Raw genomic sequence first — 215,418 nt, forward strand, 5'->3', positions numbered from 1 at the left:
TATACAAACTCACTGTAATCTGCTTCGTTTTCTTGTATGCAAAAGTTGCTGCTATATTGCATTTGATGATAAGATTTTGACCTGATTTCACTTGGACCAAATTAACTCACATAAAGCTCATTTGGTCTCTGACAGACACATTATTTACACGTGAGAAATCTATTCCTCTATTCCGTCGATTTTATAAAGTTGACGGGAAAAATAACCGCACGATTGTAAGCTCTTGTTTTTATGAGCTGTAACCTATCCTCAAGATCAAGACGAATTTATTCTTTTATTCTAATGGCTCAAATAATTAATGAATATTTTTTGAGAGGAGGGCGAATATATTGCTAGGCTAATTAAAACAATAAACAAATTGGACTGAATAGAAAGATAAAATGACACAAGAAAGCGGCTTTATAGACTTTCAAACATTTTTTTGTAAATAAAAAAGATAATTACAATGCTCACCCAAATCCTTATTTAAATATATACTAAATCTAGCCTAATAAATGTGAATTTAAAAAGGCAGTGCTCGTGCAGTAATTCATAAAATAAATTAGCGAAACGAGTGTTACAGTTTAAAAGCTACATGTACATTAAGAGATGCAAAATATCGCCTACACAATCCATGCTGCCTTTGATATCACTATCACGACTAATTGGATTTAGGTTGCTATCAAGGAGGTAATTGTTATCATTCTCAAATATAATTCTAGACCATTCCTCGTATGTATTCGTGCAGAAAAGAAACTGTGGCAATGAGATTCATTTGACGTTTGACATCCGAAAAATCAAAGAATGTAAACAACTGCTTATTCCTCCTCCCAACAGCATCGCTCCCCCTTCCCTCGCTCTCTCCTTTCTCTCCCTTTCTCCCGCAAACACACAAGAAGAGAAAGAGACCATTACACACACACACCTTTATAAAGCTCTCTGACAACTTTTTAAATATCCCACCACTTTAGTCCACATTCATTTTACAAATGTCACACACTGTACTCAAACTGTTGTTTTACGTTTTCTTATTCAAGCATAAAATACATTATACCTGAATTTATGCAGTGGAGAAGGTGCAGAGTGCAAATTAAAGCAAGTGTGTGAGTGTGTGTGTAATATATATATATATATACACACACACACACACACACACACACACATTAATGCTTGATTCAAAATACACTTGCTTCAAATATATGTATGCAAATGTATAAACGAGAATATACAACAAAATATAGGCGTATAACTGTTCTGTTTTTAGGGATTTACATTTAATTATAAATGACACATACAGGCTTTCAGGTGCATAATTTGCGATAAGAAACTAAACAAACAAACCCATAAGACAATTTCCAAATCGCAGTTTTCCAACAAGACACAAAACTACAAAACTAGAGGTCAGATGACTTACAGTGTTCATAGACTCAATGATTCAACACTTAATTCAGTTACACTTTAGAACTATTCAATTACACCCATTTATAAAAGCATAAGCTAAAAACTACAAGAAAAAAAGAAGGCCTTACAAAAAAGTGACAAAGTGGCAAAACACCAGCTAAAAAGAAGTAAAAGGTCTATACCAAGTGCTTTCCAAGCTCGTGTTGCCCATCACCATCGGTTTGAAGAGAGAGTGACAGGTCTTTGTTGGTGAATAGAAATCAGTGGCATTGGAGAGAGGGAGGACTCCTCCTACCCAATTACCCAAGCTGGGCAGGCGTTTGCTCTCTTCACAAATAGGACACAGGATCTCTAACACACACAGTCCCAAACCTGACTTTCAAGCATTCGGATCCCCAGTAGGAGATTGGGACCATCTGAAAAAGCAGGTTTAAAACATCCTTCAGACTTCAGCTTTGCCTTATATCATCCGGACTATACTTTTTTTTCCCTCCTGCCTAACAAGACATTGGAGAAGTGGACTGGTTCTCCTGACTGTTCCTGCGCCGTCCATCAAATTCCACCGGCTATATTTTGAAATATTGATTGCATTGTGTGAATTTGTTGGTGTAGATCCACTCGGATGTTTTAAGGATCCGGAAAGCTGTATATGGAAGTTGTGGGGTGCAAGGCGAAAGAAAGCAGTTGCACATTGCGTCCAGCAGCCATGCTTTTCCACGGCATCTCTGGGGATCATATTCAAGGGATCATGGAGGAGATGGAAAGGAGATCTAAAACGGAGTCTCGTCTGGCTAAAACAGTCCAGATGAACGGACGAGAAACGGTAAGATTTTGTGTTTTAGCGTGTGTTTTCCGTTTGAGCAAATCTCAGCACCCTTAAACTTCTAATCGTCGCACACTTCGCAGTGTGTAACCCACTTAAAAACACAGCGAAAATTTGTTTAATGTACGATCCTCCTTTTGCAAGATTAGCAGGCCTCAAAAACATGCAAAAAGAGTCATATTCTGGAAGATTTCAAAAGTAGGCCTATATGAAATTGTTTATAATTTGTAAGTAAAATGTAGGCTATTTATTTCAAATATAAAGGGAGGGATAAATATAACAAATTGTATATCCACATATTTTACATATTAACTTCTTACAAATATTATATAGGCTATTTAATTTTAGCAGTTGTCACAACACAACAGAATAACTTCTTATAAGACCACGAAATAAAAACACTACAAAAAAAAAAGAAAAAAGAAAAGAAAAAAGAGTATACTTTATATGCATTTGCCAATGTGTTAAACAGGCTAAAAACTGATAATAATAATTGTAGTTATTAGTAGTAGTATTATATATGCATACTTTTGTAAATTAGAATTTTTAGAATAGGCTACAATGTTAGCCTATAAACATCTTCGAAAAACCAAAACATACGTTGTAGAACTTATGCATTATATTTCATTTTGGCGTAATGAATCGGTAGCCTCTGATAAAAAAAAAAAATAGCCTATAAAAAAGTTTTTTTTTTTTTTTTTTTAAAAATAGGCTAAATTGTTTTATCATTCAGGCTTTATTTTTTATTTAGTTTTAGTTCTAAATCTATTGTGGCAAACTCAATTACTGTGGTATATTTTGATGAACACATAAGCTTTCACTCACTCATCTCTTTATGTTTTATTTTTGAAGACTATGCCCTCCATGAGCCCAGAGAAGCCCGCGCTGTGCGCCGGTTGCGGTGGTAAAATCTCCGACAGATACTACTTACTCGCCGTTGATAAACAGTGGCATTTAAGGTGTCTCAAGTGTTGTGAATGTAAACTGGCCCTTGAATCCGAGCTGACGTGTTTCGCGAAGGATGGCAGCATTTACTGCAAAGAGGATTACTACAGGTAAGTTTAACTTTGAGGCTTAAACCGTGCATTAGGCCTGTTTAGTAGGCCCTGGTTAGTAACTTTTTTTTAAACACACATGGTGACATCAGATCCAGTGTAAGCCATTGACCCATATAATGATTTTCAGCGATTAACTGACACGCTTTAATTAATCTAATAAATCTAATTAATTCATGCTTCATGCATGTTTTTTTTTTTCTCAGCTCACATTATATTCGTTTAGGCTATTTTTACTGCCACCTAAAACTTGTAATTATTAAATTAAAAAGAAAATCCAAAATTATCATCATTTTAACAGATGATTAGTGCATTCAAATAATACGAAACATTTAAAAATGATTTTTAATGGAGCATCTTCAAATATATTAGCACGTGCATGCGCTTTTGATCTGTTATGCGTTGTGTGATGTTCGTTAATGAACGTTATCACCAATCTAAGTTATTATTTTGATCATAAATGACTTGTGCTGTTCCAGAAGGTTCTCCGTGCAGAGATGTGCCCGCTGCCACCTCGGCATCTCCGCCTCGGAAATGGTGATGCGCGCCAGGGACTCCGTGTACCATCTGAGCTGCTTCACCTGCACCACATGCAACAAAACACTGACCACGGGTGACCATTTCGGCATGAAAGACAACTTGGTTTACTGCCGGGTTCACTTTGAGACCCTTATTCAGGGAGAGTATCACCCTCAATTAAACTACGCTGAATTAGCGGCCAAAGGCGGAGGGCTCGCGCTACCTTACTTCAATGGCACCGGCACGGTGCAGAAAGGAAGGCCGCGGAAGAGGAAGAGTCCGGCGATGGGGATAGATATCGGCTCTTACAACTCAGGTGAGATGTGCATTAAGAGCTGCTCAGTGGCCTTGACGGATAAAATTTACTTTGGTTGCACTTTATATCCTTCAGTGTTCTGTTTAATTAGCAACATAAGATGTGAATAATTGTGCTTTCGATAAACATTGATTTAGTTTTTAGGGGAAGCGGACAAATGCATTTAATTAAGCTGTTGTTTAAAAATCAGCAGACAATCAAATGCAAAAGTCTATAGCCTAATAACTATCACAAGGCTTTTTATAAACGCTAATGCATTTCTCTAATATGGCCTAGTCTATTTTTATTGATTTTATATTTCATTACAGTATTTGTAAAGGCCTATCTAGGTTATGTGTAGATAAAGTGGGACAGGGTCTTTCAGTGAAAGTGGGACACTTTTAAAACGTGTTCTGCGGGATTATGATCATTAATCATCATACTGTTATGAGCTAACATGGCATTAACCATGTCAAGGAATAGAGCCTGTGTATTTATACTAATAGCATCGACGTGAGATTATATATGAGCGTTATTCGTCTGTTGGTTGTTTCATGGTTTCAGGCTGGACCATGCTGGTCACTTATGGTCATTAGTTGGCCCAAGCTGGTGTAGATAATGGATCAGATGGATTATCAGGTGGTAGGGCCATGGTCAAGATTGTAGATCACCTTGGACCAGTAACAAACCAGCCACGATGTTCTAATAATAACCATCTTGATCATAAAGATTTTTTTCTTTGGTTTAGTTTTTAGTTCTTAGTTAATGCCTGCAAACAATGACTGTCCCACTTTCAGTTCAAGTGAAAATCAGTGTTTTCAGTGTTCAAATGTATATCATTATTACATAGAAATTACATTACATTGTTTTAATATATTTAGAATAGCATCAAAAAAAAAAAAAAAAAAAAATTGGCTCCATCGCGAATTTACAAAAAAAAAAAAAAAAAGCTTAGTTCACCCTCCATTGTAAATACTGTAACCTACATTATCCTAATATACAGAAATATTACAGTATTTAAATATTATAGGCTACTAAAATAATGGGATAGGCAACCTATAACAAGAACATTGTATATTTTTCCCTCTTTAATTGTTTGGTAGGCCTATATTTATTGATTTTCTTTGGATTTTATTTAAGCGTCAACAGTAAAATGTATATCGCTCTTGTGTCTTGATGATTGGGATCTGATTAATTATAGGCCTCGCTCATTAGTGCGTCATCAAACATCTAATTTGAAATTCTCAAAGGAGTGAACCCGTGACCCAGCCCCACGTGCAGGGATCACAGCAATGTAGATCCATCGCCCACAGGCCTGTATCTGCCCTCATATTACTAGTCATCATTTCCCGTTTCTTGCTTTCTCGAATTTTTCTACTTTTTGAATTCAGACGTACGTCATAATGCATCCCCGCTGCGCCTGTTTTGTTTTGGCTGTTACAATTACTGTCTGCTCGGAAAAATGTGGCTTTGTGTGCCAAGTTTCTGCCGTTCTTCATGAATGGAGAGAAATAAGGGTAATCTGCCCGTTAATTGTTCTCCGTTAATTGAATGTGATGTCGGAATCTCTGGCTCTCAACCAGCTCAGATTCAGACACTTGAAGGTCATTGCTGTTCTCAGCGCAACGTTTAGAACACTTACTACGTTTACGCACATCCGTCCGACTCTAAACTTACTCGCTTTTTTATCCTGACACTAACGTCTTGTGAAGTTTGCAGTATTTTATCAAGACCTATAAGCTGTAGTTTGTCTTAGAAATTAAATGGTTGTCAGTTGTAATAATTCTCAAGTTAATACGACGTCCGCGATATTATTGATGATAGTTTTATTTAGCCTATTTAGGCCTATTATTGCCATTTTCGTTGTTTTTATCATTAATGCTTTTTTTGTTTGCTTGTTTCTGCTCGTATAATTTTTGGTATAACGTTATTATTTTGTTTTTCACCTTTTCTTCAATCTTTTGATTTTCAGCTTGCATGTTTTAACATATAAACTCAGAATTCTTTACTTTAAAAATAAAATCATTATTAGATTTAAGCTTTTTTGTGGTTGTTTTGCATTTCAAAATAATATAATTTTGCATAGCATTGTATATACTCATTAGTTAAAAACACAATGCAACAGTCGACTTGTTGCATAGATATTTTGTAGATAGAGACCTCTGGTGGCAAAAAAGGAATCGTGAAGGCAACACGCTTGAGAACATTTTGTTCTCCTCATAACTATAAATTCAAGTTAATTATTGCTGTGCATTTTTTTATTTTTATTTCTGTAAATACAAAGGTAAACGGTGGAGTTCAATGAGCATCGATCGAATTAATTACTAAATTAATTAGGCTAAATGGAGCAACGATTTAACACGACGGCTCCAACTGACACTTTTGCTTAACAAATCATTTTAGCTATTCATGGCAGGTAGTCTACAGTATTAATAGCTATACATTCATAAATTATCAAGTACGGTAATTCAAGATGAAACGAAGGTGACGCTAATCATCCTGACAAATTTTCAAATAAATATAGTAGCTAATAAATTGCAAAAGATTTTTTGGAAAGTAGCTGCTTTGAATTTAGTTATGTTCAAATTCAATTCGTCAGGTGTCATGTGATACTAATGACGTTTTTATAGGCTATAATTATTAGTACACTCTTAAAAATAAAGGCATCAATGGTTCCATGAAGAACCTTTCCTGTCCACAAAAGGTTCTTTAGATTTTTAAAATGATCTTCACACTAAGAAATGGTTCTCATAAGAACTGTTCACTGAAAGGTTTCTTGGTGAACCCAAAATGGTTCTTCTTTGGTTTCGCTGAGAAAACCCTCTTTCAGAACCTATATTTTTTTTTAAGTTTAAGAAGTTAAATATGACATGTTTGTGATCCAATAAGTTATTTACAGCTGTATAGTTTTCAACTGTACTGTATTTGAATCCTCATTGTAGAGTTTGAAGTTAAATATTACCCTGACAAACATCTAAATCATTGTCGAATGATCCTCTTTCGACTCTCATTGCTTTATTTTCGCCTTGTTCTGGAACTCAGGTTGTAACGAGAATGAAGCGGACCACTTGGATCGGGATCAGCAACCCTACCCTCCTTCCCAGAAGACCAAGCGCATGCGAACGTCGTTTAAACACCATCAGCTTCGCACCATGAAGTCCTACTTTGCCATAAACCACAACCCCGACGCCAAGGATTTAAAACAGCTTGCCCAAAAGACAGGACTGACCAAGAGAGTTCTTCAGGTAAGCGTCGCCACACGGTAGACTCCATTTCACACCCACACCAACACCTTCTCATCCCATCCTTGAGTTTTTTGCTTTCTGTTTTAATCCATTAATCATTTTTCTGTTGTTATGTCATGTAGTTACACATTTTGCAAGGCAATAGATACAAATTTTATACTAAATAGAGGCTTAATTCAAGGGGCAATACTTGTGCACCAAAAAAAAAAAAAATCCAAATTGAAAAGTTATTTTGGAGGATGGTCCATGTTTTCCAGTAGAATCCCTATCAAAAGTTGAGGCCTGTTACTTTGTAGAGCTTTTCGATTCACTTTGGTTTTGTTTAGTAGTGATTAACTTTGTGATGTTAAATGATATGACTTATAAGTAGGCAAAAATATGACAATAATTCGCAGCAAAACACGAAAAGAGTAAAGACACTGGGATTGGTTTGCAGGTTTGGTTCCAAAACGCACGGGCCAAATTCAGAAGGAACGTTTTGCGGCAGGAGAATGGGGGTGTTGATAAGGCTGACGGCACGTCACTTCCGCCGCCCTCTTCCGACAGCGGTGCTCTGACCCCACCCAGCACGGCCACCACACTAACTGACCTGACCAATCCCTCTATCACCGTAGTAACATCAGTGACCTCTAGTTTGGACAGCCACGAATCTGGGAGCCCCCCACAAACTACCTTGACAAACCTTTTCTAACACGGATTTGCTGTTTTTGTCTTTATCCCCCTTTATTTTCAGATTCTATTTTTATTTTCCACAAAAAAACAAAACAAAACAAAAAAAAAACCCTTTGGCGACCACAGAAAGACCTTTGGAAATGTAAGACGAGACCTACTAAAAATGTGTAGCATTTGCAACCGCGTGGCAGCTGAGTTTGTAGTACTTGTCATTGATTTGTTTTTGTGATCATTTTAGATCTGGACAGTCATTGAGACATTAAATACCCGCCACAGAAAAAAAGTATGTATGCTATGTTTATTTGAGTATATTCCGCAGGAAAATTTACATTGGGAACGTTTCCCAAGTGGATGCTGTGACCTCAATTTAGGTCTGTTTTGTCACTGACGCTGGACTGTAATACCAAATAAGAGTGGTAATTGCTTAAAACTTTACCACCTAATTTGCCACGATGTGTGCGAATCAGATCACAATGTGGCCTGGATCGTTTGCTGGGCCTCAACTAGTAGAACAACTGTTTTAAATGAAGATATCCAACGCTCAGTGACAATATGGTGCCCAGTAGGAAGCGTTATGAGTGATTTGTGAATGCTAAGCAGGAAGTTAATTGGGAAAGACACACATCACCCTGTTTTGTTCTGGTTTCCCCCCTCTTTTTTAATGTTTTGCCACCGAACAGACCAAAAACAACAACAACATTTACGGCTGAAGTTGGAGATTGGTCGGGGCTCCTCGCTAGGGTGAAACATTTCCTTGTGTGATGACAAATTTGTTCTGTTGTAGAACAAAGTGGTACACTAGATCTGCTTCATGAAGTAGATGCTTAACTCAGTTCTACTATGTGCCTTATGCGACTTGGAAGAGAGTTTGTGAAATTCAGGAGATACATGTTTGTTTGTTAAATGATTTCCATCCTTGGAACGCCTCACTAGTTTTGTACTGTTCTGTTTTTCATCTGATTTTTCTGAAGATCTTTTTAATGGTGTATTCTGTTACAAGGGGGCGGCGATGTCATAGAAGGCAGTTGTGCACTCTTTCAGAACTAGTTGGTAAATCCGAGAATCATATATATTGATCTTCGTGTTAATAGTACAGTACGTGTTCTATCAAGATTGTCCATGTTTCCTTGTTTCTTGAAAAAAAGATGGTGTATAGAAACTATTTCCCCTTAAATATTTATGGACCAAACAGTTGTTATATCTTATTAAATTTGTGTGAATAAAACTACTTTGCTTTACAAGCGTTTTATTTTTCATTACACAAACCATTTTTGTGTTGCTTTCAGATTTAAACTTCTGCTCACACCAAAACAACAACAACAAAAAAATACACGACATGACTTATCGAACCTTGTCTTGCTTTCATTCTGACATCGATTTCAGACTTTATTCTGTTTCTGTTGTTAAAGTAATGCCCCATGGATTTGAACCAAAGCCCTGTAGTCAAGAAAAAATGCTTTTTAATGCATGAACATGGCTACTTTATACAGAAATACCAAGCACAGGAATGCTAGAAAGCCTTTTTTGAAAAATTAGTACATAAACCTCTCAAAGCAAGGTTGCTCTGTAGTTTAATATATTGTTACTTTATGATTTTTTTTCAGGGAGAACAAATCTTGGGGCATTACAGCCATACTTCACGACGTTTGAAAATTCCCTAAAGTATTAAAAGAAGCTTTGATCGGAATTCTTCACCATTGAAGACAAAGACAATATTAGGATCAGATTTTAGAGTGATTTAAACAACAAAAAATCAATCTACCAAAAATGTATTCCAAATTTTTTTCCTTTTTTTTTTTTTTTTTTTTTGGTCCTGAATGTTTAAAAACATCTTTGTAAGAGAATCCACAACAAATGGGATATTTTTTCTTACGACCGAAATGAGGCAGAAAGGCAAAGAAAAATAAGTTGTACAGTACTGTAGATGCATAACAGAGCAACCTTGCTCCAAGAGGCGACTGCAGGAGACGGGATCTACGCACGCATGCATGTCTACACACACACACACACACACACACACACACACACACACACACACACACACTACCTTGTAATTCTGCTTGCTGTAAAACATTCCTGTGCAACAAATGTCACTTATCATGAAAGCACAGCCTTCCTAAAACTTGGCAGTGAAATGTCTGACCAAGAGAAGCCGGAAAGGAACACCATATGGCTGTATTTAAAATGAAAACACGTTATTTAAAAAAAAAAAAAAAATTAAAAAAAAAAAAAGATTCAGATTTTTGCATGCACTTCATGTTGTTGACGGCAATTTCAGATATTTGGATATTATTTTATATTGTTGTTTCTTTTGTTGTCTGTTGTATACTATAACCTTTTAAAGGACAATTCTCCTTGTAAATCTGAAATCTTCAGACAAAACAACAGTAAAAGTCAGTAAAAGCATGCTTGATTTGACAATAAAACCTGGTTATCTTAGAAAAAAATTTTTTTTGGTTCGCTGATTTTCCTAGAAACACATTCTTGTGGTGTTAGTTAAAATAAATCAATAAAATAAGAGAGGGAAATATTCCTTTTTAATTGTAAGTTTGATGTAGTGGTAAATGTTTTAAAATATGCTGATTTTTTTTCTTATTGTAACAATATCTAGAAAGCCAGCTTTATTAAACAATGCTTGTGCTATACTCTGTTAAGTGTGTGTGGGGGAAAAAAGCATCGGGCCACATGGGGGCCTAGTAAACAGTAAAGTGTTGAATGCCAACTATGCCAGACTTGTCAAGCTTCGAGCTGCATCACTGATCTGCACATGCTGGATGACCACGAAACGTAATTCTTTTCAGTCTGTGGACAATTTCTGCGCTGCCTTCATAAAAATGTTTAGTCAGACAACCTACAATGTGCTTCTTGTGGTAACATCTCAGTCACTTAAATGTACAATATGTAACTTTGGCGCTCTGGCGGTTAATAAACAAAACTGCATGCGTCTGGCGGAAGAACATTGTAGACGGAACTACTTTTCTGTTTATGTTTATGACGAGTCACGCAGGTACTGGGCTACTCCGCAGCGGTCGTCGTCCCGCTCGGTCTAAACGCTTACTGTATATGCAGGATAAGACAAAAACACGGTTTGGAAGATGGTTTCAAGATGTACTCGCTCATTATATAAAATTTGTCAATTTTGAAGAAAAAAGTTACATAGTGTACCTTTAATGTTACTGAATCAACTTGGATACAACACCAACGGAAGTCATTTCAAGCGCCAAATCAGGTAGAAATGCACATTTTCAGGGTTTATAAGCTTATATGGTTATGTATTTATACCCATGCATTATAACAATAACATTAAAAAAAAATATATATAAGTTTATCACTTCTTTGCCTTTTGGCTAAGATCAAGTGTAAATAAATCCTTACATTTACCGTCACATTCAGTAGTCATTTGTCCTTAGGCCTAAGTCAGCAGACAAGAGGCTCTTAACACCCGTGACCGTAGGGAATTCTTTGGAAAACAAGGGACCTTGAGGGTTCAAAAGGAGGCGATGATGGATTTTATACACACTTGGAGGAGTAGACGGTCACCATATCCAGAAGCAAACAGGAAGATGGATGTCCTCCCCTGCAGACAGCGATTATATGGAAATCTCTTTCTCACACATAAGCAAGGAGCCAAACTGCATGATGAATCAGGAAGGTTTGTGATTGTTTACATGAGCATGGTCTATTATGACACACTGATTTTATGTCAGAAAAACATTTAAAATGTTCTTTTTTTAATACACTAAAAAAAAAAAAAAAAAAAAAATTAACACACTATTAAAGAGACAGTTCGCCCCAAAATTAAAATTCTGTCCTCATTTAATCACTCTCATGTTGTTCCAAACGTGCATAACTTCCTTTCTTCTGCGAAACATAAAAGATTCCTCATTCAACACTTATGCCCACAGATGTATAAAATGATAGAAATCAACCTAGAGACAAACAAGACCTCTTAATATTTAGTCTCTCCTAGATGGCAATGAGATTGAATTGAGAACAAATGCTTCTCAAATATAGGCCTATATATAAAAAAGACAATAACATTTAAAACTGTGCTCAGATTTACCAATTAAGTGTGCAATCAGAAATCTCAATATGAACTCATACTGTATATTTATCAAATTCTTCCACGACCGCAATGTTAAAGTGGTGGTAATGTGATGCTATTCCTCGTGAGCAAGTAGGCCTACACTTAAGCACACCTTTAAAAAGAATTTATTACGAAAATAATATACTTTAAAAAATATACTTAATTTCGATCTGAATTAAATGTTTTTGGATACTTCATTGCATGTTTAAATTAGTTTAAACGCAATTAGATGAAAATTAGACTGCTTTTTTGACCCACTTGAGTACATCTTACGTACATTATTCATGTGTAATTTTAAAACTTCTATTGTCTTTGAAATATGGTGAAAGCGTATTGCCGAATGTACTGACCAGCATTTATAGTAAACTAAAATTTTATGTAATTTGTATTGAAACTTATGCCATTAACTTATTTGTAATTACATATTTTTGTAATGATGAAGTTGCAATATATTTAAAATATATTTTAAATGTAGCTAATATTAAATAACACACTACAGTTAAAATTATAATCAAGTACTTTACGAGTGTTTTAGTATGTTAGTCCTTAAACCATGACAAAAGATTATTAAAAATGATTTAAAATCTACTTTTAACTAAAACTTTCCATTTATTACAAGTGCACTTTTTAAAACTGTACTTAAGTGTGTTAAGAAACGTATAAAAATGTGTACTCTTAGTACACTAATTTCATTAGCCTTAATTTCATTAATATATTATCTGCAAGTACAGTTTTAAAAAAAATACTGTTAAAATTTGAAGTACACATTCAATAGAATTAAGCGCACTTCTTTTTCACAAGCGATGCTATTCACATTCGCTCTATAGCTCTATCTGTCTCATTTGTGTATTTGTGTTTCTTAAAAATAGTTTTAGGCAAAACATCTGAGTCAAAGTTGATGCTTAAGTGAAACATGACTCCATTAAGTCTCCTGAGCCATGAACGAGAAACCTCTAAGCAATAAAATGTTCCTCTGGGGATTCTCAATGGTGTCTCTCTAGTGAATATCTGTGGATCAGAACACAGGATGGTGTGTAAACAGCTGATGTGTGTGATGTGGACTCAGGTGCTCCTGTGACTGACACGGTAGAGTGAGCCTGAGAGGGACACACACACACACACACATACACACACAGACAGGTACATTGCATATACACTGCTGAGACGAGAAAGCAAGAAGCCTGGTGTCAGATGATGTGTACAGTCAGCCTGTGTGTGTGTGTGTGTTTCCATACAGTGGCAGTTCCACACCAGCACCTTTTATCCCAGGAAAGTATGCATATCACTGCCTCCTACTCTGTCAAAAGTACATGCTCATGTAGCCATATTCACACACACACACACACACACACACACACACACACACACACACACACACACACACACACAGTGAAAGTCTGTGACCCTTAGCAGCAGCAGCAGATGCGGATAACACATCAGAGATTTGTGAACATTCAGTTCAGAGGTCAGTGTCTTACATGCAAGTCGGGTAAGTAGGTGGAAACAGGCACATGTACACAAATGTACATTTATACAGGTGCACACACCTATATATCATGAAGTATCTGTCTATCTATATCAAAGTTTATCAGAGTATGTCTTTCTACTTGAAAATTTCACATTTAATTCAATGTGTTACAGTTTCTAATTAACTGAAATTTACTAGCATATCTGAGTGAAAATTGTTTCTTTTTTTCAGTGCAAGCAGCTACTTATAAATTAACATAAAATATATAATTATGTAATTATATTTTACTTCTGAAATGGCTAAATAAATCTGACTACATTATAGGTTTCACAAGGAAAGTCATTTTTAAATATCAAATCAGGACCTTAATGTAACATTTTCACTTTTTACAGTGCTTGATCACTACCACAAACAAGCTTTGAAAGTTCTTTAAAAAACTAATGACTGAAGCTGAAACATTTTGTAAAAAAAAAAATTAGTAATGCTTTGCTTTGTTTTGGCCTTTTAATAGGCTTTTTTGTTGTTTGTCTTCTAAATTTAACCATACATGTACAGACTCATAAAATTACCCAAAATGCTATAATTCTAAAATCATATATATATATATATATATATAGAAATGAATAAATTCTGATCAAAATTTTGATCACATATTAATCAACTCAAAGGACATTATTAAATGTTATTAAAAGTATTAGTGCTTTAATTTACCAATTGATTTTAATTGATTGCATACTGTAAATTCACATTTATTTTAAAGCTTTACACACATTTTAGTCAATGCTGAAATAATGCATTCTGACTATAAATAAAGGATGATGGAATATTAAGATTCATGGAAAGCTCAGCTTGTATATTTTAAAATTTTGTCATTAAGAAAACATGTACGCTATCTAAAAGATGGTCCTCAATGACAATAAATAAATAGATGTATATGTGTACATTCGTGAAAACATAGAAAACAAAACTGTCTCGAATTCCATGACTGCAGACACACAAAGCAAACAGAAACAGACAAAAGGACGCACGTGTAAGTGTGTGTTTACATATATGCACATAGACGTGAAGATTTGATTTGGGTAACTTTTTTTATCGACAGCCACAATAATAAATAAACTCAAGCTGGCTGAGGGTTTTTTTTTTTTCCCGCTACAGCGCGACCCTCTCGTGCACTGCCAAAAAAGTTCATTGTCTGGGGGTAAAGACAAACAAGACCCGAAAAAAGACATGTGGAAGCTCATCTACATCCCAGAAAAGTATGAAATCAAACAAGGATTTTGGCAAAACAAATATCTAAAAAAAAAAAAAAAAAAGAAGAGTTAACATTATGGAACTGCCGTCGTTCTACTTTTAGAACAATCGGCACAATCTGATTATTACACAGATTTCAAGACAACAGACTGCAGTGTTGAACCAGAGCTCCTGTGTGCAGTCACAAGAACTGCCTCTTATCCATCTATCTAATTATTCCCTCAGAAACCAGAAATTTGAAGATACTAAAGACAGTCCCTATCTGTCATGAAGCAGCATTGATCTCATTGAGAGCAAAATGTGGGTGTTGAGGGAGCCCAATATAACTCATGCCATTAAATTCCAGCTTGCCGTTATTCGCCAACAGAATTGACAGATTTTCCGCAGACATTTCTTTTAATCTTCAACGCTTGTTCAAGAAGAGGGGAAAACACACAGTGTGTGCTTTACCTTTCTTATATGGTATTTGTGAGGAGGTTAGCAGAACTGCTATTGAAGTGTCAAGACAGAAAAAAAGAAAGAAAAGCAGCGCACAACACTTGTTGATTATCAACTGTCAAAATGTAGGAGAAAACATTGTTACTTTCCTTATACGGAACAGAAAATGCTCACCTCCAATGCTCTGATTGAATGTAATAGTACTGTATAGTATCATCTCAGCTTATTGCAGCAATTTTAATGCTGACAACACATAATATTGTTTATATTGATACAGTTTGAGTGTTAATGTTGTGAGGTGTAAACAAGAAATAGCCTTCCTTTTGACATTAATTTGACACTAGCTGGATTATATACACTAGATATGCTGATGTTGTTATTGTTTTGTAACTAAATACAAAGAGTATTAGTTTATGTTGCATGCTTCGCTAACAATCTTGGAACTGGCAATAATACAGGTAATACAGGCCTATCCACACCAAAATCACACGTCGGTGGATAAATAATGGTGAATTGTGGCTTTAGGTGAGAATCACAACAAATTATGATGTTTATGTTGTTTGTTCATATATAAGTTTTCCTGATAAGATTAGACATTATATGATCCTTCAGTGGTAGTTGTTTTAGAGCCAGACATTCATAAAATAAAATTATGAATGAGAATAAATAAAAGTTAAAAGTGAATTTGGAATGAGATTACTGTTGATGTCATTTGCCCTTGAAGTATATATGTCAAGTCCTGTAGGTTGCGAGGTGGAACTGCAGTGGATCGAACTTTTTGGTCTAGCACATCCCACAGATGCTCAAATGGATTGAGATCTGGAGAATTTGGAGGCCAGGGCAACACCTTGAACTTTTCATCATGTTCCTAAGAACAGTCTTTAATAATGTGTGCAGTGTGGCCAGTGTTGAGGAGAGTTACTTTTAAACGTAATGTGTTACAATATTGCAATACTCCCTAAAAAAGTAACTATTTGTTACTTTTTATGGAGAGTAATGTTACGTTACTTTTGCGTTACTTTTTCTCACCTGGGCTGGGCTGGCTTGTTTTTTTTTTATAACAAAAAAACAAAAGTTCTAATGTAAAAGCCCTTTTATACCAAAAGTGAAATGAATAAAGCCTCAGGCTGAAGGAAATGGAAATTCATACCTGTACAGCAGAGGGCGCTGCTCAAACAAACCTTCAGCTGTGCTGCCATTCTGGGGTGCGTTTCCCATACAACGACGTAACTCGCTGCTTCACTACCATAGTACGATGCATCATTGAACAAATCAACTAGCTAGTCACGACTGTTTCCCGAAACCGTATTGTCGCAAACCTGTAGTTCAGCCACATTGGTGAATGATGTCACGCAGGTGGTGAGTAATAACTTCTTTAAATGAATCAGTTTAAGATCGAATTAATGCTAGATTTTTTATATAAATTATGGACATGGCATCTGAGAACTAATTCTCATTTTTCTCAGTTATTTTGCTTTATTTCCAGATTCAATCATAGGCTTGTTCTTACGTACCAGAGCACATGCGCGCTCTTCAAAAACAGTGCTTAAAATCTCTGGACAAACTAAAATATGTAAATGACATTTGTATATATTCAAAATAAAAGATATACATTGTACTGAATGTCAGCTTGCTTATTTTGCTTAAGATGAGGATTTCTTAAGTCCACGTCCTAAAAACAAGAAACTATGCTTCTAGCCACAGCTCGAGAGCTGTCGTTCCAACCACACAAGTTTGCGATGCAGTTTGCAAATGTTCGTTTGAACTATGGTTTCGGGGAACACCAAATTTATGAACTATGTTAGTAACAACGGAACTTGCGATGTTAGTTGGCTAACGATGCTCTTGGGAAACGCACCCCTGGATTGCAGAAGAATGGGACACGGGAGAAGAAAGTTCAACACTTACTTCAGCAATAAAAAAACAAACAAATGTGATGTTAATCTAAAGTCATTTTTGCTTATTGGTATGGTTGAATTTGATCACTGAAGGTCAGCAGCAAAGACATTGGTTAATAAACTGAGATTAAATACATAAAGTATATTTGTGTTATTTAACATTTAATTATTGCAGGTTTGCATAATACTCTGAATTTGCATTTCACTGGTTTTATTCATTGAGGAACACTGAATCCGTTTTGTGCAAGTGAGATAAATGCATGCATGCTCACATTTAGTCTAGAACTACAATAACAATCATGTTTACACAGCGCACACAACGCCCCTGTACTTATGCTGGCTTATCGTAAATATGAGTTTCCTAGGTAAAAATTGCACATGAACACCCTCTGATGTCATGTTTACCACTGGGAAGTTTGGAAATAATTTTGATACCCAAATTCCCGAGATGCCATAAACTTTACACATGGTGGAGGGGAGAACTACCCCCCCCCCCCCCCCCCCCCCCCCAGCTAGATCGTCTTGTCTTGTCATTAATGTAGTACATTCTAGATTTTCTAGATAGCATTGTGAATGTTTATATGGATGTTATGAATGATTATATGGAATGTTTATATGCATGGGACACTAAATATAATTTTGGTTTTATTAAGAGTTTCCCAATAAATGTCTTCCATGATTCCTGTTCATTCCAACAACAAAGAATTCACTTGAATGCAACAAGCTCATAATCACGACTTGGGAATTTTGAAATTTCTGATAGCACGTGAAGGCAGCATTACTCACGATTTCAATCAACATGGGGAAAGGAGTACTGTCAGTTAATAAATGGGGGAAAAAAAGTAAATTGAGTTACTTGTAAAAATAATGATAGTTCAAGGCACTTGTCACCTGTTTTTAAAACTTACAGCCATGATGAAATAAAGGCTTTTTAAAACTTTTTCGAGTGCCTTGGACTATCATTATTTTTACGAGTTGAACCATCCCTTACAACCAAAGAACACAAAGACAAGGAACTCATACCCTGTAGCACTTCTTTAGCATTCTTTACTTTGATAAATTGGGTTACTTATTTGAAAAAATAACCCAGATATTGTGTTGTAAATTTTAAAGTAATGAGTTACTTTACTAGTTACTTGATAAAAGTAATCTAGTTAAGTAACTTGCGATACTTGCAATGCTTTACTCCCAACAAGGAGTGTGGCAGCAGGGTGCATTATCCTGCTGAAACAGGCCACTTCCACCAGAGAACAACATTGTCATGAAGGATGTACCTGGTCTGTAGTGATGCTTAGGTTGGTGCCACATGCCACAGCCAACACTCTGCTGCCGGTTTGTGGTTTTTTGCTTCTTGGACCACTGTTGGTAAATTCTCGCCACTGATGACCAGGAGCAACACACAAGCCTTGCCGTTTCAGAGATGCTCTGACCCAGTTGCCTTGCTATAACAATTTGGCCCTTATCAGTCACTCACTATTCCTGCCTATTTCTCCTGCATCCAACACGTTGATACGAGAACTGCCTGTTTGCGTTCCATCTAATCTACTCAGACCTTGCCTTGTTAGGAGACGATCAATGATATTCGCTTCAACTGTGACTGGTCATAATGCAATTTACCACATATGAAACTGCAACAGTGTAAATTATAATCAGTTGGCTCTGGATGTGAATCATTGTATTTGTACCATGATAGTGGGACAGCAAAATAAAGCAATGTGCTTCTGAAGGTGCTCTGCTGGGCAGTACAAGTTGGACCACTTTAGAGGTGTTATTCACCTCATTTTGACAGTAAGTCCATTTTCCTATATATTCCAGTGTTTTTATTTATTTATTTATTTTTTATTGTGTGCTGTATGAAACTTCTCCTTCAGCAAGTCTTTCAATTGCTATAGGTTTGAATGATCATGTTTCTGCAGTGTCAGTATTTAAGATTTAAATTCTAATAAATATTTCTGTTCACATATAGTGTATTTAACCTATATTTTGGTATCAAAGTCCAACAGAAAACTTAGATTGTAACTGACTACAATAGAACAGATCTGAATAGAATAAAATGAAATGAAGTTTGGAGAATAAAACAGATGTGTAGTTGAAACAATAATAAAATAGTAGTGAAGATTGAAGTGAAACAAATAGAAGTGAGGTGAAACAGCAAAGAATAAAATACAGTGAAGTGAAACTCACAGAATATAGGCATCAAGTGAAACTTAAAGAAGTGAAATGAACAAGAATAGAACATTAGTAAATTGAAAAAGAACAGAATAAAAGAGCAGTGAAGCGTACAGAATTAGAATAGAATTGTGATGACATGAAACAGAACAGTGAAGTGAAACTTGTAAAATGGAATAACATTGAAGTGCAATTTACAGAATAGAACTGAAGTGAAACAGAAAATGTTTTGCACTGAAACAGAACAGAATAAAATAGAAGTGCAATAAAATATACAAGAGAATAGATTAGAATAGAAGTGAGGTGATGTGAAACAGAATAGTTATAAACTTGCAGAATATAATAGAACAATGGTAAAGTGCAACATAACATAATAAAATAGATGTGGTGTTAACCTTCCTTTGAGAATAGAGTAGTGTAGAAGTGAGGTAAAACTCGTAACATTGAATTACACTGAAGTGAAATTTACAGAATAGAACTGCAGCGAAACAATAGAAAATTAGTGAACTGAAAAACAAGAAAATAGAAGTTTGCTGAAATGTACATACAAGAGAATACATTAGAAGTGAGGTGAAACTTGCAATGAGTAGAATAAAATTGAAGTGAAATTTACAGAATAGAACTGAAGTGAAATAACAGAATATTAGTGAACTGAAACAAAACTGATAAGAGTAGAAAAGTGTAGTGAATATAACAGAACACTTGTGAAGTATAGAAGTGACGTGAACCTAAGAGCAGAAGCATAGAAGTGAGGTAAAACGTGGAGAATAAAATAAATTTGCAATAAAAAGAAGTGATAAGAGATGTACATGATAGAACTTAACTGAATAGCATCTTTCCGCATTGCCTTAGCCTACTCTTTTCTCTGTGAATGTTAAAGTTATTGGCCTGTGTGAAGTTCCCCTCCCCTCTCCAGCGAGCATGCTGGGATGTGTGTGTAACTAACGCAAGTCGGGAATGGCGTGTTAAAGAGCGCGCACACGCACATACGGACGTGAACACACACTCTCTGTAGGCGCGCGCGAACAGCTAGCGTGTGTTGCGGTGTCGCGCAGGAACTCAACTGGAGCTCGACCTTGACAGACTGGGACACCATCATCCTCCTCCTTCTCCTCCTCCTCCTCCTCCTCATCATCATCATCATCGGCGCGAGCTCCAGTTCAGCGCACTTGAAACTCAGCTGGCACTTCCTGGTAAGAGTTTAAGCTTCATTCCCTCCTGTCAACTTCAATAAATACTTTTCCGTATTTATTGTCACAAAACAATGACATTTTGAGTCGGTGAGGCAATGTGTACGCGGTAAATGTTTTATGAGGTTAAAACAGAAAAGTCTGAGGAAAAGTTGACAGAAGTTTGGGCTAGTTTGAGTTAGCGCGCTAGGCTAACGCTGCTGTGGCAGTAATTCAACTGAGACAAACATTCAAATGATTTGATTTAACACTAAAACGCTTTTATTTATCCAGACAATCACCTACCCTGTTGGGAAAGTTAGTTTGAAGCTGTTTTAAAGAGTGTCGGTTGTGTTTCTAGCAGTGACATGGCACGGTTAGTTGGAGCATTAGGCTAAGCTAACGTCTGTCAGTGTGACACATGCAGTAGACATGTGAAGAGAAATTCACTCCTAATTACATTGGCCAAGTAACCTTAAAACTAGATAGCAATGTTATTTAATCCTCTGTTCCTCTTGAAAATCATAACTAAGTTGTTCATTTGAGAGTGTGAGGGATTTCTTACTTTGGCAACACTTTCCAGCTGTTGACAGGAACGCGTTGGTACTTGTTTTGTGTTCTTTATGAACCTCATTCACAGTGGTATTCTTCACGATGATATGAGTGAATCAGGGGGAAAGTTTGTTATCACGTCTTTTGGTCACTTATATTTTTATTATGTTAGAAGTCCAAGAAGATATTAGAAGTTTATGCAATGCATTACCTTAAAAAACAGTGAAATTACTGTGGAGGCAGGGTTGGTCAGATTGACTCTGAACAATGAATCAGCACAAAATTTGCCTACCACTGTATTTCAAGTTTTGATATATAGTGTTTCTTGGCATGTTATTGCAAATATTTCACCCCAAAAGTTTTCATTTACTCACCCTCATGTCTTTCCAAACCTGTACGTTGCTGTGGAAAAAAAAAATTAGAATGACACACCTTTCACTGACATTGTATGGAGGATTATGCAATGAAAGTGAACGTCAACTATTAAGTCAACATTCTACCTAATATCTTGTGATGAGTTCAACAGAAGAAAGGAAATCATACTGGATGAATCAACATGATTGTAAACTATGATGTAATTTTCAATTTACTGCACTTTTTAATATCAAATCCTTTTTCTAATATTAACAAAACTCTTATCGTTGGAAAGGTCTGAGACTCAAGGTTCCATATATGGCATAGATACAAGTGATGCTTCTGTTTTTTGTGACAGAAGTGATATTTTGACAGAAATATATGAATCAATATTTAATATGATGGAAAGGGTGAAAAGAATTGTGCAAATTTAATTATCAGAAATGTGGACCGTGTAAATGAGGACACTGTGACAAGTGACGATTGATAGGCCAGTTTATGGTGACATGAACTATCCGACAATGGGGTTCATAAAAGACACAGTTATGACATGGTAGTATGTCCCAAAACTTGCCTACTTTTCTACTGCACACTCAATAGTATGTAATTTTTTCGGAAAAAGAATACATACTTTTACGGCATAGAGTAAGTAGGGGAACTGGGATGCAGCATGTTCTATGCAAGTCAGTAAATGATGTTTGGCTGATATTAGCATCAACCTCAAACCACAAAGTGGGCCGATTAACAGAAATGTGACCTCTTGAGTCAGTTTATAATCTTTGCATTGTTACACAATAGGTCTTAAATTCTTTTAAAAAATTGTATTAAAAAATTTTCATGTCTTTTTAATGTCTCTTTCCCCGCCATTGATAGAAATTTCTGTCATTTATGAGACGATGGGTGCTTCTCAATATCCCTCCTTGTTTCCTCGCTCCTCCGTTCTCCATCCTATGACCCGGAAAATCCCGGATCAAGCTCAGCCATCTTGAAGGACATCTCAATTCTCTAATTGCACCGCGAGGAGGCGAGGAGCGAGGAGCGAGGAAGCTTCCTGAGGAGTCATGAGCGAGGATACACAGGTGTATCCTTTGTGGAAGTCTTTCTCGTCGAGAAACGTGATGCACGTATAAATTCTCCTCCCCCTTCATATCTGTCACAATAATTTAAATGTATGCTTTACTCTTGCAGTTTAAATAAACTTTATATCTCACATATCTCAACGGGGCATCTTGCTTTATTAATATTTATTATAATTTTTCAAATAACCAAACTTTAACAACATATGGGTAGATCCCTCGAGTGCAGCTGATGACGCTTTGAAGTGACGATGGATATCATTTCACTTGATTCAATTCCTCTGTCCTTGCGTCATTTCCTTGTGTCCTTCCCTCGCATCCCGAAAGGGGTGGAGCTAAGACGCGAGGAAAGAAAACGAGGATGCACAAATAAGAATTGAGAAGCACCCAATGTTTCCCCGCTATTGACGGAATTTTCTGTCTTTCCATGTTTTCACTGTTATACGGTAGGGGGTGCTATTATGCATCTTCTGAAAGAGAACTCAATATGCTGATCAAAACAAAGGCGAAGCAGCAGAAACAAGCGACAGCATATGTAAGCAGATGCATATATAAAATAACGCGATCATCAACATGAAAGAAATCAAAACTGCCTAATGTTACTGAATGAAATATCGACCCACAAAGAGGTATAGGACTGTGCAAGCTTTGAGTAAATCGAGTCTATCAACTCCCCAATCTATGTTTTGATCATCCGATCCAGACATAGTCTTTGACAAAAATGAAATTATATTAGTGTTATATAAATGCAAATGCAGCAGTTTTGATTAAATAAAATAATGTTTTTGCTCAGGTTTTATGCATATGATGGTGTTTTTTTTTCTTCTTCTTAAATTACTTTTCCTAAATAAACAAGAGATATTGCAGTATATTGCCTTTCTTACAGTTTCACAATATATTGCAATATATCATATCGTAACCCCTGTATTGTGATGTTAGGGCTGGGATGATAAATCGGTTCATCTTGATTCGTGGATCGATTCTGAGATTTTCCGAATGCATCGCGATTCTCTCTTGAATCGACTGTGCTTAGTTTTTAACAGCAGATGGCGCTCTACGCTAGTTTTTAACCGAACACTCAAATGCACACGAAGAAGAGCGTTCGTGCGTTCGGCGATATACTTGCACCTCAAAATGCTTTTATGACACAAGATTATTGTCTCAGCCCTATGTGATGTGTATCATATCGCCAGATTCTTGGGTCAAATGATACATAGGATATTTTTTTTATTACAGATATTTAAAATTTTTTATTGCTATTTAAGTTAAAGAGATTTTAATGAATCCATTTGGTTTTTAGGCAATATTTTATAGTAGATCATTTAGTTGACCCTCATATTTGTCCTTGTATAAGTTTTTATGACATTGTCATTATCAGCATGTAATCATGACTTGTTTTTTAGGCTGATCTGGCACAATTTGAGTTGTTCTTTTCGCATGCTTCAAGACAGATGTGTTTGTGAAATTTGTCGTCCTTTTTCTCCTCTCTCGTTGCTTTAGATTTCCTCAGGAAATGAACTCTTTCATAGCATAATTACACTATGCATATGCCACTGTAAACACAGTAATAGAGACGCTGACAGCCTGCGTTTGTCACGAAATACGAGAAAACTGTAGTAAATATGCGCTGTGATCCAAAAGAACAACCTCGGTCTCTTCGTATGGGTCGCTATCGGCATTTCTTACGTCGTCGCTGCAAACGACACTTAATATTTCACACAGGATGACATGGAGAGAAGGCAAAAGGCTGTGTGTTTTGAAAGCCTGTCTCCCTTAATACGCAATACCCGAGTGTTGCAAATAGCTGGGCATGCCAGCCTGGCATACTAACACTCATCAGCTTTCCGCTGAGTTTCTTCGGCCCAAGGCCTGTCGAGGTCTGTGGCTGGAGTGAGACGTAACACCCCCTCGTTCTGGGATCTTCCGCGACAGGACCCTACTCTCTGCATTCAATCAGTCAGGGAAACAAACAGCCGGCTCAAGAGCTGCAGGAGGAAGCTGTGGTGCTTTTTTTTTTTTTTTTTTTTTTTTTTTTCTGTTTGTTTTTCAGAAGTCATGCCAAGTTGGAACTCCGAAACCTTTGGCGGTGCCTTTGCAGGGCAGTGGAAAAAAAAAAAACTTTACACGTGCCTGATGCCAAGCCTGGAAGCTCGTGGGGTGCTTGAACTGCTCTGGAAGGTCTCGAGAAGTGGGCCGGTTCCCGGGCCTCGCCGCGAGCAGGCATTGGTGGGGGGCCGAGGGGGCGTAAACTGAGGGCGAGTGCCACCATACTGTGAAGGCCGGGCGAGTGGCCAGCATCGTTGACAGTTTAACAGTGAATATTTTACAGCACAGCATACTGCATGCTGTAAACAGGGGTGAGCTACATAAAGGCTGTTTATCGTACTTGGGAAGCCTTGAAAAAAACAGCATCTTTAAACCCCGTATTAGAATAAAGCAGATGGCTTGGGCCAGTGTGGCTCAGGAAAAAGCCGGAGATGAAAGCAGGCCAGTTTCTTTGAACAAGGAGTCTGTCACATTACTATCTCCAGGTCTCTGGGTCAAACCGTGCACTGAGCCATGCTTTTTTCACTCTGGCTTCGGCCAAAAATCTCCCAGGGAATCTCATTGATATTGATGTTTTGATGTTGCAAGCATTTTCACTGGTTTTTAACAGGCCAAGTGCGTTTATAAATGCACAGTTATGATCTTCAAAGTGTTTTTTTTTTTAACAGCGTCATTTGTCGTGACCGTTTTGTCAACCGTTAAAAGTACAATAGCAGTAGGAACACAAGCCTATATTTGCCACCTTTGCTGGTGGATTTGGTTAGACCTCAATGACGTAAGTAACTGAAGTAATAATTTTATTTTCTAAAACATGAATAACATCACTGATCAGAAATCAGCTTTAAGGAGAGGCGTTTTGGCAGAACTGTAGCTCATTTTAAGCAGCCAATTTGGATATTTGGATCATGATTTATGAGGAAAAGTTAGCATTTATTTAACAATCATTGCCAGCTTGATCAGTAATCAGTTTGTCATGTTGAAACTGGCAGATTGTTTTAAAGTCTGTGGATTGCTGTGCTGTCTTGTGCTTTTTTAAAAAAAATGCTTTTATTCGCTAATAAGCCTCTATTTTTATATGATTTATTTGTACTCAGTAGGGCTGAGTATGTTAAAACAGATGTTCCAATTTGATTCCGATTCTCGAGCTCCTGATTCGTTTTGTTTGATTCAGGTTCATTTTTGGAGTATTTCAGATACAGTGTCTATTTTGCAATATCTCTATTCTAATGGTGCAAATTATACAGTACAAAAGTTTGGATTGATTACATTTCACATTTTTTTTAACTGTTCATTAAGAGAACCAGCTCAAAGAGTCATTTGATTCAGTAATTGGACTATACTGGATGCCCTGTATATTTTTGATTAATCAAAAATAACTAGTTCATAAGAGTCATTTGTTAATGAATCAGACTACAATGCTCATGCTGTATATTTTTGATTCAATAAAAAGAGCTATTTTGTAAAAGTCAACTTTGAACGACTCAATTTTACAATGTTAGGAAATATGGCAGGACTCCAACATTACAGCAGTCTTCAATAGTAAAATCTCTGAGAATGGGGCATAAGCCTTCACATACAGTACAGAGCAAAGCAAGCTCTACGATCTTAGCACCCTTATATCTCATGAAAAGGGCAGATCCTTTGCGCCCTATTAAAGATTCACCAAAGACATTCTCTTTAAGTTCTGCTCTGTGTTCTGAGAAAGAAGCACGGCTGATAGTGGTACGAGATGGTTTGAGTTTTACAGATGTATTTTCATGAAAGAGGTGAAGGGCAATTGATGAATACGCATAGAAGGGGTTCATAGAAAGGGAAGTCCCTAATGGTAGATGGGGTGGAAAATAGACCTCTCAGGGTTTCTGTGAGCTCCTCGCTGCAGGAACGGCCAGCATCAATAAACGGCCCCACTGAGCAACCCCTTGGTAACTTCCGTTCAACCTTCCATCATTATGGCTGACTTGTGTTTTTTTTTTTTTTTTTTTCTTCCTGTTTGCCACTTTTAATTGCCACTAGTGATTAGTAAGGTTGACTTTATCTGTACTGTTTGGCAAATATTATACATGACTTCCTTAGACAAATTAGTTGACTAGTTGTTTAGGCAACCTACCAAGTAGTCAATTTTGAAAATATGTAATTTGGCTAATTCCTTGTAAAATAGTTTTATGTAGACTGAACTTTTTAATTGATATTTTTTTTTAAGTATGGAATAAAAATATTGATCAAAACAGTACAGTTTTTATCTTTTTATCTACTTATTGGTTCATTTTTATGTAGATTGAATTTTCTTTTTATACTTTTTTTAATATTGAATGAACCAGAATATGTGGTAATATTGCAAACACAAATATTGTGTTAAATGTTTATTTTGCACATCCCTAATTCTGACATGGTTTTTATAATACTTTTTAGATATCACATCTATTTGCATGACCAAGGTGTTGAAATAGTTAATTGGCTTGTATCATTTAGACTCGTAGAAAAACACAAAATGTTTCTTTCCTCGACTGAATTGTGATGTTGACGAACTGTCAAAGGCCGCAGAAGAAAACATGTTATGATATGCGTCCGATTATTGCATCATGAATATTCTAGAGAAATGAAGCATGATCAACATCTGTTGTTTTGGTTCTGCGTGATACAGAGCATAACGGTAATAATGTATCGTGCGTTCAGTGATTGCTGGGATGCCACTGAAATCGTTGTCAAACTTTTAGCCACTCCACATGATGAGAAGAAAGGGCCTAGGAGCTAGAGATGGAGGGATATTCAGGACTGTAGGCTTCTATTAGCGTGATTGCAGCTAGTGGCCTTGACCTCTGGCTGCGGCAAATAAAAGGAATTTAGGCCTGAAGTGGAAGTTGTCACATCCCGTTGTGGTCAGAGGTTAGCTGGAGAACTTTGTGGTCAGTGACATGGCTTAGTCCTCATTAGACCACGTGAGATGGGGTCTGCTGCATGTAGGGTCACGGGTACAGCCAGGGGTCGTCAGGCCACAAATAACAAGCAGTTGTATCATGCAAGAAAACATTTGTTCACTATTTGAAATTGTTGGCTGTGAAATATTAGCCTTGATGTCTTCTGAATTCATAGGCAGAATACAAGGCTTTTAATCATTACATATACAATGTATATGTGTGTGTGTGTGTTAGGGATGCAACTATGCAGTTAGCACACGGTTCAATACATACCTCAGTTTTTTTTTTTTTTTTTTTAACCATGGTTTTCGGTTCAGTTCTGATGGCTTTGTACATCAGTGTGTTTTTTGTTATTCTGTGGGGATTGGGGATTATTAACTAATTTCTGTATCCAATGCGTATGTCACGTCACTTGACAAAGAACGAAGGGCTTATTGCCTTTATCCAGCATTTTTAGCTAGATTTGGTAGTAGATAGTAGCATAATACTCACCTTCAAAGTTGTCGATGTAACTTGAGATGTTTATGGCCCTTCTCCATTTTACTGGACGGTGTGACAGCTGACAGCCTCACAATATGATAGACATCATTTACAGTAATCCAGGGAAATTTTTGTAAGCAGCGACACTAAAAAGTCATCTTCTCCTCAGTCATTTTGACAGCTCTAGGTAAGGAACAATGGTTTACGGCGCTGCACAGCACAGAAATTTAAATGCAAACCACCCTCCCCCCCCCCAAAAAAAAAAAAAAAAAAAATTGTACCGTGGAGGTCATACCGAACGGTTCAATATTGTATTGAGAATTTTGGAATCCCTAATATATGTATGTGTATACTGTATGTGTGTCAATATAAAATATTCAATGAAATATTGGACACACATATTGGATAAAACAGTATATATATCTATTGAACTTTTTTAGTTTTGAATTGTTTTGCACAAATATTAGGAAAAATAGTTCATTTTTGTTAGATTCTTGTTAGATTGAAACTATTTTATAATTGTAATTGATATTTTGTAGTACTGAATGAAATATCGCACACATATTTTAGGGCTGGGCGATATGGCAAAAAAAATAAAATCTCTATATTTTTCAGAACGATTGACCGATTCACGATTTCGATGATTTATTTTTATTTTTTTTGCTGTTTAACTAGTCAAATTAACTTAACTACAATATGATATAAGTAACATTCTCTTTATTAACAATCTGGTTAAAAAAGTTCCATTCCAGTGCACCACACATGAAGTGATCAACATGGTGTAAATGTAAAACAATTTGTTAAAGATCTTTGCAGAAATATGCCTGAAATATGAAGGCAAATGTTGTACAAACTTATCTTAAACACATCCTATATACTCAGAAATAATATAAAATAAGAAAATGCTAAATATTTCTTAGCCAAAAAGTAATAGCAATAAATAACACCAGTAATAGGCTATTATTAACAGCAATTTGCTTTGTAAAAACAGAAAACAACAGCAGCTTTCAGCCTGTCACCATCATGCAAACGTGAAATATCAAACAGGTTTACAGGTTTTTCATTCCATTGTGGTATTTTTCCTATTGTTTTTATGTTTGGCAGACATGTTTAGGTATTTAGGTGCTTTTTTTTCCGAGTAAAAAAAAAAAAAAGCTCAACTCGCGTTTAATAACTTTGCCTTTATTTTTCTCATTCCACTGCCTGCGTCTCATTTTTATAACGCAATAACGCATTTCTGAATGAACAGCCACTTAAGAATAGTGATGTGTTCTATGTTCATAGAGCGTCACATGAGAGCGGTTAATCAGGCGCGCCGGCGCCATCATGAGGTCGGATAATTTTCGATAATTTCCTAATACGGTTATCATTGCTGTATTGTCAACATGTCCAATTGTAACGCTTGCTAACATTTTTATTCAAAATTGTGATTTCTCAATTTAAAAAAATAATAAAATGGAGGCAAAACATTAAATTCGAATTAATCGAAAAAATCTGAAAAATTGCCCAGCCCTAACATATTGGGAAAAATAGTAATTTTTTTACTTATATATATATTTTTTTTTTACTTATATTTCCTTTAACCCCAAGTATCAATGAATAATAAGTATGCTTATCAGCAGTTTTTTTCCACTGAATTGCAGTGTATTCTGGAAAGAGTACATGCAGTGCTTCCATAGAATCTCATTTGGTATCACCTTTCAGATCAGTGTTTTTGTTTCCATGAAAATAGCTTTTTTCACCAAAAAATCTGGTCTTGATGACATTTTTTTTCTTTTTTACAAGACATTTTTAAAACTGGTGCCTGCAGGTACGTGCGATCTAGCTGAGATCTCTGAGATTAATGTCTTTCATGCTCTGCTTTCTTTAGAAGTCAATCAGGAAGTAACATCGATTCACTTGACAACTCATTGACTCTGTTTTTTCTCAGTGCATCTAGTTCAGTTGAAGAAAGACCTATCAAATGATATTTTGTAATGTGAGTTTGAAGTTCTTGTGCTGTGCAGTTTGTTAATGGGCTGTGACTTTGGCACATTCAAATCAACCTGCTTGACCAGATTGTCATCAAAATCATTGTTTATTCTAGAGTGAAATGTCTTGGTGTTAAGAAGTGCCGTATATATTCTCTGTTTCTCGGTTGAGGACTTTATAAATGTGTTTGTAACACAATGGTAATCTGGTATGTCCATTCATAATTTACTTTAATTGTTGGCACATGTTTTTGAGAGCTCATAGAACGTGCCATGACAACTGGTACCTGCATTTTAAAAAAGGAAAAAACAACTTTCTCTCTGTCTCAAACGGTGGCAGTTGTTTTTTTTTCCAAGTTGAACCTCATTTATGCAGTTTATTAATGGTGAGTGATAACACCAGTGTTTTTTTAATTTTTTAATTTTATTTTTTTTTATAAATACTAGTGCCAGTTGCATAAACTCATTTTGAACTTTTTACACAATGACTGCAGTGTTTGTTGGTTATACATACATAATATTACATATAAAATTATATTTTATTTATATAAGCAGGCTGGGCAATATGGTCAAAAAATCATATCTCTGTATTTTTTGGCTAAATGACGATATATGGTATGTATCTTGGTATTTTCTAGATTTTTATATTTGGATTTAGAAAAAAAAAATCTGTATTTATTTAAAAAAAATCTTATTTCACATCCTGCCTAATGTTGTCCTGCAAACAATGTTCATATTGAAGGCTATTAAAACAAATGTAGTGAATATAACCATATAGTCTGGCACACTATATATGTACAAAAAAGGGAAAATTACATTACATTCTGACATTGTAACATTACAAACATAAACATTATTTTTATGTTTGTAACAAATGTAACATAAAAATAAAAATAATGCTTTTTAAAGCAGAAGTTAAATTCATTATTCTAAAAATGTAAAAAAATAAAAACAAAAGCACAGACTAATAAGCTAGGCTATTTTGATTACCCCATTACAATAGTCACTTTACAGTTACTGTTATCAAAAAAATACATTTATACTTTTATACTTTTAGAATAATACTTGTTACTTTTTTTGGTAGGTTTAAAATTCTACATATGACACATTTATTGTTCAACAACAAACATTTTAGCAAAATGGATATTTTAGTCAAAATTATGGCGATCCTATTCCATTGCACTCCATCTGTTTGGCGCACTTGTGCGGTGGCGCCCATTCACGGAAGTCTATTAAGTTTAGAGGAGATTCACTAGCAGAAGGCTAGTGAATCTTTTTCTGTCCACACCTGACAGAAAAAAGGAAATATTTTCATGACTTTCTAACATTTACAGATGGAGAATATACCTGTGAAATGTAAGATATGTGCTGAGGAAGACACCACATCACAAATGCATTAAACAGCGCAAGTATCTGTCAGCACATGAATCTGTCAGACTCCGAGCATCTATACGTGTTAACTTTAATAAGATTAAGATATAGTCATTTTTAAAGTCCTTAATATTAAGCATGTCTCATGTTTAGGACAAATTGTATTATGCATTTACCCCGCGGCAGAACTCCACTATTTTTCAGATGCGCTCATATCAGACTACTGTATATCATTATAAATGGTATTGCCTCATTCCGTATTGTATGTAATAAATATATCGATATATCGTACAAACTCAATATACCGCCCAACCCTAATACACATACATGCACTGCCCGTCTAAAAAAAAACAAAAAAACAAACAAAAAAAAGTTGCTTTGGATTTAAATAGGCAAATGCTTAAGAGTCTATGATTGGTTCATTATTGCAGTGAGTATTATGTTTCTAACATGTTATATGTTTGGCAACCGTTCTTCTAACACCATGAAGAATCATTTTCACACATGAATAGGCACCTCTGAGTCCAGACCTTAAATTCATTGAAAGTCTTTTGGGATGTGCTGGAGGAGAATTTATAGAGTGCTTGACTCTTGCATTTCCAAAACAAGATCTTGACCAAATACTGATGCACTTCTTGATGGAAATAGATGTTGATATTCCAAGTGGTGCATTTTTGGTCAAGATCTTGTGTTGACAATGCAAGAGTCAAGCACTTTGTCAAGTCTACTCCAGCACAGAATGGTTAATCTTGGCTTTGTCTGATCAATCTTGGCTTTGTTATCCTGGAATATGGCCATGATGTGTCTTCCTACATGGTTGTTTAAGAAATGAAAAGCTACACACTCCATCAATTAGGGTTAGAGGAATGGTTGCCAAACATATAACATGCTAGAAACATAAAAATCACTGCAAATGCAATAATGATCCAATCATAGACTCTTAAAAAGCATATATATATATATATATATATATATATATATATATATATAATGATTTACCTGTTTTTAATTTACATGTAAATGAAAATGTTGCTCTAAAATCATTGTAGACAACAGATATTAAAAAATACATTACAATAAACATTAATCCTCTCATTAACTATGAGGTCTAAATGTTTTCAGTGCATTTGGATAAAATGTTTATTCCGCATCCTGTGTTATTCAAATCGGTCATCTTTGCACAGACAACAGGCTAGTCAAGTTACCTCTAATGGATTATTTGCATCACTTTAGGACTCCCTTCACCATGCTCAAGCTCTGCACATCAAACAGCGTTTGGGGAGCTGCGCGCCCCTGCAGGGTAATTAACTGTTCCCTCTCAGACCCTCTACTATAAAGCACCTGCAGGCTTGACGGCACACTCACAAAAGCCCGAGCCCAGAACTGATTCATCAAACTGGCCCTTGAGAAGACGCACACAAAAGGCATGAGGCCGAGGTGGCCCGGGTCTATTGCTGCCCTGCCAGCTCCTCTGAGCCACGTCCTTTTGACTCAAGCATACGAGAAGTGGATCATTACACCTGCACGCACTCCAGCCTCCTACGCCGCATCGAATGTTTGTGTGTGTGATGATTGAAGGAGCCCGACTTGGATGAGATACAAACGCTTGCACGCCGTTACTGTAGCGGGTTTCCGACCCCAAAGCAGAGAGGTAGGGCATCTGTAGTGCTCTCAAAAGTGTGCTCCTCTGAGACTTGCCGTAAAATAAAGTCAGGTATTAAAGCCAAAGGCCTGTGCACTACTTTGTGTGTGGGTATAAATCAAAGCCGGCCCTCACATGCAGAGGCCATTTGTGCTGTGCTATTTACTTCCGCTGAGAAATAATCATTACCCTATAAAATGTGAAAGTGAAAAATGTAAAGGAGACCTATAAATAGACGCCAAGCAGGAATATGGATGGCCAGGCCAGACTCCCTCAAGACCGCAAGACTTGGTTCCTTATGGAAATGCAATCGTTGCAGGCTAAAAGAAAACAGCCCTTTAGATGAACTAGTGGGGTGCGGCATTTGTATACTTGCAGGATATTATACAATTAGGCTGCATTTGGTGTTTTACATAAAGCTTCTTGAATGTTCATTGAGATTAATGAAATTCTTTGTAATATTTGAACATTAATACAGCAGTACATATGAGCATATTGTGCAGCATATGCATTTGTTTAAGGCTTAATTAATACTGACGTTGATTAAATCCTGCATAGTTATATAATCTTGTGGTAATTACAATATGTCGGGCAGGAAATCCAAACATTCACCTGTCATCCATCGACCTCAAATATGGCTTATCGTTTGAAACGTGTAAGGAGTGGCAACTTTACATGGCTGCTAGCTCTAACGTTAACCTAGATAAATGTGTGCTATTATATATCCAAGTGTTCCTGAGGAGTGTGGAAGGCAGCTAATGTATAGCATGCTTTACTGCACGACATAGAGGCGCCGGCGCGATCGCTTGCATTTTTTTCAACTTAACTTAAAATCGTCATACAGACAATAGTAATACATCATTCCAAACTGTAAAGGGTCTACTCTTATTTGTATACACTCACAATAACAGCAAAATAGTGTGCTATTTATGGAGTGCGTCCCATAAATAAACCGAAACTGTGTATAGGCTACTTGCCTCACAGACATGAGAAATACATCTATAGAAAGCTTGAAACATCTACTTTTAAATGAACCAATTCAAATCAAAAACAAATACTCTCTGATTATGGATATGAAAGGTGCATTTCTCTCTATTGGTGCGTTACTGTGGAGGTGATGAGTCAGCTTCGTCAGCTTCATCTTTGCAGCCGACACTGACGCAGACAGCACTAGTTTATTAATAAACAATTGAAAAGTTATTTTATAATAATAAACTTTTATAAACTTGCTGTGTTTTCCAACACATTCATAATCATTACTTTTGCTAGTGGCAAGCATTGTGTGAGCTTGAGCGTGTGGCATATATTCCACCCCCAGTATATTTAAGTAATTAAATTAATATAAACGTGCGATTAATTGACTGATGGCTTAAATGAATGAGTCGGTGGCAGCCATATATAATATTATTAACATTAATGATTAATATTTGAATGGAACAGTGTTAAATATCTTAATAATTGTCCAGTTAGTCAAATAGTAGATCAAAAGTGCTCTGACAAGTTAAAATTCATAAACGGCATGGTTAAATAGCTGCATAATCCACAAGACCGTATCCTGAATCTTCAAACATGTTTTGAGCTTCTCCATGGCGACTTGCACTTCTATCCTCATGTTTCTTTCCAGCACTGATTAAAATAAACGTGCAAATGTCGGTCCTTGTTAATTTCCGACTATTCCATCATTAATGATCAGTCTCGCTGTCATAAAAAGGATTCTTATAATCATGGCCACTGCTTTTACTGTATTCACAGGCTCAAAGCGGCCTTTCATGTGCTGTTCATACCACGCTCTTCTAGTGTTGGCTTTCGTTTCCTTCATGCACTCTTGAATTCGTCTGCGTATGATCTGGTCTGCGTGAACACCTGTGAGCAAAGGCTAATTTATGTCCAGAACCAGTTAACATTCAGACTCCTTGATCCACAAAAAAACCCTCCTCCCTTTCTTGTTGTGTCTTTCCTTTTCATGCATGAAAAAGTAGTCAAGAAGCAGGGAATTAAACACATATAGGGCAGCGTGCATCACATGATCACTTAAGATGCCCTGTTGTGCTTGCTAGGCTATTGATAGGTTCAGTTTTGTCCACTTTTATTATTCTGGACATGGGAACACTGGGTGAATCTATTCTTTGATTAACTTTTCCTGCTTCATAGAAAGAAGTATGCAGTACATACATAATGGAAATTTGATATGAAATCACTGCAGCCTCCAGGAGTTGCCTGAGTGTGTGCAGTAGATGAAACTCATTCACATAAAGTCATGCAGAAACATGCAGACTTCATATATAAATTTAATATTCACACACTTGTTCATATGATTAAGTGTACAACCCTATTTTGATTTATTTGTCCAAAATTTGGCAAATTCAGTGACATTCCATGTTATACTGAAAATTCTGTTTTACAGCTGGATTCTGATATTCTATCCATGTTTTTTGCAACACTGAAATCTTCGAGCCCTAGGATTGGGAATGTTCCAGTGAGTGCATGCGTTTACATGCACCCTCATAATGCGATTATAATGGATTTTGGCAATATTGCGATTTGTCTTTCCCTCATGTAAACGCAATACTTCGATCAAACTAATGCGATTAACCTAATGATCGTCGTAACTAGGGGTGTAACTGTACATGTATTCATCCCGAACCATACGGTAGGGACGTCACGGTTCAATGCCTGCAATCAGATGACAAATACAGTCACAGGTGATTCACACTCCAATGCAGAAGGGGGGCGTGTGCAGTAATGCATTGTAGCCTAACCACTTTTAACCAGCATTGGCCACCAATAATCGCAATAAGCTCTGTTTTGTTCCTTTTGATAACAAAGTGTCATCTTTCAAATTCTGTCAGTTTTATCACGAAATTCAAACAATAAATGCCATTTAGATCGCTGTATAGGCGCCTCAGCGCAGAGCGCAAGTGAACGTGATCATCCCTTCCTCTTTACTACTAGTTACAGAATAAACATGAATGAGCATCTGAATGTATGTTGAAAGATACAGGGCAACTTACTGAAACGTATCATATCTCGTGTAATCGCTCAATCAGTGTTTCAACTGTGGAAAGACATCAATAAAACAGCTTGTAAACAATGTCACGTAGCATTACATTTAGGCTACCTCAGAAAAGCCATTCAGTGTTCACAACTTGTTAGTTTGCTAGAGAAATGAACTCTTTTGCTAAATATGCACCGTATTAGCTTATGTGTTAATTATATTTGACTTATCCTGTTAGTGATGTCTTAATTATTTAATGTATGTTTAAATCTGTCATGAAAACAAGTTATGACAGCCACTGTGCAAATGATTTTATTTCAACAACGAATTGAAGAAACATAATATTATAATTAGATAAGTTATTGCAAAAACTGTGCAATTTACATACAATTCTTTTATTATTATTTGAGTGTTGTTTATTATATCTAAAAATAAATAGCAACTGATTTTAATAGTTTGGGATCTGTTGTTAACTGTAACCTTTAATATTATTATAGTAATGTGCAAGTAAGGGCTCACTATGTAGTTTACTGCATTAGCTAAGATAGATTTTTTTTTTTTTTTTATCCTTAAGAACATTTTAATTATAATTTAATGACACAATTTGTTCAGTAAACCACAGTTTAATAAAAAAAAAAGTTAGTTTTCTCCCCCTGCTGTGCTTAACCATGACTTCCAAACCGAGGTACATACTAAACCGTCATTATATTGATTATATTATATACATATTGAGATTTTATTTTCAATATGTAGGCATGTAAACACCGTAATCGCATTATTACCGCTCTAACCAAAGCGTGCATGTGTTTGGACATACACGGATGCCAACTTCATGAATGAACCCTATGACATTATGAAGTTTTCCCTCGCTCCAAAAAGCTAAACTTTCTGCACAGTCTCTGCTCTGTATCTTTATCCAGACACAGCGCAAAGAAAGTAATGCTGCATTTGCAAACCCAGTTACCGGTTGGGATGTGTTATCATGGCGCCAAATAAACTTCCAATACGTCCATAGAAATCTGTTTTTCATTTGAAGCAAGTAGAATAAACAGGGTTCCTACGCAGTTTGGAAAAGTATGGAAAAGTATGGAATTTGATTTGAGTAATTTCCAGGTCTGGAAAAGTATGGAAAAAAGAAATGAGAGTATGGAAAAATATTTGTGTTTCCAGACTATTGGCTCTATTCAGTTTTCTAATTTATCATACCTGCAAACTAGTCACTTTTTGGCAAAATTAGCCGTTTTGAATCAAAATACGTCATTTATGTGAATCATTTAGATCCGAAGAGTTTTTTTTTTTCGGGTTGTGTGTGTGTGTGTGTCACAAGATTCTCACAAGAATCGAAAATGGGCTACTTTCCCATTGACTGGAGTGAGTCGCGATCTTTCTTGGTGCTCTGTGGCGTGACAGATCGCTGTAGTGCTCGTGAACCAACCATCTCTTCCTCTTTACTAGTTACAACACAAAATAAACATGATTGAACATCCGAAGGTATGTTGAAAGATACAGTACAACTTACCGAAATCTGTATTCACATGCAATCGATCAATCAGTGTTTCAACCGCAGAAAGGCGTCAATAAAACAGCTTGTAAAAATGTCACATTTAGCCTACCTCAGAAAAGCCGTTCAATGTCCAAAAACGCTACAAAAATGAATTTCGAGAGGAGCATTTTGCTAAATATATGCACTATAGACTATTGCATATTCATTGTATTTTTACTTAACATGTGCTTCGATATTGAATGTATAAATCCGTTTTATGACAGCCACCATTCAAATGTTTAGGCCTACATTAAAAAAAGAGTAGAAAAATAGTTGTCATTATGTTATTATAAAAACTTCCTTTTGTGTAATTTAGCCTATATGTAAATAGCTTACAAATCAATTTTAAGCTAATATTATAATGATGTACCAGCTGTGGTTCCCTGTATAGTTTACAGCATTAGTTTTGTTTAGTTCTGTATAGATTTTCACAAAAATCACAAAAATCTTCTCCTGGGGGAGGATGCCCCCAGACCCCCCTACATCTATTTAGTTCCTACACGTCGCCTTTTTCACCTCTCTTCACTTTGCAGATATGTTTATATGTGTATGATGAAAATGTGTAGGAACCCTGAATAAAACAGTGGCCAGTAACATTCCTACTGTATCTGACTTGTTCATTTGTATAATAATGTTAAAAATAACCACACTTTTTAGAGAATGAAAATTGTGTGTAAACAAGAGTGAAGAGGTTTGCTTGTGTCATGTAAACATCTTACTGCGATGAAGTCCTGATTATTGGAAATAATCACATTATTGGTGCATATGTAAACGTAGTCAATGTTGGATTCAAACTTAAATTTCCAGCATGAGCACCATATCTCCATGTGTAGAAATTGTTTACCACCAAGCCACAGCTCTATCTGTTTTATTTTAGTTATAAGAAATATTTTGCATTTAATAATTTTAATGCAGCGAGTTAAGAAATGGCTGTCTTTCTATGCAACTATGCAGCAATAACTGCCGCTTACGTTGTTAGTCAGCTCCTAGGCCTCTATTTCAAGTAGGTTGCCTACTATCATCATGGCACGTAATGGCCCTTTTGTCATGCTAAGCTATGTATAGCTTCTTAGTTGTTGCCGCGGCCCCTTTTCAGTATGTTAATTTTACAAGCAATGCAGCTGTAAACCACGTGGACACCGTAAATAGCCAGTGGAAAAAACACAGATGAATGTTTCTCTAGACATTTGGGTGTTGTCGAAATGTGTTGCATGCGTGTGTATACAGTCATCTCCAGAGGATGCGACTCCTGTAATCATTCTTGTTTGGGTGCTTGTGTGCTGATATCATGTGGCATTTTTAATTGATTCTGTTAATGAGGGTGTTGGCAAAGGGCTGTGGATGGAAACTGCTGATGCCCTGAAGTCATTTTGACACGGAATAGGTCAATCAAAGCAGCAATGCTGCCAGCCTCAATCTGAACTGCTTGAAACTGAAGTAGAACTAACCATCAATGAACGCAACCCATCTTGTGCCGACACCGTCAAATGCCAGACAGATTATGTACCAAAGTGGCAAAATTACTTCTTTTTTTTTAGAATGATAGACCGATTATTGATTTTTTTTTTTTTTTCCTTTTATAACTGATTATTTGCATGTTTATGTGTCCGATAAGTATGTAGAACCAATATTTATTTATTGTTTTATTTCTGTTTTTGACAATTATAACAACAGCACTGAACTGAACAAACTGGTTTAACACTTTTTTTCAATACTGTAATTTCTGTAATTTCACTTGCATACAAAACAATTTCTACATCAATAAATTTCTTCATCAATGAATAGTCTAAAAAAAACAAATGCGCTGTCACTAAAGTGTATTTTTTAATAACGGTAACAAATACATTTTAAAAAGGTATAAAACTGCATGAATAAAAAACATTACTACTTTAACGTAGCTTAATGCTCTCAGTTACATCTTTTTATTTATAACAACAGCAGTAATATTAAAAACAAAAGGCATAATACATTTTCAGAGACTAATGGGAGACATGGGAGTCTATCCACTTCACTTTGCATGAATATAAGCAATCGTTTTAAACTACAGTTTTAAAAGGTTTATGTGTTTAATAGATTAAAGAGTGAAGAGAATGGAACACGCTGGAATATTCGCTGGAATGTGCATACATTGTCAGAAAAATAAGCAAAGCAATAAATACATCATCACAATTACAGAGTCCATCTCATCTGGCATGTTATCAGAATTATTAACTGTTTTTGTTGGTCTAGATTATGAAATATCCTACCTGCTGACAGAATGCTGTTTTTATCTCGTTTACACAGAACTTCTCTCACTGAGATAATAATCTCCACATAGCTGTAATTATTTAGATTTTTATTAGCTAAATAGAAAATGTTAATATCATTTAAGGAGTCTTAAAGGGTTAGTTCACCCAGAAATGAAAATTCTGTCATTAATTACTCACTCTCATGTCGTTCCACACCCATAAGACCTTCATTCATCTTCGGAACATAGATTAAGATATTTTTCATAAAATCCAATGGCTCAGTGGTCTTTAGAAGCCCAGAAAGCTACTAAAGACACATTTAAAACGGTTCACGTGATTACAGTGGTTCAACCTTAATGTTATGAAGCGTCGAGAATACTTTTTGTGCTCCAAAAAAACAAATAACGACTTTATTCAACAATATCTAGTGATAGGCAATTTCAAAACACTGCTTCATGAAGCTTCGAAGCTTTACGAATCTTGTTTCGAATCAGTGGTTCGGAGCGTGTATCAAACAGCTATCAAACTGCCAAAGTCACGTGATTTCAGTAAACGAGGCTTCGTTTTGTCATAAGTGTTTCGAAATTTCAGTGGTTCACCACAGGGGGCCTTGACTTTGGCAGTTTGATTCATGCTCCGAACCACTGATTCGAAACAAAAGATTTGTTAAGCTTTGAAGCTTAATGAAGCAGTGTTTTGAAATCGCCCATCACTAGATATTGTTGCTTGAAGTCGTTATTTGTTTTGTTTTTTTTGGCGCACAAAAAGTATTCTCGTCGCTTCATAACATTAAGGTTAAACCACTGTAGTCACATGAACTGTTTTAAATATGTCTTTAGTAGCTTTCTGGGCTTTGAAAGTGTTAATTGTCTCGCTGGCATTGGAGGCTTCACTGAGCGATCGGATTTCATCAAAAATATCTTAATTTTTGTTCCGAAGATGAACAAAGGTCTTACGGGTGTGGAACAACATGAGCGTGAGTAATTAATGACAGAATTTTCATTTTTGGATGAACTAACCCTTTAAATGAGTGGATCTTGTTAAAAGCTACATACAGAGGCCATACTGGAGCATTCCTAAGCATCAACCTGGTGAGCGAACGGGACTATGAATGCAACATTACGATAGTCAACAGAGAGAGAATTAAAAAAAATTTTCTCCATCATGCACTCATTCATGGATGTTTTATTTAATTCATGTGTGTTATGTCTTTATTGCGACATGACTTGATGGATTACGTGACACAGTGAGTTCATCATTATTTTAGTTTAAACTACATATCAAGCATTTATGTAGCATTTCATTTGTTCATTAAATCCATCCATCCATCCATCCATTTTTGGTGTCACAGTATTATAGTAAATTTTTTAAATAATACAGTTATTGTATTTTTATCCTCTGGAATATGTCACATTGGAGAAGTAAAATGGTTACAAATAGCATTTCATGTTCACTTTAAAACTCAATTCCTGCATGATTGCAGTTTGATTTGTCACTCCGATTCACAGAATTGTGTAAAATTGTTTGTTTTTTAATCATAATAGGGAGACAACAGCAGTGTTGTACATTGCCATTAGGAGCGTCCATTGACTGCAGTCTCAAACTGCTAATTAGTGCCCAGAATTTTTCACCTTATCTTTTGAAGCTTTGTAAAGGAAGAACATAGAGTGTATTATGTAAGTACTCTTTTTGGGAGCTCTTGTGTTTAAAAACTTACCCTTCCAATACTAATGACATACTCGTAGAGAGGCTGTTTAAATGTGTGGCTTTAATGACTAGTTTCTTCCCCAGAGAAAAAGCGTCACGCAAGCAGTTTCTACAATCCTTAATGTAGAGACAAATTTAGCTAAACTGCAAAAATGGCAAACAGAAACAAATCTTCGGTGGCAACAAACCCTGTTCTGCTCGCACTGCCACTCAAATCTCAGACGTGGGGTTGGTGCTTAATTAGTGTTATTAACCTTCAACAAACCGGGCTGATTTTATTTTGCCATGGTGACAGCTTCAGCTCCATTTCTCCATTCACCGGCATGAGGTATTTTAATTGGCTCGAGCTCCTCGATCCACTCAGCCCTGACAACGCGCGGAGACGGACGTTCACCACGGTGAGCGACATGTAAATGGCCTTTCTATGAAAGGAGTGTTTTTTTTTTTTTTTTAACCCCTTGCTCATATTCCTTCAGTACAGTGAGGACACGGCAAGCTCACCCGAGCTGCACGCTGCAGTGAAGTGACAACCGAGCAATCATTAAAAATTTTGATGGCTGCTGCACGCACAGGCCCATCTCCCGGCTTGATGTAAAGAAAAGCACGCAGCCATCTTTTGTATTTCCTCTCTGTCACCGACGAGAGCTCAGGCCTAATTTATTCCTTCTCATCGTCGGCTCTGCAAAGACAACACGTCTTCACTGTTTCTTACTTGCACATACGCTTTATTGTGCCCACATTAATGCCTCTGTAGGCTTTCGAGGAGCAGTAGACTCTACGAACAGATATTAGGTGCTCTATGGGCGGTTGTTATTGAAGGTTTGGTTTTTGTGTGTGTAAATAATGAAGGAATCTTTGGGTTGACATTTGTGGTTAAGCTGTATGTTTTTTTTTTTTTTTTTATATAACGTCCTAAAATGGATAACTAGAGATCAGGATGATATTATTTAATGATTCCAGATAACGTTCACTGTTTCTGAATTAACATTGAATTTATTCAAAAATTAAAGTAACACATTGTACGCAATACACCACCAAAATTTTTGAAAACAAAATATCCATTATTCATTGCTGTTAATTAGCTAACTAAGTTAAGTCACTGCATTTATATAGCACTTCATACAATACAGATTGTTTTAAAGCAGGTTTACAGTGATAACAGGAAAATATCTTCAACAAACAACTCACATTTCAAACAATGTAGTGGACAGAGTGTGCAGATTTTTACCAGATTTGTAATGAGAATATTAAAACTTGCCAAATACAATTTGTTAATTTAGTTACAGTTTCAGTTTTAGGGACCCGATGCTGCCATAGTCTCTTGCCAGTCAATTTGCCAAGTCAGCAATAGACAGAAATCAAAAGGTCCAGATTATATCCCAAATGCTTCATTCATTCATTGCCTTCAGTTTGACCTATCCAGGACACAGATGTGCAGTAATCCACTTAATCTACTGGAAATAATGATTTCAGAAGAATACAGAATAAGTAATATCATTATGTATTGGTATATTACTAATTGACTAATTTAGAGATCATCTAACTGATAATAATATTGAGTTTCGGTGGTGGACCTGGTCCTATACCTTCTCATCTTAAACTGTAATTGTGGGTGTATAGTATTGTGACTGTATTTCACTACACGCATTCAAATAATATTTTTGCGACAATTTCCTCTAGCACTCTACGAATAGGCTTCAAGTTTTAACAATGGATTTAGCAATTGATGTTTACTATTCAGTTTGAAGGGTCTCCAGTACCATGGCTCTTTGACAGGTCTCATTAACACAGTGGGTGTTGTGTTCTCGTCGGATCGGGTTCCTCGGGCGAGGTGACGCAGGCCAGCCGTTTCCGCGGCAGCGCGTGATTGTCAGGAGTGCTACTCCGGACCCTAATTCTATTACCAGATTCACACATCCACCTTCACTGGAGATTATTACACAGAGGGAGGGTTTGTTTCTGTAGCCGTGCCGAGAATGGTTGATACATCTTATTTTGTTTTGTTTGTTTGTTTCGCAGGGGTGTAAGGAACTGCTGCTGTCACAATGGACGCCCAATCACAAGGCCAGCAGCCACCGGTGCCAGTGTTTCAGCCACAGGTTTGTGTTCTCTCACACATAAACACAAACACACCTGCAGTCTAGCCAAACTTTCTTTGTAATCTTGTTATAAAGCCGTTCTACAAAGCCACTTGAGTTTTTTTTTTTTTTTTTTTTTTTTTTTTCCCCGTTTCTACCATCCTGACTCACCACCTGCTTGCTTAGCAGCATGTAGCACGAGCCTGTCGCCCTCTTCCACATCCACATCTGCCCCCGTCAAATCTCCCCGTGTCTGTCAATCCACCCGCAGAGAGACAGGCGGCGGTCTGCTCCGGCTGTCTCTCTGCTGTGCCGGGTGAGAGGTGATAATGAGATTCTGCTCTCTGCACAAGCAACGTTTCCTGCACACAGGAGCCATCATGTGTTTCCAGTGCCAGAGACAGAGGTGTTGGAAATCTGCTGCTTTTAGCAGTCTTTTGCTCTCTCACTTCCTCGTTCTCTCTCTTAATCTCTCTTTTGTCGTACTTCCTTTTCACACCCCCAGACTAATTCTCTCCAATCGTCTGACTCCATTATTGTTGTCTTGAGTTACATTCAAATTAGAGGTTGAATGTTTGTACGCTGATTAATGGCTGCCGATACAAGCTTTTTGAACATCAGATATCGGCCCTCATTTATTTATTTTAATTTTTTTTATTTTACATGAGCATTTGGGCAGCATCGTTCTTGTGCGTGTAAATCTGTCTTCATTAAAGGGATAGTTCACCCAAAAATGAAAATTATCCAATGATTTAATCACCCTCAAGCCATCCTAAGTGTATATGTCTATCTTCTTTCAGATGAACACAATCAGAGATATATTTAAAAATATCCTTGCTCCTCCAAGCATTATAATGGTAGTGAAGGGGTGGTGTTTTGAAGCCAAAAATAAATGCATCTATCCATCATAAATATAATCTATACGGCTCCAGGGGATTAATAAAGGCCTTCTGAAGTGAAGTGATGGTGTTTTTTTTTTTGTTTTTTTTGTTTTTTATCCACATATAAAACTTTATAATGTAAAGTAACTAGCTTCCGACAGACGACCGTACACATACTGTGCAAGTAGACTTGCACCAAATGAGTATTGTATGACGCATGATGTAGTATCGTAAGCTTCGACGCCTCTCGCGATTTAAACAAATAGATCTGTGCAACAAACTGAAGCTCCTCTTCTGTTATATCAAAATCCTCTGACATTTCTATTTAAAATTTCTTGTTTTAGACTTCTAATTCGTGACCGGTGTTTTGTTTTGCTCTATCCTATACACTTCTGTGTTCGTCATCGCGTCATGTCAGAGTTCACTTTTCCGCCACAAAACGATGTGTACGGCCGTCTGCCGGAAGCTAGTTATTTTACTTTATAAAGTTTTAAATATGGATATTTTTCTTATAAAATCCCAATGCTTCGTTTAAGAAAGCCTTCATTAACCCCCTGGAGCCGTATGGATTATTTTTTTATGATGAGTGGATGCATTTATTTTGGTCTTCAAAACACGCCCCCTGTTCACCACCATTATAAATCTTTTATAAAGATTTATTCTTATTATAAAGCCAGGATATTTTTAAATATATCTCAGATTGTGTTCATCTGAAAGAAGAAAGTCATAAACACCTAGGACGGCTTGAGGGTGAGTAAATCATGGGATAATTCATTTTTGGGTGAGCTATCCCTTTAAACACTTTTGATGGATATTTAGAAGATCATGTTTTAAAAGTGAAACAAGCCTTGTCACATACATTGTGTTTTTCATCTGGTGAAAATAAAACATTTTATTTGGTCAATGTAAAAACATCTTCATCTTCTGAATGCTTACATCTGGGCCTAATTGATATAGGAAAACATGAAACAGCATTGAAACATTACTGTTGGTAATTTACTGTTCATACTTGTTTATTACTGTAATAAGATGATTGACAAAATGTATTTTGGGTTTCCCTTATCTGGAGAGAATTTAAAAAAAAGAGTTCTCTGATTTTTCAGGCTTGTAATTGTTAAAAGTCCCTCTTAAAACCTTTAGCTTTGCTTTCAAACTATAGTCAAATGTCTTGTATACTTTGATTTATATTTGTACTAGAAGTCGACCAGTCGACAGATATTGAATTTTGCTGATAACTAAGGTAAGGGAAAAGCTGAACCCAGAAGTTTTTAAAATAGATATTTTGAATATGTATGAATTTCTTTAGTTGGATGGGACAGCCCAGGCATAGAGACTATAGGAGTCCAAAATGTATTAAATGAGTTTATAAATACTGGTTCTTGGTTATTTTAGGGATTTTTGGTTGCAAGTTGGTTCTGGGATTTGGGCTCCTGTACTCTTTCAGATATACTTACTTCAAAAGGTATTGGCCGATAAATTAGAATTTGGCTTTTTTAACCTTTTGAGCAGTACGTTCCCACATATGGGATTTAGAAGTTCAGTGACGTCACATAACTGCCAGATTCAAACTGTGCTTTCGCGCTTTGGCTGCCCCTTTAAGCAAGTTAGTGAATATTTTAAATAAAAAAGGAAAAACAAAATAATAGCGATACTAGTGTTACGTGACAAGTATGACACATGACCATGGAAACAATAAGGGCAAATGTTCTAAAATAATGGTTGCCTTAAAAAAAAAAACTCACTCTGGGGTCAGCTAGAATATTTTAAACTCACGATTGAAAGGATTAACCTTAGTTATCGCACAAAATCCAATATCGCTCGAACTTCCTTGACCGGTCATATTGATTGGTCTTATTTTACAACATGTTGTCGAGTACAGCTGTGGGTGAAAACTTCAGGCCTGCTGTCATCAATATACATATAAGATATTTGACATTAATTTGAAGGCAACACTCAAGGTAAGTCTGGCAATGGATTACACCATGACAGCTTAAAAGAATGACTTTTACAAGACTCGCAACAAGCATTTAAGTTCAACTCGTATTCCCTTGGAAAAAAAGCAACCAAAAATGCTGAATTGTGAATGCAATCACGCATATGATATCATATCTTAAAGTCCCCAAGGTTTGATGGATATGCATAGGAGATGCCGGATGAGTCGGTAAGGCGTGCATATTTGATGGCGCATTTGCTCTGAGAGCGAGTGGGAGGGCGAGATCTTCAGATCCGATTTTAATCGTCACGGCGGATTTTTCGGCGAAGCAAAATCCCCTTGTAAAGCAAGGGCTTTAAATACTGGAGCAGATTGAAGAGGAGCGGGGCGATGGAGGTATAAATATTGCATGGGCTGGGCCTGGAGAGAGACGTTGATGAAAAGGATGCGAACAGGATCTCCTGCCTTGTTCCCCCCACCACGAAGATCCCCCCTCCAGCACCCACCAACCAACCAACACTACCACCACTAAGCCCGTCTTGCTACTCTACCACCTCTTCAGCGCTTCGGTTGTCCTTTCCTTGGCAGCCGCTGGCAGTGTTGTGCTGTCAGCTCACACCTAGTCTCCACAGTGCTGCCGCCCCATCCTCCGTCATTCTCCTCCTCCTCCTATCTCACATCCCCTGTCATACGGCTGCATGTCTGCATTTCTCTTTTTACACTTGTGTCACCAGTGGCCAACCCTCCATCGTTTGCTGTTGCTCCTGTGATGTGTTGTCCCTTTGAGTCATTTACCCGGCATGCTCTGCTGCATCTTCCGTCCCCTCTGACCTTTTTTTTTTTTTTTTTTTTTTAATTTATTTAAAGGGATAGTGCACCCAAAAATGTAAATTCTGTCATGAATTAATCACCCTCATGTTGTTCCAATCCAGTAAGACTTTTGTTCATCTTCGGAACACAAATGAAGATCTTTTTGATGAAATCTGAGAGTTCTCTGTTCCTCCATTGACAGCTACGTAACTGACACTGTGATGCTTTAAAAAGTTCATAAACGTTTGTAAAACGAATCTATAAGATTTGAGTAGTTTAGTCCAAATTTTCTGAAGAGACTCGGGGCCCAATCATACACTCGGCGCAAAGCGGCGCCAGGCGCAACACCAGTGTTTTTTGCTAGTTTCAGCCCGATGCAGTTATCATTTTTACGTCCTGCGCCACATGGTTTAAATAGCAAATGCATTTGCGGCCATTTTTGCGCCCATGGGCGTGCTGGTCTGAAAACAAGATGTTCAGGGGCATTGTTGGCACGTTACTATTTTGAGGCAACTGAAATAGACTGCGTCACTGTCCAACTGAAACCTAGTCTAAAGTCAATGGCGCAGTATTTTTTTTGTTATTTAAGGAGCGCGTTAGTAATGTGCGCCTATATGCAGGTGCACAACGCACATACACTCTGCTTATTACACACACAGGGACGCGCAGCAGCACAAAAACATGCCAAATATTAAAAATAAAAGGATTACAATGTAAAAGATTATTATTGTGTGCATAGAGTTAAAAATGCTTTTGTGGAATCAGGCTTTTCCCTTAGATGGTCTGTTTGCGCTTTAACCTCGCGCACGAGCAGATCTGTTTCCTTGCTAGAGAAGTGCTCAGTTTTTCCGCTTGCAAATTCCGCCACGTAAATAGCGAATCCGCCATGGCATGAGTGCAACTGGCTTTTAAAGGGAGTGGGAGATGAGACCTTTACTCATTAAGAGAATCGGGACAACCCTTTTAGACCATGCGCCAGGTGCCGACCATTTTTCCCATCCTTAAACTAGCAAAAGTGGATTCGGACACATCCTAAGCACACTTGCACCATGCACTTTAGACCATGTGCTTTGATTGTTAAAATAGGGCCCTCAGTCACTTTTTATATGATGAACATTGAATTTAGGCTTTTATCCACATACATTCATCAACTCGCACATCAGTTGTGGTAAATGGAAGCTCAAGCATGTTTGCTTGAAGTGCGAGAACCAATGAGGTTCATTCTCGTGTGTTACGCAACTTGTTTGAGCTTCTGCAAGAACCAGTGAGGTTCATTCTCGTGTTACGCAGCACGTTTGAGCTTCTGCAAGAAGTTTGTTCAAACCGGCTCGGTTGAGCTTCTGTTTATGTTCGCTAATCAATGTTTATATGTGAATAAAAGCCTAAATTCAATCTGTTCATCATATAAAGTCGATCAAGCCTCTTCAGAAAATTTGGACTAAACCGCTCAGTTCATATGGATTAGTTTTACGATCTCTTTATGAAAAAGCGCCAAAGTTTTAGTTGTGTAGCTGTCAGTGGAGGGACAGAAAGCTCCCAGATTTCATCTAAAAGATCTTCATTTGTGTTCTGAAGATGAATGAAAGTCTTACAGGTTTGGAACAGAATTTTTATTTTTGGGTGAACTAACCCTTTAACCGAAACGATGGATCAAGACTAAAGGCCATTCACACCAAGAACGATAACTATTTTAGTATCCACACCATATTGTTATAAGTGTGCTATCGTTTTGTCATCTGCCTCTTTAAATGCTTAAATTCTTTAAAGCAGGATGAATTCTGATTAACTGTTTTTATTATTCCATCATCTGGAAAAAAAATTGTTCTGAAAATCATACCAACTATATCACTTCTGTGTCGTTATTGTTATAGTTGTAGTATGAACAACTACAGTATAGTACTTCACTGAATTTCTCTGTTCTCATTTCCCTCTTCTCAGACAATTCTATTCTCATAACATTAGAAACTTTAAAAAAAAAAAAAATTTCAAACTTTATAGTTATTGTTATTGGTATAATCATTGTCCTTGGAGTGAGAGGTGTGATCACATTTACTGTTGCTCAGCTAAATTTTGTAAGCGTAATCCAGTCATTTCAATAGGAATCAGCGAATTTGGGAGTTTTGTCTGAGAACGGAAAAGTTCCCCACGCAGATTTCGCTCATGTTCAAGTTGGTCACATGACAAAAAGCTGTTTTGAGAATTATGTTTTATACATCGGTATGCTATTGACAATAGACTGGATTTTTTTTCCTGCAATTTTTCGCTGACATCTTAATAGAAAGCTTTGCATAAAAGTTGTTCAGCATCCCAATGCAAGGCATTCTTGGCCCCTTTCCTCCCACCTCCGTGTGTTATTTTTGTTTTCTCCACTTCCTGCAGAGCAGCAACGAGCCCTTCGAGCTCTCGCCCCTCCTGCAAGCTGCAATCTGTACAAACCGCGTCACGCCGCTGTCGAGTGACCCCGGCGGTCGTGGAGATCCTCGGCTGCTGCGGTTCATCTCGTGTCAGCTCGGTGCTCTAAATTGTGTGACAGCGCAAAGCCACGGATGAGACAAGCTGTCAGTCAGGGCGCCCCTGCTGCCCTTTGAAGGCAAGGCCAGGGGGCAGAAAGGTGCCGCAAATGGCCTGTGAAGTTTACATACACTGCCCACTGCTAAACAGATTACCTCTAATGAAGTGTCTGGAGCTCAGGCCGCGTCAGGCCTAATCCTGGCTGGCAGTGCGTCCCTTCGGCTGCCAAAAAAGCCGCCACCCTCTGGCCTCCTCCCGCCGCTATGCCGGCCTCCCCGGCGCTGGGAGGTGCCCGTCGTTAATCAGGCCGGACAGTGCGCGAGCTGACATGCAAATGTAGGTCATTGCATATGTAAATGTGTGATTAGCAAGCCGCATGCCAGAACACATTAGCTCGACTTTGCTCTCAGCATGCGCTTGTCATGCCGCTTTAGAGGCTCATGCTAACATTTGTCAAGCGACCATGTGGGGAGTGAAAGCAATGCCGTGCCCCTCTGCGGACCATCCGCTGCTGACCAAATCAACATGATACATATGTATCGTCTATGGGTCAGTGACGTATAAGAGTGTCTACAATTTAGAAAAGAAAAATCTTTTAAAAATCTACATTAAAACACAGATGCCAAGTTGTGTACTCTGTGTATTATGTTGGTTTCATATGGTTTTGAAGATTAGCATACTATTTAAAAAAAAAAAAAAAAAAAAGTTAACATTTTTAATTTAAAGTCTCTAAAACTTCATGTGGTGTAACTATTAAGTAAAAAAAAAAAAGTATACAAGTTTTTTTTAAATAATTGAAGGTAAACGATGGATGGATGGATGGATAGATGGATAGATGGATAGATAGATAGATAGATAGATAGATATGAATAAAAAGGAAGTAAACTCTGTAACCAACAGGGCACTCAGTAACCTGGTAAGTTTGTGCACACTGGAAATAATTATTATTCATTTATTTTTTTTTTCAAATCAAGACAAGGTCAATATGACATAGTGGGCAACTGAATAGTGCAGCATAGTTTGAAATTAAGGGTTTAAAGTTTGTCGATTGCGTGTCTCCAGTGAAGCTGTGCACGGACCGACCATCACGCACAGAGTAACACACGTTCATGCAACAAATGCGCACTTCAGAATATCTGACAGCTGGATTCGACTAAGTCTGCAAGGTTTGTGAAATTTAAAAGTTTTAAAATGGCATCAAAATAAAAGCCCTGCTTCCGACACATCGGCCAATATCAGCTGTGGCGATATATCGATCGACCACTTGTCATTTCCTTTTTTCTTTTTCTTTTTTCTCAATGCATTTTTCTGCATGTTTTCCACATGGCTGAAAAGGTTTTGAATATGATGAGTCAAGCAGATATTGAAATGTATGAATTATATTTTAAATTAATTTAATAATTTAACTAATCAGTGTTATTTTACCATTATTAATATCATATTTTCAATGACTGTTTTATATTTTCTGTTGGTTTTAGTCATTTTTATGTGCTTTTTTCATTTTATCAGTTTTTTTTATATTTCCATTTAGCATTTTTTCATTTTTATTTTTAGTACTTTAACTTAAACCTATTTTATTTCAGTTAGAGCACCCTGTGTTGTTTCCCCTCAGTTTGTGTAACCTAGAAAAACATGAATTTTCTAACTTGTTATTGTTTAAATAACCATTTTTTCCCCCCAATAACCTCTCTGGATTTGACACAATAACTAAATGTTGCCAAGAAACCTGGTGTCTTGTATATTAGCTTGATATTGTTACATTTAGTCAGATCCAGCTTTCTCTCTTCGCTGCGGTGGCAGGAAGAGAGCGCTTCTTCTGCTGCACCAGATGTGTCCCTGGAAGAAGGGGCTGAGAGCGTGTTGTCACATGGAAAAACAAGCTACCTCAGTGTGTTAATTGGATGGGGCAATTCTTTGGCTCACACCTTTTTTTTCCCTTAAAGCTGTCAAGTTAGAAAACAATGAAATTCTTAAATTGGTCGCCCCTTGATCTACATCCACCCCTCCGGCATCTAGTCAAGTTGCAGTGCTTCTTCCAACTCATTTATTTCAGTTCAACCTGTTATATATATCAGACAGTTTTACACAATAATGTTGATGGATTTGACAGATCGTCCAAGTATTCTTGTATTGTAAGAAAGGCACTGATGCTGTTCACATTGAGCTGTCATTTGTTGCTATGACTGAATATCTTAATGGATGAACATTTCAGGGAGTTGTGTGAAGCTTAAGCTTGCTTGGAACCACAATATGAAAATGCATGCCATGACTATAAATAAAAGAGATTTTGTTTGTTTACAAGACTACAATTGTGTCATCCTTCCCCTCCCTTTGCCATCTTCACAATATAATTTGCCTTCAAGGCCATCTTATGGCCATCTTTGGCCAGTTCGGCATGACATGACATTGCGTTCCACTATCTGTCACCTCCAGTTGCCAGAATGTTTGCTGGATTAAAGTTTACACTCGAAAAGCCTCTAAAGGTCAGAGTGTTAATTAATTTATTTATTTATTTGCTCACGCCATCTCCGAGGGGCTGATTCTAGGTTTTGTTTAGATTTTTAATTTTAGAGCACAAGTGTCAAGGCGCCGCACGCTTCTTGGGAAGAGCACTCGAGGCAGTTTGTCACTAACTGGTCCAGCATAAGTCACTTCAGAAGTAGGGATGTCACCACTCGCCTGATTCGTCCAGACAGTATACGGCAAAGATTCATACGGTGCTTTGGATTCAATGTGGATGGTTAATGTTGATTCGTTCCCACACTCTCTTGCCCTGACATATCACCCTAATGACACCTATCCCCAATGCCCCCGAGAGTTTTCTTCCATCTCTTGGCATATAAACAAAAACAATCATGGAGTTTGGCTAGCAATGGCCAATCTGTGGGGACATGTTTGTTTTGTCATTTTAGATTTAAGACCAATGGAAGCTCAAAACGAAAGCTGTCTGATGTGCATTTCGCTTTCTTGAAATGTACTTAATGTTTTGTACTTTATTTCCAGAAAATCCAACAGGATATGGGCTATAACAATTTAGCCAATTTTGCCATTGAAAAGAAGATCGGAAGGGGGCAGTTCAGCGAGGTTTATCGAGCTACATACATACTAGACCATACTCCAGTAGCTTTGAAAAAAGTGCAGGTAAGAACTTCCCTTTGTCATTTAATGTCTTTATTCCCAAAAAAAAAGGTTTAGCAATATTTCTGCACTTTTCTGAGGTTTTTAGTGTATGTTTTACGTCGGTAAATTACAGGTCTTGCATTATAGTTAAATATATTAGGTATTTTTAGCAATAAATCATTGCAAATTAATGAATCGCACTTAACGTTAAAGGGTTAGTTCACCCAAAAATGAAAATTCTGTCATTAATTACTGACCCTCGTGTCGTTCCACACCCATAAGACCTTCGTTCATCTTCGGAACACAAATTAAGATATTTTTGATGAAATCCGATAGCCATCGATATCTTAATTTGTGTTCCGAGGCATCTATTGTGAGGCATCTATTGCCAGCAAGATAATTAACACTTTCAGATGCCCAGAAAGGTATTAAAAACGTATTTAAAACAGTTCATGTGAGTACAGTGGTTCAACCTTAATATTATAAAGCTACAAGAATACTTTTTGTGCCCCCAAAAAAACAAAATAACGACTTTTCAACAATAATGGCCGATTTCAAAACACTGCTTCATGAAGCTTCAAAGCTTTACGAATAAAGTTACAGTTAAATACTAAATACAGTTTTTGATTCGAATCACTGGTCCGGAGTGCGTATCAAACTGCCAAAGTCACGTGAACTATTGAAATTGTGAAACACTTATGACGTAATGAAGCCTCGTTTACTGAAATCACGTGACTTTGGCGCTCCGAAGTGGGTGTGGAATGACATGAGGGTGAGTAATAAATTACATAATTTTCATTTTTGGGTGAACTAACTCTTTAAAGTTTTTAATATATTTTGATATTGTAATAATTTCACATTTAATCTCCAAATTAATGTAGAAACAATAGATTAAAATATAATTTTTATTAAAGGTACAAAAGTTATTCAATTAAGAGCAGTGAGTGATTTTCTTTTTCTTTTGTTCTATGATTAACATTAATGGCAGACTGCAGCAGGTTTATTAGGCTTCTGTCACTTTAAGATCTGACGCACATGACGCAAATCTGCATCCTGTTTTCCCAACTCTTTGTGTTAATTTAAGACTTTATTTAACTCAGTTAAGACTATGCTTACAAGGAAACTCGACAACATGGGCATTTTGGCATACTTTTGTGTGTTTTGTTCGTTCAAGTGTGAAAGAGAGCTCAATAGGGCTTTTCACACTGCGCTTAACTCGGGTTTATCAATGTTCTAAACACCACTTTTAACCCCGGGGGTTAACACCACTTTTGCCGTGTTAACCCCCTCATTGCGGTGCCAAACTTGTACAGTGTGAAATGATGTGGTGTTAGAATGTTACAGCTAGACACTTAGCAACAGACAACCAATCACGTACTCACTTGCCTACTTTGGGCAGTCATGGAAACACTGCTTATTGTATATAAACAGTAAATTCAGCGTTTGAGTAGAAAAATGTCAAATGCTGACAGGAAATGCGACAATTTGAGTAAGGAAGAGACCGTTTCATTCTTACCTTTTATAGTGCGAAATGTCCATTCAGAATAAACTCGATAGTACAGTTGGCAATGTGAGGATGCGCAATGCTAGAGCTACGTAAACAGGTCGCATGCTGCATTTATCCAATCAGTGATACTGACACTGCAAATATGCAAATAAGAAAATTAACCCAGGGTTTAGGAATGTACAATGTGAAATATCAGCTTGAATACCCAGGATTAATTGTTAACCCCAGGTAAATTATGAGCAGTGTGAAACGTGAAGCAAGATAACCCAGGATTCCGTTTACTGGGGTTTAAAATGACCCAGGGTTATTTTAAGTGTGAAAAGCCCTAATGCGGCCAGTTTTCTATGCTACCTGCTCAAGTTTTGCTACCTCCCATTAAAACGGTAGGTAGCACAATTCGACAGCGAAAAATGCTACCTATCAGATTGTGCTACCATCATCATATTCATGTGGTTTAAGGCTTTATTAATGTCCATACCTACCCCTACCCTAAATCTTCCCTTAAAACAGTGCAAATATTAATAGGTAGATTATTCGCTGCACTCTCTGAAGCAGCTTTCTGTGCTCCAGTACAGCACTGCATTCTCTTTTGTGTCTTGTTGTGCTTGAAAGGTTTAAAAGAATTTGCTTGAATAAAAGCGTGATCATATAATGTAACGCTAGCTAAAGGATTATGGGAAAAAAACGGATGCTGCGTTAAATATTGTTAATATGTTAAACTGAAAAAATTGCATGCGTAAACGTGTTAATTTCAATAGCACTAATTAAAACATTGGGTATGTCGTCCAGTCATAGTAAATGATGAAGCATGAATCTGAACCTTCCAGAGTTTATTGTTGTCCTTGTGTCTTGATGAATAAAATTTGTTCATCTGAAGGGGAATGTAAATACTTTAAACACTTTTTTACAATGCATAATTCCAAATTAAACAACTTTAATCTAAAGCTGTTGGCTTAGAGAAGTATTTTTTGGAACATTAAGTTGTTTTGCATTAAAAAAAAAAAAAAAAAAAATATTATGAGTTAAAAACAGTATTGGATTGAACGATTGGAAAGCACCAAAACACCCTTTAGATAAAAACAGCCTTCAGTACATTTGCTCAAATTTCATTTGAACAGTCTGATTGGCTCTTACGCTGATAATCACGATTGAATGTGTTTCTTTTCTTGCCATAAACATATTCACAGACAGAGCCAGCACAAAGCACAGTTTCCTGTGGATGTGCAAAGCAGACGTGCTGGAAGAAATAATTGGCAAGCTCTAGATTAAAAAAAAGCGGTGCCCGGATACCATTGCTTCTGCTTTCCTAACGCACCACAGTGGTCGTCTCCGTCACTACCGCTGACTTTATTAACACTAATGATGAGCCGAGAAAGAATTGGTATTTTTGTATATGCCATTATAAAATGACGGGTAGTAACACTCCTAACTCAGCGAATATATCCCATAATGCAGTTCATCCACGTAATACTGCCACTTGTGTTATTATAGTAGATGAAAATTGACTTGAAAGTTCAAGCTTCCTTTAAAACACATTTAGAGCTACAGAAATGTAATATTTCTTACATATTGCAATGCAAATCACCATGATTTTTGTATGTGGTTCAAAGCTGTCAGGGTGGAAGTCCACTATGGGCAACATTTCCACCTTTTTTGATTAGAATAATGAATATATGTGATGTTTCCTGACGCAAATATTGTGCAACCCTGATTGCATGAATGAAGAATGTAATATTTGCTTTAGGACTAGTTTTTACTCTCTTTTGGTTTGAAAGTTTTGGGTTGATTTCAGACTTTGGCCTTGAGATGTTAACATTTCTGTTTGCTGTTTATACTGTGTGCTTTATCATAATCAGGACAGACATGATCAAAACAGTGTTTTAACAGATACATCTAACATACTGTCGGGATTATCAGCTTTTGATTTTGTTAAACAAGATTGTTTGTGCTGTTTTGTTGTCAGCCGGTTATTACCACAAAATAAATTTAGTTATTAGGATGTGGACATGAAGAGGGTTTTTTTTTTTTTATAAATGTTATTTAAATAGGTCATTTTTTTTTTTTTATGTATTTGTATTTTACATAATAAACAAAATGTTAAATATATTTATTTATTAATTAATATTAATTAATTAATTAAAAATATTAATTAATACTACTAAATTATTTAATACAAATAAATAATTAAAGATAAATAAATACATTAATTAGTGGTAAATATAAATTAAGAAAATTAAATACGAATAAATAAAGATATGTTATTTAATACTAATAAATAAATTGGTTAATACAAATCAAGAAATAAAATCTAAATAGATACATTATTTTAGTGGTTAGAAAATAAAGATAAATTAAAAGATAAATAATTGAATACAGGTAAATATGTAAATTGAAAAATATAGTAATAAATACATTTAATTAACAGATGAAAACATTCATTAGTAATGAGTTAGTGATGATTTAAAAGTTAACTAAATTAAAATTAGACAGACAGACAGACAGATATGAAACAAGCACAATTAAACCGTTTAGAGGTTAATATACAGAAGTATTTGACTGCCAAGTGCTGTGACCGACCAATCAAAATGAAGTATTTCAAAGGAACATAATAAAAACTGGATGAACTAAAAATGAGCTCCCATCTTCTTGACAGTTCTCCAGACCCATAAATACAGGTGAATATATGAAAACGGGTATGCTTGAGGCAGGAGGGGTGTAGATGTGTTGAGGCAGAAGTTTGGGGGTCCTGGGTTTCAGTTTGACGTACCCCCTCCTTCTTGCCCTACTACCCTGTACCAGTAACATTTTTTTTACCTTTTTTTTTTTTTCTCCATCTTTATGCCGTAACACTTTCTCCTTCCTCTTTCTCTCTCCCTTTTGATCTTTTGATAGATATTCGACTTGATGGATGCCAAAGCCCGGCAAGATTGCATCAAAGAAATAGATCTCCTGAAGGTAAGAAACCAGAGAAAAGAGAGACCGACACCATGTGCCGCTATTAGGATCTCTAAAGGTGCCTCTGCCGAGACCCGATACCAGAGAAACTCGGAGAGAGAGACAGAGATTCAGAGACAGAAAACAATTGATCTGGATTAGACCTTCAGCTCTTTCTATCTGTCTCTCGCTCTTCCTCATTCTCCTCTCTCCTTCTGTTAGGCAAGTGCAGAACACGGTCCTCTTTGTGTCGTTCCTCCAGGCCAAGATTGACTTGAGGTTTTTTCTTTTCTTTGCAGTGCCACAAAATACAGTTTTTATTTTGTTTTGCAGGACAATAAGGATTTTTTTTCTGGCTAGCAATTTTTCATTTTATTTTATTTATTTAAGATTATTGCATGCCCTTGCAACCTTTTAATTGGCCGCAAAGCCATGAATATGATAAAATTATATGGTATTTAATTTAAATTACATTACACTATATTATATTTTCTTTACAAAAATATAAAATAAAAAAAATTATTAATTTTTGTATATATATGTATTTATGAATCACATTTACATTGAGGATGAAGATAACACTGCAACATTAAGGAAATTTAGCACATTCTCCAATGAATCTTTTGATGTTTCTTAATCTCTTTTTTTTCTTTGTAAATCGTTTGTCGTTCTTCAAACCACCTTAAACAGGCTACGGCTGGCGGTAGCATAAGCGCTAACGAAAGTTAATGACAAGACCAATAAAAGCTGACGTCTAGCTGATCTGAGGTGTCTGGCTTCTCTCTGCTCTGTTGTGTTTTTGTAGCAGTTGTCGGATAAGCCTTCCCTTAACACACACGCACATACACACACATTTCTCTCTGTGTTGTCATGTTAATTGCTTCAGCTCCGATTGCCGTCCATTGCCGAGCCAGTTTTCAGTCTCCATCTCTACTCATCCTCCTTGAGACAGCATAATTGCTTCCTTTTTCACACTTCTGTTTTTTTATATTCTTGCTCTTTTGTATATACAGTAATAATAAGACAAAAGGGCTGTTCACACGTACTGAGATCTCCTGCAACACAGTGACCTGAAGTCATTCCTTTTCTACGAGAGTTGACGAATTTCGGCCACATGGATGACTGTGGGAATCCAACTACAAAGTTGAGAGAATTTTTTGCTTCAAATGAGCATAAAGGATTTGTCTTTACCCACATGCTTGGAATATCATTGATTTTTGAGTGATTTTTGTGGTAACTGACAGTACAGTGACCTGGCAACCTCCAGCGATAAAATCAATGTGTAAGAATAGGTTAGAAAGAAGCAAGTTGACACTTCCAAGCCCCCTGAGATACCTTCATTCCCATGGGAGGAAGCGGAGGTGGTGGGTGAAGAGGTCACTGTTACGCTCCTTAACGACCCTTTGCCAACCGAATGCGCTGGGGTCAGAGGCTGCCGCAACACTGGCCTCGTTCCTGGTGTTCCTCCTACTCTTCCTGTCTCTCATTTGCCCCTTTTTTTTTGTCTCCTTTACACAATCATTTCTACTCCAGTGCTGATGAATTCAGTCGTTATAACCAGCTCACCTCAAGCCGCTAATACGCCATTTGCGTGGAACACAGACTCATGCCTTCTACCTCAGTGGACAAAGCTGGGGAAAAATATGAAAGAGTCACAAATCAAAATAATGAGGGAGACCGATGTGAGCCGCCCCTCCCCGATGTATCTGTCTATTTGTTTTTCAGTCACTTTTAGACCCTCCCGTTTCACATTGTAAACAAAATTACGCTGTTATGCGGAAATGTTTTGCTTTCTGTTTTTTATTTTATTTTATCATCAACAGAAATCGCAAGCAATTCTAACATACTTGTACCGTTTCCCATTTCTCACTTGAATTCCTTTTAATGGATCGATACAGTAATCCATTCGAATCACAGACCCTCAACTTTATTAACATTTCGAGACTCAAGAGGACTTACCGGGATTACAAAATCGCTTCCAGAACCCACAAGTGTGAGTTGGCATAATATAATTGTCACTGTAATCTGCCTCGTCGTAAACAGAGGGTTGGCTTAATATTGTTCCCAACGGAAAACGAGAGTGAAATTACAGCGTTTAACGTGATTAAAGTCAACATCACGCCGCGTTTCATGTCCGCCACATTGGATGTGCCAGCTAAGGGGAAGCAAGAATGGGGCTGACACCGCCGGCTGCACTCGCTGCAGCTGTGTGATCCAAAAATACATCTAACGAAAGTCACAGGATGGCGACAGAGGCGCACACGTCCTCCCCTATATCAGCGCGGGGCATGAACATTTCTTTAATAACCCCCTCTGCTGTGTCACAGCGCGTAGCGGGGGCCCGACACCCTCCCGTTCGCGAGGGCCTTTGCCTGTCTCGCTTCTCATTGATACACTTGTTTCCTTTTATTTTGCAACCCCCACCCCCAGTCATCTTCAGCGCTATGAACCGATCGCAACTCTGCTACTCATTGACCAACCAACAGGAAACAAGGAAAAGCTGAAGGCTTGGGCTGGGGGGATCGTGCACTGCTGCTGTCTGGCTTCTAATGTTAACATCAGCCATAAGATTCAATGCGTTTGTTTTCTTCTGTTTATTAGCAGTGTTTGCTAAGGCAAGCATCACTTTTACTATTGCTCATACGTAAAGGATGTGAACAAACCCATCGCCTTTAATATTCAACTACATACGTGAATGATACCTTAAAGGATTAGTTCACTTCAGAATTCAAATTTCCTGATAATTTACTCACCCCCATGTCATCCAAGATGTTTGTCTTTCTTTCTTCAATTTCTTGAAAAGTATGTACATTTTTTTTTTTTTTTTTTTTTTTGCTGATCATTTCACTAGATAAGACCCTTATTCCTCGTCTGGGAACGTGTAAGCCCTTTGAAGCTGCACTGAAACTGCAATTTAGACCTTCAACCCGTTGGTAGCTGTTGAAGTCCACTATATGGAGAAAAATCCTGGAATCTTTTCCTCAAAAACCTTCATTTCTTTTTGACTGAAGAAAGAAAGACATGAATATCTTGGATGACATGGGGATGAGTAAATTATCAGGAAATTTTGAAGTGAACTAATGCTTTAAAGCATGTGGCTTGAGGTGTGCTATTATGTCTTAAGTATACATTTCACCTGGTTGTTGATAAAATGCGGGGAAAATCCCTTAGACTTCCAATAAGGGAGGGACCCAAGCCATATGGAGAGACTTGAGGGTGGGCTTTTTGACTTTGGACCACCCAGAAGACCCTAGCAACCACTTAACAATAACAACCACTTAGCAACCATTCAGAACTTTAGGCATATCACATTATCTTCAAAAAATCTTAAAACAATTTAAATGTCTAGTTGCGAAGGTTGTGCATTATTATAATAATAATTATAATTGTATGTATGTACATGAAAAATATTTAATCTAATATTACCTAAATAATTTTATTATACTTTTTAAAAAGTAATGGCTTTTATCATGTTAAACGCAGTAATGCAATTATATACATACTCTTAATGGTATTAATAATATTATTGTGTATATACAATTATTTAACTTTACTATTAAACTTTAACAAGTGTATACATTTTATATGCACATCTCTCTCTCTCTCTCTCTCTCTCTCTCTCTTTCACACTCACACACACACACACACATATATATATATATATATATAATATATACATGCACACACACACCCTGTTGAACTGATATATTTTTTTTAATATTATTTTTTTAAAGTAATTAATCACTCTAAATTGATGCATTATTTTGTCAACCCTAATTGTTACCTTTTTTTACTTTAATTTCTGGTTATAGCACTGTTATGTGTGTTCCATTCAAGTCGTTTGGTGTTGAAGACGCCGGTATACCTAAAACACTGTCCTGTTTACCTTCATACAAGCATCTGCTTTGGTTTCTGCCGCCTTCATGTTTGCAGGCTTTCCTGACCCGCAGAGTCTTGTTAATATTTAAACAGTCACTGACACTCTGCCTTTTTCCTCTGTCCCTTCTCTCCACAGCAATTGAACCACCCCAATGTAATTAAATACCACGCGTCATTCATTGAAGAGAATGAGCTAAATATAGTACTGGAACTCGCAGACGCTGGGGACCTCTCACAAATGATAAAGGTAAGGACACATGCCGATTTGTCAGCAGTTTCTTTTTACCCCCTCAAGAGTATTTCCACCACCCCGGCTGCTAGATAACTGAACGAAGGTAAAACGATCTGCACTGCGACCTCGTTTTTGGGATCCCTTTGGTTATGTTACTAGATTCGTATTGTTTCTTAGAATAATGTAGCTTCCGCACGTTCGATTCGCTCAGCACATCCCGTTTCCTCCTGACAACCCCTGCAGATTTCAGCTACAACCTGATGCTCCACATTTAATGGTCTGCATGTAAAACCCTTCGCTGCCAAATCTCCACCCGCATAAATCATTCCCGGTGCAAACAAAGCGTTTGCAGAAGGGTTGCGTCGGTAAATGAGGAACAGGACGGATTAGTATGACGACGCCTTCGACATGTGCATCATAACGCACGCTTGCGCAAATATCCTGACCGTCAGCTACTTCGGTCTGCTCCACTGCGCCGCTGGATTTCTCAGCCCTTCTGCTCAGCAGCGCTTTAATTAGTTTTATTTTTTATTAAACAATGTCACTCCAAAGGTGTATGCCAGGGCTAATCCCCCCAGCATTGTACACCCGAACATTGAGCCATATGTAAAACAGAGGGTCCGAATGCATAAATATTACTTGTTTTTTTTTATTCTTTTTGATTTTTTTTTTTTTTTTTATCTCCACCCCTTCCTCAATTCTCTCTGTCCATCTCGGAATTCAAATGAAATCAAATGGCCCCTTCATTTGCATGCACTTACAGAATATTGCATGTGCCGTGTTTGCTTTTTAAAGGCACAGAGGGGGCTGCCGCTCTCCCTCATTGACATCAAACAGCCCTCTGATATGCAAATAGAAAGGCAGGGGAAGAATAGATCCACCGGCTTTGTTTGGATGTGGGCCAAGGTTTTCTGGGGCTCGAGACCGCACGCTCACCGCCGTTCTGATCATTTCTGTGAAGCGGTACGAGTGGGGACGAGGCTCAAAATAGGCGGAGTGAGCATTCGCACAATGAAGTAATACGTCGCGCTAAAATAACCTCTGTTTTGTTTGGTTAATCAATTCCCGACCCCTTTTAACTGCCTCGACAAGCAGGTTTACTTCATTGCCGGTGGCTCAATTATTGAGACTGCATGTGAAAAGGTTATAATTACTGAGCCATTTTGGCTAAGCAAGCTTCATTCTGTCTTAATTAATAACGTAACGTCAGATTGGTTTCTGCTTTGAAGCGAGGTCATGCACTCGCGGACCTCATCCAGACTAAACTGACCTTACTGGATGACACCGTACTAAAAGCTTTGAATCTTTGCAGAATTCTAAAGAGGATCATTTGATGCTGTATCACACTCACTGTTTTAGGATGATTAAAAGCTATTGGTTTTATTAAGTACTGTTCAGAATTGTCGACGAGGCTTAAACATCTGTTTTATTAAAATGAATGTTGCACTTTGATGTGAAATTGGTAAAACCAATACCAAACACCCTTGAAATCTTTTTAAGAGATTAAATAGTATATATACAAAGCTTGTCAAGAGATGATTGGTCAGTACAAATTTGTGATTTAATAGAAATCTCTTGATTTCATATCATGCCAAAGAGTTGGAGTTAGATTGATTCTTTTGTAAAACCTTCTTTGTTACTTCATTGTTCGGTTGCTTTGGTTCACAAATTGGTTGATGAATGATTGATTGAATGATTCATTAGACAGTTGTTCTAAAAATATAAAACTAGATTGAAAATCAAGTCACATTATTAGTGCTGAAACTAAAATGAATAGTTTCATATGGTTTTAATGAATTTAACTCTTTCCCCGCCATTGACTGAATTCTCTTATGCAGCGCTTCCTCGCCTTTAAACTGAATTTTCTGGCAATCCATGTTTTTACTGTTATACAGTAGGGGCCACTTTTACGCATCTTCTGAAATAGTATAGAATCTCCGGATAAAAACACGTGCGAAGAAGAAGCAGAAACAAGCGATAGAAGCATTGCTTATGCACATGTAAGCTATCGTGATCATCAAACATTAAACAGCACATAAAACTGCCTAAAGTTACTTAAAGAAATGTCGAATCCACGAAGAGATATAGGACTGTCCATGCTTTGGGGATGTTGATATGGACTCTTATCTACTCAATCTATGTATCTTCGCTCTGAATTTGATCCGGATGTAGTCTTTGACAAAAACGTGATTTTTTTTTTTTTCTTTTTTTTTTTTTTCCTCTGCTCTTTGATCAAAATGTTGCTTTTTTTTAATGAAACTTAACCGTATTTAAGTGTTGATTAAAAAAAAAAATGCATGAAGCTAGAATAAAATGTTTTTTTTTTGTTGTTGTTGTTTAAAAGCAGAGGCCTGTTCTTTCTTTAGATATATTACATGTGGGGGCTATGAAGTTTTTGTGCAAATGATAAAAAATGCTGCCGGTGGCTGGCAACTTTTTTTTTTTTTTAATGCTGGCAAGGAAAGAGTTAGGCGTATACACATTACATTTATTTATTTATTTATTTAACCAGTACTTTCATGCCCGTTTCACACATGATTTGTTTACAGTACATATGCAGTCTATATGTGGTGAAGTAACGACACAGTACACTGACAAAAATGGTAAAGACATGTTACAAAAGATTTTTATATCAAATAATAGCTGTTCTTTTGAACTTTCTATTCATCAACGAATCCTGAAAAAAAAAAAAAAAAAAAAAAAGTATTACAGGTTTCCACAAAAATATTAAGCAACACAACTGTTTTCATCATTAATAAGAAATGTTTCTTGAGCAGCAAATCAGCATATTAAACTGATTTCTGAAGGATCATGTGACACTGAAGACTGGAGGAATGTTGCTGAAAATTCAGCTTTGCATCACAGGAATAAATTACATTTTCAAAATATATTCAGATATCAAACAGTTATTTTAAATTGTAATAGTTTTTCTCAATAGTACTGTTTTTACTAACGTTTTGATCAAACAAATGCAACCTTGGTGAAACATTAAAACATTAAAAATTTTACCGACCCTAAACTTGAACAGTACAGACAAAAGATGGATGATAGATGGATAAATAACATGTTTACTGTTTATTTTGAAGTAAAATTAATAAAGTGACTTGCTCTTGAAGGGAAAATAGAAGCACTTTAAGAAATAGTCTGCTTAAAGGCTTATACCACAAACTATCACTATCTCTTTAAGGTAGTGCTGGAGTACAGCAAACTTGTCTTTAGCATCCTTAGTTAAACATACAATATCAACTAAATAATATTCAGTATCGACCGATAAAATCACAAATATCAGCAAAAAGTAATGTTCAAAATATGTTGTGCATCCATAATGTAAAGATCATGTTGGCATTATCTAATTGCATTCTGTCAGATTCATAGAGACATTTTTTAGTGCTTGTATGCCGTAATCTTCCTAAGCATGTGTGCATCTTGAAAGTCTCCTCAAATGTTTGTTTCCCCATGAGGCTCCTGCTGTACTCGCAAACTTCAGATGTTTTCCATTGCAGTTGCTTCAAATGAAAAGGGAAGGAAAAGTTTATTGAGAGGTTTCAATCTAGAGCCTGCATCAGATTATAGGCAAACCCAGAGCCCTTCACATTCATGGTCACTGCTTTAAACCTTCCAGGAGCCCATGCTGAGCTTTTGGGACACTTTACATCTTAAGATCTTAATATCCTTAAAAACTGTATGTTCCAAATAGTCAGTTGACCTTTTTGACTGCTAAAGATATAAAATAAAATGTTGATTGAAATGAAAATGAAATGTTATTTGATTGTTGGTTAACGAAGATTGCATGCTTCTATGAAAAGTCTGTGCCACCAACATATTTATTTATTTATTTGTTTGTTTGTTTATTGCCTGCAGCATTTCAAGAAACAAAGGCGACTGATTCCCGAGAAGACAGTATGGAAGTACTTTGTTCAGCTGTGTAGTGCACTGGAGCACATGCACTCCCGCCGCGTCATGCACAGAGGTACATACACAACTCTAGTGACATGTACACATAGAAACAGACTTTTAAGGGCACATATTCTACACTTCGGTGACATTTTATTGTATTCTGTACATTTTATAGACATTGATGAAATTTGTTGACCAAAAAAGTCGATTTTTCTATTGTCAGTAGTGTAGCTACGTATGAAGCACACAAATTTGACAGACCAACTTGAACCCACTGCAAAATATGCTTGGGGAAGTCTTCGAGATCTCATGCAAAATTCCTGATTGCATGAATTCCTATTAAAATTACTCTTTCATTTCGCCTGCTAAAATTTGATGAACAACGGTAAGTGCGACCCCACCTTTAGAGTTAAAAAAAAAAAACTGCTTCTGTACCTTTTAAGAATTATGTATGTAAATAGCTTGCGTTATGATTGGCTGAGTGCCACAAACTTAGACTTGTGTTAATTAGGAAGGACTGATTTGCTAAAGACTTGATAGATTTTGATATGTAGACATGTTTATGTGCTTGTGGAGGAGCAAAACTATTTTGACTAGTCGTTGATGGGTTGTCTGAATAACTAGTTGACTAATCAAATTAAAGTCAGCATGAAATGGAAGTTGCGATTATTCTTTTCTTCCCTATTGTGATGTATATCCAAATGAAACAGCCTTTCAAACAAGAAAAAATGTAGGACAGGACTTGATTTTGTCCGTCAGGAATTGATTGGATTGTTGGATGGGTGTGGTTTGCTATTGGTCGATCTCATGTGAGTGACAAGTTGATCCCGCCCTCTTGCCAATAAACACATCATCAGTGAAGAGATGTCGCTGAAAGAGGGACAGGAAGTTATTTTGATTAAAAATAATGATGTGCACAAATAAATCAATAAATACTGCAATGTTCTATACCCCCCCCAAAAAAACAAAAAAACAACAAAAACAAAAAAAAAACAAGAATTGTCAGTTTTGATTTCATGGTGACTTTAAGGAAGTCTCATTTAATTAGACTTGTTTTAGGTTTATCTGTCTCCAATTAGGCAGACTTCTAAAGATGCATTCTTGTGTTCAAAACAGCTAGACAGAGTACCAAAAAAAAAAAAAAAAAAAAAAAGAAGAAAATACATATAAACTAGTCAAACTACTAATCAAATATTCAATTGTTAGATGACTAGTCGAACATCATGACCTATCACTAATTGGGACATCATTGGCACCCCACTACATCATCCTTGTGTTTTATTGCATATTGTGAAGAAAAAACTTGTTCCACTTCTCATCTGCTTCTCATCAGCTTTGAGACGAGACTCTCAGGTCTTTGCTATGCACAAGCTTGACCAGACACACTGCCGAGCGCATTGCATCATCCTCTTGCCATTTGAAAACAAGCAAGATGACGCAACTGTCCGTGGTGACCTGAGACCGTCTTCCCCAGTTCCCATGTATTTATGCAACTCTTGTCGAAGTATTGTAACATACTAGACCCGTGTGAGTGTGTGTATTGGTAAAGGTTACAGCAGGCCATGGGTTTCATTCAGATCGTTTCCCTTGTTGATTGTAAACTCCAGCGGTGCGGTTTTTCACAACACTGGCAGTCAGTTCAGAGCTTGTTCTTCTTAAGCACCTGGCCTGTATGTATATGTTACTGTTGGAAAAGTTCATGTCCAGAGGTGTCTGACATCAAACACGAGCACATGCTTCCTGCACCGTCGTGTCCTGGCTGGTCTCTTGAAAGTCATTTGAGTCAGGGGGATGCGTAATACCTTGCTAATAGTAACCTTTCCATTAACCTTTCTTAAACGTTTCCTAACATTTATATAGGCTGTTTGGTTTGCTTTGTGGATGTGAATGTTTTTTTCTGTCCTACTGGTGTCACTCTGTTCAGTCTGATCAACAGGTTCACACACAATCTGCTCCTCCGTGATGGTTTGAATACTTGTCATTCACAGTTACATACTTGTCATTTAGGGCTGAAAAATAAGGAGTTGATGGAAAAAGTGCTGTGTTGCCACTGAAACTTTTATAATTATTGATCATTCATTTTTATGCCTTGAAAGCCTAAATGTTTGCTTATCTGTAATGTTCTACTTTGCTGTTGCACATTGATTTGCTGATTTTAAGACAATGTTATCTAGCGGTTATTGAAACTGCAAAAAAGACTCCCTAAAGCGTTAGTAAGAATGTATTGAAAATTGTAATCCAAGCTTATTTATTCATTTACATTTATTCTGTATAATTTTTAGCTTGGTGCAAGTTTTTTTTTTTTTTTTTAATGAAAGAAAATTGTATTGAACAAAAAATTGAAGACAACAAACAAAAGGAAAAAAAAAACATTTGCAATAAAAATATAAATATTTAAAGGGATAGTTCACCCAAAAATAAAAATTCTGTCATGAATTATTCACCCTCATGTCGTTACAAACCCGTAAGATTTTCGTTCATCTTCGGAACACAAATGAAGATATTTTTTATGAAATCTGAGAGCTTTCTGTCTCTCCATTCACAGCTACGCAACTGACACTGATGCTTCAAAAAGTTCATAAAGAAATCATAAAACTAATCCATAAATTAAGAGGTTTAGTCCAAATTTTCTGAAGAAACACGATCAGTTTATATGATAAACAGTTTGAATTTAGGCATTTTTTCACATGTAAACATTCATCAACTCAAACATTATTTGTGGTAAACGAAAGCTCAAGCATGTTCGCTTGAACCAATGAGATTCATTCTCATGTGTTATACGCAGCACGTTTGAGCTTCTGTTCGCTGATCAATGTTTATATATGAATAAAAGCCTAAATTAAATCTGTTCATCATATAAAGCGATCATGTCTCTTCAGAAAGTTTGGACTAAAACCACTCAATTCATATGGATTAGTTTTACGATCTCTTTATGAACTTTTTGAAGCACCAAAGTGGTAGTTGTGTAGCTGTCTATGGAGGAACAGAAATCTCTCAAAAAGATCTTCATTTGTGTTCCGAAGATGAATGAAAGTCTTAACAGTTTGGAACGACATGAGGGTGAGTAATTGATGGAATTTTAATTTTTGGGTGATCTATCCCTTTAATTTCCTCCACCCCTTCAAAAAAGTGCCGAAAATGTGAAAGGCCACAGATTCATGATGATCAGTCACTAAAACTCTCATTTACTCCCTCCACAGACATTAAACCCGCTAATGTCTTCATCACAGCCACTGGAGTGGTGAAACTGGGCGATCTGGGCTTGGGGCGCTTCTTCAGTTCCAAAACAACCGCAGCTCATTCTCTAGGTAAGTGCTCCTCCCTCCAGCCTCCTTGTCTGTTTCTTTCTGTCCTTTGTGGAAAATGGAAAAATGAGGATTGAATGCAGCGGAAAGGACCTTTAATTACTCAGTAGGGCCCGGATGTGTTTCATTAGTACTGGCTGCGAACAGAACCATGTGTCTGTTATAAAAAGCGCCTTTCCGACGGCCCCTGGGGCCAGTTGAGAGCAAAGCGTGCCAGTGGCTGTATCCATTTCATTGAGAAGTTGGCCTTTCCTGTTGCCTTGACCCCTTTGACCGCGCTCCACACATATGATGTCTGGATGAGTACAGGGCCTTGAATCCCTAACGATGCTAGGCTAGGGCACCCTATAGTGACACAGCAACTTTTGCCGAAGTTGCCCATGGAGGTGCAGGTTTATATTTGAGATGACCTGTTGTTTAAAATCTCATTTCAAGAGTATACAAATTTGTTAACAGCTTGTCTTCAGCTTTACAGATGTTCGTATTGCTAAAAAATACTTTTTTTTTCACCATCAAGGTCAGACTTTTTGCTGATTTTTATTTTATCTTAAATCATACTAATATCATAAAGTCAATTATATTTATTTATTTAATTTAATGACACTGTTAAATATAATCTTTTAAAAATTTCAAAATGAATGAGTTTGAGTTCTAAGTGTTTTATTTTTAATTTGTTTAGACAAAATATTATAAAATAATGGAGAACCCAAACCATGACTAGGGACCAAAATATGGAGACACACTAGTATTATGCTAGTGAGTTCTGTCAAACTCACATTTTATTTATAAAAAGCACAAATATACTTAGAATATCAATATGATCATAATTTTGATCTAATTAAGCTTATTGGACTTATATTTCTGCATTTATAATTATTAGGCTATTGCTGACAGGTTACACAGTAAACACAACACAATTAGCACACCAGAATAGATTTAACTATTGTCTTGTATTCACAAACTACAATATGAAACAGAATATAAATGTCATATAAATGCATTATGTATAGGTAAACTATGCATCTGTGTAGGAGTATAAAATTATGTTTTATGTCAGCGTGATGATGAGTATGATGTTGGTGCAAACAAGAAAGATGTTTTGCAAGTGTCTAGAAATAACCTCAAGTTCGCAGCGTGTTTTACATTGCATACTTCCAGCATTCACCTTTACTGAAAACAACACGCATGCATCCTTAAAACCTGAACTCACAGCGCCCTCTACAGGGTGCTTCGCTCCCTCATTCAGACGTTCGGCTCCTCAGGATGAGCTACAATCTCCGCAAGGGCTTAATCAGGGCTGTCCTTAATCATGTCTTAATGGCGCCTGCGTCACCTGGGAACTGGTGGATCCGTACGACCACATCATCCATTCGCACCTGCTCCTGGGGCCAGTGCCACACAATATCATTTACAGACTGCCATGTTAGGGATCCCTAACAAGGCTTTTTTAGGACCCCAACATGATTTATAACCGTTAATGCATTGGTGTATCATACCACCTCAGTTGCACTTGTCTTTTGTAGAGTTATCTACCTAGCTTCCTCCCTACCTACTTATTTATTTATCCGAGCGCCTGGAATTCTTCTCTCGGGATGTTTTAATATTGACAGTAGGAATGTACAAACGAGCATAAAGACACCCAGGTAGGTACAGCACACGTGTGTGTGTGTGTGTGTGTGTGTGTGTGTGTGTGCGCGAGAGAGAGAGAGAGAGAGAGAGAGAGAGAGTCTCCTGCGGTTCTCTGTCACCTGTCCCGTAGGCTCAGGCTCTCCATACGAAGGCTGAAGGTTGAGCCGTAGCAGGGTATGAAATTCATGAGTGTCTACATGGCAGGTTAAATTCACCCATGGGCAAAGAGACCTTCGATCTGTGTCTCCCTCAGGGCGGGCAGACCAAAGCTTCCCGCTCCCACTCCCGTTCTCTCTCGCTCCTCGCAATCGCTCCACCTCTCCCCCTCTTCGTTTCTCTCCCTGCATGGGGGCGGTTTAGGGTGGAGGGTGCAGGGTTGCTTCGGTACGGTTTGGGGGTTGACAGTTCAGCCTGTAATGAGACAAACCACCACGGTAGAACTCTGGGATGCACGTTGGATGGAGGTCCGGGAAGTGCCGTTGCACGGCTGTCAATTCTTCTCTTAAGAAGCCGAGCCCTAGCCTTTTAACTCCGTCTCCGAGTGGCACTGCAGCCCACAGATACAAACAAAGCGGAAGACTGAAAGAAAGGAAAGATAGCTCTTCTTTACGTTTCCTGCCAGAGGCTTCCTAGCCTTTAAATTAAGCAGTGTGGTGAGCTGAATGGAAGGCTTTTTAAGGGGAAATCGGAACAAAAGAAAGTTGAGGAGAGAAATAACAATATAATGGATAATTAAAATAAGGAAAAACAAGCTAATCCCGAACCCTCATATTCTGCAGTTAATGCAGAGAGCATGATAATTACATGCTAGCATCTCATCCAAGGGTTTTGAGATGACGGGGAAATCCGTTCCGGCTCGGAGGTCTGAGAAGTTAACTGGACCAAACAGATTTTTCTTTTAATCCCTCACTTCGCACAGTTTACACTTCTTTTTTCTTTTTTTTTTTTTTTTATAATTAAGCATGTTTGTGGATTTCTGTGTAATTAGCGTACCGTTGAGAGTCTGTGGTAATCTCTTCTTTCGTTTTTTTTTTTTGTTTTTGTTTTGCCGTATAAAAAAAGGATCTCGGCCCAATTCTCAAAGAATGCACTGTAATATCATAATTCATAATAATCGGAATGAATCCCCACGTGACTTACGATTTATTTGCATAAATAATGCACTCTTAATTTGAGTAGTTGCTCTGTAGCGCTAGGCTTTTATAGAACTATTAGCATTAAAGAAGAAGATCCTTTTCAAGTCTCTAATGATGGATGTCGAGGCACTCCATTGAAACATGTCTCCATTTTTATGTTGCATTTCAAGGTTATTTTTTCACACCTCAAGAAAATTTAAAAGTTAAACATTTTTCTAAGTAGTTTAATAGAGTCAGCTTTCATTCCTGCAAAAAGTGTCAACACAAGTTGATGTTTTCAAAATATTGCTCTGGTTTCTTTTTAGAATCCTGAGCAGCCCAGTATAGCAACACTGGCTTGCCTAATAGCGTACGTTTGGGGGCGGGGACTGTCTGTTTGTTTGACCAGTGGCAGATGGGTGGAGTATTTGGAAACCTACTTCAAAACATTTTGTAATCTTTCTTTTTTTGCAATTCTATTTAGTGCCTCTAGTGGTGCAGAAATTCACTTTGGCTTCACAGATATATTTAGGGAAACACAACACAATATATTTCTAGCATATTGCTTATGGAACAATATTTCCAATAAAGAGTTTTCGGCAACACTTTATTTTAGGGTCTTTTAACTAGTTGCTTATTAGCGTACATATTACTAGAATATTGGCTATTTATTAGTACTTATTAAGCACATATTAATGCCTTATTCTGCATGACCTTATTCTATATTCTTAATCCTACTCAATACCTAAACTTAACAACTACCTTACTAACTATTAATAAGCAGTAAATTAAGAGTTTATTGAGGGAAAAGTCATAGTTAATAGTTTATATGTGTTCCCTATACGAAAGCGTTACCGAGTTTTCTTTTGGATTATTGTTCTTTAATTGTACATGCCCATTTTGCCTATTTTTTATATTTAGATTAGCTTTGCTATTATCTAACATTTACTTGGTTAATCTTTAAAAAAAAAAAAAAAAAAAAAATCATCCCTAGGTCTAATCATGAATTTATGACTATTGAAATCAATAATATTCATCAATCAGATCCCAGTGATGCCATTTGGAATTTCTCATTGGCCATCTGTTTCACTTTCCTCTACTTTTATAAAAGAAAATGCTTTTAACGTATAGGTCTGGTTGACACACTGATTGCATCATAGGGTGAGACAGTAGGAGGGAAGGGCCACGTTTTTGCTTTGTTTTTCTCAGCAAGTGTTTCAACCTCAGTCCTGCTATGTGTCCAACCATCCTGACACTGTTCGGTGTCGAGACGTTTCACTTTGGCTCTTGTTCTCGCCACCTGAGACTTCTTAACGCTTTGTCAGATCTGAGCTGTTTGTGCCAAGGCTAAACTTTCGTAAACTGCAAGCATTTGTCAGAATATTTTTTTTTTTATTTTTTTTTTTTTTTTTACCCCTCCCCTCTTTCTATCATCAATCTTTCACGGTGGATGGCTGGTTGGCCACAGTCACTGAGCAGTAAAGAGCTTGTCACGGCTTCAGGGAGTACAGCACGGGGAGTTTGACTGGCCTCTTGGGTCCCGCTCTTCTGCCTGATGGCTATTAGTCACTGCCAATTACCCACAATTCTTTGCAGGGCCACAGACTAAGCGACCTGACGCTCTGCTCAGTCTCACGTCTGTCACGGTGCAATTCTCAATGCCTTCCAACATGTGCGACATCATGGCACGTAATTGGTGTTTACCTCTGGCAGGTTTCCCAAACATTTCCGCTGTCTTCCATTGGTTGAGCAAACTGATACTCCCATCCCCAACTCACTCTATTGGTTATATTTTAAATAAAATAAAAAAATACACAAATGACCTTTAGGAAAAACATTTTGAAGCTCTTTGATAAATTCGAAAGGCAAGACCAAAACCAGTATGCGTTGGTGGTTAGCCGTCATGCATGAGCAGTGTGACATCATCAGATAGGACCTTGATTTCTTCTTTTTTTTTTTTTTTCTCCCTGTAGCAGAACTGGTAGAACCATCAAAGACAGTTTTGGTACAGTGGCTGTTTTGGTTTTATCGAATTTCAAAGACAATCCAAAGTACAAGATTGGAGAGAAAAAACACACAAGTGAATTGATTAAAGTTTCATTTGGCCGTGTTGAATGGCTTCTGTTGTAAATCATTGAGGTTCTTTTGTAATGAGAGGTGAATGAGAGATTTTAAATCATCTCGAATGTAAGCTGAGATTTTCATTCCCCAATACACATACTTGCAGTCTGCAAGCTGCCCCCCAGCTCTCTAAACCACCTACAAGTGCTCAGGAACATTCACAGCACTTGGCTCCATCTGTAAAAGTTGTTCTACAACTCCTAATCTGAACGTCAAACTACTACTGTTCCCAAATTATACAGGATTTGTTCATTTTATTGTAACATCATACATTCCAAATCAATGCTGTTTTATTTCATTCCCATTTTTAGTGAAGTAATTTGCGTGTATCGAGTGCAATTTCTGTTTAATGTTATAGCAGATTACCTCAGTTCCCTTGATGTTGTTTTTAAATATTGAAGCTAAATAATAAGTGTAAATGTAATGTTTGTTGAAGTAAAATGTTCAAAAGTGGTAGCGTCATTATTCTGAAACAGATTTTAAAATTATTTTGGACCTCAAAAAGAGATTTTTGACCAGAAGTGTTTTTGTTTCTGTTTCTTAGCTGGGTTTTTAATGAAATCATGGTAATCAAGAACTGTATATGCCGATTCGCTGCTCAAGAAACATTTCTTCTTCTTCTTCTTCTTCTTCTTCTTATTATTATTATTATTATCAATGTTAAAAAACAGTTGTACTGCTTAATATTTTTTGACGAAAAATAGAAATTTCAAAAGAACAGCATTTATTTTGTATTTTAATTTTGTAACATTATGTCTTTACTGTCAGTTTAATGCATCATTGCCAAATAAAAGTATTAATTTCTTTCAAAATTGACTCCAAACTTTTAAACAGTAGTGTACAAACTGTTAAAATGTGTTTTCCTCCACACTGTACACATGCATCGCTGAGTTTGTTGTTAGTAACCTCTCTTTAGTCATCTAAAACTCCTCAGTCTGAAACCTTTGTCAATGAAGCATCCATGGATGAACTCCTCGCATAGCAAACCAGACAGCCTAACTCTCTCTCCCTCTCTATCTCTCTCTCTCTCTCTCTCTGTCTGTCTGTCTCTATCTGTTTTTTTTCTGTTCCAGTGGGCACCCCATATTACATGTCTCCCGAGCGAATACACGAAAACGGATATAACTTCAAATCTGACATCTGGTCGCTAGGCTGCCTGCTCTATGAGGTAAGGTATAGAAACCCATCCCATCACTCCCCCTTCCTCCGTTTATACAGTCCAGCCCTCCCTAAATCTCCCTTTCTCTTCCCGAGCTTCTGCCAGCACTGTTCGTCTCCTTTTGTGAGACGCAATCCTACACCTCGCGGTCTGTCATGAAAATTACAATATGGTTTTGTACTCTGAGGTAAATGGTCTCCGTGTAGGATACCTGGAGTATGTTCCCAAGCTGATGAGGAAATTTGAATGACATTTACATGTGTTTTAAATAACATGCACCGCTCTTGCTACGAAATGATACTGACTGCTTTGATTAGGCTTTAATAGCATACGTTTCTCGAAGACACAGCGGACCAGGATCCATTAGACTCAGAGCAGCAGTTTTCTCTTCAGCCCTTAGTCTAAATTGAAGATGAAGTTGCAAGGGGTCACCAGTGTTTTTGGGATGTACAACATGTTTGGACCTTAAAAGGACAATTCACCCAAAAATAAAAGTTCTGTCATTATTTACTCACCCTCATTTTGTTCCAAAAATGTATTGCTTTCTTCAGAAAAGAAAGTAAATTTTTGAAAAACATCTTTACCTCTCTTTTCAATATAATAAAAGTGAATGTGGACTCGGGCTGTCAAGCTACAAAAAAGCAACATAAAAGTATAATAAATGTCATCCATTTCAAGTCTTCCTAAGTCAAATGATAAAATTAAATTTAAGTTATTCATTAATAATCTTTGCCTCCAGATCAGGTTTAGTCAATGATTCAGAGTTGAAGTTGAGAACCAAATCAGCCTATTTATGAATGAATCTTTCATATATGTTGTGAACTGGACCTATGGATTTATTAAAAAAGATTTGACTCACAAGAATGATTCATTTGCAAATTAGACATCACTACTTCTTGCTCTCATAAATGCACCAAGAAGAGCTACAGTGGTTATCAACATTTTTCAGTGAATAACTTCAGATTTTAGTCTGTTCAGAAGAATGCAAAGCTTTGGAATCGTATGAACCATTTTTATGATAGTTTAACATGCCTTTTTTGTCATTTTGAAGCTTGAAACCATTATATCACTGAATGCTTGAGGTGAATCTTTGGGAGAGTGAATGAGTAATTCACTATATTTTGATATCGGCAATTTTGATAATTTGATACTTGGATTCAATATGCAATTAATTTAGTTCAACAATAATTGAGTTTTTTTTTTTTTTTTTTTTCTTTTTTTTTAAATTGCTTTGATAGCAGTGGTTCTCCAACTCTTTGACTCTAAGGACCCCCTTTGCCCAAGACAATATTCAAAGGCCCTTCTGTCTAGGTTGATGTGTACCTCTGGTGCTTCTGTTGTAATAAGAATAAATAAACTCAAACATTTTATAGTATTCTTTAAATACTTGTCCTAATGTATCTTAGACAAACTATTTCAGACTGTAACTGGTAAGTAAATGAAAAAGGAATGCATTTCTCAATGAAGCATTCATGAATCCATGGAAGTTTCATTATTTTGAAAAAAGCGGCCTGGATATTCTTCAAAAAATTCTTTTTTTGTGTGTTTAATGAAAGAAAGTCTTTGAAATGACATGAAGGTGAGTAAATGAGAAATAATTTTAATTTCCAGGGGAACTACCCCTTTAAACATCAGATCTTGTGTGTGTTCTCGCGTAACAGATCTTGCAAAATTGCCGATCTCTGTTCAAAATTGGTCGTTTTGTGTTTTTGGCTCTGGTTTCCTTGTAACCAGGTGACTGGGGCCACCTGGAATGGGTAGCAGCAATCCGTAAATGACACGATGCTTCATCCCGCGGGATGCACTGACTACCAAAAACTGGTGTATAAACACGCAAGCAGGCACAAATTCACACTCGCACAGTGTGGAAATAGATACATTGTTAGTCCGGTACCCGTTCTATCCCTTCAATCCCCTGAGTGTGTTTTTTGGGGGGGGAAGCTAACCAGTAGCTACACCTCCCAAAGTGCCTGGGGCTGAAAAACAACCATCTGAGTTCACCGCTGCTTGGAGACAGTGTTTCTTGGCACTAATTAGTCTCCCATAATGCACCAGGCCCATCAGTGTGATCAGTCCGCCCTGCTTAGCAGTGGCCATGGGTCAGCCAAGTGCAGGGAGAAGGCAAACGTGGAACAGTTGTGATCTCTTAAGCTTCTGTTAAAGCCAGGTCCGGGCTCGGCCTCGAACAGATCGGCGCTGTCGCCCCCTGGTACACGAAGACTTTCATCTTGTCCCGCTTTCAGCAGGTCATGTGACCTGGAGGGGGGCGGGGAGCTGGGAGGTGATGAATTGACATCTGTTTGAGTGACAGATCTGATGATCGGCAAACCCGTCGGCAATTGCTGTGATGTTACTGTAAAGCTGTTTTTTTGTTGTTGTTGTTTTTTTTTTTTTTTCAATAACAATAACCTTGGAGTCTTTTTCATTATTATGAAGTTTTCAGTTGATCATCTTTTTGCTATTTACTAATTGAAAAATAAACTTGTATATTTTCTTAAATTGTATATATTGCATTTCATATATATTGCATTTAATGATAAAATAAAATAAAGAACAATTTAAGAAATATTTTACAATCAAATTAAAAATTTTCATTTTCTACTGATTTATTAATTTATTTTTTTAATTAATTATTACGCAATTTCATAAATTGATTATTAAAATTGAGTTGAATCACAACATTTTACAACCTGAACTAATCTTGTCTAAACTAAAAGTTTGTCAAATGTTAATAAGCTATGAAGCAGATGTTTTTTTTTTTTTTAAGTTAGTTTTGAATGATGTAATACTCTTATCTGTATGACCAGAAATGACAGCATTTTAAGTTCTTTTCGCTGTTATCAAAAAAAAAAAAAAAAAGCAAGTGATCACCGCACACTTGTATATGCGGCAAATAATATTTATCTAGGTTAACATTAGAGTGAGCGGCCATGTAAAGTAGCTAACTTTGGGCTAATACTTGTTTCACATAAGTCATATTTGAGGTTGACGAATGATAGACGAACATTTGGATTTCCTGCCCAACATACCACATAAACCCAGCCGTGTTAACAATCTGTCAGTTAAGGACTGCGTGACTTCGCCACTTTCTGTGGAGATTTTTTTTTCTTGAAATTTGCCTCTTCTCGTCGACTAATGTTTAGTCAACTATTAGGGGGCAGCCCCAGTATTTTTTAAAATAATTTAATAGATGGGACAAAAAGATGTTGCGTCATATCATTGACCCAGGTACTGTACATATAGGCCCATATATTGTGTGTCCAGATTCATAATTTATTTTGGTCTATGTGTAAACATTGACTTAGTAGACAATCGAAAGCTATCTGCAGTGCTCCATCGCAGTGCTGAACTGCTGAATTGGTAATTTGCAGACTTGTGCCATCTTCCATTGATCCCCATTGATCTATTTTGTGTGAAAGGCCTATATGTGTGCATGTAATTCCTTTATTCTGAGAGCATGAATCTTTTAGTCGATCTGTTATGGGGGATTCGAGGGGGGTGGGGGCGGTGGAAGCCGTTGAGGTTGCAAGGCCTCGATTGAAAATCATCAATATCTGTGCATTGTATTCCTCCATATGCATCTGCTATTCCGTTTGATGCCAGTGCTCTCGGTTGGAGCTCATTTGGTCAGCTGATGTGGCTTGCCGGCCATCCTGTGATGAATAGGTGGAGTGCAGGACAAGGCCAGAGTTGGGGTTGACTCCCAAATGGCCTTCACGGCAGACGGGACACGTGCTCTCCGTGGCGCATCGGTCAATAGCACTGCACTGTACGCCACGGTCCATCTGCATTATTGACAGCTCTCTGCAATATGGAGGAAACGTGTGGTTTTGTGGTAGGTGGAAGAATTGAGGGTCATGGGATCTGTTTGGGTGTTTAGTTGGGTAATATTTTGGCCGTTCAACAAAGTAACCAATAAAAGTTTTTAGTAGGCTGGACGCTAACTACTATTAAACTTTATACCAAGTTTTTGCAGTCCTGCTCTTCACTTACTTCCTGAATAGGTCATCAGTTAGCTGGCTCTGTTGCCAATATGAGTGAATATTTTGAACTTTTAGCATCATATTTTGCAATTAACAGCATTTACAATACAAATATATATATGCAAATTAGGTAACACAGCTAGTTAAACTTTATTGTAAATTGTTAAAGGTTTTTGAGCTAAGATACAAATTGTTCATTCACTTCAGTCAGTGTTACCTAAGTATTTAGTTTTTATGGATATTTTCAATTAGCTTTAATCTTAAACTTTTTCAGTTTTCTTTTTGATTTTAGTTTAAGTTTGTTATTTTATGTACACTTTTTTTTCTGGAGTCCCTTCGTAGATTTTTACATGCAATTTTTAATAAAATAAGTTTATTTTAATGAATCTTTTGGATGAATAAAGCAGTGACCAAATCTTTTGGTGAAAAGATCCATTAACTGAGGTGAATCATAATCCCCACCACTACTGTTCAGTGATTTCGCCTTTCAGTTGACTCCAATTTCACCTTGAATCAAACCACAAATTTTTATAGATCCTCTTATATATTTACGTTCCCCCCCCAACCATCAAGACCATTTCCTGTGGCTGTATTAGCCTATGATATCCTAACCCATCCTTGGAGCACTCATGCAATTGGTTTTGGTGTTGGGTTTTATGACGCTTAAAATGAAAGGATCGTTTCGAGCTATCCAGATGGCCCTCTCGGTGTCCTCGACGTTTCTGCCTCGCACCATCTCCACTCTCTATTAAAGGCAGACCGAGTTCATATTGGTGGATCTCTGCGCTTACAGTCTGGCTCGGCCTTTTGAAGTCCTCTTAAACCTCTTCTTAATAGCCGTTCTCGAAGGTGTTTTGGATTTATGTTGGCATAAATAAGAGGCAGAGACCATTGCATCTCCCTTCATCGCAAAAACACGAGGCCAGTTTTCCTGCTCCAGGTTTTACAATTAAATCTGTGAAGTCACATTTTTGTTTACGACCATGTGTTTTGAGTAGAACATTGGAGATGAGAACCGAATCTGCTAAGTGACGTAGAGCGTTAAAAGTAAGCAGATTAGCATGCACACCGTGCAAGAAGAGTGTTGCATTTTTGATATGTAATGCTAATGATATTCCTTCATTAAATAAGAATGCTTAGTCCGTAGTTGGTGGGATGCAGCATAGCACTTCGTTTTCAGAGCTCGGGAAGTTTATGTATTTAATTTTTAAAGTATTTTTGCAGATTTTTTTGGGGAAGTGTTATCCCACACCTGAAAAGTAAACATCCATCAAGACGTTAATTAAACCCTCCCCGCATCCTATTCAAATATAGATTACCCGGTATACCTTGGTGTCTTCTCACCACTGATCTCAGATTTTAATTTGATAGCTTAGTGAATTAATTTTGCCCAACCGTGTACAGCTGCGGAATACTCATGTTCTTTAAAGACGCTTTGGGAGAGAGGCATACGTGAACGCCAGCATCTCAGAAGAACTCTTAACATTCTGACGAGCAGCCGCGCCCATGTTTTGCTAATGATGCATAAAACTGAGAAGCGTTGCACACTCATTCAGCAAATTTACAAACAACACGTGTCTGAAAGTTTTCTTCTCGGGATGATCGCGCTACTAAAAGGAGAGGTGATTTTCTCTTCTCATTTGATCAAGAGGAAAATTCAGAGAGCTTAAACATCAATGTGTGTGTAGGTTAGGCGTTTGTACAAGTCAGTTTGTGGCGTCAGACGGGGACTTTTCAAGTTGCAGAATATGGATTCATATTTAATTGTGTTCCTTCCTTATGCCTGCACTTCCATTTGATTAATATATCATTAAAGAAGGGTGCGAGAAGGATGAGCAACATGAAATAATAATGGTTTTCTCACACTTGAACATGACTAAATTCATACGCTACGCCCTCTTCCATGGCTCCTGAGAACCAGGACCTTCTCTAGGAGTTTAATTGGCATGCAAAGAATTTAACAAAGTACAGAGATCAATATTAAAACAATGGTCTCCTTGACTGAGACATTCTCTATGAATGCTGATACGATAAGCCAGTATTTATTTTCATGTTATGGCTGATATGTGATCAAAGGCTGACATTAAAATTTGATACTATTTTGTCAAAAAAAAAAAAAATAAAACACTATAAACTGAAATTAATAATTTAAAATGTTACAAGTGAATTTAAGCCATCATAACATGATAATGTGTGGTATGAAATGGATATTCATTTTGAGATTTGATTTAATCTGAATATAAATGTAAAAATTCTGGGAGATCCAGTAAGAAAGTGTTTGAATTTGCTGCAGAATTAATAACATCACAGCGAGATCTAGTGGGAAACATTCAAATTCAGGACAGAATTCTCTGCTTTAAACCAGAGATATCAGTCATCTGACGTGGAAACCAGGAGAAACATTGTGCCATGAACGAACAAGTTAAGGCTTTCCATTCCACAAATCACCATGAATTTAATGTAACCTAGTAATGTTCACTGAAACCATGGTATTGTGGCAGAAATAGTAGAATGCTTTTACATTATTCAATTCAGGGTTCATGCAAAGTTTTGAGAGTGAAATTCGAGCACTTTTCAAGTACTTTTTAAATTGCTTCACACTTTTTCCTGCACTTTTAAAGCTCTAAATCTTATCAAATTTTAATGTTATTTTTAATGTGATAATTTGTAAAAATAAATAAATAAATAAATAAAAAATAAAGATGAAGGAAAACTAACACTTCTAGGCAAACACTTTTAAAAAAAATACATGGAGGAGCACTCCCTAATAAATGGAAAAGTAGGAAAAGTCACAGTCTCATGAAAAACAAAAACTTCTTCAAATTGTGACTGAATTACTCAGCTGTCGGTCAGTTCAGCATGGTACATTTAATAAGAGTAGAATATTTACATTTTTCCCTATAAAAATTATGTTTTGCATATTAATAATTTAATTTAATAATTTAGTCAATAATTTGATCTGCATCTCAATTCAAGCTCAGTGCTTTACTGTCAAATTTCCAATAAATAAGCATGTAATATTATTAGTAACTGCAGTTATTAATGCAAAACAATAGTACTATGTTAATGCATAAATGTAACCTTTATGATTTAAAAAAACAAAAAAAACAGCAGCACCAAATCAGGTGCTGGTGCCACCTTCTGTAGAACTTAGGCCGCGTTTCCACCAAAATTACCCGGAAAAATTTGTCCCAGGAACTTTTTTTCCCTCAGACCTATTGCTAGCTGCGTTTCCATAGCAGTCTAAAGTACCGTGAAGATAGTCCGGTGACGTAGGACTGCACGTGACTTTCTAGTTCCCGCTGGATTTCGTCCTCCGCATATAAGCTTAATAAAGCCTGAACCTCATCGTCAGTCCATCGGTCGTATTTTTTAAACTCCATTGTTGATTTGAATAGCAAACAGCTCTTACTGCACGCACCACAGCAGCCTTTAAAAAAACGATAGTTGAAATAAAATGCTGCATGAACTCAACCGATCAGTATGTTCAGCATGCAAGTCCCAGCCCCGAAAGTTCCGGAACTTTGAAAAAGTACTACCTAGCGAGCAGGTACTTTCAGAGGGGGATTTTTTTTTTTACCTGGAACTTCATTTAGACTCTTGTTCCTGCGGTCGAAACACACTGAGTACGACCCCAAAGTTCCTAGTTCCTGGGTAAAGTTCCTGTGGGGGAAATGTGGCTCTAGTGAGCAGGTACTTTCAGAGGAGGGTTTTTTTTTTTTTTTACCCAGAACTTCATTTAGACCCTGGTTCCTGCGGTCGGAACACACCAAGTACCACCCCAAAGTTCCTAGTTCCTGGGTAAAGTTCCTGCGGAAACGCCGCTTTAATGGCACCAGTGCCACTGCTCTCAAATGTTAGTCTGGAGCCCTGCCAATACGATAAAAAAAACTCTAATATCGACCAATAACCAATATGGCACTGATACGTATATGTCCCTATGTACAATGCCTCATGCTATTTAAAAAAAAAGTATATAGAAACCATTTACGCAATGACCGTAGACCTAAACACATTGCTGTAATCACTTGTCGAAATAGTAGCAACTGTAATCGCAGTTGTTTATATTTTTATTGATTGCTTTTGCTTTGTCAGCTTGATTTGATGTGCCATTGTGAATTTCGGATGTGTCAAAATGTGTCAGAAATTCTTAATGTAAGTTTACCGTACAGTCTCAACGCTACAACAGTGGGTGCTGTGTTGGCGCAAAAGGTCTTCTACTACTAGTTTTGTCTTTTGTCTCTACTCTTTTTCTAAAAAAAAATCAGCTTTAATGGTTTAGATATTTGAGGTTAACTCTGTAGTGTATTGAGTTCCACTAAATAAAGGAAGTATCTTAGCAAGCCAGAGTGGTCAGGTTGTATTAAGGTAGGAATTAGAAAAGAGTCTGTTTTTGTCTTCCTGTCTGGGTGGCCATATGTGGTTATGTCTTTCTTAGTTGTTTTCGGTTCCTGTTGTTGTGATATTGTGAGCATCTATCTATCTATCTATCTATCTATCTATGTGTGTGTGTTTTTCTGAGCATGTGTGGCTCTTTTTTTTTTTTATGTGTCGGGTGTATTTGTGTCAGCGCAACCACCATGTTGGTGGTTGAGATTCTGTTTAAGTATGTTCCTCTGAGCTTTGGTGTCTGTGTGTGCGTTTTTTCCCCTCTTTTGTGTGTGCATGTGAGTGTGTAAACGTGTGTGTCTTTCGCCACCGTGCACCGGTAGCCGAAGCCCCGCAGACAGACAGCAGGCCAGCGTGGTGCGGGGTGGACTCCTCTGGAATACCAATGAGGGGAGCTGCTGGGCTCCGGGGGTCAGGGAGCAAGTCAATCATCTTGCCCATCGCCTGGGCGCCCCGAATCAAATTAGCCTGAAAAATTCAGGGGCCGGGAGCACGGGGCGAGCAGCTGTCAGGGCCAAGAGCGCCCAGGCACTAATGAACCAGATGAATAGTGCAAAAACTCCAAAATAAAAACAGGACAGTTGACATTTTTCATCTGTCAGAAGCAGAAGATGCATGAAAATATGGTGGTCCTTGTTTAACCCTTTGCTGGCTACAGCTGCTACTTGCCCCTGACCCCCCTCTGCGGCCACACTCCCACAGGTACGCACACCACATGTAAACAGTCACAGCCGCGGCTGCGTTTTCATCGCACTAAATGCTGTTCTACGGTACTGCGCGTCGCAATTATCTTGAGGAACTCTTCGCAAGAGTGGCGGCACACTGGCAAGACAGATGTTGCTATGAAATGACACTATAGGTATATCATCTTGAGTCTGTATGAGAAAAAACACCTACCCTTTTGTTGTGAAGAATTTTTTTCACTGGAGAAACACACCAAATGCAGTCTGGTCAAAACACACTCATTCACTGTGCCTATTACTGTCACACCTACATATACACATTTTCATCCCCATAACTGATGGAGGAACAAGGACATGAAGTCCAATATTTTCTACAAAAATCAAGTTTTGGTTCCATTATTTTCATCCTACCTACCTGAAAAAAGCATGTCTAAGTTTACCTGACTACTTTATCCATTTTTAATTTGATTTTTAGTGGCGTTTGTTGAGGCAAGTGCCACTTTTACTGCTGGATTCGTCCTGCACTGATTGTTCTACAGGCAGTGAAGCAAATGCCTTGCCTTTTGAATGTTAAACATTTATTTACGAGAAGAAAATGTTTAATGAAATATACATATTTGTATATACTAGTGTTAATTTTGTCAGCTATTTTTTAATTTAGTCTTGGTCTTAGTCCTGTCTCAAATGTACTTTTTAGTTTTTATCATAATTAGTCAACCTTGTGCTGTTTTTGTTTGGTCAAGTTTTAGTTGAAACTGGCCGGTTTCACAGACAGGGCTTAGATTAAGCCAGGATTAGGCCATAGTTTAATTAGGACATTTAAGTAGCTTTTATAAACATGCCTTAAAAAAAAAAAAGCATCTTGCGTGCAAAAAGTGCATCTTGAGACAAAACAATGACACAGACATATTTTAAGATATGTCAGTGCAAGTTGCTTTCAGTTAAAATGGCTCAAACATGCCTTTTAGTCTAGGACTAAAGGCTAGGCTAAGCCTTGTCTGTGAAACTGGACATAAATGTGTGGGCATTTTAGTCTAGTTTTAGTCAATTAAAATCTTAGTCACAATTTTGTCATGCTGCATAATGCTTAAATTGATAATCATGATTATTTTGTTCAAAGTTATAATCACAATGATTGTGTCATTTAAAAAATATAGTTTTAAGGGGGTCACACACCGGACGAGAAGCTCAGCGCCGCGTCACGTCTCGGACAACTCACAGGTATAGCACACCGGACGCATACATTATATATGCACAAGCTCAATTTCCAGTCGACTCCTGATAGAAGAGCTGAACGATGGGTGACTTTTAAGTCGACTGAGAAACGTTACATATGCCTATGCTTTAATATTTCGCACTGAGGTTAGTGTACAAGGAAAAATGGCACAACAGAGCAAAATGAAAGAAAAGGCTACGTTTATTAATATTTTTAGACTTTATTAAAGCTGTTAAACTAAGAATGTAAAACTAATGTATCTTGCAGCACAGGGTGAAGTCAGTATGTACATTAACGACGATTTAAGAGAAATATAATATAAATTTAATGTAAAGCAATGTAAATGAGTCGTAGCTGGGCGCCGCGAACAGGCGCCGAATGTCGCCACCGGTGTGCGTGCACTCATAGAAAACAATGCGTTCGAATTTTAAAGACGAGGCGCAGCGCTGAGCTTCATGTCCTGTGTGCGATCCCCCTTTACATTTCATCAGAATTATTCCACTTTCACATACAAGCACAAATCAAGAGAATGTCAACTCATATGCGTGTTTTATTTTACATCATCTAGTTTCCTGACTACTTATAGGCTATTTATCATATAAATTAACATACTTTCTACATTATGAAAACTGGTAAATCAAGAAACCTTGGTGTCCTCTCATTTTTGTCGTGGAAAAAGAGGTTGTCAACGAACGTTTTACGTCATAGATTTTGTTAATGGTAATAAATAACACAAAATGTGTCCATTTATAAATAAATATTATAAATAACTTGTATACACAAGTTCATCTGTCGAATCTTAATTAATTGAATCTTAATTAAAAGCTACTTTGAATGGCTTTGGAGCCGTTTTGATGGAAGGCAGTGACTAAATATAAATTTTTGTTTGTTGTTCATCACTTTCTGCTTTAGCAAAGTTGTGCATCTACTGAAATGCTGAAATGTCAGTCTTTTTTTTTATTATTTTTTTTTTAAAGCTTTGTGTCGCATTTAATTTTTTTTTTTTTGGATCGTTATGCTTTCGTGCGACGGGACATCCATTTTTCTCCATGTTGTTTGATTGAGTTACTGGAACCCCACAAGGAAAAAAACGCAACACCTCACAGGCTAACCAAACTCGCTCTTGAAAAAGTGTGAATCCTAAAAATGTAAGAGTCACTTTGGTTATAATATTCAATTGCCACTCTTGTTTTTGTGTCACTTAAATCAGATTTTTGCTGCTTTGTGAATGCAGGCATTGAGACTTGGGTGTGGTTTCTTTGGACTTGCTCACACACAACACCTGAGCATTTTCTTGGTGACTTTTGCTCTGACACATTTAGTTCATATATGAAGTACTGGGTGCTGTAAGAATGGTACATGTTACAACATCCCAGTCCTCCCAGTTCCTGCACTGCCGGTGATTAGAGAGGGACTCCCTCTTTCTCCGTTTTGTGTGGAGCGGTGATGAAACCGGCTCTGCTCCATGAGTTCTGCCACTCCGCGTTCCTCTCCTCCGCTCCTCCTCTGACAGCCCAAACCGTCGTTTCGACTCGCTCGATCACACCCCCCTACACCCCATCCCCGTTAACTCGCTTGCCATTTTCTCTCTGTCCTTCTATGTTAATTTAATTGAGTTCTCGTCCAGTGTGCTTTGCGGTGTAGTGGTTTCGTGTGAGTACTGTGTGGCTTGCATGCTTGGCATCTGGAAAGCTTTTTTTTAGTGGATTTGCTTGGGGCTGTTTTTGCCAGTCTGCTTTTGCAGTATCATAATCTCCTAACGTCATCAAAGCATCACCTTCCTGGCTGAGCGGGATTGCACAGCTCCAGGCTAACAGGATGCACTACATCCATCTCCTCAGTACCACCATGATTTATGTCCTAAAACTGTGATGTCGACATTGTTTTTTTTTTTATCTTCTGCATTGATGTCACAAAACATCTACTGAAATGCTGAAATGCCATCGTCCTTTTTTAAAAGCTTTGTTGTTGCATTTTATTTTTTCATGTTGTTGTGTTTTCTTGGGACAGGACATCCATAATTTTCTTTGCTAAGTGTGTCAGGCCAGATACAGAAAGCTAATTGGCCATGAGTTGGCGAATGTGGGTTTAGAAGTGTCAAGTAAATGGATGCGTTGAGATTTATTCAGCCCCAACGCACTTACAGTTCCTGCACATTTTTAATAGTGTTTCTTTTGAAGGTACTTGTCACCTGTGGTGTGATTGTTTTTTTCCTGTAATAAACTTCAGTTTAACTCTTATCATACAGTTCTACTTAAAGGGGTGGTTTATTGCAATTTCACTTTTTTAACTTTAGGTAGTGTGTAATGTTGCTGTTTGAACATAAACAACATCTGCAAAGTTATGACGCTCAAAGTTCAATGCAAAGGGAGATATTTTCTTTTAAAGAATTCTCTGTTTAAGGACTACAACAAATGGCTGGTAGGGACTACAACAAGCTTGTTGACATCACTAACCCTAAAATTTACCTAAACCCTGCCCCCGAGAGCACACAACAAAGGGTCATAAAAGCAAGATGACAACATGACAAGTTATAACCGTAATTAAACTAAACCATACTTGTTCTATCTTCATGCAGCAAATATTCTCTGGCTCTGTAGGATCTTACAACAGTTCCCGCACAAGCGATTTATAGATTTACATTCAATGACTTTAAGATATCCCACATCAGCTACTTAAATTAAGCAACTAACCATTCAGAAACGTCCTGTTGCATTCTACATGTTGTCACTTCTTCTTGAGTCTCTCCATCATTGTCCGACTTCGGTTTGAAGATAAAAAGGCTGAACAGTTTCTGACATTTTCAGTGAGTCTTGATGAGGTAATTGCAGCGCAGCTAACACGAGCTCTTGAAACTCCGCCCTCTTGGTAGGAGCAGCAGCTCATTTGCATTTAAAGGGACACACAAAAACGGAGCGTTTTTGCTCACCCTCAAAAAGTAACAAATTTAACATGCTATAAAAAATGATCTGTGGGGTATTTTGAGCTAAAACTTCACATACACACTCTGTAGACATCAGAGACTTATTTTACATCTTGTAAAAGTGGCATTATACCACCCCTTTAAAGGGACTATTGACACAAAAATTAAAAATTGGTCATCATTTACAGACCCTGATGTCATTGCAAATCTGAATGACTTTCTTCTGTGTAACACAAAAGATATTTTGAATTTTTTTTTTTTTTTTTTTTGGTCCATACAATAAAAGTCAGTGGGGTCCATTGGAGTTATTTCATTATATGGACAAAAAGCTAGTTATGCACCAAAATTTTGACAATTGAGGGTAATTTTACACAACAACGATGTTCTAAAAATTGAGAAGTTTGTCCATTTGCGTTTTTTGCGTATAGGTGACAATATTATCAATACAATCCCCATTCACACGGATCCACAAAACTGATTAAAAAGGCTGTATTATGCTGCCAGGCCAGTAGTTGGCGATCTCACTTTGTAAAGAAACAATATGCGCCGACAGACTGAACGTGTAATATGCATGTGCATCACGTCACCGTTTTCACACATTCACGTTTTTGTAGTTTACTCTGAGACGATAACGATCATTTTCTGTCAGTTTGTCGTGTAATTGAAAGGCCAAAATGCTTAAAGTTTTCTGTTTTTAGTTAAAAACTGCAATTAGTAAACATGTCAGCTGTTTGGATGCATTTCACCGTGACCAAAAATGATGTTAGAATAGCAACATGTAACATTGTTTGGCTGAAATATTGAGAGTTGACTCATAGCCTGAGAACTTTACTATGACTGGTTTTATTTATGACCTGAGAACACAACGCTCTGAACAGCATTAAGAGTTCAATTACCCAAATTTATTGGTTTTTGTTTTCGGCTAAATGAAAACTTTTAATTTCAATTGTCTTTAAAATATCTTTGTTTGTGTTCAACAGAACAAAGTAATGTTAAGAACAAAGTAATGTTTTAGAATGACATGGGCGAGCAAACGGTTTATTTTTTGGTGAACTATCCATTTAATAAGTCAGAAATATTTGAAATTATGAAATTGCAAGTTAAATGAACCTACAGTTAAAGTCTACAGTTAACTATAATTCTGAGTGCGCTCATAAAAATAAAGTTTCTAAAAGGAGGTTTTTGCCGTGATGCCATAGAAGAACCATTTTTGGTTCCTTAAAGAACCTTTCTGTGAACAGTTCTTGAAAGAACCATGTTTCTAATGATCTAAAGAACCTCTAGTGTAAAGAACGTTTTAATAATCTTAAAGAAACTTTTCTATGGATGTTAAAGGTTCTTCATGGAAGCATGAATGCCAATAAAGCAAAAGAAGGTTTATTGTGCTTAATATCGTTAATGCAACTCACAGCATCTCGATGTTGACATGATGCATGCTCTATAGACTTGACTCTTAGCTTTTTGACGTCTCAAACAAACAGATGGCAGTTGTCTGCTGCCATCTGTGACGTGGGACACCGTAGTCTCTTCCACAGACAGACCATGCTTGATGAAGATTTAGTGTGCATTGCAGGCTTGTGTATGAGAGATATGTGTACTTGCATTGGAGTAAACGAATTACTCAACCTCCAGGTGTCTTTTAAGATAACAATCATGAAAATGACAGTAAAATATAAGTAAATGTTTGTTTTTTTATTCATAAGAATGCATTTTCACTACTTATACCTTTTGTTTAGATCATAACCTTAATTAATCTAATGAAAATTATCATATGAACCTTGCCAAATTGCTTAATAAGAACTTAGTTGGAACCAAACGTCCTTCTCTCTGAAAATCACATTTCTTTTCTTCTCACATAGATGGCTGCCTTGCAGAGTCCATTCTACGGGGACAAAATGAACCTGTACTCACTGTGTAAAAAGATTGAGCAGTGTGACTACCCCCCATTACCGTCTGACCATTACTCTGAAGAGGTATGTTTCAAGCTTAAAACATTTTTACACTCATCTCCTGTATTTTATTCTTGTAAAGGTACACTCTAAAATTGCTGGGTTGTTGGGTCGTCAAATATGGGCAAACCCAACCGTTGGTTTAAATTTTTAAATACATTTTTTTAAACTCAATTAAGCGGTTTGACCCAAACATTGAAACAACCCACCATTTTTTTTTTAGAGTGTACGGTCACATTTACTGTTACTCAGCAAATTTTCGTGGGCGAAATCCAGTCATTTTAATAGGTATACATGCATTTGGGAATTTTTTGTGGGGGTGAAAGATTTCCACATGCAGATTTCACAACTGATTCTCTGCATTGACCAAGTTGCTTGGTCCGAAAGTGACTTCTGTGTGAGCTGTACTTCATACATCACTACACTATTGACAATAGGCAATGAACAGTTTTGACCTCTGAAATTTAGCTGGAATGTGCTAATGTGGCTGCACCTTAATTGTTGTGCCTACTCTCAGAGCTTATTTAGAAAAGAAGAACTGTTTTTGTCCCTACATTGGAAGCCAGTGTGGTCCAAAAAACCTAATTTTATGTACAAAAACAGAGACATTTTTCAAAAGTCAAACAGGTTTGGAACAACATGAGGGTGAGTAAATGATGACCGAATGATCAGAACGATCTCTTTTAGTTAGCAGCGTCACAGCTTGTAGTTAGTTACTCCCCATGCTTGTGAACAGCATGTTCAATATTGGTCCATCAAGCTGACCATCACCAAACCAGCATGTGAATTTCCAGCATGGAAAGCACTGCCAGTCTTTCCTCGTAACATGCCGGCACTCTCTGATGTCAACCATTGGAGTACCTTCAAAATCCTCCGATAGATCCGGCACGTCCGACCAAAGCTGCCATTATTATTATTTACAAGCCTGGCACGACTCATCCTCCATTCAGCACTTCCTTCAGCTTTCCAGTGCTGCAGGAAGGCCTGCCTCCCTCCCTGTCTACATGTAAACAATGCTCCTGAAGGCGAAAGGCAAAAAAGTGTCAGCCGCTCATCTTTGGTGTGTCATTTACCGTCTCCTTGTATCTCACCTGACAGACAGCCCCCCTTAAAACGGGGGAAAAAAACTGCGACCATCGAACCCCCCGCGTTTCTCTCGTGCAGAAGCATGAATATTTTACATATCTGCATCCTTACTCGCCCCCACTGCCGCCGCCCCCTGTTTTTTCTCCACTAATTCTCAGACTGTCTGCATTTGCATTTCACATGCCGGGCTGATTAGGAGACGCCGCGCCATGCAACAGCAGCCAGGCCCCGGCAAGAGAGGCGGTTGCCATGGCGATCCGACACAGGGGCATCTTCTTTCCTTCCGCTTTTTTTCTCTTTCCCCCCACTTTTAATGATGCTGCTGCTGCTTGCCTAGGCTCAGTTTATTTCTCAGTGCAGCATCACGACTCTTTCCTGTCCCTGACTTGCAGAACTGTATGTTTGTGTACTTTTTTTGTGTAGAATGTTTGTAGCAGAGAATTAACAAACATTCGTGGGGCCAGAGGGCTTCTTGCTGGAAGTTACAGTACATTGCTTGGAGCCTTTCCCTCGGCTCTCCTGTTCTCTGAGCTCTGTTCTCTGAAACACATGCCATTTTTTGTCAATCATCATTTGTTTGTCTTAAACCAATGACTGATACAGGGCTCCAGACTCCAACTAAAATGGTTGCAAATGTGACGACAAATATATATATATTTTGTATATTATTAATATTATTAAAGATTTTATGATTTTTTTTTTTTTTTTAATTTAAAAATACAAAATAAAAAATTAGTCTGCATTAGCAACAGTGAAAAAAAAGTTTTAAAAAACAAAATTATAGGGCTGTTGATTTAATGTGTTTAATTAATTGGTTATGGAAAAAATGGTCATTTTGAACGCACCCGCCCTGCCTCAGACCTACGTAGGTCATCTGACATTTCATACAGTTGACATTTCATAAAGAGAGCCATTTACTTCATTACCGAATGAATCAGTTGTTTGAGCGAATAAATGAATGACTTGATGACTTCATTTACACATTTACCACCACCTACTGGCAGTTTTAGTTTCTTATTTAGAGAATTATTTCATTAAAAAAATAATTTCATATTTCAAATTAATAAAAAAAAAAAACATTAAAGGTATAGTTCAATGAAAAGTTTAATGAAAATTCTGTCATCATTTACTCACCCTCATGGCCGTTGCAGCCTAAAAGTTTGTATAATAAATTCTATGTTGAATTGAATATAATATTTCTTTCTAAAAGCTACTTTGTATAATGTCTGTTTGATGCTTTTCTCATTTAACACAATAATGTCTTTAAATTATCTTTCGGGAGTCATTTCTCAATTTGATGTGAGATTAATTTGTGAGATTAATAGGCAAATGTTTAAGAGTCTATGGATGGATCATTATTACAGTGATTATTATTTTTCTAGCATATCATATCTTTGGCATATATTATTGGTATTAAGATGTATCATGGCCATATTCCAGAATGACAATGTCAAGGTTCATCAGGCTCAAATTGTGAAAGAATTGTTGGGAGGGAGCATGAAGAATCATTTTCACACATGAATTGGCTCTGACCTTAACCTCAGTGTAAGTTTTTGGGATGTGCTGGAGGAGACTTTACAGAGTGCTCACCTCTTGCATTCTCAATACCAAAAAATGATGCACCTCTCAATGGAAATAAATGTTGTGATGTTATTTCCATTAAGAGGTGCATCAATTTTTGGTCAAGATCTTGTTTTGACAATGCAAGAGGTGAGCACTCTGTAAAGTCTACTCCAGCACATCCCAAAGACTTTCAATGAAATTAAGGTCTGGACTCAGAGGTGCCAATTCATGTGTGAAAATGATTCTTCATGCTCTCTGAACCATTCTTTCACAATTTTAACCCTGGTGAATCTTGACATTGACATTCTGGAATATGGCCATGATGTGTCTTCCTACATGGTTGTTTAAGAAATGAAAGCTACACACTCCATCTTTAAGGGTTAAAAGAACCGTTGCCAAACATATAACATGCTAGAAACATAAAAATCACTGTAATAATGATCCGTTCATAGATTCTTAAGCATTTGCCTATTAAAATCCAAACAGCGACTTTTTGGCCGGGCAGTGTATATACACACTATCATTCAAAAGTTTGGGCTCTGACTGGAGTTTGTCTGGAGCTTTGTATTATTGATCTGTATTATGAATTAACATTTTATATTTTTATCTTTTTTTTTTTCCACAAGCTGAGAAAACTGGTAGATATGTGCATCAACCCTGACCCAGAGAAAAGACCTGACATCACCTACGTATACAGCATCGCCAAGCACATGCAAGCCTTGACGATCGCAAACTGAGTTTGCTACCTGATTCTTCTTGCTTCTACTTTGAAGACTTTCATCTGGCCCACCAATGACATTTAAGCTTGTTTTGCTCCATCATAATGCAACCTGTCATCTTTCAGTACAAAACATACAACGTAAGGCACAAAGCAAGGCCTTTGGTTTACTAGAACTACATAAAAAAAAAATGACCTTGACCTTTCAATATAGCACTCCAAAGAAGAAAATGGAAAATTAAGCAGTGTTGTAAACTGGTTTGACTTGATTTTTGCTCTTTTTGATGGTGGTCCAGTGCGATGATTGCGTATATACCTCCATTTTTTTTTCTGTCACCGCGTTAGCACAAAATGTAAATCTGATATGCTTTTCACAATCCTACAACAACCCTTCCAAGGACTTTTTTTATGAGAAAAACATCTCTATAAAAAGAGAATGAAAATTCCCCTTAAAAAGCAACTTTCTTGCATTAAAACATTTCAGAGGTTTGTCGTTCTATTAAAAGAGCATGATATCATAGTGGTATTTGTCACAGTTTTTATGGGCTAAATAACTAGTCCATATCTAAACCTCAGCAGTTTGTACTTGCATCTTGCTGTGATGCCAGAAAAACATGCACTCAAGTATTTATTTATTTTTTTTATTTCCTCACCATCTTTCCCGCACCTAAACATGTTTGTTTATGCGATTCTTCTTGGGATTTTAGGCCTTAAACATTTTGCGGTTTAAAATGCATTAAATAAATCATTGATCATGCCAATACAGTGCATTTGCTTTATCAAATAAAGCAATCAGAATGAAGTCCATTTTAAAAAGCAAATTATTCCCAGTATCCGCACCTTTACGGCTGATACTTGAACTTTAATAAATGATTAATGCAAAGGCCTCACTTGCATTGCAGTAACTTATAAATATTCGCACATTCTCTATGCCTTCATAGTGCCTTGTTCTGAAAGCGCGAAGCGCGTGCCTTTCTTCCTGTAAACCAAACGTTTTTTTTTTTTTTAAGAGATTGGCAACAATTACATCATTCAGTTGGTTTACATTCAACACAACCGGTGTGTATAATAGCATCCTGAAAAAGGTACGTTTACAAATGAATTTTTACAGTGCAACACGTCAGTCCGTTTGGCCTTGTACAATTCCGCTATGTTCACGAAAACTTTTGACCTCTTCCAGACTGTAATCTATGTGCTCCTGTGCTGCTTTCCAGAATGTGGCTTGTGATCTTTGGCAGACTCTGTCTAATATGAGTTGCACAAGCGTATGAAGTTATACTATACAGACAGCAGCTATTATGCAGCACCTTTTGCAGACAGTATGATTTGCTGTGATCGTACCAAGTATAAAATGGTATGTTTTTTTTGTAACTTTAGTCGAGAGGATTTTTAGTGTTTACCTTTTTCTTTTTTAATGTATTTTGCAATAATCACCTTTTTCTTTCGCCTTATGTTAACACGATAACAGATTATGCTTGTTGCCTTATAGATGATAGTATGTATTTATCTCAACAAGCCTTCTCCAGCGAGATCTGGATCCTTTACCGCGGTAAAGCACACATGAATCGGACGCTCACGGTCTGCCAGACTGTACTCTCTCTACTTTCACCCAAATCCTTTGGGAGGGGGAAGGAAAGGCAACTTTTTATTTATTTGTCTTTTTTTTGACGGTTTATTTGAACATGTTTAACATTCAAGATGCACATTAATTCTTTATATGCTAATTGAAATGAAAAAATAAATAAAATGAAATGACTTAAACCATTTACTCTGGTGTTTTTGATTATTTATTAAAGTTTGATGGCCGTTTAGCATTCGCAAAATTAGCATAAAATTGAAACTGTTTAACTATAAAACTCTATTTGTGCTGCTTTCAGAGTCTTTTTAATTGCACATGCCAATCAATCCCCCAAAGCGTCGCCCACTCGTATTTGCTTGTGTTTATTTGTATTCTTTTAACGACTGTCTCCACTTAGCCCCGAGCTTTATTAGCTGGCAGTGTGTCGCGCTCGTGCCCCAGGGTCCACGTCCGGCTTATTCCCTCCAGGAAAGACATCGACAAGGGGACTATTTTCTCTCATTCTAATGAATTCCTCAAGGAGAGCGGTTCAATTTCATCACTGGAAATTGCTCCCTTGAAACTGCCACAACAATGAAAACAAACTTAAGTAAACATCACAATTGATATCTGGCTTGTCGTTTCCAACCTCTTGGAAGCTGCTATCTTTACCCAGACTGGTCCAGTGTCGATGTTAGTTATGAAGAAAGGCTTTTTTTTTTTTATTTGTTGTCTGTGCACTTAGTGTATGTTTTTATATTAGAAAACAGATGCAGGTATCCATCTAGTGGCGATACATTCTAACTGCATTACACTGACTGACACAAACCTGAGTGGAACCTTCTTTCTGTTGTACAGTTCATATATGTTAGACGGGAGGCATTGCTTTACTGTTTATACTGTTTTTAACTCAATATGAGAATTAAAGAGCAAATAAGCTATTTTTTTTATTATTAATTCAGTCATTGGAAACCTGGAAAAATATCTGGAAAATATCAGATAATTATAATATCAGTATTTTCTAGCCCTAGAAGTGTCATGGGAATTAAAAAAAAAAAAAAAAGTGAGACATTTTTTTAATTTTCAATAATGATTATACACTACCGTACAAAAGTTTGGGGTCCAAATTTTTAAAAGAAATTACGTTTTATTCAGCAAGGATGCATTAAAATTAATTAAAAGTAAGAGTAATACATTTATTTTCAACATTGATAAGATTAATAAATGTTTCTTGAGCAACAAATCATATTAGAATGATTTCTGAAGGATCATGTGACACTGAAGACTATTTCACAATATTACTATTTTTACTGTATTTTTGATCAGATAAATGCACATTTTTGAGCATAAGAGAGACTTTATACATCTTACCGACCCCAAACTTTTAAACAGTACTGTAGTTACACTCTATTTAATATTTAATTATATTTAAACAGCTATGTATTAGAGTTGTATATGTATGTTTTTAGAGTTTGAGTTGTTCGGAAACCTTCTGTTGAGTCATTACATTTTTTTCCCATTGAATTTGATTAGGTTCTTAAATCTATGTGAATAATTAATTAGCAAAATGATACAGAAGTAACTGGAAAGGCCTAAAGTTCTGCTAATTTTGCGAAAGCATGATGTATTTCCTAACGCCCAGCAATTGCATCAGTCAGTCTGAAGAAATTGAGATTTTTTTGTTCGCTGTTCGCAAAACATGTTCCAAAGTAGTGTAGGCCTGTTATTGAACAGTATGCTAGTTGTGACCCACTGATCCGTTTTACACTTTGTCGGCAGACTGCACAGACACTGAGAGATGTCACTACAGAAGCCGAACTGACTCAGATGTTTTTACCTTTTGCACCAAGGCCAAATATATTCTCTTTCCTTAAGATCCAGGTGCTTGGTTCAGCTCTCTATATCTGTCTGTTGCCAGAGGGACCAGCACTTGTAACGTGTCCCTTCTGCATTGGCAGCAGATTCAGCTGCTGGCAGCATTTTCATAGATTTTTTTTTTTTTTTTTTCAGTATTTCGGCAAGAGAAACGTGCCGTTTCTCTTTAGGTCTGGTTCTTGAGGCGAGTTTCGCCTTGTTCCTGCCGTTTGAAGTGGCCGGGAAGCTGACGCTTTATTGGCCGATTGTGTGGTCAGCAGAGAGTGTCAGCTTTTGAGCCAAACTTTGTCCAAGTTTGGAGCTGCGAGTGCAGCAGGGACAACAAATAAGTCATAGTTGGGGCAAAAAAACAACAAAAAACAAGTAGACAGAATCCGGGTTCTTCAGTGTTCGTTTCCCCCAGTGGACACGTATGGAGGAAAATAGCTAGCGCATCTCAGGATTTTTTTCTTTATTGAAAGGATTTGTGCTTTGAAACATGAAATATCAATAGCATGCAGGTTTGAAATAGCTTGTGGCGCATGCTTGGCAACTTTAAACCAATTAGTTTGTGAGGGGAAGAGAATTATCAAGGGATGATCTCCAAACATCCACCATTCAAACCGTTGCTCTTTTTTTTTTATTATTTGAAAAGTTTTCTCCAAAATGCTATATCTGGCAATATCTTAGAACTGCGGTTTCTGAGGAAAAAAGAACAACAGCGAGTAAACTCTGCCTTATGTATTGTTAATGATTCTGTTTTTACTTTCCTTTTGTTCTTTATTGGGTCATTCTACAAAACGCGTTCCCTCATATACATGCGTGGTAAAATGACTTTAACAATGAATATCTGATTCCAGCTTTTATTGTGTTGCTATAGACATTTTTCTACATGCATCAACAATTTTTTTTTCTTTTTTATCTCTTCCCACTCCTTTGTTTTTAACTTCACCTTGCTATATTGGCAAATAAGCATATTTTTTTATTTAAAAAAAAAAAAAGATATGTTAATAAAAGCTAACATTTTGCCTTTTTTATTACATATATTTTATTTTTTCCCTTTTATTCATTTTTTAAAAACTTTGTCATAATGAAATCATCATCCTTGAAAACTTCAGTTACTGAAAGTATGTCATTTTAATTTATACTGTTTTGTTTGTCATTAAACTGGAGTTGTCAAACAATAATGTTTGTGCATTTCTGTTTTCACACTCAATTCAGTGCATTTGTTTTACAAGCAGTTTTACACTGTTTGACTGTTGTTATAGGAAAATACATACATTTTCCATTAACATCGTATAACTTGGGCACTGGATGTACACAAAAACATAAGTTTGATTTCAAAAGAGTGTATAACCAGTATCGCCGACTGTATGTAACAGTAATGTAACAGATGAGCTCTCAGGAAATGATGCAGGGTGTTTTAACTATCCTTCTTCACCCTCGAAATTCACTCCCTGAAAATATCGAGACTTGGCGTCTGAATAGCGATAAAATAAATACATGAAAAATATTGCGATACTATGCTGTATCGATCCCCCCCACCCTTAATGTCAACTGTTGCCAATTTTTATATAGTAAACAATTGATAATATAATGGTAGAATTTGTAAAAATATCCCATTTTCTAAGAAGGAAAAGGTTGTTTCACTACAAATGATACCGTAAAAATGTCAAACCCATTACCCTCAACCCTTTTGCATTTTTGAAGGTGTAATTATTTTCTAACATATATTAAAATGTGATAATTTATCTTAAAGTCGGCATGAAATGGAAGTTGAGATAGTCTTTTCTATTGTGAGGAATATATCTGAGTAAAAGCCCCCGCATACTTTATTTTCCGTGTTCCACTCCTCCTCGCGCACAGTCAAGTGTGTGAGCCTTTCAAAGTATACTCCTTTGGCCATGAGTGCAGAAAGATGCATTCGTGGACTTTGTTTAATCCATGAGCGTGGATGTTTTTTTTTTTTTTTTGTTTTGTTTTTTTTTTTTTTAAGCGCTCAAGTCACACATGCTCTGTTGTACACGCAACGTCTGCGCAGACGCAAAAATTGGGCTGCACGCGGACGTCCATTGACCCTCCTGATAACGAAAATTACGTTACGCGGACAGTGCATTGACCCTCACGGAATGCGGGCGGCTGAAGTATACTTTGGGATTAAAGGATTAGTTCACTTTAAAATGAAAAATAACCCCAAGCTTTACTCACCCTCAAGCCATCCTAGGTGTAGGATGTCGCGTTAGCATTTTGAACTGTGAGAGTTTTGCACTTTGCACTTTTTTTTTTCTTTAGTTGTACAGAAGGCGGTCTGGCGAAAGCTAGATATTTTACTTTATAACCTGTTAAATACGGATATATTTCTTACACAAACGCATCGCTTCGCTTCAGAAGGCCTTTATTAACCCCCCGGAGCCGTGTGGAGTACGTTTATGATGGATGGATGCACTTTCTTGGGCTTCAAACTCGTTGGCCCCGTTCACTGCCATTATAAAGCTTGGATGCATCAGGATATTTATTAATATAACTCTGATTGTGTTCATCAGAAAGAAGAAAGTCAAATACACCTGGCTTGAGGGGGAGTGAAGCTTGGGGGTAATTTTCATTTTAAAGTGAACTAATACTTCAAAACATCTTTTGGTATGAGAAGTAATGTAGAGCGGGGTTTGATTTCATCCTTTGGGAATTGATTTGATTGTAGAAAATTGGGCGTTGCTAACTAAATGAATGCAGATCTTGATTGCCAGTTTGCAGTCAGTTATGGAGGATATTTAGTCCCACCCTCCGCCGAGAGACACGGCATGAAGAGAAAAGACGTCGTTTCGAGGTTAACGTTTTTGATTAAAGATTACGAGGGCATATGAATTTTTTTTTTTTTTTTTAATGAATGTGTATGGAAAAATCATTTATAATAAACTGCAACAATCTGTAAAAAAGTAAGAATTGTCCATTTTGATTTCATGGTGACTAACAAAATCCAAAGCATTAACTTTTAATCACTTTTTTTCTGACTTAATGTTTAAAATCATACTAAATTTTACATTAAAAATCATGGTAAATCAAAAAAAGGCCTGTTGTTTTCATTTCTTCTATTTACTTCGATGACTGAACTGACAGTTTTAGGAATACTATGCACACATAAGCACATACAGTACTGTTGTCCATGTATTATGGATTTTTTTTTTTTTTTTTCAGAGGAAGCATGGGGAAATACATGGTCATCTGTGGTGAACCTTAACAAAGTGGAAAAAAAAAGGCTACCCTCTGAGCGGGACCCATAAACATTTGAATAGCATCTCCTGGTATTTTTAGCTCTTGTTGCTTGGCCAAGGAAGCATCTCTAGAAACTTTTGGGGTTTTTCACAAGCTAACTATTGGAAACAAATGCTAGGTTGAGGTTTCAAAAGAAATCTGATCCAGAGAGTGTCTTTACAGGTGGTTTTTACCCACAGCTGCTTTGAATTCTCAAGCCTTTCCAACCAAAATGTCACATCCCATCCTGTTGCCTCCCTCCATCAAGCTGTGAATGGAGAAGAAAAAAAAAACAGTAAATAGACTTGCTTGAGTAAGCATGAAAAGAGAGAATGTTTGCCATTATTTTCTTTTGGACTCCAATCTGGAGTGTAAAGTAATTAAAATCATTCTGAGTCTGAAAAATAATTACCAAGAGATACAGGGTTCATCCTGTAAGCTGTACGTATAGTGGTGCATCACTGATGTGTGTTTTTTTATTTATTTTTTTAATGCAAATTAAGTCTGCAATACATTTAACTGATCATACATATTTGGTTATTAGGATTTTATCTGTTATTTCCTTCAGGTTTATAATGCTTTTTTAAATTACTGTAGTCATTCTTGCAGTTTCATCAGAGTAGGAAAATACAAGTAATTAACCGATTAATGTTAATTTTGTTTTAGTTCTAGTTTTTGTCTTGATGAAGATATCCTCTAAATTGAATTCAACCTGGATCAAATAATCACTTTTTGTATTTATTTACTTCCTTTATCAAGGAACTGAAATAATTTCTTTCCCCTCATCATTTTGTTTACATTCTTTAAGGGATTTGAATCATTTGCATTATTTGCATTTATGTTGATTTTGAATTAAGGACAATCTTGTCTGGATATGTTCAAACTTTATGATAAATGAGCTTGTTGCAACAAACAAGATGTTATGCAGAATGATTATGGAAAACGTATTGTGCTGCCATGTCATAAACATGTCAGATGTGATAATGTGATATTCTCTTTCAAGTGTTATTACCCTAACTGCTCTGACATGAGTTCTGCTCCCTTTGAAAGGTTTGGGGGTTTTTTTCCTAGCAGATTCGTACAGAAAAACTCATTTAAGCCAGCGCATTTGCTCATTGCCTCATATCCTGTGGAATGGCAGAGCACTCCTGGATGCCAACCACTACGACCGAATCCTTTAGACTGCGTTCGCCTACACATTGGAGCCCTTTGGACTCGGGCTCCCACCGTTTTCCAGTGCTGTAATGTTGTGCAGGTCCCTAGTAAATCAAAAACGCTACCAGATGCAGGCGTCCTCTGAGCTTTGCCTCCCCAACCTCACTGAATGAAATGCTCTGTTTTGGAGCCTTGATTTACGCGGCGAGCATGCGACCACAGGCATTCCTGCATAAACCTGTGGCCTCGCTGCACGCTGAAGCAAAAGCCCACGTCTGCCTGTACGTTCCCACGCTTTCCTCTGTACTGCATGCCAGCGGAGGCTGTACCGCTGGTCTCCGGTCATTACGAGAAGAAAGACAGGCTGCGATGCAGGGAAGGCTGAAATTGTCGGCAGAGTCACCGCCGAGATGCTTTTCATTGTCTGATGACCTTGTGTGTCCTTCGTTGAGAAGAAAACAGCTTTGAAATCACAAATACATCTACACCACGTTCAAGGTGGTTTGGAGTTGACGGCAATGCAGCTGAAGTTTGTACCGACAACCTTTCCCTCGCAGAGCGAAATTACTTTGTATGTACTCCATCACAAGCAACAGCAATAGGGTGTATATATATATTTAGAGGTGAAACATCTGTTTTGGACAAATTCCTTTGCTCAGAGAGAATGTTGGGATCGAGCTGTTGAGCTCTATTTGTTGACAGCTTTAACGCAAGAGAAGACATCCTGTGTTTTAAAAAGTGGTTTGCTCTGACAGCAACAAAACAACAAAGTGGCATGACCTGCCTGCATCTGTGAAAACACCTCATTTTTCTCTTCTAAATGACAAGTATGGCATATCTATCATGAAGGTGGGGGCATCGTGTGGGACTACTCTTGACGTGGGCTTCTATCAGAGGGAGTGCTTAAAGATGAGGCTTAGCCCCACCTCCATGTGGCTGGGCCAAAAAAAAAAAAGTGTGAGGATGCCGGCCTGGAGTTCTGTCGGCGATAAACAAGCAGACAGCATTCATTTTGAGGGAAAACGGCAAGGGAAACGGTTGCGGGAGGATGGAGCTGCCTTTTCCTGACAAACGGCTCGGTGTGTTCTTTTTCTAACTCTCGCCGAGTTTTTTTTTTCCCAAACAACACCTGTCACACTGTTACTGTAAAGTCCAATTAACACAGTCGTCCTAGCCGCCCTCCTTCCCTCCCCTGCTTCCTCTCTACCTGTTCTTGTCAGCCAGAGCTCAGGCTTTGTCTTTAGACCAGCCCACCAGGAATAAGGATAACAATAATGTGTTGGATCTTCACTGCAGTTGGTGATTTGTGAAGAATTTGTGAAGGACCACTGCAAGTGTATTTGTCGGGTCAGATGCCATTGAAAATTGGTCGAAAGTTTCTTTGCACCAATCGTTTGTTGGGATTGTAGCCGGTTGTGGGATCACTTTATGTGCTAAAATAATGTTCTGGTGGCCTTCTGTTACGACAAATACGAGCGTCCAAAAATCTTTTATGAACGTCTTGATTAAAACACATGAACAAAGTTCTAGTCACATTGATTTTTAATGGTTTTAAAACATGCATACTATTCATATTATACTTTTCATACTAGAAAATATGAAATTACTATGTAAAATTATAGTGATGTATAATTTCCTAGATATCTGTTCTTGTTTTATTTGGTTATTTCTTGTTTGTTTGTTATATATATATATATATATATATTTTATATAACTTTTTTTATCCTGCATGTTGGTTGAACCACATGAGTTTGGTTTGACAGATTTTCAAATATTAATAGTCAATGAAACAGTTGTGTTAAAATATTTGTATTTTAGGAAATGATAAAAGATATTCAGAATTTTATTTTGGAATATGGTGGAATATGATGGGATATAAGGGCAATTTTGTTTACTTAATTGTAACTGTAAATGTATATAAAGATTAATATTATTACATTTTGTTTTCTAATGAAAACTAAAACTGACACCTTTAGTGTTTGAAGATAAACGTCAAATCTTTTTTGTCTGATGTGAAATTCTCAAGGTCCATTCTGTGAACTGTATGAGGTACTGCAAGTTAAGTTTGGATTTCAACTAAAATTTTTATCACTCTTTATGACATTTTGAGGTGTTGAGTGTGAAATGCATGTAATATGCATTTATGCAAATACATGAACATGGAAATTATTCCTTGAATTCATTTAAAGGCCAGCATTTGCATACAGAGTCATAATTAACTATTTACAACTTCGGTCCCAATGAGCATACTGAATGTGAATATTTCTCGCAATGGTCCACCAACCCCCCTTCCAATTAAGTATGCTGCATGAAATCTCTTCCACCGCAACAGAGCCTCGGACTCTCCATGTTTGTTTGAAATGATCCAGAGAGTGCAAAGTTTGTAGGCGAGGCACCAGAATCGACTCTCAGCACCTAACCTTTCTGACAATTTCCCCTGTGTGCATGCGAGAACGGGAAAAAGTTGCCCTGATTAGTTTACAGTTTGCTCAAAAATCAGCATAATAAAGCATTTGAATAGGATGAAGAGATCTAACATCCTCTGCTTGTTTACGATCGCTCGGCGGAGATGCCACGTCGCCTCCTCTCTGACCCTGAGGCACGGAGTCACTTAATGCACTGCGTTTCCATTCTGTGCTCCCATTTCGGCGGCAACCAGCAGCGAGGGAGTTCCCGATGGAGGCCGGATAGAGCGCAGCCCCTCCAGGCAGTCCTGGGGTGCAGTTACCCCCGGCATGCGACTCTGCATGGTAATGAAGACGAGATGCACCACCATAAAGTAGACGGAGGAGCAAGGCTACTCACCAAGGACTGACCCGTGGTTCAGAGGACAGGAGACTGGCGCAGTGGGAGAGCCCCTTCGCACACTGATCAGAGGAACAGCGCCTTCGATGCGACGCTGAAGGCAGTGCTGAAAAAAAACTCAACTGATTAGATGTTGCTGTCGCCCATGCAGCTAGCTGGAAAGCCTTTTTCTTATTCTGGGGCTTGTTTGTTTCTTGCCCCCTCTAAGCCTTTTGTCATCCTCAGACAGCGACGGATGCAAGATCTCTGTGGTGTGGGGCTTTGCTCGTAATTAGCTGAAAGTTCTCAGAGACTTGACAGGAAGAAAGTGTGGCAGAAGCTCAGAATGTTCGCTTGTTTATTGTTTCTTTTTTTCGCCCCAAAATCTTTCTCTGAATAAATCAAAAACTCTTTCGCTCCCAGACTTTTAAGACTGATTTTGAACTCTTTATTTCATCAGAGCGTAGAGTTTTATGGTAAGTTACAGTATCAAAAGTGTGTAAACTGAACAGTCCTTTTCGGTCCAGAAAACACAAACTTTCCTCGCAAGAAGTTATGGTGCATAACTCCACACGTTTTGATTGTGATAGTATTTCCTGCACTACGCTGGATCGCATTTCACACGGTTTACACGCAAAACAAGGTTGATAGTGTTGCGTAGGGATATCATTTATAGATTCTGAAGTGCCTACATCTTTTTTTTATCTGCTTCTTCGGTTATACAAAGGTCCTGAGCTGTCAGCTGTGTTCATCTTATCTCAAGCTTGTTCTGAATTAACAAGAATAAATAAACTAACCTTATTTTTTATAGTTTCTCTTTGGATATGAACCATGTCTTTGCCCTACAACTAAACTTGCTTTCTTTCATTAGAGGATACTTACAAATGATGCAATATGCTGGTCTTCATGAGTCTATGCTAAAGCCCCAGTGAGGGATCAACTTCTCTTCCCTGAATCCAAATTTTGAAGGCAAAAGAGCTTCTATATTTATAGTCAAGGGTAAGTTTTAACTCTTCTAAGGCCACCCTAAGCAGCTTTGTCAAAATAACAACATTCATCCAGTCTTGTGCCAAATAACGCAAGGGAATGTCAACATGCACTACTTGTACAAGAATTCTGACACTTCCAAAACCGAGGGTCTTATGCTTCTTAAATAGGCACTGGTGTTAAACTTCCTAACACTTTTGGTGTTACAGAATGGACTACCCAGGGTCTAGAAGGTGCTCCAGGCATGTACATCAAGAGAAGAAGGGGCATACCTCACTGTAAATGTGTGATATTATGGCCAGGCTCAGCCACCAATAGAGGCCAGTCCGTACCCTGACAGTGCAACCTCCCGGCACAAAGGATGGTCCTGCCGCAGCTTTCCGGCCCCATTAGCACCCGAGCGTCAAGGCAAAGCTCCAGAACCTCATTCATTATTCATCGGCGCGCAGGCAGAGGCCCTGATAAATTCTCACTTTAAGTGACAATGAGTGACAGAGCCTGGGGTTTTTTATGGCCATCCCCTCCCTGCCGCCAGTGGCGCACTGGCCAAAGGTCCAGCCTGATCCTCCGCTAATGACCGGCATGATGTATGTGCAGTGAAGCAGAGGCTGACACCGGTGCTCTACCGTCCCGCTCCCCCAGTCCCACACCGGGGGTAAGCTCCATCCCATCCCGGGAGCTCAGCAGGCCACGGAAACTCCTCATTAGCTAGGATGCACAGAGTTAACCTGGAGGGAAGGTGGTAAAGGCTAAGAGAATGGAGGGTGAACGGGGGGTTTTGGTCATGGTGGTGGGACAGTCATCTTATTTATACACCTTCTCTGCCTTGGATTGTAATGCAACACCCTCACATGGACCACCTTCCCTTACTTTCGCTGAACAGTCGAAAGTCCTTGATAAGCCCCACCAAATGTTTAAAATACTATTTATTGTTCAGAAATGCATGACCTTGTACAAGCAGCCAATAATTAACATCTCAATGTGAATATTTAGGTAGAACTGTCATTGTTTTTCTGTGGATTTCTCTAGAAATGTTCTGGGTATCTGTAACAATACGGTGAGTATTGACTTGCTCAGGGTTTAGTATTGAAACTTCAAAGGCATTTCAACATTTTATTCTATTTTAACTTTCAGCTGGTGAAGGGAGGGGTAAGGACCTCTGTTTGTATCTGTACGTCTCCAGTGATATCGATTGAATTGGATTTTAACCCCTCTTCTTTGCACTGCACTGAAGACAAATGCTTTCAGTGGAACAAAGGCTGCATACTGTGTGTGGCTAGCTTTTGAGAGCCAAGTCTCTGGGGTGCAGCCAATGTATCTTTCCAAAAAAAGATATTTCCTCGGGGGAATGCTTTGCCGTTCCAAGTTTCTGATGTAGGCCTTGCTCCTTATTATTGTCCTTATTGTAATGATGTCGTTAAATAGGTGTTTTAATATGTGAACTTATTTCCTAGTGTATCTAATTGGGATATACAGTAATAATTATGAAATACACAAGGCCAGACAATAAAAACTACATACAGTGATTTTTCTAGTATTATTTTGAGATTTGCAAGTCAAATTCAATGTAATGCAGCTTAAACCTTTTTCCCTGGCTAAAAACATAAGAATTCAGTATGTTTCACATGCTAATCAAGCTGATACCATACGCTGATGTTTATTAGCTTTAGCCATGACAAAGAACAAACACATTAGTTTACACTAATCTTTAGCAGTACCTCATTACCTCATTTCATCTCTGATAGGTCATCCACCAGGAGCTTTTTATTACCAATTCCTTTGGGCAGCCAGGGAATTGTCTCCCAGTACCTCACTTATTTTGTTGGCAATAATGTCTTATTTTACTGATTAAAACATTTTATAGCAAGCATGTACGGTTTGGAAGGTCTTGGAATTGTTTTTGAAGTATCTTCATCTAACCATAGGTCCTGTCTACATCTGGTATTGAGATGCGTTTTGGTCGATCGGATCACAAGTAGACAAGGGAGACACTTTCCCATTTACACCTGGTGTTTTCTTTTGTCCACTTTCAACCACTTCTGTCCTGATTTTTTTAAGTCTATGGGCTGGTAAAAGTATGGCCTTTTTCAGATCTTTCGATGTAATGGATGAAATAAGATTGCGCAATTTACATATGAACGCACCCGGAGACAACGGAAAAACATACGGAGAGCAGCAGCTTTCATTTCTGCTCTGACAGACGCAAGACCATGTGAGTGTGTCTTACACCATGTCTACACCAGACGCGATTTTTTTTATTGCGTCACATCGCACTGCGCCGTAACAGCTAAAAGCTGTCTACACTGAACGTGACAAGCCGACCGTTGCAAAGCACTTGGACTACGTCAGAAATAGAACGGGGAATCCGTTTACTGTCGGGAATTCACGCTGCATCCAGTGTAGACATTATCACTGATTATAATGGGTTCTATTGTCTTTTGACGCGTCGCATCGCGCCGCTCACGTACGTTGTAGACACGGTGCTGGAAATCAGGAATGGTGAGAGAACATTGTGTTTGGTACATTTTTAATCTTTAAGCCAAACAAAGAGGTATTCAGCCAACAAAGTTTAAATCCCATCTGACTAGCGCACTTCTCACAATGTTTACGCATTAGTTCAGAAGGCGGAGTTAGATGGTCTTTTGTGGCTGTTCGAATGTTTACACTACAAAAGCAATCCAGTTCGACTGCCTCTGGAAGTGGTTGAAAGTGGACAAGCTCAAAACGTTTTAGACCCCGTTTACACCTGTATTTAGCGGCGTCCACTTGTGAACCGATCGACCAAAACACATTTTAATACCAGGTGTAAAGACCTGTAGTATTGCAGTTATTTTCTGTAAAAGTAAATACATTAAATACACATTATTAGCAGGATTATGCTGTGATTAATTCTTGATTCTGAATGGTTGTTGAGTATTCCAAGTTTCATTTTCTGAATTGTAGCAAAATCAATATTTATATCCATATCTGACACTTCGAATTTCTAATGATCAATAGAAAGTGTATGAATTACTTTCTACAGATAAATAAAGAATAATGTGTGTATGTTGTACTGTATGCTTGCTTTTGACAGGCAGATTCCACCTTTTACTAGAGAGAGAAATGGGGAAGAACTGAATGAGTAGAGCTGCCTTGTCAGAAGATATAGAAGATGAATACCTCTGGAGAGTCTGCTAGCCTACCTGCTGTTTGCTGTTTGGTCAGGAATATTATAGTGCAGCCCAGGAGAGCGCAATAGTATGTATATATTTAAAAATAGATGTATACATCAAAGTGCATTCAAGATGAATCCCTTGTGGTGTATTCTTTGCCTCTCATTCTTTCTTTCACATTCAATTGCTCTTTCTCCATTTCTTTGGTCCTAGAAGATCTAGAAGTTGATGTTTGAATGCATTGTTGGATTGCGCATCTTGATTAACGCCACACATAAATAAGGTTTTGTCGTTGTGCAGGGAATGATGGAGTTGACATGAATGTATCCTTTGATCTGGAATTTTAATGACTGCCTCTGGTTTTTGTTGAATGGTTTTCTGAGGTATGCCGACAATGAGGTACTTTTGGTTTCCATGTCCAACTGGTCAGCTATGTTCGTCCTATTTATCTGTGGTGCCTGTTGCTTGTCTCCATGCGCACAGCTACAGCTGTGTTAATGATGTACCGAGGAACTCTCCAGGTGATTGGACATTTCTTGGCCCTCGAAACTGTGCCTTGGCTTCCTCCTTTGAAAATTCAACTCATTTTAGAGATACACAAGCTTTGACAGTCTGTGCTGATGAGATTCCAATTGCCTTGGGAACTGATATTTACACAATGTAAGTATGTTAAGAGCATTACTATATATATATATATATATATATATATATATATATATATATATATATAATTTATTTTCACTATTTGATCATTAAATATAACTTTTGATACAAATATGAACAATAGCATGCAATACACAATATTAGAGGTTAAAAACTGTAGCTGCAGTTTTCCCATGTTGTCATCAATCAACATTTCCTTCTGTTGCTATTTAACACCTGCTTATTTGTGTATATGAAGTGTAATTTACCCATGTTAAAATGTGCAAGCAGGTCTGGATACACAATGACACTTTGACAGGTCTGTATTTTTTTCCTCTTGTCTGTTTCATAGCATGCAGCCAGTCAGAGGACAGAGGAAGGTGTTTTAATGGCTCTTTATCATCATATCCACCCTGATGAGAAATGGTGAAAGTTCATATATGTAATGTCACATTTATACCCCTCTGACTGTGTGTGCAGGTGGAACAAGATAAAGACAAACACATCACACGCAGCCCTCTGCCCTCTGGTGCATCATGGGAGAGGAGAGGGGCTTCAGGGCGTAACTCCTTCGCTTTAGGCTGTCCTTGTTAGGAAGCTGTCAATCAAAATTAAGACCTGGCGAACTTGCCTCACCATGTTGTAACCTTCGGGAAGAGAGAGATTGAGGAATGTATATAATATATATTTCCTGAAAAAGCCGATTTAAGCACAGTCCTACTTAATAAGCACAGGCCTCAAGAAGGGAAAATGTGGCTGATGACCCTGTAAAGGGCGAATGACAGAGTTCATGTCGACATGTAAAAAAGCACAGGTCACCTTTTTCTCAGAGGCATACAGGCAAAATTAGTCAAGGTAAATGAATAGAAGCTGTCATGGATGCACACTGCCATCCAGTGGTGGAGGTAGGAACTTCACTCTTATCATTTAGGCCTTTTTATAGCTGCTATTAAGATTTCAAGTGAAGGGCCTAATTTTTTTTTTTGTTTTGTTTTATTGTAGTTTATAAAAGGCAAAAAGTACTGAAGACATTTTGTGCATGTATATGTGTGAATTTTTGCAATTTTAAAAGATGCGCGCTTGTTTTAGTTCAGTGGTTGATTGAAAAGTGAGTAGGCCGTCATTTGATGTTGAATGGGACGTATCATTGAACTGCATTAATCTGATGTAGTCACCTGCTTTTTTGAATGAGTCATAGGCCTATATTGTTCATATTTCATAAAATTAGAGCCTATGTGTTTCACCAGTGACTGATTATTTTGAGGGCAGAAGCATGAAATGGATATTTTGACGTCACATCTCACGATATCTGCTGGATAGTTGATGTATTTATTTGTTTTTAATGTTTTTTTTTTCTCACTTTTTTTTAATGAAAAAGCAAAAGATAACCATCAAATAGTGTCATCTGCTAATTGGCATTGCCAATCGCAGATTGCCCCTGAATTAAATGGACGTTAAAAATAGCCGTTGAACGGCTGCATTATGGGCTTTATCTACATGCTGGGATTAAAAAAAATATATGCTAAAAAGTCCTTGGTATAGTTAGAAACAGATGTCCACATGCTGGAACTTTTGTTCTTATCTAACATTTTATTGAGTGAGGAAGTGAAACAGCTTCTGTTCTCACGTCACCGTTCATGTTCTTGTAAATGAACGAAACTGAATGCAAATAGGTGTCCAGACATTTTTAACACAGATAATGTGTTAGGACTATAAAACAAATGAAATTTCACATTTAGTACTATATTCCACTGTCACATCCGTTTCCTCATTTCTATGTACTTCTTATATTCTTCTTCATCAGGCCCAGTTAGGCTATTTGTTTTACATAAAATGTTCAATAACACATAAATTACCACATCAGGAGAAACTAATTATTTTCACACTGAGCAGTTTATGATATTTACAGTAGTTTGACACTTTTGGTTAATCTGTATTGTGTTTGGAGATGTTTTGTTTCCATTAATATGAAAGGAATGTTCTGGATTTGATACAAGGATGGTCCAAATATTGAAATATATAGTTAATAACAGTGCAGATAAAATGTCTATAACACAGGTAGCCTATTAGCAGTGTTTGTCAAGACTGGAATCACTATTACATATAAAAAGGGGTCTTCTGTTTTTTTTATTATTGTTTGAAAAATTACTATACGTATAAAATAAAAAGTGCATTATTAAATTTACTTCAACTCAACCAGTGCTAATTTAGGAAGCTAAACAGCTACTTGCTTAATGTTTCATGGACCAGTGTTCCGGGTAATGAATTACAAGTAGCGCAAGTTATGTAATCAGATTACTTTTTCAAGTAACTAGTAAAGTAACGCATTACTTTTAAATTTACAGCACAATATCTGAGTTACTTTTTCAAAGAAGTAACGCACATTACTTTTTTTTTGACATTTATTGACTGACAGCTCTCCTGCCCCCATTTTGAGTGAAATCAGGAGTAAGTACAGAGGCGTTGTGTGCGTTGTGTGAACATGAGGGTTATTGTAGTTCTAGACTAAATGTGAGCATTTACTCATCTTTCACTAAAACAGGTTCAGTATTCCTCTAAATGAAATAAAAATAAAAACAGTGAAATGCAAACTCAGGATATTATGCAAACTTGCAATAATGAAATGTTAACAAAAATATATTTTATTCAATCTCACTTCCTTAACCAATGTATTTGCTGCTGACCTCCGATGATCCAATTCAACCATACTAATTAAGCAAAAACGACTTCAGTAAAACATCTTATTTGTGTTTCATTCTTTTTTGTTTTTACTGCTCAAGTAATGCTGTGTCCCAATTCAGAGGCTGCATCCTTTGAAGGACTCGGACTTAAGTTCATTTGCAAAAACAGATAACTCCGTTTTCATTAATTCTCACAAATCATGTTTTTTTTTTTTTTTATTATTATTATTATTATTGTGCATTCCAAGTAATATCAATCAAACTGCAGTTGGGTTGTTTTGATTAAGTAATAAGAATTCCAAAAAATACAGGTAACTTACAAAATTAAAGTTAATTTAAAGTATGTTATTTTACATATTAAAAGTTTATTTTTTAGCAAAAGCAGATAACTCCACATTTCATGTTTTAGAGTTAAACCGAAACCAAGTAATTGCTTTGTAATTGCATTTAAAACATACTCAAACACACGTGTGCGCAAACGCATGCACGCGCGGGCGCTCTCACTCACACACACACACACAAACGCAAAAGGACAACCAAGGGTTCAGTATGTAAGACGTGTATGGTGTACAAGGACTTGCAGGAGTCGAAATTATAAATCCTCGATCACTTTTAGTCAGCTTTGATGAAACTTCCCTCGGCTAGCGCGTCTTTTTGATGTGACTAGTAGCCTCGGTCAGCCTGACCTGAATAACGCGCGTTGATTCGCTACAACGGACTTAAGGCTGACTTAAGTTGCGTCCCAATACACTATGCACTTATACACTATCTACTCCTCCATGTAGTGTGTGAATTGTATAAGGTTGTTTTGTCATTTAACAACGGAGTCAAATACCCCCTCTCCCTCCGCTACGTAATTAAAGCTGCGACAGTTGAGTGCATGAAGTGTCCGACATTCCACACTTCGTTTTTCCGTTAATTTAGTGCATCATCCGGATATTTAAAGTGCACTTTTTCTTTTTTTGGAATTTTCTGTGTGAACGCACTACTCGCACTATTTGTACTTAAAAACGTCATAGAATAGTGCATAAGTACACGAATTGGGACGCACCTTTATACTTCTGCGTCGAGCGTACGGTGTAAGCTGTGTGTAGCACGCGTAGCCTGATGTGCACCTCTTTAAAAATGTAACGTGTCAATTCTACGCGGACCGCAAGCGCTGTGATTGGTCTGCTAGAACCCCTCCCTCGAGCGAGCGTTTTCAACTTCCATAGGAATGAAAAAATGCTCTGTTTCTGGGGACACATGCAGTCATACTGTAAAAAAAAAAGTCGTTAACTTACCTGTTTGCCGCTTCTCTGCCGTTTCTATTTGTAGGCTTCTTTGACAACGTACATGACAAGGTGCTTCTTCTTCGGCTTTTGCCTTGATACTCAACATGACCGCGGACACTGCCTACTAGTGGTCTGCATGCACGTCGGCGCGGACGGTTTCTGTACACAAACAACAAGGGCCTTGTCGGTTTCTGCTGTAAAACATGAACTCGCGATGCCTTCAATGGACAATACCGGCTTTTTTTGACAAAACGTATTTAGGGTTCAGAACGTGCTATATGTGGAGAATAACGCACGGCAGTCAGTTATTATTTTTTTTTAAAGTGCCGTTTATCGGTTTTTGCAAATGAACTCTGTAATTCGGTAATTTCTCTTTTAAAAAAAATGCATGCGCAATGAATTCTGGGGTAGGCAAGGCCGTGAAGGATCCATCTGTTGTATCCTTCATTTTAGGGTAAACGAAGGACGCATTTGGAGGCCGCATTTGAAGGAGTCTTCGAATTGGGACAACCTTCGTCGCACCGCGGTGACTCAATCGGCCTTCGAAGGATGCGGCCTTAATATTATGAACTTTTTCTCCTGTGTCCTAGTCTTCTTTAATCCAGAATGGCAGCACAGCTGAAAGGTTTGTTTGAGCTGCGCCCACTAATATACAGGCGTGAATTTGCATTTCCTTCAGCCTAGGCTTATTCACTTCACTTTTGGTGTGAAAGGGACTTAACATTTGCCAAAAATAGAACTTTTTTTTTTTTTGTTATTAAAAAAGCCAAGGTTATGCAAAAGGAAAGTACAGTGTCACTTGAAAGTTTGTGAACCCCTTGCAGAATCTGTGAAAATGTGAAAAATTTTAACAAATTTTAAAAAAAATTTGTTAACATTTTTCACAGATTCTGCAAAGGGGTTCACAAACTTTCAAGCGGCACTGTAACACGATTAGTTACTTTTTTTAGAGAGTAATGCAATATTTTAACATTACTTTTAAAAGTAACTCTCCTCAACACTGTCATTGACTCCTACATTGAAAAGTTATTAAAAGCAAGTCAAAGTAAAATACATGATATATTAATGACTATTTTATGGCTTTGCAATGTGTCAAAGTATATTAATACGATAAATTAATATATATGCTTGTGTTTATTCAACAATCAACTTTGTTCTGTTTCTCCATTTGTTTTTACGATACAGGATTTTATTGATAAGAAAATATAAAATCTATTTAAAATATAAAGCGCTTTATAGTCCATGAGATTGCCATATTACTTCTTTTGACAAAAGCTGTCTGCATTTGCTGTTGTGACTGTTGTGGCGCTCAGGTTTTGTGGGTGTCCCAGCATGTGTTTCACCTCCTGTCATGACCTCCATTCTCCACCTGACCTCATAATGATGCCAGCTGCACTGTCAGGAACATCCAGATGTCTTTGGTAGGTAAGAAATGAAGTATAAAATAAAAGGCAAATAAATAAATAAATAAATAAATCTGACAACATTAAGATGTCCACATAAGGGGTCATTGTCTGTGGGATTACTAATAGCTGTTTTAGGTAACAACTGAACATTTTTACTTTCCACAGTGTGAATCCAGAGATTTCACCATGGAGAAGCAGAGCAAAGAGGAAGAGTGCATGGTTTGCGTAATTTTGTGGTGCGGCATTTCTCAGGCCTGCCCCTCCCGCTCATACTGCAGCTGCAGCACACTCAGGTCACGCCCATTTATTTTCTCATACTTAAATGCTCCTTAGTTTAAAAATAGACATTTCATCAGCTTCCGACACATCAGTGATCAGGAATCTGTGAGATTTTTAAAAAAAAATAAGAATAACCGAGCTAGCATAGATCATCAGCTGACCATACAATGAGGAAATGGTTATATAACAGGGTGTTAATATTACTGACAGTTAATTTCCTATACCTACAACAAACACTAAAAATAAGCCATGTAAGGGAAGGTACAGTGTGTTCTTTGAGGGAGTAGTAAAACATAGTATGCCATTAATGGGACATACTTCTATATGTGCGTCCAAAATCTCTTGCTGTCTGAGGTACTACATTTGATGAGGAACAAACTTCACAATTATTAAAAAGTATGTTTTATATAGTATGAATGAAATCTGGGCGTACTTACAATTGCATCGTAAAGTGTCCACTGAATGCCTACTTCAAAATCTCAGTTGAAGTAGTAGGCCATCCAGGTACTTTTTGTCTGTTTCGTGAATTTTGACATAATACTAATTTATTTACACTTTTTTTTTTGCCTACTATATGATAGGAAAGTAGGCATATTAGGCACAGCATCTAGCTACATTCTTTATAGTAATTCTGAATATTATATATGTATATATATAGGCCTATATATAACTACTTCCACATGTATATTATATATATATATATATATTAAATAAAAGGCTACTTAAGTATATTTAAGAAACCATAATGAAAGTGTACTCTCTTTAACAAAACTGTACTTTAAAATGTCGATTTAAAAGTTTTACTTTAAAGTACATTTTAAATCATTGTTTTAATAATCTTTTATTGTGCTTTAAAGAAGTACACTTTATGTGTTGCCTAACATGCTAAAACACATATAAAGCACTTGATGTGAGTGTGTTATTCGAAGTTACCTTTAAATTTGATATTTTAAATGTTCTAAATTGCTTTGTCTTTACAACGCGTTACAAATATATTTAAATAATAATGACATACAAGTTTAATAACAGCAATAGCAGCCCAAAAGGCCGTAAAATTTAACAGATAAACAAAATACTTTGGTCCATAAGTTAAAAAACATATCAGTGTTCAACAAGAAGAGGAGCTTGCACACATAATCTTACACTCTTAAAAAAATGCAGGGTTAAAAACAACCCAAGTTGGGCTGAACATGGACAAACAGAGCTATTGGGTTGTTTTGACCAAGCGGTTGGGTTAAATGTTTGCCCAATGTGCCGGGCAGTTTTATTTAACCATTAACTATGATTTAAAAATTACTATATGGCTGGCTTAAAATGAACCCAAAATAGGTTGGAAATTAAAAATTAGACACATAATTACTAGAGGCAACAATAATAATCAAAAGGTGAACATTTATTAATAAGCAATTATTAAATGCTTATTGTTTGGTTACTATTCATTAAACTTATTAATAAATGTTCATTTATCAAACATAATAAATGTTAATTTCCGAAATACTTTGGGTTCGTTTTAAGCAAGCAATATAGTAATTTTTAAACAATAGTTGAGTTAAATAAAACTACCCAGCAGGTTAGGCAAACATTTAACTGGGTTAAAACAACCCAAATTGCTGGGTTTGTCCATTTTCAACCCAACTTGGGTAGTATTTAACACAAAAAATAAGTCATTAGTGCCTCTAAATACAGTTTTTGGTATAAGAAATTTTCTGTGATTATGTGTGCGAGCTCCTTTCCTTGTTAAAATATACAATTTTCAATAGAAATTAATCTTGCATACCATATAGGACAGAATTGGGATGCAGCCATCGTTAGCACACAACGCCATGCCCCTGAGATGTTTATGCAAGCAGGCGGTACACCATTGTGTGGACCAGTGCCAGACAGCCATGAAACATGATAAATATGGTTGCAAGTGCAACAAAGGTTTCTTTCAGGTCAGAGGGCTAGTTTTGTCCTGAAGCAGTCCCTTGAAAAGTTGAAAGGTCAGAGAAAAACAGGGAATGGTAACCAGCAGAATTAATTGGTACATGTGTAGTTATTTTCTGTCCACACACAGGTAACAGCTTTCAGGCCAGGTTAGACCGAAAATTTTGGTCAAATGACACTTAGCTTAGCATAATTTAAGTGTGCTAAAAGTAGCCTAGAATTGCAGTGTTCTCCTTATGCATTTCAAAGCTAAATATTAAGATTATTTCTGTCAGCAAGGCACTGAAGACTACACGGTCTAAAAAACCTGGTCCTTAGCTGGTCCTGAGCTGGAGCTAGTTGCTTAGGACCAGCACTTGACCAGCTTAAACCAGCTAAAGACCAGCATAAACCAGCTCAAACCAGCTTCCATGCTTCAAAACATACCTTCAACAGGGTTATCCATATTAACTCCTGTCTCCTCGCTAACTCCCCAGGATGCTAGCGAGATTTTCTACTCACATTTTCTTTAGAAATGTACAAATATACTTTAATTTTATTGTTAAACACACAACCACAACCACAGTCAACAATGTTGACATTGCAGGTGCTAGAATATGTGCTGTAATGTGACACACATACATTGTTTTAAATACACTTGTAGTGGGTCGATAGGTAAAATTCTTTGCTTCCCACCACAGTACTAAAATTACTCATCGGCTATTGCATTATATGTAAATGTGTGTGGAGTTTACGTGCCTGATTGTGTATTTGCTTGTGCAAAATTGCAAATGTGCTTTTGATACAGAGAACAGACTTCCGGAAGTGGTTGATCACCCTTTGAGGCAGCCAACTACCCACCGCCTACAATTTAATTGTAGGCACAATGGCTGTTTGAGGTTTTATTCCTTGTTTTACACTTTCATAACATTAATTTTCTTCAGTTTGGCCAGCTGTAATGTGTGTTTTATTTTTTAAATGTGATGAAACAATTTAAAAAAAAAACTGTCCCTCATCAAAGCAGATATATTTAGCCCATGAACATTCACACTATACTTGGTATCAATGACACAAGCTTTGGCAGGAAGTTGATTTTATAGTCTCCGGCACATGTCTTCTGAGCAATAAGTGATGTGAGTGAAAAAAAAAAAAGTGGAAGAAATGATTCATTTTGGCTACAGTTTCTCTTAAAGTACTAAAGAGAAGTAAATAAAAGAGGAATTTACACACGCACGTAATTCTCTAAGTACTTTTAATGCATTGTATTGGATTTGGTCTAAAAAATCTCTGAATAATCGATCTCTTTGAATTTTCTTCATTGATAATTGATCTCTCAGATATTTGAACTTCATTACTATCTGACTCTGTTCATACAGTCAGTAGGTTGTCAGGTCGAGTTTTCATCTTTGCACGCCTCTTTGTCTCTGTGCTACTTCCTCAAACAGGCGGGAAACCAAAAAAAGAGAGGAGAGAAAAAAAAAAGAACAGGCAAGGAAGTGGTATCTTGCAGCGCTGCCTACATGCAGGGCTTGGAAAGTGAGAAACAGTGAAAAAGCAACACAGCTTAAGTTTTGTAAGCTGCGTGAGTCATTTATAAAATATCAACATCACAATGTTTAATGAAACTTTTTTGTGTGTACATGAGGCATGTTTTGTTCAAAAGTGTCTCTTTTCACAATATGGCTTCCAGTACAGTATCGTTTTTATAAAATAGTTACAGCATAATAAAACTATTAAAGACACAAAGTGAAAGCAAAATGTTAAGAAAAAATGGTCAAATATATAATACTTGGTATTACAAAATGAGGAGGCAAAGTCACATCGCTAAGTTTGGGGTTTATTAATAGTCACCTTTTCAGACCATAAGTCAGATCTTCAGTATATACCGCAGGTATCATAAAGATACAGAGATGCGGGTGCAGAATTCATTTAAAAGACCTGAGAGGTTGCTAACACCCACATCGTTTACAGATAGTAATAGTTTGTAACTAGTCTAACCAATTTGCGTACTATTTTTGGACCTGATAGATCATGTCTTGTATTTGGTCTCCCTCACATTCACACCATACATTTAAGATCTCATTGAAAATGCAATAACAAAATTTGTTGTTTAAACACTATTTTATCTCATATTTTGAAATATTTCTTGGTGTAATTTGTCTTCTGTGTTGGTAATATCCTCATCTAAACATTTTTACAAGGCACCGCCCCTGGAGAAAACGCCCCTTTTTATGGTACAGGATGTTCACCAAGGTTAGTAGTTAGCCTTAGTGAACATCCCAGTATACCTAGGGTACATTTACATGACAACAATGTAGAAAAACTGAAACATTTTCCCTTTGTGTTTTTGAAAAGTTTTGCGTACAGACGGATCTGTGAAAATGATTAAAAGCACTGTATTATTCATGCCAAGCCAGTAGTTGACGATGTCACGTTGTAAAGAAACACTACGCGCCTAGTGCGCATGACTTCCACGTTTTCATGTTTGCGTTTTTGTAGTTTACATGGAGATGATTATTATTCTATATCTTTATTGTCCACCGAGGTAGAAAATTGTCTTTGGCTCACCAGCACATAAAAATAGCTATACAAATAGTGTTAAAAAAACAACAAAAACAGAACAAAAAACAGACAAATTCACATTTCATAAAAGTACAATTCATGCCGCTGTCATTTAATTTATCAAACGCTTGCAGAATTGAGAATTTTGATAGCATTTGGAATGAATGATCACTTAAACACATTTTTATTCACGAGGTATTCTGTAGCGCCTACCTGATTTCAAGAGTTCAAATTGGCTAAAAAGAGGGTGAGAACTATCTGCAAGAATACTCCTCGCCTTCTTCCTTGCCCTTTCAACATAAAGTTGCCCTAAGGGCTTCTGTGGTCTGCCAACAATTTTGTTTGCCATTGACACAATTCTTGTGATTTTATTCTTACAGTTTATTCTATTCTACAGTTTAAATGTTCATAACGGGCAGGGATATGATAAGACAGTACACTCTCCACAATAGATTTGTAAACAAGTTCTAAAATATGCTGAATAACTCCAAGGCCACCAAGTTGTCTTAGAAGAAATTGTCGCTGTGAACATCTTTTTAAGATGTACTCAGAGTTATCGACAAAGCTCACCTGTGAGTCCAGGATTGAGCCGAGGTATTTAAAATTCTCCACAATTTCTACTTGTTGACCCACAAGTGAAAATGGCTGGATTGTCATGTCTCTTTTTGTACACCTAATTAATTCTTTCGTCTTCACGACATTAATTTCTAATTGGCTAAAATGACACCAAGTTTCAAGGGCCTTAGTGTGAGACAAATAGGCAACGTCATACAGAGAGTTAGTTTTATCCAATAGGCCAACTAAGGCAATATCATCGGCATATTTTAATAATTTAAAATCGAAAACTCATTAGTAAATAAAGAAAAAAGCACAGGGGAAAGGACACAGCCTTGTGGGCAACCTGTGCTTAAAGTGAGCACGTCTGACATAATACTTCTAACACAGACCCTCTGTGGACGGCAGGAAAGAAAGTTTCTAATCCATAAAACTAACCCTGTATTAACATCAAGATCAACAAGCCTTTTTAAGAGAATGTGTGTCTTCATTGAATTAAAAGCCAATGTGAAATCCACAAATAAAATCCTAACATATGCTTTGGGATTCATAAGATGTTTTGTAACTATGTTTAGCAGGGTCAGTACAGCATCATCTGTGCCTCTGTTACACTTATATGCAAACTGAAGTGGATCTAACCTCGAGGCCACAGTTGAAGTTAGATGATTAGCCAAGACTCGCTCCATAGTTTTACATAGTACGGAAGTTATTGCAATAGGACAAAAATCATTTAATGTACTTGCACCAGGCTTTTTTGCCACAGGCCTTATTATTGAATATTTCCATAATTTCGGCACTGTACAAGTGTCTAAAAGAAACTGAAACAGCCTTGGAAAAACTAGTGGTTCAACGGATCACAAAACTCATGGTTCGGATCATATCACGGTTATTAAGTCACGGATCGGATCATTTTTCGGATCAGCACAAAAAGAAAAAAAAATTGGGGGGTGTGGGGGCGGGGGGTAACTTTGCATTTACTACTTTGCCCACTTTAACTACTCCGATACCACAGCAGAAACTACTAGCAAAGAATAAATACTGTACACCAATTACAAGCATAAATACAACAAAGTTACAAATAAAGTATAAGGTCTAACTGTAGTATTAATTTTCGTGTACAGAAATGTAATAATGTAAAATGACACAGTTCACTGTATAAATTTAATATAGATTAATCTTTGTTAAAGCTTTGTAGTCTGATTTACATAGCAGACAACAGCAGGTATTCATAGGTTGCTGTCACTTTAAGAGTAAGACCCCATGCACGCACACATCCGACAGATACACATCCGAATTCTCACCTCGTTCAATTAAGACATAACCAAATGTGTTTATGAGAATACTTGCCAAGAGGGGTATTTCGACTGACATAATGCGTGTATGTGTCCATCCAAGTGCACTGAGGACGCGAAAGAGAAATTAATTTGGAGTTTGCGAGCTATTTAAAACGTGCCTCTCTCTCTGTATGTGTGTGCGCGCGAGCCTTGTATGTATGTGCATCTGTGCGCACCGATAACAGCGTGGCGTGCGATAGCCTACCGAATTAAATCCTCTTTTGCCTCTTCTAGCGCTGGAATGGTTTTATATCTATTTAATGTGTAAACTAGCAAGACAAAACACGTGCAAATGATAACCTTTCACTCTATTGCAGTTAAACTTGCAATTGATCCGCGAATCACATTCGTGCTGAACCCTGGGGCTTGGTCCATACGGATCACGGATCAACAACGATCCGTTTAACCACTAGTAAAAACTCATTTTAATTGAGGAGCACAGTCTTTAAGAAGTCGGGCTTTTAAACCATCTGGGCCAGTGGTTTTGTTTGGCTTCAATTTATGGTTTATACTGTCATCAGTTTATGATGAGGATGAGCCAGGATTTGCTATATATATATGTATATATATATATGTATACATATATATATATATATATATATATATATATATATATATATGTATATATATATATGTATACGTATATAAAGAGAAATCCCGCACACTATTCCAACATGCCTGATGGAGGTCATGGGACCGAAACATTGCTGAAATGTTTCTGATTTCTCTTTACTAATTTACATTGGGTTTTAATTATTGCCTTTGTCCTTGAGTATAGAGTAGAGTAAAATAAAATATTCATAAAAATGTCATATTTTAACTGCTAAGAAACACTACGCGCTTATAGACTGAACACATGTGCATGACTTCCACGTTTTCACATGTTTGCATTTTTGTAGTTTACATGGAAATGATGATGGTATAATTTTCAAAAAACTTGCACTTTGAATCCCGTTTTCAAAAGCTTGCATTTGTAAATGAACGACCAAAATGCATAAAAAGTTTTTAGATGAAAATGGTGTCGTGTAAACGGCCCCATAGTGATGACCAATCAGAAGCCAAGATTTTTTAAAATTTATTTTATTGTCTATTGTCTATTTTATTGTCTTTATTATTATTATTTTTATTTTCTAATATTGCTATATCCTGTATATTTTGGTGAGTAATTTGTGTACTTGTGAAAAATATACAAATTGTTTGAATCTTAAAATATATGAAGGAATATGTGTGTGTGTGTGTGTGTGTGTGTGTGTGTGTGTGTACGTGTGTATATGTATATATATATATATAGAGAGAGAGAGAGAGAGAGAGTAAAGAGAAATCCCACACACTATTCCAACAAAAATTGTCAATTTATTCAGCAACGTTTCAGTCTCAGACCTTCATGCCTGATGGAGATCATGGGACCGAAATGTTGCTGATTTCTCTTTACTAATTTATATTGGGTTTTAAGTATTGCCTTTGTCCTATACGTATAAATATAGAGTAAAGTATTTATAAAAATGTCATATTTTAACTGCTAATTACAGTCATTGAATTTGACTAGACTTTCCAAAGTACTGATATTTATTGCAGTAATATTGTGAAGATATTGTAATATTGTGAAGATTTAATTATCTTCACTGAAAGAAAACTTGTTTATCTTTCAAAACTGTGTTAAAGAAGAACATTTAGGTTTTGGTCATGTTAGGTCAGTGAAGTTAAGTAATTTCTGCTTCCTTGATGACATTCGACTTTTGACTCATACGTTCAAGATAAGGTGATTTTAATTCAAAATCTTCTGAAGGGGCTGCTCTCACTATGGATGCAGGTCATCAAACAAAAAAAAGCAAAAATGAGATCATTTTCTCTCAGTTCTCATTTGAAGGACATGACACAGTACAAGGCGAGAGATGTGTGGCGTAGATGAAAATGCAACTTCCTGTTAAGAAAGGGCCTTAACGCAAAGCTGAAGGGGAGAGTGTCTCTGGCACCGCTCTGCTGTCTCTAGACCTAAAAAACAGCTTAAGGATTTTTTTGAAGGTGAACACTCACCAGCAACAGGACCGACTGATTAGACGCATAAGAACACGTAAGATTAAATGAAAACAGAGCAAGAGATACCAGAAAGCCATTACGCATTCTGATAGTTAACCCAGATCTGTGTCTGTTTCAAATAGGACATATGGTGTCTTAGAAGAGGCGTTTGAACCCTTGGATATGGCGAGATTTTTTGCACTAGGACCCTTGGTTTTGGTCTTATGCTTGGCCCTATGTAAGTACAAAATTTTATAGGTTTTTTTATATACAGGCAGATTTTTTGACAGGAGACTTTTGTTTATATGGTGACTGATTTTGTGAATTAATGATGTAGATTCATACTTTGGTCCAGTTTCTGTGTTGTGTAACATCGCATCTCTCTGAATAATAAATATAGTTTATTGAAACTTATTTACCATCACTAGTCATCAGTTTAAGTACTGAATTTAAAATGAATGAGTGTGTCCACAAATCTTGACGGATGTCAATGATGATTAAATCTTAGTGTGTACATTCAGGACAAACAATTTTACAGCCTGAGCCCTCAATTTATTTTAAGTATTTTATCTGTAATTATTAGCAGTATTATTATTTTTTACTGAGAATTGCCGTCATTGTTGACCGAGAAGAAGGGGAATTCTCTTTATTCTGCCACAGTGAGAAGTTATTGCTTTGTAAAGCATCAGAGTGAAGGCGAAATATTGCAAAAGAGCGCACATTTAACTTGAGTTTTCAAAAGGGTCTGTGGCGGGACTCTTGCGAGATGTGTTGGGTTCTAGTTTTTACCTGGTAAAGGAGCTGTCAAAGATCAGGTTGCTTTGGGCGTGTCCCCTTTAGCTTGCTTGAGGTTCTGCTAGATTTGACCGGTGCTGAGGCCGAGCTGTCAGTCAAACTTTTCTGCTTTCATCTGCCACATTTTGATGGGTGTTGTTGACAATCTATTCGTTATTTTATAGAGTTCTATTCTACTGTCTTAAAAGTAAAGGCTCTTGGGTTGTTCTTGTGAAGAACATTTTTGACGTTCTTGAGTTGAGTTCTTCGGAATTCTCTCTGGGGAAATTGCATCAGCCTGTAAAACCCTTTTTGGTTGCAACTGAAACTTGTTTTTTTGTTTGTTTGTTTGGTTTTTTTGCACATTTAGTAAAATAATGGTATGATATAATATAATACAATACAATATATGTACATTTTATGATTGTAAACAATACATTTTTAATCATATATTTTCATTAATGTAATTTACTAAGCAAATTCGTATTTCTATGCAGTTCCTGTCCTTAATATAATATAATATAATATAATAAATCATAAGGTTTTCTTAGTAAATTACATTTTATTACAAACATCATTTAAAAAATAATGTACATTTTATAATTTTATGTTTGTTTTTTAATATTTTCGTTAAAATGTAATTCACTAAGCAAATTCATATTCTTATGCGGTGCGTAGCCTTATAATTTAATTTAATATTAAGATAACAAGGATAGGAACTTTCCTTAGTAAATTACATTTTATTGAAAATTTTATTATATTATATTTTTCATCAGACTCTCTTTTGGATGTCACATTGCACGATGCTCTTGAACATGATGCTTTGCTGCACATGCCTCTGACCACTTCCTTGTTCCATTTTGAGCCGGTTTCTATGCCTCGTAATTTGCCGGCTAAAATGGTGCTTGTGAGAGTTACTGAAGACGTGCCGTGAGCCGTGTTGTATCTAAATATCTTTTGACTATATATAAAAGTACTGTGGGTTGAGAATATATGAGAATCCTTGTGACTGCACTGTACATGCAAATCACATAGAAAAGGAAGCCAGAGATCGAAAGATGGGCCTATGAGTGAGATCGAGGCCTAAGAGTCAATGCTCAGGGGAATATTCATGAAATCAGTATTTGATGATACTTTACAGGCTTATTTGGATGTTTTTATTTGTTAAAGGGTTAGCTTATCTGAAAATGAAAATTCTGTCATTTTTTTTACTCACCCCTATGTTGTTCCAAACTTTCTTTCTTCTGCTTTCTGTGGAACGCAAAAGAAGATATTTAGCTAAATGTTGACTCTGCACCTTTCCATACATTAAAAGTTAATGGTGACCAAAGGCTGTTAAGCATCAAAATGACTAAATGCATCATAAAAGTAGTTCATACTAATATTCTGAAGTCAGACAATAGTTTTGTGTGAGGAACAGACCAAAAGTTATGTCTTAAAAGAACTAAATCTGCATACAAATCTGTCAAGACTTGGGATATACTACATGTGTCACATTGACTATGTTAAATGGACTTTTACTGCTTTTTTGTCATTTGTGGAGCTTGACAGTTCATGGCAATCAGCATCATAAATATCCAATATCATCAATATCATTTTGTGGTCTGCAAACAAACAAAATAACTATATAGATTTAGAATGACATGCAGATGAGTAAATGATGACTGAATTATCTTTTTCTTTTTTCTTTTTTTTTCTTTTTTGGTGAAATATGTCTTTATGTAATATCAGTCACTCAAAGATGCACAACTGATGTATGGAAATGTGTGATGTTACTGTGTGCGGTCCAATTTTTGTGAGATAGCCTAAAAAATGTGGTAAAATCTCATTGAACTGGTCTAATTTATTCAAAAATATTATTTAATATGACCAAATCAACCTGACTCTATTGTTACACCAAAAAACTTAATTCAAAGTGTCAAATGATCTCCTTAAGGTATCGACTGCACATTGTGTGAAACCACTGAGTTAAAAATTAATTAATTGTTTCAGCATTTCTTTCTCAGCGTCTTGCATCATATTTGCTCATATAGCTTCTTAAAATGTCCAATTTCTAAAGCTTTCATGCTTATTTACACTTAATCGTCAAAACCCAATTTTCTTACATTGTTAGATTTTTGTAACGAGCTGATTTTTGCAAATCAGAATTTTGTTGTACATAAAAGCATTTAATATTATATCAAGTCTTGTCATTGGATTAGTGTTGACTTCATGTCTGCATGTCATGAATGAGGCCGTTAAAGGCTTCCGTTTGAGGCCATATAGACTGTGCGCATATACTTGAACTCTGCGGTAACTAGGCAATTGTCACATTATGTTGACCAAATGTGCCAAATACATTATTTTTGATTGTGGGCGGTTGCTTGGCTTCATTTGTCAGAAGAGTAAATTGGCACAGTTTTTTACAAACCAACAATTATTCAGAAAACAAGAGTATTTACTTGAATTCAAGTGTAAATATAATATCAAAGGTAAAAAGAAGTTTTTTTTAACTCACTCTCAAAATATCTTCAAAATCTTTAAGATGGGAGATACATGTCGCAACTTTGGTGTTAAAGTTATTTTGTGATTTTTAACTAGCATACAACTTAAGTCTGACATGTCTGTCCTGCAGCTTAATGGCCTTAAAATAGTTTTTACCAATTCTACCAAAAAAAAAAAGTTAAACTTAAGTAAAATGAATAATAATACACTTACTGCCTTAAATTTTTAAGTAAGTGGTGCCTGCAGTGTTAAATACACGCTTTGAATGAAAAAATAAAAATTGAGTTTACACTGTGAAACTGATTAGAAATGACAATTTAATTTAAAAAGCCAAAACGATGAAACATAACTGAAAAACATCTTTTGCAATGTTGATGAAACAGTTTGAAAGGAATTATTTGAACATTTATAGACTAAATGTGAAGATTATTGGGCCTATAATAATTGTTTTAAAACCAATGCTTATATGTTATTCGCCATCATTACTGAATATAATTGATATACAGTACTGTGCAAAAGTCTTAGGCCACCAAAAGCTTTGTTCTTTTAATAACATCCATATTTATTTTTCAGTCTCTTTATTACGATACAAACATAAATACAGGAAATATGTACACAAAATGTTAAAAAAAAAAAAATTCAGAGCAAAATGGCTTCTTTAAGCAAAAATCAGTATTTAGTCTGACTTCCTGGACTGCTTCCAGTTTCTCAAAGAAGAAACTCTGAGAAACTTCTCATCAGATTTTAAAAGTTTTCTTGGCCTTCCAGTCCTTTTCCTTTCCATGTAGGTTTAAGTTCCTGCTATTGCTCAAGTGTAAGGGGAGGTCACTAAATACTTGCCACTTTAGCCTATAGAAGCTGTTTTTTTTTCATACTGCATTCAAATTTACTGTATTTTCTGATTATATTGTAATAAAGAGACTTAATTATAATTATATATGGACATTATATCATTGCTAAAACAACATGTAATGGTGGCCTAAGAATTTTGCACAGTACTGTACATTGTTTTAAAAGTCCATGTTTGTGGATATAGTGCAATTTGGAGGTTTAGATAATACTTTAAATAACTTGCAGGAGATTTAGGTTTATGCAAACTTCACTGCGGTCACTGTGATCTGTTTGACAAGGCAGTAAAATTAAAATATAATGTTTTTAAAAGGAATCCTCTAAAATGAGACACATAAAACAGGCAATTTAAAGTCATCATTCTCATGCTGTCATGTTCCATGTAATGGGTGGACCTGCTAAAACAGCCACGCTCAGAACGCACGCACCTCAAGTTGTGAACCAAGTCGAGCAAAACCACATCCGGCAAAGAAAATAAGTGAAAAAGTACTGCTTACTCTGACACTTGAGTTAAAACGCCAGTTACTAAAAGTTAAGGAAAGATATTAAGAAGTTTTCAGAATGCTAAAAATGATATATATTAGGGTTAAAAATCACCAGATTTGACATTGCATTAGATGAATGCATTGATTATTAATGAAACTGCACTACCTACTTAGTCGACTTACATAATGATGTAGTCAAAGCTCCCATGTAAAAGATAAGTAGTTGCATAGATATAATTTGCATATCTATAGATATCTTATTATCTATCCCCCACCCCCACAAGTTCATCTGACCCCTCCCCCTTCCGCACATGCACTGTATATGAGTGACACAAACTGGCGAACAGAATAAAAAAGAAAGCAAAGTGCCTGAGCCTTGAGAATGGGGGAAGGGTTTTGTTAAGCTACAGGAAGCTGTGGTTGAGAAACTGAAATTGTTTGCGTGCGCTCTGCGTTTCCATGGCAGCCGGGTCGCGCCACATACAGACCACTGCTAGTAACTCCCTTCCCTTTTTCTGACCAAAGCTGATGGTTTTACAAGGAGCCCGTGTTTCACATGGGTTTCAAAGAATTGAACTGCTGAATATACTGCGTGAGTGTTTCGGTGTGCCATAGTTAACTTGTTTCTAAATTAAATATCTTTTCAGTTGTCAGCTAACTTTTTCTCACTTCATTGTTTGGTCACACTTCATTTTGATGGTCCCCTTTAGACATTCTCTGTTGACTATAAGTAATGTTGCACCTAGAAGTCAACTAACTCTTATTAGAGTTTTAGTAGACTGTTAGGTGTTAGGGTTAGCACAAAAAGTTGACATGTACATGTGACATTTGTTTTGTTAAATGCTTTGTACTAAGCTGTCAAATGCAGTCTGCATTGGTAAAGAATTGAAAAGATTGTCATTGCTAGTTTTACAAATGCCGTATACCATCCAGGAATTATTTTCTAAAATAGGTTTTAGTGTATGTTTCAAATGTTGTGCTGTTATAGTGAAAACTGAGATTGGCCTCTACTTCTACCTTTTAGCATGTAAGATATTGGCTTCATCAACCGAGGTCTAATTAGAAAGTGTGCAGCTTGCTAGAGAAAATTGCTTCTTTGGTCTTTTGTATAAGTTTATAGTGTTTGTATTTATATCCTGTAGTTGACTATCTAAAATGAACTTGCTTTTTCCTTTAGCCACAGGCCCCTCACCTGCACACACGAGTGATGATGGTAATGATTAACCTCTTTTGACATTGTGACATTTCATATCTTTTATTGTTGACCTTGATGGCCGTGCACCAAATTAAACTTTATTGTATTGTGGTGCAAATTCTTCTCTCATTTAAAATGGCTAATGCTAAAGCTAATGCAATAGTTAATTAATTTGATATTGGCATCTATACTCCCATACCTTTTATCATGCAAGCTCTTCATCAATAGAGATTTAATTTGAAAGTGTACGGCTTGCTAGAAAAAGCTTCTTTGACCTTTTGTGTAGGTTTGTAGTTTTAGAGTGTTTGTAGTTCTTTCTTGTAGTCGACTATCTCAAATGAACTTGCTTTTTCCTTTAGCCACAGGCCCCTCAACCGCACACACGACTCAAGTCACAAAATCAGGGGAAGGTAATGTTCATCCTCTTTTGACAGGCTCTCTTGCAGTCAGCGACGAGTAAGGAAGTACAACATGATGAAAAAAAACATTACAAATTTAAAATCTACTTTAACACACGTGGCAAGTTCTCAGATTTAGACATTTGTAAGATATTTATCAATAGAGATTTAATTTGAAAGGGTACAGCTTGCTAAAAGCTTCTTTGACCTTTTGTGTAGGTTTGTAGTTTTACAGTGTTTGTAGTTATTTCCTGTAGTTGACTATATAAAATGAACTTGCTTTTTTTGTTGACCTTGATGGCCGTGCACCAAATTAAACTTTATTGTATTGTGGTGCAAATTCTTCTCTCATTTAAAATGGCTAATGCTAAAGCTAATACAATAGAGGGTATGCACGTGACGTCACCTTCGACCGTTATGACTGCGGTTACACCCACTGAGTGGCAAAAGACTGAGTGGCAGCATTGGTTTTCAGCGTGAATGCTGTGAAATACACACAAAACACATCCAAAACGGGAAAGAGCTTTGTGATTGACTGTACAAATAGCTTTGACACAAAATCTGAGGTATATATTTAAAGACTGTCGAAAGCTACAGAAAAAATAAGCAAATGGATTGCTGCAATTCACATAACAACTGGATTCCAGGCAGAGAAACATGGATTTGTAGTTATCATTTTGTGTCAAAATGTTTGATTTTGAGGTAAAATCATACCATATATATTGTATTGTAATATATTGTGTTGACAACTCATCAATTAAATATTTACCATCTTATATTCTGCATAATTGGGTGTTTTTAAATAAACACTGACAAAAACTATACAAGTTTTAGTGCTGGACGATATGACGATATATATAACATTGATATAAGTGATTACTCAGATTTAAACCTACCTATATTGTAGTTATATAAAATATTCACAGGAAGATTTGCTTTATGTATTTCCCCGGCGTCAAAATCAGGCACATATAAATGTCAGGAAACACGATTCCTGGCTGCATGCCAATATCCATGAATTAGATTTCTTTGACATATCATAAGGAACACTTTCGAGCCCAACCTTTAGTGTAATTGTTTGTTTTACTCGCATTTTTGCAGTTTCCCCTATTAAATCCAGTCATGCAGCAGGTTCTTTTGCCACTCAGTCCAGCTGAGGGAGCGCGTTCCGGCGGGAAAGTGATGTCTATGCATACCCTCTATTGTTAATTAATTTGATATTGGCTTCTATACTCCTACCTTTTATCATCCAAGCTCTTCATCAGTAGAGATTTAATTTGAAAGTGTACGACTTGCTAGAAAAAGCTTCTTTGACCTTTTGTGTAGGTTTGTAGTTTTAGAGTATTTGTAGTTCTTTCCTGTAGTCAGCTATCTCAAATGAACTTGCTTTTCCCTTTAGCCACAGACCCCTCACCCACACACACGGCTCAAGTCTCAGAAACAGGAACAAAAGGTAATGTTCATGCTTTTTTGACATGCTCTCTTGCAGTCAGTGACGAGTAAGGATGTACAACATGATGAAAAAGAAAATTACAAATTTAAAAGCTACTTTACACTCATGGCAAGTTTGTTTTAGATTTAGACATTTGTTAAAAAATGTTCATACCAATTTCTACAAAAAAGTAATAACTTTAAAAATGTTAAGTGGTGTAAGCAGCAAGCATGCCACTTAAAAATGTGTTTTATATACAGTGGTGGCCAAAATTATTAGATCGGTAAGTTTTTTTAATGTTTTAAAAGAAGTCTCTTCTGCTCACCAAGGCTTCATTTATTTGATCCAAAATACAGCAAAAACAGTAAATTTGTGAAATATTTTTACAATTTAAAATAACTGTTTTATATTTGAATATATTTTAAAATGCAGTTTATTTCTGTGATGCAAAGCTGAATTTTCAGCATCATTACTCCAGTCTTCAGGGTCACGTGATCCTTCAGAAATCATTCTAATATGCTGATTTGCTGCTCAAAGAAACATTTATTATTATTATCAATGTTGAAAACAGTTGTGTACAATTTCTTTTCAGGATTATTTGATGAATAGAAAATTCAAAAGAACAGCATTTATCTGAAATATAGAGATTTGCAACATTATGAATGTCTATACTGTCACTTTTCATCAATTTAATACATCCTTGCTGAATAAAAGTATAAATTTCTTTAATTACTTTCCAGAAAAAAAAAAAAAATGCTTTAAATGTATTATATATATATATATATATATATAATGCTTTAAATGAATATATTTTAAAATGCTTTTTGTGCATTTTAAAATATATTCAAATATAAAACAGTTATTTTAAGTTGTAAAAATATTTCACAATATTACTGTTTTTGCTGTATTTTGAATCACATAAATGAAGCCTTGATGAGCAGAAGAGACTTCTTTTAAAACGTTAAAAAATCTTACCGTTCTAATAATTTTGGCCACCACTGTATTTTAAAAAATAATATATTTTTATTAATATATGTATTATATTTTAAACACATTTTGAAGATAAAAATTTTTTTTTATACATTCATTTGTAAATATTACATTTTTAATGAATATCAAACCATTTTTCCACTTTTGCTTTCCATATCTTTCATTGTTGACATTAAAGGTTGTTACGGCAGTTTCTTTCAGTTTTTCCCCTCTGTTTGGCCTAAAATCATTCAGTTTGAAATGTTGGCTTACAGACACAGGTTTTTCAGATTTTCCGTTGCGGCATTCTCTCCATATTTACGATTCTTTGCAGCCTTTAGCCACGGCCTACAACTCTCTGGGTCCTTCACTGGAAACCGAAAGCAACTCACTCTAGCTAAACGTTTACACTTTGAATTGTTGCACCTGGGAGCAATATAAGTAGACACAACTATGACTAAGTTTGCTAAGAAGTATTTCCTACTAAAGCAAAGCAGTATTTGACTCTGATCAAGCGTTCCCATAGCAGACTGGTGGAAGTGGCCTTGGATGGCAACATGCCCAGTGCAAAAGGGAAGATAACAGCCTTTTTGATTTCATCTTTTTGTTCACCTTTCTACTGAAGAGGCAGCAAATTTTTATTGAAAGCCCATTTAACCAGCCGTGAAGTACCCCTTTAATAAATATACACTATCATTCAAAAGTTTGGGACCAAGGAATGGCATCCTTGCTGAATGAAAATATCAGTTTCTTTAGTACCTTGATTTAATTAATAAAAATGCAAAAAAAAAATGTAGTGTACTCATTTCTGTAATTTAGCTTGTTGTGGTTTGTACTGCATTTGGTTTATTAATCTTGTGGAAAATGCATAAGGACTTTTTTGGATCCAGTTTAAACTATATGATTATGTCAAATAGGTTCTTCTGACATCACCAACCCCATCAATTCCACACATTCCACTCCTGTCTCACCTACGCCTGCAGGTAACCATGACAACACCCATCACCACAGCAGACACACACTCCAGCATTATATCTCTCTATCAATCACTTTCACTCATGACCTCTGACCTCCATCCTTCTATCGTGCTGCATTGCAATCTCACCACCACTATCTCTGTCCTTCAAACTTGCGTCACCATTCTGGTTTACAGTAACTGCAGTTATGAATTAGTGTTATAGGCAATGTTACATTTTGCTAATCTAAATAAATTAGAATTTTTTCTTCATGTGAAGTCTAAGACATGAATTATATATAAATAGTACTGCTAACAGATGTTTCGTGTTGGTAAGGTAATGTGGGTAAGTAGCTGCACATCATGCAGTAGTTTCAGTGCAATCACCCTTTGATTCCTTGAAATTAAATAAATAAAAGTTCAGTTGCATAATGTGATTCTGATTCTGTTAATTAATAAAGTTTCTTCTCACACTTTCCACAGGTTCAGCACAAGGTATGTGTCACTCTTTACCCATGCTATTTCTCTTATGCTGGTGATACTTACAGCCAGTTATAGCTATTAGGTGTGTGTGTGTGTGTGGTGTGTGTGGGGGAGGGGTACAGGTATTCATCCCAAACTGTACAGTATGGACGTCACGGTTCGGTTCATGCAGTTAGAGTCAGACGACGTATACAGTCAGTCACAGGCAATCCACACTACAATCCAGAAGGGGGTGCACGGTAATGCATTGTAGCCTAAACACTTTTGACCAGCATTAACCACCAATAATCGCAATAAGCTCTGTTTTTGTTACTTTTGATAAGAAGCAAAGTGTAATTTTTCAAATTCTGTCAATTTCATCAAGAAATGTAAACAATAAATGCTATTTTGAGACACTTTTTGATGTGGCGTAACAGACGCTGTATAGGCGCCTCAGTTCAAACGCAATCATCTCTTCCTCTTCACTACCAATTACAGAATGAACATGAATTAACATCTATACACAGGTATGTTGAAAGATACAGTACAACTTACCGAAACGTATATATCGTGTAATTGCTCAACCAGTGTTTAAACTGTGGAAAGATGTCAATAAAACAGCTTGTAAACAATGTCACACATTTACCTCAGAAAAGCCATTCTGTGTCCACAGTTGTTTGCTAGAGAAAGTAACTCTTTAAAATATGCACTATATTCACCTATATATTAATTATATTTTACTTAACCTGTTAGTGATGCCTTAATTATTTAACGTATGTTTAAATAAATCTGTCATGACAGCCACTATGTAAATTAATATATTTCAACAACGAATTGGAGAAACATAATTTTATAATAAGATATAGAAGTTAATGCAAAAACTGCCTTATGTGCAATTTACATGTTTACATAAAAATGTTTTATTATTATTATTATTTGAGTGTTGATGATTATATCTAAAAAATAAATAGCAACTGTATTTAATAGTATGAACTCTGTTGTTAATTGTAACTTTTAATATTATAGTAATATGCAAGTATGGGCTCCTTATATAGTTTACAGCATTAGTACAATTGGATGAATTTAAAGACAGAGACACAGTTTGTTCAGTAAACCACTGTTTAATAAAAAAAAAGTTTTTTCTCCCCCTGCTGTACCAAACCCGTACCAAATCGTGACTTCAAAACCGAGGTACATACCGAACCGTCATTTTTGTGTACCGTTACACCCCTAGGTGTGTGTGTGCGTGTGTGTGTGTGTGTGTGTGTGTGTGTGAGAGAGTGTACAATAAAGGTATGTGTCAGTTTTTCTTTTGAATAAGCTGTACTTTTGGGTCAGAAAATACATATGTGAGAACTTGATATGCTTGAGATATATTTTCATGGTGCCAATCCATCATTACAGTCACTCAGCCAATCTTCTCCACTCTCATCTCTGCATCAAACCAAACTGCATCTGCCACAGAAGGTAAAGCTAACATCAAATCATCAAACTCACACTCCTGCATTATTATTATTCTCTCACGCACAATCTCTCACACTCTGACCTCCATCTTCCCATCATGCCATGCTACAAGCACACCATCACTGAGCAAGAGGTGTTATTTATTTATTAGACGTTCATTTATTTGTTTGTCTCAAGCAAGTCCTTTTTAGGCCATACCAGGCTTCACATTTACGATCAGGCAATATTGTTAATAATGTTAAACATCTATTTTTGTTTATCATAAAGAAATCCAGATCCTGTGCTCAAACAACCCTAAAACCAAGAGGTCTAGTTTAAAGCACATATGGCAAGTTCTTGGAAACTTTGAAGCTTCGAAACCAAAAAAATACCAAATACAAAAAAATTAACTCTAAAAGTGGTATAGCCTTCAAGTAAAAAGATTTACTATTTATTACTACATTAACGTGCCCCTATTATGCTTTTTTGAATATAACCTTTGATGCAGTGTGTAATATTATTGTTTGTGAACGTAAAAGGTCTGCAGATTTTCAAAGCTCAAAGTGCATGACAAATAAAGTTATTGGGCCCTTTCATACACCCGGCGCAATCCGGTGCCTGGCGCGACACAAGTATTTTTTGTTAGTTTCAGCCCGATGCAGTTATCATTTTCATGTCCTGCACCATGTTGTTTAAATAGCAAATGCATTTGCGCTCATTTGTGCGCACATGGGTGTGCTGGTCTGAAAACGCAGTGTGTTCAGGCACATTGTTGGCGTGTTGCTATTTTGAACAAACTGAAATAGACTCTAAATTGACTGTAATGCTCCGGGCGCGCCGACCATTTTTCCCTTCGTTAAACTAGCAAAAGTGGACTCGTACATGCCCTAAGTGCACTTGCACCGTGCGCTTCAGACTATGTTCTTAGAATGTTAAAATAGGGCCCTTTGTCTCCTAAAAGAAAGAACCGATTCTGTACTGCCTGAAACGAGTCATCAGTAATTCCAGTCTTACCTACTGCTCAAACCTACGTTTGTAGCAAATTTGCATAATGCTGTATGGTCTTTATTGGCTGCTAGCAAACAATGTCTCCTTTGACCCTCAAACACTGTATTTGTATCTGAGTCTGCAGTGATCCTGAGGTGGAGCTGTATATCCCACCTATATACTCCCTCAGACATTGCACCCCATTTTCACAGCACTACTAAACTAACTAACTAAAACCAAACTTATTGGAAAAGCAAACACTTGAACATATGTCAGCGTGATAAGAACGACCTAAAAAAATTACATGAAGAGGGTGGGGTTTATGAACTATACTGCAGCCAGTCACAAGTTGGCGATCAAAACATTTCCTCACTATTTAGTGAAGTGACATGAAGTGACATGTCACAAATTCCATACTTGGGTTACAAGTCCGATTCTCTATCCATTAGGCCACGACTGCCCCCCATTTAGAACCTGTTTAGCTCATGGTAGACCAATCACAACAGACAGGCTGAGAAATGTAATGTTTTTTTTTTGTTTGTTTGTTTGTTTTTTTACCTTGGATGCATGAAAACCTATTGTAGGAGACCTCGAAAACAAAATTAGGAACCTTTAAAATAGCATAATAGGGGCACTTTAATTCGTTTCTGAAAACATTTCCAACATAGAAAAGTTGTATTCAAGAAATTTGTATTTTGAAATTATTCCCATTACTAGAAATTCTTAAGCATCATTTCTCTTATATCTATACATTCCTCTGTAATAGTGCTTTTCAAATGATGGATTATATGTCTGTTCTGACAGCAGGAAAAAACATTGCTAAATGCAAATAATAAAATGCAACTAACTAGCCACATAATTGTGCATAGAAAAGCCTTATGAACTTTTAAAAAGCAGGGAAACACTTCCCCTTGGCACAAAATCTGCTTACTCTGTTGATTCTCAGAAGTAATTAAATGACTATGGCCCAGTTTCACAGACAGGGCTTAGGCTAAACCAGGATTAGGCCTGATTTCAATTAGGGTATTTAAGTTGCTTTTATAAACATGCCCTAGAAAAAAAAAAAACATTACTGGTGTGCATCTTGAGACAAAACAATGGCACTGACAAATTTTTAGACTTGTCAGTACAAGTTTCTTTCAGTTAAAACAGCTCAAACATGCATTTTAGTCTAGGACTATCTTAAGTCTTGTCTGTGAAACCGGGGGTAAAAGTTCAGCTGTGCATAATATAATTCTGATGACATTAATTAATAAGATTTTATCTTGCACTTTCAACAGACTCAAAATCGCCCGTTAACGGTAAGTGTCACTTTATTTTTCTTATGCTGACACTGATGCCTGATTTGAACTTGTGGGTCAGAAATATATATGATATGCTTGCATATTCTTTCATGCTGTCAATCCATCATTAGACACTCAGTCAACCTCCACTCTCATCTCTACATCAAACCAAACTGCACCTGCCACAGAAGGTAAAGCTGACATCACATCATCAAACTCACACTCCTGCATTATTATTATTCTCTCACTCACAATCTCTCACACTCTGACCTCCATCTTCCCATCATGCCGTGCTACAAGCACACCATCACTGAGCAAGAGGTGTTATTTATTTATTTATTATTTGAGACCCAAGCAAATCCATTTAGACTATGTAGGCTTCACATTTAAAATCCAGCAATATATTAATATTAATCATTTATTTTTGTTAACCAAAATTCCAGTTCATTCGGAATGAATTTACCTTAATTCATTTTGAAGGTAAAAATATTTGTATACATTTATATTTAAATATTAAAACATATATCACAGATATCTATTTATAGTACCTTTTATTGGTGACATGCAACCACTAAAGTGATGGTATTTTTGTGCAAAAAGCCTAGTACAATATTTGTTAAATAAAATTCAGCTCTTATTAATATTTAAATATTTCATTCATATTTATATTAAATTACTTCATATTATATTTCATCTTTTTATTCATATTCTCTACATAAATGTAACATTTTATTTGATCAAATGATCATTATCATAAAGGGACCATTTCTACACTAAAACCGACTCTCACATCAATCTCACCCTCACTCACCCCCTCGCAACAACACAACACCAGCCCTACTGCAGGTAACAGTGTGTTAAAGGATTAGTTCACTTTCATATAAAATTTTCCTGATAATTTACTCACCCCCATGTCATCCAAAATGTTCATGTCTTTCTTTCTTCAGTTGAAAAGAAATTAAGGATTTTGATGAAAACATTCCAGGATTATTCTCCTTATAGTGGACTTCAGTGGTCTCCAAACGGTCAAAATTACAGTTTCAGTGCAGCTTCAAAGGGCTTTAAACGATACCAGATGAGGAATAAGGGTCTTATCTAGCGAAACAACCTGTCATTTTTGAATGTCATTGTTGTTGTCATTGCTGTCATTGCTGTATGTCCTACGCCTTCTTACGGAACGAACGCAGCGGCAGTGTTTTCCGTAAGTAGAATAGGGAAGGCGTAGGACATACTGCGTAAGCTTTTTGAAGAATACCAAAGTACGGTTTTGGCGGAAGCACTTGGAAGGCAATCTTTTGTTTATATAAAGCATATACATTTACATTTTTTTTCAAAAATGACAGATCGTTTCGCTAGATAAGACCCTTATTCCTCGTCTGGTATCGTTTAAAGCCCTTTAAAGCTGCACTGAAACTGTAATTTTGACCTTCAACCGTTTGGAGACCATTGAAGTCCACTATAAGGAGAATAATCCTGGAATGTTTTCATCAAAATCCTTAATTTCTTTTCGACTGAAGAAAGAAAGACATGAACATCTTGGATGACATGGGGGTGAGTAAATTATCAGGAAAATTTTATATGAAAGTGAACTAATCCTTTAATGTTGTATTTCATGTTTTTTATTCATTTTATTCACCTTTTCTTAACGATCCTACTGCGTTTTAGATTATGAGAGGCACTTCTGGTTTGGGGAAGTTCCACTTAAAAAGACTGAAATCATTTCAAATCATAATGTTCTATTTATGTTCTATTTCCAGATGTCAGAAAAATAATGTAACTTGTGGTATTAAAGGTGACTGGGTATAACAAAAATATCTATGGCAAGAGCTCTTGCGTTCTTTTCCTCCTGATTTTCTTTTATTCCCCTTTGTATTCTGCTGAAAAAGGACAATACTGTTCATTTGTGGTCTGCTCTACTGATTTAAATTATGATATCCCGATTAATAATTCACTGGAATGCAGAATCTCTCATTTTTCTCCCCAAATCCTCATGTCTCTTTCCAAGTTTGTTTTCACAATTTAAAATGTAATTGTCTCCCCTTTTCATTTTTTAATCACTATTAGCAGTGTGTACAGTTTTTTAAAGCAGATAAATACAATATTTGTCTGTCAGAATTACGGAAATCACTTCGAAATATTATCGAGCGATGTTCCAGTTCATTTTGATGGAGGTAGTGCAATTACAGGCATATTACAGTGATAGGCTATTTAACACGTCCATAATATTGCTGCAGAAAAAATGTTAAAATTCCTATTTCCTTTTTTAGATTGTGATAATATTAATACATTTCAATTTCAAGGACATTTTTTACAATAAAAAAAAAACTGGTATACTACATGGGTCGCCATGTAATGTCCAAACTTCTTGCATCTCATACAGGACTGTGTAAAAGTATTTATAAGAGAAACATTTTATTTGATCTAATTACCATCATCATTTAGGGAATGATGCTAAAGAAATCCAGACAAACACATCAACCTCACCCCCACTCACCTCCTCGCAACAACAAAACATCAGTCTCTCTGCAGGTAACACTGTATTTAACATCATATTTCATGTTTTTATTTGTATCTGTATTGCGTTATTAACTGAAAATTTGTTTCTGTAGTTGTTTTGATGAATTTGTTAGCCGAATGAGGCATTTTGGATTTAGTGAATGAACAAACTTAAAGTGATAAAGTAGTCTTTCTTCAGCCAATTTTAAGAACAGTTTAGAGAACCTAAAAATCTGAATGCACCAGGTTGCATAAATATATTGCCATATTGTTAAAGGTAGGGTAGCTTTGAAAGCATGAGATCCCACTCTCCCTTCAGAGTGTTTCCAAAGCCACGCCTCCTTCAAAACACATGAATGCACAGGTCGCGCACAGCCAGAGCAGATTCTGCAAAGCATCACGAGAGACAATGTTAAATTACCTCATGTCTCAAAGCACTTAACATTGCAATAATAATGAGCATAAACAACTTACAGAGCTCTTACTTGTACCACCTGACTGCTGCAGATTAATTTCGGCATTGATAGTGTTGACATAGAAACGCATAAAGGTAGAACATCACGGCTTGCCATCTTGTAATTGCGGTTACAACATGGCGTGAACGTAGCACAAGCTAGTTGTTTTGGTTCAGAAGGAACTGTAAAAGGCGGCTGCTGTTGCATTTGGACCGAATTCAATGATTGAATGAACATTTTTTTGGTCGTGCGACTTCCACAGAAGTCTGTACATGTTTTAATATTTAGACCACTTCTATTATTGATTGCTATTAGGATGTAAAGAGAGTTTCAACCAGTATAACAAGAAGTTGCCTACAAAAACAAATTGCCTACCCTACCTTTAAGTTTATGCATTTTGTGGTAATAATACATTTCAATTTAAGGACATTTTTTAAAATAAAAGAATATAGTACTATGTTGGGTCGCCACATGATGTCCAACTTCCTTATATTCCATACTATGTAAAAATATTTGTCTGATCTAATAACCATTATCATTTAGGGGGTACAGCTGAAGAGGGTCTATATCATGTAAATAAATGATCGCATTGTTGAGCTAATGCAGTTTATGGTAATAATAATCAGTTCCGTATTGACATTTTTGTACAAAAGAAAAATCTGGTACAATATTGGGTGATGTCCAACTTTCTTAAATCTCATACTGTGTAAAAGAATTTACAAAATACACATTTTATTTGATCTAATAACCATTATCATTTAGGGAATAATACTAAAGATAAAATCCAGACAAGCACATCAACCTCACCCCCACTCACCTCCTCGCAACAACAAAACACCAGTCTCTCTGCAGGTAACACTGTGTTTAACATATTTCATGATTTTATTCATGTACCAATTTGTCAGTTTTTCTTCTGCTTATTTTGCTTAAATATATTGCCATATTGTTGAGTTCATACATTTTACATTTATATTTAAGGACATTTTTTTTTTTTTAAATAAAAATCTGGTTAAAATCTGGTATGTTGGGTAGCCACATGATGTCCAACTTACTTATATTCCATTCCGGACTATGTAAAAATATTAAAAAGAGAAACAATTTATTTGATTTAATAATAATTTTCATTTATGCTGTAATACTAAAGATAAAATCCAGACAAGCACATCAATCTCACCCCCACTCACCTCCCCGCAACAACAAAACACCAGTCTCTCTGCAGGTAACACTGTGTTTAACATATTTTATGATTTTATTCATGTACCAATTTGTCAGTTTTTTTTCTGCTTATTTTGCTTAAATATATTGCCATATTGTTGAGTTCATACATTTTACATTTTTATTTAAGGACATTTTTTTTTAAAAAATAAAAATCTGGTTAAAATCTGGTATGTTGGGTAGCCACATGATGTCCAACTTACTTATATTCCATTCCGGACTATGTAAAAATATTAAAAAGAGAAACAGTTTATTTGATTTAATAATAATTTTCATTTATGCTGTAATACTAAAGATAAAATCCAGACAAACACATCAACCTCACCCCCACTCACCTCCCCGCAACAACAAAACACCAGTCTCTCTGCAGGTAACACTGTGTTTAACATATTTCATGATTTTATTCATGTACCAATTTGTCAGTTTTTCTTCTGCTTATTTTGCTTAAATATATTGCCATATTGTTGAGTTCATACATTTTACATTTATATTTAAGGACATTTTTTTTTTTTTAAATAAAAATCTGGTTAAAATCTGGTATGTTGGGTAGCCACATGATGTCCAACTTACTTATATTCCATTCCGGACTATGTAAAAATATTAAAAAGAGAAACAATTTATTTGATTTAATAATAATTTTCATCTATGCTGTAATACTAAAGATAAAATCCAGACAAGCACATCAATCTCACCCCCACTCACCTCCCCGCAACAACAAAACACCAGTCTCTCTGCAGGTAACACTGTGTTTAACATATTTTATGATTTTATTCATGTACCAATTTGTCAGTTTTTTTTCTGCTTATTTTGCTTAAATATATTGCCATATTGTTGAGTTCATACATTTTACATTTTTATTTAAGGACATTTTTTTTTTTAAAAATAAAAATCTGGTTAAAATCTGGTATGTTGGGTAGCCACATGATGTCCAACTTACTTATATTCCATTCCGGACTATGTAAAAATATTAAAAAGAGAAACAGTTTATTTGATTTAATAATAATTTTCATTTATGCTGTAATACTAAAGATAAAATCCAGACAAACACATCAACCTCACCCCCACTCACCTCCCCGCAACAACAAAACACCAGTCTCTCTGCAGGTAATACTGTGTTTAACATATTTCATGATTTTATTCATGTACCAATTTGTCAGTTTTTCTTCTGCTTATTTTGCTTAAATATATTGCCATATTGTTGAGTTCATACATTTTACATTTATATTTAAGGACATTTTTTTTTTTTTAATAAAAATCTGGTTAAAATCTGGTATGTTGGGTAGCCACATGATGTCCAACTTACTTATATTCCATTCCGGACTATGTAAAAATATTAAAAAGAGAAACAGTTTATTTGATTTAATAATAATTTTCATTTATGCTGTAATACTAAAGATAAAATCCAGACAAGCACATCAACCTCACCCCCACTCACCTCCCCGCAACAACAAAACATCAGTCTCTCTGCAGGTAATACTGTGTTTAACATATTTTATGATTTTATTCATGTACCAATTTGTCAGTTTTTCTTCTGCTTATTTTGCTTAAATATATTGCCATATTGTTGAGTTCATACATTTTACATTTATATTTAAGGACATTTTTTTTTTTTTAATAAAAATCTGGTTAAAATCTGGTATGTTGGGTAGCCACATGATGTCCAACTTACTTATATTCCATTCCGGACTATGTAAAAATATTAAAAAGAGAAACAATTTATTTGATTTAATAATAATTTTCATTTATGCTGTAATACTAAAGATAAAATCCAGACAAGCACATCAATCTCACCCCCACTCACCTCCTCGCAACAACAAAACACCAGTCTCTCTGCAGGTAACACTGTGTTTAACATTATATTTCATGTTTTATTATTAATATTTATCAATTTATCAGTTTTCCTTCAGTCTATATCATGTAAATAAATTAACATATTGTTGAGCTATCGCAGTTTATGGTAATAATAAGTAGTTTCGTATTGACATTTTTGTACAAAAGAAATCTCATACTGTGTAAAAGAATTTATAAAAGAAACATTTTATTTGATCTAATAATCATAATTATTTATGTGGTAATACTAAAGAAATCGAAACAAACACATCAACCTCACCCCCACTCACCTCGCAACAACAAAACACCAGTGTGTTTAACATATTTCATGTTTTTATTCATGTACCAATTTGTCAGTTTTTCTTCTGCTTATTTTGCATAAATATATTTCCATATTGTTGAGTTCATGCATTTTATATTTTGATTTAAGGACATTTTTTTTTAAATAATAAAATCTGGTACTATGTTGGGTAGCCACATGGTATCCAACTTACTTATATTTCATACTGGATTGTGTAATCGAGTTTTTCTCGATTGCTTAAACACATTTCTTAAAATTATGCCTCCCTTTCTCGAAACTCTAAACACAAATCCATAACTTCTCACCCAATTCCACAAAATTCCAGTTTTCAGGTCAAAATGAAGCTCTCCACACAAAACCATTTAAATTTGGTGCAACCGAACTTTGCCCTCAGACATGAAACACCAGCCCTCAAACACACACTACAACATAATCTTACACAATGGTGAGATAAATTCAAAACAATACTACAAAAACCGGTAATAAGTTATGTTGCTTGTGGTTCTCCACCTCAAAAATCTTTTCACAAGATGAACACAACAAAAGACAACAAATGTATACATTTGCACATTTTTATTCCTTAATGTACTGTACAGTACAATACACCAAACAACAACAGCAAAAATAATAATCTGCCCCATCATCCGTCTTGGTCTGGGACAGGCCAGAGAATCTCTTCAACATCACAGGCTGTATTGGCCCTAGCCAGGCAGCAAGGGTAAAATCCTCTTGCATGCCTGATCCAGCACTGGCACACAACTAAAATGTCTAGGCAGTAGGGGTGTAACGATTCACTCATTTTCTCGATGAATCGATTACAAATCCTGACGATGCATATGCATCGATATTGAAACATGTTTTTTGAATCGTTAATTTCGGCCAATAATCAATGTAAATGCTAAGAATCAAATTAATCACGATTCGATAGCGATTCAGTGCTTTAAAATATATAGACATTAAATTACTACACGCGCGAATTGATGGAGACGTTGTGCACCATAATTCACGCACTCACAGCTCTCCTTCACAGATAAGCGCTGCACTCTTTACCGCCTTTCACTGGATTTCACTTCGTCTGTAGCTCTCTCATCAACACATTTTGAGCAGCCCACGTTTGAGCTCTCCTCAGGACGGCCACTGCTATTCACATGAGCAGAGGACAGCTCTCTATCGAGACAGCAATAGTCCTGAGTAAAACCGCTCAAGCCATTGATAAAGCTGTCAAGTCATTGAGTGGTCACTAGGCTACTGTTGAAATAAAATGCTTTCATTGCGTGGAAATGTCACTGTTATTTTCTAAAAGATACAATACTAAAGTTTTATGGAAATGGGTCATTCCATTGACATTACCTGAGCAGTTGAAGTAAAACCCCACTTATTCAATGTTGTTTAACTGAATGTACAAATGAAACTGCTGAAATAACTACAACATTAACAACACTGAAATAAGAGGGCGCGGTTTATCTATCAATCAGATGTGCATTAAATTTGCGTTCGTTACTATAGCAACAGTAGACACCCAGCGCGTTTTCTTTCAGAATCATCGTAAGGAAAATGTTCCATATAAAGAGAACAAAGAGGGCTTTTATAACTATTCTGTGAAGAAAAGTTAGTTTAGGATTAGTTGGGAAAGTGCATGATATTCTAGGGTAGTCTCTCCATGTAAGCATTAGTATGTTTAATGTACCTGGAACACTTTAATAAGGTTGTGTAGTCATTAACACTATCCTACACTATAGTTAACCTGAACTAACAATACTTTTAAAGCCTTTTAAAATTTTTATGTAAATTTTTAATGTATTTTTTAAATTTTTAATGCCAATTTTTAGTCTATTAAAATAAAGTTATGTAGCATCATTAAGAACTAACATGAACTAACATTTAACAATGGACAAAAGGTTGTTTTTTGCCTTTACTCTCTGACCTCCTGAAGGCCGCTGTGTAATTCGCACCCTAACTACCACATTGGGGGAAGCATTTAAATAACCCTATGATTGCATAAAAAAATGCCTAATCAAATCTAATTAATCGAATTGCATCGAATTTTAATGTGAATCGTCACAAATCTAATCATTCTGAATTTGCAAAAATTGTTCTTGAATCGAATCGTTCTGAATTTGCAAAAATTGTTCTTGATTCGAATCGAACACCTATGACACAGAGTACAGCACTTAAAAGTTACAGTAGAGAGCAGTATGAAGTGTACACATACCTGTTTCCTCCCTGAAGGTCCTTATGATCGAGGCGACGGTGAAGCGACTCAGATGTACTCAATGCCCAGCCCCTCTAGTCATACCATAGACAGGGACATAGTCAACTAGAGTGACACAAATTTCATCCGAGACTGCTTGTCTTTTTGCCCTTCCTCGTCATCCTCATCCTCTTTCTTCACCTTTTCCTTCACTCCCTACTGCTCTTCCTCCTCCTTCTCTCTGGTGTCCTCGACCTCTTCTATCACGTCTCTCTGGATCAATTGTTCCAAAACTATCTATTGAATGTTCTGATTGGTGTGTGATAAAATGTGACTCTTAGGGCCCTATTTTAATGATCTAAGCGCATGGTCTAAAACACATGACGCAGGTGCACTTAGGGCGTGTTTTAATCCACTTTTGCTAGTTTAATGACGGAATAAATGGTCGGCGCGCCAGGCGCGTGGTCAAAAAGGGTTGTACCTAGTCTCTTAATGAGTAATTTGTGTGTTTTGGGCGTAACGTGCAATAGACCAATCAGAGTCTCATCTCCCATTCCCTTTAAAAGCCAGGTGCGCTTGCACCATGGCGGATTGCTGTTTACATAGCAGAATATAGACACTCCATACCTGACGAGTAAGTTTAAATACATGTGTGTATTGCCAATATTGGTCAAATATTTAGCCAAATTAATTTGTTTGTTAATTCATTTGCTATTTAAACAATGTGGGTGCTGGACGTGAAAATGGTAACTGCGTCGGGCTGAAACCAGCAAAAAACACGTGCCGTCGCTCTTGCCGTCGCATTGCGCCGGGTGTGTGATAGGGCCCTAAGTGTTTCCACCTGGGTAATTGTTTGCTAATTGAGCTGAAGCTGTGCTGACTTGAGTGAACAATTTCGAATGCTAGTGCTTTCATAATGAGAACATGGTGTAGGAAATGAGAAATGATGGGATTTGTCTCTAGAGTTTTGCAGTGACAGTTCAACAAATCTAAATTCTATGTCAAAACAGGAAAATAGTGTTTATAGTATAGGGAAATGCGTGTGCTTTTTGATAAATCGTCCCCTTGGAATTATAAGGTTCTATCTGACATTTTTGTCAAAATAGAATTATTCACATATTCTTATTCTGTGGCAACTTATTTACATTATGTGATGTTTTTTTATGGCGTGTACATTTTGGGACTTTTTATTTAGAAAACAAAAAGGTTCTATCTACAAAGTTGAATGGAATGCAAAAGCTTTGAAGCTCAATATCTCAAAACTGCTCAGACTGCAGATAGAACCTTATAATTCCAAGGGGACAAAATGGCATTGTGGTTTTGAAATTTTAGTTCAAAAGCCTGGCTATAGTGTTTAAGCAATCGAGAAAAACTGTAAAAAGAGAAACAATATTTTTGATCTAATAATCATTATCATTTATGTGGTAATACTCAAGAAATCCAGACAAACACATCAACCTCACCCCCACTCACCTCATCGCAACAACAAAACACCAGTCTCTCTGCAGGTAACACTGTGTTTAATGTTATATTTCATGTTTATTATTATTTGTCAGTTTATCAGTTTTCCTTCAGTCTATATCAGGGATGGGCAACTGGCAGGCCACATACGGCCCTCAGTGTCTTTCAATACGGCCCGCTGGACATTTGAAAAGCAAGTAACGTAAAGATTGTGTTCAGATTATAATGTTACTAAATAATGTTACTATATAATTTACTAAATAAATCCTGGAGAGGTCGCTATTTCAAGCCGATCCCCGTATTAATAACAGCGTAGGATGTGCACGCTAATGTGAATGTTTACTAAAATTAGCAAAAATAAATGAAAAATTGACAGTAAAAATCGTTTTTTCACCATCCAATCAGGATGGTTAACGGAAGTTCAAGGGGTCACCCATATGTTTGATTTGTTTGGAAACGAAATCTGTAATGAAAGATTTTATTGTAAATTGCCATTCCACCACTGCACTGCTCATAAAATCCGCTTTCCACCGTCTGGCGGAACGGATGAATGGTAAGGAACGCTTCCAGTTGTATTTCCAATTGAGCCCAGTACGGCACGGCATGATTACAAACCATTCTCCGCCCGGAATTAGCCAACCGTGCCGAACCGTGCTGCTAGAATGCGAGTAGTGACGTTGTCACTCAGGATCGGTCACTTGTCTGTTGCCTGGCTGCCAGTTTCTCCGTAGCTTGCTAAACATGATATTTTAGCAACACGAACACAAATTAATCATACAATTAAAAGAAAGAACTGATCATCCTACATCAGGGCTACTCAACTGGCGGCCCACGGGCCAAGTCCGGCCCGCCAGTCATCATCTGGCCCGTGGGCACCCACACCACTAATCCTACCCAAGACTACCAAGTGCGTATCATATGCACGCCAAAACTCATTTTGGCGTATATTTTCTACGAGATTACATGCACGCACTATTGATGCGCTTTCTCATGTGATCGGGTTGGGTGGCCGCAGTGGCGCCTCCAGTTGCACTGTGCATACCATGCACGCTCCTCCGACTGACCTGAGAAACGTTTTCCGTGCGAATATTTCAGCAGTTATTATGTGTCCCGTATTTCTGTCGACTGAACCAGTGATACCAATCATTCGTGAATTAATCATTCTTTTGTCTCGGTTCTTTCTTTTCTGTGAATCGGCCAAACGTGCTTGCATAACTATCTGAAATGATTTGGATTCATTCAGACCGCTCTGTCACTGAATCATCTGTAGGCTAGTTGTTTCTTGGTCAGTAACAACAAATACAGAACAAATAGCGCTGTTTTCAGGTGTTTCACTAGTTTACTTTGAACTACACAGCACGGCCCAGTGGATAACGGAACGAAAGCTTAAAGAAGCCGGTTTATTCCCAGTCACCATTATTAAACAGCGTTGCGGCATCCAATAAGAAACGTTTCAATTCGACACACACCCCTCGGTTACAAACCACAAAACACTCGATGATTAAACTAGTTTTAAATTGGATGAAATAGCCTCAACATTCCCAACAATGCCATGCCATGAAACATGCCATGAATGAAGATAGAAGACTTTTAAATCCTAAAATCACCACACTTACAAACATTTACCATGAATGAACTGTAATAATTTACCATGGATTGTGGAAATGTGGAATATGTTGTAGCCATTTATATTGCAATATATTTATTAGGTGGGTAGGGGAATATATAATTCATGTCTTTGTGAAAATGTGTGTAGTTTTTACCTGCATTTAGGTGTTTTTTTTATAGGCCAATATAACATATCATAATATAATATGGTAGTAGTGAGTAGCCATGTATGGTTTTACCTGTGGTTACCAAGTCTTACTGTCAGAATATTTTCATTTAAGCCTATATTAATTATAGATAGAATAAATCTTACCAATAAGAAACCTCAATTCCCCCAACCCCAGTTCTGTACATTTGTTTGTTGCAAATTTACAGATAATGCAATTGAGATGTTTACATTTGCTTGTTGGAGTAATATTGCTTGTCAAAGTTTCCCTTTTGTATTAGCAAAAATTGCACAAGTTTAAGTTCATAAAATCTTTTTTTTTTTTAATTATATTAATTGTACATTGATTTCCCTTAAGAAAAAGTAAATTGAGTAAGACGTTACCTTTTACTCAAAAAATTGAGTAAAAGGTGCGAGTTTGGATTAGTAATCTGGCCCCCTGCATTAAGGAGAAAAAATGTTGGCCCTCGTCACTATCGAAGTTGCCTATTCCTGGTCTATATCATGTAAATAAATTAGCATATTGTTGAGCTAATGCAGTTTATGGCAATAATAATCAGTTCCGTATTGACATTTTTGTACAAAAGAAAAATATGGTACAAATATTGGGTGATGTCCAACCTTCTTAAATCTCATACTGTGTAAAAATGTATTAAAGAAGCATTTTTTTAAAAAAAATCTAATAATCATTATCATTTATGTGGTAATACTAAAGAAATCCAGACAAGCACATCAACTTCACCCCCACTCACCACCTCGCAACAACAAAACATCAGTCTCTCTGCAGGTAACACTGTTTAATATTATATTTCATGTTTATTGTTATTATTTATCAATTTATTTATCATTTTTTTCCTTCAGTCTATATCATGTAAATAAATTAGCATATTGTTGGACTAATGCAGTTTATGGTGATAATAATCATTTTTGTATTGATATTTTTGTACAAAACAACGTTCCAACCTTCTTACATGTCATACTATGCAAAAGTATTTATAAGAGAAACATTTTATTTGATCTAATAGCCATTAATCATTTAGGGAATAATACTAAAGAAATCCAGACAAACACATCAACCTCACCCCCACTCACCTCCTCGCAACAACAAAACACCAGTCTCTCTGCAGGTAACACTGTGTTTAACATCATATTTCATGTTTTATTATTATTATTTATCAATTTATCAGTTTTCCTTCAGTCAATATCATGTAAATAAATTAGCATATTGTTGAACTAATGCAGTTTATGGTGATAATAATCATTTTTGTATTGATATTTTTGTACAAAACAACGTTCCAACCTTCTTACATGTCATACTATGCAAAAGTATTTATAAGAGAAACATTTTATTTGATCTAATAGCCATTAATCATTTAGGGAATAATACTAAAGAAATCCAGACAAACACATCAACCTCACCCCCACTCACCTCCTCGCAACAACAAAACACCAGTCTCTCTGCAGGTAACACTGTTTAATATCATATTTCATGTTTTAATGTAAAAAAAAAAAAAAGCATATTGTTAAGCTTATAAGATAAATTTTTTGTTCACATATGCATTAGCATTTAGGGAATGTTTCTGATTCTATATGTGTGAACCAAGACCATAACCATGTCTTGAACTTTTTGTTGTTGTTTTTTTATTATTATTTAAAAAAAATAATAATTAGGGGAGGGCTATTGGTCTTTTTATTTAAAGGAATTAAATAATTAAAGAATTAAAAGGGATTTAAGCGAATAAAGAACAGGAAATAAGAATGGTAAAAGAAGTTGTAGATCTAATTGTAGCCTAGTTGTGAAGTAATCGGTTTAAACTATTTGCAAATAATATTTTATTTAAAAATATGCACACATTCACTCTTATTCGTGTCTAATATGTCAAAAAATGCAAAACGTTTCTTGTCTCATTACATTCAGTAATGAATTACATGACTCATGTCAATTATAGCATATTTTCAATTAAAAACAGTGGTTTTTCATTAAAAAAACTTGAGTAGTTGCATCACTGGATATGACTGTCTAATTATTGTGGTAATATAAAGTAATTTCGTCTCACATCAACATGACACCAACAGCACCTCAGGTAACAGTGTAATAGAAACAGTTAAAATTAACAATTCAGAATCAGTGCTTATTCACTGTTTAGCCATGCTGTATATTAATGCATTTATTTGTGTGAAGCAATACAGTGAGCTAAATGAGTTTGCAGTACCTCAATATCTTGGTCATTGAGTTTTAACTCTTTTATTATAACTTACCACCTCAACAACATTCAGGGATTGAGACCACCTCACCTCCAAGCACCACCATCACGCTTCTCACCTCCATGCAATCCATCTCAACCTCACCCGCACTCACCACCAGCAGCATGGGTAACACCACGCTATCTGTGCCCTCTGTACAAATGATTACTGATTATTGTGATAACTAATGACTAACTTGTAAATATGTGCTTTTCACAGGTACCACAGTAAGCCCATGTGAGTATTTGTTTACACTGCCCCTATTTGAAGTCAACTTTAATTTTGTTGTTGAGAACATATAGTTATCAATTTGTGAATGTTTCCTGCACACTTACACACAGGTAAATACAACCTTACCGAGAGAGGGGATGGAAGTATTTCTCATGTCGTGAACGTCAATGGCTCCCCTGACAAAACGTACACAGTCACATTAATGAGCAGGGGGAAACCTGTCAAAAGTGTATCTAGCCTGACTGCTGTTGAAATAAAGTTTGAATGGTTAAAACCATGCACTATTTACACCATCAGTGTAAATGCCTGCGAACCCGATGGAGACGTGACTTTTATATCCAGTGGTAAGTGTTTTAATACATACTCAAACAGCAAGTTCAGATGGGACATACTGTACACTGACCTCAAAAACTATTTGGACACTTAAATCACACTTGTTCCTGGTCTGATATTTTGTTGCATAATACACTGACAGTCATACATTTTCAAGTGTTCAAATATTTGGGGATAATATATAATTTGTTTTGACAGAATGGAGCAATAACATGATCCATTTTATTATTATAATATTTTTAATATTTCAAGTACTTGAACATACTACATTTTTATACTCTGCTGATGAATAGATATTATATATGTATTCACATTGTGTCTCATTTTTTTATAGATCAGAATAAAACTGTTTTCCGCACTGTTGTAACCAATGACAGTGTGTGTTTTGAAGGAGAATTCAAAAACACAACACAGATTCTGGAATCTATTAAAATAACACAGAACAACTCTTGCAAACCTTTTCAAAAGCACATAACATTCGACACATGTAACTACACAACGGATGGCCTTGTGCCCCCAGGTTGGTATTTACTAAACTGAATAGATGTATTGTTATTTCATTTATTTTTCAACATGAAAAGTAGGCTCTATTTTTACTGCTCTTTACACACAAACTCTCAGAGAATATTGTTGAATAATCATTAAGCACAAACCCATTTACATTCTTGCTGTTGAATTGGCTCTTTGTCAGTTCATGAGTGTGAATTTGTATTGAATTGGCCATGACACACAAGGCCGAATTGGAATTTTAATGACTTTGAATTAATATTTTAAATATATTGATATATATTACAAATTTCTGTAGGTGCCATTTCAAAAACTGATTATTAGTATACGTATCATAATAATAAAAAAAAAAATGAAAACACTTCCAGTTATATGTGAATTCCATGCCATTTTAATTGTACTTGAATTTTAATTCTGAATCCTGTTTCCTAACTTAATTCAAATTCATTGTAGTTTTTTGTACTGGTATGGAGTCAGTTATAAAGTCCTGGCATTTGTTGGAGTTGCGTAAGAAGTTTGACCTGCATTTTAATTAACTGAATGTTTCTGTTTCAGTCAAACCAATCATAACCTTCAATGAAACTATTCCATCTCAGTTTCAATGGACTAATAAACCAGAACAATGTCATGAAACGTTTAACATCACTTGCAGCCACAACAGTAAGTAATTAAATGTTTCCATGTCACTGGAAATGTATAATTAAATATCTTTAATATTGTCTCTTCACATTTACCTTGATGATTAAGCAGACTAACAAATCATGGATGCCTTTTCTCTTCTTTCTTTGTCAGATGAGAACAAAAATTATGTTTTAAATAAACCAGTGTCATTATTACCTGACAGAGAATATTCCTGCTTTGGAGAATACCGTTACAGGAATCAAACCATCAAGAGTAATAATCATGTGTTTACGATAAAATGCGGTGAGTTGCTAATTAAACAGGATTGGTTCAAAGTTCTTCCATTCTTTCTTTTCTGCACACCTGAGAGTATTTACCAATAATGTCATGACTAGCAAAAGAGGGTTTTATTAGGCTACTACTTATTAGGCTAATATTTTGACACTATATTTAGGCACACCTAAAACTATATGAATGTGAATAAAATATTAAACACTAAAATGTTTTGTCATTGTTATAACATCCCTTCAACTCTATTTCTTGTTTCTACTCAGTTTTATTAGTGAGTTTAAACCTGTGAAAAAGTGAGTTTTCTTCATCATGAAGGTAGTTATAAATGTGCAATAAACATAACTTTTTTCCATTTTAACGTCAAGGCACAAATTAAACTTGCATTTATATTTATAATTGCATTTATAATTTTTTTTTTTTTTTTTTTTCCAAAATGAAAATATATTTATTTTTTTAATATGTTTTGTGTCCAATATAATTACTTGATATATAGGCCTAATTAAGTGTCACTGAGAAGGCCAATGGATATATATTTTTTATTTTTTTATTTTTTTTTTTTTTTTTTTTTTTTTTCCCGTTTGTTTTATGGCCAAAGAAACTTAATGCCTATTTCAAAACTTCCTTATATTAATAAGATCTTGGAGAAAGACATTCATAATCAACTAGTTGATTTTTTTTGACTGGAAATAATATTTTTCAGTCTGGATTTAGGACTAAATATAGCACAGAATCAGCTTTATTGAAGGGTGCTAATGATATTTTGATAAGTATTAACTCCGGTAAAGGTGTTGCTTTAATGTTGTTAGATTTGAGCGCAGCCTTTGATAACATAGATCACGATGTTTTAATAGAATGTCTTAGAGATTATGTAGGTACAGCATGCTCAGTTAAGATCAGAAACTAGTTTCTGCATCGGCAGCTATCTCTTGGGGGGTCCCACAAGGATCAATTCTTGGTCCAACTATGTTCTCTTTATATATGCTGCGTTGGGTCATTTCCTTTAGAGATTGATGACTACATCTTTTGCTAATTTTTATAAGTGTTTGACTGAAGTGAAGGGGTGGTTTGCAAGTAACTTCCAACAACTAAATGAGGAGTTTATTATGTTTGGGAATAGACAGCTTGAGAAAGGACTGGTTGAAACTTATGGACTACTGTCTAGTAATATGTGTTTTTATCTGAAGAACTTTTCATTTTGATCGCCATATAAACGGAGTTGTGAAAGCAATGTTTTTCAGTTAAGAAAATTGTCAAAAGTTATCTTAAGACGTACTTATTCCATCTGGCTTTTGCCGTTTCATTAGGTCTGATAAATGTGAGAGATTTGCTGTATGATGTATGACTTGATTGTTGTGATTTGTTGTTATTTTATGGTTGCAATAATTTAAGAGTTATATGCTATTTACAGCACTTTGGTCCATTCTTATGGTTTTGAAAGCAGTTTCTAAATAAATTTGAATTGAGTTGAGAGTGAACCATTGTCTATATATGAATTGTCAAGCTTTGCATTGTGTGTGAGTTTTTTCTTTTTTCTTTTTTTTTTCTTTTACAGATTGGCAAAATGCAGCATTTACAAATATATCCAGTGACACCTTTGAGATATACTGGAATTCTTCCCTGGGAGATAAATGCTCAGGGGTTAAATGGAAAAGTTATTCAGCTAAATGCGGTGCTGCAAATGGTAATTGTAACAGCTCACACTTTCCTGTTGTTTTGCCAATATAGAATCATTGAAAAGTAGCAGCTGTATATTTTCTGTATAAATACTCCAAGGTCTTTTTGATTATTTGTACAGGTAGTAGATGTTTAATGTCTTACAGCTATACTGGTATATTTTGTATTTACAGCGCAAATCTGTAAAAATAGGACAAGCAAAAACCATGACATAGTTTGCACTGTAAGTAATTTAGAGCCATTTACCCTCTATAAATGCAAAATTGAGGCAGAGTACATGGGCGAAACCTTTAACATACCCCTCAATGAACGCGAGACACATTCTACCAGTAAGTGATATCTCTTTTAATGTTTGCACAAATAATATAGATTATTTTAAGATTTAATTAGTAAAGTGCTGAAAATGCATATTTTCTGTCCCATGCTATATTCCTTCATTGTGTTATTCTTCGTTTTGCGGTTATTTCCTGAATATGAAAACAATTTTTCCTTATCAGCTTTGAACTTTTTTCCCCCGTTTTCAGAAAATATATATATGTACTGTTAATCATTTAATCTTTACAATCAATTAACAATTTATTACTGATTTGCATTTTAAAATGTTACAATTAAATGCTGATTGTATGTAAATTATATGCCATTGTGTGTATAAAATGTTTTTTTGTTTCACTCTTTTAAATAGATCCCAAATTCACATCAGAAATTAAATGGCATTACATATCTCACAATTCTATTGGCATAAATTGTGGTTCTGTTGATAATTGGAATGGAAGACCGGGAACATACGATGCTGAAATCAAATACAATGGAGAACGTACCGACTTCTTTGAAGGACATACAACATGCTCGTTTAATTTTTCAAATCTTTACTACCTTACAACATATGATATTGAGGTATTTAAATCCCGCTGTCAGCATTCATGTTTGCCAAAGAGTTATGTATGGAATTGAAAATTGTAGGCTTAGTAGAATTGCAATGTTTTCATTTGTGTTTCACAGTATACATTTGTTGACTTCAGGTTACAGCCAGGAATAAGGAAGGTGATTGGAGTCAAAGAACAATTAAAAATGTTCCTACAAAATGTAAGAACAACCTTTTTTCATTCTGGCCCAAATAGAGGTGATATTAATATTCTATTATTATCTGCTAAATGTATCATATTTCTTAGTGTTACAATGGAATATATATATTCCTGTCAATTTTACAAGTTGAGGACTTAGTTCAGTCAACTTAAAAATTTAAGTACACTGAACTCAAACAAAAGTGTTTTCTTTACAAACTAGTTCACATTACTAGACAAATATGTGAAAGCATGTTTTTCTCAAAGACATAAAAAAAGAGTGTTGGAACAACAATGGACCGTGCATTTATTTGTATTTATTAAACTACAAATACTGTTCAAATTCTTTGCGCAGATATATATATATATATATATATATGCAAATATATATATATATATATATATATATATATATATATTAATTAAATCCTGCAATGTTACTGCCTTTTAAATAAATCAGGCTCTACTCTTCCGCACAATGGTAACCTCACAAAACTCAGACAATACAGAAACCCTTTAAAACAGAATCTTATCAGTGGTGACATGCTTCACACTGCAGTGCATGCTGGGAGAAACCATAGTATAAAACTCATCCATGGTTCACAGCATGCATTGCAGCATGAAGCATGTCATCATTGTTGAGATTCATATGCTGATTCTTGTGTTTGTCTAAATATGGTAGTACTTCCAAATGTTTTGTGCGCAATATCTTTAAAAAAAAATATCTGATAATCACAACAGTGCTGGACCTCTTGCTATAGTATCAAAGTGGTGTTTGTAAAGCAATATTTAAATGCAACTAACGACCTAACACACTTTTGATCAGCAATAAACCTTCGGATGAGATCAGTGAACTAGAATACTTGATGATGATGATGTCCCCACCAATAAATACCCAAAAGTTTATCCCCAGCTTTTTCTGCCATAATGTCTTATAAACACTGAGTTAAAGCAGCCAGAGGAAAACTAGTGTTTAAAAGTCAAGGGTCAAGAGCCCAACTAAAAGGGTTTTTAAATGGTGTCTGAGTTTTGTGAGGTTACCGTTCTGCTGAAGAATAGAGCCTGTGCTTCAGTCCAGGAAAGGACCAAGAAACATTGATAATATGCTGAATGTTGCTTTATTTAAAAAGCAGTAACTGCATTGCAGTGATGTGTATTAACTACTTCATTAAGTTGATTATTTTTATTTTTTATTTTTTAAAGAATACAGCTGTGATCCGCACTCAAAATTCTTTTAGGCACTTTATTTCATATTTTATGACATCATTCACAGGGTAATAAAACAGATGTTTCGGCTCAAAGGCCTTCCTCAGTGTGTTCAATGCTCTAATCCCTCCACCCACTATTTAAACAATTAAATAATTATCAATCTCATCAAAATTGGACAATGTTACAAATTACTCACTTGATTGTGTTAAACAACGATTCTTCTCACACAATACGATCCTAGTAAATTCATCCACTAACAATTTACATGCAACACAAGACACAATACTCATGAAGTTCAAAATACTCATGAAGAAAAATCTCACACCAAACAAAATAACAGAGGATCCCACAATCAAGAAAAATCATTAATTAGCCAATTAGACCAAAAAACCTTACACATCAATTCAGTAAATACACAGTAGTTAAATACCCAATGATTGAAGTAATCAGAAATACATTAACATTGGTCTTCACACTTAGAATATTCTTTTGATATATGCTATAATGCAATTTATAAACACATTATAGAAAAACAGAAAAATCTAATTTCTCATTCATACCATTAGGAGCCAATGATTTCAATTTATAGATCCAAAATGCTTCTCGTTTCAATAATTCTTTATTTATATCAACTCTATGTGATCCTGATCCGTTTTTTTTTTTTTTTATGAATTCCATTAAATTTCAGATATCCACAATTTGAACAGTGTTTGCAATTTAATAAATGCAAATAAATGCTCTGTCAATTGTTGTCCCAACACTCTTTTTTTTAATGTATTTGTTTAGTAACAATATAGTTTAGGGTCCAATTTTCACTATTAACTAGTGGCTTATTAGCATGCATATTTCTAGGATATTGGCTTATTATTAGTACTAATAAAGCACATATTAATTCCTTATTCTCTGTGACCATATTCTACATACCTAATCCTACCCAATATATTTAACAACTACCTTACTAACTATTAATAAGCAGTAATTAGGCGTTTATTGAGACAAAGGTTGTAGGTAATAGTTAATAGTGAGAATTGGAATTTAACAACTTACAACTTTGAGCAAAACATGCTTGAGAAATTTAAGGCAATCAGTTTCCACATAATTGTCTAGTAATGTGAACTAGCTTGTAAAAAAATAAATAAATAAAAAAACACTTTTGAGTTTAAGGTATTTAAATCTTTAAGTTGACTGAACTAAATACTTAACTTGTAATTTTTTTTTACCAATTATACTCAAGTAAACTCTAGTTACCTCTACTAAGTGGTAGTATGTTTTATCAACTCAAAAATGATGAGCTAATTTACTTGCTATTTTTAAGGCAACCGGTTTCTGCAATTTTTATATTTTCATATTCCGCAAGCATTCAAAAGTGTTCAAAAGCATAGGGGTTGCCAAGATAAAGAATTGGGGTTGTCATGTGATCTCAACGTGACCTCAAATTTTTTTTGTAAAATAACATGCCTTTATTAGGCCGCTAATATGACTGGATCTCATCTCATGAGAGTGTACATGATTCTAATCATTCATTTCTTGGTGGTAAACCTTTTTTAATCAGTAATAAATTGCAGATTGCACCTTTAATTGTTTGAAATATTGTAAACAGTTTATTAAACCCAAGTTCATCCTCAAATATGTTCTTCCCATAGACAACGACAAGGCTGTCATTGGATTCCTGGCATTCCTAATTGTTTTGACATCAATTGCGCTGCTCTTTGTGCTCTTCAAAATTTACCTTCTCAAACGAAAGCAGTGAGTGTCACAGTTTCTCCCAGCTGCTCTCTGAACTCTGTTATCACAGTGTTTTCTGTACACCACAAAATTATGCTCAGCTTTAAATGTTCATCTAATTTTCTGATGGGATTTCTCACCACAGCAATGCTGAAGATGAAGAGATTCTTCTTACACGTAAGTAATTAGCTCCTATCAAAGTCATTTCAGTGTATTTTGAAAGTAAATTACTTTGAGAAGAACCCTTTGGTTTTCCATCTCCTCTCATAGAACCCCTGCGCCCAGTTGAGCCCATCTACGCAGACAATTTAATAGAAGCTTACAAGAGCAAGATCGCTGATGAGGGCCGTCTGTTTATGGATGAGTTTCAGGTGATTCTCTAAATGATAATTCTGCTTCTTCTGTTTAAATGTAATGAGAAATGCATTCAGATTCTGCTTCTCCTCAGAGCATTCCCCGAATTTTCTCCAATTACACCATCAAAGAGGCAAAGAAACAAGAAAACCAGTCCAAGAACCGCTACGTTGACATTCTGCCTTGTAAATATCACTCCAGTATTCATAAAGACATCTGTTTACCCACAATTCCTTGAGTAGTTTTCATATTTCGATCTAAGAATGTATTGTTTTATGCTTGAATTCGTAGATGACTATAATCGCGTTCCTCTCACAACTGGAGGTGAACGAGAATACATCAATGCCAGCTTCATCGAGGTGCGGTCATATAAACACACATTCCAAAGCACAAGAATCACTTTAACAATTTATGACTTTATAATTTATATAACTGTTTTTCTTCCCATACAGGGATATCAAGAGCCGAAGAAATACATTGCAGCCCAAGGTATAAATCCTCTTATTAAATGGATATTTATCATTCTAAATTGTGATTGGCTGAGGCACATTCAGAGTGGCCAATGAACGCACAGGCTGACCCCATTTTCAATATTACTGTTGCTTGGCAAACATAAAATGCAGGGAAATTGTTTACGGCAACAATTAAGATTATTAAATGTGATAATAAACTGCCATATGAAGTTTAAATAATAGCTACATTTTAATTGTTGTTGGACGTATTTTCCAGGACCCAAAGATGAGACTATTGATGATTTCTGGCGAATGGTTTGGGAGCAAAAGTCATCCATTATTGTCATGGTCACCCGGTGTGAGGAAGGAAACAAGGTAAGTCGTTGTGTTATATATCAGGGTTTCATCAAATCTAATTTAATGCTTTTTAATGCCAATTTTTACATTTTTTAATGCCATATATATATATGCCGCTAAATGCCGATAGATGACGTCATACGGCAATTAGAAAATTCATCATGTCATTGTTGTATTCGCATTCTGCCAAGTGTCAGCCCTTTACATTTGTTTGCTTCTCTGCTGCTACCCTTTTTGCTCACATAATATATTTTTATACAGCCAAATTCCCAATAAAAATTTTTTTTCTGTTTTTGTTGTCATTCATTATGAAATGGTGACTGAAACGCGGCCCATTAAGATTACATACAGGGCTCGACATTAAGCCTTCTCATGTGGACGCATAAATCGGTCATTCAATTGTACGAGTAAAACAGTTGCTTGTCTGGAATTTTTTTTTTTTTTTTTTTGTGGTGAAAATATACATTTGTTCTGAAGCAATATCCTTTCAGAATATTGCAGCTTTGACATATGTAAATCTGCATATTTTTGATTGATTACAACTGCATTAAATAATGTTATGGGATTGTTTTAAATATTTTTTGAAAATACAAATATAAAATGTTGGGGGGGAAATGATACTTTTAAAAATGAAACTAAACCACCAGTAGGTGGCGGCAAGTAACCGTCTTAATGAGTGAGTCATTGATTCATTCGAGCGATTCATTCAAATGGCCGATTCGTTCAAAACGCTGAATCATTCAGTAATGAAAACAAGGCTGAGTGCTGTGATCTTTGTTTGAAACTATTTTCGCTGATAAAATAGAACAAAAACAGTCAATGTTCCTTCTAAAATGTAACTGGTTTAATATTAACTACTTGTTAATTGAACTGTTGTATGAAATAAGTGTCAGGTTTTTAATCGTGATGGTAGCCTATTTAGGAAAACAGCATTCTTGGTCGTGTAGTTTTGCTTACCAGTATCAAGTTATAAAAACTCCACATTTTGAATTTGAGCCCCTGCCCCTTTGATCGCGAAAGTGAAAGTGCCCCTAACCCCCCCACCCCCCGGAACGCAATTTCGGCCGAGGATTTTCTCAGCTTTATTTTAGTTAACAAAAAGTATTATTAGTAGTTTTGGTTTTACCTTTTTGTTAACAATAACAATCTTTGCTGCAGTCTCAGTTTATTTCTGATTGATATAGTTTTTTTTATCATCATAAAGACCTTGAATGTGAATTATTTCCACTGACTGCTGCTTTTTTGTCCTCTCAGATCAAATGTGCTCAGTATTGGCCATCTCTGGACAGAGAGACTGAGATTTTCGAAGATTTTGTTGTGAAAATTCGAGCTGAGGAACACTGCCCTGATTATATCATTCGTTATCTGGTCCTGGCCAATGTAAGTGTGTGCAGTCCGTTCATTCTTATGTGCTTTATTTAGACGGTTTTAACTTACTTAGTGTGTGTGTGTGTGTGTGTGTGTGTTACAGAAGCGAGAGAAAGCCCCAGAAAGAGAGGTCACTCATATCCAGTTCATCAGCTGGCCTGACCATGGAGTGCCTCAAGACCCCAGCCTGCTTCTGAAGCTCAGGAGAAGAGTCAACTCCTTCAAGAACTTCTTCAGCGGTCCGGTCGTGGTCCACTGCAGGTAATGCAGGACCATAGAGATTACTACCTGTCAGAAAGGTAGTTGTCTAAAGGGTCATTTGGAGTTGATGAATCTTAATGTGAATGTTGGCATATCGTCTATAGTGCAGGCGTCGGCCGAACAGGAACCTACATTGGCATTGACGCAATGATTGAAAGTCTCGAGGCGGAGGGCAGAGTGGACATCTATGGATTTGTAGCAAAACTACGTCGTCAGCGTTGCCTCATGGTTCAAGTTGAGGTAAGTGAGACAGCAGGGGGGAAAAAGTGTTATTTTTAATTGTGTGTGTGTGTATATATAATACTTATTAAAGGCACAATATGTAAGATTTTTGGATTAAAATATCTAAAAACCACTAGAACAGTGTGATATATTTTGTTGACTTGTGTACTTACAGTATCCCACATGTTTCCAAGAATGTTTAAATCCAGAGAAATAAGCCATTGTAAAGAGGGCACGGCGTCGCCTATCGATGATGTCATACCCACGTTACCCTCGATTTCCGGTTTTATTTTGTAGAAAGCGTTGAAACACCAAAGACACTTTAATATATTATGTGTTTTATTAGACAGGTGAGCAACTGTTTCATCGACAGAAAACTAATCATTGTTATATAGCTTAACACAGTAAGTTTTATTGTTTAAATCTCATACAGTATAACAACACACAAATGTATCTAATTGTGATTTAAAAAGAAGCGCTGCGTTACTCCACATACACACGGCATAATAATAGCTCCACTGCTCTCAATTCGGTGTCGTACGTGTCTCTCATTAGCAATCGCCCCAGAGGTTGCATTCCCCTCCTAAGCCTTTCAGCCACACCCTGCTTCATATACTTCAGTAACGTTAATAAATCTTTAATACATTAGCTCATCCATGAATAGAATTTTTTGTCAGAGTCTCGTTGGAATCTTTTCCACCGTTTGAAGATAAGGCGTCATCAAGCTACGCCTTTTTTTTTTTTAATAAGTGGCCTCTAGCGCAGAAAATTAGATATTGAGCCTTTAAATGCTAAATAAAAAATGTAATTTGAATTATAAACCTTCAAAATATATTTTAAATAACCTGTAAGACTTTCGTTCATCTTCAGAATACAAATGAAAATATTTTTAATGACATCTGAGCTATTTCTGTCCCTCCACTGACAGCTACACAACTACCACTTTGACGCTTCAAAAAGTTCATTAAGAGATCGTAAAACTAATCCATATGAATTGAGCAGTTTAGTCCAAATTTTCTGAAGAGACACAATCTTTTTATATGATGAACAGTTTAAATTTAGGCTTTTATTCACATATAAACATTGATCAGTGAACACAGAAGCTCAAACGTTCTGTGTAACACCAAGAATGAACCTCATTGGTTCTCGCACATCAAGCAAACATGCTTGAGCTTCTGTTTACCACAACTGATGTGTGAGTTGATGAATGTTTATATGAGTAAAAACCTAAATTCATTCTGTTCAGCATATAAGGTGATCATGTCTCTTCAGAAAATTTTGACTAAACCAGTTAATTCATATGGATTCGTTGTACGATCTCTTTATGAACTTTGAAGCATCAACCTGTCAGTTGCGTATAGTAGCTGTCTATGGAGGGACAGAAAGCACTCAGATTTCATTAAAAAGTTATTCATTTGAGTTTTGAAGATGAACGCAAGTCTTACAGGTTTGGAACGAAATGAGGGTGAGTAATTAATGGCAATATTTTCATTTTGGGGTGATCTAACCTTTTAAGTCTGGCAAAATTGCATTGTTTTGTTGACAATTGGAAAAAACATTTTTTGTAACACCCTTTATTTTAGATTTGGTTTATTCAAATTTAAGTGTGTGTTTGTTGTTGATTGTGTCAGCCCCAGTACATACTGATCCACACCGCTCTGATAGAGCACAACCAGTTTGGAGAGACAGAGGTCCCACTGACTGAATTCCACTCAGTGCTCAACACCCTCAGGCAGAAAGATGGAAGTGACCCCAGTTTGCTTGAATTGGAGTTCCAGGTTTGTCCTCCTCCTATGATTGTCACCTGGACACAGAAATGTATTTGTGTATTTTATTATTAAAGCAGCATGTTTTCTTGTCGTTTTTATAAAGAAACTCCCCAAATTTAAAAACTGGAGAACATTTAATGCAGGAAGTAGCGAGGACAACAAGAAGAAAAACCGCTACTCGTCTGTTATCCCATGTGAGTGATCAACAGCAACTTTATTGATCTGCAGATCCAAGTTTCATATTCATGTTGCAGTACTATATGTCATATTTACAGTATAGATAGACCACATTATTTATTAATTATAAATTAACAACAAACTGAGTAACCAGCAAATATTTCTGTTGCAGATGACTTTAATCGAGTCCTGTTTAGACTTGAAATTGAGGGCAACCAGACCAGTGACCCTGAGGATGAGGATGAGTATTCATCAGATGAGGAAGAAGAATCTAATGAATACATCAACGCTTCATTTATTGATGTACAAAACTTGATTCCCTTGATTTTATGTTATCTAATATATCATTCTTTTTAATTACAGTAATTACAATGGAAGTAAAAATGTGCTGAACTGTAATGAAAATAATGTTAAAAAATCTTTTTTTTTTTAAAAAGAAGCTTTTTTTTATTTCATTCTTTTGTATATGTGATTTAGTTATACAAAATTAAAATGAGAAAAAGGGAATACCAGCTCATATACCTATTCGTTGATTTCTAAGTGAGTGACAATAATATGTTAATCTCAACCCAATATGCTTGTTATTGCTTTCCCACAGGGCTACTGGTGTCATAAGAGTCTGATCGCTGCACAGGGGCCTTTACCAAACACAACGGAAGAGTTCCTGCTCATGCTGTATCAGCAACAAACTAAAACCCTGGTCATGCTCACCGACTGCCAAGAGGATGGCAAGGTATGACCTACTACAATACCAGACTGACAGACAAATAGATAGACAGACAGAGGGATGGATGGATGGACAGACGGACGGACGGACAGACAGACAGACAGAGGGATAGATAGATAGATAGATGAGACAGATGGATGGATGGATATGGATGGACAGACAGACAGACAGAGGTATAGATAGATAGATAGATAGACGTATGGATAGATAGATAGATAGATAGATAGATAGATAAACAGAGGGATGGATGGATGGATGGATGAATATGGATGGATGGACGGACAGATAGATAAACAGGGATGGATATGGATGGACAGACAGGGATAGATAGATAGATAGATAGATAGATAGATAGATAGATAGATAGATAGATAGATAGATAAATAGATAGATAGACGTATGGATAGATAGATAGATAAACAGAGGGATGGATGGATGGATGGATGGATGAATATGGATGGATGGACGGACAGATAGATAAACAGGGATGGATATGGATGGACAGACAGAGGGATAGATAGATAGACAGACAGACAGACAGGCAGACAGAGAGATGTACGGATAGATAGATAAGACGGATGGATGGATGGATGGATGGATATGGATGGACAGACAGATAGACAGACAGACAGAGGGATAGATAGAAAGATGTATGGATAGATAGATAAACAGGGATGGATGGATGGATGATGGATGGATGGATATGGATGGACAGACAGACAGACAGAGGGATAGATGGATAGATAGATAGATAGATAGATAGATGGGATGGATGGATGGATGGATGGATATGGATGGACAGACAGAGGGACGTACAGATAGATGGATGGATGGATGGATGGATATGGATGGACGGATATATAGTCAGAGTAATCAATTAATCTCTGTCCAGTTTTTCAGGCCATATCTGTATTTTTTCCAGGATTATTGTTCTCAGTACTGGGGAGATGAAAAGAAAGTGTTTGGAGATATGGAAATAGAGGTGAAAAAGACAGAAAGCTTCCCAGCATACGTCAGACGGCGCCTGGAAATACAGTCCACAAAGGTAACCAGAGTCCTTGTCCTCAGCATGAAAATCTGTCCTCATTAACTGCAGACATGTTTTCTGATACATATGAAGTAACTGATCCGTCTTCAATCCTGTAATAGAAGAAAGAGATCTTGGAGGTGGATCAGTACCAGTTTCTGAAATGGAGAGGCAGTGAACTTCCAGAGAACGCTCAGGAGTTAATAGAGATGATGAAGAGCATCAGAGAGAACGGAAATTATGACAACAGCAACATGAACCGGAACGTCCCTATAGTGGTGCACTGCAAGTAAGTCCCAATACCAGAGACATTTCTTTCCAAGATGGATGGATTGATGCATTTTTAAATTTCCTTATTTTTTTTTTTTTTCAGCAATGGATCGTCACGCACTGGAATCTTCTGTGCCTTATGGAATCTCATGGACAGCGCATTGACGGAAAAGTTGGTGGATGTCTTCCAAGAGGTCAAAAACATGCGCAAGGGGAGGCAGGGAATGGTGGAAACATATGTAAGTTCTTGACTTGTAAATAATAACAATAGAAGAATGACTTTATCTCACATTTGCAACTTTATTTCTCATAATTGAGAGTATTTTTCATCAATAAAATTTTATGGAAGTCCGTAAGTCATCTCACAATTACCTTTTTATTTTTACTCTAAAACAGGAATGGACTTTCTTAAAAAACAAATATGTTTCAAAAATCACTATAAATTTTTGTTTTCACACTGAAAATTGTTATTGTAGTGACCCCTGAGTTATCTTGTTCCATGTATCACACGTTCATATTTTAGCCTGTGCTAAATTCAGTGTGAAATTGTAAAATGTTGTACTTAAAAGAGTACCTTGAAGAGGTTTCATCCCAAAATTAAGTGTACTATGCAAATGTATATCACATAACAGTTCTTAAACGATCAATTAACAGACCAAATGCTCAAGTAGTTCTAAACTCTCCACAGGAGCAGTATCAGTTCCTCTACACGGCTCTAGAGGGCGCCTTCCCGGTGCAGAACGGCGCCATTAAGACACCAACTGCAACCGACAGCGCACAGGTCATCAACGAAACGACGGCGCTCCTCACCGAGGCCAACAGCACTACCGGTGCTGACCAGAAGAAGGCGGAAGACAGCAAAGCCACGGAGAGCAGTGAACAGGAAGCCGCGGAGAACAGCGCTGCCGCGCCATCACCAGCAGAGGGAGACGGCGAGAAAACCACAACGGAGGGCACCACCAACGGCCCTGCTGTCACCACCGTAGAGGTTTAGGCCAGTTTTGAGCTAAAATGTTTTCTCTGCATTTGACACCAAGTGTCTCAAAAATATTTTACACGTTGTTATCATACTTTTGTTTTCTTGTTTTTACATTTGAGATTTACATTGAATTCAGGTCGGATCAGACTGATCCATTACAACTTACGTTTCTGCCTCAGGTTTCAATTTTGATTTACTGTACAATGATGCTGTTTGTGTGAAATCTGTGCATACTGATAATGTTTATTCACATGTGTAAAGGTTTTTTTTTTTTTTTTTTTTGCTTTATGATTTGATTTTTAGGCTATCAAATTGCGTTTTTGAATGTATTGTAAAATAATTCCTTAAAAACGATATTTTATTTTAATATTCTAGTTTGGAAACTGTATCAAAGCACAATCTAAATTATGGTGTCTGAAATGTTTGATGGGAGTGAGTGCTTTCATGTTCGAGAACAACAAAATAAAGAGTGGCAAAGATGACTTTGCACTACAGGGCTGTCATCAAACTATCTTTAATTTCACTGTTTTTCTGAATCGCTTCAATACATGTTTCATTTTAAGCAGATGTAAAATAACAAAAAAGAATAAATGTTGGCTTGGACAATGCGGCTGTTGTGTTTTAATTCACTATAGTTAGGTGGGAAAAACTCGTCAGACCCTCTTTATGGTTTATTTAACCCGTTTCTTTCCTCGTCAGGTGCACGAACCTGGCCTAGAAAATTCAAATAATGTAAAACCAGCGTAATATGCCTAAAAACAAGCATTTGTAATGCAAACATGAGCCACAAGATGGCGCTTGCTAACAAAGAAGCGAGTACACAGACTTTCTATTCATAATCATTCCAGTGTGTGTTTTTTTTTAGTATGAATAATGGCTATACATTTTAAATAAAAGATATTTTTGTGATGATAGAGTGGTATAAGGAAAATATGTGAGTTATTGTCACAATAGGGATACATTTGTGATTAAAAATATATAGGCCTATATAGCCAAATATTTTAATATAATTTGTGAATGCATTCAAATACATGTATTTAGCAGAAATGTAAATGCAATTTGTTTTATAATGTTTTGTATACGATAATATTTTAATATAAATGTAAAAGGGAGTATAAAGAAAATGTGTTACTTGATTAAAAAAAATACATAATGGAAGAGGGTGAAAATGTTTTATTGACTGAAATTATGGTTTGTTGACTGAGGTCTCTGAAAAACTATTTGTCTCACTTCATTATATTTTCCCCTTTAAGTCTGTATACGAAAAATGGGGCATCAATTGCCCTGCAGTGATTCAGGAGAAAGAAACGATTGTCTTCTCATAACACACTGGAATAAAGAAATAAAAAATATATTCTTAAATATTCATATTAGTGTAGGCCCAAATCCAGAGGCCAATTGTGGGTGGATCGTTGTAAGGAGAATTTAAAGCTCTATCTCTGTTTATTTTTATTGCTTAACCACCATATTTATATTTTAAAAAAAAGTTTTTCAAAATAGCATTTTTCATGCATAAATATCAAAATAGCATTTTCACTGAAATATAAACCTTGAGATTATCTAATTATACCTGCAGCGATTTTGACCTTTTAACAATGAATAGGCTAAGTGTTAAAACATGATGAGGTGAGCGCGAGCGGGTTTTACTGTGCGCCACGTCTGTACGGGTCAAAGAGGGAAGTTCGCTTTAAATAAATCATCAGTGAATCTGCGAGCAGCATTTGCATTCAGCTGTCACATGTAACTCCACCCAGCCATGCAATTATCATACCATAGTCCATGCAACATTTGTGACGGATGTTTCCCTTGATTTGTGTATTTATGTAAAAGTATCAGAATCAGTCCTCCCTTCTCTACTGTATCTCCAGTAGGTTATAAATATATGTGAAACTGCCCTTATACTCTCTGTAATTAGCGTGTTTCTCTGTGACGGGTTTCGCCTCTAATTGAGCACTTCAAGCTCACACTAAATATAGCAAATGAATTCAGAGATGTTCAAATGCTCTCTGGTTACTCGTTATGCATGTTAACATGCTATTGGCCATGCTGCATGTTCGGAACTGGCAGAAAAGTATGATCGCATGGGGCTTTATATTGAATGCATTTAACAGATGCTTTCATCCACAGCCACTTACAAATTCTTTCGTTTTAGGACTTATAAGGCGCAATTATTAATATAATTATTAATATTAATGTTTCATTTTTGTATTTGCTAGTAAAAATGTTCTTAGTCTGTAGTTGGCATTCCTCGCATCATAAACAAAATTGATAAACAACAACAAAACAACAAATTTAAAAACACTGTAAAAAATTATTTTCATGATAACATTTTTTCTTTTGTCAAATCAACTTATATAATTAATGTAGTTCAGATAACATAATATTTTGAGTTTCTGTTTATTAAACCAATCGCCATTGTATTAACTTAAATTTTTAATTTCAATGAACTTAAAATTTTAAGTCAATGGTGAAAATAATTGTTTTCAAACATGTTTCCCAAACATTCCCCAATTTGCTATTGGTGCTATCGGTCGGCCTTTTATCGCCTTTTAAATTATTTGGGTTTTTTTAATAAATTTTTATTTTTATTTTTATTAAAATAACTCAAACTCATATTGCCCACATTTGTGGCACTAAGTTGTACGATTACTAGATGTTTTAATCCACATTGAAATTATAATAAAATAATTATGGTTTAAATGTAGCCTACAAACAATATTTGTATGTTGTTATAGGCTAAAATACAGTAGGTCGTTTGGGATAGTAATCTCTATAATATTTATATCTTATTTATTTTCGAGTAAACCATTTCTTTTTTCTTTGTTCATTTTGTTAGTCTGTGGTTGGAAGAAACACAAACATCACATTCTCTTTAGATTTTAATTAAAAAGTGTAATGATAAGCAGTATACTTTTCTTTTTTTTTTACGGTACTAATGTTAACAAACCGAATTTCAAAGACGTTCATGTTTAAACATGTTTTGCAAACATTCCCCCATCTGCTATTGGTTGAAAAATCTGGTAGTCCCACCCCAAAACTCATTCTATTGGCAGAGAGCTATGATCGTTAGCTACAGTGTTTTTGTTTGTTTGTTTGGTTTCTTAGAGCATGCTATCTGTCAAATAGTCAGACATTTTATGGGTTAAGGACCGTTCACACCAAGGACGATAACTATAATGATAAATAGGCTATATAGTTCTAAAAAATTGTTCTAAATATAAAAGAATAGCACAGTCCACACCACAACAATAAAGGTAACGGCAAAGAGAAACGATATCGTTGGAATCACTTTCAGAACTAATTTCTCTAGTTGATGAATGCTAAAAACATTGACAGCCAATCAGAATCCATCCTGCTTTAAGAACACAAGCATTTAAAGTGACAGATGACAAAATTCAGCATGCTTATAATAAACAGAACAATATCTTCTTGTGTGGACGCTAATATAGTTATCATTATAGTTATAATTTTTGGTGTGAGGGGATTTTATTCCAAAATAATAATTTAAAACAAGCTAAAGGCCCGTTCATACCAAAAACGATAACTATAACGATAATTATATTAGCGTTTACACCAAACCATGGTAATTTTCTGTTTATTATTAACACACGCTGCAGTTTTGTCGTCTGCCGCTTTAAATGCTCGAGCTCTTTAAAGCAGGATGAATTCTGATTGGCTGTCAATGTTTTATCGTTCATTAGCTGGAAAAAAAATCGTCCTTAACGAGATTCCAACAATATTGTTTCTCTGTGCCGTTATCGTTGTAGTGGTGTGGAATCTGCTATTTTTTTATATTTATTTATATTATATTTAGAATGATTTTTAGTACTATATCTTTATCGTTATCGCTATAGTTATGGTCCTTTGTGTTGACAGGCCTTAAGACATACATTAAACTCTCTGACCATATCAAAGATTCATTCATTGATGGATCTATGACTATAAATGTCTTGACACACATGTGGCTCCTACAGAGATGTCCCACGTCCCAGGCGAGACTTTGAGACAGATTCAGACTGCCAGGCCTCAGGTGACGATCTGCTCCACAGCTGGAGACCCATAACATCAATAACAGTATCTGACTGTGGAGATGATGAGCAGGTCTGGGGTTGAGGGTGTTCACATATACCCCATTTTACATTCAGATGAATGAAGTGACCCGAGAAGACACTGTAACTGTGCTTCCATTGAGAGACGGCATGATGGAGCTTGCAGGGAGTGTGTTTTGTGGTTTCTGAGATAGGTGTGCACGTGACCGTCCGAGACGGCCCAGCCCCAGACTGAGTATTCTAATGCAAACAAGGTCTTTCAGCACACAAAGAGGCTACATATCTCATACAAAAGATGTGTTGAGCCCGGACACAACCCACACAGTGTCCAATGTCCTCATACAGTCATGTTTTGTCTCTCACTCTCATTCTGTGTGAGTCTTGAGTGGTACAGGCCTGGAACAATGAGGAATTCACCCACAAACACACGGGGGGTGTTTTAATCTTTTCAGGTCATGTCTGGTATGACGTGTGAATCCAAGATGAAGTTTTTAACGTCTTTTTGGTAGTTTTGAGTAATTTGATATCATATTAGTTATTTGCACAACTGTAAATGTATCCCACAGTAACAATACAATTTATTAAAAGCCAAAATCTAATTTTTATAATATAATTGGTGAGGAGTACGTTTTACATTCTTTTTACATTACTATGGTGTTTTGGACACGGTAACATGGACATGTTTTTGGTAGTAATGTGCAAATATTATTATCAGTTTATATGGCAACCATTCACAGCGGTATAAAAGTACCATGGTTTTATTGTACATTTGTATCATGGTAAAACATGCAAATACAATAATACAAAACAATAAAATAGCACTGTGATGTATCAGATGGTAATACCTGGTCATTTTATATAAACCACAGTACTGAAATGAAGGTATGCAAAGGCATATTTTTATGGACATGCTTTATGGTATTCTGGGAAGTACTGTGGAGTACCATATAAAAACCACTATGAATGACAGCAACTTTGTTTTGTTTTGTTGGACACAGTAGCGTAATTATTTGGACATGTTTGTTTTATGAGACTGTTAAGTTCCATGTATAAATGACAGCCATTTTGTTTGTTTAGTATAGTTTTGGTTAGTTAAGTTTTGTTGGACATGACATGTTTTGTTTTGTGGTACTGTGGCGTACTATGTTAATACTAATTACCATAATTGACAGCCATTTTGTTTTGTTTTGTTTGTTTTGTTTGACACGGTAACAAGCAAATACCATTATTTTTGGACATGTTTTATTTTGTGGTACTGTGGTGTACAATTACCATAAATGACAGCCATTTTGTTTTATTTTGTTTTATTTTGTTTTGTTTTGTTGGACACGGTCACATGCAAATATAATTTTTTTGAACATGTTATGTATTGTTTTGTGCTACTGTGGTATACCATGTAAACACCAATTACCATAAATAGCCATTTTGTTTTGTTTTGTTTGTTTTGTTTGACACGGTAACAAGCAAATACCATTATTTTTGGACATGTTTTATTTTGTGGTACTGTGCAGTACCATGTAAACACCAATTACCATAAATTACAGCCATTTTGTTTTGTTTTTTGGACATACAGTCAAACCAAAAAATTATTCAGACATTTTTGGTATATTTTTACTAGTGGGTGCAGGACACTATAGTTCATTTATGTAAGTGAGGATAGCAAAAGAAAGTAAACTGTGACATGTTATACCCAAAAATTCTTCATACAGTGGACTACCAGTAAAATTGATAAAAATTTGGGACCAAAAATTATTCAGACACTTTGACCTGACCAGTGTTATCTGACATAATTAAGATTAATTTATTTATTTTTTTTACACAGTTTGACTCTGAGAACTTGTCATATATTTTATTACCATTTTTTAAACTATAGTGAATAAACTATAGTGAATATAGTGTGTGTTTGGATTGATTTGCTTTTTTTTTTTTTAAACTAACAAAATATTTCAGGACATTTTCTGCGGTCATATGTGACAGTTAAAATAAATAAACAGTTATATTGCATTATATGGTCAAGCACAATGCCAAGATATGTGCTTCACCATAGTGAAATCATTTTTGTTATGTTCTGGCCCTTACAGCCTGTATACAAGACCTTTTCAATTGAGTGTGGCTCACAGGACACCACGGCAGTAAATGATACATGTGCTGGACTAATTCATGATTGTATGTGTAGTGAATGGGTGTGCCTGGCAGGGCCACTGTCCCAAATAACTGTGACGCTCTATTGCATGGCTCATTGTTGCGCGATAACACAGCGCCGGGATGACAGACGCCCCCGCCCCCTGGAACACCAATCAGATTCCACGTTTCCAGCATATAATTCCCCATGTAGGGGCCATTTATGAGGCATTATGGGAGCACTTTAAAATCTCATTAGACGGGACAGCTGCACTTCGATACTGCATGCTGCTTTAGCCATTTCTATTATTGCTGCTGGGGATAGCGCTACCCCCTCTGTTTTGAGATGAGCCCCATTTTGGGAGCTTAAATGGAGCTAATTGTAAGCTAAGTCAAGAGTGTGCGTCTTTGCAGGCGGCATGATACATAGTAAAAACTGTAATGCTGCAGGCAGAAACAAGGCAGTAAAAAATGGTTTATCTGAAGTGTTTGTGTATGTACAGTGAGTGAGCAAGGGGTCTTGTAATGTAAAATGCAAAGAGATGGAAAAATATATGACTAAATTATGTGAATAAACATGGTTTCTTTGAATAATTAGCACAAATATTATGAATCAAGCTCTCGTCAATTCACTGGTGGTTTCGTAATCTAATATTAACACATTTGCTAAGGGCAATCCAAAATTAAGTAAGAAACTTGGTAAAACAACAAATATAATAAACATTTTGTATTTCTCTTGAGCCTGAAATGTTCTTTTTTGTTTATAAGATCTTGCTAATAATCTAAAATTGTACTGTAAAAACTGCAAATATTATTAATTATAACTTTAAGGAGTTTATATATATATATATATATATACCTGATTTGACCCTTCAGTGGTTAATTCTTTCACATTTAATAATATTTCTGACTTGAGTCAGTTAAAAGTCAGTTAGTTTTTGATGTTACAAGTACATTTTAGGTTAGCTGACAAATGACAATCCATTTTTCCAGTATGACAGGCAACACCTAAAATGATAAAAAGTCATGAAGTGCACTAAGCACAAAAATATATTGTTGAATAATTTAATATATAAAAGATAATATTTCATTTGTTGCAAGTGTGTTTTCTAATAAGTATTCGTAGTGGAGTATAAGCATTCTGACTTGTTTGTATAGACAGTCATATAAATTCTATTTAAAAATAGAATTAACAAAGTCTGACATTATATATTAGTTTTATTATTCACACTAGATCTCATTTATATTTTTTAAAACATTATAATTTAAGTCTTTTTTGATGTCCTAACTCACATCACTTACTTCATGGATAAGTGCAGTGTCACTTTAAATACCTGATCAAGAGGAAGTGACATCATCTTCAGTCTTCAGAAGAGCCATGTACCTGGTAAGTTCTGATTTAATATAAAATAAACTGCTTTTGTACTATTTACAGAAAAGTCATATTGTTGCTAATGCTAATGTTAGGAAGCCATGGCATGGGGATAACAGTAAAACAACCATTTTCTTTTGTAATGACAGTTCTTATTCAATCAATACTGAATTTACGTCTATACAAGTGCAGTGATGTTTCTTAGTTTTTATGTTGTTTGTGCCAGTGCTTCACGCAATTGACGCTGTTCTCACGCCACACGACCATTTTCTCATACAGTGAAAAAACGTCGCGCTGGAAAGAGAACACATACAGCGCGCTGACAGACAAGACAGAGCAGGTTACTTTTGGGAAACAAAGCCTCATCTTTCAATTTCTGTAAGTTTTATTACAAAATTCAAACAATAAATACCGTTTTGGCGCTCTTTAATGTGGCGTGAGGGATTGCTGTAACGGCTCAGTTTAAAAGAAGCGGGAGCACACATTAACTGATAATCTCTTTATCTTTACTAGTTACAACACAAAAATAAAAATGAATGAGCATCCTGAAAGAATCAGTACAACTTACTGAAATGATTCATGTCTCATGTGATCACTTAATCAGTGTTTCTAAAGATTGAAAGCTTGTAAAACACGTACATTTACCTCAGAAAAACCATTCCGTTTCCATAAACTCTTTAGTTAGAGAGAAAATATACTTCAGAGAGGAGCATTTAGCAAAATAAAAATAAAAATTGTAGTTACATTACATATACATATTTTCTTATGTCATTAAAAGGTTATGTAATGTCATTATAAAATGGCCTTTTATGAGTCTACACAAATCAGTTGTTAACCTTTAATACCCGCTGACAGGATGTATAGTTTTAGCATAGTATAGTATTTTTCCTTGAGAAAAAAAAAAAAACATGTATATATCCATGTCCAAATAAATCAAGATTGAAATCGAATCGCAAGCTTAATCGAATCATGAAATTTCTCAACCCAAACTGAACTCAGAAGTTGGCCCTGGTTTATGATGAGATTTAAGAAGTATGGTGGATATATTTAGGCCTATTTTTCATAAGTATATTTTTCAGAAATAAAGTCTGAGGTTGCATTTCTAAAAAAAAGTAGGCTATAATATAAAAAGGTAGATTTTCTTTATATTTAACATGTCAGAATAGCAACATGCTAATGGCTCTCTGTTCAGGGAAAGACTTTAAAATCTCTATATTTAGTGTTTACTTAATACTTAAATGAAAATATATTGCTTTTACTCAGGGTTGAATGAATGTTGTCTGTATTGTATAAAGCATTCATTGGTTTTGTGTAGAACAAACCCTGTGAGAGTGCTGTCGTTGCGTTAGCAAAGACATGCGCTGCAGATGGAGGTGAGCACACTGGTGTTCTCTGTTCACACCTGATATTTTTGGAGCTCTCTTGTTCCAAATCGTGAGGGGGAAAAAGAAGGAGAGAAAAAAATTGTCAATGTTTATGTGGAAAGCTCAGCGCTCAGATTCGCCTGCCATCTGAAGCCAGTGAGAGAGAAGAATTTGGCGGAGAGTATTTTTAAACCCCAGAGAAACCTCAAAGGCTGTACTTAGAGGGGGTCAGCCGAGGCAAGATGGAGGCACGCCATACAAAAACCTCCCAGGCAGATGGGCCTTTCAGAGCCCCTCTGCTACTGATGTCACTGTCAGGCCTACCTGTGAACCCACACTTCTGTTTTTATACATTATCCTTCTTAATGCATCATTATTTCTGGATAAACAGGCCCGGGTCAAGCTTTTTTTTTTAAAGTACCATTTTGTTAAGATGTACTTTTCATAGTGGCAGATTTAGTCAAGGTCATATGCTGAACAAAACGAGTTTGATTTGAGCTCAAAGGGCGACATGTATGTAATAAGGATTATCTGAGTGAGGAGATATACTGTGATCACTGCTGTAGCACGAGACACGTTTAGGATATTGAAGCAGACGTTCTCATAACGTCACATCAGATCATTCCCTCTCACACTCAGACTTGAAGAGAGAGAGAGAGAAGAGTGAGACGATGACGTGCTGTTCGAGAGAAGCTACTTTTTTTTTTAAACAGCTATTTCTGCTTTCAATCAACATAAGTGAAAACTGACTCTATTTACTTTCGTAAATAACATTCCTGGTCTTATTGTTGATGATAAACATTCTGATTCACGATTCACATACAAATTTATTGTAAATAGGCCTGCATTGATACATATTTCTTGATTCAATTCTGATTCACAAGCTTTTGTTTCAATCTTGATTAATTTCAGTTACAATGTACATTTATTTACATATGAAAGAAATTATCCTCCTCTCTCTCATACAGGGAAAATTCCATAACAAAGTGAATATTGAGTAACTTATAATTTTGATGTTGATTCAGTTACAACTCTGGCGAAGGCAGTGAGTTCGTTCAGTGAAGGATTTGTCAAACTTATTCAAATGGTAGTTTGAGTTTGTGTGTCTTTTTGAATGATTCATTAAAAGGACAGGCTCAAAAATGTTTTCGTGAATTCGACCAGATGGTTGCGTGGTATGTTTTTAAGGAACCTGTTGTCATTTGTTCATGAATCAGACTACACTTGTTGCATGTTTATTTTTTGTTATTCACTATAAAGAACCTGATCATAAGAGCAGTGTTGGGGAAAGTTACTTTTAAAAGTAATGCATTGCAATATTGCGTTACTCCCTAAAAAAGTAACTAATTGTTTTAGTTACTTTTTAATGAAAAGTAATGCGTTACATTACTTTTGCTTTACTTTTTCTCACCTGGGCTGGGTTTGTTTGTTTGTTTTTTAATAACAACAAAAAAGTTAAATTTTTGCCGAATATAAAAAAAGGCCCTTTCACACCAAAAGTAAAATGAATAAGCCTCAGGCTGAAGGAAATGCATATTTGTGCTTGTACAGTAGAGGGCGCAGCTCAAACAAATCTTTCAGCTGTGCTGCAATTCTGGATTAAAGAAAAATAGGATACAGGAGAAGGAAGTTTAACACTCTTATTTATAAATCTAACAATGTAATCTAAATAATGTAATCTAAGTCTTATGTAAAGTAATTTTTGCTTATTAGTATGATTGAATTGGATCATTGAAGGTCAGCAGCAAAGACATTGGTTAATAAAGTGAGATTAAATACATAAAGTATATTTGTGTAATTTAATATAGTTAATTATTACAGGTTTGCTTAATTCTGAGATTGCATTTCACTGTTTTTCAGTGTTTTTGTGCAAGTGAGATGAGTAAATGCATGTTCACATTTAGTCTAGAACTACAATAACCATCATGTTCACACAGCGCACATAACGCCTCTGCACTTTATTTCTTTCAACATGGGGACAGGAGAGCTGTCAGTAAGTGTGAAAAAGTAACTTAAGTTAAAAAAAGTAACTTAGATATTTTGTTTTAAATTAAAAAAGTAATGCGTCATTTTACTAGTTACTTGAAAAAGTAATCTGATTACATAACTCGAGTTACTTGTAATGCGTTACCCCGAACACTGCATAAGAGTCATTTATTGGTGAATAGGCCTACGCTGGTTGCAAGCGTTTGTTTTTGATCCACAACATGAACTGGTTCATAAGAGTTTGTGAATCGGACTACAGTGGGTCACACTGTATGTTACTGCATACAGGACAGCTCAATAGAAAGACATGTTTCTTGCTTTTATTTCACGGCACACTGCCTTTTGTCTTATCACATTCAATTTGGATTGCAAACTTGTTTAAAATATGATTTATTTTACAGTTGGGGACGGGTATAGATTGAGCAGTGGGGAACGCAGTCATAGACAATAAAAATGTTCCCAGCCTTGAAATGTGACTGAAATGATCCTTCACACTAACAATCTTTAGAGATTGTTAACTGACAATATCTAAAACACAAGTTATTTGAGTGAACATTTGGAAGGATTATTTATTAGTTTGCGTGGTTTAGGCTATTATGATTTTTTTTTTTTTTTTTTTATGCTTTATTTATGCTATATATTTGTTGCTTGCCTTTCAGTCAGATTACAGGATTGGAACAAAAAAAAAAAAAAAAGAACCAAAGCATAACACAGTTTCAATAGTTCATTACTATGTAGATCTTCTAGTTATAAGTGACCCAGATTAGCACAGAAATGCATCCATATGTGCCGCATGCCTACGCATTTGAAAGAACACGTTATCTACATGCTTAACGAGCAGTGACCTGTGACAAGAGCACGTGAACTGTGTCGTCCAGCTGACATTCTTCGCCATATGTTTCTTTTAGACACGCTAGATGAATTTGTAGCAAACCAAACACCAATTCTTAACGTCGACTTCACGAGGGACATTAAAATCCATTAGCGTTTTCATTGACTCACATATACCACGAGTAGATTAAATGTGGACACGCGGTGGCTGTGTAAATATTGCATAAACGTTTTCTCGCTGTTCATACAGTACAGTATGAATGAAAATGAACTAATGGCTGGGATTTATGCTGCCCGCTGATGGCTCACACTAAGAGTTTTGTTCCATTTACTTGCTTGCGTTGGAGTATTTTGAATAAAAAGCCAATAATGTGTGTGCTGGGAAACGTCCAAGAAATTACATGAAATGACTCTTGCGCTCAGCGCCTGCAATTCAGCCAAATGAAGTACATTTTTAACATAATGAAAAAGGCCGTTGCATTAAGTCAGTAGAGCGGTTTATAGTCTGGGAAACCGATGCTGATTTCTTAAAGCATGTTGAGATGACGGTATGCAGATCGGCACAAGCACTGATATGATTGCCATCATAATTACTATCATTAATATGCAGTTCAAAACGACCTGCCTGCGTATTCGCTAAAGTTGCGACTCCTCGACCAAATTGAGGATATGATGGCTACACCTTTATTTTGCCTAAATATATAAATTCCCAGGGCTTCTAAATATGTTTAAACAAGCCAGACCTGAATGCAAATGGCCTGCAATTATTTATTCATGAATGTGTGCAGGTTCAGTCAAGTGGAGTCGAACGGAAGTGGTTAGCATTGCGTATTTGAACAGAATCATTCAATAGACTTTCAAAAGCAAATGAATTACAATCCAAAGAAAAACAGGTTCAGGGTTTGATTAATGGACTCAAGTGACGCATAAAATACGGGGCGCACATGATTAGCGACTGGTCAATAGCGTTGGTGAGTCTCTGCCGTGCTACCTAATACTCCCAGCACTGGTCAACGTAAACACAGCTGTTAACACCCTCCGCGCGCGCACCCGTGATAAATTTCAGCTTTGTGTGAGGTGAGGTCACGAGGCTACCTTTCCCTCTGTTTCCCCTCGTTCATAAATTCCTTTAAAAACGCTAAATTAGTGGTCCGAGGACGAATGTAATGACAAGTAATTATAGCTATATTACAGTAAAACTAATTAGGCAATTATACGTGAATACAAACACGACGACGCGAATGTTACACAGCAGTCAGATTAACGTCAAGTCGCTGTCAGGCTTGTCAGAGCCTTCAGCTCCGTTTACCACAACTGGCAGTCAAAGCCACATTTAAGTTCGTCTTTTGGACAAATAATTATTCACAGGCATTGACAAATCTAAAGCAACGTTTGAACAAGTGTCTGTCCTGATAGCCATGAAGTGCCTCTGGCTCATTCTCATGGAGTGTATTAATATGTACGAGATTCAAGTAGCTCTCAAAAACTTAACCAGCTATATCAGCTATTTCTGTGTTTAAATAGTTGATGGAGCTTCTAAAAATGAAGAGCTATGAGTTGCCTTTAATATATTCTGCCTGTGCTTGATCGGTGAATGAGAAAATGCCAAGCTAATAGTGATGTCTTTTACATACTAAGTGGAAAAAACACTGTTTTCCTAGTCATACCCCTTTCAAAATCTTCTTAAATGATCTTAAATTAATAGTTTTTGTGTTGTTCCAAACCTGTGTTTTATTTTGTCTATGGAACACCAAAAGAGTTATTGTGCAAAATGTTTTTGCTGCTCTTTTCCCATACAATGTAAGTGAAGGGGGACTGATGAGCTGCAATGTTACTGGAAGAGTTTCAGAAAATAACAGACAAAAAGTCTTTTTCTCACACAAACTATCACATAACTTCAGAGGATTTGCAATATAGCACATATCATATTTTTTTAAAAAAATTTTTTTGTCATATTTGGAGCCTGACAGCTCCAGTCTCCATCCATTTTCATTGTATGGAAAAAAGTGAAAAGGGAGTGAGCTCCTGCAAAATAATAACTCTGTTTCACAGAAGAAAGTAAGTCACAAGGGTTTGTAAAAACATGAGCATAAGCAATTTTCATTTTTGGGTGTACTGTCCCTTTAAGACCACAGTGACTATCTGTTCATAATTCTGTTGGGATGAGTATTAGCAAGTTTACACTTGTTTATAAAGGGAAATTTATTTTCAACCCTCTCTCAGGAGTAAACACAAGACGCAGCAGGCCCTAACACTGAAAAAGAATATCAAACTAATTCAAATAAACAGCATGTCGTCCAGCAGAGGTCAAGCAGGTTTAGGTCAACTCTGTTGCTAATGCTGTAGACGCAATGTGTGTGTCTGAGGTTCTGTAATTGAATTCATGCGTTCTGATGTGCATATACTTGCATTTCTAATCAGATTTTGTGGAAATTATGCCTAGAGATGGCAGCCAAAATAAAACCGCATATACTTTTACAGTATCACACCAGGAAAACAAATATTTTTATTTTATTTTAGTTGGTTGTTTTTAGGTCGCAATGTTGACAGAGTGCATTAATGTTAGGTTGTGATTCTGTATCAAAAGTCTGGTGGATTTTTAGAAAAACATTTCAGCAAAAATACTGTGGTGGTACCATAGTACAGTGATGGTTGTTTATTATATATATCCATATAAGGCATGGTACATGGCATGCCAAAGAACTTTAAAGAATTCCATGGAATGTGGCAACTGGCAAATGTTAAATGATACAAGTAAAATGTTTTTGGGACACTGTAAAATGCTTTGTCAGCATAGTTTTTTGTAAAAACAATATTTATAAAATATAATAGAAGATGTCTTTTTTTTGTTATTTTATTTGTTATTGTACTTCATCCGTTGGGGTTAAATAGGCTGCGCTGACAGATGAGAACAAAATTTGAACTGAATTTAGCTGGATAGTAGCACTAAATTTGCACTGAACTGAATCAACATTGAACTGACTTGAGCTGAATAATGAGCTGCTTATAGCTGAATTTAACTGGTTTAATAATTGATGATCTTTGCAATATTGACACAGCTATTGAACTGAATTGAATCAATGCTAAACTAAATTGAGCAGAATAATGACACTATTATGTTCCACAGAGCTGCTTACTGCTGAAATTGAATTTGTTGCATAATTGATGAATTTTACAACATTAACGCTGTTGACCCAAGCCATCATGATGATAAAGGAGTAGTTCACCCAAAAATGAAAATTATCCCATAATCTACTCGCCCTCAAGCCTTATCATATATACTGTATATGAACCTATGATGGCTTGAAGGTGAGTAAATAAAATTTTAATTTTTGGATGAACTAATCCTTTAATCCTCTATGGTATGCTAACCATGAAATATTATTACATTGCCATATGTCAAAAAAGTTTTTTAGTTTCTTTTTCTCTTTTAAATGCACATTTCTTTTAGAAATTGATAGATTTATATACTTGTAACTCATGCAAACCAAAAACAAGTAGATCCCCATCATTTATTCCCTATCATTTGGCGAACTCATCCTCACTCTCATCACATGGAAGAGCTAACTCTGTACTCCTCCTATTGCCCTTTCCGTAAAATATTGCTGAATTCATTTTATGAAAAGAAGAAATAATTTTGTTATTTATACATAAATACAACTATACTACAATAAACACTTCAAATAAATAACTGCTATTATGTTGTTGATGCTATATCTATCTATAACTATCTGCAATTCCACTGTGGTACAGCGTTGCCATATGGCAACATTGATATTTTCTCAATTTACAGTAAAACTATGTTAGACAAAGTTGATTTGTAAATAAAAATATCTTAACTTATCAAAGATGCTGCAGAAAAATCCCCCTTGAGAAGAGATGTTTAGAAATGAGGTTAATGGAACAATTTCTGGAGCACTTCAACAGGTGTTTTCCGTGTGAGGGTGACAGTGGGAAAGAGAGTTTTGGAGGGACATTCAAATGTCATTTGACTTAAAAACAGCACATCATTGGCTACCTTAAAGCCTGCCCTTTTAATTCCCATATTGCAATATATTGTATTTTTTTTTCTGAATAACAAGGAAATAAGTAGAAATTAATTGTTGCCATATGGCAACATTGTACCATAAAAGGTTTTTTTTTTTTTTTTTTTTTTTACATTTTCTCTTTTCTTCTTCTTCTTCCTTTTTTTTTTTTTTTTTTTTGTAAAAATGTGTTTTGTTAGTGATATGAAGCTCACGCTGTCCAAGTGAAATAGCCCAGTAGCTTGTTTTAGTGCTAAATTCTTCAATTAATGCTTTCTGGAAGCTATGGTACATTAGAATCGGAGACTAGCTAAATATTTTGCTGCAAAGTTCCCTAACAGCAGTCCTCTAACAGCAGTGTTTATCTCCCTCTTTCCTTCAGCAAATTTATAACACTTGTCAGTAATGAGAATATTCCTTTGTGTCTCCTGGACCATCAGGAACCCCAGAGGAACGTTGATTAACCTCCAACCTCAACTCGCAGTGATCAGCCTCTCAATAATTGTATTACTTTGGATTGTGCCTTGTCAGGAACGGACACAGTGGCTTTTAAGATTATTTTTTTCTGAGTCGACAGCTTTGATTTGAAATATGTAGCCAGTGTCTACTGTAAATAAGTTTCGCTGACCCTCTGAGTGCGATTGAGCTTTCTAACATCGCTGGTCTTGTTGTATCATATTTTGGTAATATTAACTGCTTACCAGTCTATTAAAACAAAGAAAGGATTACAAATTGACACCAGATATAAAACTATGTGACCCTGTGTACAGCATACGTGTCTCTGTGTCGTAGCTACAGGGCTCTCCGGAGACTTGTTCCAAGTTATTTATGATTCAGGAATTAATCTCACTTAGTGAAAGCTCCCGAAGAAGTGATCGTCTTGAAAAGCGGAGAGGGGGAGGGCTGCGGCAGGGGTAGGGTAGAGGCTGAAATGTGATTCAAGACTTATTTAAATCCCCCTCGTAGATTAGAAACCAGTTTGACAACCCTTTCACCACTTGTGATATCTGAGGGGTTTTTTATGCCACGGCAAAAGGAGGTAATCCATTCGGAATTTACAAATGATTTGAAGCAGAGCAGCAGACAAACTGCGCCGGCTGTTTCCGGAGAAATATTTCCATATTAGCGATAATTTGTCAACAGAAATGCAAATAAGGGCTACATTTGAGCCATTGTACAGCTGAATGCCATATTTTCCCATTGTTGGAGCTGAATCGTCCAAGGCTTTTCTTCCCGGGGCTCATCAACATTTCAAATATGGATTATTATTTATGGCTGGGAATATATCATTGGCATATCATAGAAGTAAATAAGGAAATATGATGTTGTCGTAAAATAATATAGGGGAATGTATGGCTCATCTGAATGAGCTGTAATGGAAGTATTCTACTGGTGGAGGCTCAGCTGGGCGGGATTTCTGATTAAAATGATGTCTGCACAGACCTTATATAAAAAGATATAAACATTTATTAAAAAAATAGCCTCATGTTATTTTGTTCATCTGTGTAAGACTTTACAAGACCCCCAATTAAATACAAGGTATCAAATCTCATTAATTTCACCATTTCTGATCATGAACTGATTTTGCATCTTTGATTGCTCATTATGAGCTTATTAATTAAATCATCATCAATCTTGCTACGGTACGTTTGAGCCATAAGCACAATCCAATTAGATCATTATGTTTGTTTGTTGGTTGGTTGGTTGATTGTCCATTGCAGTTCAACTAATGTTTTTCATAAGCTTTGTTGATGTCTAATGAGAAAATGTTGAGCAAATATTGAACTGTGCATTTGGCCGTCTCTCATGGGTCATTTACAAGACACTATTTTCAACTAAAAATGGAAAACGTTCATTTACACAACTACGGCGTTTTGGGGGCCTGAAAAGCAAACTTGGGTTTTAAAGTGCAAGTTTTTAAAAACGATACCATAATCGTCTCCGTGTAAACTACAAAAATGTGTGTGTTTCTTTCCAAAGTGACATCGCCAACTACTGGCCTGGCATGAATAATACAGCGCTTTTAATAGTTTTCGCGGATCCGTGTGAACAGGAATAATTGTTACAGCATTGTCGTCTATACACAGAACTTTTCAAAAACCCAAAGGAAAAGCTTTTCTGTTTTTAGTACATCATTGATATGTAAACGTATCTTTAGTTTATATGTTGATATAGGACTGAGAGATTTCCTGTCACATGTATGTTTGTAAAATTTAACTAGTTAATATAGACTTTAAAATTCCTCATAAATGGCTTAACAAGATCAGTTTTTGTTCCTGTGTTGTCAAATGTCCTGCTGAAACGGGAAGTGGTAGAAAGACACATCATGTCACAGCCAAATTGCCACTTGCTAATGATACTCTGCATCAGATTTAGTAGTATTAATGTGCGCTGACATTTACCATTGTTCAACAAATTTTTGCATGCAAAATTCACTCATTTCAATAGGAATCCATGTGATCAGGAATTTTGCGTGAGGGAGAAAGATTTCCCCACATTGATTTTGCAACAGGTTCAAGTTGGTTGCTTGAAAGCTGCACAAAGAAAGCTGTGAGCTGTGCTTCATACATCGCTACACTACTGCCAGACCTTTTTGCCTGCAAAATATTAGGGCTGGGACAATATATCGATGCATTGCGATTCATGGATCGTTTCTGATGTTTTCCAAATACTTCGCAGATCGATTCTGAGCTTAGTTTTTAACAGCAGATGTCGCTCTAGGCTATTTTTTTAACCGCACGCTCAAATGCTCACGAAGAAGACTGCTTGTGCATTCGGCTGAGTCTGAGAATGTATTTGTACCTCAGGATGCTTTTATGATGCGAGATTAATGTAAACAGCCCACTGCAAACAGCCTTGTAATTCACTTCAACCTTTTCGAACTTTTTGAATGATTATTTTATAGAAGGTTCAAGTGGTGTCCGTAAGGAATTGGAAGAGAGCAGAGTACGGCTGTTTCTAAAGCACACAGTGCCATCTGCTGTTGAAAACTAAGCTCAGAATCGATTCGAGAGAGAATTGCGATGCATACAGAAAATATCAGAATCGATACAGAATCATTTCTCGCTTTGTGATGCATCAATGTATTCTCCCTGCCGTACAAAATATTATTTAATTGTTTATTTTTGATACATAAAATGATAGCTGTGAAATTAGCCTTAGCAATGCAAAGGAGTTGGACATTTTATTTCAGTAATGCCATTTTCATCACAGAATTTCATATGTATCTATAAATGTCTAGAACAAACATGTAGGCTATCCTTCTAAACATTAGCATAATATCATTAGTAGAATACTTTGCAGTATTGAGAAAAGTTCTCACTTTCTGCTCCAGAATGCTGAATTTGCATGATTTGTAAATAAATCCATTTTGATGTTTGCATCACATAACCAGCTCTAAATGTATGGCTTTTCTGATGCAGTAAATGTGCTCGGTAGCTCACCTGGTACAGCATTGCACTTGCGATGTGAAGTGCTCGGGTAGGAGTCCCTTGAAACAAAAGTCAGCATGATAAAATAGCTCAAGGATTTGTAGAAGCAAGCTAAAATAGCATTGTTGCTTCAGCAAATGCGTTTAATGGGAACGTTAGCCATATTTTTGTTAGCTAGGAAAAGTTAGTGAAAGACTCTTCACAGAAATGGCCCCTTAAGGTAAAAAAACTACACAGTTTGGCTTTTTCCAGTGTATAAGTTTAGAAGTGTCAGTTATTTGGAGCATAAACATACTGCGTCGATTTGCCTATATGTGTGTGTGCGTTTCACTCTGACTGAGCAAATGTGCTCTTTACAGTCATCTGTCGGTCACCCTCATCAGCTTGTCTATCACTCGTGTTCCCTCTTTTCTTCCTCTCTTTCCCCCCTGGGTGTATGTTGTTGTTCTCATGTTGGTTGGATGCCAGCTTCCTCAAACACACATTACATGCCAGCGAGCTTCAGGGACGGCTGCGCCACGCCACAGTGGCCTTAAAAGTGTGCCTTACGTAATTGCCAACTGTCTCGAATCATTAGGGGCAGCCTTTAAAAAATACATGTTTCTGCCGACAGCTGCGTACTCTCGACTTTGCTTGCCTTTCAGATCGGATTTGCTTTAGAGGTTCCACTCAGTTATATTTAACCCAGGGCACAATGAGAGCTCTGGCGGCAAGGACCTCTGCTATCTGTTCCTTTCTCCTTCATGAACGAAACAAAGGAATTGTGGGTATTAGGATGTAATTATTCTCTGAATTTGACCAGGCACGGTGGCGTACTAGTTCAGGGTTCTGGCAAAATTAGCATTAGCTTTAATGCCATTTGTAACTTGAACGAAATGTTTATTTATGCCTAAGCAAATCTGAAGAGATTTCAAAGAGGCCACTTAGCTGTCATATTTTTAGTTATTGTCCTCATGCTTTTTTATATAGGGAGTATTCATTGTTTTATGTATTAATTAAAGCTGGCTGTGTGTTTGTGCGTCTAAGCATGTTCTGTGTAGCATATGAGTGATGAGCACACACTCCGACAGCCATGTCACATCCTGTAAGAATGGGGGCAGTTCAGACGCAGCTGCCCTGCAGACACACTCCCACAAACACACACAAACTCGCACGCACACATCTGTGAGCCAAAGCTGCTGTGCAAAAATATCTGTTCTACTTTAGTCCTTTATTGTTTTTTGACAAAAAAATATTATCAATATTTGGTGGCTTTTACAAATAATTATAAATTAGTTATTTTTGTGACAAAATATTTTATTACTGTATTTACAAATCTTTGTTAATGTTAGTTAATGAAAATACAGTTGTTCATTGTTCATGTTAGTTCACAGTGCATTAACTAATGTTAACAAGATTTTAATAATGTATTAGTAAATGTTGAAATTAAAATTAACAAAGATTAATAAATGCTGTATAAGTGCAGTTCATTAATAGTTCATGATAACTAATGTAGTTAACTAATGTTAACTAATGAACCTTATTGTAAAGTGTTACCAATTAAACTGTTATTATTTAGGTAATTATTGTTAATTGTTAATTATTATTATCATTTTTTTTTATATAAAACATTAAAACATTAGTAGAATTTCTAAAACAGAAATTAATATAAATTGTAAATACACACACACACACACACATAATTTGCAATCATCAAAACCCCCCTAAAATTCATAAAGCATAAATTAATATTTTTTTAATATATACATTGTACAAATATAAATGTTTTTAAATTACATTATTATTATTTTGGTAATTATTAATCATTAATTATTATTGTTATATGAAAACATTTTGTAAAATTGATCTCAAAACCGCCTAAAATTGTTTTTTATATACATATGTAAATGCATTGTAAAGCATAAATTAATATAAATTATATAAAACAAAATATAAATATACATTAATTAAATTATGATTATTATTAATTATTGTTAAATCATTTAAACATTTTTACAATTTATCTATACATTGTATATAATAAATTCTCTCTGTCTATATCTCTCTATCTAAAAATAATATATCTATATATGTATTTGTTTTTGCATGCATTAAAATTAAGTTATGGTAACTGCAAACTAAAAGTTTTTCTATCAGGACATAGAGATTGTATTTAACGTTCATTTTATAGAGATTTTTGTTTTTGTTTTGGTGGCTCAGACATGTGGTTTACCTGTTTGAAGACTTCATACACTGATGCACACTTTGCTTCAGTTATTGTTGCTTGAAGGCACCTACCACAGGAAGAGGTGCTCAGTCAAATTCGAAGGTCACACAAAAGGGGCCTCTCGTTCCCAGGGTCAGATGATGTCACCAGGCTGAGACAAAGGGAGGTGTTGGGCAGGTGGCTGCCTCTGAGATCTCTGTGTCATTTTCATTCACCACAGGGGCGAATGGTGGCCGTGAGAAAGCAAAGGAAGATCAATACCGTTCAGCCAGAGGGGGCCGCAGGCAGCCCCCCAAAAATTATTTACACATGTGAGAGGAGCTGGTCTGACCATATGGGGGGAAACTCTTGATGAATAAAGCAGAGAAACAGCTCACTGTCTCGCACCATTTTTGAATTCAAGATTTTTTTATTTTTTTTTACATCGAGTTGCTACATTACTTAACACAATTTTTAAGATGCTGGCTTTTTTTTTTTTTTTTTTGTAAATTTCTCAAATCTTTGTTGAAATATTAGTACTAGAGAGAGATAGAGAGAGAGATTATTGTACATCATTGATTATTTTTCCATTTTATTTATTTTTTTAACAGCAACTAGACATGAAACGTTTGCTGCTTGTGGGGGAGTGTGAAAAACATCTGAAATATTTACGTCATTTTTGTTTTGTTTTTTGAGTGAGCAGTGGAAAGATTTTAAGACACCTGTTTCTAAATGAAGATCTGTTCTCAGCCTACACACATACACAAAGACATAAACAAGAAAACAAACTTACTTAGAAACTTATGTTACAACAGTCAAAAATTCCACCACATCTTTCCCAAGTCCATTAAAATTCCTCACGTTCCATCCACAAAAATTATAATATTGAGATTTTTCAATTTTTATTGTTGCATTCACAGTGTCATTTTAGTTTTGTTTTCATTTAATAGCAAAAGTATCAAGGCATATTTATCTTTCGCTCAGCAGCTGAAAAAAATACCCATAATTGACCATTAATCTGTTTGCGATTTATCTTTCTGCCACTGCACCTTCCATGTTTTGACAATGGCTGAACAATTGTCATGCTAAAGAGGTCTCTATATATGAAAATAGCATCTAATTATGGGTGAGGGGCCTTGGACGCATCATAATGACAGAAAAACCTCCCCTTAGCGAAGGGCTTGTTGCTCTGGAGTTTTATAGCGACCGGGTCGTAGCGCCTTTAGCCCTTGTATGCGACAATGAAGCAGCTAACAATAGAAGGTCCATTATTGCACTTGTATGTTTGAGTTGGCTGTCGAACCCTCTCTCTCTCTCTCCGCGCTCTAAGTAAGGGGAGGCGAGGCGTACTGCTCACAAAGGCACAGGGCCTGGTGGGAATAAGGGGGTTGGCTGGTTAATCACTGGCCTTAAACTACAGGAAGTTGTCTATTCAAAGAGCCCCTCGGGCAGCAGCTCAAACCTTTAATCAATGCTGGGATGAGCCCAGCCTGGTGCCGAAGGTTGGGACGGGAAGCTGGCGTGGTGCTTGATTACTCTCAGAAGAGAAATTGAAACCCTCTTTTTAAAGATCTATATTTGAACGACATGAAGTATTAGCGATTTAGCGTGTGTCAAGTATTGTTCATACTGCATGTAGGGTTACAGATTCTGACACACCGTAAGTGTTAGGGCTGTAACTCTGTGTTATTACTTTCCTAGCCTGGCGGATTATTAAACACACAAAAGAGTTTCATTTTGAGGAAGAAACAGATCAGAATTACAGAATTTTTGGTAGCAAAATCCATGATTTTGTATGTGGGAGAAAGATTTCCACACAGAGATTTTGCAGTGTTGGTCATGTTAGATTTCTTGGTTTGAAAGTGACTTTGTACATTGCTACACTATTTACAATAGACAATAGTCTTTTATATTTGCTTATTTTTGCCATCATTTCTCAAATGTGACCGCACCTTTAAAGGGATAGCACCCAAAAACTCCAATTCGTTCAACATTTACTCCCCCAGGTTCATTCCAAATCTGCATGACTAGGCTACTACTTCATTAATCTAGATACTTTTGAACAGTGTTTCCATTTCAAAACTAGCGTTTTCAAGCGAAAGTTTCTCGTCCACTGAAACATCGAAAAATGCAAAAATAATCTTACTACACATGCGTAAAAGGTAATAAAAGCTCACTGAGATGTTACCGAGAAACCAGACATACTAAAGTTCTGACTCTATTCTTCTGGCACTATCAGTTTGTTAGCAAAATATGTCACCACTTACTGGTGCGTCCAGGTCGCACTCAATCGCCATTCCATGGATGGTCTAAAACATAATTGCCCAGTGGTGGAAAGAGTACTAAAAAATTTTATTTAAGTAAAAGTATTGCTACTTAAGAAATAATTTACTTGAGTACAAGTAGAAGTACTGAAAAATAATGACTCGAGTAAGAGTAAATGAGTAGTTTGCTGAAAAACTACTCAAGTCACAAAGTACTTTAGTATTATTTTTTTCTATTTTTACACAAAATGAGGTGATGTTAGCAATATGGAGCACTAAACACTCTCATGTAGTTTTTCTGAATCATTCATACTGGAAGCCGGAGGGCGCCCTCGCGCAGAAAGTCCACAAGTGAGATTCATAGAAGTATTAAACTTATGACGTTCCAGGAAATCCCTTATATGGACATCAGATACAGCTGAATAACATGCAGATAGAGACGTTCTGACTGATGAAACTTGAAGACAATATACACATGATTGTGAGGATGTTATTTATCTGCCATCTTGGGTATTTTTATAAGAATAATGTATCTATAATGCAACACTAATCGACATAGCCTGTATCATAGAATTTTATAACATAATATATTTTCTGTCTCACTGTGTTAAGAAGCAACATGAAACCACAGAAGTTTGATGTGTATATATAGGCTATATAGTGATTTTTGAGCAAAACATGATATTAATCTTATAAATTCTTGTTTAACGCTATGCTAATCAAACATACTAGCTATCCCTATTGCCAATAGCGATTGTTTTATTATTAATTTTGAAAAGTAAGTCCATGTAAGATCATTTGAATGTTTTTTTAAGAAGGGCAAAAGCAAAGAAGGGTGAGATGTCCGATCAAAGAAATGAGGGATTAAAACTGTATGAATTGAAAACAATGATGTCATGCGACACATTTTCTAATACTTTATTTTTTTCACAGTCCCAACTACAATGCAAAATCAGGAAAATCAGTTTTCTCAGGACAAAAATATCAGTGTGGACGGAAGACCAAAACGTACAGAGAAAGACTCATTTTCAAGTGTATATGGATTAATTTCCAAGAAGATATTTTTAAAGATTTTTTTCAACTGTTCCTGTAATGTTAGTTAATGGGGAGTCAAGTTTTGACTTTAGCTTATGGATAATCAACATGAGGGTGAGTAAATGATGACCGAAGAACTGTCCTTTAAGGTTCGCGTACAGGTCTTTGTATAATGACTGTCTGTGACCCTCTCTTCAGACCACATAAAGAAACCGAAGAAGTCTTAAAAGCAAAACAACAAAATGAAACGGACTCTGCCACTCTTGTTCTGTGGGACGAGAGAAAATATGTTTCTGACGTTATTGTTCCCCCAAACGCCCATTTGGAGACCCTTTTAGTGTCGGTAAAGATCATTTGAGCAAGCATTTTTTGAAAGTCCTGTTGGGTAAAACGGTTTTATTCTCACATTAAAAAATTACGAGCGTGTGGGAGGACTGGGCTCGAATCCAAAAGCTTTTCCATAAAGGCTATAAATACATTCCATACATTTTCTGCGGTAAACATGTAAAATGCACATGTATAATTTGACCTGGTATATATAGAAAATCATACAGTACGTGAGTCAGGAAAGACCACTAACTGAAGTCTTATAGGAGACCCTTGTGTACTGCACACCTAACACAAGAGTACATTTATACTGTGCATTGACTTACTGTGGATTATATAATCATCATAACAAAGTGAAAGAAAAGTTTCATTAAATTGTAATTTTAACATTGGATTTGTGACCTACTGTAGAAATACTGTGGAATCTTTATGATTTTTTTTTTTTTTTCATTTTATATCATAAAACTTATTTAAAATATTTTTTACAATTGAATATGATTTTAATTCCCAGATTTCCATTTGGTCTCAGAATTCCAGCTAAAAAAAAAGCATGTTCTAAGAACGTTTTGCTAATGTCGCCATTAAGTTATTGAAGTGTTGTTTCTGAATGTTCTCTGAACATCCTTTTTTTTTTTTCTTTTTTTTTTTTTTTTTTTTGCAGACATTACAGAAAGCATTATGGGAATGTTCCATTTTATCATTTTGCAAACATTAAAGGAACATTACTAATGTTCTCTGAACGTTCTGGAACAAGTAGTTATTAACGTTTAAAAAACATTACACAAATGTCCAAGTTTTGAGGAGTTTTTCAAAGCCCAGATAACCTGAGTGAACATTCTATTGGCATTACATAACTTAAACAAAACCTGTCCAGAACATTCCGTTAGCATTTTTAAAACTACATTTAGCATATATATCCTATCCCATACCATGTTCTTGCCTTTATTTGTTCATTTAAAAAATTAAAAACATCTCCTCTTGACTAACCCCTGCCTTAATGGGTGGTGTGAGACGAGACCGCCCAGAGGCCTGAGAGCCAGCAGAACAGGAAGTAAATTTCAGGACGACTGAGTCCGTTGGCCCTGGAGCCTCTGAGCGAGCACATGAAAGCAGGCAGCCATGAGAGTCATCGACCCAGAGCGAAATCTGTGCAGTAGCCTACATCTGAGGGCTGCTGGGAACAGCAAGAGGTGTTCAGCTTTTCAGGATATGCCATATACAGGTCACATAACCTGAATCTGAAGGGTTTTAGTTGGGTGTGTTTTTACAATCAATATTTTTACATTTTTAACAATTTCAATTATAACTACTGGTATTATGTCAATCAATTACAGAAGAAGCCTTGTGTTGTTCTAATGCAGTACAGTATGTACTTTCTTTTTCGCACCACAAAAGGAGAAATTAAAAAAAAAAAAAAATGTCCTGCTCACACTTATCCATATAATAGGAGTGATAGGCGACCAGCATCAAGCTTTTTAAAAAAGACAAGTGTTCTGGGGGGGCGTGGCCCGATTCGAGGCTTATCGCAAATGATTTTTTGTCCAAAAAATCCTCTATTGTGTATTGTTATTATGATTATTTAACTGGTCCTGATCTAGACAGAGCATCCCCGATCTCAAATTGAAAATATCAATCATGTTTGATATTTACAACTCTGCCTCTGACTTGTTACCTGCAATAGCCAATGAGAGTGAGCAAGCGTCACCTACCGGATGTTGCGTGCTTCTTTAGCTGAAACTTGGCAGCCACACTTGGCAGTATTGCCTCAATTGTGATTTTTTTTTTTTTTTTTTTTAAATTTTAAGCTTGCTAACAAGTGGCTAAATGCGAGTACAGAGGCTTTTAGGGACATTAAGAGTCATTGCGCCAAACAAACGCAGTCCGCTTTTACAGCCTTGTTGTGCTTATTATCGCGCTCTTACAAACTATTCTGATTCAAACTTGTTGTTGGCAGGTCTTGACATTAACTTTTTGCTCACAAGCCACTGTGGCTAGTGGTTTTCCAAAGTTACTAGCCACTCAGCATATTCACTGGCCACAATTTTGACATCGATACCATGGGGAAAAACTGCCATATAGATATTTTTAATATTGTCTCATAATTTGGCAGCAGATATATTAGGCTGCTGTCATTTAAAGACCTGACACATGGATCAATACTATTAGTACTGAGGCGGATTTATGTTCACGCACTTTGGGCGTGAGCACAAAATCTGCAGGAATGAGTAAAATTATGCTCAATACGCACAATCCCACGCCGAAATTCAAGCCCTGTAACAGCAACAATATTCAACTGGAGCAAATGAAATGAGTGAGTGAGGGGAGGCGGGTTTGTGTGTCAACTCTGTATTGAGAGATGAGAGAGTGAGAAAGAGCAGCTGGTATTGTATATCTGCTCTGCGGAAAACTAGTATTGGAAGCGTTTCAGATATATTTAAATATCAATATGTATCGAAAAATCTATATTTTTGACAAAAATGTAAATATATAAATTTCAACCCACCAAGGAGTGACTGCTTTACACGGCACTGCTGAAATCCACCCACATTTGGTGGGTGTTAATGTCAAGCCCTGGTTGTCGGAAGCTTAGTGGTGGTAATGTTGAAGTCTTGGGATTGTTGTGTAGTTCATTCCTTTTAGCTTTTTACTTCTGGCGATTTATATTTAGGCTTCAAAATTCATAAAAGTTGTGTTAATTTGTGAAAATTATCTTGATGGACAAAACTTGCAAGTATCATAGACTTTTGTTGATCACAGTGCTTTATTTTTTACAGCAGAAAAACACACCTGGTGTCACTCCTGTCAGCTAAGAACAGGAAACTAAATCTTCAATTCACACGGGCTCACCAAAATTGGAAAATAGAAGATTGGAAAAGCATTGCCTGGTCTGATGAGTCTCAATTTCTGCTGCGACATTCAGATGGCAGGGTCAGAATCTGGCATAAACAACATGAAAGCATGGATCCATCCTGCCTTGTATCAATGGATTAGGCTGCTGCTGGTGGTGTAATGGTGTCTGGGGTATTTTCTTGGCACACTCTGGGCCCCTTAGTACCATCTGAGCATCGTTTAAACGCCACAGCCTACCTGAGTATTGTTGCTGACCACATCCATCCCTTTATGACCTTCTGATGGCTACCTTCAGCAGGATAACACTCTGTCACAAAGCTCAAATCATCTCAAACTGGTTTCTTGAACATGTCAGTGAGTTCACTATATTCAAATGGCCTCCACAATCATCAGATCTCAATCCAGTAGAGCACCTTTGGGATGTGGTGGAACGAGAGATTCATGGATGTGCAGCCGACAAAATCTGCAGCAACTGTGATGCGATCATGTCAATATGGACCAAAATCTCTGAGGAATGTTTCCAGCACCTTGTTGAATCTGTCATGAAGAATTGAGGCAGTTCTGAAGGCAAAAGGGGGTCCATCTCCATATTAGCAAGTTGTACCTAATAAAGTGGCAGGTGAGTGTAGGTATATGGATTTTTTTTTTCCTGCTGAGTAGGTTTTTTTTCTCTCCATGTCCATTTCTCTCAACATTTATGAAGATATGCAATAAATACTGGCACATTTAGCAAATCCTAAACACTCTCAGCACTGTCTTGAGGCAACAATGTGCTTTGCTGGTGAAGCCAAATACTGAGCTTCAGCACAGAGAGAATTCTGTTCTCATTCTGGCAGCCGGCAGAGTATAACCACAGTTGGATCATCCGATTACTCTGATGATAAGTCTGCCATTGACTGTCTATAGGCCCTTTTACACTGCCTTGAATTGTTGGTGTAAAGTGGGAGATGGCACAGATATATCCTCCTTGCTGGAGTGACTTTTGTACTGAGTGTGCAGAATGTTGACTATGTATGCGATGGGATGTAAAAGAAATATTTTGTTACAACCGTTTTACTTTAGTATATAAAATCAAGATTTTTTTTTTTTTTTTTTTATGTTTGTAAAGGAATTAAATTATGGCATCTAATCCACTAATAATCATTTTAATTAGTGAACTACTCCGTTGCAGGCATGGTTTCACAATTATTTCACTGCACTACAGTTTTTTAATTGAATGTAGAATGTAGAAAAAAAATGAAATTATTGCAATCCATCAGAATAATTGGCAGCACTCAAATTCTGATTCATAAACTGGTTAGTTAGCTGAAATTAATGTCTAAATATCATTAAAGCACAGACTTGCCATGCCTTACGGGCATGTGATTTAATCAGTCCATCTTGTTTTTGTACAAAAATGCTGCTGTTCTTTGTGAGTTTATTCTGTGGTACAGACTTTCAGTTTCAGTAAGAGTCTCTTTTTTCACCTAGAGTAAAGGATTCACAGAAAACAGGGGGGAAATAGTGTGAGATGCAAAACTAGATATACTAAAATAATTAAACTAACAACACTTTGACAATAAATATGAGTTTAAGCAAAAAAACTAAAGAAATGTTAATCTATGTAAATTGTATATAAAGGTTAAATATTTTGATCATATGACTGTTTTCTTTATTGTTATGTTCAGAATGAAATACTAACATTCTGAACAGTGCACACTGAATATAAAAAAATAGTATGTGAAACATTATGTATGATGCAATGCTAAATATTTTGGTTGTCACATGACCTCTTTATGTGCATTACATAAAACTCTTTGCAGTCTGATCAAAGTCAAAAAGGAGATCTGATATTAAAAAGTTACTTCCAGTCATTTAAAATGGAAGAAACTGCAATGCATTGTAGGATACAGCCAGGGCTGTAGGGTATTCGGTGTGCAGGTTGTTGCTGGGGGTCCCCCTCAGTTGAAATCGCGGGGCCCCTCTGAAAGCTGGGGGCCCCAAGAATCTTCACCACCTTTCTCCCCTCTAGCAACGGCCCTGGATATGGGAGACAACTCTGCATGCTGTGTTATATACTGTGTTTTGGATATACAGTATGCATACAGAAATGTGCATCATATACATACTATATACTGAATACATTCGCCCTTGTTATTGATTGGGATCCTTGAACCGTTACCTGTTTAATACAGTTTTATCCGAACACATACTTAATCATTTGAAGGAAACTACACATGATAGTCAGTGGATGTGTGCTAAGCTTACTGTGCTTGTGGCTAAAGCGAGTGGTTTTCCAGTGTACATGAGTCAGGTACGAAATGAAGCTCCGCTGCAGGCTAAGCTGTCACTCAGACCTGAGGTTAAAACAGAGCGATCTCCTACCCAAGGCAAGGACAATAGCAAGTGGATTCAATGTGTTATGTCATGCCTCCCAGACGGAGAATTACGGCAATGTTATTTAAAGAGTAAATATGATTCACCTTCAACCATTGTTGCACATGAGGCTGTGCTGACTATTTAACTATTTGATACAAACCAGTACTCTCCCTTGTAAAGATTTACAGTGATAACTAGTTTACACCAAAAACACTATACACTGATTATTGTTATTTTTGGAGGTTGGGAGGGAGCATGAAGAATCATTTTCACACATTGGCAGCTCAAAGTCCAGACCTTAAAGGGTTAGTTCACCCAAAAATAAAAAATCTGACATTAATTACTCGTTCCACACCCGTAAGACCTCGTTTATCTTCGGAACACAAATTAAGATATTTTTGATAAAATCCGATGGCTCAGTGAGGCCTCCATTGCCAGCAAGATAATTAACACTTTCAGATGCCCAGAAAGCTACTAAAGACATATTTAAAACAGTTCATGTGACTACGGTGGTTCAACCTTAATATTATAAAATGAAGAGAATACTTTTTGTGTGCTAAAAAAAACAAAATAACGACTTTTCAACAATATCTAGTGATGGGCGATTTCAAAACACTGCTTCATGAAGCTTGAAGCTTTATGAATCTTTTGTTTCGAATCAGTGGTTCGAAACGCCAAAGTCACGTGATTTCAGTAAACGAGGCTTCGATACGTCATGTGTGTTTCGGAATTTCAATAGTTCACGTGACTTTGGCAGTTTGATACGCGATCCGAACTACTGATTCGAAACAAAAGATTCGTAAAGCTTCGAAGCTTCATGAAGCAGTGTTTTAAAATCGCCCATCACTAGATATTGTTGAAAAGTCGTTATTTTGTTTTTTTGGCGCACAAAAAGTATTCTTGTTGATTTATAATATTAAGGTTGAACCACTGTAGTCAGATGAACTGATTTAAATATGTTTTTAATGCCTTTCTGGGCATCTGAAAGTGTTAATTATCTTACTGGCAATGGAGGCCTCACTGAGACATTGGATTTTATCAAAAATATCTTAATTTGTGTTCTGAAGATGAACAAAGGTCTTACGGGTGTGGAACGAGTAATTAATGACAGATTTTTTATTTTTGGGTGAACTAACCCTTTAAGGTCTGGACTTTGAGCTGCCAATGTGTGAAAATGATTCTTCATGCTCCCTGTGGGTAATTAATGACAGAATTTTCATTTTTGGGTGAACATAACCCTTGAAAATCATTGAAAGTCTTTGGGATGTAGTGCTTGACTCTTGCATTGTCAATACAAGATCTTGACCAAAAATTGATGCACCTCTTGATGGAAATAAATGTTGAGATGAGACCTATATAACCTATATTTTATTTATTTTTAAAAATTGGATTGTTTTTAATAATGTTAATTTTATCATTTATTATGTAATTAAATGTATTAATTTAACACAATATAGTTTTCCATTATAATATTTTGATATTTTATTTATATTCTATTTTATATAAAAATGATGTATAAAAATTATTAGTACAAGTTACCACAACGTTATTGTCGTAACAGTAACTATATATTCTAGTTTAGTAGAAGCTGTGGTACTTTTGCTGTTAGGCTCTCAAAAGCCAAACGTGTATACCAGTTTAATATTCTCCATAAAACCCATTATGACAAAAGCAAGACTGACTTTGATACGATTTTCTTTTAGGAACACACTAATACTTCAGACAATTCTGTGAGAAACTGCTCCGACTGTGTCGCATCACAAAAGGCAAGAAATTCATAGGCTATGCACAAAGCAAGGGAAATATGTATACAAGAGGACAGTTGCAAAGAGGCAAGGTTGGAGCCACACTGCAGTATGCTTGAGTGAGCATGTAGGCCATGCACGGTTGCTGATGCATCGTTCACCCCCAGGAGCGAGAGGGGGAGTTTGTACACACGAGTCAAACAAGCCTTCCTGCATTCATGTGACATCCTCTGCCCCGGAGAAAGATAATGCTGGTTCCACAGTAAATAAAGTCATATTCAAGAAGACAGGTTTGGTTTTGTAGGATTAATGGTTCATTATTTCTAAAAATAATTTCAGTATGGATAATTTTGTCATGCATGAAATGAAACAAGTTATATAATGCGCCAATTTGCGTATTTTCGACCACTGGCAAGTGGAAGGGGACTTTAAGGTAACAGAAATAACATGTTTGACCTTTAAATTGGCTGCTAAAGAAGGTCAAAGAAATATGGATACAAATGCGATATGTGTGAAAGAAAATGTTGAGGTGAATTCTTATCCATCAATCAGGCGTCGTAACATTAAGGACTGTGTTTCTTCAACGTTGGATTAACATACATCAGAAAGGCCAATTACCCTCAATATCTTAAGCTTAAGACGAGAGGCCTGAGGTGGTTTCGAATACGGAGGGACGTGGGTCTAATTATACAGTATGATCCCTTTCACTTGTCGGTGATGAATAGCTTCCTGCAAAATCAAAACCTGTGAGGGAGTCATGGATCAATCCAAGCTTTGGATTAAGAGTTCTCTGATAGCCCCCTGTCGAGATCAGGTTTAGAGAAGTAGGCTCTTACGGTTTTCGTTTTAATCGTCTCCTTTACGCAATCATCCTACTTTTATTCTTGAGCCTGTGATGGTCTTCAAATGAGCTTATCCAACGCCTCAGACAGGCTAGCACCTTCCCTCCGTTGATATGACTAACCCTGAAGCCAGAAGGTGGAGGTGTGAAATTATCTTTTAATAAAAGTGCAAGAGCTTGCGCCTACTGTACTTTTTGCTTTATGTTAATCGTTGGTGTAATTTACTGCATGAATCATTTTATTGTTCATATGCTCCCTTCTTTTTGGCACTTTCCACAAATGTGGTACACTTTGGTGTCTGATTACATTTTTAAAAGTATAAGAGGGTCAAATTCCATGTTTTTGTTGTGAAAACGCTTCGATTTTAATCGATTGTCTGACATAAAATTAGCCTAGCATGAGAAGAGGTTTTAAACACATCAAATACCTGTATCCCATATTAAAGTGGATTTTGGCCTGTCCCTCCTCAGAGGTCTTGACTGTCTTGACTTTATTTAACTATTAAACTCATATGTCATAATTGCAACATTTTTAACCCAGTTACCAAATTTTTGAAATAAAAATGTTTGTTTTATATTTTTTATTATAATTCCATCAGTTACTACAAGCTAACTTTGGATCTAACTCTATTCAAAATGTCTTAAATTGTAGTAACAGTGTTGCAAAACCCATATAAAAATAGAAAATAAATATGATATATATATATTTACTCCTGAAAAGCAGTAAAATATACTGCTAATACAACACATATAATATTTAGTTAGGATTATTTCGAGATAAATGCCTGTATCCCCTTCTTAAAGCCCGAATTTTGGCCTGTCCCACCTCAGAAGTCTTGACTTTATTAAATATATCTAACAATTAAAATCATACATCATAATTTTGACATCTTCAACCCTGTTACCCATTTTTTGTAAAAAACAAAAAAAATTATCAAACATTTTTCTTTCATTTATAGGAATTAAGGCAAGACACCCCAGGTGAATAGGGTAAAAAAATTAACTAATAGATATCACCATACTACCCCAGCTGATTGATTACATTAAAAATTGCAAACATTTTTTGTATTACAAGTTTTCTAAAATGTTATGTTTAAATATGCAAATTAGGCATTATCTAATTAAATATGCGCTAATTTGAATACATTTCTAGAACAAAAATCTGAATATTAGATGACGTCAGGTTCAAAATTCTCATTTAATTTTTTAGACATTAAATTCAAAGGTTTTTACAGAGGTAATTTTGGATATCTCTTTTTATCACTCCATAAATCAGAAAATACTATCAATAGCTAGAAAAAAAATATATTTTCACCATTTTTTTTTAGGAATAAAATGTTGTATAAAATCAGGCAAATTATATATCAACAAGTCCCTCTGTAAAAACCTTCAGAATATAGATAGGAATAAAACTGTAAAGTTTGGTGTATATAAGTTCTGCTGAAGTGGAGGTTTCTGACTCAGAGCAGGAGAAAAAACTCATTTTGAGAAAACGGCCTTTAAAGATAAAGATATTTATAAAGATATTCAGCAAATCAGCATTTTAAACTATTAAAAATATATCTTAAATTGTGGTAACAGGATTGCAAAAACTCTCATATAAAAATAGAAAATAAATATGAAACAACACATATAGTATTTAGTTTGGATTATTTTGAGATAAATGCCTGTATCCCCTTCTTAAAGCTGGAATTTTGGCCTGTCCCACCTCAGAAGTCTTGACCTTATTGAATTTAACAATTAAAATCATACAACATCATAATTTTGACAACATCAACCCTGTTACCCTTTTTTTCTTTTTTTTTTTTTTTGGTTAAAAAAAAATTATCAAACATCTTTCATTTATAGGAATTAAAAGTTCATCAGTCACTATAAACCAAGATTTGATCCCAAACTAGCGTACTTATGGCTAAATTTGCAACCCTGTTACTTGTCACCCTGATACTGTTCTGGGGCCGTATTCACAAAACATTTTAAGAGTTCTCCTAAATAGCAGTAAAAGTTCTTCGCTAAGAGTTTTCTCTTAAAACTTATTCACAAAGCTGCGGAGACAAACTTAAGGAATAGAGAGAAGTCTTAAGCTAAGAGAACGGGTGGGGTTGACCTTGTTGGTAATGTTAACACACTTATTAACTATGCACACAGTGATTGGCTGATAGGGGAGGAGTCTCTGTTAGTGATTTAACCATAGAAATATTGTAGAACGGGGTACCATGTTGTCATATTCAAATAAAGATTTTATAATGTAGGCTAAGTGTCACTAATTAAACAAGTATATGTTCAGCTAATTGTCAGCCTCTTTCATGTCTGCATCTCGAGAGATTGTTTGAGAGGAGCATGTTCAGATGGTCCATCTAGTCAGCTCAAGAGGAGGCATACATATATATATATATATATACATACACATACATACGACTCACCTAGTTATCTCGACAGTTTTCTGCATCCCTCCTGCCACCCGGACTCCTCACTCTCAGCTGGTTCCTATTCCCAGGATACGGGGGAGTACTCTGGGTTTGAGCTAAACTATTCAATGAATTTGCCTGTACATACATGAACCTTTATATTATGTCATCGCAGATTAAAATCTATAAATCAAAATATTTATTGCATTTATGAAGAAAAAGTTCAGCACTCAAGGTTCTTTGTCTTTGGGCGGATTGCTGAGGCAGATTGCCACCAACAGCCATTTTAGGATTGTTTGTGATTTGGTTTTAGTGACTTAGGAGTCCTCTTGACTACTCCTAATATTTCATAGATTTAGGAGCTAGTTTTAGCATTAAAATGCTTTGTGAAATACTCTTAGAGCAAAAAATGTAGGAGTCCTAAAATTAGCACTGACATGCCCATTATTTTTACAAGTTTCTCCTAAATCTGCAAGTTAGGAGCTACTTTTAGCCTTAAGATGTTTTGTGAATACGGCCCCAGATTTTTATTTATTTATTTTTTAGTTAAATAAATGTAAATTTGATGTTTATTTAATGTTTGTTAACAGGGTTGCAAAAACTCTCATAAAATGAATAGTATTTTTATTTACTATTCATTTTATGAGAGTTTTTGCAACCCTGTTACCACGGTTTGAGCCTTTACAGTTTAAAACTTTGATTTGTATATGACTTTGACAAACATTAAATAAACATCAAATTTACATTTATTTAACTAAAAAATAAATAAATAAAAATCTGGGGCCGTATTCACAAAACATCTTAAGGCTAAAAGTAGCTCCTAACTTGCAGATTTAGGAGAAACTTGTAAAAAATAATGGGCATGTCAGTGCTAATTTTAGGACTCCTACATTTTTGATCTAAGAGTAAAATACAACAAAACATATATATATAATATTTACTTGATGAGAGTAAGCTCCTCTTTTCAATGACCACTTGTTAAAAATCTATACATATTGTACCAACAGGATACAAAATTAAAATATATATAAATATATTATTATAAAATATATATTGATTTGTACCGTTGGTAGAAAGATTCAATTAAATTTGTTAGAGAATCAAAAGTGTCTGTGTCATTGTGAGTGTGATGTGTCATTCCAGGCAGTAATTTGAAAGCAAGACACATATGTGAACTTGGTAGTTAGCACATTTTTGGAACGAACCTGTCTTTCTCACTATCGGCTGGCTAAAAGATTGGCCTGTACCTCTAAGTTTCATCTCTGTTTTGTTATGAACGAAATAGTGACTTTTACACCCAGTTAACGACTGTTTCCCAGCAGTGGCCGCATGACACTACCTCCTCAACCACGGCCTCAACGGTTTTAACCACTTCCACATCCTCTCTGCATGCTCTACCTCCCCCAGCCTTCGTGTTTTGGATGGCGCCTGCTAGCACAACGCAGCTGCCAGGACTGATAGCATCGTGCTGGATAAAAATCGCTGCCAGCCTTTATGCTAGGTGGGCTTACGCTTCACGTGCTAGAGCGTATTTGGGGGTTTGCCGAGTTTTAATAATAGTAGACAGGCGGCAAACTGTGATGAGGACATGCGTGTGGACTTAAAAGCAATCTGGTTGTCTTCCTAAACATCTAGCGCTAATGGACGTGAGCGCTAACTTTAAACAATAAAGAAGCCTAGAAGCCCTAACAGAAACAACACCTAAACAAATGTTTTCATGAAACATAGAGACTTAAAACGAGCTAGCAAATCAACACCACCTCCGTTTATCCATGAACACCCTGCAGTTATCTCAGTGATTTCCAGATACTAGTCTATACTATTATAAAGTATGCATTTCTTCGTCATGCATTTCTGAGTAAGCATGTTTGGAGAGATGACTAAGTTCCACTTTACTGTAAATAATGATTCACCATCTTGTTTAGTATGAGAGTGTACACAAAGTGAGAATGAAACATTTTTTCAATATTTTTTCACCCGAATCTAAATTCATTTTGTTACTGGAGACATTAGTATAAGCTTTATATGGATTATTTAAAAATACATATATTCTATGTCAATACAAGTTAAGCTCAACCAAGGTTATGATGACACTGAGGTCAATTGAGACAATTTTTGGAGGACTTAAATTCAGATATATGAAGTTTATAACCTTATAAAAGCACTTGAAGTAATTCTTGTGTTAAAACTTGTGAGCTAGGAAGTTGTTCTCAACAATTTTACGATCTCTTTTAGGTTTTAGCCATTATATTGTCACGACATCGAAACTCAAACTTCAAAACTCGAACGCTGAAAATCGAATATAACTCTACACAGAAAAGATTAGTATGTTGTTTTTTAATAATTTTTTTAACAATAATATCATGTTAACAACACACACACATATATTGTTTACATCTTGTGGCTGAACCATTGAAAAATTTAGTATTTTTAACATTTATAGTTTGGCCCCTTTTACTTCCATTGTAAGTGCCTCACTGTAAAACAGATTTTGCGTTAAAAAAGGGAACAAGTCAAAATACATTTGACCACAAATGTTGTCTATCGAGCTCAAATTGTATTGAACATGGAATATTAAGTTAAGTGATGAAGCCGTGCTACATTGTGCACTGTGCTAATGGTTGTTACTTCTACCAAGCAGTTACCACATAAATAAAAATATTAGGACACAATTTTTCATTTCATTTTTCAATTCAACTCTATTTTATCAGAAAAATTCATTAAAGGTGGGGTAAGCGATATTTCAAAAACGCTGCCTGACATTGTTGATATTTGAAATAAACCCAAACAAACACACCCTTCTCTTCATTGAGAGTGGATGCCTGTTTATCACAGCTGACATGCAACAAAATAATGCTTTACGAAAAATAAAGCGCAGATGATGAACAAACTACAACAAAGCACAAAAAATGAACGTACGGTACACAAGAGTAAATACAAACAAGAGTTTGTTGTTAGGCGCCAACAGCACAGCAGCTCCAGACCCGTCATTGTTTTCACAAATTTGCATTTTTGTAGTTTACACAGAGACAATAACAGTATCGTTTTCAAGAATTTGCACTTTGAAACCTGTTTTTACCCTGTTTTTAGACCCCCGAAACGTATTTTTAACGTAAGTGCGGGCATGGATGATTTTAACTTGAATGTGCAATGCTTTCAATTTCAGTTGCTCAGTTATTTTTTCTGTACAAAAACAGTCAGTTATGCTGATAGATGTTGCAAACAGGTGTGTATTATATGATTTTTAATTTATTATCATATCCATAAACACACAGATTTGCAGAGCAAATAGTTTTACTGTTTACTGGACTTTATTCTTAGCAGCTAATGAAGTCTTGCACATTCACAGGAAATAGCTTACTTCCGCATTGTAAAATAAGGTGGACTGAAGTGCAAAACAAAACATCATTTAGAAGCAGAATTACACATTTTATAATTTAAAAATATTGTCAAATTCGCTTGAATATCACTAAAAATGTACAGATAAAGATTATTGTAATGCATCATGCTTGACAATGAGTATATTTTCTGCAGCACATGTGATTTTAATTTCTTTGGGGCGCAGCAGACTGAAATATTACATTACTCTGAATTTCTCAACTTCCCTTTATTGCCTCCTCTCTCTTTCTCTACTTTTTTTTCTGTGGTGTTTCCTAAAGACCACAGATTCTATTTTTGCCCTCCTATTTACTTTCATATATTTTAAATGTAGGCGCTCAGAGTCCCTCCCTGTTAAAGACCCAGCCCTGGTTAGAAAACCGGAGGCCGTGACACAGTGCTTCCATTCTTCAGGGGAACTGTGTTTGTGTGTGCGCCACGACCCCTCCCTAACCCAAACCCCAAAACCAGCACTGACTGTATCCAGGGTACGCTGTCATTTCCTGTCACGGGAGCCTGTCGTTCAGTTTGTTAGGGTTGGGATAAGTGATCTTTCTTCGATATTGATGTGGATCTGAAGCAAATGAGTTCCATCATTAAATTAGTGTACTGTGTGATTAATTATACAGTATGAGGGGTCTTTTTGTTTTCATTGTTGATCAGCCACTTAATTTATTCACCTAATGGCAGAGACGCGCTGAAAATTCATGAAAAGGAGTCTTTGATGGTCAGGTCATTAAAGGTGCATGAACTTGTTTTCTATCCAAATCGACATCTTTATTCATTTTTATGAATTGTTAAAACACTATCAGCTCAAATAATGTTTCGGCAAACCACTTTAGCTGCAGGTGCTATTTGCTAAATATTACGATTATTCCATTACTCAACAACGCAGTCTGTTGCTCACACACAACGTCTAGGCTCACATGTCTAAGTTTTGCTATTAAAACTGGTACATATTGTAGCTTAATATGGCCAAAAAACACCAGTTCAGACTGGGTTGTCACAATATATCGCAATACAAAAATGCAACAATATCGTATCGTGGATAGTGACAATATGTGTTGTGCATATTTCACCCAGAATGAAAAATTACTGAGAGAAAATATTCAAGTTTACAGAGTTTTAGTGTCAGTACTACATTAAACTAGTAAGGAATAATTGACTCCGGGCCATTGAATCTTAGAAAATAATGCATGAAAATCCAGCATGGACCAGCATAAACCAGCTGAAACCAGCATACCAGCTTCCAAAACCTACCTTAACCAGGATATGCTGGTTTTTTCAACAGGGAGCGGAGCGTTACACCTTGGGTGTGCATTATTTTTTTAAGAATTCAACAACCCGGAGTCAATTATTCCGCTTGTACTTCGGTTACCACACCTCAAGACACTGTTCCAATGTTGTATTTCAAAACATTTGTCAGGTTTTTGTCCTTAAAACACTCTTGTGTGTGGGACTAATTTCTTACGCATCTCATCCCAAGCCTCCGTTGCTAATTACAAAATGTAATTTCAGAGCTAGTAACGAAGGCTTGAGACATTGATAGCAGAATAGTACCGTTGATACAGTTATTAATGAAGTTAGAGAGAGAGAGAGAGAGAGAGAGAGAGAATAAGCAGCATATGTGAATTGGCCTACCTGAGTCTGCGTCTCTCAAGGCAGCAGTGTCTACTAATAGCGAAACTATAAGTTTATCTCAAGAACCGCACAGTTATTACCTCGCTTGTGAGTCATGTATCTTAAGTTGCTAAACTATTTTACTGATTCATTCGTCAGAGCAGCACTGACCAAACGTTTCTGTGCGAGTATGTATCTGTACTAGAGAGAGAGAGCGCGAGAGAGAATCAGGACACAATAAAACATATTTTGTGGCAAAAACCATGACAATAATTTGTCGTTTTCATCCTATTGTTTACTATATTTATTTGTTTTGTCTGTGTCGTTGTGGGTTTTGGTTCTTTTGCGGTTGTGTGCTGTAAGGAGCTATTGAAATAACTGAAAACATTTGGCGAAGTGATATGGAACTGCAATGCGGTCAAGACCTGCTAGAACTACTTTAGCTGTGCATTTCCCTGAAAATAATTTCACACCTTAGAACGTTGGTCAACCAATCAGAGCATTCAACAGCCCTGTAGCATATAATGTTGAATATTATGTATAATAATGCAACGGGGGAATATTTGTGTGTCCTGATAATGCCAAATGTCTTATGTTACCAGTAAATGTGGCCTACATTATTTTAAATATACTAAGTTAGTGACAAACATATTCATCTAAAATAAATCTGTATTTCAGCATTAGAATCATGAATATTTTTATGGCAGCGGCTATTTACACTAAGTGAAAATAGCAATATATACTATTTACACTAAATGACAAGAGCAGTATTTTCTTAGCGATATGCTATTTACACTAGGTGAAAATAGCGATAGATTCTATTTACACCATGTAAAAGTATCAGTTCTTTGCAATAGCATCTAATTACTATTTACTGTTATCTATACTTTATATTGGCAGATACTATTTGTACTTCAGTATTTTTGTACATTAACAGGATGCAATAATATCATAGTGTAAATGATTATATTTATTCAAATTATTAAATGGATGCTGCCTTATTGGGAGAATAAAAACCTTCCCTACACCTTCCTCTAAATCTACCCAACACTTTTACTATTATTAAACACTTGTTTGCAGTTATATATATATATATATATATATATATATAAAACTGCATTTCAGACTTTGAGCACTGACTAAAGGTAATCATAGATATGACATCATGACAGGAAGTCACGACTATCATGGTTTCCTAATATCTAATATTTCTTAGACTGTCATCATTTCACACCAGAACTTTTTGTTTGCACAGAGGGGGGCAAGAGAAAGGGTGAAATGAAATGACAACATGGACTTGAGTCACATAGTGCCTTGTATATGGAAAGTAATTGCAAAACAATTGTTGAGAAGAAGACTATCTGTATGAACACTATTTTGAACTGCTCTCAGCTTGTGGTGAAATCAATTAAAACTCATGCTGTTTATTACCAATTGACTGAAATTAAGTGTTCTTGCAGTCGGAATGCAAGTCGATTCAATTTTTGGGGAATGAATATGTGAAATGAGGCATTACTTTTACAACCATCTGATGCGAAAGAGGCATCTGGCTCCTCCAGAAAAGAGATTTAACCAGAGTAATGCTCTGCCATTTATCTACTCCTCCACTTTTACCATCAACATTATGCTAATAGGACGACTCAGTAGCTCGTTACACACTTCTCGTGAAAATCCGTGCTGCGAAATCCATAGGATTCGTCGAGTTTCTTTTCTCCGGATTGCCCGCTCACTCTCGGATGTATAGATCTGCTTTGAGGTTCTTATCTTACTCTCCCAGCTCCGGGCGTAATGCGTTCACTTACCAACACTCATTTTTAGGGGGGAAAAGACAGAATAGAAAGACTGACACTACAGTCTTAACTTCACAGTCAGCTCAGAGGAGAGCACACAGCTCTAAGCTGCCCCTGTTGCTGCCTGCAAGGTGGAGATATTACAACTCGGTGTTGGACAGATGCAAAGATCTGCAGCACTAGTTAACCTGTGTCTGTCGTGCTTGTTTCCACACTTCCAAAATATAGGGAACATCCTAGGCTTGATTTGAAAGCAAAGAAAGACATAGTTTGCAAATGTTTCTTATTGTGACATTAGGGCCCTCTCTACACCTGGTATTAAGATGCGTTTTGGTCGATAGGTTCACAAGTGGACGACGATAAATACAGGTGTAAACGAGGTCTAAAACGTTTTGAACTTGTCCACTTTCAACCACTTCCAGAGGTAGTCAAAAACGCATTTCGTAGTGCAGACACTCATGTGGTCGAATGCTTTCAAACAGCCACAAAAGACCATCTTCTCTCCGCCTACTGAACTAACGTGTAAACATTATGGGAAACGTGCTAGCCAGATGGGATTAAAACTTGGTCAAATTTTGACGAAAAACGTACTAAGCACAATGTTCTCTCACCATTCCTGATTTTTAACACACACTCATAGCATTCACCGTGGTCTTGTGGCTATCAGGGTTAACACCACAAAAGCATAGGCCTACCAAATCTTGCTCCAGAGCAGGGTTTCATAACCCAGTGTAAAATGTGGTGCTAACCCCCTTCTAAATTACAGGTGTGAAACATTCCTTTACTCAGGGTTAAAAGCAGGGTTTAGAACGAAGATAACCTGGGGTTAAGCACCGTGTGAAAAGCCCTATAGAGTGCAACAGTCAGGTTTCCAGAAGTAAAAACTCAATTTTTTCTAAAGGAATATTTGTGAAATATTTGTGTGTGTATATATATATATATATATATGTAACATACATGAATTAAGCAGATATACACAGGTGGAGCTGGGGAAGGAGGGGGGATTCTGAAAGTGGGCTGCAGACTGCTGACAGCAAATCAATGCCAGTATTTGAATGTTTGAGCAGCAAGCTCATTGGCTGCTGATGCAACAGCAACCAATCAGCTGTGCTGTGTAGTTAACGATGTGATCGCTACCAAATGAGTTAAAGACCTATCAGCCTGCGCCATCTAGAGTTTCATGGCAGAACTAGCTAATACTTTTACTTTTTTATATACTGTATATATGGCAGAAATGGTAAGAGTAGTATATTAGTATGCTACTAGTATCTGTGCTACTTGCTAATGTTAGCAAAAAAGGACAACCCCTTCGATATGCCTCGTCAAACTTCATGTTCCAATAGGAAATACGTCATCACAGTAAACAAACTTCTCTTGGGTTTTAGAATAAAAGTAATCAAATGACATGGCAAGCACTATCAAACATTTTACTTGTAATGCTGAAAGAATCTACTTAGTAAAATAAATCAAACATTCCAGGTGGTGCCACTATGGCTCCGGCAGGCTGAATCTATAAGGAGATCCTGACTTGATTTCATATGCACTTTCATGTGGCTTGCCATTTAATTATACATTAGTTTAGGGCCTCAGAATGAGACCCCGTCACTTCACAGGTACAAACAGTTGAATTATTGAGCAGCGTACATGCTGGAAATGCAGCGGCGTAGCTGTTTCAGTGCAAAAACGGGAAAGACTGCAGGGTGATGTATCCCTTTATTCTTACACTCTCAGAGTTACTCTTAGCTCTTTGAGTCAACTGAGCTGCTTTTCTATCACATTCAGCTCTGGAGGGGTGCGATTAAACTTGGTCAGACAGCCTCACATGGATTTTTGTCGTTAGCATTTTGGTCTTGTTCTATGTTGCCTGAATATCCATGAATTTTCAAAGCACCGAAGCAGAGACTTCGAAAATGTAAGACAAAGCCTTTTGGCAGATCAATTATTAAGCTTGAAGTGGCTAAATGTGCCACTGACACTAGCGAAATGAGGTTTAATTGAGTGTACAGCTCAACCTACAGTAAATACAATTAAATACCCTGAGTATATATCCTATGAGGTACAAACCTCAAAGAACTGTATGCAAAAAGCATTGACATGGAATTTAAGCATGTAAAATGTAAAGCTGAAGTGTGTAATTATTTTTTGATGTTTAACACCTATTCCTATCCACACTTAATGTGTAGAGACAACTATAAGTAAGCCAATTGTAGGTTGATTCTCCCTAAAAGTGTAAATGCTGTGGTGTTATCAAAACATTGCTCTGTTTGTTTCAGCATCTCAATCAGCCTGCCATAGCAACTGTGGCTGGACCAATGGCATGAGTTTGGGGCGTGGCTTTTTGTTTGTAGACCAATGACAGGCAGTTGCTTTTGCAGCTCCTTTTGAAAATTCTTCGATGGTGGATCTGAAATTACATGCCTAAAATGTTAAATAATGTTAAAAAATGTAAATTTAAAAATTACATTTTAACTTCTTAAATTGTAATTCTTTCAAATTTATCTTTAAACCTTGAACTCGGTTGACTGAAGTAGGGCTGCCAACTTTTGAGTTCAGCTTGGAATGAGAATTACGGGTTGTTTTTGGTATTATTATTATTAAAGGTTAAAATTAACAACTGTTTGTATACAATTGCATATAAGGAAGTTTTTATAATAATAATGTTATAATATTTTTTTTTATAATATAGGAGTAAAAATATAACAAACATGTAATATAGTGCATACATTTAGCATTAGCAAAATGCTCCTTAGAGTTTTTCTAGCTAACCAACATGCCAGTCATTGAAAGGCTTTCCTGTGGTAAATGTAACATTAAGTGACATAGCTATTGTTTACAAACTGTTTTAATGATGTCTTTTCTTGGTTGAAACATTGATTAAGCGATTCCATAAGACATGATACATTTCAGTGAAGCCCTGGGTATACTTTTTTTTACGCGTACGCTAGTGTATGCGCACAGTCGAACACACAGCCTTGCAAGGTATACTTCATTTGACTCGTACGCATACACAGGCGTTTGACACATATGCAGTTTTGAACAATCTCTCATCACTAGTTACAGCCCATGTAAACATTTCATTTCATGCTAGAGTTGTACAAATAAGGGTACTTTCTAACCTCTTCGCACAATCTCTTGTCTATTGTAGGCCTTTATTGTTGCTGTAGCTTGCATGCGTTCCGGTTTGTTCTGTTTATGCAGTTTTTCTTTGACTACCTTGTGAATTGACGCCCCCAGGGCATGGTTGCCACCTTGTGGATAAACTAATTACTACAAAAACAAAACAAAAAAAAAATGCGCATGTGCGCTTACAAAAATCTGGCGGTGAGCCTACTCTTCTGATGATGAAATTTGCGTCACGTGCACTGTACACTGACCCTCGCGTATGCATTAAAAAGTGAAGTATACTTTGGGCTATAGTTGTACTGTATCTTTCAACATACCTTCTAATGTTCAATCTTGTTTATTTAGTGCTATAACTGGTAGTAAAGAGGAAGAGATTAGGTTATATGTTCATGTGCCACTTGAACTGAGGCACTACAGCAATCTGTCATGCCACATTTAAAAGCCATGAAACAGTATTTATTTTTTTTACATTTCGTAAAAATATTGACAGAATTTTAAAGCTGGGACTTTGTTTCATATCAGAAGTAACCTGCTCTATCTTGTCTGTCAGCGTATTGTCTGTCATCTTTGCTCCGCGATTTTTTTTCACTGCCTGAGAAATTGCACGTGTGGAGAAATGCACTTGAATACTGTCTCAAAAATATAATTATAAGTTAAAGACCATTGCATATTGCCAATATACAAGGTATGTGCAAATGTGACTTTAAATCAAATAAATTATGTAGTTATGTAATTTGTGACATTGTGCCTAACTTTTAAAACTTAACCTCTTAAAATTGGAACTCTATCAAATTTAAATGTAAATTCCGATTTTAAAAATTTGCATGCATTATATTCACCAGAGACGTCATCTTTTGGGAAAGTACACACTAAAAAAATTCACTCAGTTGACTGAAGACATTTTTTGGAATGCAGTCACCCAGGACACATCACTGTCTTTAATTTACACCTCCAGGGCTTCAGATGTGCGATATACAGCTGATTGGGTGAGGGGAAAGAGAGAGAGTGAGAGAAATAGAGGGGTGTAACAGAAGCTGACAGACTGAGTGTTTTTCGAAGCAGGATACGCATGATTGGGCTGGTAAAGTTGATATCTACTGGGGGTGGTGGGTGAGGGGCGTGCATGTGCCAGGCAGGAGGCCTTATGCCCGATGACAGGTGAAGCCTATTACTACAGCTGAGACCTCGCAGCTGACCTGGATCTACTGTGGATCCTCTCTGCGGAGCACATGCCATGTTCCCAGGATTACTACGACCCCTTTGAGACAACAGTATGCAGCTCATGCTTTAAGAATGATGGCAAATTGAAGTGTGCGTGGTCAGCCCCAGAGCTTAGTTTTAGGATGATGCAATCGTTAATAAAACTACAACTTACTTTAAAGTCAAAAAGTCAGCCTGAAGCTTTGCATCAAGTAGGTCGGCTTTGAGGTGCTTAAAGACTGAGAACTGGAACGTGACATCTTCTTGCACTCATTTCTCTCGAGCACAGCTCAGTGTGACATAAATGAGCACTTGAATACCTTTCTATCGTTGACGTAAGTGCTTTTGAAGGTTTATCCCTTTTAACCGTACCTATCCTCTGACTGTATGACTATTACAGTTTTAACCTTCTTGGAAATATTCAAGACTTCTCCACAAGGCATTAAGAGGGAGACCACCAGAAGTTCTGCAGAGCAACTCAACCTTGAATAAGCTCTAAAATCTGATTGTTTGAGCCTGTTTGAAATTGCCATTATATTCACACCAGGGATCGCACCTCAAATACATTTTATAGTAATGTTGAAAAAAAGTTGAAATATCTCTATGTACTGTGCCTAACCTTCTTGGAAAGCTTCAGGGCTTCTCTGCAAGACATCAATAGATAAAAAGAGGCCACTAAAAGTTCAGCAAAACAACCCAACCTTATGACAAGGTCTTAAAGAGTCTCTTGAATGCTGTCTCAAATGTGTGACCTGTGCTGGCAAAATGAGTTGCAGTGAGCAAATGTTCAAAATGTTATTTTTATATTCTCTATTTAAAAAATGATGTATAATTTGTTGGAATCAGACAAAAAAAAAAAAAAAAAAAAAATGACCGAGCTACACCTGTTTGAAGTCGATAGAGTCAGCAAAGTCTATTTTGAGAAAAATTTAGTTAAGGTTTTCTGAAGGTTCCAAAACAAAGTCACCTAGCAACCAAAATCCCTGGTAAAAACACTAGATTTGGCACAAACCAAGTCGAAACCAAATATCTATGGAAAAAATATATATTCAAATTATTTTTTCCACGATACCAAAATTGTTTGATTAACATTATTGAAACAGACAGGCTATATATTAAGACCTACTATATCACACAGATCTAATATAATGTTACACATCAGATGTTTTCCCCCAACAGTTAACCAAATGTTCACTTAAAACATAACAGATAATGTTTGCATGAATACTTGCCAAGACAAATATTTTGAAATACTGTAATTCTGTGTATCGGGATTGCGCGATGACAGAGGCGTCTTTGTGCGCGCGCCTCGGATCAGTCAGTCAGCGCGAGTAAGATCGTTTTGTTTACATCATCATGAGTATGAAAATCGAATTTCATTGGTTCAGACTCATGCCATCGAGAATTCTCTATGAATATTCACAAGTTGGAATGCTGTGCTTTAAAACTCACAGCTCCTCTCAGAAAACGTACAAATAAAGACACTTTTAGATGTTTAATTGCTATTTGGAGCATTAGGATTGCTAGATGAGGGCTTAATGAATTCATTTTTGTGAAAACCTCTAATTCGACCAAAATTGACGTTTCACTTGTTTTGCCTGTAGCTCAAAATTAGCATTTCGACTCCTTTTTCCAGCACGGGTCACATATGATGGTTTTTTCGAAGCCATTGTAAATTGCCAATATACAGGGTAGGTGCAAACATGACCTTAAATTACTATAAATTAAACTGTATATTAATATGCCAAGTTGCAACATCGTTTTGCATTGTGCCTAATTTTCACACAGATCTTCTGGGCTTCTCTGCAAGGTTTCAAGTGAGAAAAGAAGACCACCACATTTTCTCATAGCAACCCAAACTTATGACTGTTTTTGCAAAAGGTTTTAAAAGGTCTCTTGAACACTGTCTCAAAAAAGATTATTTTATGTTCAAAGCCATTTTAAATTGCCAATATAAATATTCCCTGTTGCGTCATTTTTGCATTGTGCTTAACCTTCTTAGACCCTGTTTACACCTGGTATTAAAATGTGTTTTGGTTGATCGGATCACAAGCGGACGATGCTAAATACAGGTGAAAACGGAGTGTATAACGTTTTGAGCACTTCCAGAGGTAGTCGAAAACACATTCGACTGGATTGCTTTCGTAGTGTAGACGTTCATGTGGTCGAATGTGTTTGAACAGCCACAAAAGACTCTCTACTCTCCGCCTCCTGAACTAATGTGTAAAGATTATGGGAAGCACGCTAGCCAGATGGGATAGCTAGACCCAAGTTTGTTTTGAAGACGAAAAACATACCAAGCACAATGTTCTGTCAACAACCACTCCTGATTTCTATCACACTCCGCATTCGCCGTGGTCTTGTGTCTGTCAGAGCAGAAACGAAAGCTGATACGTTTTCCGTTGTCTCCTTTCGTGTTCATATGTAAACTGCGTGAGCTTATTTCATCCATTAGATTGAAAGATCTGAAAAAGCCCATACATTTACCCGCCCATAGACCCTCCCCTCGAAGAAATCAGGACAGAAGTGGTTGAAAGTGAACAAAAGAGACGGATTAAAACATCAGGTGTAAATGAGAATGTGTCTCCCTTGTCTACTTGTGATCCGATCAAACAAAACGCATCTTTATACTAGGTGTAAACAGGGCCATAGAAATCTTCTGGGCTTCTTCGCATAACGGGGGCGGAAAAATGAATAATGCAACATATGTACTACATAGGTCAGTAAATTGAAGGGGGGCCAGATCTCCCACCCCATCCAGCTTCCTCCTCAACATATCCACCTGATATTGCATTGTTGCTGCTTGGTGTAAGGCATCAGGAGACAGGGACCACCCAAATTCTGCAAAGCAACCTATCCTGGTTTTGCAAGGTGTCAGAAACTCTCTTGAGCCCTTGCTCTAAATTCCAATTGGATGACCCATGATGGAAGCCCCTGTAAAAGTTTGTTAGGTCATTGAAAATGCTCAAAGATCCAGAGAACTGCCCGAGACATTGCAGTGTTAAATCTATCTGTCTTGACTTTTTCTCGTTTGGCCTGAAATTGGGAACACCTTGCGCCTCGACACTCTGAGAATGATGATTTTCAGTTCCCACATGTGAATCATCATTCGGTGTCTTTATGAAACCTGACTGACCAAAATGACAACCGAAACCTTTAGCTCCACTTCGTCATCCATCAGTCCCACCGAAATAATTACAGTGGCTGCCTGAGACCCAAATCGAGGGGTCGAATCTAATAACCTCCATTAACTCCTCAGACATCTCATACGGCAAGTGCAGCGTAATGAGGTTAGGTCTCCTTCGTAACAGATAATGCTCGGTCTCAAGGCATATTGCGCTCATACGCCAGGCTGCTTTTAAGGCCCTGGCCGTTTTTCTGGAAAAATGGCATTCTTTGAAGGTGTCTACAGGCAAACCCGGGTGGATATTATCAGCATCTCTCAGCTGAACCATGAT

General features: G+C 36.3%; 3 protein-coding genes and 2 long non-coding RNA genes across 58 annotated transcripts in view; 3 read left to right on the forward strand and 2 right to left on the reverse strand.

Annotated features, from left to right (window-relative positions):
* The window catches only part of lhx9 (LIM homeobox 9), an 11,192-nt gene extending 756 nt beyond the window's left edge, over window positions 1-10,436 (forward strand). The window contains exons 2-6 of one of the 4 annotated variants that reach the window (XM_051911161.1): window positions 1,993-2,203; window positions 3,056-3,258; window positions 3,738-4,093; window positions 7,115-7,317; window positions 7,754-9,217. In XM_051911161.1, coding sequence (XP_051767121.1) covers window positions 2,030-2,203; window positions 3,056-3,258; window positions 3,738-4,093; window positions 7,115-7,317; window positions 7,754-8,008 — 1,191 coding nt within the window. In that variant the 5' untranslated portion in view covers window positions 1,993-2,029 and the 3' untranslated portion in view covers window positions 8,009-9,217. Of the gene's footprint in view, window positions 2,204-3,055; window positions 3,259-3,737; window positions 4,094-7,114; window positions 7,318-7,753; window positions 9,218-9,593 lie in introns of those variants that run through there. The other 3 variants (XM_051911162.1, XM_051911163.1, XM_051911160.1) reach the window with 3 other exon arrangements.
* Window positions 10,437-20,230: 9,794 nt separating this feature from the next.
* nek7 (NIMA-related kinase 7) lies at window positions 20,231-94,733 on the forward strand. Its single transcript, XM_051910856.1, has 10 exons — window positions 20,231-20,493; window positions 43,368-43,447; window positions 52,565-52,702; window positions 57,081-57,143; window positions 61,138-61,248; window positions 65,095-65,203; window positions 68,331-68,438; window positions 74,374-74,468; window positions 89,513-89,626; window positions 92,878-94,733. Exons 2-10 carry the CDS (start codon window positions 43,394-43,396, stop codon window positions 92,986-92,988), a joined length of 903 nt encoding a protein of 300 aa, XP_051766816.1. The 5' UTR covers window positions 20,231-20,493; window positions 43,368-43,393; the 3' UTR covers window positions 92,989-94,733.
* LOC127521519 (uncharacterized) lies at window positions 94,356-129,940 on the reverse strand. Of its 2 annotated transcripts, XR_007932382.1 has the most exons (8): window positions 128,841-129,940; window positions 123,152-128,220; window positions 115,768-115,956; window positions 113,566-113,721; window positions 112,315-112,464; window positions 108,620-108,997; window positions 104,829-108,352; window positions 94,356-103,696 (listed from the first exon to the last, which is right to left on the reverse strand). It is a non-coding gene; the product is annotated as an uncharacterized LOC127521519 (long non-coding RNA). The 2 variants fall into 2 exon arrangements; XR_007932381.1 differs by lacking the exons at window positions 113,566-113,721; window positions 115,768-115,956 and having other exon boundaries at window positions 94,356-108,352.
* Window positions 129,941-132,359: 2,419 nt separating this feature from the next.
* Window positions 132,360-166,266, forward strand: ptprc (protein tyrosine phosphatase receptor type C). Of its 50 annotated transcripts, none has more exons than XM_051910806.1 (39): window positions 132,360-132,398; window positions 133,770-133,832; window positions 136,076-136,096; window positions 136,210-136,269; window positions 138,521-138,607; window positions 139,792-139,881; window positions 140,174-140,248; window positions 140,540-140,614; window positions 140,907-140,981; window positions 141,274-141,348; window positions 148,857-148,928; window positions 150,079-150,174; window positions 150,265-150,282; window positions 150,387-150,620; window positions 150,944-151,129; window positions 151,672-151,776; window positions 151,909-152,040; window positions 153,581-153,709; window positions 153,876-154,031; window positions 154,385-154,596; window positions 154,722-154,785; window positions 157,616-157,718; window positions 157,843-157,874; window positions 157,968-158,068; window positions 158,146-158,236; window positions 158,343-158,410; window positions 158,504-158,540; window positions 158,781-158,878; window positions 160,115-160,240; window positions 160,332-160,489; window positions 160,594-160,729; window positions 162,343-162,489; window positions 162,584-162,674; window positions 162,830-162,960; window positions 163,256-163,390; window positions 164,307-164,429; window positions 164,534-164,700; window positions 164,785-164,920; window positions 165,370-166,266. In XM_051910806.1, exons 12-39 carry the CDS (start codon window positions 150,129-150,131, stop codon window positions 165,673-165,675), a joined length of 3,468 nt encoding a protein of 1,155 aa, XP_051766766.1. In that variant the 5' UTR covers window positions 132,360-132,398; window positions 133,770-133,832; window positions 136,076-136,096; window positions 136,210-136,269; window positions 138,521-138,607; window positions 139,792-139,881; window positions 140,174-140,248; window positions 140,540-140,614; window positions 140,907-140,981; window positions 141,274-141,348; window positions 148,857-148,928; window positions 150,079-150,128; the 3' UTR covers window positions 165,676-166,266. The 50 variants fall into 50 exon arrangements, with proteins under 50 accessions (XP_051766766.1, XP_051766765.1, XP_051766763.1 ...); XM_051910805.1 differs by lacking the exons at window positions 141,274-141,348; window positions 148,857-148,928 and adding exons at window positions 141,640-141,714; window positions 149,194-149,265; XM_051910803.1 differs by lacking the exons at window positions 141,274-141,348; window positions 148,857-148,928 and adding exons at window positions 148,517-148,588; window positions 149,179-149,265.
* On the reverse strand, window positions 148,478-149,262 carry LOC127521520 (uncharacterized). Its single transcript, XR_007932383.1, has 2 exons — window positions 149,110-149,262; window positions 148,478-148,764 (listed from the first exon to the last, which is right to left on the reverse strand). It is a non-coding gene; the product is annotated as an uncharacterized LOC127521520 (long non-coding RNA).
* Window positions 166,267-215,418: the final 49,152 nt, after the last annotated feature.

Source organism: Ctenopharyngodon idella, chromosome 10 (assembly GCF_019924925.1).
Source record: "Ctenopharyngodon idella isolate HZGC_01 chromosome 10, HZGC01, whole genome shotgun sequence".
NCBI classification, from domain to species: Eukaryota; Metazoa; Chordata; class Actinopteri; order Cypriniformes; family Xenocyprididae; genus Ctenopharyngodon; species Ctenopharyngodon idella.

What these genes read in the sequence shown, in the direction of transcription:
- nek7 (XM_051910856.1), top strand. Translation starts at nt 43,394, where the DNA reads ATGGACGCCCAATCACAAGGCCAGCAGCCACCGGTGCCAGTGTTTCAG. An exon ending in AAGAAATAGATCTCCTGAAG is followed by an intron (nt 57,144 to 61,137) that starts GTAAGAAACCAG and finishes TTCTCTCCACAG; the next exon opens with CAATTGAACCACCCCAATGT. An exon ending in CTGACCATTACTCTGAAGAG is followed by an intron (nt 89,627 to 92,877) that starts GTATGTTTCAAG and finishes TTTTTCCACAAG; the next exon opens with CTGAGAAAACTGGTAGATAT.
- ptprc (XM_051910806.1), top strand. Translation starts at nt 150,129, where the DNA reads ATGCAATCCATCTCAACCTCACCCGCACTCACCACCAGCAGCATGG. An exon ending in GTTATCTGGTCCTGGCCAAT is followed by an intron (nt 160,241 to 160,331) that starts GTAAGTGTGTGC and finishes TGTGTGTTACAG; the next exon opens with AAGCGAGAGAAAGCCCCAGA. An exon ending in TCAACGCTTCATTTATTGAT is followed by an intron (nt 162,961 to 163,255) that starts GTACAAAACTTG and finishes GCTTTCCCACAG; the next exon opens with GGCTACTGGTGTCATAAGAG.